Genomic DNA, 288,358 nt, shown 5'->3' on the forward strand with positions numbered 1-288,358 from the left:
TTTGAGCTTTTGAGTCTGTAGTGTAAGGAAGGAGAGTAGTTGCATTCTTGTGTGTGTGGCTGTCCAGTCCTCCCAACACCATTTGTTGTACAGATTTTTCCTTTTCGATATTCTTGCTTGCTTTGTGGAAGACTAATGGGCCACACAATTGTGGGTTTATATCTGAGCTTCTCTCCTGTTCTCTAGGTCACTGTGTGTATTTTTGTGCCAGTGCCATACTGGTAGGATGACTACAGCTTTGAAATATAACTTGAAATCTGGAATTGTGACTCATCCAACTTTGTTTTTCTTTCTCAACATTGCATTGGCAGTTCAGTATCTTTGGTAGTTCCATATAGATTTTTAGAAGTGTTTGCTTGAGTTCTTTTTGTTTAACTGAATGTCAATGAGCCAACCTATAGTACATCATTAGTTTCAGATGTAGTGTTCAATAATAGATCAGGTGTGTATAACCCCCAGTGCTCAATGCATCACATGCCCTCCTTAATGCCCATCAGCCAGTTACCCCATCCCCAATTCTCTCCCCTCCAGCAACCTTCAGTTTGTTTCTGTAATGAAGAAGCTCTTGTGCTTTTTCTTCCTCTTTGATGACTTCCCATTCTGTTTTCCCTCCCTTTCCCTCTGACCCTCTGTGTTGTTTATCTTATTTCACTTATGAGTAAACCCATGTGCTAATTGTTTTTCTCTTATAGACTTATTTTGCTCAGCATAATACCCTCCAGTTCCATCCAGGTGGATGTGATGGTAAGTCTTCATCCTTTCTGATGGCTGAATAATATTCCATTGTAGTTATGAACCACATTTTCTCTATCCATTCATCTGTCCATGGACATCTGGGCTCTTTCAATAGTTTGGCTGGAGTGGATAATACTGCAATGAACATGGCAGGGTGCTACTACTTTTCACTCAATCTGTATCTTTGGGGTAAATACCTAGTAGTGCAATTGTTGGGTCATAGGGTAGTTCTATTTTTTTTTTTTTTTTAGGATTTATTTATTTGATACAGAGATCACAAGCAGGCAGAGCAACAGGAAGAGAGAGAGGAGGAAACAGGCTCCCCACTGAGCAGAAAGCCCAATGCAGGGCTCGATCCCAGAACCCCAGGATCATGACCTGAGCTGAAGGCACAGGCTTAACACACTGAACCACCCAGGTACCCTGGGTAGCTTTATTTTTAAGTTCTTGAAGAAACTTAATAACATTTGGCAGAGTGGCTATACAAGCTTGCATTCCCACCAGCAATGTAAGAGTGTTCCCCTTTCACCACATCCTCACCAACATTTGTTGTTTCCTGCCTTGATAATTTTAGCCATGCCAACTGTTGTAAAGTGGTATCTCACTGTGGTTTTGATTTGTATTTCCCTGATAGCTATTGATGTGGAGCATGTTTTCGTGTATCTGTTGGCCTCTTCTATGTCCTTTGGTAGAAAGATGTGTTCATGTTTTCACCTATGTCTTAAGCTAGGATAGGGGTAGTCCCAGGAGCATGGAAGTCATGATGCTTAGGTGTGGAGACCTTAAGAGACATCTGAATTGAGGGCTGGAGTTAAGGAGAGTATCAGGCTCAGGCTTTGTGTTCAGTATGGTATGAAAGTATAAATAGACAGGGACTGGTTCAAGATGCCATTCAGATTTCTCCTGCTCTAAATCCTTTCTGGAGTTCCAAAAGGTATGATTTCTGACTTTGTTGTGGGATGAGCCCTCTGCTTTGCTTAGGTGTCCCCATTCCCTGGGGATTTGGAGCCAAGCCTCTGGGCATGTTCCTTTAAAAAGCCAACCTACAGTTAGGATTGGGGCCTAGGATCATGGCAGGTTCAATCTGCCAGCTGTGTGGTAAGACTCCCAGAGGGCTAAGTTGAGGGCATGGGTCAGGGTGAGTATCAGGCCCCAGGTTTGTGTCTAGTGGACCAATGAATGTGGGGGTGGCCTCAGGTAGGCATACAGATTTCTCCTGCTCTGAATCATTTGCAGAGTTCCAAAGCCCTGGTTTCCTTCTGGGGGGAGGCAGAGTCCTATGGAATTTCTTGGATGTCCCCAGTCCCTGGGGCTGTGCTGCCAGGTCTCTGGGAAAGACCCCCCACCCTGAGCCCAACCTAAGGTCAGGGGTGGGGTCAGGTTTAGGGTCCAGATTTAGGGTCATGGGTTAGGGTCATGGGTTAGGGTTAGGGTTCAGGAGTTTGCTAGGGTTAATTTATTTGCCTTTAATACAAGATATACATGCTTAAATAACATTTTCTTAGAGTATTTTAATGAATAAAGTTTAGCATACAACACAAATAGTTACAGAGAAGAACCAAATTTTCCAAAGCAACACTTAAGGCAATATTTCTTAATATTTATGTTTTATGGTCAAATAAATAAAAATTGAATTTCTCTGTGACTCTTCTCCCATATGAACTCACTGGCCCTGTCTTTCTGGTCTTGGCTAAAAGCATCTTCTCAGTGGGCTTCCTTAATGGGCCTCTCTGAATACAATGGCTCTCTTAGCCCTTACCCTGCATTCCTTCCAATCATTAATCTATTGATTATATCCTGAGCTCTTTGCAAGCTCCCAGGTGGAACTAGAGCTATATACATTTGCACTAAGTAGATACTCCATAAATATTTATCAATTCAACAAGTATGGCTTTCTTTTTTTTTTTTTAAAGATTTTATTTATTTATTTGACAGAGAGAGATTACAAGTAGGCAGAGAGGCAGGCAGAGAGAGAGAGGAGGAAGCAGGCTCCCTGCTGATCAGAGAGCCCAATGCGGGACTCGATCCCAGGACCCTGAGATCATGACCTGAGCCGAAGGCAGTGGCTTAACCCACTGAGCCACCCAGGCGCCCCTATGGCTTTCTTTTTAATAAAAAATATCCATGTTTTATCAGTGAATTTTTTTACCATATCAGAATATATTTGGAGAAAGCTATTGCTCCATGAGTATACATCTGTCAAGGCTGTGACTTTATTATGTCCTGTGTCACGCTTCCCTGAGCTAGCCAGGGTGCTCTTGACACACGTATGAATCTCAGCTTCAAAGCTTAGGAGTGAGTTCTGTGAAAACACTGGGGGGGACGTTGGGGTATTGCTCTGCTGGATACCACTGTGTCATGTGGGGCCAGATGTGATGTGAGCACCCCCTCTTTCCCTAGCTTTTTCTATCATCTTCTGCCATCTGTCAATATGTGTGTTTCCCATCAGCCATATCTTTGTTGACAAACTATGAGATGACCTATGGCTTGGGACTCCATTGATATTACAGAGTCTCATTATAACTAGTGCCAGAGGTTTCTGTGGCACTGACAGGACTTTGGTTCCCAGAATATGCCCCATGAAAAGTCACATGAGAGTCTGGAGGTCCAGAAAAGGTCGATGGATGATTGTGGCTCTAGCTAAAGCCACTCTGGGGGATCATGCTGGAAGCCACCTCCCATCTCCGTCTGGCTCTTTTGATGATTTCCAATACAACCTAGGAGAGTCACTTCATCAGAGCTTGAGGCTTATCATTTCTAAAATGAGGAAATGTTTTTAGATTAATTGATTCATGCAAGATAATGAAATGAACTCCTAGGAAGTTCTGGGCAGTCTCCTAGATGGATTCTACCTCAGGAGTTCTGACTCCCATCCTTCCCACTCCTATTGAGTTCTCCTATTGGACACAGTGGCTGTTCCATGGAAATTCCCCAGGGCAACACTGGACTAGCAAGTGCCTTCAGGGTGTGCCCCCAGGCCATCTGATGTGGCTGTGCTGCTTTACTTGCACAAAATAGCAGTGCCTGAGTCAGGCCTTCACTGCAACAGCGGAGCCGGCTTGGTGAGGACCTTGCCCAGGACACTAGCCCCATGACACTGTGAGGGCCTTGGAGTCTTCAGTTAAGTCATGCAATGCAACAAGTGATTCTACATCAGGTAGATGACGTGAGGTATAGTTTCACAGCAACATGACAAAAGACATTTAAATGACAGAATAGTAAGTAGTTAAACATAATCTATATTATGGCAGTGATGGGAAAAGTGAACAATGGGGTCAGAAAGGGGGAATGGGAGTTCCAAGAATCAGGCTGGAGTCCTCAGGGGGGAGGGGTGTTTCGTGAAGGAAGGGACCAGGAGACTTGTCATGGGTTGTAACAGTGCAGCATCAGGTTGTGTGCTCTGCTTGACCCACAACCCCCAGGGGCATTGGGGATATTCTAGCTCCAGAAGATCTATGGACTGCAAGTTGGCCTGAGCAGAGCTTCCGTGGTATGCCTTCCTTTTTCCTGGGTGTGCCTATTTTTCTGCTTCTGGAGGCTGTTTACTCTCCTTTTGTTTTCCTCTGAGCTGTACTATTTTGTGTGGATTCAGTGCTATTAGATGACACAAATTCTTCCTGAAGAGAAGTGGAAAAGTAGTCATCCTTGTTTCCTAAATAGACCTGAGTAGATTCAACAGTAATAGCCTTTTCCCAGGCCCCTGGGCTTCATCTGCTCGCCAACACAAAGATTTTTGAAAACATCTACTATTCTTAACAGGTTGAAAGAATTAGTTTTGTTTTTTAAAAATTCAACAAAGTCACACTTTTCATAATCTATAGCATAATGTGCAAACATTGAATGAACAATGTTTGACAGGATGAAGGCTTTGCAGTGCGATTTGGGGCAATGCTTACTCACTGTTGCTCCCGTGTGGCCACTCTCCAGATAGCACGCGGCCTAATGGGTTTGAATTTACCAGACTGGAGGGAGAATAAGACAGAAGAAGGTTGGTCCCTGAATTCCTTAGCTCCTAAAAACTATCCTCTAATTTATACAAAAAATTCTAAATCAAGAATATCTTAACTAGATACTAGGGTTTGGGCCAGGGTCAAGTTGCATACATTAACTATGGACAAATTTTTTTGTGTGTCAATCTTACCTGCCTAAAGTGTTTTTAAAACATAAATTGGGAGAGGATTTACTTACCAAAGCACTGAGCAAATTACCTGCACCAGGAAATAGGTAACTAACATAATTATTGTTCATCTTAGCTGAGGCCAGGAGTTGGTCCTACAGGTACTTGGCAGGTAGCATCTGTGGCCAGCTGGCTATCTCCCCCTGACAGCCACACCCAGCTCAGCACATCCTCTGCTCTGCTCAAGGGCAGCAAACAGACAGACCAGATGCAGGTGGGACTCCCTTCTGTCAAGCTTGGCTTGCTTCCGACAGATAGAGAAGTGGGCCAGCTCACATGCACATGACGTGTTCCTTATAATTCCTTGCTATTGGCCTCCCCCTTCTGTCCCCTGGGTCCTGTACCTTTAGCTCCTGTGAGAACTTGGGTTTGCAGATTTCTGTGGACATTTCGAAGTCCATATCTGTGCTGCCTTTGTTCCATGTCCTTGGGTCAGATATGAAGGCAGGTAAGTCGTCATACTCTGAAAGCAACAAAAAGAAATATCAAGTGTGCTCTGCCTCCCAGCACCTCAGGTTTGAAAGCGATGGCCAACGACTTACTTCATGTTCTACACAATCAGCTTTAGGGATTCATGGATGCATGTGACATGAAATTGTACTGAAAGAAATCTCATTACCAAACTTCTGCTTTGCAGAAGACAGTTTAAGGACACCACTCCTTGCTCACCCTGTCATTTCCGGTCTGGCCAATGCCCAGTCACATTGACACGTGTAGCCATATAAGGGCACAACTGTGATGTCCTCCAGGAGCATTCCCGGTCTCCCTGTCCCCTGGTCCCCTGGTCTGGCCACCCAGTCCTCCTGAGCATCCCTCATAGTGACACAGCTCTCATCACTCTCCTGGAGCATTCCTGGTCCCCTTACCTCCAGGTCTGGCCAACCCTGCACACACCCAGTCCTCCTGAGTATCCCCTTTCATGACACTTGTTAAACAAGGCTGTCATTTGTTGTCTCTTGGTCTGTCCTTTCTCCTTGGAGTAGATCTCTCTCACAGATGACAGGGCTAGATGACAGGCAGATGAATGGTTTCAGGATCTTTTGTCCTGGAACAGCAGGCATCCCTCAAAACCCTGATGGGCATGGGGAGTCTCTGTGTGCCTCCAGCCTCAGTGAAACCTGGTGTCCAGCACAAGGGACTTGGGGGTCCTCCCGATGAAGTTTGTTCTATGAAGTTAGCTTCCTTCCAAGATCATTATGGACCCACATAATGGCTGTTCCTGTGGGACAGAAAGCACGCTACTGTATTGTATTCTCCTTGCACACTATGGCTAACAAAGAGGAAACACATGCCCACACTCATAAGTTCACACTTACACCTACATTTCTGAGCATCAGTACCATGAAAAGGACAATGAATTCCCGTTGGGCTGCAGACATGTAGATGTGCCTTTCAAGGTGTAGAGGAGGATGGAGATGGCGTTGTGGTTAAAAGGATGGATGTCTTTGCCTCTGAAGAAATTAAATTTGATCCAGAAGTGCTAATGTTCTACTCAAAGAAGGGACAATCCTAGGATCCATGAGACTAGGGATCAGCACAGACTTTTCTGGAAAGTCTTCTGAAAAGATTTTCTGTGAGGTGTTGCAGTCCATGTGATATCTCTGACAATGACTCCACTCTTGCACTGTGGCTTGATAGCAGCCACAGACTGTCCCTAACTAACGTTCCAGCCACACTAGATTGAGAGAATATGGGAGGAGGTCCTATTTGGCCCATGGGTGGTAGTTTCCCACACCCCAGATCTGCAACATGATAGATGGTGGGGGAGACGGCTCTTCTTTTCCAGTGGTAGAGTGGGAAGACACTGGGATCTATCCTGCCTGACCCTGGCCCCTCCACTTGAAATGAAAAAAAAAAAAAAAAAGATGATAGTGAGATTGGCCAATTAAGACCTCAGGAATCCCCCCCCCCCACTTCTCTGTAGGCCTTGAGCTTCCCACAACATGTTTGTCTGTGTAAGTCCCCATTTCCTGGCAGGTATATCTTGCAGGTTATGTACCATACAGATGGTCATCTTGTCCAGGCAAAGACCATGAATACATTTAGGGTTCTTCTGAGTTAGTGGACGATCTAGCATGTGTGGGCTTCAGGTCGAGTCTGATTCAGCTTTAAGCAATGTTATGGAGTGTCTGGCTTCCTGGGCCATTTGTGGCACTGGCATGGGCCTGGCCTAGGCCACTTCCACAGTCATGATGGGAAAACACCTGGCCTGGGTGTCCACCCCATGCTTGGCTCTGTAGGCCCAGACCAGAGGTTCCTCCCACTTCCTTGGCTGGGACCAAGTCACATGCCCATGGACGAGCCAATCCCTGGAGCCAGGTTGTGGAGCCATGGAGATTGGCACATGTTGTTAGGATCTCTGTTGTAATGACGTTTCTAATGGCCGTGGTAGCAAGATCTTCTGGGATGCATCTGTTAATAAAACAAATATTAATTTCTGATAGTAATTGGGTCCAAGGTGCTGGCTGAGCACCTAGTACCTCAGTTCCTCAGTTCCAGCACATCAGTACTACTTTACAGAGACAATGGCTGAAAATGAGCAAGGTGGATGGAAACTGGTCTGGAGTGCATAGGGGAAGGGTGTGTGTGTGTGTGTGTGTGTGTGTGTGTGTGTCTGTAGAGGGCTGGGGATAATAGCTCTGGCCAAGCTGTATCTCTAACTTATCTAGGCTCAAGATGATGTAGGGAATCCATGATGTTTTACCATCCATCATTTTGTAGATGAAAAATGTGCCTTTTGCATGGAGCAAGCAAGACTTGTTCTAAGTATTCTCAAGTTGGTATGGAAGTCGGGGAGAGCAGCACCTTCCATCTGCTAGTATAGGTGTGAGAGGCTGAGTGCTCTCAAGAAGATGTCTAGGTTTTGCAGGGCTCACTGTGAGCCTGTACACAGGACTGAGGAGGACAGTTCACGGTTTTGTTCTGAGGATGGAGTATTGGAAGAATGTGGTGCCCCGTGTAATCCCGGGAAGGGGACAGACCTGGAATCCACTGTAGAGTTACTTTGTGGGAGTGGTGGTGATTTGCAGCATCTGCTTCATGAGATGTCTGTCCTTTATTGAGTTCTGGGTGTGGTTTCTGTGATTTTGTCCTAATGTCTGTGATTTCCAAGGAGTGGGATTTTTTTGGCTTCACTGTAAGAATTGGTCGACTGGGAGTGGGCAAGTCCTGCTCTCATGGAGAGAAGTGTGTCTCTAGTGGTTGGAGTGTGTATTACAAGCCTAGAGTTCAATGGTGAGGTGGTTACATTGGTCGGCAGGCTATTGTTATTGATGATTTTTATGAATGAATTCTATAGGATGAGATGTTAGATCTTGTGGTTAGGGAACCTTATTAAGTGCCCATCAAGGGTGCTTTTTCTGAGCTTCATATTCTATATCTTTTTATTGCTTTTAATAGCCCTCTTTCTAGTTGGTATTCCAATGAGCAGTGCATTACAACATTGCCTGCATTTTACCCATGTGTTGATGAAGATTTGAGAAAGGAAAATGTTGTCAGTGCTTCCACAAATTGTACACTGGAAAAGACAAATAATAAATTTTGTTTTGACACAACATAGGAAGTATCCTGCTGTGATTCTTAGTTTAAAGCAGGGGAGGGGGCCCTATTTCAGTACTGGTAACAAGTACCATAGGCCTTCCTAGGGAACATACTGTTTTCCATACTCCATACTGTTTTCCAGAGTGGCTGCACCAGCTTGCTTTTCCACCTATAGTATAGGAAGGTTCCTCTTTCTCCACATCCTCTCCAACATCTGTCATTTCCTGACTTGTTAATTTTGGCCATTCTAACTGGTGTAAGGTGGTGTCTCATTATGGTTTTGATTTGTATTTCCCTGATGGCAAGTGATATTGAACATGTTGCCATGTATCTGTAAGCCATTTGCATGCTTTGGAGAAATGTCTTCTTGTGTCTTCTGCCCATTTATTGGTTGGGTTGTTTCTTTTTTGGGTGTTGAGCTTGAGTTTCTTTATATATCTTCGATACCAGCTATTTACATGACAAGTCATTTCCAAGTATCTCCTATTCCATGGGTTGTCTCTTTGTTTTGTTGACTGTTTCCTTTGATGTGAAGAAGTGTTTATCTTGACTACATCCCAATAGTTCATTTTTGTTATTGTTTCCCTTGCCTTTGGTGATGTGTCTAGGAAGAAGTTGCTGTGGCTGATGTTGAAGAGGAGACTGCTTATGTTCTCCTCTAGGATTTTGATGGATTCCTGTCTCTCATGGAGGTCTTCCATCCATTTTGAGTTTAACTTTGTACACACAAAGTTAAGAGAATGTTTTGTGTGTACTTTTGTACACACAAAAGTAAGAGAATGGTTGAGTTTCAATCTTCTGCATGTGGCTCTCCAATTTCCCCAGCACGATTAATTGGAAAGACTGTCTTTTTTCCATTGTATATTCATTCCTGTTTTGTCAAAGATGAGTAGACCATAGAGATGAGGGTCAATTTCTGGAGTCTCTATTATGTTCCATTGATCTATGTGTCTGTTTTTGTGTGAATACCATGCTGTCACAGCTTTGGAATGTAGCTTGAGGTCAGGCATTGTGATGCCTCCAGCTTTGGTTTTCTTTTTCAACATTTCCCTGGCTGTGTGGGGTCTTTTCTGGTTCCATACAAGTTTTAGGAATGTTTGTTCCAGCTCTATGAGAAATGCCAATGGTATTTTAACAGGGATGGTGTTGAAAGTGTGAAGTGCTCTGGGCAGCATAGACATTTTAGCCATGTTTATTCTTCTGATCCATGAGCATGGATTGGTTTTCCATCTTTTTGTGTCTTCCTCCATTTCTTTCATAAGTGTTCTGTAGTTTCTAGAGTATAGATCCTTTGCCTCCTTGGTTAGGTTTATTCCAAGGTATCCTACAGTTTTTGGTGCGATTGTAAATGGAATCAATTCCTTAATTTCTCTTTCTACATTACATTGTTAGTGTATAGAAAAGCAACAGATTTCTGTGCATTGATTTTGTATCTGCCACATCACTGAATTGCTGTATGAGTTCTAATAATTTGGGAATGGAGTATTTTGGGTTTTCCACATAAAGTGTCATGTCATCTGGGAAGAGAGAGTTTGACTTCTTTGCCAATTTGAATGCCTTTTATTTCTTTTTGTAGTGTGATAGCTGAGGCTAGGACTTCTAGTACTATGTTGAAAAATAGTGGTGAGAGTGGGTATTGAATATGTATTCCTGATCTTAAGGAAAAAGCCCTCAGCTTTTCCCCATTGAGAATGGTATTCGCTGTGGGCTTTTCATAAATGATTTTTATGAAACTGAGGAATGTCCCTTCTATCCCTATTCTCTGAAGGTTTTAATCAGGAAAGGGTGCTGTATTTTGTCAAATGCTTTTTCTGCATTAATTGAGAGGATCCTATGGTTCTTGTCTTTTCTTTGATTAATGTGCTCTATCATGTTGATTGATTTGCAGATGTTGAACCACACACTTGCATCCCAGGAATAAATTCCAGCTGGTCATGATGGATAATCCTTTTAATGTACTGTTCGATCCTATTGGTTAGGATATTGTTGAGTGTTTTGGCATCCATGATCATCGGGGATATTGCTCTGTAATTCTCCTTTTTGATGGGGTCTTTGCCTGATTTTAGTATCAAGGTAATGCTGGCCTCATAGAATGAGTTTGGAAGTTTTCCTTCTGTTTCTATTTTTTTAAACAACTTCAGAAGAATAGATATTATCTCTTCTCTGAATGAGAGCCTTGCTGGATGAGGTATCTTTAGCTGCATGTTCTTCTCATTTAGCATCCTGAATATGTCTTTCCAGCCCTTTCTGGCTTGCCAGGTCTCTGGGGACAAGTCTGACATTATTCTGATGTTCCTCCTTCCATCCAAAGAAATCTCCTCTCCCAGGCTGCTTTGTGGACTGCTTTCTTGGTTCTAAGATTTGCAAGTTTTCCATTTTTAATTATAGTAGTGTATTTATAGATATTTTATATTTTCCATGTACACCCTAATATTATCTGTGTATAGTTACAATTATCCCCTCAATTCTTATTCTTTTTGTTTCTCTTGCTTTATAACACTTGGTAGATTCTCCAATGCAATGTTGACTAGAGTAGCATTGTTTGAATATTTTAATATATCTTTCTCAATATGTGATAGAAAAAGCAGGTGAAACATCGGTAACAAATGTGACCTAATTGACACATACGGAACATTACACATTAAGTACAGAATATATTATTTTCAAGTGGTCCTAGGATATTTACCCATGTAGATGAAATGTTGGGCCATGAAGCAAGTCTACACATTTTAAAGCCTGAAATTAACTAGATTATATTCTTAGACCACAGGAGAATAGAGCCATAGTCATAATGAAAAGAAAATCATGAAGTCCTTCAGTGTTTAAAAATTAAATGTAACTTTGCTACATATCCTAAGGGTCAGAGAGGGAATCACAAGGGAAATCCTCAACCTTTCCTACATCAGAGCTTGCAGACAATGGCAGAGCAGTATAATTAGATAGACAAGAGTTGAGCCTTGGCTAAAACGACAGGACCCATCCATATATTGTCTACAAGAGACCCATTTTGAACCTAAAGATGCACCCAGACTGAAAGTGAAGGGATGGAGAAGCATCTTTCATGCCAATGGGCCTCAGAAGAAGGCTAGGGTAGCGATTCTCATATCAGATAAATTAGATTTTAAGCTAAAGACTGTAGTCAGAGATACAGAAGGACACTACATCATTCTTAAAGGGACTATCCACCAAGATGATCTAACAATTGTAAATATCTATGCCCCCAATATGGGAGCAGCCAATTACATAAAAAAACTGTTAATCAAGATAAAGAGTCATATTGATATGAATAGATTAATAGTAGGAGATCTTAACACGCCTCTCTCAGAAATAGATCATCGAAACAGAAAATCAATAAAGAAACAAGAGCATTGAATGACACATTGGACCAGATGGACCTCATAGATATATACAGAACATTCCACCCTAAAACAACAGAATACTCATTTTTCTCAAGTGCACATGGAACCTTCTCAAGAATAGACCACTTACTGGGTCACAAATCAGGACTCAACTGATACCAAAAGACTGAAATTATTCCCTGCATATTCTCAGATCACAATGCTTTGAAACTGGAGCTCAATCACAAGAGTTGAGCCTTAAGTCAGAGTTCTGCCTGCCCCAGCCGCACCTGGCAGCCTTGGCCTGTGGTCTCCCCACAGCTGCCCTTTTCGGTAGCCCTGACCTAAGAGGTACAACATGGCCATATGGAAATAGGAAGCTCCCACCCCCTAGTGATGATGGTGTTATTGTATTGTCCTCACCAGTCCAACAGCATATTTTCTGAGTGAAATACGACACAGTAACAGGTTCTTGACCTTCCTTAAGGTCTGAAACTCATCTTGTGAGTCATCTATTAGAAATATGGATTCATGGGCGCCTGGGTGGCTCAGTGGGTTAAAGCCTCTGCCTTTGGCTCAGGTCATGATCCCAGAGTCCTGGGATCAAGCTCTGCATCAGGCTCTCTGCTCAGCGGGGAGCCTGCTCCCCCGCCCCCACCCCGCCTGCGTCTCTGCCTACTTGCGATCTCTTTCTGTCAAATAAATAAATAAAAATCTTTTAAAAAAAAAAAAAAAGAAAGAAATATGGATTCAACATGTGTTCTATCTTCTGGAAAAGAAGTAGACCCCAATAGTAATCATGGCTTCCTGAGCACCTGGTCTTAAGAGCCATCACACCGACTCTGTGGAATTCTCCCTCTCAAACTTCCAAACTATGATGTGGATATTATTAGTCACATTTTCTAGATGGTTATACTGGCGCTCAGAGATGATGTGAGTCACAGAGGATTTTAGTGTCAGAAACCTAAGTGGGATCCCCAAACTGACTCCAAATCCTTTGTCATTCCATACGCGGAACTATTTCCCTCTTATCTCTGGTCTTCTCAATCTGGAAACATCTCAAGTCTTAAGATTTCCTTGTTGTGTGGTCAACCAGAATAAATTCAGCTGGCCTTTTTACCTCTGTCAATCATGATCATTAAGCATGGAGGAGCTCTGAGTAAGAGATGCAAAGATCCCTAGGAATAGAGACATTATAATATTTTTCTGATATTAAAGTTACTGAAAGAACTATCTTTTTAAAAATTGATTCAGGTTCTGGTATGTTCAGAGTATGCTGTAAGACAGGTCTGAAATAGTGTTTAAAAACACTCAGCTCAGCCTCTTTTACAAAGTGAGACAATGCTTCTAAACATTCTAAACTATTCCCTTGCCCATGATTACTTACTTCCCAACCATCGTAGTATTTATATGGTATGACCATGACTTGCATTAGTCAACATCTGCAGGGAAAGAACTAAGACAGTGTACCCAAGCTTTAGGGGGCTTCATGTTTTATTTAGTGTTGTGACAATGAGCTACTCTGTTTTATTCTGTAGTCCAAGGGAACGGTGCCAGACATCTCTAAGATGTTGGAAGGTTCTAAAATTCTGACTTTAAATAATCTGTGTGCTTCAGAGATTTGGGCAGGAGAAAGGGAGGAGCCCAGCTTCTGTGAACACCTCTGTTACCTGCGTTGACCATAGAACAGGTAAACTTCTGTAGGCATCATTTTGATTTCTTAGTAGTATTATTAAAAGTGCTTTTGTCTCAATTTCCTCTCTTTAGTAGTAATTAGAATGATAATGGAAATTTTTGCCTTTTACCATCCATGGGTCCAGATCCTGGGCTCCCAGGAAAGCTATCCTTTAACATTCTACCAAGCTCAAAGTGACTGGGCAAAACCTCAGAGAATGGATCCTTTTTCTGCCCCAAGCACATGTTGTACATCTCCTTCAAGAAGAAAAAGAGAAACAAACAAACAAACAAACAAATGCCATTGCAAACACAAAGATGAGAAAAACAAAAGAACCTCTCCTGCTCCCACAAGATTAAAGTCATACTGACTTGCACATAGTGAAAACATAGAAAAAGTCTCTAACTTTCTGGAATGTTTTTCTTCATGGTGATGTGTCACTCTGTATGTAAAACAAAACAGAACAAATATAGAAACCTGCCCCAAATGTTTCTCCCCCAGAGCACTCCTTTCCTTGTGAAGATTCTGTCTTCCAGGCAGTTATCTTGACTTGAGTTTGAATAAAACTCTCTTCTTTTCTCCCTAAAATGTTTAAAAGGGTTTGTTCCTTTAGTGTTGACAATAACAATATGTTTTCTTTTAAGTGAAAAATCAATGTTCCCAGCTCACAACTCCAACAGTACAGAAGGATGGTTGTTCTTGTTCATCCTGGAGCTTCCTGCAGAGCCAAGCATATGTATACATAAGCCCGCACAAGTGGACTCATCCTAGAAGGAGGCTTGGAAGGTCTGAGAAGCACTATCCACTCCATGGGTGAGACCAGAAGATGAAGCTCCTCTCACTTAGAGCATTTCTTTTTGGGGTCTTAAAATTGCCTGGAAGTGTGGGAAACCACTGCATTTCCTTTTCTCCCCCTAAGATTTTATTTATTATTTGACAGAGAGAGACACAGTGAGAGAGGGAACACAAGCAGGGGAGTGGGAGAGGGAGAAACAAGCTTCCCACTGAGCCCAAAGCCAGATTCAGGGCTCGATCCCAGTACCCTGGGATCATGGTTTGAGCTGAAGGCAGAGGCTTAATGACTGAACCACCAAGGTGCCCCAACCATTGCATTTCCTAAAGCCCAAGCCTGGGAATATCTGAGAGCAGCTGACCTCGCCAGGAGCCAGGAACAGCTCTATGGGCAGGGCTGGTGAAGGAAGGGAAGGGGCAGGGCTCTGAGGGTGGTCTGCAGCCAGAGGGGTCCCCAGAAGGTACCAGATGTCTGGGGGAGAGGGGCCTTGCTCACGACCCACCCATGACTGACCTGCGGAGCCAGGTGTTTCAGCAAGGAGATGCCACCTCCAGCAATACCTGCGAAAGCAGGGAGGTGCTGGTGTAAGGGGGGCTCACCCAGTACAGGCAGGCACAGCATCCAGTGGGCTCAGGGCACCACCCTCCAACCATCAGCACGTGGGAGTGGAGCTATGTCCTCTGTGGGCAGACCCAGAGCTGCCTTAGGACGCAGAGGCAGGGCAGGCAAAGGGATGCTAGGAGAGATGGGGGGGTGGGGTGGGTTGGCAGGTTCTGGCTCGCTGAGTGTGGCCTCTCCACTGTTGTGGGGTTCCCGGGGGTAGGGTCCTTGAAGGGTGCATGAAGCGAGTTCATTGTGAGGACTCAGATGGGTTTTCTTTTCCCCTTGAAAGTCTCTTCTGCCCAATGTCCATCAACAGGCCCTATCCCCCACACCCCTGAACTCCAGGGAACCTTCTCACCCAAACTTTTGTGGGATGGGTTGCAGACATTTCAGGGTTTCCTTTGTTCCCCAGGAAGAATGCATGTAAAGACAGCACACAGTCCCCAGCTTCAGTGCGTCCCGTCCCCTGGCACAGTGCAGGTAATGGACCTTGAGCAGCAAGCACCCAGAGTTCAGCAGGATGTCCCCTGTTCCCCACCCCCCACAGGCACGGTGCTAACAAGCCCCAGAACCATCCCCCAGCTTCAGCATTGTCCCCCATGTCCCCGGGGATGGTAGTAATGTGCTGTCAGGATGCCGCTGGAGGGTTCCCCAGGTTCCTGCCGCCCACCTCCCCAGCACAGGTGTGGCGGTAGCAGCCCCAGAGCCATCCCCCAATTTTAGCATTGTGCCCCATGTCCCAGAGGATGGTGGTAATGGGCTGTCAGGATCCTGCAGGAGTGTCCTCCAGGTGGGGGCCTGGAAGCTGGAGGAAAACAGATCCCACTCAAGCTGCATGAGGAACAGGTGAGTTGAGGTGTTCATTTGGAAGGATAATTTCACTTTTCCAAAAAAGACAAAGTCATTGGTCCACTTTAGAATGTTGATAATTACTACTTAAGAAAACAAGCATGTGTTTCCAAAAAAGAAAAAAGAAAGATAAAAGAAAACAAACAAGTATGAGTTTTCCCTTCACCCAAGAACAGAAGCAGGTGTGCCGGCCTTAGGTCAGAGGTGCCTTCTCAACCACACCTGACAACGCTTCTCTGATCTGGCTCCACGAGACCCAACATTTTGAACAGCGTCTGAGTCAGTCATGCAGCTTGTCACAGGATGTCAGTGTTCCTGACATCAGGTACAGGTACAGAAAACAGCAGGTACATTGGGGGCAATGTCACTTACATTTCAGGACTGGAGGTAAGATTTCTTTTTAACCCAAAACCTCCTGGGCTTTTCTCTTTTCTTTAGTTGAGTCACCAAGTAAAACTGAAGTAGCTGTCTGCATTCTGGATTTGGTGCAAGAGTTACTTAGGTTCCCTGCAGGTAGAACATCACAGGGAATACCATTTTCTCTGTTCATTTCCTGCTTACAAAATGTAACCTGCACAACTGTTTCCAAGGAAATCACTTGTATTAGAGAAGGAAGAAGAGATTTACTCTTTGTGTGTTTTTAACATATAATTTGATCCTTCATCTAACAGTGTTTATTCACTTGGGCCTGGGGTATGGTCGAATGGCCACCATCTAGAGTGAGGTGGCTTTTTGAGGCCTGATAGAGACATGGATGAGTCTTGTCATTTGTCAAAGGTGATGTTTTATAACTGTTTAGTGTCTTCATCTAAAGAGTTATAATTAAGGTATAGGGAAAACTCAAAATTATTCAAAGTAGTCTTTTACTGTTTAAAAGTAAAGCTTGACTTTCTAGTTTACCTAAATGTATCATCTAGATATTTTGATGTGCTGTATTTTCTCTGTAGTTTCTTTGGTGGTGGAGTCAGAAGGAGATTCTTTGGGAATTCTCCAGGATAGAGGCACACTGGTGGCCTCAAGGGACTTGGCAGACTTCAGCCTGGGGTGAATTCTGGAACTGCTTGCCTGATGTTGGGCGAGTCAGGTTATCCCACAGAGTTTGTTTCTCCTCATGAAATTGCTAGAAGGTAATATCTATGGAAAGGCTTTTTACACAGAAACTTTTGGGCTAATGAAGAGCATCTAACAATGAGGTAATTTGGGCTGTATTATTCTGTAAATAATAGTTTTATAGCCCCTGTCCTAGGCTATGGTATTTCATTGCATAAGGAGTCCTCAGAAGTCTGCAATGAAAGATTCAGATCTCAGAGCGTATTCATGTTCCACTGTTTCATTACTTATAGTTAGCCCAGGTAGGAAGGTGAGTTGAAAGAAATATGACACATTTATGAAAGCCTCGGGCCAGTGTAATTTTGACAAGAGGGGGGAATCCTGGAGCTTTGCAGCAGAAGGGGAGTTCCAGGATTGGGTAATGCTGGCAGGGGTCCCGGAGGAGAGCGGAATGCATTCTGCAGGAGGGTGTGGGCAGGGCTGGCTTTAGGGGTGGCTGTGTGTCTCCCATGTGACAGTTGTAACAGGTCAGGGCTGTGAGCAGGTTCCTGGTTGAGGACAGGGGAGGTCCAGGAGGAGAGCTGACAGAGCACCTTCTTCTGTGCCACCAGCCTTGGCCAACACACACGAGCCCTTCATCTGTCCCTGTCCCTCCAATTCAGACTTCACCTTGCCAGGCCAAGATGTTGGATTGTGTTTCCTCCTCTTCTTCTTATTTAAATTAAAAAGTTTTGTTTATTTATTTGACAGAGAGATAGAGATCACAAGTAGGCAGAGAGGCAGGCGAGGGGGGGTGGGAAGCAGGCTCCCTGCTGAGCAGAGAGCCTGATGTGGGACTTGATCCCAGGACCCTGAGATCATGACCCGAGCTGCAGGGAGAGGCTTAACCCACTGAGCCACCCAAGCACCCCAGGCTTCTTTCTTTGAGTGTGTGTGGAGTTTCAAAACCTAGATGATGGAAATGATGGGTCATCAGAACATCTGTTCCTCTTGTATTTCCTGCTCTCCTTTAAGTCACCACAGTGAATTGTATCTGCTAGTGGAAGGGGCTATCTGTGCATTTTTTTTTTCTTGTTTTAGTTAAACAATGGGAAGCAAATCTTCTGAAATATTAAAAGAATTCTTTGTGGGTGTTCATGTTTTTCTCTTCATGAACCACATTCCAATATTAGAAAATATTTTTTAAGGTAAAACACAGGCACGGGGCTCAACAGGTCATAGTGGCCTTTGTGAGGAGGACAAATGGAGAAGGAGAATAGGTTGTTGAATAGCTTAGGGAGGGACTCGTTGTGCTCCCAGAGAACATCTACCCTTCCCTCGGTGGGGAGGGGTAGCTGCTTACTTGGTGGCCCATCCTGGGCTCTAAAACCTGACCCAGTGAGTCCCTGTGACTAGAACTGGGGAATTTCTGAAGAAAACAGAATGAACCCTGGAGGGTGCCTGCATCCTTTGCACTCGGACAACTCCATGGAGCAAAGGAACTCATCACCCATGAGGCATGTCAGAATCCCTGAGGGTGTGGGCTTTGTTTCCTGGGAAAAGGTTCTGTCTTCATCCTTATCTGAACCAGAGCCATGTTGTCTGGTTATGGAGACCCAGACCTTTACGTGACCATGTCACTATTTTTCTTGTTATTTTAAGAGAGCAATATAGACATTGACTTTGAGATCCAAATATCAAAAGGAAAAACACAAAGCCAAATATATATAAGAGGACTGAATTTGTGGTATCTCTCATTAGTATGGGCAATGTAGGGCTGCCCCTATGAGAAGGAACACGGAATTCTATTTGGATAGAAGTGTGCTGTGCCCACATAGTGTTTTATTCTATCCTTTCCTGACTTCTCTGAAGGGAAATTAGAGTGGTGACTGGAGCTTGGTTTCTGATTTGAAGAAATGGGAGACAAGAGATTTGAAAGAGCAGTGTTCATGCTGACATGGTACTCCATGCCCAGTGAGGGAGGGTTTGAAGTTTGGACTTGGGAGCGTTGGTGGTCAGGGAGGATGTGGAGTTTCCCACACACAGAGTCACTCAGCTGGTCTACCTAAATGGACCCATTCCAGCCTTTTGAATGCCGAACGGAATGCCGAACGCGTTTCTGAGCCTGGAGTTTGCTTCTCTGTGAGTAGCATTGCGCTGGGGTGGAAAGCAGTCTCTGGGTCCTAGGAGTCACCATGTCAGCAGATGTGAGCTGGGCAGGGCAGTCTGATCAGATAGCTGTGAGGCTGTGAGGCTGTGGCAGTGGCCTTCACTGTTGATACACAGGCCAGCTTGCTCCAGGGACAGGGCTCTGCTCCCCAGCCAGCCCTCCTGCAGATGTGATAGGAAACTTGCTTCCTCTTTGGCTCTCCAGCCCTCATCTCAGCAGGGCCCTTGGTGGGAAGGAGCCCACAGGCAGCATTACAGATTCTTGCCCAGTGTGTCCCTTGCCTCCTCGGATGAGGCACTACAGGTGTCCTCTGCCTGGGGTCTGTGAATTCAGCCAGCAGAAGCTCTTCTTCCAGAACCACACCCCTGAGAAATCCTCCACTTTCCTGTGCTGCGTGGAAGAGGCCAGTGTTCATTTGGAACTCAAATCTCAGCTCCTGCCATTGGGTTCCAAGGCCACACGGCACACCAGTCTCCTTGAATTTCTAGTTCTACACGAGGCCTGATGTGCGAGGCTAAGACTGAACCTGGGGGGCCTGCTGCTGCTGCTGGTTCCTTCCTGAAAACTGTGCAGCAAAGCCTGGTTTGTGATGACATCCCAGGAAAGAGAGACAGGTGCACCATTCTGCCCCAGCACAGGAGGATGCCGGACGTCAATCACTGGTGGTTGGTGCAGGGAAAACAGATGTCTGTTTCCCAGGGCCTTGGCCAGAGGGAGACTTGGACCCTGGGATGCTTCTCTGCTCAGCCTTCTCAGATGAGCACATCAGGCAAGGGGAGGACATGTGTGTGCTCGCCTGGAATCAAGGAAGGTGTCTGGTTTCAGGTTTCATGTGCAAGTGGATTCCTCTTATGGGTCACTTTCCTGATGGTCTTCAGGGTACCATAAGGGGACCCATTGTCCCAGGCATCCTGACTGTGTAAGAGCTCTAGTCATCTGCCCCCCGCCCAGGGCTCTGGACTAGGAAATCGAAAGGAGTCAGCAGTGAAACCATCTGAGTAGGGCTCTGTTTCCTCCTTGCTGAGATGGCTTGGTGATTGTGATAACTGCCCTGGAAATAGAAAGCAGGAGACAGGGCTGGGATGCTGAAGGGGAGGTGGTGGTGGTGCTTGCTATTCACATAGGGGCCAGGTGGGACTTCACTAGGAAGGTGACACTTGAGTCAAGTTCTAAATAAGGTGAGTGATATCACACCAAGAGCCTTATAAATGGCAAGGAAAGCATATGCAAAGGCCCCGGGGCAGGAGCATACCAGGTATGTCCAGGAGCAGCAAGCCCTGTGACCACAGGAGACAGCTTAGGACATGACCTCAAGAAGGTGACAGTAAGGTAACAGAAAGCCATTGCAGGGCTTTGACCCCATGGGACCTTGTTTCACTGAGCTATCCTGGCTACAGTGTTGAGAACAGATGACACATGGTTGAGGATGGACAAGGGATGTCAATGATGAAGATTTTCCTGGAACTCAGGCAAGAGATGGGCTCCAGTTTGGGCCAGACAGGTGGCCTTGGAAGGAGGGGTTAATGCTATTCTGGGTACCTATTGAAGATGGAGCTCACAGGATTTGCTGATGGGTTCGATATTGGGTATGGAAGAAAGGAGGAATTGAGGTACCTCCGAGCTCTTGCTGGTTGCCCCAGTCAAGGTGAAGGAGGAGGTTTCTGGGGGTAGGAGGTAGTCTTTGTTCCACCTGCTGAGGAAGGTGCCTTTCACAGTGGACCTGCTGATGTTTGTGTCTGGGAAAACTCTGAACTTCTACCCCCTTCAACATCTTTCAAGTACAAGTCTTTCCCACTTTTCTCAAAGTTAATGGTAAGACACTTGACTTTTTCAAAAGATCTATGTTTTTACCCACCTCCAGTAGCAGGAATAAACCTGAAGAGGATTTCTCTCTTATGAAAAAAGTAAAAAAGTGGGCATTGCATTTAGCATCTGTATGGTGGGGAACCACTACACAGGCAGTGTGCACTCCAGCCAGCTCTTTCCTGAGCACTGCTCTCTGCGTCTAGCCGCCAGTGCTTTGAATTGTGTCTGTGAGCATCTGCTGTGCTTTATCTCCATTTACTTTGGGCATCCGTTAGGATGTTGTGTCCTGAGGTCCAAGAAGAGCCAAAGAGAAGGAACTTTTGGTGTCTGAACATGCTCACTGATTTTTCTGTAGAAATGAATGGTAATTCCTTTTTCTGTTTACACCACTTCTGCTGTGAAAGGTTTCCTAGGGGCACTGTACTTTCAAGAATGAGGGAGCCTGTACCCCATCCTGCAGGGTTAGCCTTCGTCTCCATGTTGCACAGAACATTCCATGACTTGCTGATTTTACCACTCAAACACGGCACCTTTGACTACCTTCACCTGTTTCTCCTCACCAGCTCCGAATCTGGCAACTAGCCATCTATTCTCATTATCTCTGAGTTCAGTAATTCTTTTTTCCATGTGGAATGTCCATGACAGCCTCTGGTGTTTGTCTTTCTATGTCTGAGCTACTTAACATAATGCTCCCAAGGTCGATGTTTCCATGTTAGGTTATTGTGAATAATGCTGCCATGAACATGGGAATGCATCTTTCTTTTGGAGGGAATGTTTTTGTGTTCACCAAAGAAATACTCAGTAGAGCAATTACCAGGTCATGCGATAGTTCTATTAACTTTTCCTGGAACCTCCACAGCGTTTATCATAGTGGCTGCACCAATTTCCATTCCCACCAACAGTGCACAGGGTCCCCTGATGTACACACCCTTGACCACACCTGGTGTCTGTCTCTGGGACAATTGACATTTCCACAGTTGTGAGGTGATAGCTGACTACAGTTTTGACTTCTATTTCCCTGATGACAATTAGTGATGTTGAACAACTTTCTCTGTGTCTGTTGGCCACATGTATGCCATCTTTTGAAAGAGGAAATGAAAGAATATGGCTATTCACATATTCTCCCCAGTTTTTATTCATTTTTTTGTTTGGATTTTAAGGAGTGTTTTGTGTATTCTGGATGTTAGCCTCTTCTTACACATAGCCTGTGCAGATATTTTTTCTCATTGGGGAGGTTGCTTTTAAGGGTTTGATGGTTTCTTTTGTCATTCAGAAATTGCAGTTTGATGTCCTTCCACTTGTTTATTTTTGCTTTTGTTGCCTTTGCTTTTTGTGTCTGATGTAAAAGTCTCTTCCCCAAAACCAGTATTGAGAAACTTACTACCTGTGTTTTCTTTTTGGAGGTTTATAGATTCAGTTCTTATGTTCAAGTCATTCATCCATTCATAATTTGTATTTGAGGTATAAGAAAGTGATCCAGTCACATTCGTCCGCATTTAGTGTCCAGTTTTCCCAGTACTGTTCACTGAAGAGACAATCCTTTCCTCATTGTGTATTTTCTGCTTTGTCATAAGTTAAGACTATACATGTGTGGGTTAGTTTCTGATCTGTTTTCTTTTCTTTTCTTTTTTCTCTCTCTTCTTTCTTTCTTTCTTTCTTTCTTTCTTTCTTTCTTTCTTTCTTTCTTTCTTTCCTTCTCTTCTTCCTCCCTCCCTCCCTCCCTTCCTTCCCTCCTTCTTTCCCTCTTTCTGCTCTTATAGTTTATTTATTGGGAAAATATTTTTCCTGTCAGAATATATGCATTGTGGACTTCAAAGGCGGTGCCTTCATACTCTTTGTTAGAACTTTTCTCTCATATCTGTGTTTTGTAAATGAGTAGCTGGATCTATAGTTTTCAACAGGTTGAACATTTAGGTAGAACTACTTAAATAGTATCTTGTTCTTCCATCAGATACCAGATTGTGTCTGATTGTCTTCTTTGTGATGTTCTCAGTTGTGATGATGGATATCTATATTTCCTTTTCTGTGGTAGGCTTATTAAAGTTAAATTAATTTTTCTTCAAAGTGTGGATTTTAAATCATCTGTATTTTATAATATATGTTTATATAAAACAGTATCATTTAAAAAATGCATTTGTTAGAAGCAAACATTGGAACAGGACATAAATATTAATTCCTGTTCTGAGTTAATAATTCTATCAGGGCTAAGTTTAAATATACCTTTATATATGAATGAATAAACATTGCCAAAAGTAATATGGTTATCAGTTTCTGAGCTGTCTGTTGTGTTCCATTTACCCATATGTCTGTTTTTATGCCAGTACCATACTGTTTTGATGACAACAGTTTTGTAATCTAGCTTGAAATTGGAGTGTGGTGACTCCAGGTGGCTTAGTCACTTGTTGGCTTGCTTGCTTGCTTTCTATCAGGGAGATTATTTATTTATTTATGTTTACATAGTTTACATTATATTCTAATTTCTTTTCTTTCACATCCTTTTTATTATGATCATATAAAGTATTGATCATTTTAAATGATCATTTAAGTAATTGATCATTTATTATGATTATATAAAGTGTTATTTGTTTCAGGGGTACATGTTTGTACATTTTACACAGCACACAGTGCTCACCACAGCACATGCCCTCCTCATGCCCTTCACTCATCCACCCCATTCGCATCCTCCTCCCCTTCACAAACCCTCAGTTTGTATTTCCTGGGATAAAGTGTGTCTTTTGCTTTGACTCCCTCTCTGGATTCATCTTGCTTCCTTTTTTCTTCTCTTACCCTATGATCCTCTGTCTTCTTTCTTAAATTCCAATTATCAGTGAGATCATATGATAATTGTACTTCTCTGATTGACTTATTTCGCTTATCATAATTCTCTTTAGTTCCATCCATATCATTGCAAATGGCAAGATTTCATTTTTTGATGGCTGCAAAATATTCAGTGATATATATACACATATATATATCAATTCATCTGTTGATGGATGTTGGGCTCTTTGCATACTTTGGCTTTTGCAGGCATTGCTGCTATAGACATTGGGGTGCAGGTGCTCCTTCAGATCACTACATTTGTATCTTTGGATTAAATACCCAGTAGCACAGTTGCAGTGTTTAGGGTAACTCTATTTTCAACTTCTTGAGGAACCTCCACACTATTTTCCAGGGTGGCTTCACCAGCTTTCATTCACACCAACAGCATAAAAGGGTTCCCCTTTCTCCACATCCATAACAACACCTTTTGTTTCCTGACTTATTCTTTTTAACCATTCTAACTGGTGCAAGGTGGTATCTCATTATGGATATGTATTTTCCTAATGTCGAGGAACATGGAGCACTTTTTTATAGGTCTGTTGGCCATTTAGATGTTTTCTTTGGAGAAATGTCTGTTCATGTCTTTGGCCTATTTCTTGACTGGATTATTTGTTCTGTGGGTGCTGAGTTTGGTAAGTTCTTTCTAGATTTTGGATACAAGCCCTTTATCTGATACATCATTTGAAAATATCTTCTCTCGTTCTTTTGGTCGTCTTTTCATTTTGTTGACTGCTTCCTTTGCTGTGTAAAAGCTTGCTATCTTGATGAAATCCCAACAGTTCATTTATGTTTTTGTTTCCCTCACCTTTGGAGATGTGTCTAGCAAGAAGTTGCTGTGGCTAAGGTGTTGGAGGCTACGGCATGGTTGGAGTTGAGGACCAAACCAGGCCCTGACTTGTGTCTCCTTCAAAGTCCGGACACCTTGACAAGGTTAAGGACAGGAAAGTTGAGTGCACTGAGAAAAGGGTTTGTGCTGTGTGTTATGCGCTCGCCTACATGACTTCCCACACACTCTCCCTACAGAAGGGAACAATGTGGCCGGGGTCCTGAAGTCTTAGTTAGTCCTTGTTGTTCTGTACCTCCCATAACCGCCTCCTGGTTGATTGTCTTGCTAATGAGTTTAGCCGAAACTACCTGGCTTCATGAGGTTTGCTTGTAGGAACTTGCAGTCATCTGGCTAGGTATTGATGTATTACTCCTTCTATTGTGATCTGCCTTATAAATGCTTGTAAGATGTGAAATAAAATTGGCACTGTTGGACATCATCTTCAGTGTCCCTCCTGCCCCTATTTCTTTGTCTCTTAATTTCTTTTCACCATCGTCTTAGCACTCACGGTTTTCCTGGCCGATTCGTCACGCTGGCCGCGACACTAAGGTCAAAGAGTTTGCTGCCTCTGTTCTCCTCAAGGATTTGGGTGAATTCTTGTCTCACATTGAGGTCTTCCATCCACTTGGAGTCTATTTTTTGTGTATGGTGTAAGGAAATGGTCCAGTTTCATTATTCTGCATATGGCTGTCCCGTGTTCCCAGCACTATTTATTGAAGACACTTCCCCCCCACCCCGATCTTCCTTCCTGCTTTGAAGAAGATTAGTTGACCCTAGAGTTGAGGGTCCATTTCTGGTTACTCTATTCTGTTCCATTGATCTGTGTGTCTCTTTTTGTGCCAGGACCATCCTGTCTGGATATTACAGCTTTGTAATAGAGCGTAAAGTCTGCATCTGTGTTGCCATCAGCTTTGGTTTTCTTTTTCAACATCCTTTTGGCTATTTGGGGTCTTTTCTGCTTCCATACAAATTTGGGTATTCTTTATTCCAGTTCTGTGAAAAATGTGAATGGTATTTAGATAGGGTTCGCCTTGAATCTGTGGACTGTTCTGGGTAGCATAGACATTTTCACAATATTTGTTCTTCCAATCCATGAGCATGGAACATTTTTCCATTTCTTTGTCTTTCTCCACTTCTTTCATGGCTTTGGTATGATTTTCTGAGTACAGATCCTTTGCCTCTTTGCTTAGATGGATTCCTAAGTATCTTATAGTTTGGGGTGCAATTATATATGAGATAGACTCCTTAATTTCTCTTTCTTCCATCTCATTGTTGCTGTAGACAAATGCAAGCGATTTCTGTGTATTGATTTTATATTCTGCCACTTTATGGAATTCCTGGAGGGGTTCTAGCAATTCTGAGGTGGAGTCTTTTGGGTTTCCCACAGAAAGTGTCCTATTGTCTGCAAAGGGTGGGAGGTCCAGATATCTTTTATTTCTTTTTGTTAAAGAGAATGGGCATCCCTGTCATTTTCCTGACCTGAAGGGAAAAATTGAGTTTTTCCCCATTGGGAAAGATATTCTCTGTGCATTTCCCCTAGATGGCTTTTATGATGTGGAGGTACTGTCTATCCTCTATCCTTCCACGGTGAAGAGTTCTGATCAAGAAGGGATGCATTAATTTGTCAAATGCTTTTTCTGCATCTATTGAGAGGATCCTATGGTTCTTTTTTCTTCTACTAAGTTAGTGGATTCCATTGATTAATTAGTGGTTGTCAAATCACCCTTGCAGCCCAGGAATAAATTCCATTTGGTCGTGGTGCATCATCCTTTTAATGGGCTGTTGGATTTTATTGGCTAGTATGTTGGTGAGAATTTTTGCATCATATTCATTAGGGATAGTGGTCCATAATTCTCCTTTGGGATGGAGTTTTTGCCTGGTTTTAGGATCAAGGTAATGCTGGCCTTATCAAAAGGGTTTGAAAATTTTCCTTCCAGTTCTATTTTTTGGAAAAGTTTCAGAGGAAGAGGTATTAAAACTTCTTTAAATGTTTGGTAGAATTCCCCTGGGAAGCCATCTGGCACTGGGCTCTAGTTTCCTGGAGGATTTTTGATGCCTGCTTCAACTTTGTTGCTGATTATGAGTCTCTTCAGGTTCCCTTTTCTTCCTGGTTCAGTTTTGGTCGTTCCTATGTTTCTGGGAGTGCAGCCATTTTTTTCGAGACTGCCTGATTTGTGGACATAGAGTTGCCATCCTATGTTCTTATAATTGTTTGTATTTCTTTGGTGTTGGGTGTGATCTCTCCTTCTTGATTCATGATTTTATTGATTTGGGTCCTTTCTGTTTTCTTTTTGAGAAATCTGGCCAGTGGTGAATCAATCTAACTAATTCTTTCAAATAAGAAGCTCCTAGTTTCATTGCTTTGTTCTACTATTCTTTTGGTTTCTACTTCATTGATTTCTGCTCCAATCTTTATTTCTCTTCTCCTTCTGGGTTTAGGCTTACTATGCTATTTTTTTTTCCCCAGCTCCTTTAGGTATAGGGTTAGGTTGTGTATTTGACATCTTTCTTGGCTCCTGAGAAAGGCTTGTGTTGCTATATACTTCCCTCTTAGGACCACCTTTGCTGCATCCCAAGGATATTGAATGGTTGTGTCTTCACTCTCATGTGTTCCCATGGATTTTCAAAATTCACCTTGAATTAACTGGTTGATCCATACATTCTTTAGTAGGATGCTCTTTAGGCTCTGTTTATTTGAGTTCTTTCCACCTTTCCGCTTGTGACTGAGTTTCCTTTTCAAAACATTGTGGTCTGAAAATAGGCAGGGAATGATCCCAGTCTTCTGGGATGAGAATGAACATGGCAGCCTCCCTATCTCTGGCCATAGAGTTGAGAGCTTGGGGCCCCACTTCTCAATGCTCCCTCACAGAAACGTGGTCAATCCTCTGTCTCCCCAGTCTCTGTCCAGACTCTATGCTCACTGCACCTGTGACCAAGTATTTCTGTGTCTGGCACACAACCCTGTTTGGAGTCTCCAAACCCAACAGACTCCTGCAACATACACAAGCACCACTCTTCCTGGGGGAGCAAGGGGGCTCTCCCCAGTTGTGCTGCTTCTTGGGCTCCTTCTCAAAGAACAGTGGCCAGACTGTGCTGTGAATCAAAATTTATGGAAACCTCCAGCTTAGAACTCACTCCTTGGCTCACTCTTTGCAGCTGACTTCCCTGCTCCAATACCTGGGAGCTCTGCTGCCCTCAAGTGCCCCTGGTATTCCTGGGACCCCAAGGATCCTGAGACCACACTGTCTCATCGAGGGTTCCACCCCCTGCCCAGCTGCCAGAGTGACATCCCTCACCAGAGCAGACTTCTAAACATTCTGATTTTGTGCTCTGCTTCTCCTAGGACTTGGCAGTAACTGCCTGACAGAGGCTCCCTCCCCCCAGGGTTTATCTTCCCACCTATCAACTTAGACTCACTTTTCTGTACCCCCTACCTTGTGGAAAGTGGTCACCTTTCTGTTTGTAGAGTTGCTGCTATTCTTTTCTCAGGTCTGTGCTTGAATTTGCAGGTGTTCAGCATGGTTTGGTAACTATCTAGCTAAATTCCTTGTGCCAGATGAAATGAAGGTGTCCTGCTCCTCTGCCATCTTGGACTCTCTCTCATTCTTCTTTCTCCAGATTGCTTTGGGTACGGTGGACCTGATAACATCATTAACTCTTCCAGTTAATGAGCATGGCATATGCTTCCATTTATTTGCCTCATCTTCTAAATCTTTGGTCCATAAATCACTCACCAACTTGCACATCTTTTTCTTTCCTTTTCTACCATGTGTGCAGTATACCAGGTCTTTCTCTTCTTTGGTTACTTTTATTCCTAGATTTTTTCTTTTGCCTGATGCAATTGTAATGGCATTACTTTCTTAATTCCTCTTTGTGAACATTGGTCATCAGCATATAGAAATACACGTTGGGGCTCTTGGGTGGCTCTGTCGGTTAAGTGTCTACCTTCAGGTCAGATCATGATCCTGGGGTTCTGGGAATGAGTCTGCCATTGGGCTCCCTGCTCAGCAGAGAGTCTGCATTTCCCTGACCCTCTGCTGCTCCCCTTGCTTTTTCTCTTTGTCTCTCTGTCTCTCTGTCTCTCTGTCTGTCTCTGTGTGTGTCTCTCTCTGTGTCAAATAAATACATTCTTTAAAGAAAAAAAGAAATGCAACATGTTTCTGTATATTGACTTTGTATCATGCAGCTTTGCTGAATTTATTCTAATTTATTTAAATTCATTTATTTGTTAATAAAAGAATTTAAATTTTTTGCATGGACTCCTTAGAGAGATTTCTACATATAGTATCATGTCATCTGCAGATAGTGACCATTTTCTTTTCCTATTTCAATTTCATATCTTTTTTGTTTGTTTGTTTTTTGGTTTCTTTTGTCTAAATGGTTTGGCGAGGGCTTTCCATAACAATGATGAATGAGAGTGGTAAGACTGGGCATCTTTATCTTGTTCTTGCTGGTAGTGGGAAAGTTTTCAGCATTTCACCCTCAAGTATAATGTCAGCTGTGCGCTTTTTATGCAGGGCCTTTGTTTGGTGGGTATGTTCTGTCAGTACCCAGATGTTTTAGAGTCCTTACCATACATGTATTGAATCTTGTCAAGTGTTCTCTTTGCATTTATTGTAACAATCCTAGGGTTTTTGTCTTTTGTTTTGTCAGGGTGGTGTATGCTATTGGTGGATGTGCAGATGTGGAATCATCCCTGCATCCCTGGAATAAATCCCACTGGGTCATGTTGTGTGATTCTCCTGATGTATTGTTGAATAAATGTTGCCAACAATTTGTTGAGGATTTTTGCATCTCTGTTCATGAGGGATATTGGCCTTTCCTTTTCGTATAGCATCCTTGTCTTTTTTTGGTAGCAGGATAATGCTGCCTTCATAAAATGAGTTTGGACATATGCCTTCTCTCCTTTTTAAAAAACGGTTTGTGAAGGGTTGGTATTAATTCTTCTTCTACCTCTGGTTGAAATTCTCAGTGAAACTATCTGGGCTTGGGTATTTGTTTCTTGGGAGGTTTTGATTATCGAGTCAATCTTTTTACTAGTGATCAGTCTGTTCAGATTTTCTTTTTCCAACTAAGGTTCATTCTAGGTTGTTTTTAGGAACATATCCATTTCTTCTAGGTTGTTCAAGGTATTGGCCTCTACTTTCTCAAGTACTCTCTAACAATCCTTTGTATTTTTGTGATATCCATTGTAATTGTAATAGTTCGTGTTTCTTTCTTTCTTTCTTTTTTTTTTTTTTTTTTTTTTTTTTTTTTTAGTTTTTCAAATTTTCACTTAAATTCAGTTAGGCAAAGTATAGTTTTTGATGTATTAGTCAATGATCCATTAGTTGTGTATAACCCCCAGGGCTCATCACAACATGTCCCCTCCTTAATACCCATCATCGAATTACCCTGCCCCCCCCCAAACCTACCTCTCCTCTAGTCGGTTTCCTATGAATAAGAGACTCATGGTTTGTCACCTTCTCTGATTTCTTCCCACTAAGTTTTCCCTCCCTACCCCTGTGGTCCTCCACACTATTCCTTGTGTTCCACATATGAGTGACACCATATGATTGTCATTCTCTGCTTGACTGATTTCATTTGGCATACCCCCCTCCAGTTCCATCCATGTCAATGCAAATGGTGAGCATTCATCCCTTCTGATGGCTGAGTATTATTCCATGGTATGTATGTACCACATCTTCTTTCTCCATTCCTCTGTTGAAGGACATCTGAACTCCTTCCACAGTTAAGCTCTTGTGGACACTGCTGCTATTAACATTGGGGAGTGTATGCCCCTTCTTTTCACTGTATCTGTATCTTTGGGGTAAATACTCAGGAGTGCAATTGCTGGGTCATAGGGCCGCTCTACTTTTAACTTTTTGAGGAATCTCCATGCTGTTTTCCAGAGTGACTGCACCAGTTTGCACTCCCACCAACAGGGTAAGAAGGTTCCCCTTTCTCCACATCCTCATCAACAGTTGTTGTTTCCTGTCCTGTTAATTTTAGCCATTCTAAGTGCCGGGAGGGTATCTCATTGTGGTTTTGGATTCGCTGATGAAAATTGAGGTGAAGCATTTTTTCATGGACTGTTGGCCATTTGTGTGTCCTCTATGGAGAAGTGTCTCTTCCTGTCTTCTGCTCATTTCTTGAGTGTTTTGTTTCTTGGGTGTTGAGTTGAGCAGTTCTTTGTAGATCTTGGATACCAGACATTTATCTGTCATGCCATTTGCAAATATCTTCTCCCATTCTATAGGTTGCCTTTTCGTTTTGTTAATTGTTCCCTTTATGGTGCAGAAGCTTTTTACCTTGATAGAGTCCCAATAGTTCATTTTTGCTTTTGTTCCCCTGGCCTTTAGAGACATGTCTTGCAAGAAGTTGCAGTGCCCAGGTTGAAGTGGCTGTTATCTGTGTTCTCGAGGATGTTGATGTGAAACAGGAATCAGTTATCTTTCTTTCCTGATTGTATTTGAGCCCTCTCTCTTTTTTGGTGAGTCTAGTTAAAAGTTTGTCTGTTTTGTTTATCTTTCCAAAAAAGGCAGCTTGTATTTTCATTGATCTTTTGTCTTTTTAGTCTCCATTGGATTTATTTCAACTTTTCTTTTTGTTATTTTTTTCTATCTACTGATTGGGGGCTTTGCTTATTTTTTTTTTTTTGTTCTTTCATTTTTTTCCATTTCTTTCTCATGTATATTAGGTTTGTTATTGGAGAGTTTCAGATGGATGGATGAGGACCTGAATTTCTATGAACTTCCCCCTTAGAGCTATTTATCCTGCATTCCATAACTTTTCATAGGTTCTCTTTTCCATTTGTCTCAAGGTACTTTTAAATTTTCTTTTGATTTCTTACTTGACTTTTGGTTGTTTACCAGCATGTTGTTAAATTTCCACATATTTGTGACTATCTCATTTTCTTCTTGTGACTGATTTCTACTTTCATACTATTGTGGTTAGACAAGATTTGAACCAGAGCATGAAGGGAGCATTCAGTTTAGAGGTTAGTTTCCTGGAATACTTTCTGAGAGCAGACCCGACTTCCATGGGTACAGAGGAAGGTTTTGTGAGACTTGGCGGGGAGGTGCTAAACACTTGTTAGAATTATTTATTACTACCATGCAGGCTGTGTACCACTGTTCACACTGTAGCCCTGACGGGCATGTATGTCCTTAGAAACATTTTCCAGGAGGTGCAGGGTGGCCTTCTCTAACAAGTGTGTCATGTGGGTTCACGGCATGGCCTCAGGTCATAAATCAGGACGTATGGTAAACTGGGGCATCAGAATCTGACTTTCTTTTGAAAGTGACAGAAACAGGGCATGGTGAGTTTCATGACAATTGCTGAGGTCCCAAGTGACCCACTGGGTATTGGTGGTGGGTAGGGTCATGGAGTCTGCGGATCTGTCTCATCAGAACCTGTGGAATTCAGGGACACCCTCTTGTCTGTTGAGTTGTGTGGAGACAGGTAGACAGCAGTCTCTTGCCAGGCACGAGAGTCACACTAGACCACCACCAGAGGGGCAGTGTATGATGGGAGCCAGTGCTTGCTTTCCATGAAAACCAATCAGGATCTGGTGACTATTCCTAGCAGCATCTTGGGGAGAGGAGGGCGGTGGTGATGCACAATTCCTAGGGTTATGGTCAGCACTAATCTGGAGTTTGGTGAAGTGAATCATGCCTGGCACAGAAGGCACCCGGTCACTGTAGCTGTGGGCACTGTCCCCATGGCACTTTCATGTCAGAGACTCCCATGCTGCCACTTCCTACTTTTCATCATCTTCATGATCATGAGCCTATGCTCTTGCCCATGGCTCCCCAGGGTATTGCCCTCCGTCAATCTGGCCCGCATCCTTTGTCTTTTGCAACCAGATGCCATGGTAGCCTTCTCAAGAGGCAGCTCTGTCAGTCCCCTGATGGAACACTTGCTTCAATCCCCTGTGAGGTGAGGATGATGCCCTGCCCTGGAGGAGGGCTATAGATCCCCAATCAGGAGAGCCCTGCCTTCCTTTTCAGCTTTGTCAGCCCTCCCCTCAGTCCTCTTCAGGGAAGCTGTCCCCACTTCCTCAGGTGACAGCTCTGACCTTAAAAACCAATATTGTTTTCTGTATCTCCATGCCTAAGTTCATCCATGGCATGTCTTTCAAACCTCTCAGTGGGTCTTCAGCAGTTCTGCAGGGCTGTCTGCTCAGAGGGGATGACCTCAGAGGGGCAGCCTTCCCTGCCACCTCCCTCAACGTGTCGCTGAGTCCTGGAGCCAGCTGCCCCACTGAGTGCTGAGGGACCGAAGCCAGCCTATCCTAAGACCAAGCTGTGTCAGTAGTGTAGACTGATGTGTGCCAGAAGCGGTGGGAAGGTGGCATGGGCCAGGTGCAGGCAGTTCCTCTTTCTTATTCCTTCCCCCCCACTCCCAGAAGTAGCTCAGAGCAGCCTCCACAGCCCACATGATGAGATCCCTTTACATGAGCCTCCTGCATTCAGCTGGTGTGCTTGGTGGCTTCCCATTGCTTCTGTCTCCCATAGTGACACCCATGGCAGTTTCTGGATCAGGGGAGGGGTTATACTCTTGTCTGTACTTGACCCTCTTCCTATCCCGCACTGAGCCCACCCACCTTTATGTTTCCATGGATGTGCTTGGAAGCAAGCTCTTCTACAGAAAATGTATTAGCCAAATGAATCCAAGTAATGACCACTGAATTAGTGACCCAGGATAGAGAACAAACCTGCTCTGAAACTTATCCCACACTCTGTGACCATCTCCTGCTAAAACAGAAACAGTAATAGCTTTCTGGATTATGACATGGCATATATCTCTACTTACACTCTCTTGAATGCATAGGTACTGATCCAGGATGAAAGGGGACCATGGCTCCTGTGGGCTAGAATTAACAGGTAAGATGTAAGAATTTAGTGAAAATTGAATTTGAGGCATAGAATGAATAAATATTGATGAGGAAATCCTCCCAATAAGGGCATATGAACATTGTGTACCAAAGCTTTTTCAAATAGGTAACTGAAAGAAAAATGTTTTTTATTGTTTATTTTAATTCTAGTCGAGTTAACATACAGTGTTATATTAGTTTCATGTGTACAATAGCATGAGTCAGTAATTCTATATATTAGTCACTGCTCATTAAGAAAATTGTACTCCTAGTCCCCTTTATCTATTTCACTCATCCCTCCATCCACCTTCCCTTTGGTAATCATCAGTTTGTTTTCTATTGTTAAGAACCTGTATTTTGGTTAGTTTCTTTTTTCTCCATTATTTATGTACATTTGTTTCTTCAATTCTACACAAGAGTGACATCATATGGTATTGTCTTTCTCTGACTGATTTCACTTAGGGTAATCCTCTCTAGATATCCATCTGTGTGGCTGCAAATGGCAAGATTTCATTCTTTTTCTGGCTGAGTAATATTCCACTGTGTGTGTGTGTGTCTCTGTGCGTGTGTGTGTGTGTACACATCTCTCATCTCATTTATCAGTTTATCAACAGACATTTGAGTTGCTTGCATATTGTGATCTTGTATATAATGCTGTAAGAAACATAGGGATGCATGTATCCTTTTGTGTTATCTTTTTCATATACTTTAGGTAAATATCCAATAGTGTGGTTCCTAGCTGGATCCTAGGGTAGCTCTATTTCTAATGTTCTGAGGACCCTCAAAATGTTACTGTTTTCCAGAGTGGCTGCAGCAGGTTGCCTTTCTACCTACAGCGCACGAGGGTCCCCTTTTCCCACATCCTCCCAGCACCTGTTGTTCCTTGTGCTGTTGATGGGAGCCATTCTGATAGTATGTGACAATATCTCATTATACTTTTGATTTGCATTTTCCTGAGGTCGGGTGATGGTGAACATCTTTTCATGGGACCATTGGCCATCTGTATTTCTTCTTTGGAGAAATATCTGTTCATGTCTTCAGACCATTTTTTAATTGGATTGTTTGTTTTTTGGTGTTGAGTTGTATCCACTCCACATATTTTGGACGCTGTCCCTTTACTGCATAGGATATTTGCAAATACCTTCTCCCTTTTAATAGGTTGTCTTATTACTTCTTCCTAGTTCTTCTGCTGTGTCGGAACTTTTTATTTCAATATAGTCCGATTTATTTTTTCTTTTATTCCCTTTGCCTCAGGAGACAGTCTAGAAAAAAGTTGCTTTGGTCCATGTCAAAAAGTTACTGTCTATGCCCTCTTGTAGGATTTTTATGGTTTCAGGTTTTGCATTAAGGTCTTGAAACTGTTTTGAGTTTAAGTGTCTGTATGGTGTAAGGAAGCAAAGTAATTGCATTCTTCTATGAGCAAAGGTCCAGTTTTCCCAACACCATTTGTTGTAGAGACTGTCCTTTTCCTTTTTGATATTCTTCCCTGCTTTGGGGAATGCTAATTGGCCGCACCATTGTGGGTTTATATCTGAGCTTCTCTCTTATTCCCTAGGTCGCTGTGTATATTTTTGTGCAAGTGCCATACTGGTAGGATGACTACAGCTTTGAAATATAACTTGAAATCTGGAATTGTGACTTGTCCAGCTTAGTTTTTCTTTCTCAACATTGCATTGGCAGTTCAGTACCTTTGGTAGTTCCATATAGATTTTTAGAAGTGTTTGCTTGAGTTCTTTTTGTTTAACTGAATGTCAATGAGCCAACCTATAGTACACCATTAGTTTCAGATGTAGTGTCCAATAATAGATCAGGTGTGAATAACACCCAGTGCTCAATGCATCACATGCCCTCCTTAATGCCCATCAGCCAGTTACCCTAATCCTTATCCACCTCCCCTCTAGCAACCCTCAGTTTGTTTCTGTAATGAAAAGTCTTTCATGGTTTTTCTCCCTCTCTGATGACTTCCCATTCAGTTTTCCCTCCCTTACCTTCTGATCCTCTGTGGTGCTTCTCCTATTTCACATATGAGTGAACCCCATGTGCTGATTGTCTTTCTCTGATAGACTTATTTTGCTGGACATAAGACCCTCCAGTTCCATCCAGGTGGATGTGATGGTAAGTCTTCATCCTCTCTGATGGCTGAATAATATTCCATTGTAGATATGAACCACATCTTCTTTATCCATTCATCTGTCCATGAACATCTGGGCTCTTTCCATAGTTTGGCTAGAGCAGATAATGCTGCAATGAACATTGGGGGGCAGGTGCTACTACTTTTCACCCAATCTGTATCTTTGGTGTAAATACCAAGTAATACAATTGCTGGGTCATAAGGTAGTCTATTTTTAAATGTTTTTAAGTTCTAGAGTATCTCCAAGATGGATTCTCTCTCAGGAGTTCTGACTCCCATCATCCCCACTCCTATGGAGTTTCCCCACTACACACAATGGCTGTTCCATGGAGATTCCCAGGGCAACACTGGACTAGTAAGTGTCTTCAGTGTGTGCCCCCAGGCCATCTGATGTGGCTGAGAGGCCATGAGCAATCCTGAACCGAAACCAAGGTTTTGGCTTTGCTGCCTTTTACTTGCACACAAATAGCAGTGACTGGGTCAGGCCTTCACTGCAACCGCTGAGCCGGCTTAGTGAGGACCTTGCCTAGAACTCTAGCCTCCTGACACTGTGAGGGCACAGCGAAGTCAGGCAATGCGACAAGGGATTCTACATCAGGGTAGACAATGCAAGGTATTGTTTCACAGCAAACATGACCAAAAACATGTAAATGACAGAATAGTAAATAGTTCAATGTACACTATATGAAGGCAGTGATGGGAAAAGTGAAGGATGGGGTCAGAAAGGGAAATAGAAGTCCCAAGAAGCAGGCTGGGGTCATCAGGAGGTAAGGGGTGTCTCACGGAGGAAGGGACCAGGAGGCTTGACACAGGTTCCCACAGGGCAGCATCAGAGTGTGCACTCTGCCTGACCCACAGCCCCCAGGGGCACTGGGGACATTCTAGCTCCAGAGGATCTACAGAAATGCCAATTGGCCTGAGATGAGCTTCGTGGGACATCTTCTTTGTTCCTGGGTGTGCCTCCTTCTCTTCTTCTGGAAGCTGTTGATTCTCCTTTGTGTCCCTCTGAGCTGCACCGTTTTTGCATTCTTTTATTGGTGTGGATTCAGTGCTGTTAGTTGACACAAATTCTTCCTGAAAAGAAGTGGAATAGAAGCCTTCCTTGTCTCCTAAGTAGACCTGAATAGATTCCATAGTAATAGCCCTTTCCCAGGCCCCTGGGCTTTCACCTGCTCTCCAAGTCTAAGATTTTAGAAGACATCTTCTATTCTTAATAGGTTGAAAGAATTCATTGGTTTTTTAAAATTTTACCAGAGTCACACTTTTCAGCATCTATGCAATGACCTGTAAACATTGAATGAACAATGTTTGACAGGATGAAGGAAGAATTGACTTTGCAGTGCGATTTGGGGCAATGCTTACTCACTGTTGCCCCCGTGTGGCCACTCTCCAGATAGCACGTGGCCAAATGTGTTCCCACTCACGGGATTCAAGGGAGAGTAAGATTGAAGATTGTTGGTTCCTGAATTCCTTATCTCCTAAAAACCATCCTCTAATTTATGAGCAATATTCTAAATCGAGTATATATTAAGTAGATATTAGGGTTATGGTCAGGGTCAAATTACATATATTAACTATGGACAGCTTTGTGTATGTCAGTTTTACCTGCCTAAGGTGTTTTCTAAAAATATAGTGGGAGAGGATATACTCATCAAAGCACTGAGCACATGACCTGTCCCCGGAAATAGGTCACTATACATAATGATTGTTTCGTCTTAACTGAGGACCAGGAGATGGTCCTATAGGTACTTGGCAGGTAGCATCTGTGGCCAGCAGGCCATTTCCCCCTGACAGCCACACCCAGCTCAGCCCATCTTCTGCTCTGCTCAAGAACAGCAAACAGACAGACCAGGTGCAGGTGGGACTCCCTCCTGTCAGGCATGGCTTGCTTCTGATAGGTAGAGAAATGAACCAGCTCACATGCACATGACATGTTCCTTTAGTTCCTTGCTATTGGCCTCCCCTTTCTGTCACCCAGGTCCTGAAACTTCAGCTCTTGTGAGAACTTGGGTTTGCAGATTTCTGTTGACATTTCACAGTGTAGATATGTGTTGCCTTTGTTCCCTATCTTGGGGTTGGAGATGAAGGTGGGAAAAGTCTGAAAAGTTGCTGCTCTGAAAGCAACAAAAAGAAATATCAAGTGTGCTCTGCCCCCAGCACCTCAGGTTTGAAAGCCATGGCCAACTACGTACTTCATGTTCTACACAATGAGCTTTAGGGACTCCTGGATGCATGTGACATGAAATCGTACTGAAAGAAATCTCGTTACTGAACTTTTGCCTTGCAGAAGATAGTTCAGGGATACCGCCCCTCACCCGTGCTGGCATTTCCCATCTGGCCAATGCCCAATCACACTGACATGTGTAGCCACCCAAGGGAACAGCTGTGACATCCTCCTGGAGCACCCCTGGCCCCCCTGCACCCCGGTCTGGCCAACCTTGCACAGCCCCAGTCCTCCCGAGCATCCCGTGTCATGACACAGCTGTGATCACCCTCCTAGAGTGGTCCCTGTTCTTCTACCCCCAGGTCTGGCCAACCCTGCACACCCCCAGTCCTCCTGAGTGTCCCTTGTCATAGCACTTGCCACACAAGGCTGTCATTTGTTGTCTCTCGCTCTTTCCTTTCTGTTTGGAGTAGATCTCTGTCACAAATGCCTGGCTGAGTGACAGGCAGATTAATGGTTTCAGGATCTTTTGTCCTGGAACAGCAGGCATCCCTCAAAACTCTGACAGGCATGGAGACTCTCTGTCCCTCTATGTGCCCCCAGCCTCGATGGAACCTAGTGTCCAGGACAAGGGACTTGGGAGTCCTCCCAGATGAAGTTTATTCTCTGAAGGTGATCTCCTTCGAGATCATTATGGAACCATATTGCATGGCTCTTCCTGTGGGACAGAAAGCACACTTCTGTATTGTATTCTCCTTGCACACTGTAGCTAACAAAGAGGAAACACACACTCACAAGTTCACACTTATGCATCCATTTCTGAGCATCAGTACCATGGAAACAATAGTGAATTCCCATTGGGCTGCAGACCTGTAGATGTGCCATTCAAGGTGTCAACCGAGGAGGATGGAGATAGTGTACTCGCTAAAAGGATGGACGTCCTTGCCTCTAGGGGTGAAGAAATTAGATATGACCCAGAAGGTGCTACGTTCTACTCAAAGAAGGGACATGATCCTAGGATCTTTGAGACCAGGGATCAGCACTTTTTCTGGGAAGTCTTCTGTAAAGATTTTCTGTGAGGTGTTGCAGTCTATGTGATGTCTCTGGCAATGACTCAACTTTTGCATGTGGCTTAAAAGCAGCCACAAACTATCTATAACTAATGTTCCAGAGACACTTGATTGTAAGAACATGGGGGGAGGTCCATTTGGCCCATGGGCGGTAGCTTTCCACACCCCAGATCTGCACCATGATGGATAATGGGGGAGAGGGCTCTTCTTTTCCAGTGGCAGACCGGGAAGACATTGGGATCTATCCTACCTGACCCCAAGCCCTGCCCATGAAAGGAAAAAAAGATTATAGTGAGAATATTCCCCATGAAGGGTCCCATGAGAGTCTGGGAGTACAGGAAAGATCTGCAGGTGCTGAGGCAGGATCGCTGCGATGCTGAGTGGAGGGCAGCTCTCAGACGGGGCTTCAGGTTCTGAAGGTCAAGGGGCCATGGAAGTTGGCGGTGGCCTCAGGGGGCAGGCTGTTTCTCCCATTCTGTGGGTTCTGCGCAGCTACAAATGGCACAGTTTCCTCTTTGGGAGCACATGTTCTCTTGGGGTATGGCTCAAGGGTCCCCGATCTGAAGGGGCTCAGGGCCAAGACTCTGTGGAGTCTCTGTATGAGAACCTAACCCAGGGTTGGGGTTCAGGTCTAGGGGCCTGGCAGGGCCCACCTGTTGCTGCTGAAACAGGCTCCCTGGGGGGCTTAAGTAGAGGGTGGGTTACCCTGGCATTCAAGGAGACCTGGACCACTCCTACAAGTGGCATTTAGAGCACTTTCTGCAGGCTTCCAGCGACACCACACGGGACCACAGGCCAGACCAGGCAGCTGCACTAAAGGCCCCTGCTGCCAGAAACGAGTTTGATGGGACTTTCCAGCCAATTCTCAGGGGGGCTTCTGCCCAAATCGACATCGATTTGGGCAGAAATCCCCCTGATAATTGGCTGGCATTGGTCGGCAATTTGGTCCACACACCATCCCCGTGCTGAGAGCGCTTTCTCTCTAGGAGCGTGTTGCGGCCATGCAAGACAGCAACCCGGGCCCACCTGCTCCTGGAGGCCCTCCACAGAGGCGAGGTCCCTAGGTGCAGAGTTGAGTTAGGTTGTCAGCCTGAGCCTCAGGCTCCAGCTTCTTTTGGCAGAAGGGGACTCCAAAAGTGAGGGCTGCCTGATGTGGGCATGCAGGTTTCTCCCACTCTGAGTATTTCCCGAATCTCCCAATGGCATCTTTCCTCCTGGGTGGCAGGAGCAGTCCTGTGGTATGGCTCAGGGGTCCCCAATCTGGAGGGCTTGAGGGACAGGCCTCTGGGGACGAAAGCCTGAGAACCGAACCGCGCATTATGGTTTGGCCTAAGGGCAGGCCACACCTGCCAGTGATGTGGGCTCCCCAGTGGGCTGGGCAGGCATTCAGAGGGTACCTGGCTTCTGGCTGGCTGTGCATGCACCTAGGGTTTAGAGCACTCTCTTGCAGGCTTTGGGCGCAACCACGCAGGACCCCAGGCAATGCCCAGGCGGCTCCCCCTGAAGGCCCCTGCTGCCGGTAGCGGTCTGCCGGGGCTTTCCAGCCAATACTCACGAGCTTTCCACCCAAATTGACATCAATTTGGGTGGAAAGCTCGTGAGAATTGGCCGGCGCTGGGCAGTGATTCGGGCTGCAGCTGGTATGGTGTTGGGAGTGCTTTCTTGCTAGATGTGTGTCGGGGCCATGCAGAACTGCAAGTTGGGTCCGCGGGGCTTCATGCTGGCCCCCGCAGAGGAAAGCTCCCCAGGGGCAGATTTGAGGAAGTGGGTGAGCAATAGTGTAGGGCTCCAACAGAAAGGCGTACCGAAGATATAGGTGGCCTGAGGTGGGCATGTAGATTTCTCCAGCTCTGAGTGTTTCCTGCAGCTCCCAAGAGCACGGCTTCCTCCTGGGTGGCAGGCGGAGTCCTGTGGTATGGCTGAGGGTTCCCCAATCTGGAGGGCTTGAGGGCCAGGCCTCTGGGGACAGAAGCCTGAGAACCCCACCCAGGCATAGGGTTGGGGCTAGGGGCATGGTATGCCCCAGCTGCCGGTGCTGAGGCAGCCTCCTGGGGAGCTGAGGGCGGGGTGGCCGACATTCATAGGTGACCCAGGCTGCACATGCACGAGGCATGTAGAGCACTTTCTTGCAGCGTTAGGGCCGCGACTACGCGGGACCTCGTACCAGGCCCAGTCAGCTCTCCTGAAGGCCCACGCAGCCAGAAAGGAGTTCACTTGGGGTTTCTGGCCAATTCTCACAAGCTTTCTGCCCAAATCGATATTGATTTGGGCAGAAACTCGTGAGAATTGGCCAGCATTGTGCAGCGATTCAGGCCACACTCACACCTGCTGTTGAGATCACTTTCTGGCTAGGTGTGTGTTGCAGCCATCCAGGAACTCAGGCCAGGAACACCCAGTTTTATGGGCGTTGAAATCAGAAGGAGAGTCTTTGGGAATTCTCCTGGATAGAGACATGCTGGTGGCTTCAAGGGGCTTGGTGTCAGGAACCCTGTGGTGAAATTCTTGCCTGATGCTGGGTAAGTCAGGTTATTCCACAGGTTTTCCATTTCCTCCTTAGGAAATTGCTAGCAGGGAATGTTAAATGGCTCAGGGTTCCCCAATCTGGAGGGCTTGGGGACCAGACCTCTTGGGATGGAAGCCTGAAAACTTAGAATTAGGGGCCAGGGACCTGGCAGGCCCAATCTGCCAGCACTGAGGTGGGATCCCCAGTGGGCAATGTTGAGGATAGGTATCACGGGGACCATCAGGCTCCAGGTTGGTGACCAGGGGGGCCACTGAATGTTGGGGTGGCCTCAGGGAGCCATGCAGGTTTCTCCCCATCTGAGAGTTCTGTGCAACTCCAGATGGCAGTTTCCATCTGGGTGGCAGGAGGACACCTGAGGTGTGGGTCTGGGGTCCACGATCTGGAGAGCTTCGGGGACAGGCCCCTGGGGACGGAAGCCTGAATACCCAACATAGGGTTCTGATTAAGGCATGGGGCATGTCAGGCCCGATCTCCTAGCACTGAGCACTCCAGGGGACTGAATAGACGGGGCTTTTGCCCACGTGTGCACATAGTTTTTAGAGTGCCTTCTCGTAGGCTTCTGGCAACACCATGCGGGACCCTGCACTGGGCCCAGGCGGCTCCCCCGAAGCACTCTAAACACTGGGTGCATGCATAGCCCAGGACACTCCAAATGCCTGCCCAACTTGCCCTCGACTCAGCCCCCCATGGATTCCGCCTCAGCACTGGCAGGTGGGGCCTGCCATGTACCTAGGCCTGAACTCTAACCCAGGGCTGGGTTCTCAGGTTTCCGTCCCCAGAAGCCTGGCCCTCAAGCCCTCCAGACTGGGGACCCCTGAGCCATACTGCAGGACTCCTCCTGCCACCAGGAGGAAACCGTGCTCTTGGAAGCTGCAGGAAACACTCAGAGCAGGAGAAACCTGCATGCTCACCTCACCTTCCGTGACCCCTTCTACCAACAAAAGCCAGAGCCCTATGCTAATGCACACCACTTCCCTCAAATTTGCCCTGGGAAAGCCTTCCTCAGCCAGGGCCAGCAGGGAGATAGATGCATGGGCCCTGCTTGCAGTCCCTCATGACCTCAACACACCCCTAATGAGAAAGCGTTCCCAGCATGGAGCCAGTGAGGGACCCAAATTGCTGCCCAGCACCAGCCAATTCTCACTTCTTGCTGCCCAAATCGGTGTTGATTTGGGCAGAAAGCTCATGACAATTGGCTGGAAAACCCTGGCAAACTCTCTTCCAGCAGCGTGTGCCTTTGGGGAACTGCCTGGGCATGGCCCAGGGTCCTGTGTGGTGTTGCCCGAAGACTGCGAGAAATCACTCTAAATGCCCGGTGCACAAGTGGCCCGGTTAGCCTCCAAATGCCGGCCCAACCGGCCTTCTACTCAGTCCCCCAGTGAGCTCACCTCAGTACCAGCAGGTGGGCCTGTTATATCCCTAGGCTTGAACCCTAACCCAGGGCTGGGTTCTCAGGCTTCCATCCCCTGAGGCCTCATCACTGGCAGGTGCTGCAGGAAACTGTCAGAGTGGGAGAAACCTGCATGCCCACCTCAGGCCATAATGCCCTTTGGCACCCCCTGCTGCCAAAAAACCCAGAGGCTAACGCTAATGCTCACACCCTACCTCAACTCTGCCACTGGGGAGCTTTCCTCTGTGGGAACCCTCAGGGAGCATCGTGGCCCCGCTCGCAGTCTCGCAAGGCCACTACATGCAACTAGTGAGAAAGCGCTCCCAGCACGGGGTCGGCGCACCATCTGAATCACCACCCAGCGCTGGCCAATTGGTGCCCAAATCATTGTCCTGTGTGGTGTTGCCCAAACCCTTTGAGAAGGTGCTCTAAAAGCCATGCACACACATGGCCAAACACTCCATCTACTCAGCCCCCTGGAGTGCCCGTCTCATCGCTGGGAGACATTCCCCAGCCTTAAGCCGGCCTGACATGCCCCTATGCCTTAATCAGAACCCTATGGTATTCAGGCTTCTGTCCCCAGGAGCCTGTTCCACAAGCTCTCCAGATTGTGGACCCCAGGCCCACACCTCAGGTGTCCGCCTGCCACCCAGATGGAAACTGCCATCCGGAGTTGCGCTGAACTCCAGAGAGGGAGAAACCTGCATGGCTCCCTCAGGCCACCCCAACCTTCGGCGGCACCCCGGTCACCAACCCGGAGCCTGATGCACCCCGAGATGCCTGTCTTCAAAACCGCCCCTAGGTATCCCACCTCAGCACTGGCAGATTGGATCTTCTATGTCCCTAGCCCCTAACCCTAATTCTAAGTTGGGTTTTCAGGCTTCCGTCCCAAGAGGCCTGGCCCCCAAGCCCTCCAGATTGGGAACCCCTGAGCCACAACCTGGACTCTGCCTGCCACCCAGGAGGATACCATGCTGCACAAAACCTTCAGAGTGGGAGAAAGCAGCATGCCCCCAGAGGCCACCCCTCCTTCAGTGCTGCACCAGGCCACCAACATGGAGCCTGGGGCTTGGTTGGAGCCTATCCCTCAACTCTGGCCCTGGAAAGTTCCCCTCAGCTATGGCCCTCAGGGGAGTCGAATGGGTCCAGCCTGTGTTCCCAGATGATCGCAACATGCTCCTAGCAAGAAAGCATTCTAGACCACTGGAACCAGCACAGCCCAAATCATCGCCCAATGCCAGCCAATTCTCATGAGATTTCTACCCAAATCAATATCAATTTGTAGAAATCTCATAAGAATTGGCCAGAAATCCCCTGGCGAACTTGCTTCTGGCAGCGTGTAGGGCACCCCCTGGATCTGGCCTAGGACAGGAGAGGTTATGGACCTAACCCTGTGAGAAAGCCCTCTTGAGCCAGGCGTACATGAGGCCAATGGCTTCCACTAATCAGCACCCTAGGGTGTCCGCCCCAGCGCTGATGGACTGGCCCTGTCATGCCCCTAGGCCCTGGCCTTGGCCCTAACCCTCAGCTGGGTTTTCAGGCTTCTGTCCCCAAGGGCTTGTCCCTGAAGTCCTCCAGATTGGGGACCCCTAAGCCATACCCCAGGACTCCACCTGCCAACCACAAGGAGACTGAGCCTTTTGGAGCTCTTTAAAACCCTCAGAGAATCATGCTCCCCAATGCCAACTCTTATCTTCGGAGCCCCAATGGGACACAAACACAGAGGCTGATGCTCAACCAGACCTCCTCCCTCAACTCTGCCCCTGAAAGCTCCCCTGTGGGGACTGAGCCATGTGGGCCCAGCCCGTGTTCCCAGATGGCCATGACACACACCTACCAAGAAAGTGCTCTAGACCACGGGCGCCTGCACCGGAAGACTTGCCACCCATAGCTGGCCAATTCTCATGAGCTTTCTGCCCAAATTGATATTTATTTGGGCTGAAACCTCATGAGAATTGGCTGGAAAAGGCCTGGCCAACTCGCTTCTGGCGGGGCAGGCCCTCCTGGGCCCAGCCCAGGGTCCCAAGTAGTCACAGCATTAACCCTTCAAGAAAGCCTTCTACAAGGTGGGCATACATGAGGACAAATGCCTCCCACTACTCAGCCCCCTGAGTGCCCACCCTGGCACTGGCAGTTCGGGCCTAACATACCATTAAGCCCTGTCCCTAAACCTCAGTTGGGATTTCAAGCTTTGTCCCCAAGAGTCTGTCCCTCAAGCCCTCCAGATTGTGGACCACTGAGACATACCCCAGGACTCTGCCTGCCACCTAGGTGGAAAGTGTGCCGTACAATTCTGCGCAAACCTCACAGAGTGGGAGAAACCTGCATTCTCAGCCTGAAGCCACCCACACCTTCAGCGACCCGCTGGGCTGCAAACACGGAGGTTGACGATCAGCTGGCACCTCTCCATCTTCTCTGCCCACAGAAAACTGTCCTGTGTGGGGGCCCTTGAGAGAGCCGCGTGGGCCCAGCCCTTGTTCCCAGATGGCCGCGACATGCATGCACCCAGCGAGAAAGCGCTCTAGACCACAGGCTTCAGCAACACGAATTGCCGCCCCAAGCCAGCCAATTCTCAAATCGGTATCGATTTGGGCAGAAAGCTCTTGAGAATTGGTCAGAAAACCCCAGCGAACTCGCTTCCAGAGGCAAGGAACCCCAAGGACTCTGTGTGTGCCTGGCCTGGAGTCCCAAGTGGTAGTGGACCAAACCATGCAAGAAAGCCACCACGTAGGAGAACAATGACTCCCACTACTCAGCCCCTTGGGGTGCCCGTCCCAGCGCTAGCAGATCAGGCCTGCCACATGCCTAGGCCCTGGCTCTAACCTTTGGTTGGGTCTTCAGGCTTCCGTCCCCAGGAGCCTGTCCCTCAAGCCCTCCAGATTGGGGAACCCTGAGCCACACCCCAGGACTCTGCCTGTGACCCAGGTGGAAAGTGTGCTGTTTTGGATCTGTACACGGCCCCCCCCCCGAGGTCACCCCCCACATTTGGCACCCCACTCGGCCAAAAACACGGAAGCAGGGGTCCTCACAAGAGACACATGGGCATGGCCCATGTTCCCAAATGGCCATGACACGCACTTGGTGAGAAAGCACTCTAGACCGAGGACACGAGTGCGGCCCGAATCACCATCTAATGCCGGCCAATTCTCATGAACTTTCTGCCCAAATCGATATCAATTTGGGCAGAAAGCTCTTGAGAATTGGCTAGAAAACCCCCTGCGAATTTGCTTCCGGAGTGTGGGCCCATAGGGCTAACACCTGGGTCTGGCCTGGGGTCCCGAGTGGTCACGGTCTATCCCCGCAAGAAAGCCCTCCACGAGCCAGGCACACACCAGGCCAGTGCCTTCCACTACTAAGCCCACTGGGTTGTCCGCACTAGTGCTCACAGATCAGACCTGCCATGCCCCTAGTCCCTGGCTCTAACGCTCAGTTGGGTTTTCAGGGTCCATCCCCAGGGGCCTGTCCCTGGAGTCCTCCAGATTGGGGACCCCTGAGCCACACTCCAGACTCCACCTGCCACCCAGGAGGAAACCAAGCCCTTTGGAGCTGCACAAAACCCTCAGAGTGGGAGGAGCCTGCATCTCCCCCTGAGGCCATCCCCACTTTCGGCACCCAACAGAGCCACAAACACAGAGACTGACACTCAGCTGGACCCCCTCCCTCAAATCTGTACTCGGAAAGCTACTTTCTCGGGGTCCCACATGGGAGCCGCATGGGCCCAACCCGTGTTCCCAGATCGCCGCAACAAGCACCTAGCAAGAAAGTGCTCTAGACTGTGGGCGCCAGCTCAGCCCAAATCGATGCCCAGTGCGGGCTAATTCTCACAAGCTTTCTGCCCAAATAGATATTGATTTGGGCAGAAAGCTCATGAGAATTGGCTGGAAAACCCCCGGTGAACTTGCTTCTGGCAGCGCGGACCCACATGGTTGCCGCCTGGGCCTGGCCCAGGGTCCTGAGCAGTTGCAGCCCAAACCCCGCCATAAAGCATTCTGTGAGGCAGGTGCATGCGAGGCCAATGCCTCCCACTACTCATCCCCTGGGGTGCCCATTCCGCCGCTGCTGGATCAGGCCTCCCATACCCCTAGGCCCTCACTCCAACCCTAGGTTGGGTTTTCAGCCTTCTGTCCCCAGGGGCCTGTCCCTGAGCCCTCTATATTGGGTACCCCGGAGCCACACCCTAGGAGTCTGCCTGCCACCGAGGAGGAAACTGTGCTGTTTGGAGCTGTGCAGAACTCTCAGACCAGGAGAAATCTTCTTGCCTCCCTAAGGCCACCCTAAAATTCGGCAGCTTTATTGGTCACAAACTCAGAGCATGATGTGCCTCCTGACCCTTGTCCTTGACTCACCCCCGAGGGGAGCCTGCCTCAGCACCAGCAGATTGGATCTGCTATGCCAATAAACCCTAACCATAACCCTAGGTGGCGTGGCCAGACTTCCATTCCCAGAGGCCTGGCCTCAACCCTGCCAGACTGGGGATCCCTAACACTCATGCTGGAACTCTGATGGCCACCTCGGTCACAATGTTGCCATTTGGAACTCTGCAGAACCCTCAGAGAGGGAGAAACCTTCATGCCCCCCCCAAAACAACCCCCACCACCTGTGGCCCCCTGGCCACAAAGCCACATCTGGTGCGCTGCTGAACACATGTCCACAACTCAGCCCTGGGGGGAGCCTGCTTCAGCTCCAGCAAATCGGGCCTGCCATGCCCCAAGTGACTAACCCTAACCCTAGGTGGAGTGTACAGGCTTCCTGGCCCACAAGCTTGCCAGATTGGGGACCCCTGAGTCTTACCCCAGGACTCCACCTGCCACCCAGAGTGAAAGGTGCCTTCTGGAGTTGGGCAGGACCCTCAGAGTGGGAGAAACCTGCATGTCGCCTGAGGCATCCCCAGCTTCTGCAGCCGCTCTGGACACAAACCTGGAGTCTGTCGTGCCGCCTGATGCCTGCCCTCAACTCAGCCCACCATGGAACCGGCCTCAGAACCGGCAGATCGGATCTGCCATGGCCCTAGGCCCTAACCCTAGTTTGGGTTTTCTGGCTTCAATCCCAAAAGGCCTGGCCACCCAGCCCCACAGATTAAGGACGCATCAGTGATACCCCAAGACTGTGCCCGCCACATGGGAGGAAACTGTGCCATTTGGAGGAGGAAGAAACCTGCATGCCACCCTGAGGCCACCCCCAGCTTCTGTGGACCCCCTGGACACAAACTCAGAGTCAGACATGCTGCCTGATGCCCAGCCTCAAGTCAGCCCACCAGGGAGCCTGCCTAAGTCTAACCCTAAGTCTACCTTCTGTTTTCAGGCTTCTATCCCAAGAGGCCTGGTCCCCAAACTCCCCAGATTAAGGACCCCTGAGTGACACCCTAGGAATCCAACCGCCATGTGGGAGAAAACCGTGCCATTTGGAACTCTGCAGATCCCTCAGAGAGGGAGAAACCTGCATGCCCCCCTAAAGCCACCCCCACCATCAGCGGCCCCCCTGGCCACAAACCCCAATTCTGCCACACCTCTGGATGCATTCCCTCAACTCAACCCCGAGGGAAGCCCGCCTCAGCGCCAGGGGATCAGGCCTACCATGCCCCTAGACCATAACCCTAAGTTGTGTTTTTGGGCTTCCTTCCCAAGGGACCTGTCCCCCAAGCTCTCTAGATCGGGAACCCTGGAGCCACACCATAGGAGTCCGTCTGCCACCCAGCAGGAAACCAGTCCATTTGGAGCTGTGCAGAGCCCTCAGAGCCAGAGAAACCTGCATGCCCCCCCCCCGAGGCTCCCCCATGTTCTGCAGGCCCCGGCAACAAACCTGGAGCCTGATACACTGCCTGACCCCATCTTCATCTCAGCTCCTCAGGCAACCCACCTCAGCACCAGCAGTTCGGGCCTGCCACATGCCTGGCTCAACTCTCTTCAGGAAACCCTGTAGACTCTAGACAGACCTCTAGACAGACAGGAACTCCCCTGTCTGCCACAAAGTTCTGGGATCCTCCTTCCTTCTTCTAAATTTACACTGGCCCAAGGCTTTCATGAGAAAGGGAGAAGGCTACCTCCTGAATGCTTAACACCGCCTTTCCTCTTCTGTCCTATTTCTCTCCACTTTCCTTTCTACCTGGGCAAACTGTAAGTAACAAATCAATGGAACATGTACATGTTCTGACATCTGAATCTTTTGTGGCAGCTTCCTGAGGACTTCTTAGGCAATCAGAAACTAGTGTACCTACCACAGTGTGTTTGAAAATGATCATCCACAGAACAGGAGAGCGAAAATCACTCCATTTTCACCTCACTCTTCATGAAGTAGAACATGGTCTTCTTTTCTTCATTGACTTCAATTCCAATTCTTTCCCATGCTGTGATAGTTCCTTTGCTTCAGGGGAAGGATTCCATGATTCTTCACCTGCATAGAACACCCAGAGCTCATCATAACAAATACCCTCCCTAGGAGCCATCACACATTTAACATTTCCCCCTACACCCTGCTCTCTAGAGCTTGTGCTCTAAGGTTGAGTCTGTTTCCTCGTTGACCTATCTTTCTCCCCTCACTATGTTCATCTGTTTTCTTTGAGAAATTCCACAGCAGTCAAGTCATAGGGTATTGGTCTTGTCCTACTGATTTTGCTTAGCTTAATCCACCTAGATCCATCCACATCTTTGCAGATGGTAAGATTTCATTCTTTTTGAAGCTGGGTCCTATTCCATTTAGAAGATGTGGGAAATCATATATATATATATATATATATATATATATATATATATTCATCAGTGAATGGACATTGGGATTCCCTCCATCGTTTCGCTATGTTTGATAATGGTACTGTAAATATCACAGTGTTTGTACCCCATTGAATGTGCATTTTTGTGCCCTTTGGGAAAATACCTAGGAGGGCAACTGCTAGATCCTAGGGTTGTTCAGTTTTAAGCTTTTGGAGGAACCACAATTCTCTTTTCCAGAGTGGCTGCAATAGCCCGCAAGCCCACCAACAGTGCAGGAGCGTTCTGCTTTAAGCAAAACATTCCCTGCCAGCAATTTCCTAAGGAGGAAATGGGAAACCTGTGGGATAACCTGACTCACCCAACGTGAGGCAAGCAGTCACAGAAATTCACCCCAGCTTTCCTGACACCAAGCCCCTTGAAGCCACCAGAATGCCTTTATCCAGGGGAATTCCCAAAGATTCTCCTTCTGACTTCACCACCTATGAAACTGCAGAGAAAAACTGAGTGAAATTAGAAAGTCAAGCTTCCCTTTTAAAGCTCCCAAGGCTCCTTGGAATCCTTTTGAATTTTCCCTCTGCCCTCATTGGAACTCTTTGGAGGAAAAGAAACTATTAGGATACATCACCTCTGACAAAGGACAAGACATCATCCAAGTCTCTATCTGACCACAAACAGCCACCTAATTCTAGATGTCTGCCATTCCACCACAGCCTAGGCCCAATGGAATAAACGCTGTTAGATGAAGAAAACACACACCAAGTCAGTCTCATCTCCCCTTTCTAATCCAAGGGATTGGCTAGGAAAGAGGTGTTCCAAATACCTTTGTAAGCCAGAAATAGAGAAAATGGGATCCCCTGCCATGGGCTCCCTGCAGGGAAACTCAGGAGCTCTGGCACCCACTCTAGATTGCTTCAGTTTGACTTTGTGGCTCCACTGGAGACAAGAAAAAAGCCCAGGAGATTTGGGGTGAAAGAGAAGTTTTACCTCCGGTCCTGGCATGGATGTGACATTGCGCCCATTGCGCCTGCTATTTTCTCTGAACACTGACGTCCTGGGACAAGCTGCACGACTGACTCAGACGCTGATTTCAAAACGTCAGGTCTTGGGGCGCCTGGGTGGCTCAGTGGGTTAAGCTGCCGCCTTCGGCTCAGGTCATGATCTCAGGGTCCTAGGATCGAGTCCCGCATCGGGCTTTCTGCTCGGCAGGGAGCCTGCTTCCCTCTCTCTCTCTCTCTCTCTGCCTGCCTCTCCGTCTACTTTCTCTCTGTCAAATAAATAAATAAAATCTTAAAAAAAAAAAAAAAAAAACTTCAGGTTTCGTGGAGCCAGGGTGAGGAAGGGTTGTCAGGCGGGGATAAGCAGGCTCCTCCTACGTGAAGCCTGCACACCTGCTCCAATTCCTGGGAGGAGGAGAGACACATGCTTGCTTCTTAAGTGGTCATTAACTCACTTCTAAAGCTGACCAATGCCCTTGTCCTTTTTGGAGAAGCAAAAATACTCTTCCAAACAAACACTCAACTCCTCACTTCCAAACGCTGCATGAGTCGGGTTTGATGCCCCCCTCCCCGCCCCCGGATCCAGAGCCCCACCGGGAGGACCCTCCTGAACCATCCTGACTGCACATTACTTCCAAACCTGGGGAAACAGGGCATAACGCTGAGTGGGGGCCTGGCTCCACGGTTTGTTACCACCACTCCTCAGCCTGGAGAAGCAGAGACTGTATAGCTCACCACTCCCTCCTGTAAATACAAGCTGCAGTGCCTCACCTTTCAGGGTCTTTCACCCAGCACCTCACCACCACCGTCGTCAGACCCGACAAGCTGCACTGACTCCTCTTAAGGCTTGTTTCCCACTGCAGCTCGACACTGCCTCCAGTGGTGGCAAGCAGCATTGCCATGCCGTCCAGGGACTCTCGCACCACAGCTCACCACTCCCTCCAGTGGCCTGAACCGGCACTGCTGGGCCTTCCATAGACTAATGCAGCTCCCAACCCCTCCACAGGTCTAAAGCCACATTGGCACTGTCCCTCCAGATTGGGGAATACTGAGCCACACCCCATGACTCCACTTGTCACCCAGGAGGAAACATACCATGTCAAGCTTCACAGAACCCACAGCAGAGGAGAAAGCTGCATGACCCCCTGATGACACCCACACTTTGGTGAACACCCTGGCTCTAAATCCGGAGCCTGACACCCAGTCTGACCACCGCTCTTATCTCAGCTACCCTGGAATCCCGCCTCAGCACCAGCAGATTGGGCCTGCCATGTCCCTAGGCCCTAACCTTGCCCTAGCTTGGGTTTCAGGTTCCTGTCCCCAGAAGCCTGGTCCCCAAGCCTTCCAGATTGGGCACCTCTGAGCCACACTCGAGAACTCTGCCTGCCACCCAGGGCAAAACCGTGTCGTTTGGAGGTGCGCAGAACCCTCAGCGTGGAAGAAATCAGCATGTGCCATGAGGATACCCCCAACCTCAGCAGACACACTGGCTACAAACCCAGAGTCTGATACTCTATCTGAACCATACCCTCCCCTCAGCCTCCCAGGATCCCAGCTTGGCACCGGCAGATCCACCAGCTATGCCCCTAGGTCCTAACCCTAACCCTGGGTTGGGTTTTTAGGCTTCCATCTCCAGAGGCCTGGTTCCCAAGCCCCTACTTTGAGGACCACTGAGTCACAGCACAGGAGTCTACCTGCCACTCAAGAAGAAACTATGCTGTTTGGAGCTGAGCAGAACCCTCAGCAGAGGAGAAACCTGCATGAGACATGAAGACACCCCCAAATTGACGGACACACTGGCTACAAACCCAGAACCTGATACCCTGTCTGAACCACACCCTCCACTCAGCCCCCCTGGAATCCCACCTCAGCAATGGCAGATCTGGCCTTCTATGGCCCTAGGCCCTAAACTTAACCCTAGATTGGGTTTTCAGTCTCTGTCCCCAGAGGGCTGGCCCTTAAGCCCTCCATGAGGACCCCTGAGTCACACCCCAGGAGTCTGCCTGCTACCCAGGAAGAAACGGTGCCATTTGGAGCTATACAGATCCCTCAGGTCAGGAGAAACCTGCTTGTACCCCTGAGGCCACCCCCACCTTCAGCAGCTCTCCTGGCTATAAACCCAGGCCTGACACCCCAACTGAAACCCTCCCTCCATTTAGCACTCTTGGGATCCCATTTCAGCACCAACAGATCAGGCCTGCCATGCACCTAGTCACTAACCCTAATAATCCTAGGTTGGGTTTTTAGGCATCCATTCCCTGAGACCTGACCCCCAGGCCCTCCAGTTTGGGATCTCTGAGCCACATCGCAGGATTCCACCTGTCACCAAGGAGGAAACTGTGCTGTTTGGAGCTGCAAGGGAGAAACCTGCATGCCCCCCTGAGGACACCCCCACCTTCAGCAGACACCCTGGCTCTAAATCCAGAACCTGACTCCCCCACTGATCACTGCCCTCCACTCAGCCACAGGGGGATACCGCCTCAGCATCATCATATCAGGCCTGCCATGCCTCTATGCCCTAACCCTATCCCTACATTAGGTTTTCAAATTCCATCCCCAGAGACCTGGTCCCCAAGCCCTCCACATTAGGCATGCCTGAGTCACACCCCCAAAGTCAGGCTGCCACTCAGGAGGAAACGGTGCCCTTTGGAGCTAAAAGAAAAAAACACAAAAAACAAAAAACAAACAAACAAACAAAAAACCCAACAACCCTCAGAGTGGGAATCATCTATCTGTATGCCCCCTGAGGACACCCCCACAATCAGTGGTGACTCTGATCATAAACCCGGATCCTGATGCCCCATCTAACCCCGACTTCCACTCACTGCCCCTGGGATGCTGCTTCAGCACCAGCAGAATGGGCTTCCCATGCCCCAGGCACTAACCCTAAGCCTAGGTTGGGTTTTCAGGCTTCCATCCCCTGAGACCTGACCCCCAGGCCCTCCAGTTTGGGGACCTCTGAGCAATACCCCAGGACTCTGCCTGCCACCAGGGAGAAACCATCCCTTTTAGAGTGGCACAAAACACGCAGCGAGGGAGAAATCTGCATGTCCCCCTGAGAACACCCTTCACCTTCGGGAGAAACCCTGGCTCTATATCTGGAGCCTGATGTCCCTTCTGACCCCACTCTCCACTCAATGCCCTGGGGATCCACCTCAGTACCAGCAGATCGGGCCTGCCATGCCCCCAGTCCCTAATCTTACCCTAATTTGTGTTTCAGGCTTCTATCCCCAGAGGCCTGGCTGTGACGCCATCCAGACTGGGGACCTCTGAGCCACACTCCAGAACTCTGCTTGCCACCCAGGAGGAAACTGTGTCATTTGGAGCTGCATGGAACCCTCAGCGTGGGAGAAACCTGCATGCTCCCCTGAAGCCACCCCCACAATCGGTGCTACCCCCTGGACCAGTAACCCCAAGCCTAAAGATCAGCCTGACCCCCTCTCTGAACTCTGTCTCTGAGAGCTAGCCTCAGTGGGAGCCCATAGGGCAGCCGCGTGGGCTGGCCCTTGATCCAGGACAGTCGCAAAACACACCTATTGAGAAAGCGCTCCCAACACTTGGTATGCTCCTGGCCTGAATCGCTGCCGAACGCCAGCCAAGTCTCATGAGATTTCTGCCCAGATGGATATTGATTTGACAGAAAGCTTGTGAGAATTGGCCAGAACCAGCAGCAATCTCACTTCCAGTGGTAGGTCCTTCAGGGGAGTCGACTGGACCTGGCCCGTGGTCCAGAGTGGTTGCAGGCCAAAGCCCTGTGAGAAAGCAACCTAAACACCAGCCCACACAGGGCCCAGATCGCCTCAAATGCCGACCAACATGCCCTCCGACTAGCCCCCAGGGGAGCCCACCTCAGGGCTGGCAGATCTGGACTGCTATGCCCCTAGACCCTAACGCTAACCCTGGGTTGGGTTTTCAGACTTCCATCCGTTGAGACCTGACCCCAGGCCCTCTAGTTTGGGGACCTCTGAGCCACATCCCAGGACTCCACTTGTCACCCAGGAAGAAATCGTGCCTCCTAGAGATGCACAAAACCCACAGCAAGGGAGAAACCTGCATGACCTCCGAGGAGACCCCCAACTTCGGTGACACCCTGGCTCTAAATCCAGACCCCGATGCCCTGTGAGACAAGCGCCCTCCACTCAGCCACCCCAGGATCCCACCTCAGCACCAGCAGATTGGGCCTCCCACGCCCCTAGGTCTTAACCATAACCCTAAGTTGGTTCAGGCTTTAGTCCCAGAAGCCTGGCCGCAAGCCCTCCAGACTGGGGACCTCTGAGCCACAGCAAAGACTCCACATGCCACCCAGGAGGAAACCATGCCCTTTGAAGATGCACATAACCCTCAGCACAGGAGAAACCAGCATGTGCCCTTGAGGACACCCCCAACTCGGTGGACACACTGGCTACAACCCCAGAGCCTGACGCCCTTTCTGAACCACTCCCTCCACTCGCCCCCCTGGAATTCTGCCTCAGCACTGGTAGATTGGGTCTGCTATGCCCTTAGGCCCTAACCCTAACCCTGGGTTGGGTTTTCTGGCTTCTGTCCTCAGATGCCTCCCCAAGCCCTCTAGATTGAGGACCCCTGAATCACACCCGGGAGTCCACCTGCCAAATAAGAAGAAACCATGCCATTTGGAGCTGTGCAGAACCCTCAATGAGGGAGAAATCTGCATGTCCCATGAGGACACCCCCAACTTCAGCAGATGTACTGGCTACAAACCCAGCGCCTGATGCTCTGTCTGAACTATACCCTCAAATCAGCCCCCTGGGGATCCTGCCTCAACACTGGCAGATCAGACCTGTTATGCCCCTAGGCCCTAACCCTAACCCTAGATTGGGTTTTCAGGCTTCCATCCCCTGAGGCTTATTACCCAAGCCCTCCAGATTGAGGGCCCCTGAGTCACACCCCTGGAGTTTGCCTGCCACACAGGAAGAAACTCTGCCATTCAGAGCTGCGGAGATCCCTCAGTGCAGGAAAAACCTGCATGCACCCCTGAGGCACCCCCACCTTCAGCTGTCCCCCGGCTATAAACGCAGGCCTGACACCCCATTTGAAACCCTCCCTCCACTCAGCACTCCTGGCATCCCACATCAGCACCAACAGAACGGACCTGACATGCCCTAGTCACTAATCCTAAACCTAGCTTGGGTTTTAAGGCTTCCATCCCCTGATACCTGACACCCAAGCCCTCAAGTTTGGGGACCTCTGAACCACACCTCCGGACTCTGCCTGGCACCCAGGAGGAAACCATGCCATTTGGAGCTGCACAAAACCTTCAGCGAGGGAGAAACCTGCATGCCCCCAGAGGACAACCCCAACTTTGGCGGACACCCTGACTCTAAATCTGGACCCTGACACCCCGTCTGACTCCTGCCATCCACTCAGCCCCCCAGGGATACCGCCACAGTATCGGCATATCCAGGCCTGCCATGCCTCTAGGCAATAGCCCTAACCCTTGCTTGGGTTTTAGGCTACCGTCCCCAGAATCCTGACCCACAAGCCCTCCAGGTTGGGGACCTCTGAGCTACACTCCAGGAATCTGCCTGCCACCCAGGAGGAAACCGGGCCATCTGGAGTTGCGCTCAACCTCATTACAGGAGAAACTTGCATGCCCCCCTGACAACACCCCCAACTTCAGTGGACACACTGGCTACAAACCCATAGCCTTACGCCCTTTCTGTCCCATGCCCTCCACTCTGCCTCCTGAGGATTCCACCTCAGTACTGCAGATCAGGCCTCCTATCCCCCTAGGCCCTAACCTTAACCCTAGGTTTGGTTTTCAGGTTTCCATCCAGAAGTCCTGGTCCCCAAGCCCTCCAGGTTGAGTACCCCTGAGTCACACCCAAGAGTCTGCCTGCCACCAGCAGAAACCATGCCATTTAGAACTACACAGATCCCTCAGCGCAGGAGAAACCTGCTTGCCCCTTGAGGCCACCCTGCCTTTTGTAGCCCCCCGCTATAAATCCAGGCCTGACTCTCCATCTGAAAACCGCCTTCCACCCAGTGCCCCTGGGATCCTGCTTCAGCACTGACAGAATGGGCCTGTCATGGCCCTAAGCCCTAACCCTAACCCTAGGTTGAATTTACAGACTTCTGTCCCCAGAGACCTGGTCCCCAAGCCTCCAAATTGAGGACCCCTGAACCATACCTCAGGAGTCCACCTGCCACCCAGGAGGAAGCTGTGCCCTTTGGAGCCATGCACAGCCCTCAGCCTGAGAGAAATCTGCATGCCACCCTGAGGCCACCCCCACCTTGGGCACCCCCTGGGGCCACAAACACAGCCTGATGCTCAGCCTGACCCCCTTCCTCAACTCTTGCTGCCTAGGAACTCGCCTCAGCAGGGTCCTCAGGGGAGCTGCGTGGGCCAGCCTGTGGTCACAGAGGGCCAGCCTGTGGTCACAAAACCCAAGGTTGGATTTTCTAGGTCACACGCACCTAGAAAGAAAGAGTGCCTAACACCTATCAGAATCGCCACACAACGCTGGCCAATTCTCAGGAGTTTGCCCAAATGATATCAATTTTGGCAGAAAGCTTGTGAGAGTTGGCCTGAGACCCCTGCCGAGCTCGCTTCTGGTGGCAGGGGCTTTCAGGAGCGCCGTCTGCGTGTGGCCCGAGTTCTGGAGTGGTGGAGGTCTGAACCCTGTAAGAAAGTGCTCTAAAGGCCAGGTGCAAAGGTGGACTGAGTCACCTTAGAATGCCGGCCAGCACCGCCCTCTCTTCCGCCCCCTGGGCAGCCGCCTCAGCGCTGGCAGTTCAGGCCTGCCATGCCCCTAGGCCCTAACCCTAACCCTAGGGTTAGGGTTTTCAGGCTTCCACCCCCTGAGACCTGACCTCCAGGCCCTCCAGGTTGGGGACCTTTAAGCCACACCCCAGGAGTTGGCCTGCCACCCAGGAGGAAACTGTGACATTTGGAGATGCGAAAAACCCTCAGAGCAGGAGAAATATTCATGTCCCCTGAGGACACCCATAAGTTCAGCAGCGAGCCTAACCACAAAACCAGATCCTGACTCCCCATCTGACCCTGCCCTCCACTTAGCCCCCCGGGGATGCCACCTCACCACCAGCAGATCGGGCCTGCCATACCCCGAGTCCTTAACCTTAACCCAAGGTTGGGTTTTCAGGCTTCCATCCCCAGAGGCCTGGCCCTCATGTCCTCAAGATTGGGAACCCTTAGATGGGGGACACAAAAATGATGGATAGATATCCATTGTTCATGGATGAAAAAAAATTAATATTGTTTTAATGTCCTTAGTCCCCTATAGCCATCTATAGATTCAGTAAAATATCTATCAAAATTCTAGTGGCATTTTTCATAGAAGTTTTAAAAATCCTATAATTCATCTGGAACTCCAAAGGAATGTGAATTAGCCAAAACAATCTTGAGGGGAAAAGAAAAAGTCCTGGAGACATTATACTACCCGATTTCAAAATACGCTCTAAAGCCGGAGAAGTCAGAACAGTATGGTGTAAAAACAGACACTGGGCAAATGGAACAGAATGAAGAGCCCAGAAATAAATCCAAACATTTATGGTCAATTGATCTTTAGCAAGTTACCAAGAACACACAATGAGAAGGAGAGTTTCTTCAATAAATGCTATTGGGAAAACCAGTTAGCCACATACAGAATAATGAAATCAAACCCTATTGAGAACTCTATAAACAAAATATCAACTCAAAATGGGTTAAAGACGGGCATGTGGGTGACTCAGTCAATTAAGAGGCTGCCTTCAGCTCAGGTCATGATCTCGAGGTCCTGGAGTCCAGCCCTGAGTTAGGCTTCCTTCTCAGTGGGAATCTACTTCTTCTCCCTCTGCCCCTTCCCACCATTCATGCTCTCTCTCGTCCTCTCTTTCAAACAAATAAATAAAATCCAAAATGTGTTAAAGACTTAACTGCACTACCCCAAACTATAAAACTACTGGAAGGAAACATGGGGGAAAACTTCTTGATACCCCTCTTCTCAGTGATGTTTTTGGACATGACACCAAAGCACCAGCATTAGAAGCAAAAAACAAATGAGATTACACCAAACCAAAAACCTTCACAACAAAGAAAACAATTACCAGAGTGAAGAGACAACCCATCGAATAGGAGAAAATATTTGCAAACCACACATCTTATGAAGGGTTAATATCCAAAATACATAAGGAAGTTAGACAACTCAATAGCAAGAAAACAAATAATCCAATTTTAAAATGGACAAATAAAATAGAGAGCCCAGAAATAGACCATACAAAAATTGACAATTAACTTATGAAAAAGAGACAAGAACATACACTGGGGAAAGGACAGTCTCTTTAGTAAATCGTGTTGGAAAAACTGAGGAGCCACATGCAAAAGAATGAAACGACTACTATTTGACACCATATACAAAAATTAGCTCAAAACAGATTATAGACATGAGGGGTAACTGGCTGGCTCAGTTGGTGGAATATGTGACTCTTGATCTCAGGGTTGTGATGTAGAGCCCCATACTGGGTGTCCTTGTTCCCAGGACCCTGAGATCATGACCTGAGACAAAGGCAGAGGCTTTAACCCACTGAGTCACCCAGGCGCCCCTGGATTGAAGATTTGATGTAAGGCTTAAGACTATAAAACTCTGAGAAGAAAACACAGGCAATAAACTCCTAGACATGCATCTCAACAGTGGCAAAAAAGCAAAAATAAAGAAGTGTGAGTGCATCAAACTAAAAAGCTTCTGCACAGGAAAGGAAACCATCAGCAAAATGAAAAGGGAATCTATGGAATGGGAGAAAATATTTGTAAATAATATATCCGATAAGGGGTTAATATCAAAATATATAGAGAACACACACAAATAAATAGGAAAAAACTCAAACAATATGATTAAAAAGTGGGTAGAAGATTTGAATAGACATTTTCCAAAGAAGACACATCATTGGCCAACAGGTACATGAAAAGAGGCTCAACATCACTCATCATCAGGGAAACGCAAATCAAAACCTCAAAGAGATCTTACCTCACACCCAAGAAATAACAAGTGTTGGCAGGATATGGAGAAAAGGGAACCCTTGTGCACTGTTGGTGGAGAAGTAAACTGGTATAGCCACTCTGGAAAACAGTATGGAGGGTCTTCTAAATCTAAAAAATAGAACTATCCAACAATTCAGCAATTCTTCTTCTGGACATTTATCCAAAGAAAATGAGAACACTAATTCAAAAAGATAACTGCACTTCTACGTTCTGTGCAGCATCTTTTCAATAGCTAAGATATGGAAACAACATAAGTGTTCTTCAGTGACAAAGAAAATGTGTCTCTCACACACACACACACACACACACACGAATACTATTTAACCATAAGAAAGAATGAAATCTTATAATTAGTGACAACATGGATGGATTTTGAGGGTGTCAAGCTAAATGAAATAAGACAGAGAAAGAAATACCTTATGATCTCATTTGTTATGTGAAACTAAATAAAAACAAACCAAGCCTATAGATACAGAGAATGGATAAGTGGTTGCCACAGGCAGGGGGCGGAGTGTGGGAGAAGTAGGTGAGAAGGGCCCAAAGTTACCATTTCCAGTTGTAAAATAAATAAGTTATGGGGGTATAATGTACAGCATGGTGATGATAATGAAATACTGTATAGCATATTTAAAGTTACTAAGAGTCCTTAAATATTTATAAAATTTATAAATATGTTTATAAAATATACATTATAATAACAATGCATGCTGACAGATGTTTACTAGACTTAGTATGATGATCATTTTGCAATATATACAAGTGTCCAGTCATTATGTTGTACACCTGGAACTAATATAATATAAATGTCAATTATACCTTATTTAAAAAAAAAAAAGAAACAAGAAAGAAAGAAACCAAATTCATCTACAGAATGAACACAATCCTTACCAGAATCTGAGATGACTTCTTTGTAGAAGTTGACAAACTGATTCTAAAATTCACATGGAGTTGCATGGGACCCCATATAGCCAAAACAGTCTTGAAAAATAAGAATAAAGTAAGTAGATAGCCTCGCTGGCATCCCAGCTGGCTATTGCTCTGTAGAACGCATAGATTTGGTCACAGCTGAAAAAAGTTTGCATGAAACTAATGGGAAACGTATTCTAGGAGACACACCTGCAAAACATTTTAAACTAAACTCTGCCACTTACAGAAATAACCAGATAATAGCCCTGGGTACTCCCATTTTGGGGTGGGGTTGAGGGGGATAGTGGTATGTGGTATGGCTGATCGCCAGCATCCGCCTGTCCTGTTGAAGAGACAATGTGGTTTTGAATCAGACAGGTTATGTCTAAGGGTTTTGGTTTTATGGAGTTCATGGATGAACTTGTACAGAAGCAAACCCCGACAGGATGCCAGGGAACAGTGGGACTGGGGTCCAAACCAGTGCTTCTGAGTGCAGCAGTCACTAAAGGGAGCTATGTGAAGCCAGTGAAATATAATCAGTTGTCCATTTGTAGCTAAAACCAGTGTTTCCAGCAGTACCAGACTACCATGCCTAGTGGAGTTATGACTAGAACACAGGCAACAGCAGCTACAGTTACTCCTCAAACGACTATCCCCAAAGCTGGACATGGACATAGGAAGAAGTTGAAGGTAATGCCCCCAGTGACCCCAGGCCAGAGCTCAGTGTGGCCGAGGCCAACAAGGAGTTCATGGAACAGAGAAAGGAGCAGTATGTTCACTGGTAGTCTCTGTACAGTGTGTCTTCAGAGACCCCACCATGACATAGCCACGACAAAAGACTAGCCAGAATGAACGATGTAAGGGAGAAGACAGAATCCTTTTCAAACAAATTGTTGTGAGAACTTTTACCTTTTTCAGAAATACGATTTTTGAATAGTCAGTGATCAACTATTCCTTAAATTATGACTATTCCTGCAATACTGCTCTTTTCATTTGATATTGAACCATTTCATTTGAGTTTGAAAGCCAAAGGACCACCCACTATTGAAGAGGACTGAGCAAGGATGATATTTGTATTTTTTAGAACAAGAATTATTTAACCAGATAGGGCTACCCACATTCCTGGGGATAAAGACAGTTTAGGATTATTAGCCAAAATGGATCATGTGATTCAAACAGTTACTAATACTCAGGTTTAGAGCCTTCTCAGGTGACAGGCATTGTAAATCATTAAGATTACCGTCAAAATACCTGGGTTACGTGCCATATGTCAAAGAGTGGGCAATCTCATCTGTGGCATTTCAGGTAACCATCCATGTACAAGCCCTCCAACCCCACTCTTGTGTTTCTTGTCCTTAATTATATAAATTCATTAAGCAAGTATAAATTTATAAAAAGAGAATTCAGGAAACCAGGACTTGATGATTTGCAAAATTCTCAACATATCTAGATTGTGTGATAAAATAATGAGGCTCATCCGATGACCAAAATTGAATGGACCTAGGAGAGGATGTGGAGTGGGTAAGGTGAAGAACTGAATTTGGAATATTAGAGGTGAGAAGAAGAGCCCATCTCTGTATGGTGGGCAAACCACATTCTCGGGGCTGTTACTGAACCACTGCTCCACTGCAGCTGCTTTAGTGTTCCCTTGGGAGGCTAGAGCTTTCCAGTGGGAATAAGGTGAACTTAATTACCACTATGTCATCTCTGTTACTTAGGAATCACTGAGTACCTGTGGGATGATTGAAGAAAAACCCTTGAGTTTCAATTTGTGCCAGTAATTTAATACCACACAGTGGTGAAATGCTTGGCTTTGGTTTAGTATTAAAGGTTTTAGATAAAGTCAACACTGGTATTACTAAGAAAGTGGAAACTCATTATTCTTTAATAAAGTCTTCCCTTTCATTTCCTCACTAAAGTATGCTGACAAATTCAAAATGATTCACTTGTCTGTCAGGTGATAATATCTCTGAATTTTGAAAGTGCTTATGTCACTTATAATCTCAACTTTGAACTGCACTGTTCAAAGATGAGAAAATTTATAAGATACCAACTTTCTTAAAATGCTCCATATCACTCAGCATCAGGGAAATACAAATCAAAACCACAATGAGATATCACCTCACACCAGTCAGAATGGCTAAAATTGACAAGTCAGGAAATGACAGATGCTAGCGAGGATGTGGAGAAAGGGGAACCCTCCTACACTGTTGGTGGGAATGCAAGCTGGTGCAACCACTCTGGAAAACAGCATGGAGATTGCTCAAATTGTTGAAAATAGAACTACCCTATGACCCAGCAATTGCACTACTGGGTATTTACCCTAAAGATACAAACGTAGTGATCCGAAGGGGCACGTGCACCCGAATGTTTATAGCAGCAATGTCCACAATAGCCAAACTATGGAAAAAACCTAGATGTCCATCAACAGATGAATGGATCAAGAAGATGTGGTATATATACACAATGGAATACTATGCAGCCATCAAAAGAAATGAAATCTTGCCATTTGTGACGACGTGGATGGAACTAGAGGGTATCATGCTTAGCGAAATAAGTTAATCAGAGAAAGACAACTATCATATGATCTCCCTGATATGAGGAAGTGGAGATGCAACATGGGGGATTAAGGGGGTAGGAGAAGAATCAATGAAACAAGATGGGATTGGGAGGGAGACAAACCATAAGTGACTCTTAATCTCACAAAACAGACTGAGGGTTGCTGGGGGAACAGGGGTTGGGAGAGGGGGGTGGGGTTATGGACATTGGGGAGGGTATGTGCTATGGTGAGTGCTGTGAAGTGTGTAAATCTGGCGATTCACAGATCTGTACCCCTGGGGATAAAAATACATTATATGTTTATAAAAAATTAAAAAATAAAAAGATACCAAATTTCTTGTCTCCCATGGGAAATTTACCATGTATCTTACACAAGATCAAAAATAATTTCTATTATTCAGGTGGAGAGCATAATTCTCCAAATTAAGTACTACTAGTATATATCATTTAATACTTTTTGTGAATAACCCTGTAGTCATTAATTAATATTCTGAATACAAAACTGGCTAAAAAGTAATCCCTAAAAGCTTCCATTTTGATACTCTAATATCTGAAAAGTGATATAGAAGTTAAAATTAGTTACTTTGAATAATTTTTTTAATACCATGAGGGTAAATTACTGTATAAAGTTCAAGTTCAAAATCTAAATGCTCCTTTTATTAAAACACCACCAATTAATGTATTTGTTACTTTTCAGGAAATAAAGCTGACAAGGGAAGTGAACCAGGGTGCAAAAGGAAATTAAACCACGTAACTCTAGGCAGTTCAGAACAGTTCAGAAAGTGAGTTATCCACTAGATAGTACCAAATCAATTTTATATAAAGGGTCACTAGGAATGTAGGCAGTCTTGCACAGCTGAAAGCACATGGAACTAAGAATTTGAATATATAAGCTTCAGTTCAAATCCTGCCATTACGAATTTGGACAAAAAATGAACTCTGGGCATCATTACCAGTATGTAGGGGTGAGGTAAACCCTTTCTTTCTTTAAGATTTTATTTATTTATTTGAGAGAGAGAGAGAGAGCCTGAGAAGGGGGAGGGTCAGAGGGAAAAGCAGACTCCCCACCAATCAGGGAGCCTGATGTGGGACTCGGTCCCGGGACTCCAGGATCACGACCTGAGCTGAAGGCCGTTGCTTAACCAACTGAGCCACCCAGGTGCCCCAGGTGAACCCTTTTTAACTTGCAGTTTTTAGCTGTTGGACCATGATGCACATAGATAGCGTTTTTGTGATTGTCATGTTTAGGGTTCACTGAGCTTCCACAACTGTGTGGTAGCTACATTTTACCAAATTTGACAACTTTTTTATTTCACGTTAGTCTGTCTCCATATTGACCCAGTGTCACTGAGGCCATTTATTTTGTAATCTACACCACTAGCCCCTGCCCCACCCCCGTGTGGTGCTTCAGTTTAGATGCATCTATTGCTCTCGAAATTCACAAGTTCTTCCTTTTCTTGATCTACTTTGTATCCCCCTCCAATGAGTTTCTGACTTCAGATACTGCATTTTTTAGTAATGGAATTTCCACTTGTCTTTTATTAATTTCCAGTCTCTTCTGAAATGTCCATAATTTCGATGTTTTTCTTGAATTTTTAACATATTTATAATTGTTACTTAAAGTCACACCTGTTATATTGTTTGTGGGTCTGTGCCTATTGACTTTCTCTTTTTTTCCCCTTCGAACTATGGGAAAGATTTCTCACACACTCATGACATTGTGGATGGAACATTGCATTCTCTATACGTGGTCCTCCACTCAAATTAACTGCCTAAAGGAGCAAATGAATTACATGTGGATCACCTTAAATCTGTGAAATCTTGGTTTTACGCTTTGTTAGAGGGGGCCAATGGTGTTGCTCTTCATCCTAGGGCTCATCAGTCAATCTTGGTGTGTAGTATTTATTCCTAGGGCATAGATCCTCCAAGGTTTCGATGGAAAGACTGGATGCTTCCAAGCTCTTCTCACTCCAGTCTCCAATTTCGCCAATCTCATTTCTCCTACAGTAGACAGTAGCTGAATTAACTGTTCAGCTCTTCCAAACTTCCATCTGCTGTTTTCCTTTTGGGCCCCTTGGAGTCTCACTAAAGCAGGGTCATGGAAAGGGTCAGAAAAGGATTTGAGGGGAAAACATTCCTCCCTCCCACAATGCGGCTCCTTTCTTTCCTCAACTTTTATCCATGATGGCAGTCCCATCATTCCAGGAAAATAAGGACCCTTTTCTGCTTGTATTCTATCCAACAACAGAAAGTAACTTCCAGGAAGAAAGGTGGTTCCCCTCTTTAATAATCAAATCCACTCCAGTTTCTGTCAAGCTGCTTTTACTAACTTCAGTGTTTTCAAAAAGGTTTTCTCCCCCCTTCTTTTGTTCATCACTTATCATTTTTATCTGATAAAAGCTACCTTGCCATTATTGGAAATGGAAACCCCTTTTCAATTTTAAAATTTAAAATTCTGTGATTTGTAATTGGTGTTTTTTAAACTTAGGTTCATTTTGCTCTTTTTGTGTTACCCTTTTTCAAATAAATAACACTCATAAGGAATTCAGACTTTCAAAGAGGCACCTCTTTGAGGTCATCCTCTTAGTCTATTATTGCTGGCTCATGTGATTAAAAAACAAAACTGTGATCACAAAGGAAAATATACACAAAAGTGGCACCATATGCTCAAGTTTATTCAACAGACACATGTTACAAATTGAAAACTAAGTAAAACACTGTACCGGTTTTAACTAAATCAAGTCAGCAATGACAAGTTTTAGAAGACACGCGTTTTATGTCTCACCCAATGTGGGTGATCATAAGAGAAGCTAAAAAAAGAAAATTACTATGTTATTAGGTAGCAAATTAATTTGATATACAGTTCTAAGTTAGTTTAAGATATTTCAAAGTGTTTCAAAACTAGTAGGGAATAGGTCATGTCCAACCTGAAATAAAATGTAGAAGGTATCTTTTAGGGGTAAATAACTTTATTTGTATATCCATAGCAGAATCCCTCCTTCCTACTAACCAAAATTCTAATAAATTTAAGTCTGTTTAGATTAGGTTTACTAAATTAACAATGACTCTGAAAATTATCTAGGTTTGGTTACATTGTTATATTGCACTTGAGAACAATGACAACGAATATCAAGGATTTGGTACCTCTCCCAAGAAGCTCATTACATATCAAGAAATTACAAAGAAATACAAGCATATATGCCTGGGGTTCATTGTCCAAACTAGCATATCAACAAATTAAAAGGGCTTGTCTCCAAAACACTGAGTATTAAGTTATTTTATTTGCCATTTTTGATCCTATATTCAATTTCTGAATTCCACATTTTTTTATTTGCCAAACTACCACATATACAAACTATCCAAGAGAACATACAAAGTAACATTAAGATTGGCAATGGTTATACACATGTATTTCAAAAATTCCAATTATTCTTCTTCTCCAAGCTTGGCACTGTGTTTTTCAACAAAAAAGTGTCTATCAACTTACAGTCTGTTTGCCTTATATAAAGCAGCTGATCTAGTATATACTGTACTTTTGCCACTGAAATCTCTCTTGGGGTCATCATTAACTATCACAAGTCTTTCACAGCCCTCTTAAGGAAGTCAGTATAAGTACAGTCTCTTTTACTAATACTTCAATTTTCTTGTTATATGAAGTATTGATGAGAATTTACTATGAAGTAGTAGTTTCAAAACATAGGTAAAATTGTGGCACTAAAGTTTTAATTGTTTTATCCTTCAGAATTATGAAGACCTATATCATAATAACAGTCATCATCATAATAAAATAATAATTCATCATAAGAGAAAGGTAAAGGGGAAAAAAAGAAAGAATATCCCTCACACAAATGTTTCTCAAAATATCAATTCTGAAATAAATGCTTACATAAGAAATTGACAACAGAATCAAGTTCTTACCAATATTAAATGCTATAAATACTCCCTATCTCACTTACGTTTTTTAAAACAGATCAGATCATTAAAATTTTACACTCAAAATGGATTTTAATTCTCAATAAATCATAAATAGTAGCATTTAAAATGTTTGAAAATTAAAAGTTTTCATAGAACTATTGTCCGACATTTTAACCAAATACATTCACATGCTGCTTCAGGGTAAAAAGAATCCCAACAATTTCCCAAATATTTTCTCAAAGAGTAAGCTTCCAAATCATTCTTCTACCACATTTTTGTAGAGATATGCATTTTCATTTTTTAAAAGAAAATACTACTGCTTAAAACTACATTTCATAAAAGGGAACTTAAAACATCATGCTTCCAATAATAACATCCTTCAGTCTCCCATACAAGATTATACCTGGAGATAGAGGTCATAAAAGGAACAGAACATGCAAAAGTGAACAGTTAAGTTTTTTTAAAAGAGTGAATTTTATTCAACATATACTTTCAAGGATGACTACTATTAGGTGGGAAAACAGGTAGTGAAAGTTGTTAACTTAGTGACTGTTCGGTGGCAGACCCTGGAATAAAAGGTTTTCTTCTTAAAAAACTTTAGACTCATTGGTAGTAAAAATACTTATTGCATATGACTAAGATCTTTTAAGCTACTAATAAAATCTATACTACAAACCTATTAATTTTGAGATTCATTAAAGCGAAATACAGGGTCTTAGCATGTTCTAACATATATAACACGTGTTCCTCTGTTTTATGAATACATTCTAGCTTAGCCACTTGTGTAAGGAATTAGAACACAAGATATGGCAAGATAAATTTCAATTATTTTTAAAACAGAAAAATATTCAATTATTTGAGGGAAATATTTATCATTGCCTAATGAGGACAGCAGTTAAAAACCTATTAAACTCTCAATTTCTAAAGAATAACATGATGTAATTGCACAAAAATAGGTACAATTAGGAGTCATTCCCAGACCTTGAGGAACTGTGAATAAATCACATATTCCTCCAGAAGAATCATCATCTTACAGGCATATAAAACGACAACGTGCCACCTGTGCAATTTTTATATAAAAAATCCTAAAAAAGTAATTTATGTTAATAAAACTACAAAAGTTTTAAAAGGCTCCCAGTAACCTGAATTGCTTATAAAAGTAACTTTTATAGTTATTTTGATAGCTGAGACTGGTTTTCCACATGATACTTTGTCGAAACTAAGGTAATACCCATATAAGTAGCATCATGCTATTTCTAAAGCACACCAGCAAGCTACGTTAGGAATTTCAATTCCAAGCATTTCTTGTGGGGTTGGGAGGTTGGATGCAGGTTCCTGTAATTTGTAAAGATTCCTCACTGATCTTAGCCCATTCTCAGTAAAGTTTTGGAAATATAAGGAAGAATACATATATAGGAAGAAAATAAATTAATGTCAACTAAAAATCCTTGCTCTAAGAGCATACTACAAATAAGCAACTTTACCAAAGAACTACAGTCTTTTAATTTAAATGCTTTTCTTTGTATTGTAAATAGCTGGACTAATACAATGGAATACATGTACTTTGGAAACGATTCCCAACTGCATATGGCTTTAAGCATGAAGATGATGAGAGGAAATTAAACTATTACACAAAAGAGGCATTTCTGATCATAGAATTTTTAGTACAGGTTAGCTTAAAGGATTTGAAAGAGAACCTAAACATACAAATTAAAATGTAAGGAAATGGACTGTGGATTAAACAAAAATTAAAATGTAATAGCATGTACCCAATTTTTATATTAAAAATACTGTATCTTTACTATTACAGCAAAGAATTTGGATGGACCATGCTTTTTTTTCTTTTTTTTTTTTTTTAAGTTCTACTACATAGGTAATGTTAAAATCCAAGTTCATGCAGTTATAAAGTTAGTAGCTTAAAAACTCAACTGTAGTGTAATGTATATTAACAATAAATTCCTGTACAAAAGATGTGGATCCTAAGGTCCAAATATGGATTGCTTTAAAACAACAAAAGCAATAACAAACCACAAATCAACATACAAAATCAGAAACAATAATTGTAGGAGGTACTATTTTATATAAAGTGGTAACTCAGGCACTACCTGTCTTATGTACATTGAAGAACTATCACTTGAAATTTTATTATTTAAATACCTAAAAACACAAGTCAGTGGGTGTGTATTACACGTACATCTGAACTTAATTATTACAAAAAGGTTGACAAATATTGCTCTTGTTTTGTGGTTAACACCCATGGGCACCATCAGCAGTACAGTCTTGGGATTTTAATCTTTGCAAAAGAAACTGAAACCTGTAAGGAAGTCAGTGATTCTAATGGGTCAGGATGTAGCATAACTTAAAAATCACAGTTAAGTTTCTGAGTTTCCTTCACCATTTTCATGAGGTTGAAGCTGTTCCCTTTCCTGTTCTTCTTGAGGTGGCCGAACACGTTTAAAAAAGCCCATCTGTTAGGTGAAGAAAAACGAACATTACCACCACATCAGTGAAGAAAATTCAAAGTATTAAGTGACTGTATTATCACCAAGAAAATTCGAGCAGCACCTCATACAACTTTTCTCCCTTCAAATATATGGTGCTCATCATGCAGCATTAAAGTTCCCTTTCTTCCTTCCCTTCTTCTATTCTTCCTCCTTTCCCTCCCTCCCGTACCCTTTTCTTCTGCTTCTCCTCCCTGCTGCTCTTCCCAAGTCCATTACTTACCCTGTACATTACAAATACCAAAACAGCCAGTAACAGCAATCCTGCGAGCACTGCTAAAATGATCACCCACACAGGCACAGGCATGGGTGCGGGCTGAACGCCCCAGGTGACATTAGTGGTAACCTGTTGGGGGGGCAAAGGTTTTGAGTTTTAAACATAGTTCACTAAACCACTCAACAAATGTCTGAATGCTTATTACATTTTGTTTTAATGGCATTCACATTTTCTTTTCTTGTATATGATAATCTGTGATTATGTATTTGGTACTGAAGCAGGCACATACGCAACATAAAATTCCCAACAGCAGGTTAACTTCAAGGAACCTCTGAAGTGACTTTTAAAAAATTTTAAAGAACTGAATATCCAGCTTTGATGTATTGGTCCCATTTTTAATCCTCAAATTATAGATCTTTAAAATCTTTCATCTTCACCTTTTATAGTTAATTTCCAACTTTCTAACTTCATGGGGAAAAATTCCCCATGAAATCTCTTACATAGGGATGCTAAAGTAAAAACATCTACCTTTAATAATTCTGGGGTGAGGGAGTAAAATAATATTTAACTAGGTTACAAGCCTACCAGGTAACTTTTACAATAGTTTGGGTGTCATTATTTAAAATAAAATAAAATAAAAATCTACGGCATTGAACTGAGTACAGTTATTCCATTTCCCCAAATCAATGACTTACTAATGTGGAGTTGAAGATATCCTCAATTGGAAGGTTCTTATAAGGGAATTCAATGACGTTAAAAGAAGCAGATGACTTCAGAGAGTATGAATGATTCTGGTTTTCTTTCTGTATGGAAATGATAATGAAATGATTTCCAAGATGTGAGGCCTTTTTCATGTCTTGGAGAAAATGGATAGACTGCTGAAGGCTGTTATCTGCCTACTTACATTCATAAAGGTCTCAGTCCAGAGCAGGGACTTTACATACAGGATGGCACTCTTTCCTCTGTCTAGTCGTCCAACCTGGCAGACAATCTTCAGGCACTCAGCAACTCCACAACCCTGCCAAAACAAATTCTTCACTTACAAGAAAAGTAATGTTGTTTTATGTGAGGAATAAAGAGATGATCCAGATTGTTTTGCCTTATAAGAATAATATTTAAAATGATAGGCTAATAGTGGAGTCTAGGAATGCTTTTTGTTTTAGGGGCGCCTGGGTGGCTTAGTTGGTTAGGTGTCTGACTCAGTCTCAGCTCAGGTCTTCATCTCAGGGTTCTGAGGTCAAGCCCCATGTTGGGCTCCAAACTGGGCATGGAGCCTACTTAAAAAAAATACTAAAATAAAAATAAAGGGAATGGTTTTAATGTGATTTGTTATATAAAGATAAGATCTATAATATTAAAAGATGTATTTTTATGGCCAGAAGTCAACATTCTTCTAGAAATTAATATTCTTAGGTAAACCCAGAGCATGATGATTATAATAAGCCATAAAAATCAGATCATTCTATGCCTATGGAAAAGAAAAGAAGCAGAATGAATCTTAACAGCTATGCCATGTCAGACCCATAGAAATCAAGTGGCATGCTGATGTTTACATTCAGTGTTTTTATCAATAACTGGAAGGCAGGCAGTCAAAGATAAGAAATAATGACCACCTTGCATGTGCTGGTCAAACTGCATTAGACCTGTCACATGCATAATTACACAACAATGCTATCTAGTAAGTAGTACCACTAGTCAATGACAAGGAATAACTAAGTTTCCACGACCCAGGAGAGGGCATCTGTGAGAAGCTGGTAGCTAACACCACACTTAATGGCGAAAGAAAAACGCTTTCCCCCTAAGATCAGAAACAAGACAACAGTGCCCACGCATGACACTCTTATTCAAATTGTCCAGAAGGCCCTAGCCAGTACAATTAAGCAAGAAAAAAATTAAATTAAATAAAAGGTACCGAAATTGGAAAGGAAGAAGTCAAGCTATCTGTTCATAGATGACAGGATCTTATATACAAAAACACTAAAAATCCACAATGAAACTATTAGAGCTAATAAACAAGTACAGAAAAGGTACAGAATGCAAGACTAATATAGAAATAACTTGTATTTCTATATACCAATAATGAAAATTCTGAAGATGAAATTAAGAAAACAATTCTATTTAAAAAAGAGCATCCCAAAAGAATAAAATACATAGAAGTATTTTAACCAAGAAAGTGCAAGACTTGCATACACTTACTAGTACAAAATATTTTTTAAAGAAATTAAAGAAGACCTAAATAAATGGAAAGATACCTCATGTTCAAGAACTGTTAGACTTACTATTATTAAGATGAAAACACTCCTAAACTGTTACAGATCCAACAAAACTGCTACCAAAACTCCAACTACCTTTTCTGTAGAAATGATCAAGCTGATCCTAAAATTCATATGGAATTCCAAAGAACCCCCCCCATAGCTAAAACAATCTTGAAAAAGAAGAAAATGTTCAAGGACTCATACTTCTCAATTTCAAAACTAACTACAGAGCTAAAATAATCAAAACAATTTGGTACTTGCATAAAGATACATGTATAGATCAAAATAAGACTCAGAAGTATGAAATTTAAAAAAACAAAAAACTTAGGTGTACATATTCAGGATCTCAGGTTAGGCAATGGTTTCTTAACTGGGACAGCAAAAGCAGAAGCAACAAAAGAAGAAAAAAGTTTGACAAATCTGAACATCTTCAAATTAGAAAACTTTTTGCATCAAAGGGATACTATCAAGAAAGTGACAAGACAACTTACAAAATAGGAAAAAATATGTGCAATAATAGTTCTGAAAAGAGAAGTATCTAGAATATATAAAGAACTTTTTATGACTTAACAACAAAGGCAAACAACCCAATTTAAAAATGGGCAAAATGAGGTGCCTGGGTGGCCCAGCTGGATAAGTAACTGACTCTTTGTTTCAGCTCAGGTCATGATCTCGGGGTCATGGCATGGAGCCCTGTGTTGGGCTCCGTGCTCAGTGTTGAGTCAGTCTGCTTGGGATACTTTTTCCCCTCTCCAACTGCTCCTCCCCCTATGCTCTAAAATAAATAAATTTAAATAAACAAACAAACAGAAATGGGCAGAGAATTTGAAAAGACATTTCTTAAAAGAAAACCTACAACTCAAAAGATGCTAAACATCATTAGTCATTAAGGAAATACAAATAAAGCCACAATGAGACACTACCTCACACTGACAAGGATGACCATAAAACAAAATAAAAAACAATTTTTTTTAAGGAAAGAGCAAGTGATAGCGAATGTGGAAAAATGGAATTGCTGGTTGAGAATAAAAATGGTGCAACCACTTTGGAAAAGTTTGTTGTCTCTCAAAAGTTAAATAGAGTTCACCAAATGCACTCCTATGTTTATTTCCAAGAGAACTGAAAACATATACACACAAAAACATGTACACGAATGCTCATAATGGCACTATTGAAAGTAAATAAAAAGTAGAAAGAAACAATCTTAATATTCGTCAACCAATGAACAGACAGACAAAATGTCATATATCCGCAGAATGGAGTATTATTCAGCCATAAAAAATGACTGAAGTACTACTATATGCTATAACATGGTGAACCTTAAAAAATTAAACTGAGTCAAAGAAGCCAAACACGTAAGATTACATATCATATGATTTCACGTATATGAAATGTCCAGAACAGACAAATCCTTAGAGACAGAAAGCAAACCGGTGGTTGCCGGAACTGGTAACAGTTCTGGAAGAATGGGTAGTGACTATGTAATGGGTACAGTATTTCTCTTTGAAGCAATGAAAATGTTCTGGAATTAGATAATGGTGCTGGTTGCACAATGTCACGAATATACTAAAAATCACTCAATTGCATACTGTAAATTGGTCAAAATGGTGAATTTTATATCATGTAAGTTTTATCTCAATTTTTTAAAAATGTAGTTCTATAGGAGGATAACGTACAGAATGAAAAGTGGGGTGGGGGTTAAAAGTAATTTCTATTTCACATGGGTTGGTGAGGGAAGTCCTGTCATAATCTGCCATTTAAGGACACTGGAAGGAGATGGGAACATAAGCCACGGTTTTATCTAGACAAAGAGCATTCCCCCTAAAGAGCATTCCAGGCAGATGGGAGAAAAATTTTCAAAGCCTGGATGCAGAAACATGTTTGGGGATGTCTATTCAATGAAAAACTAAGGTAGCCAAAATATGAGGAGCAGAGTAAGGAGAGAAAACGCAGCCAGCAAGTTCTAAGGGCCTAGATCTTGTTGGGCTTAAAAGCTTTACATGCTCTGGCTTCCTCTCTGACTTATATGGGAAGGCACTGGATTAACATGACCTCTTCACCATTTAAAAAAATCACTATGGTTCCTATTTGGCAAATAAACGGTAATGGGGGAAAAAGACAAATATGGAGTCCAACTAGAAGTCTGGCAATAATCGAAGTGAGAGGGGAAGGTAGCCTGGGTAAGGCTATAACAGTGGTATAGCTGCTGAGAAGGGTAATCTGAAAGTAGGTATTGATAGCATTTGCTAATATATAGGATGTGAGATCTGAGAGAAAAACAGGAATCAATCACAATTCCCAGGTTTTGACAATGGATTACTAAGATGTGGAACACTATAGAAAGAGCAGAGTCAGGAAAACTCAGGGGTACATTCTTGGGATTAAATTTAAGATTACTAATAAATATTTAAGAGGAGTTCCAGTAGGCAGTTGGATAATGGAAGTCATCCACACAGAGACAGTATTTATAGCCATGAGAGTGAGTAACATCCTCTAGTATAGCACTGTCTGATCAGAGCTTCCTATAATCATGGAAATCACCAGTATGAAGATATCTCTGCCTCCCAAAGCAAGAGCCACATGTGGCTACTTGAAATGTTCCTGGTGTCTATAGTATTGGAAGGCAGAGATCTAATGAATGAATGTACGTGGAGTAGGTAAGAAATCTGAGATGTGAGCCCTGGAATACTATAGAATTAAAGGTCTGGAAGTGAAGAACAAGAAACTGCTAGTTGTTGACAGGCGAAGAGCCAAGAGAGCTGTGTCTCAGAAGTGAATGAGGAGTGATGGCACAAGAGAGGAAGTGACAAACAGGGCCAAAAGTCACTGAGAGTTGAGGCAGATGAAAACTAAGAAGACCTATGGAATGTGGTGACAAGAAGGTAATTGGTGTTTGCTAATGAATATAAACACGATACTGGATTCCCCACTAGCTGATGGTTTGCAGATCTGTTAAATTTCAAAAACGTAAATGATAAGGCATATTATAACATTGTATTCCTTACACAGACGGACTCAACAAAAGTTGATCATAATGCTAATTATTCTTGTAATTCATTTTTGTTGAGGACTCCTGGGTTTTTCTCCCAATACTGCACTAAAGCCTCCAAGATTAGGATGAGGTCAGGAAAGAGATCAGTTGGAGTACAGCTAGAAAAATAAGTTGGAATATAAAATACTTTTATTACCATCTACAAAGATAGATCATTTGAAGAAAATCTGGCATTAATTTGACTAGGAACAGGAAAATAAGAGGAATGAATAGTATAAAAATATATGTGGTTCTTCCAAGCACAGCTGTTGTTATTTCTGAAATGTTCTTTGGCATTGGTTCTATAATCACATATTTTTAAATGTTTAAAGTACTTGTTGTTGAAATGGTGCTTACCAAAGTGTGAACATCTCCTTCACTGAGGGTGAGATCCCGCTTGGTGATGAGATGGTTCCGGTCCCCTTGCCCAGGAACTGTGTCATTCTTTTCGGTTTGTGAATTTGAGATCTAGGGTTACAGAGAAACTGGTGATATATAACAGTGGAAAACATTTTTCCATTGATGTTTGGCATAAACCATTATATGTGATTAAAACACGGTGGCTGAAAACGTGTTAGGACAAATTTATCACTTAGTATATGGTAGAAAGTAAGCACAGAGAGTCCTTAATATATGGAAAGTTACCTCTGCCTACCTATGATTTTCTTCTTCCCTTGCACAGCTAGGGGAGACACGGATAAAACACAAGGGAACAGCCTGAAATTTCACCGTGCACAACTGTGGTAAGTGTTAATCATGAATATATATCATTTCCAAAGAGCCTCTTGTTCTGTTTTCTTAGCTTTCCTTAGTCCAAGTTGGGCAATAGCTTCTTATCCAAATACATGTGCTAGGATGGAGAGGACTATGTCCAAAAGTACAGAATTCCACAAAATGACATTTTTCCAAGACACGGAAGTCAAAAGAGCAGGGTTAAGTAAAATGTTAGATCTTTTTCCACAGACAAAAATTTGAACGACAAAACACCCCGTCACAATATCATATGTGGATAAACCACAATGCAATGGAACGAAAGTCAAACTGGATCTCTCCATAAATAAATGATTCAATAGGACTTCTCAGAGTAAGGAATTAATCCTTATTTGTTATACAAATAAACAATTTAATCCTTAGTGTACTGGTTATGAAGTAAAGTATTTTTGTAGAATGGGTTTGTGTTATTAAAATAATTGTTTTATTTTGGGCACCTGGGTGGCTCAGTCGGTTAAGTGTCTACCCTCCGCTCTAGCCATGATTCCAGGGGTCTTGGGATCGAAGTTCTGCATCGGGATCCCTGCTTTGCAGGGAGACTGCTTCTCCCTCTACCCCTCCCCTCTGCTCATCTCTCTCTCATTCTCGAATAAATAAATAAAATCTTCAAAAATAAATAAATATTTTATTTCATACATTGCTCTCATAGATCTAGAAAGAAAAAGCATTAAATATCATCATAATAAAAAGTTGCTATTAAGCACATTACCTTAATTCTCAAAGGGTTGATCTCCATATCTGAAGTGCAGTTCATTGGCCCATCAATTTCATATTGAAGGATGTATAACAAAGTATTATTGTTATACTTGTAAGGCCACTGAAGATTCAGCATTGCCTTGCTGAATGAACTTGGACCGTTGTTTCTCAACTGATGGGGCAAAGAAAATGCAAATCCTTTGAGCAAAAATCTATTCCTTAATCCTCCCCCTACACCAATTTTAGCTGAATTACAGCAGAGGTTCCAAAGTTACTCTGACATTACAACATGATCATTACTGGCCAAAGGAGATCAAACTCAGCATTTGTCTCTACTATAGGGCGGTATATGTCAGGATGAAAATATGTAACAAGAGGAAAATATGAAAAAGTTTTCAAATGAAAGATGGCATAGAAAATTTTCTTTCTGTAGGAAGAAAATTCTGATGATCTGCTACAGGCACTTTTAATTTTTAGTTAGAACTGCAAAACGTCCATATGAAAATACTCAATGATGACCTATTGCTTTTATTCAAGTAGAAGTAACTGGTTTTAGACAACAATTTGTATAAACTGCATTCTTTAACCACTTGAAGCTATTTGTCTTTAAAAAAGGAACTTCTGAATAGGGAAACAATTCAAAGAAAGTTCTGATACATCCTTAAACAATGCAGTTTATATAATCATTGTGCAGATTTGGTTTTTTATAAGTAGCCTATCTGTTCTCTTTAAAGGCTCTCTACCATGTATCAGTTAAAGCTAACAATGGCAAACCTCATAGATGTGCTGAACAACTGGCCCAACATCTTCTTCATTCTCAGGGTTCTCCTTATGCTCCCAGTTTGGAATTGGAAGAAAGATATGATCAGGACTTGAAACTCTATTCAAATGAATCAAATCATTACCAATTAAAAATATACATATTTAAAAGAAAAAAAGCTGTATGTATCTGTGAACACCCACACATACCTACACACAAGGTACTCATTACTGAATCTAATGTAATAGGTGAATTGACAAATGAAGTCCCATAAAAGTTCAACACACTTATTTTGTGCCTGCTGTTGCCATATCTGGTTTATTTCCAGAGGTTACCAAATAAATATTTGGGGCTTTGGAATACACCTAGGACCTTATTTCTACAGAAGCTATAGCGCTAGTAAAACTACCATGAAACTTGGAGGGATACTTCCCGCAAGAAGCTACTGAGCCTCAACGGTTGCTTTTAAAAAGTAATTGCATTTTAAAGCAATTTAAATCTCACAAGAATGAGACACTCAACTCAGTCATCATACTGACCCTCTTATCTCAACAGCAGCTAAGACAGCGAGGTCAACTCTGTAAGAAACAACTGGGCTTACTTTGTCAAAGAGATTGGAGCTGAAAAAGAAAAAAATACACATTTAGGCCTGAACTAAGCATGATCATCATCAAAGACCTACAGAGGCAAATGCAGTGAAATGAAAAATGAACAAATTAAAAGCAACAAAGAAAGGAAAAAACTACTAAAAATGATTTTCATTGGCATTTAATTCCAAAATGATCAAATTTTACTTCTTTTACTTTGGTTTTACAAGCTCAAAACTCAAATTATTCTTAGGATAGAAATATTGATTTTTAAAATTGCATAATAAAAAATGAAAAACATATTTTCTACAAGATGTTCATCACAGTTTGAAAAAAAAATTAGAGGCAGGGGTGCCTGGGTGCCTTAAGTATCCAACTCTCGATTTCATCTCAGGTCTTGATCTCACGGTCATGGGATGGAGCCCGTGTTTGGCGCTCCATGCTCAGCACAGAGTCTGCTTGAGATTCTTTTTTTTTTTTTTTAAAGATTTTATTTATTTATTTGACAAACAGAGATCACAAGTAAGCAGAGAGGCAGGCAGAGAGAGAGGAAGGGAAGCAGGCTCCCCGCTGAGCAGAGCCCGATATGGGACTCTATCCCAGGACTCTGGGATCATGACCTGAGCCAAAGGCAGAGGCTTTAACTCACTGAGCCACCCAGGTACCCCCTGCTTGAGATTCTTTCTCTCCCTTTGCCCGTCTGCCCGCTTGCTTGGTCTCTCTCTCTCAAAATCAATAAAATCTTAGAAAAAAAAAAAAAAACTGGAGGCAACTTAAATGTCCACCAATAAGGAAAATGATTAAACATATAGAGACGTGTTCAAGAATCTTATTCTGTAAAAGAAACTGATATAATATGATATATAAAAAAATGTTCACAGGGGTATTTATGAGTAATTATTGTTTTCTATTTGTTTCTAGATTTTCCGTATTTTTAGTATTTATGACATTAATGTATTTATACAAAACAATAAATACTATTTTATTTTGAAAAATGATAATCAACCTTGAAAACATTATAAGTGAAATTTTTAAAATAAAATTTAAAAATAAAAATAATAATAATAAAAATGATATAGTCAAGTACTGAAATTTCAGTCTACTCTATTCCATAACATTCAGAATATATTACATAATATGTTTATAACAAGTAACATTTCCTCAGTAGTTATTAAAAACTGAAAAAAGTTTCCATACCTTTGGATCTGTAAATCGAATTTCACAGAAGTATCCATCTCTGATTGCTGGTGCACACTGAAACGAAGACCAGCCAGTAGCTGAAGAGGGAGGAAGAGATAGCACTATATTAATTAAAACAATGTCTAATCAGTGAAATTTAAATTCCAATGTCCAAATATAAAGGGTTGTTCCAAAATAGGGTTTTTCTGAGCTTATAATAAAACCGAAAACACTCTAACAGAGATAATTAAATCTGATCTTCTATTGAATCTCTTTTATTTAAGATACATGGGCCAATCATAAAGGAACCTACTTAACAATTATTAACATAATTTTATCTACTCATAATAATACCTAATATTAACTTTATAAAAAATGCAAAAGTGTGTATCTGTTGATTCAGTGACAGTACGGCAATTCTGCACACTGATTTGGTGACAGGAAATTAACAACTGAACTTGTGTTAATGGAGCAGAAAGGAAGAATGAACAGATATTATTAAAAAGGGGGAGAACCTGGCTTACACAAGGCTTGAGAGGTAGGGTTAGAGCCAGAACTTCGCTATGCCTATCACAACTCCACTAACAATAATCATCCTAATTCCTGCAGGGGAACATTGTTCTTAAAGAAAATACCTGGGACGCCTGAGTGGCTCAGTTGTTGAGTCTGCCTTCCACTTAAGTCATGATCCCAGGGTCCTGGGATCGAGCCCCATGTCAGGCTCCCTGCTCAGCAGGAAGCCTGCTTCTCCCTCTCCCACTCCCTTTGCTTGTATTCCCTCTCTCACTGTCTCTGTCAAATAAATAAATAAAATCTTTAAAAAAAAGAACTGAGCTAACAGGGTAAGAGAAAGCAGGCTTCTTGGGGATTATTTATGATACACAAAAATGGAACTTCTGGGGGGACTTCATCAAACCACCTCTCACTTTATAAAGCCTGGACTGAGCCACTTGAAATAACTTGAAATTATCTACACTGGATGCAGGGCTCGATCTCATGACCCTGAGATCATGACGTGAGCTTAAACCAATAGTCAGACACTTAACTGACTGAGCCACAGGCACCACAAGGTTGATTATTTATATTCACTATGCTGTGCATTATATCTCTAAGGCTTATCTACTATTAGCTGCCAAGTCTGTACCTTTAAATAATCATCTAACAGGAAAGATAAACAGATCTTCAGATTACCAAAGTCTTTGTACTATAACTAAATCTTACAGAAAAAGTAGCAAGAAAAAAAGTAAGATGAAATATACTCCCATTTTTCCTTGATCCTAAGAGTTCTCCAGCTACATGTTTGTTCACTTTTTAGAGCATTTCAGAAGCAGACCCATTGAGTGCATTTTCTCAAACTCTTGGGCTCCCTTCTCCACTTCAAGGGGAGCCTGATCCAACTAAGATGCTCTTTGATTCTTTTGGGACGATGATAAAGTTTCAAATTCATGAGATAATTCTATCACAATAATGAGAGTCTTGGTATCTGTCAGAATGGCTTTAAGGATTCATTAAATCATTTGGTAAAAATATCAGAGTTACAATTTTGGTCCTTAGTTTAACCCATGTTTTCAATCCATTTAGTAAAATGAAGGCAGTGTAAACACTGCTTATTGAATACAGTGTAATAGTGCAATCCATTATTATATTTTCTCAGTTATAATCAAACTCTGATAATCGTTACATTCTAAATTAAAACCAATTTACAGAGACATTCTGAAATATTTATTTAAAAAATTTCTGTGGAAAAACCCACAGAAAAATATACTTTTTTCTTTAAAAGAAAAAAAAATCCATTTAGTTAAAATATCTTACTTGAGTTCCAGCCTTCATTGGGTTTCCAAGATCACATACCACCTGGCGGGTTTGGTTTTCTGTCTTAAATGCACAGGAAAGTCTTGCTAAGGCCTTTGACAGCCAAAAAAGGCGGGGGGGGGGGATTGAAAGGAAAATAAATTAATGACCCCAAAAAAACACACTATAAAATTCCTAGACAACATCATGCAGTTGCATAATTAAGTTTCTTATTTTAAAAATATATCCATCCATTTGAGCAAATGGGGAGTGGGTATGGGAGAAGCCAGAATTGTGTACAACTGCAATTGTGTACAACTGTATAAAGGTATTTCTAAAAGATCCCTAGAGGATTAGATACATAACCTTATTACCCCTAACAAATTATTTGATGGACAGGCTAAGACACTTTATCTATCTGACCTTGTTTCAGGCACTTAGCTAGCAATTCTAAAAAGTCCCATCAATGCATTATGCAAAGTATTAGGCTTGAAAGGAATTATATAAGACAGGCACTCTACTGCCTAGCAATTTAGCCTTAAGTAGAATGGCTAAGCTTGTACTACACTAAATAGGGGAATAACTCATTAATGTTAATGAGATCTATGGGTGTGTTTCAATTTTTAAACAGGCAGTGTGCTTACTTCACTATTGCGGACAACCCCGATGAAATCAGCCTGCGGGGGGATGTTAACGATGAGCTCAGCTTCATAGGCACCTTCTCCTTGATTCTGAGCCTTAACAATCAATGTCAGAGGATTGTCGTCCCCAATATAAATCTTCTTTTGATCACTACAAGTTAATACAAATCTAGACAATGAAAAAAAACTGCACGGGGAGAGCTTAGCTGTTCAAAGAAACAAAAGAAATATATAGCACTGACATGTTCAACAGTGTCTCAAGATATTTTAAGCCTATTTCATGGCTCAAAAGAAAACTGGAAATAGCACACTGAATGCAAATCCAATGCTTCTTTCATGAATTAATGCCACTAATATATCACTACCAGTCATATCTATCGAAGTAATTTTGTATCTCTTTGTAGGTACTTATTAATTCCCTGAATTTTTTTCTAAAAGCTGAATTAATCACTGTCACGATTCTCAAAATATTCTTTAAAATTTATATACCATAAAATACTAAACAGATTCCTGTGGTTAACAGGGTATCTACAATGAAATATATCTTTAAGAGATATTACTTTGTAACACTGCTCATCCTGTATGGAAATAGATTTGTCAACCTAGGTAAGCAGCGAAAACAGTGCTTATTTTTTCAAAGTTCAATACTGATAGTTTTACTACTACAGAAAATCATGAATTATCCTCCTTTATAACTAGTTCACATTAAAATATACTATTGTTTTCAACAGAAAAGTGTGTTCTTCCATTGAAATTTCTTGTTCTACTGTTTACTGTTTGGAGCAAAACTTACCTATCTACAGAAACTTCCAATTTGGGTTTGCAGACATTGTCTTCACCACAGTCAAGCAGAATATGGGCCTAGAAAAAAGCATTTTATTGTTTCTGCATGAAAATATACCAAGGTAGGACACATATGCAGTGTAAATCAATATATATATCAATATACATGTAGGTATATGTGAATATACATAAACACACATATATTTATATACACTCATCAACTTGTTTGCATACCTGAATGTAAAAAATATCATGGCTGCTTTTTTAAAAAGATGTATTTATTTTAGGGAAAGAGAGAGAGACAGAGAAAGAATCCTCAAGCAGACTTCCCACTGAGCGCAGAGCCCAATACAGAGCTTGATCCCAGGACCCTGAGATCATGACTTAGCTGAAATCAAGAGTCGGATGCTCAAACGACAGCCGCCCAGGAGCCCCATGGCTGCTTATTTTTAAATAGGTCAGTGTAGCTAGTCAAGAATGAAAAAGAAGAAAAACACTCACAGCATATAATACAATTAGCTGGAACATTTTAGTTCTATCTCAAATTAAGTTGTTATGATTCTGGAATGAAGTGCTATACAGAAGAGAAAGTACAGTAAAGAAATGAAGATTCGGAAAAAAAAGAAGAAAAGAAATGAGGATTCAGCATGAACCTGCTGCTGCTAGCTAAGTTGCATGATCTTGGGAAAAGCAAATTTCCCTTTCAGAATTTCTTGTTGCAGACTATGCCACTGTCAACATCATGGAAATATGGCTGCAGAGTGTAAAAGAATAAGGAGCTATGGGCACATGGAAGCAATTCTGATGGGCACACCAAAAGGAACGGAAACTGGACAAAATGAGTCCAGCATATTCATGGCCATTTGGAAGGAGATGAAGGAAAAGGGACTAGAAGCATTGAAATTAACTAATCCAGGACGGGTGAAATAAACAAAAAAACCTGTATTTTCTCCCTTTAGATCTGGAGGCTAGAGCAGTATGGAAAATCCAAAAGAAAGAAATAGTGGGAAGTAGCAGAAGAGGCTGGGCAGAATATGAAATGAAGGAATCTAAAAATTTTTAAAAGAAGAAAGAAGAAAAAGAAGAAGCCATTCCTCATCTATTGTTAATAGTCAAAAAGCTTCAAGCCCAGGCACAGACAAAAAGAAGAGAGAAAATGATTTAAAGGGGGAAAATAATGAAAAGATTCCTCTTCTAAGTCACAAGGGATATGCAGAAGAGAATAAAATTACATGACACAGATCTTAACTGTCAATTTACCTGGAATGAAACAAAATACATGAATTAATTAAATGACAGAGATGTAAGAGGTTGCATATGTGTACACATATACTATTTTTTACAATTAAAATGTAAAGCTAAGAAAACATAGATATGAAATTTGTTTATCAAAAACAGTAATCCCCTATGGTATTTAAAAAGATGAAGTTTAAGACTTTAAAAAAATTAAAGTATAAAATTAGCGACAAGTGGAGATAGTATAGTACCTGTCGACTAACGTTGGCGGGAGTGAACTGGTTAAGAATGGGTTGCAAGCCTGTCGCATCAGCAGCTGTTCTGTAATCCAACCGGTACTCCATAAAAATGGTAATTGGAGTGAGTTTGTCTCTAAATTCGGATTCATCCTAGAAACGAAAAAGCTCCTAATTAATGATAATACCAATCTATGACATCAAACTATCTAGAGAAATTTCTAAGTGTAAACACAAAGCCAGCCATATACAACGCTGATCCAATTCTACCAGAATTCTGAAAAACTACACTTATGTAAGAATAAGAGTACCCAAAAAGATTTATTATTCAGTGAGAACCCTTAGTTTTTGTTTATAATAGAAACTTGATTCATACAAAAATATTTAAGGTGTGTTAAAAAAACAGGTGCTCCACAACCAAAATAACTAGAATATTACCAATAATGCTTAAGGTACCCAGGAGTTCCCTTATCGTTTCTTCTCAGAGGTTACCACCATCCTACATTTTAAGTACATCATTTCCCTGTTTTCAGTATTTCACTATATTGTATATTTGTCCTTAAAAATTGTATTTTTCATTTGCTTTTTTTTTCCAGGTTATTTCAAACAGAGGTCATATGTATTCTTTTGTGATTTGCTTTCTCTTCAAGACCCTTGTTAAGATTCATCCATGCTGTTGGAAATAGCTGAAGTTAGTTTTCACTATTGAGTAGTATCTCATCAAATATTAAACCCATAATATAATTACTCATTTTCCTGTCAAAGGTTATTTGAATTGTTTGGGGCTTTTTGTTTTTGCTATTACAAAAACAAAAACAAAAACAAAAAAACAATTCTACATAGTGGCAAGTAGATTTTTGAGCTCTAGAAAATCATACCATATTATTTTCGTAAGTCTTTACAACTTACACTGCCATCAGCAGTAATTCCATTAATTCACATCATGACCAACAAACAAGTACTGACAGACTTTGTTTGACTGTAAGATGATGGTATTTGTTCATATAAATTTTTTCTTGTTCTACATTTTTAAAGTTTAAATTAATTAACAGAGTATATTATTAGTCTCAAAGGTAGAGTTTGGTGATTCATCAGTCTTCTATAATACCTAGTGCTCATTACTTCACATCCCCTTCTTAATGTCTACCACCCAGTTACCCTCCCCCATCAGAAAACCTATGATTAAAGCTTTCTTACGGTTTGTCTCCCTCTCTGATTTCATCTTATTTTTCCCTCCCTTCTCCTATAATCCCCTGTTTTGTTTCTTAAATTCTGCATATCAGTGAGATCATATGGTAGTTGTCTTTCTCTGACTGACTTATTTCACTTAGCATACCATTTAGATCCATCCATGTCATTCCAAATGGCAAGATTTCAATTTTTGATGCCTGAGTAGTATTCTGATGTATATATATACCATATGGTATGTATGTATATATATATATATATACCACATATATATATACCATGCATCTGTCGATTGGCAATGGGGCTCTTTCCACATTTTAGCTATTGAGAACACTGCTGCTATAAAACACTGCAGTGCAGGTGCCCCTTCAGATCACTACATTTGGATCCTTGGGGTAGATACCTACTAGTGCTATTGCTGGGTTACAAGATAGCTCAATTTTCAACTTTTTAAGGAACCTCCACTCTGTTTTCCAGAGTGGCTGCACCAGCTTGCATTCCCACCAACAGTATAAGAGGGTTCCCTTTTCTCCACATCCTCACCAACATCTGTAATTTCCTGACTTGTTCATTTTAGCCATTCTGATCTGTGTGAGGTGGTATCTAACTGTGGGTTTTTATTTTTATTTCCCTGATGCCGAGTGACGTGGAGCACTTTTTTGTGTATCAGTTGGCCATATGGATGTCTTCTTTACAGAAGTGTCTGTTCATGTCTTCTGCCCATTTATTGATCAGATTATCTGTTCTTTGTGTGCTGAGTTTGACTAAGTTCTTTATAGATCCTGGACACTAGCCCTTTATCTGATAAGACATTTGCAAATATCTACACCCATTCAGAGGGCTATCTTTTGGCTTTGTCAACTGTTTCCTTTGCTGTGCGAAAGCTTTTTATCTTAATGAAGTCCCAATAGTCGATTTTTGCCTGTTTCCCTTGTCTTTGGACTCCTATCTAGCAAGAAATTGCTGGACCAAAGTCACAGAGGATGCTGTCTGTGTTCTCCTCTAGGATTTTGATGGATTCCTGTCTCACATCGAGATTGTTCATCCATTTTAAGTCTATTTTTGTGTATGGTATAAGGAAATGGTCCAGTTTCATTCCTCTGACATATGGCTGTCCAATTTTCCCAACACCATTTGTTGAAGAGACTTGTCTTTTTCCCACTGGATGTTCTCTACTGCTTTGTCAAAGATCAGTTGACGATAGAGCTGAGTGTCCTTTTCTGGGTTCTTATTCTGTTCCACTGATCTAGGTGTCCATTTTTGTGCCAGTATCATACTGTCTTAATGATTATACCTTTGTAATAGAGCTTAACTCCAGGATTATGATGCCACCAGCTTTGGTTTTCTTTTGTCAACAATTCCTTTGGCTAATCAGGGTCTTTTCTGGTTCCATACAAATTTTAGGATTATTTATTCCAGCTCTGTGAAAAAAGTTGATGGTATTTTGATAGCAATTTCATTGACTGTATAGATTGCTCTAGGTAGCATAGACGTTTTAACAACAATATATGTTCTTCTACTCTATGAGCATGGAATGTTTTTCCATTTCTTTGTGTCTTTCTCAATTTCTCTCATGAGTGTTCTATATTCTTCTGAGTACAGATCCTTTGCCTCTTTGGGTAGGTTTATTTCCAGTAATCTTAAAGTTTCTGGTCCATCTGTAAATGGGATCGACTCCTTAAATTCTCTTTCTTCTGGCTCATTGTTAGTATATAGAAATGCAACTGATTTCTGTGCACTGATTTTATATCCTGCCATTTTGCTGAATTCCTAAATGAGTTCTAGCAATTTTAGGGTGGAGTCTTTTGAGTTTTCCACATAGAGTATCATGTCACCTGCGAAGATTGTGAGTTTGACTTCTTCTCTGCCACTAAATGCCTTTTATGTCTTTTTATTGTCTGATTTTTGAGGCTAGGACTTCAAGTACTGTGTTGATCAACAGTGGTGAAAGTGGACATCCCTGCCATGTTCCTGACCTTAGGGGAAAAGCTGTCAGTTTTTCTCCATTGAGAATGATATTCTCTGTGTGCTTTCTGTATATGGCTTTTATGATATTGATATATGTTCCTTCTATCCCTACACTGTGAAGAGTTTTGATCAGGTGTAATCTATTAAGAAGATCATATGGTTCTTGTCCTTTCTTATATTTATGTGATGTATCACACTGACTGATTTGTGGATGCTAATCCACCCTTGCAGCCCATCAATAAATCCCACTTGGTCGTGGTGAATAATCCTTTTAATGTACTGCTGGATCCTACTGGCTAGTATATTGGTGAGAATTTTTCATCAGAGATATTGGTCTATAATTCTCCTTTTTGCTGTGGTCTGGTTTAAGGAACAAGGTAATGCTGGCCTCACAGAATCTGGAAGTTTTCCTTCCATTGCTATTTTCTGAAACAGCTTCAGAAGAATAGGTATTAATTCCTCTTTAAATGTTTGGTAGAATTCCCTTAGGAAGCCATCTGGTCCTGGACTCTTGTTAGAGGAGATTTTTGATTACTACTTCAATTTCCTTCCTGACTATGCATCTGTTCAGGTTTTCTACTTCTTGCTTCAGTTTTGGTAGTTTATATATTTCTGGAAATGCATCCATGTCTTCCAGATTGCTTAATTTGTTGGCATATGGTTGCTCATGATATGTTCTTATAATTGTTTTATTTCTTTGGTGTTAGTTGTGATCTCTCCTTCTTCATTCATGATTTTATTTGGGTCCTTTATCTTTTCATTTTGGTAAGTCTGGCCAGGAGATTATCAATCTCACTTATTCTTTCAAAGAATCAACTCCTAGTTTTGTTGATCTGTTCTACCACTCTTTGGTTTCTAATTTCTAATTCACTTATTTTTTTTTTCTCTAGCCTTTATTAATTCTCTTCTACTGGGTTTAGGCTTAATGCGCTGCTCTTTCTCCAGCTCCTTTAGGTGTAAGCTTAGGTTGTATGTTTGAGACCTTTCTTGTTTCTTGAGAAAGGCTTGTATTTCTATATACTTGCCTCTTAGGACTGCTTTTGTGGCATCCCAAAGATTTTGAACTGTTGTGTTTCATTTTGAACAGTTGTGCTTTCATTTTCATTTCTTTCCTTTTTTTAAAAATAATTCCATAATTTTTTAAATTCTTCTTTAATTTCCTGGTTGACCCATTCATTTTTAATAGGATGCTCTTTAGCCTCTATGTATTTGAGTTCTTTCCAAATTCCCTCTTGTGAATGAGTTCAAGTTTCAAAGCACTGTGGTTTGAAAATACACAGGGAATGACTCCAATCTTTTGGTATCAGTTGTGACCCATATTCTGGAGAATGTTCTATGTGCACTCAAGGTGAATGTGTATTCTGTTGCTTTAGGATGGAATGCTCTGAATATATCTGTGAAGTCCACCTGGTCCAGCGTGCCATTCAAAGCCCCTGTTTCCTGGCTGATTTTCTGCTTAGATGATTTGTCCACTGCAGTGAGTGGGGTATTAAAGTCCTCTACTATTATTGTAATAGTATCAAAGTATTTCTTTAGTTTTGGTATTAATTGGTTTATATAATGGGGAATCATTATTTATAATTTTTAGATCTTCTTGTTGGACAGACCCTTTAATTATAATGGTTTTTCCTCATCTCTTATTACAATCTTGGTTTAAAATCCAATTTGTATGATATAAGGATTGCTACCCTAGCCTTCTCTTGATGTCCATTAGCATGATAAATGCTCTCCACCCCCTCACTATCATTCTGGAGGTGCTTTGGGTCTAAAATGCATCTCCTGCAGACAGCATATGGATGGGTCTTGCCTATTTATCCAATCTGATACCCTGTCTTTTGATTGGGGCATTTAGCCCATCTACCAGAGTAACTACTGACAGATACAAATTTAGTGCCACTGTATTCCCTGTAAAGTCACTGTTTCTGTATATTGTCTCTATTCCTTTCTGGTCTATGTTACTTTTGGCTCTCTCTTCACTTAGAGGATCCCCTTTAATATTTCTTGCAGGCGTGGTTTAGTGATCACAAATTCTTTTAATTGCTATTTGTCTTGGAAGCTTTTTCTCTCTCCTCCTATTTTGAATGACATCCTGGCTGGATAAAGTATTCTTGGCTGTATCTTTTTCTCATTTAGGACCCTGAATATATCATGCCAGTCCTTTCTAGCCTGCCAGGTCTCCATGGATAGGTTGGTTGCCAATCTAAAGTTTCTACCATTGTAGGTTAAGGTAAAGGTTGTCCTGAACTGCTTTCAGGACTTTTTCTCTTTGTCTCTGAGATTTGCAAGCTTCACTATTATATGTTAAGATGTTGATCTATTTTTACTGATTTTTGGGTGACTCTCTGTGCCTTCTGGACTTGAATGACGAGTACTATAAATTGTGTAAGACTGCTGAATCACAGACCTGTACCTGTGAAACAAATAACATAGTGTATGTTTAAAAGAAACAGTTGATAAAGTAAGAAACTGGTTGAAAAGGAAAGAGGAAAAAAAAACTGAAATGGAAAGACTACATCATGAGAAAAAAAACATGAATTCTATATACTCTTTTCCCCTAGCGCTGGAGTTTTGCAGTTCTATGTGATCTGCTTAAACTTGATCTTAGCTGGATGTTTTGCTAATCTTCTGGGTAGGGACCTGTTACTCTGATTCTCAAGGTGTCTTTGCCTGGGACAGAACTTGCCTGGCACTGCCCTTGCCAAGGGACCAGACTAAGTAAATGGCTCCAGGTTGCTCTATGTGGCTTTAATTTCCTAAAGGTTTTCCACATCACTTTAGAGGATGAAAATGAAAGTGCAGCCTCCCAATCTCTGCCCCAGAGCTGAAAGCCTGTACTCCCAACTACTCAGTGTGCCCTCTGAGAAAAGTAGGCAATCACTCCTATCTCCCTGGTCTCTGTCCACACTTTAGCTTACCTAGCCTGTGACTGGGCATTTCTATCTCAGTGACTGTCTGGAGTCTCCAAACTCTGCAGACTCCTATGGCACCCACCTGCACCATTCCTCCCGCTCCTCCCAAAGGAGGGAGGTGGGTTTTGCTGGGGTTCTGGTGCTTGCTGGGCCCTTGCTCAGGGAGTGGTTGCCTAACCATGCTGTGGTTCACAGTTTATGGTATCCCCATAACCCCACTTCTGGGCATGATGATTGCAGCCAGCTGCCCTCCTCTGACGCCTGGGAAGTCTGCTGCACTCAGGCACCGGTGGTCTTCCTGTGACTCCAGGGATCCAGAGGATTCCACCTAGGATGTCCCACCTAGGATTCCACCATGCTTTGCCACCTGAGCTCCTTTAAGGTAGTGATGTCCCTCACTGGAGCAACTTTTAAAAGTTCTGATTTGGGGCTCCAGGGCTGTGTCACTTACCGGTGCTGGTTTACAGAGGCTCCCCCACCATCCCCACACGCATTTCATCTTCCCAAATAGCGCCTTAGAATCACTTCTCTGCACTTACTACTTTGCAGAAACTGATTGCTTTTCTACTTATAGAGTTGCATCTATTCTTTTGTTAGATCTCTGGTTGAGTTCACAGGTATTCAGAATGATTTGATAGCTAGCTAACTGAATTCCTGGGACAAAATTTAGGTCTCCTACTCCTCCAACCATCTTGGAAAACTTCTACCTTGAAGCTTGTTCAATATTTAATTTAATCAAAAGCTTTTCCTATATTTAAGACATTCATGTTTTTCTTCAGTCTATTCATGTGTTAAGTTATATTTCTATATTTTTAAGCTAACCCACCCTAGAACAAATCAAAGTAGGTCTACTTATTTTATCTTTTCTTAGAAACGGCTAGGATTTAGTTTGCTTATATTTAATTTAGTAATTTTATATCTATGTCTGTCTGAAACACTGGCATGAAATTCTTGCTGGGACTATCCTCCACAATGATACCTACATTCTGGATATCAATTATACTAACTTCACAGAATTAAGTTGCATGTACTTTCTATTCTTCTATTCCTTCAAAGAGCTTAATATTGGAATGTCTTGTTCTTCTTGGTTTGGTAGATATCACCTATAAAACCATTTGGGATTTGTGTTTCCTTTGTGTAAAGATTTTTAACTGTCAACTCAATTTTTAAAATGATTTATAAGGTTAATGGATTATTCAGGTTTTCTATTTCTTCTTCTGGCAGTTGTGTTATGATTTTCTAAGAATATCCTTGTTTTGTCTAAGCTTTTCTATGTCTCAGCACAAGGTTATTATAATATTCTATTACTGTAAACTCTTCTTTACCTGTAGCTATGTCCCTTTTTAATTCCTTATTCTGTGGAGTTAAATTTTTTTGGTTTTGTTTTCCCTCAATTTTTTCTTGATCAATATTTCATTTGAGTTAAATAGAATTTAAGGCTATACAGTTTCTTTATTTTCTGCTTCTGTGACATCCCACACATTTTGATAAGCAGAATTTTCATTATGATTCATTTCTTTTCTTTTTTTTAAGATTTTATTTGTTTATTTGACAGAGACAAAGAGATCACAAGTAGACTGAGAGGCAGGCAGAGGCAGAGGGAGGAAGCAGGCTGCTACTGAGCAGAGAGCCTAGTGCAGGACTCAATCTCAGGACCCTGAGATCACAACCTGAGCCGAAGGCAGAGCGTAACCCACTGAGCCACCCAAGCACCTCATTATGATTCATTTCTAAGTAAATTTCCATAATGATCTTTTTGATCCATAAGTTATTTAAAACCACAATTCCCAATTCCCATTTATCTTTTTTTATTGCTTTCTAAAAACCATACCATGATCAAACACTATATTTCTATGATTCCAACTTTTTGAAATTTGTTTAGACTTCCTTTGTGACCTATATATGGTCAATTTTTGTATTCTATATAGGTCTGTTAAGTTGAGGTTGTTAATTATGTTGTCTTCCAAATCTTCACTGATGTTTTCAAATTTTTTTAAAAGTTTTATTCTTACTTTAAACGTTTTATAAAAATTCGTATTTTGCAACTGATAATTCCAATACCTCAAGCCTTTGCAGGCTCAAAATTTGTTTCATCTGGGGCAATTACTGCTCATCCTTACCCCCGCCACTCTGGCTCACATATTCACATACCACAGATCAAATTTTGCCAATGTAGTTTTTTAACTGAGTGCTTATTTTTTTGGACCCTGGAGACTTCTTTTATGTTTTGAGAATCTAGTGATTTTTAAGAAATATGTTTATAATAATTTATTCAGCAGCATTACTGTAGAACAGTCATTTGGAATATCCAGTTTGCCAGCAGTAAAAATCCATTAAGTATCAGGCTTGATACTTTAAAAGCCAAATTTTCTCAAGTGTATTTTTCCGTGTTTCCTTTTTGATTTAATACCAAAAACTTTATACAAAGTGAAAATCATTTAGATTTTTAAAAAAATAGTAAAAAGTAAAAGATAATGAAGCAAAAAAGTATCTCTTACCCGCAGATATGCTATTAGTTCCTCACACTGCATCTGTCCCCCCCTTGAAATGGTCATGTTCTTAGAGTGACCTGGCGACCGGTTATGGAGAAACAGAGCTCGTCGAATTGCTCCTTTTTGCTTAAGCTTATCCAAAAGAAGCTCCACCTGGAAGTCTATACAAACCAAAGGATTTATAACTAATTATAATCTTTATGGACACTTATCTGTCCTAGATACCTAGAGTTGTCATGTAAGCAGAGATATTTATTTCTTAAGAAGTAATTTCCCTGTAATTCACTAAAAATGTCATACAATGTAGTGAGATTACAACGCATTAATTCTGAACTAATATTTAAGAGTAATCAATCCAATGACCCCCAAAGTAATACCATATATTAATCCAGATAACAGATAATGATAGTACTATCAGATGAAAAAGAAAATTTTTTCTTTTAATTTACGCTGAGAAGAAGAAGTTCAGAGCATGAAACGTATGTGAACTGAGACTTCCACCATTAATGCGAGTAGCAGCAATTTCTTGTGGATGAGATTAAGAAATATTTAGTAATATGTACTGGTACCATTTCATTAGACACTATGATGAATACACAGTTTTCATCACCTGCTACTTCTAATGAAGCTGCCATATCAGATTGTCAGACAAATATGTCCCTCACGAAGCAGGTAGCCGAAGTTGACTGGATCAAGAACAATCTTAAAACGAATGTACAACCAATAGTCTGAAGCACAGTTGTTATTAGGGTGACTTCCCGCTAAGATTTAGTTCTTCTTTAAATGGTTTCTTCAAAGTGGAGAGCGCAAACCTCGAAAACCAACTTTATAGGTTTCTCTAAATGTTGAACTTCAGGTCAAATTGGGTGAGAACACAGGTTACCTTGCTTCCAGTTCTGTTCCACCCACCCACCCACACTGTCTTCCTTGTGTTTCTCAAACACACTAACCATACTCCTATCTCAGGCCTCTTGAAACTGCCATTTCCTCTGTGCAAAATACTCCTCCAGACATCCCCTAGCTCCTTCATTTCCTTCAGGTCTCTACTGAAAAGCCATCTTCCAGAGATGCCTTGCCTTGCTCCTATATGTGAATTTTCATGCACAACCACATACCCCAAAGATTCATTCCTCTTTCCCTGCTTTATTGTTACTTCTCAACACTGTCACTAATGTAATGACAAATCTTGGCAACAATCACTTAGTTCTCCTACCCTGCTTTCTGGACCACATAAACCATTTTTTGGAAAGGAGAAGTCAGGTTAGGAGTTTGCCATGTGGGTTAAATTTAGTGGCCCAGACTTCTTCTTCCACCATTTCTAAAGCACCCTTACTCCTGAGATTGCTGGTGGCTTCTCTAAGACATAAAATAGCAACTCTTCTGTACATCATCTATTTATAAACAATGATACCCATTTCCCTTAGAGTTCATTTATTTCTCGTTGGTAATTGTTTAACTCTCGTAAGTCCATATTTACCATTCAGTGGCTACTTTGTTCACAATGTCAATTAATAAATATGTATTCTATTTGAACTAACTTAAAAGTCAACAAGGTAATTATGATGCATTGTTAAGTATCTTTAACCATAAAAAGTCAAACAAAGAACAACAATAACAGGTATTTGTGCTAATTATTAAAATATCTTAAAATATTTTCTGAGTGCTATAGATGTAGAATCATTATATAATTTTTCCGTAGAACACTTACTAAGTTTCGTGGGAAGTGCTCCTTTGCCATCTGCCTTTAAGCAGAACTTGACATTAAAACTGTAGAAAAATAAAAATATATACAAAATCCTATAATCCAGTTCAGACATTTTTGAATATCATCCCCAAATATCACATTTCTAATACACAGTTTATATATATATAGTAAAGCCTTTTATATCTTGCCTCATGTTTTAATATTATTCCTGAAACATGAAACTACACAGAATAACCTAACTCATGCTTCAGTAATTCAAGCACATTTACTTTCATGGTACCTTGATGGGAAAAAAAAAGACAAAGAGAAAGAAATGAATCTCCTAACTTTCTCTCATATTTAGAGAACATACTGATAAACTCCAGTGAGGGAAATGACTGACCAGATTTAAAATAACATCTCACTTTCGAAAAAATCCTACCAAAGTTTCCTTTAATTAGAAAGCTCCTATAGAACAGTGCCTTTCACGATTTACTAATGGGTCATGAATAGGTTTATTAATGGGTCATGAAATTAGTTTAATAGGATGGGTTAGCCACCATCTTAAAAAAAATAAATCAAATAAATAAAATTGAAGGGTAAGATTTCATGGAACTTTGTTTTAATTACATACATGTCTTTGGTGGATTATGATACAAAATATATTTCATACTATGTGCCATAATCAAAAACATATGAAAGCTACTGCTAAGTGTATTCAAAGCCTTTGGGTTATTTGCTTAATTTAAAATGTATTATTAGCAACTTCACAGGGGCATGCGGGGTAAGTGAAAAGAAGAAAGACAATAAAACTTAAAAAGCCAAAATCTGAAAACAACTTCACTGCTAATCAATGTAAATTAAGACAAAATGTTACCAAATTTTTAATGCAATCCAATGAAAGAAATAAAATTTTGAAAAATGTTTTTAATGAGTGTAATAATTCAAAAAAAATCAGGAAAATATTTTTTTCATTAGCTCTTCTGAAGTAAAATTTTTTCAGCTTCCAATCATTCTACCCTGCATTTGTCAGAAGTTCTCTGATTTTTCTGTGTAACCAAGGAACATAAAGAACAGTGTCCTCCAAAGTAGGGTACTCATGGTAATTTTAGTAGTAAATGGATCAAGATTTTTCTTAATTTAATACTTATTTTGACATGTATAAGAAAAGTACTGGGTTTTTTTTATCTTATTTTTGAACACTTTTAAGTAAAACATGATCAATTTAAAGAAAAAATAAACTTTAGGGATGCCTGGGTGGCTTAGTCAGTTAAGCATCCAACCCTTGATCTCAGCTCAGGTCTTGGTATCAGGGTCATGAGTGTAAGCCCCACATTGGGCTCCACGCAGAGCATGGAGGTTACTTTAAAAAAAAAAAAAAAAGCTTAAAAAAATTATAAATACAGGTAGAATGAAAATATAGCAAAAAATATATAACGTAGCAAAAAACAAAAAAGCAAATAAAGGAGACTTGAGAAACACTGGGCTAGAGAAGAATTCAGACATTAAACTTACCAAAAAAATTAGTTTTCTTTAGAAACTAGTAAGGGAACAAGTAGAAGAACAAGTACATTATACTAGTAATATATCATTTATAATAAAGATTTAATATATATAATATTTTTCATACAACTATTTGCAGATATTACAGCTGGAAAAGATCTATCTTTTGAAAACTAAAATGTTCATGGGCCTGTTTAAAAGTATATATAAATCAGTTCTGCGATCTTACTAGCTTTTTCTCCTTTTTGAATATATTGATTGAGCATGCATCATTTATTTAAAATTAAGTTCATACTAGTTTGTACCGTATTTCTAGAGCCTTCTACGTATCTCCTTTGAAACAATTATTTCCATAATTCAATCTATGAAAAGAGAGTATACTCACAGAAACTGTTTAAGCAATATTTTAGCTTATTTTCAATTGTTTTGACAAGGACTACATAAATAATCACAATAATAACTATTATGAAACTAACGCCCTTACCATGAAACTTTGAGATCTGTCCCAGGCAGTGGGCAGGTTTTATTATCTTGATTTAAAATGCTAGGGTATACTTCAAGGCCAGCATTTACAGTTATAACTGGTCTGGCCCTGGTTAAAAAAAAAAAAAAAGAAAAAGAATGTTATTTGAAATGTTAGACTGACCTAAGCATTTTAGGTTTACATTCACAGTATATATAAGCACAATGCTTATTAAAGCATTGTTTATAATAGCAAAAAGAATAAAACAACCTAAACACAGAACAACAAACTATTCCAGTTTGCCAGGGACAGTGCTGATTTTAGCACTGAAAGTCCCATGACCTGATAAATCCCTCAGTTCTCAGGCAAAGAGGAACAACTGGCCAACCTATCTGAACGGAGTCTACCACAGCAGAATGGCTAAAACGTCATGGGGCATCTATCTAATGCAACGCAATATAGTAGAGGAAATGAGCAACATAAATCCATCTGTGTGGATATGAGATGATTCCTAAGATATATCCAAGATACAATTTTTATATGAGAGAGAAAAAACCCCACGATGTACAAAAGATGCATGCAAACACACACACACAGACACATACCCATAATTTTTTAATGCACAGAATATTTCTGGTAGGATATACTTATAAACTAGTAACTGACATGAGATAAAGTATGTTTTTTTTGTCTATACCCTTTCTGTACTATGTCAGCTTTTACTACATGCATTATTAATTCTTTGATAACAATTTTAAAACCTGAAATGATAAAATAAATAGTTTTCCAAAGTTCAGAGGAACAGACTTAAACCCTGCATAAAAATCGGGTAGGCTTCATATCAGAGTGCCAATCTCAATCATGATAAATCCTGGAATCTATATGAATACACAGGTGGTGCCAAGATAGCCAACATAAATTCCATTATGTAGAATTAATGTTCATTATCCTGGCATACATAAACACATCCCATGGAAGTGTAAACACCTTAATCTACTTGGGATGCCACATGGTAGCCTAAAGCATGGAGAATTGATTAAATATAGAGAATATCCGGGAACATGGATGAAGCTGAGAAATACAGGTTATATGGATTTATAGGTATTGCTCTAATAATAAAAATACTGATTTGGGGAGCCATTACATACTGCCCTTGTGGTCATAGAATGCTGTAGCATAAACATCAAGTTAATTTCTTGCCTCTTTAGAAGAAAATATAAGCTCATATAAATTTTAAAGAGATTTAAAATGCAGGAGAATATTCTTTAATACAATTTAAAGAATAAAGACGGAAAAATCTGAATGCTTTCCTAAATTAAAAAATCTACACCTTTCTCTACACTTCGGGATTTCCTTATATAAATGCTACCTGCCTGCAGCAATACAACTAAAAAGAACAAACAAATTTTATCATGACTTGAAGAAAATTAAACTGAAATTCAAACACTGGACTTAACTATAAAATTGTCAAATAATTGAGATTATTCCTATATTACACGATATGGAAACATGCTCACCTGTATAATACAGCTCTATCTACACCAAAAGCTCCTACAATTAAGTCTTAAAAGAGAGTAGAAAAACATGTAAATAACAATATTGGCTTTTTTATTCACATACTGTTCTATAAAACTTTCAGTGCATACAATAAAGATTTACACATAGTTTCAAAACTATTCTTCATTAAATGGTTGTCAGATAATATCTAAAAGGCGAAAACATATCAAAACTCTAAACAGAATATCAAATGGCAAACACTCATCATAAAACTAATCTTTCATCTGGGTAGATGGATACTTCTACAATAAGGAAATGCATATCACCCAAATACGTATACCTCTCAGAGGAAAAAGTTTTATATGTGCCTGTGGATTTTACAATTTCACTATAAGATTCATTATATATATAAATCTCATTATAAATTTTTTCACTGTTTAAAAACAAAACCAAAAAGCGTATTACATATATGTAGAATACTTAGAATAGTAGCAGATAGCATTCGAATTAACAAGAATAAAATGCATTAATTTCTAAATGCAGCTAGTAACAACAGGTTCACGATTACAAAAAAATGAAGTAAGAGCCCTATCTCATAGTATATCCAATGTAAACCTGGGGAAACCCTTTCTAAGCAAAAAAAAAATACATGGGAAACCATAAAGATCGGTAGATTGGATCAGATAAAAATGAAGAACTTTTTTATGCACAAAAACCAAATATGGCAAACTAAAAAATAAATATATGTTAAGGAGTTAGAATCTTCAATATTGAAGGCACTGCCACAAATTTAAAAAAAAAAAAAAAAGAAAAAAAAAGAAAAAAACATCATCTCAATAAGAACAAAGCAAAAAAAAGTAAAAAGAAATTCATGAAAGCAAATATATACAAAATAAATTAAAATGTTTACCCTCCCTAAAAATTAAAAATGATAAAGTAGAACAAAGTAACATTTTCCACCGATCATACAGTTTAAAGTTATTTTTAAAAAAACAATAGATGACCCTCAGTGTAGGCACAAATGTGGGGAAATGATCACTCACTCTGGTGAGCACTTAAAAAAGTTGTAAAACCTTCCTTTGGAAGAAGTGGGATTATAATTTGACAATATGTTTCAACAGACTTTTTTAAAAGTGCCTATCTTTTGCAACGTGGGGGGCTTGAGGGGTAGGAAAAGAATAAATGAAACAAGATGGGATTGGGAGGGAGACAAATCATAAGAGACTCTTAATCTCACAAAACAAACTGAGGGTTGCTGGGGGGAGGGTAGTCGGGAGAGGGTGATGGGGTTGTGGACATTGGGGAGGGTATGTGCTATGGTGAGTGCTGCTAAGTGTGTAAACCTGGTGATTCACAGACCTGTACCCCTGGGGCTAATAATACATTACATGTTTACAAAAAAAAATTAAAAATTAAAAAAAAAAGTGCCTATTTGACACAGCAATTCTAGAATTTTATCCTAAGGAAGTAATGCCCTGGAATTACATACATGGAAGGATATAAAAGCCCAAACATAAAGTTAAATAAGATATGATGCTGACATTTGACAGAATGGGAAACATCAAATTCATGTTTAGAAGAATAATTAATAATACAGGGAAACATTCCTGATTTTAAGTGAATAAAATAGGCTATTAACAGTACCTAAGGCATACTTCCATTTTGTTAAAAAACTGTATGAATGCATTGGAAAAAATGACTGAAAGATACGCTTTGCTGTATTTTCTAGAAGTTCTACAATAAATATATTGCATTAATAACCAAAAAATCTCCTGAAATAACACTAAGAGGTAAAAATCAACTTCCTATCCTACTTCTAAAAGCATGTCAACACACCTGTATATTGGGCTCATAGGAACTATTTCAACAATAAAGGTAACCAATTTTTCTGCATTATTATTTCATTTAAAGAATGGATCCATTATGATCCAGATCCATTATAATATTCCAAAGTATGTAAGAGCTAGAAAAAGGGCTTCTTTCCTGCTCAGGTGCAAACAAACAGGCAAATCTCAGGCAAATCACTTTTTCAGTCTCTTTTCTCATCCATAAAATGATATAATACAAAGATGAGCTAGTTTATACTCCTCACCAGCCTTACTGGGAAAATTAAATGAGATAATGTATTTTTTTTTTTAAATCAATGATTAGTCAAGTCATAAAATTGCTAGACCATTAAAAACAAACAAACAAAAAAGACATTTAAAAGGTCAGAATGAACATTCAGCTTTTGTTTCTAGCTTCTACCAACATTTTTCCCTGACATTTCATTACAGACTTCAGGACAACAACAAAAGATGAAACTTAGAGTATACGTGTTTTATTGGAAGTTCCCAGGACGTAGAGCTGTCTTTGCTTCATTCCCCCTTCAGTGATGAGAACAGTGCCTTCAGTCTAGCAGGGGTACGAACAATACTTGAAGTATGTAATGGAAAGGACTCATAATATAAATCAAGAGAGCAATAACTAAAACTATTTCTATTAGGACTGAAAAACCTAAGAAACTATGTATTTCTAGGAAAGCACCTGGGTATCCATTTCTGTCTATATCCGTGGCTCCTTTCATGGAATAGCCAAAGCTTGGTGGCATGCTCCGGGCAGCCCACTTCCCTTCAAGGATTTGAGACGGTGCCACATTCAAGCCTGTTAATCTTCCATTGAAAATATAAACGATTCCTTTTTTGTCTTCACCCCCATATGGTGCAGCAATTGCAATATCTGTAGGACAAAAAAGAGGGGAGGGGGGATTTGGAGAGAAGGAAGAAGAAGGGGAAAAAAAGGAAAGAAGATGGACAGAGAGAAGTCTCAGTACTTATTATTTACATGGTGAAGATCTTAATACAGATAGCTTCTGCTTTCCAAACATACCATCACTTGCTTTTAGGAAGACCTACATTAGTACCTGTTTTGCTAATTGAAAGAAATCTGAAGAGGATTCGCTTTTACAAAGAAAAGCCAAAATAGCCTTCAGCGTTTGTTTTGCAATGAAACCTTCTGGAGGCTGTGCTCGCCCTGAGCTCCAACAGTGGCACCCCTAAGCTCTTGCCTGGGAAATTTACATCCAGCATCTCAGCATCAAACCACTACTGCATGGAACTATGTGAACATCTGTACTTTATCTCAACTTTTTTTTGCATCCATTAGCAAGGTGTGTCCTAAGGTATCAGAAAAGCCTGAGAGAAGTTACTTTTTGGGTCTGGGAAATTTTCTGGGTCTGGACAAGTTTCCATATATTAATGATAGTTGCTTCTTTACACCACTTCTGTTTATTAAAGTTTTTTAAAGATTTTTATTTATGTATTTGAGAGAGAGAGAGAGAACACACATGAACAAGGCAGAGGAACAGAGAAAGGTGAAGCAGACCGCTGAGAAGGGAGTCATAATCAAGCACTCAATCCCATAACCCTGGGATCACTACATGAGCTAAAGACAGACACCTAACCAACTGAGCCACCCAGGTGCCCCTCTGCTTATAAAAGTTCTCTACACTTCTGGACAGCAGGGAGAAACCTATATTCACACAACCCATGTATCACAATAAATACAGATTCAAAGTTCTATAGCATATTATTTATTCAAAAGCAACAACATAATTTAAGGAGATTCAAGCAAAACTTTGTGGAAATGACACTAAGTTAGAGTCAGATATTCTGGGTCTGACCTTGGATAAATCACTTAACTTTTCTGGACCTTAAAATACCTCACCCTTAAAATGGAAAGAAGGGGACATGTCAAAATGTTCATCTAAGGTTCATTCCAGCTCTCAAAATTCTACTTAATTAAGATGTACATGGTTTTTGTTTCTCGAAGCAGAAGCAGTCTAGCTTGGAAACTTGGAAGTTATGATTTCATCTCAATCTTATATCAACTTGTATTAAGATAACACAAACTACAAGCTTGAAATTTACTAAAACAAAAGAAAGCAAATGGTCACTATGACTAGGTCGCTATGACTATTTCTAACTCTGAGATGTATTATAAATATGTCCACTCCCCTGTTTCTGCTGGTACCATCCTAGACAAGCCATTCCTATCATTTCCCTGGACCTCTAAAGCAACCTACTGGTTCCCACTTCTGTTCTTGACCCTAAAATCCACTCTCCTCAAAGCTCCCAAAGGTTAGTATCATGTCACCTTCCTTCTGAAAATCCTTCAATTATTTCCCAAAGCATTTAAACACTACCTGATTTGTCTATTCCTTCTATCACCTCCCCACCTCCCCACGCCCTAGCTCTATCTCTCCCTCACCCTTCCTATCAATCCTGGCATTTTCCTCTGTTCCTAAACACACCAAGCTAGGTTCCATCTTCAGATTTATACTTGCTGCTCCCTCTGCCTTAACAGCTCTTGCTCCAAGGCTTTTCAAGCTTTGTTCCTTTTGTTTTTCCAAATCACAGATGAAACGGTCAACTTATCAGAAAGGTTTTTTCCCTGACAATGACTCACACTGTCTAGGCACTATCACACTAACCTGCTTTTTTGTTGTTGTTTTTTTTAATCCATAGCCTTTATCATTGTCTGAATTTCCCCATTATGTGTTTATTCTATGGTTTCCCCACAAAACATAGCTTTCATAAGAGCAAGGATGTGTCCATCTTGCCTGGACAGCCCCTAGGTGACAGCCATTCCAAACTGCCTTAATTATATCTTAACATACACGAACTGTTTTCAGCCTCCTCAGTGCTGCATCCTCTGACACACTAAAGACACCTTGATCTCTCACCTTTTATGTAAGACCATTGTGCCCAGGAACATCTCAAAGGCTGTGATGACTGCATTCTAATGTTTACTTGTTTACATAAAAGTTGCCCCTAGTGATGCTAAATTCCTTAAGGGCATGAATGAGCTCTGATTTATCCTTAGAACAGTGCATGGCCTACAGTAAACACCAACTAAGAATTTATTCTTTTTTTTTTTAAGTAGTATTAAATTATGTAAGACTCTTTTTACTTTTCTTAAGTTTCAAAGGGAAGCATAACTTCTAACTTGACATATGCATTAAGAATGTATTCATCAAAATACAATTTCCCAAAAGACAACTCCAGTGTTGAGAAATCATTTAATAAAAATTAACTTTAACTTTTCCATAGTTCTCTCATTATTTTATATATTTTAATCATCTTCTCTCTTGGCTGACATCTGTTCAATCTGGAAAGCCCTTCTTTTTTACTCAACTGACTTCTTCCTTTGATCATTCCATTTTTTATTTTCTGTGTTTTTTCCCTCTTTCTGGAGAAGTACTGACAAAAACTGCACATTATTATAGAACACAACTTTACTGTTTTGTTTTCAGTATCCCTCTTGATGATACTGAGGGTTTTCAAGGGAGTGTCAGTAGAAAGGGAGGAACAGAAGATGAATAGCATAACCAAGGGTTAATGTCATCAGGTTTGAACAAAGATAAGATCCAGGTTATAAATAACTCATTTTATATATATGAACTATATAGACATATAATCAATAATCTATAAATATATATAAATAGTTACATAAACACAGCTCATCTCATTCACAATCTACTACTTGGGACAGTAAGACTCCAGGAGAAACCTGGGAAGAACAAAATCATCCTCTACAGTATCCATCTCTAGAAGTAAAATCTGTAAGTAAAATCTCTTAAATCTTCACAAAACTTTATTATTTTTTATCTGTTGTTTATAATTGTTATATTCACAGGTAATGCATTTTGATAAAAGTACAGAAAGCAGAATGAGATGCTGGCCGGATCATGATACTGAGAAAGCTTTCTTTAAAGTGGCTGAAGTACCCTTAAGACAAAGTGACAGCAAACGTGCCCCAGATCTCCCAGAGAACCCAGAGACAAAGGTCCTGCTAGAGCAAAGAACTCATTACATCTATTCAAGATAGAAGGCACCTCAAATCTGGCCCTGTTTTCTCGGTAGTTTTATTATCAATAAGTGATAGCTTCATCTGTTCTATGCTGTTCTTTTCAAGTTCTATTTTAAACTTTACATCAGAGTTCCATTTGATTTATGTCCTCTTGGTAGTAAAGATCTTTAGGACTCTATTTTAGGAAGCAAGATGTCTCCATGAGTAGTTCTCACTAACACTGAAAACATCTAGGGTTAATCTCAGAAATGACACTTCCAAACTATCCAAGAGGCAGGAGTGGAGAGGTCTTGAAGCCTAGAAAATGTTTTCTTTTCCACTACTACTTGGAAGACACAAGTCAACTGTATTTTTGAATTCCTCTCTTTCATTTATAACTTTCTTCAAATTTTAAGGGGTATATTCCTAAATATTATCTATTATTCAAAAAACCAACCACTCAACTCTATTCTGTGATCTCCAGAGTTTTGTAATGTGTTTATTTTTTTTAAAGTTTTGATAATTTGTAACCTAGCTTTTATTCTAAAATAAAAGCCAACTTTGAGTTTTAAAGATACAGTATTAAGTGGGCACATCACAAAACAATGAGCTTATATTCCTTACTTGCCCCCATGAAGGGCGTTATAACCACCTTCAGAATTTCTTAGACTGCCACAACAAAGTTATGGCTGTAAAAATATGAATGTCCAATTAATCCTTTGAGAGATTCAATTATAGTAAACACGGCCTTGACAATGCACCCGGGTGCAGTTTTTACATTTGTATCCAAAGGGAACAGTAGAGGGCGCTGCTGCTAAGCAGGACAGAGAAAATCCCCACCTTCTACTGGGCTCCCTAAGAAGGCAGATCTCCTTTCAGAAACTTACTACTGCAAAATTCTAACTTGAGGCTATATGAATAATAACTCATGAGAATCCTTTTTCTGTTTTGAAATTTTCTCAGCTTTTGAACAAAAAAGAGCAACTGTTGTTTAACCTAGTATGTCACTGTCAATTAAACGTTTCTTTCTAGGAAGATTTGCTGGTACAAACTTCATTAGTTGAGGGAAGGCACAAAATTAGGAACCCACCGTTGCTGAATTTGATCTTACCATTGAAGCCATCCTGGTCCAGATCTCCCAAAGGTGCTATGGCACTGCCGAACCTTGCAAAGACCTCAAACCCATTCAGCTTGGTTGTTTGGAAGTCTCCGGAGGCTCTTTGCAGAGACACAGACACCTGTCCCACCTCTTGGAGTTTGCCATCAGAACCACGATCCATGAACAGAGGTGCTCCAATAAACACATCTGCATAACTAGAAGAACAAAATCTTCGTCACCAACGCAAGATCAAATTCCATCTATTAGCAATATCTTTTCTTATAAAACCCAGTTTCCCTCTTTCTGTATCTCTAATAACCAAACTGAAGCACAGAATCATTTCAAATTCAAACCTTCCTCCAACTCCTATAAGGAACCATGAGTAATTCATAAAAGTTACTTTATTCCTTCATAGCAAAAAAGCTACTGAAAGTAATTATGAACAACATAGAGATTTTCCCATATTCATGATAAGGTTGCTTCAAACTGCTTCCTTAAATAGAAAAATTAGCAGGAAGGGGACAAAGAAACAGAAGAAAAAAATATTTAGTTTTAGTAAAGCACTCATAAACATGAGAGGAAAACTGTTCCTGGAAGCATCTTTTTAAACTTACTCATCACCATTAATGTCAGTGGCAGCAACAGAAAATCCAAAATATGCAGCCATCTGGATAATAAAAAGAAAATGAAATGTTTACATTTCCTCCAACTAGTTTGGACAGTTAATATCTGGGTTATTTTTTTCTCTCTGCACATAGTGTTTCAATCTTAATTTCTTTTCTTTTGTTTATACTACCAACACAATCAGGTAATGAGGCTTTTTTATGTTCCTAGATGTATGGGCGAAACATATCCCGTGTATATTATTTCAGTGTCTTCAACACATCCTACTTAAGTCCAAGTATAATAAATGCTCCTTCCCAGGGCTAATCTCCTATCTCCCTTCCTCTCCACTACCCAACAGGTGCCAGATACAGACACACTATCAGAAAGCCATACATACAGTCACAGAGAGAAGTTTAAAATGAGCCCAAGAAGTTATCAGTGGGAGTTTATGCAGTAAAGATAATAGATAATAATTATTAATAGATCATAATTGGTTCTCCCTATGTGAAATCACTCCTACTCTCAAGAAATCACTGGTGAGAGAGATACTGGAATGGCTTTGTTCTTGTCTCACGTCTCAACTGATGACTTGCCAGTGGATTTGCTATTGAATTACACACAGTAGAAATGTTTTTGGATTTATTACAGGATTATGCGTAGAGTGAAGGAATGTCCTTTCCCCCACTACAGGAGACTGGACCATCACAGACAGAACAGCCTGGCTGGAAATAAATGTGAAAAGAAAAGTTCTAGAGATAGCCCAACATGCAAAGCAAAACTAAGAGAGATAACAGTTTAAAGATGAGCTAAAGTGAGGAATGAGCCGACAAACCAAAAGAAGTAAAGTTAGCAAAGCTTCTAAAATTTGATTAATGGAGCTATCAAAAGGGAATGATACAGGAGATTCCTACATTACCTATTTGGGGTTGATTCAGTACAACTGAAGACAATCAAAGGGGCAGTCTGTATTCAATTACAGGATCAGAGCATGTGTATAAAGTATATTGTATCTGTAGTGCACTTTAATAGAATACTATTTTGGGGTCCTAATCTTGCAGGGTGCTCTGCTTGAAAGTGTAAAGAAACCAGAGCATTTACTGAGACAGTGTTATCCTAAGCACCAGGATTAAAACATTTTCATTTTATTATTACTACAACCCAATAAGGAAATTACAAGTATCCCCCTTTTTACAAATGATCCACCAGATTTACAGTGGCATATACCTTGTCCAGTGCAATAAGACTGAGAATTTAGAGCCTAATTCTGTCCTAAAGTAAAACCTATATTTTCCCCCTCCCACAAACAGCTGAGGAGGACTAAAGAAAGCTTCTGGACTGTGTACAACATGATCCAGAGACACACATGGGCATCCAACAGGAGAAGCTGCTGGAGGTCAAGAAGTCACAGCCACACAAAAGGATAACCACCGTTGTCCCAACTCTTAACAGCCATCAGCTGCAGGCCACTCTGTGCTGTGTGCCAACCCTGACTGCCACACATGAGGTTTCTGGAGATCATGAGTCTACTTCCTTATTCTATCAATCCTCTCACACAGACCAACAATCTCTACTGAACAAGAAGTGGGCTTGAAGATACAGATTTTTCCAGTACGTACTAATTTTCCCTTTGTCTTTCCTAACTTGTCATTTAATTCTCTGAGATATACAATCAAAAATGTTATAAGATGCCCCTGCAGAAAAAGTCTAGTACCTTACAGTACTATTTTTTAAAAATATTTTTAATTCAATTAATTAACATATAACGTATTATTAGTTCCAGAGGCAGAGGTCAGTGATTCATCAGTCTTATATAATTAAAAGTACTACTTTTTAACTGAAGAACTTTTTTTTAAAGATTTTATTTATTTATTTGACAGAGAGAGAGAGATCACAAGTAGGCAGAGGCAGGCAGAGAGAGAGGGAGAAGCAGGCTCCCTGCTCAGCAGGGCTCAATGTGGGGCTCAATCCCAGGATCCTGAGATCATGACCTGAGCCAAAAGCAGAGGCTTAACCCACTGAGCCACCCAGGCACCCTTAACTGAAGAATGTTTTTTTTCATGTACTACATGTGAAGTTTACTTATAATATCTATAATGTACACATCTGTGCCAGGTTTTGTTTTGCATCAAATAAAATTAAAAGGCATAGATCACTTCTTAAGGGAGAATTTGATGACATCAGCAAAGAAAAAGGAAGTTTTTGTGGTTTTGTGTATACAACATGTATGCGTGCAATTTCTTTATTTCCTTAAAAAGCAAGCCATAATGTACAATTACTAAAGGCTCTGCTTACACAAATTACTTTGGTTAAAGGTGAATTCTTTAAAGCTTACTTTATATTTACAATACTGAATATTAAAACAATACTTATTATATAGTCAATGTAAAACATTATGATGTTATGAAGAAAAATTTCAAAACATTAGGAATGCTGATGTTAAAATGTTAAAATGAACCAAACATTTTAAAAGCATACCTGCTCACCAGTAAAATTGTATAAGGAGGACATGTTTTTCCCATCATAAATATAAACCTGTGGAGGAAAGACAAAAGCATATGAAATATAGTAAAATATAAGACAACCCAGAGGTTTTTTTTTTAGATTCCTTTTAATTTTCCTACCATTCCCAAAGTCCTCGCTGCTCTTGGAACACCTGAAACAAAGTCTGAAAAGAAAAACATGATTACTCACTTTCAAGACCAATATTGAAAACTACAGGAAGAAATGGATATATCAAAAAACCTCAAGTTCTGTTTTATTACTTCAGTAGAAAACAAATTTTAAAATCTTAAAAATTGGTACTCCAGAATAAATGACCATAGTATTTTTTAACTACAAAAATAAAATCTTTACAAAATACAGAAAGATTCTTGAGAACCCTCAGATAAATGCATGTGTGCCCTCAGGCATTTGTAATCTTATTAAAAAGAATGGCTAAGATAAAGTGACCTAAGAACAAAGAAGGCTATATCTACAGTAATGACAAATAATACAGAACAAAGTGAAATAGGGTAGAGGTGGCAGTGACACAGGAATATGGTCAAAACCAGGCAGTCTCTGACCCCTAAACTGAGCTCAGAAGGAAGATGGATGGACAGAGGATGGGGTAACAATCTTATAGGCAGAACCCAGAAAGTTACAAATTATATCTACAGAAAGAAGAAACTAAGCCCTTCCAAGAGGACTCAAACTACTGAAAGTAAGAAGGAAGAAGCTGAAGATAAAATACATTATTAGGGGCTGGAAAGGAGCAGACCGGAAAGATACTGGGGCCCCCAGCAACCTGCTGGCTCAGTGTTCAGCAGCTGCTAGAGAAAGTTTAATATAGACCAAGCTCAAGTCATGTACTAACATCTCCCTCATTTCTATTGCTACATTATATAGCAACGTTTTCAAACTCTAACTGCTGAGGTTTTTCAATGGCACCTGTTTTTCAATGGCACCTGTTTCAGATGCTTAGTCTATGTCTTTAGAAAAGAATTAAATATAGCTTAAGTGCATCATACCATCTATGCCATCGCCATTAAAATCTCCGACAGCCACAGAATAACCTGAAGGAGGAACAAAATAAGAAACACCATCAGGGCACACACAGTTACCTACAGCATACTTGCCGAGTAGGCTTTCCCTGAAAATATTTTCAAGTAGAACAGACTCCCGAACAAGCGGTTTAATGTGCACAGACTTACTTAGACAAGGGTTTTTTTCAATAAATATATACAGTACTGTAAATGTATGTTCTTTTCCTTATGGTTTTCTTAACATTTTCTTTTCTTCTAGCTTACTTTATTTTAGGAATATATAATATTCCCACAATATGCAATATTCCTACAATGTTAATTGACTGTGTTATTGCTAAGGCTTGCAGTCAACAACAGGCAATTAATTAGGTTTTGGAGGAATCAAAAGTTATATGCAGATTTGTGAACTGCACAGGGGTTGACGCACCTAGCCCTGCACTGATCAAGGGTGAAAATAATGCCCTTAGTAATGTAATATTTTGTTCTCTAGGGGTAAAAGATTCATATGCAAATGGTAAGTGAATTTAAAGGAAACAGCTAAACATTCAAATAGTATAGCTCTATTAGAAAAATAAGACTTTTACCAATTTTACAAAGGCATCTGTTAAGAACAATAAATTTCTTATAGATATGGAGAAGAGATAGACAATTAAGATTGCCAGAGGCAGGGGGTCACAGATGAGCAAAATGCATAAAGGTGATCAAAAGGTACAAACAACTGCTTATAAATAAGTCATGAGATGTAATGAGAACAAGGTGATTTAATTAATAATACCGCATTGTATATTGGAAGTTGTAACAGTAGAATTTAAAAGTTCTCATTACAAGAAAAAAAAATTCGTTAACTGTGTGTGGTGATAAATGTTAACTAGACTGACTGTGATTATTTCACAATATATAAAAATACCAAGTCATTATGTTGTATACCTAAGAGTAATATAATATTACAAGTCAATTATATCTCAATTTTTTTAAATGGTAAATCTGTAATTAAAGAAGAAACAAATAATAGATTTCCTCAATCAGCAAAGTACAGCTTCTGTCATATGTACTTGGTTTAATAAGAGAAGTTTAAAGGGAGGTAATAAAACTTAGTAAGTCTTAAAAACCATAGTTTAACATCATGAATAATATAGTAAACAGAAGCCTAGGAGTCAGACTGTCTGGGTTTGAATCTTAAAACAGCAATTTATTAAGTGAGTGACTTTAGGCAAGTTATTTTGCCTCTGTGCCTTAGTTTCTCTACCTACAAAATGGGAATAATAGCACTATACTTTTACAGACTTGTTGTAAAGATTAAGTCAATTAATACAAATGAAGCATTTAGAACAATGCCTAGAATATGCAAGCACACTTTAAAACTTATTTATTAGTACTGGGGTGCCTGGGTGGCTCAGTTGACTGAGCCCCAAGTTAGGCCCTGTGCTGGGCTTGGAGCCTGTTTAAGACTCTCTCTCTCTCTTTCTGCCTTGTCCCACTCCCCATTCATGCACTCTTTCTCTCAAAAAAAAAAAAAAAAAATTAATTAAAAAATAAAAATAAATAAGTTATTTATTATTAATCATCATTGTATAAATAACCACTCTTAAATTTCAACTACTGAAATATAACCTAAGTACTCAATAACAGTCTGAAACTGTTATGTTCCTGTTCTTTATATTTTAAAAAAAAAATCGTAATCTATTTCGCATATAAGATTTTCCAGCTTAAAGTAGCATATGTGAATACAGGAAAAGGAACACTGCAACTCCAGAAAATGAATACATATTTTAGTTTTACTCACCCAAATAACTGTCATCAAAAATAGCTTGAGCAGTCCGAGTTGCTAACTGGTTATTATATTTGATGCTGTAAACTTTGGGATCATATTTAGATACGATTTCTGCCACCTGATCTGAAATGAGCTGACCTGAAAAATATATATAAAATAAGTTTCTAATGGGAATTTATGATCCAGATGATAGAAGGCACCTGCGCAGATAGCATTAGAGATGAGTATTTCTAATTCTTAAACCTTAAATAACTCTCTATAATACTAGGTCTGAAATCTAATATTTCTAAAGTCACAATTACTTCTATTCAAGATAGTTCTTAAAATTAGCCACTGCTAGTAAACAAAAGTTATGAATATAGGATTTGTCTTAATTCACAAAGAAAATCGATGTTAAAGAACTGGAATAATAAAATCAAGGGCTGTTTCCCAAAGAAATATTAGAATTTGAAAATCCATTTAAATAATTACTTTTTCTTTTATAGTAAGAATAATTGGTTCAACTTGGTTTTTTTTTCCTCCCCCCACAAATTATTTGGACACCTTTAAGAAGCCTGAATGGGTAAGCTCACTTTTCTTCACAACCTTAAGTTACCAGGTCAATAAGAAATCCAGAGCACTACACAAAAATCAGATTGTTTCCTACCCTAAGAAAGGTTGGCTAATTTATCAAATGTCATCTCCATACATAAAGAAAATAATCTCTTCATTTCTGCTGTTTTAGAAAAAATTCATAATTAATGTTTATCAGTCTGTTCCAATATGTCCACAGAATTTGAGTCATCTATAGGGTAAGAACACTTCCTGTTTGAGTCACTACTTTATGCTCTGTGCCTAAACAGTACCTAACACATAGCAAGAACTCAGTAACTATTCCTTGAATCAAAGAACATATCTGGGGCGCTTGGGTGGCTCAGTGGGTCAAGTTCCTGCTTTCGGCTTGGGTCCTGATCTCAGGGTCCTGGGATTGAGCCCTGCGTTGGGCTCTCTGCTCAGTGGGGAGCCTGATTCCCCTTCTCTCTGCCTGCTGCTCTGCCTACTTGTGATCTCTCTTTCTCTCTCTGTCAATAAATAACTAAGTAAAATCTTAAAAAAAACACACACACACAGGAAAATGCCATCATCTCTTTTGAATAAAACATTGTAATTTTATCTATTTGTACAGAGGTAATTCTGAGATCTATGGAAAAATTCATTCTGACATACTTATTAATTCAGAGTAAAACCTGCTGATTTTACTCTTATTAGAACAAAATATTCTCTGTCCAGCCCCTGAATTTTTCAATGGCACAGCCTAGACCATTTATAATAAAATACCAATCAACACAGTGTCAATTATCTCTATCAGTCCTAACTTTTAAATAGGAATAAACAGGCACTATAGAATACTCAAAGGTATTACAAGAACGAGTCATCTAGTTCAGTCAGTTAAGTGTTTACCTTCAGCTCAGGTCAAGATCCCAAGGTCCTAGGATCGAATCCTGCCTCCCTGCCTCAGCCTTCTTGCCTTGGGCTCCCTGCTCAGCGGGGAACCTGCTTCTCCCTCTCCCTCTGCCATTTCCCTTGTTTGTGCTCTCTCTCTCTCTCTCTTTCGAATAAATAAATAAAATTAAAAAAAAAAAAAAAACAACTAGTCACAAAAACATGTTCACAGCTGTGTCTCCTAAAAAGGCAGTGGTAACAAGTGGTCCTGACTGAGAATCACAGAATCATCGTTGGTTCCCCGGTACTCCCAGCAGACACCTCCCTCCCCTCCACTGAATGACATAACTAACACTGAAGAAAAAAAATAAATAAATAAAAATCCGCGATTTTTATCTTACTAGAAAGCACTAATATCTCCTATTTTAATTTTCTATGCAGTTAAGCTATTTTTGTTTTCATTTTTAAACTGTAAAACCCAAAACGGTTTTCCTACATCATTTCATTTTCCCATAGGTGTATAAATTCACTGAAATTCACATTATTCTGTTTCAGTGAGTATGTTGATCCATCTCTCACTGATTTTTCTCTCCATCTTCTCCTTTGCCACCCCTTTCAACTTTTTACTTATTCCCATTTCTCATCCCTTCTTATTTTCTTTCTTTACTATTTTTCTTCAGTAAATCTCTTCCTTTAGTTTCCTTTTCTATGAAGCAAAAGCAAGCATGGATTTTCCTACAAAAAAAGCAAGTAAGGAAACCATAGTGTCGAATACAGAAGTAAAATTCAGAATTATGAAGTATTTGCACATTAATGTAGTTATAGATTTCTTCCAAATATTGGTAATGTTTAAATATCAGAATGCCAAAAAAACAAAAGTTCTGACATTGTAAACAGCACTTCTTAGCAGAAAACAAATGTAAGAATATATGAACTAAATAAATATCCATGTGTACGTAATGATAAATGAAACTAGTAAAGCAAGTAAGCAAGTTTAGTTACCTGTTTTGAAACTGTCAACAAATAATGATCTGTTATGCATTTGTACAAATGGTAATTTTACTAGGCCTCTCAAAATGACTGAAGCAAGTGTTTTATATTTATACTAATGCCAGTTTAATTACACTCTTTTGAAACTTATAAGATCCTCAATTTCAAAAACTCCCCACACACAAAGAAATCACTCTTGATGTCAGTAATTAATGAGAAAATAACCACTTAAATATTCTAATGAGCAATTCAAAATACTTTAAAACCATGAGCTTTCAGAATGCCAAAATTTGCCTGTCATAGATCAGTTCCACACTTCCTAATGCTTACATCATAGCCTCTGGAGTACAGAGATGAAGAAGCATATGCCACAAACAAAAATAAATTGTTTTAAATTACTTTATAGATTTGCTTTATTATTTACTTTAAAAACATTGTTTATTTTCTCCTAGGAATATATATAAATATATTACAATATGCCATATATTTTATTTTCTATATATCATACTATATATAGGATACTACAGTCCTTTTAAAAAAATACTGTACAACAGATAGTGATTATACATTTAAATTATATTTTTCAATTTCTTCCTTCAAAATAATTTGAAAAATCTCAGGCATATAAGCCAAGAAAGCATTCACAATCATTGCTGAGTAATTTAAAAAAATATTAACCTACCTTGCCAATAAAAGCTACCAGGACCACCAAGAAGTACTCTATCAGCCTAGATTAAATCAATCAACAGAAAGACATGTATTTAAAAACAGGCAGTTTGAAAGTTGAAAGCAATGTAATACACATAAGAGCTATATATGCATACACATCTAACACTTAATATATATAAAAGCTATATACATATATATACATATAACAAAATCATAAATCTCAAACTCCACTAACTCATTCTCAGTAAATTTTCATTGCCCCTTTTAAAATACATTAAAATACAATACAAATAAAAAAAATAGTTATAATGATTCAATATATGAAAATACACAAACACACACACTGATTCTATAGATCTGGCTGCTTCCTATACTTGTTATGAAGGACTAATGCAAAATATTTCTGAGTTACAATAAAGACAAAAATCACTGATTATGTCTATTACATTTGTGACTACACAGGCAAATTTCCTTCCTAAAAAATCATTAAAAATTCTTTGGCTAGGGGCGCCTGGGTAGCTCAGTGGGTTAAAACCTCTACCTTCAGGCGCCTGGGTGGCTCAGCGGGTTAAGGCCTCTGCCTTTGGCTCAGGTCATGATCTCAAGGTCCTGGGATTGAGTCCCGCACAGGGCTCTCTGCTCGACAGGGAGCCTGCTTCTCTGCCTCTCTCTGCCTACTTGTGATCTCTGTCTGTCAAATAAATAAATAAAATCTTAAAAAAAAAAACCTCTGCCTTCAGCTCAGGTCATGATCCCAGGGTCCTGGAATTGAGCCCTGCATAGGGTTCTCTGCTCAGCAGGGAGTCTGCTTCCCTTCCCCTCTCTCTGCCTGCCTCTCTGCCTACCTGTGATCTCTGTCCAACAAATAAATAAAAATCTTAAAAAAAAAAAATTCTTTGGCTAAGGAAAAATTATTTTTCATCCTGCAGATCTACACAGAAATGAAGTTAGAAGGTAAAATTTTCAGGGTATATTATATATACGAATTACACTTGACTAGTATTTCTTGTATCTTTAACAAACTGTAAGTATCTATTTCAAGGAAACTGTGTTTAGTGTTTGAGCATATTTTGATATTTCTTCCAACTGGAGAGAAAATAGTTTTCCCCTCCAAACATACATATAGCCCTAAGATTTCAACCGACAATTTCCTGCCCTGACTATGAAAAAGATACTTCTAAATTGTCTACTTTAAAAAGATACTTTTCAGGGGCCCCTGGGTGGCGCAATGGGTTAAGCCTCTACCTTTGGCTCAGGTCATGATCTCAGGGTCCTGGGATCGAGCCCCGCATTGGGCTCTCTGCTCAGCGGGGAGCCTGCTTCCCCCTCTCTCTCTGCCTGCCTCTCTGCCTATTTATGATCTCTCTGTGTCAAATAAATAAAGAAAAATCTTATAAAAAAAAAAGATACTTTTCACAAATGAGTTGAAGAAAGCAAACAGTTAATTTAGCTACGAATATTCACGGTATGAGACTATTTCTGGGGTTACATATGCATGGGCACAGGTACAGAAAACATGGACTTTCTTTTTTGAATCAACATCTATTTGAAAATATTTCATTAAAGTTTAAAGCTAGTATTTATTAATATACTTCTTGTTTTGCTTCCTCAAATTTTGAATTTTTAGTAATTACAAGCAAATTTTGAATTATGAATCTCAAACTGAGTGATTTAAATCAATTAGGAAGTAAAGAAAGTTAACTATAATTATAGACCTAGTCTAGAAAAAACTTTTTTAGTAAAGATAAAATACAAATTTTAAAAAATAAGAAAAAGCTTTATTAATTTTCTGAATTACATAACTGTGTAGTTTCTATTGTTTTAATAAATTTAAGGCATTTTCTAAGAAGGCCATATTGAGCTTTCTAAGGATGCTCTAAATTAAATCAATATATGTAAGATTTCTCTAGGTATAATTAATATTCTCAGGCTGATATTCAAAATGTTCATATATCCCAGCCCCCCCACCCAAAAAACCCACATACACAAAAGAAAGTGATACAAAGAAAAATACTCCAGAAAATTTTCCTTTGAAAACATACACTGAACTGTTATTTTAGGAAAATGGATAAAAACTATCAACTCTAGAGAGCATACTAGCTTAGTGAAAAATACATAGAGCCACACATATGAGATTTTTTACAGTAATTAAATTGTCCAACTTTACTTGGTGCCTGTAGGCACATGATAGATGGTAAACATGCACATTTCTCAGCTTTTATGTAACAAAACTACAATTTTGTAACAGAGCTCCTACTGACAAGATTTTGTGAAAAGCCAATTCCAGTCAAACAGGAAAAACTTTAATATTATATAAATTTATCTAACTGAAAATTTTAATATTAAGTCATAGTGGTTATCTGCATTTCTGAGGAGATTATCTACTGTCCTCCATTCCCATTCTGATGTCTATTTCAAATAAGCAACATCTTTTAGGGAGAGAATAATGTAAGGCAAAGAATATCAAAATACATAGGTCATTTTTATTAGCTATTTTCCTAAAACTTGTAATAGTTATTGAGAAGCTGAAGTATTGAGCAATTAATTTTTAACAATGGTTTAGATAATGAGATAGATCTGAATCTCACTCAGTCTTAAAGTAAGAACTTACTTTGGTAAAATCAATGCTGAATCCTCCTTGACAAAATCCCTGTCCATCAGCATCAATATTTTCTAAAATAAAAAGATTAGAAATATACACAAACCCCAAAACAAATAACATAAAACAAAACACGAGAAAAATCTCTATCACTGTAACCATAAGACAGTGTACCGTGAATTGGAAACATTCATTCACTCAAGCACTTAATGAGCTATTTTCACATTCTGAAAAAATTAGTATCCATTTTTATCAGCACCATTTTCTCAGATATGGCAAGAGAGATCAAAGTATCTGGAATAGTCACAAGGAAACAGAAACATCCCCTAAAATGGGAGATTTAAAACTTATTTTTAACCACAACCTACAGCAAGATTATATATCATAACCCATAAAACCCAATATTTACATGTTATATGTATATATAATAGATTCATCGATAAGACAAAATTTCACAAAACAGTATCAGTATTACCATGTACAATATATTCTGACATTTTCTATTTCATTCCATTTTTAAAAAAATTATTGGCTATGAACCACTGTTTTGAACTCATGAAACAAAGATGACTTGTGTTCTACGAGTTAAAAACTCCAATCCTAAATTGCTATTATTACCCTACAGTGTCTAGCCTATGGTCTTCACAAATCTATTACAAATACTGGTAAAGAGATACATACATTCCTAATACATACTTACCACACATACATTTTGTAGCCAACAACAATAAAAAAAACTATTAAAAACGTAGCTTGGAATTTTGGGAGAAAGCCAGGCCCTAACTTAACGTAGAGCAAAGAACAAAATATGAAACTATCTTCACAACCTATTTAGAACTGCAGTCTAATGAGCGTGAACACCTTTAAACATGACACTTTCAATTATTTTCCAGATGATTAACGGACTCACTAGTTAGACTCTTTTGTAGTTACCTTTTATCTGGCAGTTTTCACAAAAGGAAACGATTTCTGGACAATTAGCCAATTCATTCAGATTAACTCTAATCATGCAAATTAACTCTAATCATGAGTAATACTGTACCTTGAATACAGGTTAGGATAAACCTGAAAACTCTCCCTTGTTTTATTTTGAGGGTAATAAGGAACAATGAAAACACTACTCTTTAGTTATCAAGGAACTCTTCTAGTCAATGTTACAATATGTAAATCATTATGCTATATAGTATTTACTAAATTTCCCACCCAAACACAGGAACCAAAAATATCTATTTTCAGTACAACTGAAAGGACAACTTCCAAAAATTTTTGTCAAATACTCTCATCAAAAATTTTGAACACATTCTAAAAACCTGGGAACTGCCCCAAGATGACACACTTAATAACTAAATTTAGATTTGTTTTAGAAAATAGCCTCAAGAGTGTAATGCTACCCCAATGTAAATTTTTCTAACCAAGAGGGAATGGGAAAATGTGTGCTGGGCTTTCCAGTATCTAGTGAATCATACTGAGGAATCCTGCTCTGACCTCAAGTCAGCCATTTATTTCCCTTATTCAAGTTGTATTCAGGGGAACTATTTCAGGCCATTTATAAAGACATCCCTTTTTGATTATCAAACCGTATATTTTTCTGCTTTATTTGGTTTCCCAGAACACGATTGTCCTTTAAAATTTTCTTAACAGGTACGTATTAAACTGAGTGTTTAAGGCAATGTAAAGAATTTTATGCTAACCACAAGCTATTTCAGTGAAGGCTTTTGTTTTCATTCCGACAGATAAATAATATTTCTCCCATTCCTCAAGCCTGACAGCATGATAAATAATATTACTGATTATGATAGTAAGAGCAGCTAATGTTTATTAAGCCCATTCCCCAAGCCACATACTGTACTAAAGTATTTTCCAAGGCATTATCTTTTAAAATCTTATGCAATCCTATGAGAGATACTATTATCATTCACGATTTATAGATAAGGAAATGAAGGCTTACAGAAATTAAGTAACTTGACCAGAGTCAGCCAGCTAGTAAGAGAGCAGGGATCTGAGCCCAGTGTGTCCACACCATTAACCTGCACTATCTCAAATCAACCATGTACTCAGAATTTCCTGAGTAAAAATCAAGGGGGAAGAAAAGGCAACTAGCTTTCAAAACAGAAAAATCTACAGACACAGCCTGATCATGGAATTGAAAGTATTGAAGTTATAGGATTTGTGGCTCTGGAACTTTTAGAGAGACACCTGGCCTATTGTGTAAAGCCATTAGGCCATAGATAGTTATGAAAAGCCAAAAGCAAATATAATTAGGAATAAGGAAATTTTTTACTGACAGTGAAGTTTCATGCCCAGGGTGTCCACAGAAGTCATGCTGAAAACAAAAGCAAACAAACAAACAAAAAGCCCCACAAACTACCAAAACAAGCCAAGTTATCAATTAACAACGCAGCCCTTCAAACTTGGCATGTAAAATCAGTCATTGTCTGCATGATTTAATGAAGCATGAAGAAAATACAAAATACAAAAACTGCACCTCTAAAGTCTGTTATCCAAATCTGTGTTTTTAACAAGGGTGAAAACAAAGGCCCAGAGTGATTAAGTAAATCACGCATAGCTACAGGAGGTTTTTGACAAAAGGTGAGAGAGAATATAACCCAGGTTCTCAGATTCCCTTTCCTGAGCACTTTTTTTTCCTGCGGTCATGTTGCCCCTTGTAATCTGGGCCTGTAGGTAGCTTCATATCGCAAAGGTTACACCAAAAAGCATGCATGTACAATGATCAGGGGAAACTGAAAGCCAGATTTATTAGGAAGAAGGGCATTCACTTTGATTTTTGAAGTCATTCTTTTGTTTTTTCAAAGATTTGAGGTATTATTATTTGATCAGGGATCAACAAACTTTTTCTGTAAAGGACCAGATACTATTTTAGACTTAGGGGCTATATGGTCACTGTGGCAACCACTCAGCTCTCCCTTTATACACAGCATGTAAACAAATTGGGGCGGAGGGGGGCAGTAATCCAATAAAATTTTATTTACGAAAAGAGGCTCACAAGCCAGTTTTGTGACCTGATTTGGATGTTAAATACTTCAGAAAATAAGGCTGAAAACAACTTTACAATTTCTGTGCCAATATGTAAAATTTCTGTGTCTAAACCAAACAAACAGATCAGGCTCTCTGCTCAGCAGGGAGCCTGCTTCCTCCTCTCTCTCTGCCTACTTGTGATCTCTGTCTGTCAAATAAATAAATAAAATCTTAAAAAAAAAAACAAAACTACTCACTACTATAAGATCTGGGAAAAAAATTACTTGTAATCATCCTAATCTCAGTTCCCACACCTACCATGTGTGAATAAGGGTGATTTTTGTAGGTCAGTCCATCATGTAAGTGGGAAGTTACAAACCTGGCATGCAAGAGTTAGCTCATTCCTCATAGCTATAAGATTATCTTTTCATAACAGGAACATCTTTGCAATACAGCAAAACATGAATTTAGTTCTCGCATGTTCCACATACCACAAAGACAGGAGTCCTATGACCAAGACAGCAACACAAAGGTGATGATACAGATGACATCAAGCACTGAGTGTAGGGCTGCCAGCCTCCTCTGGTCTGTATGCTTTCTGGCCTATCCTCATAAATAATGCAGTTCTGGAGGTATCATTCTTTTGATGTGTACCTCTCACTTACAACAAATAGGGTAAAGTTGGTGGATTAAGAAGTAAGTGTTAATAAAAATCATTTGCAATTTCCTGAAGGTTTAAGTGCTTAGAATTTTGAAGACTGAAAAATTCCTTTGGCCTGGTGTCCTAAGTCAACTAACATGGAAAAAAAAGAATTTTAGCACTAACAGTCTTACATGTTGTACTTTTATTATTAATTCCCTCTACCAAACTATCTGGTGACCAATGGAACAAAGAAAAGTATCAGTCTAAGGTGGCTCAGTAGGCTAAGCATCTGGCTTCAGCTCAGGTCTGAATCTCAGGGTCCTGTGATCAAGCCCCACATAGCTTAGTGGGGAGTCTGCTTCTCCCTCTGCCTCTCTCCCCTGCTCGTGCTCTTTCTCTCTCTTTTTGTCTCTAATAAATAAATAAAATCTTAAAAAAAAAAAAAAAGAACTGGAATCTCCATTGGAAAAGCACTATCAAAACTATAAGTGCTCAAAATCACCTTTAATCAAAATATGAATTTCATATGAAATTTCAAATAATATTAGACAACAAAGTGAGATCTTTTCAACCATCAAAAGAGGAGTAAGCTTGATAAAAGATGAACAGAGAAACTCTGATTTAAAAGAAAGAAAATTCAGGAACGCTTGGCTGATTCAGTCGGTAGAGCATATGACTACTGATCTTGCTGTTGTGAGTTTAAGCCCCAGGTTGGGTGTAAAGATTATTTAAAAGAAAATCTTTCAAAAAAATTTTTTAATAAAAAAAAAAATTAATGGAGGAAAACTCCAACATAGGAGTCCTGAGCTCAATGCTTCACCTTTCTATATAAACTCTGGCTCTTTTTAAAGACTTTTTTTTTTTTTTTTTAACATTTAACACCATTATTAATATAAAACTCTAGTTCTTATGAAATTGCCCTGTGGAGTTTTCCTAAAAAGGAAGGTACCCAGGCCTGACAGAGGATCTATTGCATCAGAATCTTTTATATAGGAGTCCCACATCTATGTTAGAGAAGCTCAATGGAACATCTTTTGGCTCACACACAATATATCTACAATTTTTAATACACACACACACACACACACGTAACAAAGTAGGCTTCCCAACCCTCTTTTAAAAGCTGGTACAACTTCCTACACATACTTGATCTACATGGGGCATACTCCACAGTCTTGGTTCCATACTGAAGAAAACATGTTCCAACAGGCTCTCTCTCCTGTTTCATTTCAGTCCTCCAGTGGTAGAGCGGGGCACAGGCCTAAAATCAAAGGGGATAGTCCACAACATAAAAATTCCCTGAAAAACTGAGCATTTCAGACAATCTGTATTACTCTAGAATTCAAAAACACTTTCTAAGCATTAATAAAAATTAATCAAACTTGTCTTATACCAAGAATTCCTTATTACCACAGTGGATACAGATTTAAAAAGTACTTTCCTCACATATTCCTTTTCAAAATAGTTACCAAAACTATTTCATATAGCATTTATCTTGATATTATGCACTAGGCTGATGGTCACAAATCAAGTTAATGTTTTAACTAAATAACATTCTCATGCATGTAGAATATACCCTGAAGTTATAAAGCAAGTAATTTGTTATTAAGAAAAAATAGGGATGCCTGGGTGGCTCAGTCATTAAACATCTGCCTTTGGCTCAGGTCACAATCTCAGGGTCCTGAAATCAAGTCCCACATTGGGCTCCCTGCTCAGTGGGGAGTGTACTTCTCCCTCTCACTCTGCCTGCTGCTCCCCCTGCTTGTGTGTGCACTCTCTCTTTGTCTGGAAAATGAATAAATAAAATCTTAAAAAAAAAAAAAAAAGAAAGACTTCAGAGTGCTTATTTTACCTCCTTTCCAAATAATGACCTTTTTGTTTTTGGTGTTACAGATTTTAACATCATGTACAAGCAGTGAAATAATGCGTATTTTAATAACATAGTAATTTACCAAAATGAACATTTAACTTGCTGGAAAAAGGTTCAATTAACTCTTTGTAATACTCTTTTGAAGCAAAACATTAACACAAACACTGCAGAAATTTATAGCAGGTTATTTTATATCTACCTTGAAAAAGGTGAAAGGAGACAATTATTGCTACTTCTCTACATGAACTTGATGTTTCACATACACAGATTATTTATTTGCTCCTCCTGCTTATGTCTGCTTCTGTGCTTTCTGCCTAGAGTGCCCCCACTCTCAACCCCATCCTTCATTTCCAACTGGACACATCCATTAAAACTCCTTTGAAATTGCAGCTCCTAGAATTCTTTCCTAATGCCCCACAACTGGATTTTTAAAAGCAGAAATGAAAACAATGCAGATAATTAAAACAAGGAAAGGCTTTCTGAGGAAGTGAAATGAAAGCTGAAATCAGAATGACAAAGGAGTTGGCCAAGTGAACATCAACAAGATGAGCATAAGACCGGCAGAGGGAACAAAAACACTGTGATACTAACTGCACTGACCAGTCATCTGGAAGGAACAAAGACCAGTCTAGCTAAAGCGTGTGAGGTGGCATGAGAAGAGCCACTGACCGGATTATGGAGGTGCTCCTAAACCAGAAGCAGCAGGGATTTGTCCTCTGAGAGTGATAGAAAATCACTTAACTGTTTTAATCAAGAAGATGAAATGCTCTGATTCCCTCTGGTCCTCCCATGGAGAATGGATTGCAGTTGAGGCAGGAAAGGAAGCAGAAAGAGGAGGAGAGCCTCTGCCATAACCCAGGCAGGCAATGGCGGTGGCTGCATACAGGGTGGAAATAGTGCAGGTGAGGACTTACTGATGGATGTGGAATATATTCCCAAAGCCAAACTGATAGGGCTTGCTGGTGGATGAGGTGGAGAGTCATGCCTCTAAACGAGGTGGGAAGGTTTTATATGGAAACAGTTATCTTTGTATTTTTCCTTTTTTAATTGTTATTTATTTATGTATTTATTTTATTTCAGAGAGAGAGAGACAGAACACAAGCAGGGCGGGTTGCAGAGGGAGAGAGAGAAGCAGGCTCTCCACTGAGCAGGAAGCCTGACACAGGCCTGATCCCAGCATCCTAAGACCACAACTTGAGTCAAAGGCAGATGCCCAACTGACTGAGCCACCCAGGTATCCCTGTGTTTTTTTTTCTTTTTGATAGTGGGTAAAAAGAGTTCTATTTTGGCCATGTTCATTTTCAGTAATATACAAGATATCCAAATGGAAATGCCACACAGCTAGTTTGGAAATACGACTCTGAGGAAATATGACTCTGAAAATCCAAGGAGAATTAAGAGCTAGAATGATAGATTTAGGGATTATGACATATGGGTTCTATTAATAGCCATGAGACAGGATAGGAACAGACAGCTAAAAGGTGTAGTTAGAGAAGACAGGGGTCCAGAACACAGCCTGGGAATAACCCAACATCTAGAGACTGAGCAAAAAGGAGGCTGCAAGAAGCAGGCAACTGAATGAGAGAAAACCAGGAAAATACAGTGCTCCAGAAGCCAAGGGAAGAAAAGCATTTCAAAAAAATGGGCTAACTGACCTCAGTGAATGGTGTTAAGAGGACAAGAAACATAAGAAAACACCGATTTCAGTGACCTGAGAGCCAAGGTGACTTTGGCCGTGCCTGCCTGAGCCCGACTACAGTGGTTGGGAAGAGAACGTGAAGAAGGTAGAGATGGTGACTGTAGAAAAGACTTTCAAAAAGTTTCTGAAAAGAGGAGCAACGTAATGAAGCACGGCAGTGGAGACGAGGCAAAGGGAACACTGCTGTGTTTTTAAAGAGAGGAGGTGTTCGTGTGTTTGATGAATCATAACCCACCAGTCCTAAACCTGGCTGGAGAGAAACATACTGATGGGAAGCATCAACAGGGCCAGGAGAAAGGAACAAGGTAGGCATGAAGGTGGAAAGGAGCAGAACCCAAGTCTCTGAAGGGCGGTATAGATGGGATCCGCAGACAGGATGACCTTGGATCAGAGCTATCTTATCTCATCTTGCACTGTGCTCCAGAACACACTGAGTTTTAATATCAGCTTTCAAACATAAAATCTTCGGTGTATCCACATAAATCGACAAACCCACCTATGAGGAAATAACCAAAAGACTTACCAAAATTTTGTCCTGTTTTGATCTCACAGATGCTCCAAACCACTGGTGAGACTTAAACTCCAAAGGATCATCCTTAGCAAAATCTCTATTGCCTAAGAAAAATATTGTGAGGGGTGAGAAACAAAATATATATTCTTAGTAAAACAGTTTATTTCAATCCGGCCAGGTGTACAAACAGTGTGCCTTTCATTAATCAAATTCCACATCAGCTTTTATTTCACGTACTTTATGAATGTCCAAAACTTTCAACTAATCAAAAAACGAAACACAGGATGACTGTAAGTGTCTCAGGGTTACTATTAACCCATATTAACTATTACAATGTAGATGTGAAAAAGTAATAGTAAAGTTTCCCAACTAATAATTATCAGATAATTAACTATTATACAAATACTTATAGTCACCTACTGTATTCGCCCAAATTCTGCGATATAAAGATATTTATGAAAACAAAAGTCTACTGCCGAGATGCCTGCCTGGGTGGCTCATTCAGTTAAATGACTGCCTTCAGGTCAAGTAATGATCCCAGGGTCCTGGTATCAAGTCCCACATATGGCTCCTTGCTCAACGGTGAGCCTGCTTCTCCCTCTGCCTGATGCTCCCCCTGCTTGTGTGTGCACACTCGCTCGCTCTCTTTCTCTCTCTCTCTCTGACAAATAAAATCTTTAAGAAAAAAAAAGGCTCCTTTATAAAACACCAGTAGCAAAAGACTAAAGTAAAAGACTGAGACAGTGCAAATGACATTATAACACAGGAGTTAGAACCAGAAGACATGACTCGGCTGGTGGAAAAAGGAATTAAATTTGACACATGCAAATATTTACTTTCAGTTTACATTATTGAGAAAATTATTTCCAACCTACCAGCCACTCATGTAAAGCACTTATAAAAAAGAAAGAAAAGAAAAAAGAAACAGATAAAAGAGAAAAGAGAATGGACGAGAAGATAGGGGAGGGGAGGGGAAGGGAGAGGAGTGGAGAGGCTTTTTGTTTTGGGGGGTTTTTTTGAATTTCTAAAATGAGCATTTATTTCACAGAAGTCTTGGCACAATGAGGCTGGGGTAAGCGTGGTTTTAGTGACTGTTCTTGGCTGCCCCTTTTGCTGCAGCAATCAGTGGAGTGAGGCCAGAGAGGGGCTTGGCAATCTTCAGGAACCGATGCTGCAGCAGCTCTTTGGCTGAACCTCTCTTCTCCACATCCACCTCAGGACAGCGGTTCAGAACATCCCAGAAGAAAGCTGACAGCTTCTCTGGGTTCTGAAGCCCTGGGGTCCCATTGGTGGCAATGAGGTACAAGGCTCTCAGAGGATTTTCACTGATGTATGGGGGCTCCCCTTCAATCATTTCGATGGCCATGATTCCCAGGGACCAGATGTCAACCTTAGGTCCATAGGCCTTCCGTGTCACAACCTCTGGTGCCATCCGGTATGGAGTTCTCACCATGGTGCTCTGTTTGCTCTGCTCTGGGGTGATCTGGGCACAGAACCCAAAATCGGTTAGCTTGACAGAGAAGAGAGGAGAGGAGAGAAGGAGAGGCGAGGAGAGGATCCTTTCCACTGAAAAGCTGTTAAATTGTTCAAGAAAAAAATTATGGAAACATCCATAAAGTATTTAGGGAAAGAGAAACTATTTTTTTTCTTTTTTTGAGAGAGAGAGAGTAATTATTTTTAAAGTCTAGTCTGTTCTTCTTAAAATCCATTTATATTAATCATTCTTTATAAGCATTCATTCCAAGGGGCACCTGGGTGGCACAGTGGGTTGAGTGTCTGACTCTTGGTTTTGGCTCAGGTCATGATCTCAGGGTCCTGAAATGGAGTCCTCCATCAGATTCCGAGCTCAGCCTGGAGTCGGCTTGAGATTCTCTCACTCACCCCTCTGTCCCCATCCCCACTCACATGAGAACTCTCTCAATCTAAAATAAATAAATAAATCTTAAATACATAAATATATATATATACATGTATATATATTTTTTACATGTAATTTACATGTATTGCAAGAAATTTACATGTATATATACATGTAAATTATATATACATATATATAAATTATATATACATATATATATACATATATACATGTAAATTTCTTTTTTTTTTAAGATTTTATTTATTTATTTGATAGAGAGCACAAGTAGGCAGAGAGGCAGGCACAAGGAGAAGCAGACTCCCTGCTGAGCAGGGGGAGACCAACGTGGGACTCGATCCCAGAACCAAGAGATCGTGACCTGGGCCAAAGGCAGATGCTTGCTTAACTGACTGAGCCGCCCAGGCACCCCTCTTTTCCATTATTTTCAAAAATATTTTCTTTAATATGTCAAGCTCCAAAGGCCTCTATCTGTAGTCTAAATATAGCTATTCTTTGTCAGTGGTCACAAATATACATTTTTAGGGGCGCCTGCGTGGCTCAGTGGGTTAAAGCCTCGGCCTTCGGCTCAGGTCATGATCCCAGGATCCTGGGATCGAGCCCCACATCAGGCTCTCTGCTCAGCAGGGAGCCTGCTTCCTCCTCTCTCTCTGCCTGCCTCTCTGCCTACTTGTGATCTCTGTCAAATAAATAAATAAAATATTAAAATATTAAAAAATTAAAAAAAAATATATACATTTTTAGAAGTAGAAGGAAGTAGAAATGGAACTTATTTATTATATGCCTTTCACCATGAAAACCAAGGTTTCCCAGCAGTGGTTGGCTTGACTCTGAAGCCTATGTTCACCTTGCCATCACCACTGGGAGCAATACATACCAATGACCCATAGATCACTAATCCATCTGTCCACAGACCCCCTTATATTTCCCATCCTTCTACAGTTAGGTTAAAGCCACATAGCTAGTGGTTGCCAATAAGATGAGCAGAAGTGGCAGATGTCACTCACAGTTAAAAGTGGGTGTGAGCTCACTAATCCTCAAAGAAATGCAAATAAAAACCACAGTAAGATATCATCTCACACCAGCTAGGATGGAAATTACCCAAAAACAACAAAACAAAACAAAAAACAAAAGCTAAAAACAAAGCTAACAAGTGTTAGTGAGAACGTGGAGAAGAGGGAACCCCTATACATTACAAGTGGAAGTGTAAACTGATACAGCCATTATGGAAAACAGTATGGAAGCTACTCAAGAAATTAAATATGGAACTGTTGTATGATCCAGGAATCCAACTTCTAAGTATAAAGGAATGAAATCACTAAGCTCAAAGGGTGTCTGTATTCCCATGTTCACTGCAGCATTACTCATAACAGCCAAGACATGAAAGCAACCTAAATACCTACCAATAGGTAAAAAAGACAGGATACAAGAGAACGTTTTTTAGCCACAAAAAAGAATATCCTGCCAGTTGAGAACACTGACGGATCTAGAGAATATTATGCTAAGTGAAATACGTCAGACACAGACAAATACTTCATTATATCACTTATAAGTGTAATCTAAAATAATCAACTCACTAAAAAGCAAATAAAACCAAAAAAAGTAGATATGAAATCTACATGTTTTCTCTTTCCCATCCATTAGGCTAGAATAGATGGTAAAATCACATGATAAAAGCAGCTTTGGCCCAAGCTCTGAAATGGTTAAAAGCAGCCGAATGACCCACACTAGAGGATGATATGAACAAGAGTCTTTTTTATTTTTTAAGTGAAATTCGGGGTTTTGTTTGGAAATAAAGCATGACTGATTCCAAAAGGGCCTGACCAACAATTACAAAGAAGTTTAGCCTCCGGACAAAATGGGATTTAACTGATAATTTTCAATGATTTAAACCATAAAATTTATGGTTACAATTTACTTAACAGGATTTTTTTATTCCACTGCAAGCTAACTGTTCTCTTACTGTGCTACAGACTTTCTATTCTATTCTAACTACAAAGGAGATGAAGGCATTTACCTCTCACATTAATGAAGGAGGAGAAATACAGCAGGACTGTGAAACAGCTGGTGCTTGGATTCACTGCCACTCATTGTCCCCTGAGACCACAAATAAACTCAGGTAATAGTAGCCCAAGGGAACTGGGCTAATGAGCTAAGAATGCATGTGAACAAAAAGTGCAACATTCTCAGAATTGCTACGTCTCCCTTCTGCTTTCATTTAAAACAAAGCCTTTTCAGCAAGATCCTAAAGACGTCCAAGAAGAAATAAAGCTTTTTTTTTACTAGAAGAAAACTTTGCCTGTACCACATCAGAAAGGCTCAAATTAAGGCTCCATACATTTCCTCATAAGCTCTATAACTGCCAGTTTCAAAAACAAAATGATGCAGAACCAGTATTACTATATTCTTTGTTGGGGAAGGAGGATGTCTATCTTTTATGGTTTTTTTAATTGAAATTTAATTAACATATAATGTATTATTAGTCTCAAGGTAGAGTTCAGTAGAGGTCATCAGTCTTTTTTTTTTTTTTTTTTTTTGAAGATTTTATTTATCTGACAGAGCACAAGAAGACTGAGCAGCAGGCAGAGGTAGAGGGGAAGGGAGAAGCAGGCTCACCGCTGAACAAGGAGCCTGATGCAGGGCCCGATCCCAGTACCCTGGGATCATGACCTGAGCAAAAGGCAGAGGCTTAACCAACTAAGCCACCCAGGGGACCTGTCAAGAGTCCCAGGGCTCATCACATCACATGCCCTCCTTAATGTCCATCAGCCAGTTACCCTATCCCTCCACCATCTCCACTCCAGCAACCCTCAGTTTATTTCCTATGATTTAGAGTCTCTTGGGGTTTATCTCCCTCTCTGATTTCATCATTTTATTTTTTTCCTCTCTTCCCCTATGATCTTCTGTTTTGTTTCTTAAATTCCACTTATGAGGAAGATAATATAATGTCTTCCTCTGATTGACTTATTTCACTTTCATAATACCATCTAGTTCCACCCACGTCATTGCAAATGGCAAGATTTTGGTTTTTTGATGCCTAAGTAATATTCCACTATATACATATACCACATCTTCTTTATCCATGCATCTGTCGCCCTGGCATCAGGGCTCTTTCCATAGTCTGGTTATTGTAGATGCTGCTGCTATGAACATTGGAGTGCAGGTGCCCCTTCAGATCATTACATTTGTATCTTTGGGGTAGATACCTGGTAGTACAATTGCTGGGTCATAAGGTAGCTCTATTTTCAACTTCTTGAGGAATCTCTGCGCTATTTTCCAGAGTGGCTTGCATTCCCACCAACAGTGCAAGAGGGTTCCCCTCTTTGCACATCCTCACCAGCATCTGTCATTTCTTGACTTGTTAATTTTAGCCATTCTGACTGGTGTGAGGTGATATCTCATTGTGGTTTTGATTTGTATTTCCCTAATGCTGAGTGATGTGGAGCACTTTTTCATGTGTTGGTTGGCCATTAGGATATCTTCTTTGGAGAAATGTCTGTTCATGTCTTGAGTCTGGTAAGTTCTTTATAGATTTTGGATACTAGCCCTTTATCTGATAAGACATTTGCAAATACCATCTCCCATCTGTCAGTTGTCTTTTGGTTTTGTCAACTGTTTCCTTTGTTGTGCAAAAGCTTTTTATCTTGATAAAGTCCCAAGAGTTGTTTTTGCCTTTGTTTCCCTTGCCACTGGAGCCATGTCTAGCAAGAAGTTGCTACCACTGAGGTAACACAGGTTGCTGCTGGTGATCTCCTCCAGGATTTTGATGGATTCCTATCTCACATTGAGGTCATTCATCAATATTGAGTCTATTTTTGTGTATGTTGTAAGGAAATGGTCCAGTTTCATTCTTCTGCATGTGGCTGTCCAATCTTCCCAATACCATTTGTTGAAGAGACTGTCTTTTTCTGTTGGATATTTTTCCCCTTTTGTCAAAGATTAGTTGACCATAGAGTTGAGGGTCCATTTCTGGTTCTCTATTCTGTTCCACTGATCCAGGTGTCTGTTTTTGTGCCAGTACCTTACCGTCTTGATGATTACACCTTTGTAATAGAGCTTGAAGTCCAGAATTATGATGTCACCAGCTTTGGTTTTCTTTTTCAACATTCCTTTGGCTATTTAGGATCTTTTCCGGTTCCAAACAAATTTTAGCATTTTTTTGTTCAAGATCCATGAAAAAAACTAATGGTACTTTAACAGGGGTTGGATTGAATGTATACATTGCACTAGGTAGCACAGACATTTTAACAATATTTATTCTTCCAATCCATGAGCATAGAACATTTTTCTAATTCTTTGTGTCACCCTCAATTTCTTTCATGAGTGTTTTATAATTTTCAGTTACTATCCATAGCCTCTTTGGGTAGGTTTTTTCCTATAGATATCTTCTGCTTTTTGGTGCAACTGTAAATGGGATCAACTCCTTAAATTCTCTTTCTTCTGGCTCATTGTTAGCATATAGAAATGCAACTGACTTCGGTACAATAATTTTTATATCCTGCCACTTTGCTGAATTCCTGAATGAGTTCTAGCAGTTTTGGGGTGGAGTCTTTCAAATTTTCCACATAAAGTATCAAGTCATCTGCAAGGAGTAACAGTTTGACTTGTCTTTGCCAATTCAAATGCCTTTTGTTTCAGGAGTCTAATTGCTGAGGCTATGACTTCTGGTATTATGTTGAAGAACAGTGGTGAGAGTGGACATCCCTTCCATGTTCCAGTCCTTAGGGGGGAAACTGTCAGTTTTTTCCCACTGAGAATGATATTCACTGTGGGCTTTCCATATATGGCTTTATGATACTGCAGTATATTCCCTCTATCCCTACACTTAAGTTTTAATCAAGAAAGGATGCTTTAGGGGTGCCTGGGTGGCTCAGTCAGTTAAGCAGCTGCCTTCAGCTCAGGTCATGATCCCAGGGTCTGGGGATCAAGTCCTGCATCAGGCTCCATGCTTGGCAGGGAGTCTGCTTCTCCTTCTCCCTCTGCCTGCTGATCTGCCTATTTGTGCTCTCTGTCAAATAAATAAAATCTTTTTTAAAAATTTAAATAAAGAAAGGACACTTTACTTTGTCAAATGCTTTTTCTGCATCTACTGAGAATATCATATGGTTCTTGTTCTTTCTTTTATTAATGTAGTGTATCACATTGACTGATTTGAGGATATTGAACCAACACTGCAGCCCAGCAATAAACCCCACTTGGTCATGGTCAATAATTTTTTTTTTTTGCAGTGTAATTTTTTTTTAATTTATTTTTTATAGACATATATTTTTATCCCCAGGGGTACAGGTCTGTGAATCACCAGGTTTACACACTTCACAGCACTCACCAAAGCACATACCCTCCCCAATGTCCATAATTCCACTCCCTTCTCCCAAACCCCCTCCCCCCAGCAACCCTCAGTTTGTTTTGTGAGATTGTGAATAATCCTTTTAATGTACAGTTGGATCCTACTGGCTAGTATCTTGGTGAGAACTTTGGCATCCACGTTCATTAAAGATATTGGTCTGTAATTCTCTTTTTTGCTGGGGTCTGGTTTAAGGAACAAGGTAATGCTAGCCTCACAGAAAGAGTCTGGAAGTTTTCCTTCCATTTCTATTTTTTGAAACAGCTTCAGAAGAATAGGTATTAATTCTTCTTTAAATGTTTGGTAGAGTCCCCCTAGTAAGCCATCTGGTCCTGGACTCTTGTTTGTCAGGAGATTTTTTTATTACTGCTTCAATTCCTTCCCAATTATGCGTTTATTCAGGTTTTCTATTTATTCCTGTTTCAGTTTTAATAGTTTATATGTTTCTGGAAATGCATCCATGTCTTCCAGATTGCTTAATTTGTTGGCATATAGCTGCTCATTATATGATCTTATAATTGTTTTATTTCTTCGTGTTAGTTGTGATCTCTCCTCCTTCATTCAAGATTTTATCAGGGTCCTTTATCTTTTCATTTTGTTAAGTCTGGCCAGGGGTTTATCAGTCTTATTTATTCTTTCAAAAAACCAGCTCCTAGTTTTGTTGATCTGCTCTACTATTCTTTGGTTTCTATTTCATTGATTTTTTTCTCTAGCCTTTATTAATTCTTTTCTTCTACTGGGTTTAGGCTTAATGTGCTGCTCTTTCTCCAGCTCCTTTAGGTGTAAGGTTAGGTTGTATATTTGAGACCTTTCTTGTTTCTTGAGAAAGGCTTGTTACTACTATATACTTGCCTCTTAGGATTGCTTTTGCAGCATCCTAAAGATTTTGAACTGTTGTGTTTCATTTTGAACAGTTATGTTTTCGTTTTCATTTCTTTCCATTTTTTTTATAATTCCATAATTTTTAAAATTCTTCTTTAATTTCCTGGTTGACCCATTCATTTTTAATAGGATGCTCTTTAGCCTCCATGTATTTGAGTTCTTTCCAACTTTCCTCTTGTGAATGAGTTCAAGTTTCAAAGCACTGTGGTTTGAAAATACACAGGGAATGACCCCAATCTTTCGGTACCAGTTGTGACCCATATTCTGGAGAATGTTCTACATGCACTCAAGGAGAATGTGGACTTGTTGCTTTAGGATGGAATGCTCTGAATGCTCTGAATATATCTGTGAAGTCCACCAGGTCCAGTGTGCCATTCAAAGCCCGTTTCCTTTTTGATCTTCTGTTTAGATGACTTGTCCACTGCAGTGAGTGGGGTATTAAAGTCCCCTACTATTGGGGCACCCGGTAGCTCAGTGGGTTAAAGCCTCTGCCTTCGGCTCAAGTCATGATCCCAGAGTCCTGGGATCGAGCCCCGCTTCAGGCTCTCTCTGCTCAGCAGGGAGCTTGCTTCCCTCTGTCTCTCTGCCTGCCTCTCTGTCTACTTGTGATCTCTATCTGTCAAATAAATAAATTTTTTAAAAAATTTAAAAAAAAAAAGATTTTTTAAAAAAGTCCCCTACTATTGGGCGCCTGGGTGGCTCAGTGGGTTAAGCCGCTGCCTTAGGCTCAGGTCATGATCTCAGGGTCCTGGGATCAAGTCCTGCATGGGGCTCTCTCCTCAGCGGGGCGCCTGCTTCCCTCTCTCTCTCTCTGCCTGCCTCTCCATCTACTTGTAATTTCTCTCTGTCAAATAAATAAATAAAATCTTAAAAAAAAAAGTCCCCTACTATTATTGTAATAGTATCAATATGTTTCTCTAATTTTGTTATTGATTGGTTTATATAATTGGCTGCTCCCATGTTAGGGGCATCAATATTTATAATTCTTAGATCCTCTTGTTGGATAGACCCTTTATTTATAATATAGTGGTTTTTCCTCATCTCTTATTACAATCTTGGTTTAAAATCTAATTTGTCTGATATAAGGATTGCTACCCTAGCTTTCTCTTGATGTCCATTAGCATGATAAATGTTCTCCACCCCCTCACTATCATTCTGGAGGTGCTTTGGGTCTAAAATGCATCTCCTGCAGACAGCATATGGATATGTCTTGCTTATTTATCCAATCTGATACCCTGTGTCTTTTGATTGGGGCATTTAGCCCATCTACCAGAGTAACTACTGACAGATACAAATTTAGTGCCACTGTATTCCCTGTAAAGTCACTGTTTCTGGTCTATGTTACTTTGGGCTCTCTCTTCACTTAGAGGATCCCCTTTAATATTTCTTGCAGGCATGGTTTAGTGATCACAAATTCTTTTCTTGTTTAAGATGTTATTTATTTATTTGACAGAGAGAGATCACAAGTAGGCAGAGAGGCAGGTGGGGCGGGGGGGGGGGGCAGGCTCCCTGCTGAGCAGAGAGCCCAATGCAGGACTCAGTTCCAGGATTCTGAGATCATGACCTGAGCCAAAAGCAGAGGCTTAACCCAATGAGCCACCCAGGCACCCATCACAAATTCTTTTAACTGCTATTTGTCCTGGAAGCTTTTTCTCTCTCCTATTTTGAATGACATCCTGGCTGGATAAAGTATTCTTGGCTGCATCTTTTTCTCATTAAGCACTCTGAATATATCATGCCAGTCCCTTCTGGCCTGCCAGGTCTCTGTGCATAGGTCAGCTGCCAATCTAATGTTTCTACCATTTTAGGTTAAGGTAAAGGTTGTCCTGAGCTGCTTTCAGGATTTTCTCTTTGTCTCTGAGATTTACAAGCTTCACTATTATATGTCAAGGTGTTGAACTATTTTTATTGATTTTTGAGGGTGACTCTCTGTGCCTCCTGGACTTGAATGCCTGTTTCCTTCCCCAGATTAGACAGGTTCTTAGCTAGAATTTGCTCCCAAATACCTTCTGCCCCTCTCTACCCCTCTTCTTCTGGGATCCCAATAATTCTAATATTGTTTCACCTTATGGCATTACTTACCTCTCAAATTTTCTCCTCATGATCCAATAACTGTCTATCTCTCTTTGTCTTAGCTTCTTTACTCCCCATCATTTTGTCTTCTATGTCACTAATTCTCTTTTCTGCCTCATTTATCCTAGTAGAGTTAGAGCCTCCACTTTTTATTGCATCTCAATAGCCTTTTTATTTAAACTTGATTAGATTTTAGTTATTTCTCCAGAAAGGGATTCTCTGGTATTTTCTATGCTTTTTTCAAGCCCAGCTAATATTTTTATAATTGGTATTCTGAACTCTAGGTCTGACATCTTACTTATACGCACACCGATTAGGTCCCTGGCAGTCAGTACTCTCATTCTCTTTTTTTGAAGTGGGTTTTCCTTCTTGTCATTCTGTCCAGAGGAGAACAGGTGAACAGAAGAACAAAGTACTAAAATGGAAATATCAGCCCCCAGAAAAATATACACTAGACAAATCAAAAGAGACCCAAAAAACAAACAAAAAATTTTAATTAAAAAGAGAGAATATAATCCAATTGGTGAACAAAACAGAGGAACACACTGGATCCTGTGTGTATTTTGGTCTGTTTGTTAAAAGAAAGTGCATCTCAAAACTGCAAAGAAAGAGAAACTTATAAATACAAAAATAAAATTAAATACAATGAATGAATAAAATGTAAGTGTAAAAATGAAAATTTAAGATTTTTTTTAAAAAGAGTTGATAATATAAGAAATTGGTATAAAAAGGATAGTGGAAAAAATTAATTGAAAAACTACAGAATTTTGAAAAAAAAAAAAAAAGCATAAATTCTATATACTATTTTCCCCTAGTGTTCAAGGGAGTTTTGCCGTTCTCTCTGATCAGAAACTTGGTTTTAGCTGGATGTTCTCGCTGATCTTCTGGGGAAGGGGCCTGTTGCACTGAATTCTCAAGTGTCTTTCCCCCTGGCAGAACTGTACTGTCTTTGCCAGGGGGCCAGGCTAAGTACGTTGCTCCTGATTGCTCTATGTGGCTTTTGTTCCTTTAGAGGATGACGATGACCATGAGAATGGGGGCCTCCCAATCTCCAGTCCCAGAGCTGAAAGTCCCACTCTTCAGTGCACCCTCAGAGAAAAGTTGGCAATCACTCTGGTTTCCCTGGTCTCCAACTGCATGGTGCTCAACCAGCCCATGACCCCATTTCAAGTCTCCAAACCCTGCAAATTCCTACAGCGTGCACTTGCACAGCTCCTCCGAGGGAAGGGATGGAGGTCTCACTGAGGTTCTGTCCCTTGCCGTGCCCCAAATAAGCCGTGGTTCCAGGTCATGGCAACCTGGAGCTGAGAGCCCATCCTGGGGTCACTGATCATAGCTGGCCTCCTACTCTGATGCCTGGAAACTCTGCCACACTCAGGCACACATGATCTTCCTGTGACCCCAGGGATCCTGAGACCACACTGTTCCACCTAGGATTCTGCCCCATTTTGCCACCTCAATGGAGCAGACTTTTTTACTGATTTTGCCCTCCACTGCTATATTACTTTCTGGTGCTGGCCTAAGAAGTCCCCACCCCCCTGCAGTTTATCTTCTCATAGATCACCTCGGATTCAGTTCTTTGCACCTCCTACCTTGCAGAAAGTGGTTGCTTTTCTGTTTGTAGAATTGCACCTATTCTTTTTTAGACCTCTGGTTGAGTTCACAGGTATTCAGAATGATCTGACAACTATCTAGCTGAATTCCTGGGACCAGAGAAAACTAAGGTCTCCTATTCCTCTGTCATTTTGGACTATCCAAAATCACTATATTCTTGCCAATACAATTATTCCTGCCTACAAGACCTGATCCAGATTCTTCAAAAATGTCAATGTCAAGAAAAACAAAACAGTAACGGAGATTCAAGAAAGAAGAATGAAATACAGTAACCCAATGGAAGATATGATCTTTGAATCTTGTGTCTAAAATTCTTTTAAAAGTTACAAAGAACTTTGTTAGGATAATTGTGGAAATTTAAATATGGACTATACAGTATATAACCGTACTATAATAATAACACATTACCAGGCTGTGATAATAGTGTTCTGATTATGTAAGGGAAGATCCTAGTTTTTAGAAGATACATGCTCTGATGCTTAGGGGAAAAATGTTAACATATCTGCAGAAATGGTTGAATGCAGATGAAGTATATATTGTTCACTATATTACAGTTTCAAATTTTATGTAAGTTTAAAAATGTTAACAGCATAGCAACCAAAAAGTACACACTATATATATTATAAGGCCCCAATAGGATATCTTCTATTTCTTTTTATTTGAACTCTTTATTATACTCTGATTATAAAACATTACAAAACAAATTAAGACATAAAGCCACATGTACGAATGCATCTAATTTCCACAATCCCCCATAAAGAAATGACCTCTGCTAATATTTTAGTGTCTATCCTAATGACTTGTTTCATGAATACATGCAAATCCTTTTATCTGTAGAATATATATTTTAAGCCAATATTTACAAAACATTAAAGTTATTATTATATATAAATGTACATACCTTCCCTCCCTTAACAATACATTAAAAAGGTTGACCTAAAACACTATTTTCATTGTTATGTAGTACATCGCTATATAGCCATAAAGTAGTTTATTTAACCAATTCTTACCTCCCTCAGTTTCATTTAAGAATATTTCTATTTTGATTTAAGAGACATACACATTCCCTTGGGCACCTATGTGGCTCAGTCGGTTAAGCTTCTGACTTTGGCTGAGGTCATGATCCCAGGATCCTGAGATCAAGTCCCATGTCAGGTTCCCTGCTCAGCAGGGAGTCCACTTCAACCTCTCCCTCTGCCCTCCCCCCACTTATGCTCTCTGTTCTCTCTTGTGCTCTCTCAAATGAATAAATAAAATCTTAAAAAAAAAAAAAAGAAACATACACATTTCCTCACATTCTTATCTACTTTCTCTTCTAATATACGTAAGAAGCACAGCATAATAAGCACTGTTGGGGTTTGAGATGGACTAAATGAAAAATTAACACAATAAACCCTTCAGAAAATGGTGTGTAATATATAATATTATTATAATGGAGAAATTTTTTTCAAGGTTCCAGGATACACTTATTTTTACAGGTAAGAGTTGCCTTACCCTCAGGCCCCAGCTCCAGAAACAAGTCATGTACAGTCTTACCTGCAATTCCCTGTTCAATTCCCACCTGCTTTTGCAATCATGGGCTTCTAACCTGGAAAACCTTATTCCTTTCCATTCTTGATTAAAACCCTTAAGTTGTAGTTGTCTTGTCATGACCCTAACGCAAGATCAAATAAAGGAGTTTGACCCTGGGAAATACCTAACAAAGACACAAGCACAGAACAAGCAATGACGGTGGAGCTCTGGCAGAGGAATGTGTGAGGTGTTACCAGAAGAGGGTGGCAGAGAACAAGGAAGAGAATGCTTTCTAGGCCAAGGGACATGTGTGGCAAGAAATGGAAGAGTGGGTATGACTGAATTTTTCAGAAAACTGTGAGCTGTTGGCTATGACTAGAGGGAAGGGTCAGGAGGGGCATGGTTGTCAAGAGCTTTATTTACTGCCATGCTAAGAATGGGTTCCATGGGGTTTTTTAATTGCCCTCTATGCTAAGCAATTTTTCTTTAATTATATTCCTGAAAAGTGGAAGAAGTTTCCTTTTAATAAACTATCTCTGTGAACTTCTTTTTTCCTGAAGAAAGACTTTTCTCTAAATTTGCAGCAGTAGCAACAGGATATGACTCCACACTGTCATGTAGCATAAGCTTCTCAACTGCCACCATATTCTATTTCCTTTTTAAACAAGCATCAAAAACATTCGCTGCTACAATGATTATGATATCTGCCTTTGTGGATAACAGGTTTAGCTTAAGCTAGAAAATGTCCTGGAAAAGAATTTAAAATTTTATAAACTTTTGTTTTATTTTCATCACCAAGTATTGTGGAACACAAAAATCCAAAGTTCTTTCCATTTGGCAAGCTATTCCCAATAGTTTTTTATAAGAATGAAGGACTACCAGTCAAGTGCGAAAATGCATCAAGCTATAAGGTTCTTTTAAAAAAAAAGAAATTATTTATGTATTTGACAGAGAGACAGAGATCACAAGCAGGAAGAGAGGCAGGCAGAGAGAGAGGGAAACAGGCTCCCTGATGAGCAGAGACTGATCATGACTTGAGCCGTAGGCAGAGGCTTAACCCACTGAGCCACCCAGGAGCCCCTTTCTGGTTCTTTTTGATACAAAAAAGGTACATTTCAAAAACCTAGAGCTGGGAAGCCTGGGTGGCACAGTCAATTAAGAGGCTGCCTTCAGCTCAGGTCATGATCCCAGGGTCCTGGAATCGAGCCCTGAGTCAGGCTCCCTGTTCAGTGGTGAGTATGCTTCTCCCTCTTCTTTTGCCCCTCCCCCCTGCTCTCTCTCTCTCTCCCTCTCTCAAATAAGTGAATAAAATCTTAAAAAAAGGGTGCCTGGGTGGCTCAGTGGGTTAAGCCGCTGCCTTCGGCTCAGGTCATGATCTCAGGGTCCTGGGATCGAGTCCTGCATCGGGCTCTCTGCTCAGCAGGGAGCCTGCTTCCTCCTCTCTCTCTCTGCCTGCCTCTCTGCCTACTTGTAATCTTTCTCTGTCAAATAAATAAATAAATCTTTAAAAAAAAAAAATCTTAAAAAAAAAAACTTAGGCAAAAGTCTTCAAGAAAATACATATTATCCATTGCTTTGAATGCTTTCAGTTTTAATAAGGTCACAAACTCAGATTACCAAATTTTCAAGAAGTTTCCTCAACAGGAAGTTTTCCTTTACCAATCAGAACTTTTTTCCCAGAAAGTTAAAATAATTATCTTGAAATAAAATACTTGCTTCCGATGTAAATTTCATCCAGAGGAAGTGTGAACAGAGGGGTGGGTGAGGAGAAAGAAAAGAAAAGTGTACTCTCTGAATAAACCGACAAGAGGTTCATTCATAACCTGGCTGAAACTGGCAGCAATTCTGGGGCCTGAGTGAAGTAAATATTTGGAGTCACAGCCCTGAAGTCACCATTTCAAGTGACACTGGGACTCCACAGACTGCCTGGACCACACCACCAACCTTGAAAGGGAAATTAGACACAGACAACTGCAGAGACTGCAGAGCCATATGAAATGCTTCCTCAGGCAACAGTCAAGAAAGAACAAAAATTTTTCCTTTTTTAAGGTTGATTTATTTTAGGGGAGGGGGAAGGGCTGTGGGAGAGAGAAAATCCTGAAGCAGACTACCCACTGGGCGCAGGGCCCCAACGCAGGGCTCTAACTGAGGTCATGACCTGAGCCAAAACCAAAAGCCCAATGTTTAACCAAGTGAGCCACCCAAGTACCCCATGAACAAAGATTTCTACCCATAGTTCTATAAAACACCTTGGAAGACCAGCTCTGATCTTCCAAATAAATTAAAGGGGAAAAGAGTATCTCACAATGGTAAAAATGAGAAGAAACTGACATGTGTTACATAACATAAAACTCTGTACTGTCACTTTCAAAAATACAGAGAAAAATGTTGCTAGAGAAACTTGATGTTAATTAGCAAGTTAGTCACTAGAGGGTTGAAAATTTAATGTCTTTTTTTGCCTGCGTTTAAACTGTCAATTGCAATTTATCAGACCCCTATGACTGAATATTTCAGGACAGAAGCATATTGAGCAGAGCAAACTGTCACAGCTTTAGACTGCCCCAATTAGGAGCCAGCGCTTTCCTCCGAGTGTTTCAAAAGACACTGATGAACATTGAACTTGCTCTACAGGGCATGTTTTTTTAAGACAAAGTTACCTTATCACCCTAAAGCTAATCTTTGTTTTGTTGTTGTTTCTTCTTTTCATACATAAAGAATAACCTTTGGAGCAACAAGATTATGTCTTCTTTTTTGAAACCAAAGTCAAAAAGAATGAACCAAGGCAATAAGCTTCTATTTAGAAGTTACCTGTGTTTTTACTCATTTGGTTCCTATTCATAATTATATGACTCTATGGGTCAAGAAATTATTTAGGTCCTCAGAGAGCTTATTCTTTGCTCAAACAAGTGACTAGTAAAATAATGTGATATACAGCATCATGGTAACTATAGTTAATAATACTGTATTATGTATTTTAACGTTGCTAAGGCAGTGGATCTTAAAAGTTCTCCTAACAAGAAAAAAATTTCTGTAACTATGTATGGTGACAGATGGTAACTAATTGTGGTGATCATTTTGTAGTACATACAAATATCTAATAATTACGCTGCCTATCTGAAACAAGTATCACATATGAATTGTACCTCAATAAAAACAAAACAAACAAACAAAAAAACCAATGCTTTACCCCACAGTCATCTTTTAATAAACAATTTACAAGTTTCTTTAAGCAGCTTTTTGCCTCAAACGTAACTTTTGCTCAGTTGCATTTCATATAAATTTGCATCAAAGAAAAATCTCCCAATATTGCTCACTTATTTTGAAAATTAACAGGCCAGAGGAAGAATCTCTTTGATCATTCAGTTAAATAAAATCATAGGTACCTCCTACATTTAAATGCAAGGCGTATATAGCAGTAAATGAGAAAGATAAGGTCCCTGGCTTTTAAGAGAGAAATGATAAACAAATAATTATGTAAGATGTCTTCAGGGAGTCACAAATACTATCAAAGATGTTTGGGAGAAAACAATAAAGAGGTAGTCAGACAGGACTGGTATTTGCAATCTAATGCTCTTGTGAAATAACGTATTTCACTGATTCGGAGCTACAAATATTAGGATACTATTAACATCTTTGAAATCAGAGTATTACAGTCAGTAGTGACTTAAAATTAGCATGTTTAGAAATACATATAATACATTTTGACATCAATGGCACTATTACATTTACAGTCAAATGATTTTTTTTTAAAGATGCCAAGAAAATTCAATGGGAATGAAATACTGTTTTCAACAAATGGTAATGGGACAACTGGATCCCTTACACAGGCAAAAAGATTAATGAGAAACCCTATTTCAAACCATACAAAACAACAACAACAACAACAAAACAGATCACAGACTTAAACCTAAGAGCTAAAAGTATAAAATGTTTAAAAGAAAACAAGAATAAACCTTAAAATCTTACATTAGACAAGATTTAGGAAACCAAAGTCCAAGAGATAAAAAGTTGGCAAACTGGACTTAATCAAAATTCAGAACTTTTGAGCTTTAAAACACATCATTAAAAAAAAGTGAAAAGGCAACCCAGAGCATAGGAGAAAATATCTGCAAAGCTTATATTCAATAGGAGACCTGTATACATCATGAACACACACACACACCTAGCCCAATTAAAAATAGGCAAAGTACTTGAATAGATGTTTCTCCCAAAGGGATACACATATAGCCAATAAGTACATGAAAAGATGCTCAACATCACTAACCATCAGGTCTACCAAATCAAAACCACAGTGAAATATCACTTCACATTCACTAGGATGACTATAATGAGATAAAACAACATATGTCCATAAGGATGTGGAAAAACTGGAATCCTCACATATTGCTAGTAGGAATGTAAAATGGTATGGTGTGGCCAATTTTTAAAATAGTTTGGCAGTTTCTTTAAAAAGCTAAACACAGAGTTACTTTATGACCCAGTAATTCCACTCCTAGCATTCATCCAAGAGAAATGAAAACATATGTCTAAAGACTTGCACATGATTGTTCACAGCAACATTATTTACAGTAACCAAAAAGAAACAGCCCAAATGTACATTTACTGGTGAATGAATAACCAGGGGTTCAAGAATGCTGCCAGACAATAAAAGAGGAATGGAGTACTGACACATGTGGCCACATGGATGAACTTCCAGACACAAAAGACCACATAGTATATAACTCTATTTCTACTAAATATCCAGAGAAGGGAAACACACAGGCCTAGAAAGTAGACTTGTGATTGCTCAGGGTTAGGGGTGCAAATGGGAGAGTGACTGACCATGAACATGGTGAGGGAAATGCTCTGGAATTAAATTACAATGCTGTAAAACTCTATAAACATGTACAATTCAGTGTACACTTAAGAACTGCACACCAGTGAGCTGTATGGTAAATTACATCTCAGTAAAGCTGTTGTAAAAAACAAATAACAAATCTGTCAAGTGCAAAGGTAACTGCAATACTGAGCAAAAATGTATGTATATAACAAAGACTGCTTTTCAAAATTAATAGAAATAAACAGATGCTTTAGTAGGGTAACAGATAAAGAATAAGAATAGAAAATACCAAAAAAAAATAGAAAGAGCTAATAAACATATGAGAAAAGACTTAAACCTCCCTAGAAATCAGAAATAGAAATTAAAACATAAATGTTTCATCTGTGGGACTAAGCAAGACTAAGAAAGCTTGATTCAGGGATAGGCTGCATCACTTTTTCCTATTTAGCAAATTTGTATCAGACGTATGTTAAAAAAAAACATATCTCACTGGCTTCTAAGTTTCATTTTTAGAAATTCTAAGTAAATAAAAATATGAACAAAGACTTAATAAACTTGTTCAAAGCTTTGGTATAATAGCTTTAAAAAGGCAACAAAATGCCCCAAAGGAAATAGACTGAACTATAATTTTATGTGTACAGACACACACACAAATATCTACATAGGCCACAGGGTACATACAAAAACACACTATACACACACAAACAAATAAATCCTATGGCTACTAGTTTCCCCAGTGGTTGGGATTTGGGAGATTTTCTTTTCTTTTTACCTCTTGGTGTTTTCTCATTTGTTCAACCAATGAATATGAATTATTTATATGTTCTAAAAAGTGGGGGGTGGGAAGTAGTGTGTGGAAATGTATCAATCTTCACATATAAAAGCTTTAGTCAGGAACTCCTACATCCCCCTCCCCAACTTTTTTTGAGAGAGAGAGAGAGAACACAGACAGAGAAAGAGCGGGTGAGATAATCCCAAGCAGTCTCCACACCCAGCACAGAGCCTGACACAGGGCTTGATTTTACCACCCTGAGATCATGACCTGTGCTAAAATCAAGAGCAGGATGCTTAAGTAACTGAGCCACCCAGGTGTCCCCTACATTCTCTCCTAATCAATTTTATGTTTACATTTTCACCCCCTACACATAAAGCAGCTTTAGTTCATAAAATTCAAGAATATTTAGTAAATTGAGTATGGATTACTATTCCTATTCCTCTACTCTATGTTTAAATTCTGTTTTAGAGTCAAATTATTGAGCAGAATGTTGCAAAAAATAATCCATTAAAAAAATAAAAATTCTAGATATTATGGAAAACCAAAATAGAAGTTAATGATTTCTTTGACTTAGTAACAAAACAGTTTCTTAATTTAAGAAACTCTGATAAATAGCTAGCAGCTATACATCAGTATTACAGAGTGATTTTCTTTAACTTCAAAATGCCTTTAAAAGTCTTCAGAAGCATAACAGTATTGTCTTAAAATGACATGAGATAAAAATCCCTACACTCAAAAGTGTTTGGATTTGCAGATAACTGAAAAACTAATTATTTGTGAATATAAAAAGGAAGTTCTGAAATCACAATCTACAAAGATGAGAAAGTGTCACTAATTCACACAGAGGTGTTGAGAAACATTTTATATAAATTAGATTGTTTTCCAAAAAAGTCAAAAGCAGAGCCAGAAGAAAACATGATGAAGCTCGTTTCACTGGGATTTGTATTTATTTTACTGAATATGACTACCACCGGGAACAGAGAGAATCGAGATCTCCTCCTTCCATGAGCAAGTCTGATGGTTCTGTGGGAGCCAGCAAAAGAATACAGGCCCTTTGAAAACCTCTATTGCTTTATCAATGCTGGTTTGTTTCCTCCTAGCAATGAGAAGGAAATGATCCTGAAAGCATCTAACAGTTTAAAACAAAAACTCTTTACTGAAGATTTAAAAAAAAAAAAAAGCCAAGTCAATGTTAAGTCTTAAAATAATGGGTATGAATCTGGTCAAAGTGGAGCAGGAAAAAGATGGATTTTAAAGGTTCATTTAAATTTAGTTTTGGTGAAACATTTAAAGTGTTAAAATAACAACTAACTGCTTATGTATTACTTGACTAGTAAGAAAGGAAATGGATTAATTGGATTAACTGATTTCTAGGTTGCCTCCCAGCTGTCCAACTGTGGAAAGGAATGTACCAAGGAATGACAGGTTATATCAGAAGAAACAATTTCATTTAAATAAAACAAAATTCCTGGGGCATCTGGGTGGCTTAGTCAGTTAAGCACCCAACAAAAAGCACTCTTGCTTTCAGCTCAGGTCATATCTCAGGGTCCTAAGATCAAGCCCTGCCTTTGGGTCAGTACTAGGCATGGAACTTCTTAAGATTCTCTCTCCCTCTGCCTCACAGGCACGCACACACTCTCTCTTTCTCTCAAGAATAATAGTAATAATAATAATAATAAGTTTTTAAAAAATTCCTGGGGAACAATCTGGCTAGCTCAGTAGGCAGAGCATGCAACTCTTGATCTCAGGGTCATGAGTTCAATCCCCACCTTAAGCCTTGAGCTTACTTTTTAAAAAAAAAATTGTTTTTAATGTATGTATTTTGTATTAAACAAGGAAGGGAAACAATTTTTTGTGTGTCTTGGCTTTCTAATTCTCAGTCCTGTCACAGCTGTAGAGACACTGAGACAGAACTCTGAAAGAAAATGCACAAAGACAACAAAGACAAACTTAGGCTGTTTCTGATTATTTTAAGTGCAATGAATTATAAATTGAATGGCACAGAGGTCAGAGAGCAGCTAAAAGTTTTCTATTTTCTATTAAATACAAAGTGTAGTAATATCCAGAAAATACTCCACAGTGTTTTTCTTGACCAGAGAACTGGCAGAGCCAGTTTGTGGGTTTGCCCACAGCCTACAGCCAAGCCCTTCTGGGAATAAGTGGTTTAAGTGTTCCAGCAAGCTGTTATGGGTAGGCAGGGAAGTAAACTGACTTCTGACCTTCTCTAAGACAGATACGGTTAGTGAGAGGTGATATTCATTCACTGAATCTGGAATACAAACATAGAAGCTTCTCCATCTTTTAAGGGACTTTTTTTTTTTTTTTTTTAAGATTTTATGTATTTATCTGAGAGAGAGAGAGACACAACAAGAGATTGAAAACAAGCAGGGAGAGGGACAAAGGGAGAAGCAGGCTTCCCAATGAGCACGGAGCCTGAAGCAGGGCTTGATCCCAGGACTCTGGGATCATGACCTGAGCCAAGGCAGCCACTTAACCAACTGAGCCACCCAGGCACCCCTCAAAGAACATACTTAAAAATCACAAGGGAAGGCCCATATATTTTTTTTTTACAAATTTTTTTTTTAAGATTTTATTTATTTATTTGACAGACAGAAATCCCAAGTAGGCAGAGAGGCAGGCAGAGAGAGGAGGAAGCCTAAACCAGCAGCCTAACGAAATCCAACAACCATAAAGCCTAACACATGCAGAGCACGGTATTAAAAATAAGAGGATCCAGAGCTCAGTAGATAGATCTTGGTTCTTCTTCCTACTATGTCGATTTGATGTGAACATTACAGAGAAAATAACACTTTCAGTACTCAAATTATTAATTTTAGTAGTTATTATTTTTGTAGAATTATATATAGGTTATATGAAGTGATGGATATTATCATGGATATCCTCAAAATATTGTACAGAATGCCTTTTAAACAGTAAGGGAAAATATAAGGTTCCATGATTGAAAGTTTCAGTAGAAAATTCAGTGCAAGATGGCAAGCGTAATTGCTGCTTTGATTTTTTTTTTAAAAGATTTATTTATTTATTTGACAGACAAATCACAAGGAGGCAGAGAGGCAGGCAGAGAGGAGGAAGCAGGCTCCCCGCTGAGCAGAGAGCCTGATGCAGGGCTTGATCCCAGGACCCTGAGATCATGACCTGAGACAAAGGCAGAGGCTTTAACCCACTGAGCCACCCAGGTGCCCCAGGTCCATATTTTTTTTTTTTAACATATTTATTTTTTTCAGTGTTCCAAGATTCATTGTTTATGCACCACACCCAGTGCTCCATGCAATATGTGCCCTCCTTAATGAAAGCCCATATTTCTAAAAGGAGACTTTGGCCAGGTACTATATGTTCTCCTCCCTCAGTGAAGATCACCAGTCTAATCTTTTTGGAAAAGACTCACCACTGAGAAAACTAGGCAGTAGTCAGTCTGTTCACAACATCTGCCTTATAGAGGAGGAAATCATGTTGCAGGGAGAGGATTTTTTCCCAAATGTCACTGTAATGGGTCAAACGGGAACCCAAATATAATCCATTTAAGAATATCTATAATTATCTTTATTTCTTCCATTTTCTATGGTTACTCACTTCCCCACAGCTGTTTTATGGGCATGATATAAACAACTCTTTCTTCACTTGTGTATCTCTTCACTGTTTACAAAACACCTTCAGACATCATCTCATTTGATCCCCCCTGCCCCATGACCCTTGGGGGAAGGTATTATGTTTATTTAACAAATGGGAAAAATGAAGGCTGGCAAACAAGTCACTTGCCCAAGGTCACATCTAAGGAGTGTGAGCCTATGTCTTCTAAGTCAAATTTGCACTCCTCATATTCCCGGAGCCAAAACAAAAAGAACAAGAGAGGGAATAATGCTGACTTTGACAAGCATGGCTCTTGCCCTGAAGTAGCTTACAGTATAACCAGTATCCAACAACAAAATATATAAGAGTAACAGAAAAATGCCTCTATGCCCAAAGAGCTCCTCATCTTAATCTCCAGAACTTTATATGTGAATGTGTCTTCACACGGCAAAAGAAACTTTCCAGATGTGATTAAATTACAAATCTTGATGTGGAAGATTTCTCTGCATTATAATCACAAGAGGGGGCAGAAGAGTTAGTGTCAGATGATGTAGCCAGAGAAGGACCAGATTAGCCCTTGCTGGGATGTGGGTGATTTCTAAAAGCTGGAAAAGGTATGAAAACAGATTCTTCCCTCGAGCCTCCAGGAGGAAGGCAGTAATGCCAAAACCCTGACTTTAGTCCCATTTGCATTTTGGACATCTGACCTCCAAAACTGAAGATAATAAATTTGTTCTATTTTTAAGCCACAAGTTTAGGGGCTCCTGGGTGGCTCAGTCATTAAGCATCTGCCTTCAGCTCAGGTAATGATCCTAGGGTCCTGGGATCAGGTCCCACATCCGGCTCCCTGCTCAGCTGGAAGCCTGCTTCTCCCTCTCCCTCTCCTCTTTCCCTTTGCTTGTGCTCTTTCCCTCTCATGCTCTCTCTCTCAAATAAGTAATTTTTTTTTTTTTTAAGCCACCAAGTTTAAAGTAACTTGTTACAACAACAATAAGAAACTAATTCGGGCATGAAGACAAAATTGAGGAAATGGACTAGATAGATCTCGTAGACTACATGAATTGAATATTCTTGACATTGTTTTACAACCCAATATAATATATTTTAGAATATTTTTACTTCCTAAAACACATTAATCTTAAAGCATATGTTCAGCGTTCCTAAGTCCTACTTTTTCACATCCACATTCAGATAGATTAACTGTGTTTTCTACTCTTAATCAACTTCACATAAGATAAACAAATCACCAAAATGATGTTTTCATTTTTACTAATTCTACTTTGGTTCAAAGTTCATATTATTCTGTCAATTTAGGGAAAAACCCATTTCAGCCATATGCAGACCTTGGTTAAAACCTACAAATGGTGCGCAGTCATTAGATCAATGGGTTTAAAAATCCAAGAGGGCTACTATTCAAAGCAAGTTGTACTACTTCTTTCTTTCTTTTTTAAGATTTTATTTATTTATTTATTTATTTTGTGAGAGAGAGAGAGAGAGAGAGAGAGCGTGCCCACACAAGCAGGCAGAGTGGCAGGCAGAGATGGAGAGAGAAGCAGGCTCCCTGCCGAGCAAGGAATCTGACTGGGGGACTTGATCCCAGGACTGTGGGATCACATGATCCTGAGCCGAAGGCAGCAGCTTAACCGACTGAGTCACCCAGGTGTCCCAAGTTGTACTATTTCAATCATTATCCAAATATTTGTAAAAGAAGACATTAGATTCTCCTTTTTACATCCTAGTCGTGACTGTTTACATATAATGTCAAGAAAATCAGCAGGAAAAGAAGAACAAAGAAGTCACACAAAAGGACACAACTAGGAATGCAATAAAGGTTATGTTTAGAAATTAACCCAAAAAATGGCAAGCAAAAGTCAGTAGACTGAAAGAAAAATAACACAACGTGTTTGAAAGCTAAATTTCACAAATCCAAGAGATAAGAAATTTTAGGCTGAGGTTTCCTTTTGTTCCTGAAGGCTCAGTCATACATAAATATCATTCAAAAATCAAAGCAGCGGGGTGCCTGGGTGGCTCAGTGAGTTAAAGCCTCTGCCTTCGGCTCAGGTCATGATCCCAGGGTTCTGGGATCAAGCCCCGCATCAGGCTCTCTGCTCAGCGGGGAGCCTGCTTCCTCCTCTCTCTCTCTGCCTGCTTCTCTGCCTCCTTGTGATTTCTTGTCTGTCAAATAAATAAATAAATCTTTAAAAAAAAAATCAAAGCAGCAATTACACTTGCCATTTTGCACTGAATTTTCTACTGAAACTTTCAATCATGGAACCTTGTATTTTCCCTTACTGTTTAAAAGGCATTCTATACAATATTTTGAGGATATCCATGATAATATCCATCACTTCATATAACCTATATATAATTCTATAAAAATAATGACTAATAAAATTAATAATTTGGGTACTGAAAGTGTTATTTTCTCTGTAATTTTCACATCAAACCGACATAGTAAGACAAAGAACCAAGATCTATCCACTGAGCTCTAGATTCTCTTGTTTTTAATACCATGCTCTGCATGTGTTAGGCTTCATGGTCGCTGGATTTCGTTAGGCTGCTGGTTTAGAGAACCTTTTAAATTCATTTAGATGTTTCTTCAGCTTACTTTCAACTTCATTTCTCTCATGTCCTCAATGAGGACTTACTGCCCTCACACTATACATAGAAACTTGATACTCACATAGATTCTACATACATGGGTCACACAGAATGACTTTTCATTATAAACATCTTTTACCAATCTATGCACATACTGTTTCCTTCACGTGGAACCCTCTTCTACGTCTGGTGAATTCCATCTCCTTTTTCATTAGCTAGCTCAAATGTCACCAACTGCTGTAAAGCCTTCTTCAAAGATGCCAGCAGAGTTCAATTTCCCAGTTATGCTTTCTTTATTTCAGTATAAATGTATTTGCCTACTACTCAAAGTTGAAGTGAAATAAATGTAGACTGGTCTTCCTCTGCCCCAACAACCTAAAATCATGCACTCGGGTAGTAAAAAAAGCACAGTAAGCGTATCTGTTTTTCTTCTGTAAGAGCTTCCTTAGTTTCTTAAACTAAGCATTACGCCATCTTAAAATCAAAATCTAGACTTCCTTCCTTTAGCTACTATGTCTTAATGCAGATGACCAGCTACAGTGAAACTGACTTCTAATAAATTACACACTCCCTAAATATCCAGGGACATCTTTGGTAAACACTAAAAGTAAAATTAGCCCCTGAATTGTTTTTGATCAGTAATATACACACCTTGTATTTGTATAGAATGTTTTCTTTCCATTACCTTTTTTTCCAGCCAAAAAGAGAAATATGCACCCTCTTGCTTCAATACTTTTTCTTCTTTTGAAGGACACTTTTATTTCTACAAGCTGATAACCTATCATTTCTTAGTTGTGCTAGATAAGCCAGGCTTTTCCTGATTTTCACAGGCATGAGACTTAGACTCAGACCATCAAATACTACCACAAAAGCTCTAAATCTCTAGCAAGTGATGCAAAGAGGCAGAGAGAGAGATCAGAAATCATTCTCATGGTGTCCCTGGCCAACGACAGCAATTCTAGTAGTAATAAAACACGGTATCGATAGTTCCTCTGCTAGCTTCTCTTGCCCATTTTTCAGAAAACTAGTGAGTTACCAATATCCCTCTAATAAATTTCTGTTCAGTTAAATGTAGCTAAAGTCAATTTTTATTGCTTTTCACAAAGAACCCAACACCTATATGCAAAATACACACCTATGCATTCTACCCTAATGCTAGATACCTCTCCATACACTAGCATACAACAGTAAGCAGAAATAAGTTTGTTCCCTGGTTTGGAGAGCTTAGTCTAGCCAGGAAAACAAATACATCATAACATAACTAGGAAAAGGAAAAAAAAAAAAGGAAAAAGAAAAAAAATCAATGTAAATTTTACCTTAATAAAGAAAAAGAGCTGTGTTCAGTGCACTAAGACTGCCTGTATAGCAGAACTTGACAGAAAGGAAGCGGAGGGAAACTTGGCAATAGCAAAGGCTGTTCAAAATGTATGATTTAACAGCAAGCATTTATACATCCCCCAAAAGCACCTTACTATAAAAATTTTTATAGTGATTCTGGAGCTAGCTGAGGTTTGTTCTTTTTATAGGAAGGGATAAAGTCACTATTCCGTTTTGTTTTGTTTTGTTTTGTTTTTTTAAGGATAAACAGCATAGGAAACAAAGGAGCCTAAAGTACTTCACGCAGTTACAAACATCAAATGTTGCAGCAAAAATCACTAGGGAGACTTCTCAAGGTTGGAGTGAACTTTCAGACTCAAAAAACTACCAAAGGCCACACATACCAGCAGTCTCTTTAGAGACTGGACACTGGACAGAATCAGACATACCTCCCAAATGAGAGTGCTTACATGAACTTGCCTGTGCAGCAGTATGTACATACAGCTGTCCAGAGCTCTTCTCTTGGCCTCACCAAGTGACAGCTCACACAGGAAGAAACCAGATATGTGGGTATAGGAGCTACCCTGGCTTCAAAGCCTCTCTTGTAATAACTCCACTGCCAGAGTTCCAGAGTGCCCACAGAGGACATGCCATCTATTGTTAACTGTACTCAGGGAACCCCAAAGCTATGTACAGCATCCCCATCATGAATTTCAGTCTGTTTATAATTGCAACCAGTCTAAATGCAATTTACCAACCAGGGACCATTTTCAGTATAAGCAATGATATCTAGTCACTTAACCACTCAGGATCCAGTAAAACGGAGCAAAAAACTTAGTAAGATCAAGTCGGCATGCAGAACAGGAAAGGGTTTCAACAACCAATTTTCAACAGAATATTCAATTTTACTGTACCTCCATGTATTATTCAGTTAGGCTGCATTATGCTATAATAACAAGCATCCCTAAAATCTTAGCTGAAAACAACCAAGAATTATTTTGTACATGTACACTGTAGGTTAGTAAGCATCTATGCTTCACGCCTTCCTCACTCGGGGGACCCTGGCTGATGGAGGCTCTATCATTAAACTATCACTACTCACTAGAGCATTTGGTAAGAGGAGAGGCAGAATAACACCCCAACTCCTAAACCCTTCTGCCCACAAGTGATACACTTCTACTCATGTTTTATTGGCTAGAAAAAGTCATATGAGTGTACCTAAATTCAAAGGTTTTTCTCCAGAGTTTTAGAAACATGATACTGAGGAATAGTTGTATTGTCTACCACAGCTGATTTAAATGATTCTGGGAATTTTATTTTCAAAATATTAAAAATATGAAGATGGAGCCCTTTTAACCATTAAAGTCTCTTCTGCACCCAGAAACACAATAAAGTAGCAGATAACTACCTAATTTAAATTATTCAGGATCACCCCACAAATGTACTACAGAATATAGAAAGGGAGGTAATTTTTCCAACCAACACCGGAAAGGCCTATTCTCTTTTCAAGACACTACAACATACAACAAATATAAAGTAAAGAAAGAGTCGGCACAGGGCAAACTCAACTACAGAATCAAGAAAGTTAAGAACAATAAGGGGACACAATAGTTCCGGACGAAGAGCAGAGACTTTAAAACAAGGAAGGAATGGTCAGCAAGGCAAACTGTGAGAGGTCCAACAAGATGAGGGACCCCAAGGGACCACTGAGTAGGCAGTCAAAAAAGATTTCAGTCAGAGCCCCTGCTGGGTGGCCAGACTGAAGTGGCTGGACATGGGAAGTGATGAAGAGCATTCAATTTGCTGAATGTGATAAAAGGAGAAAGGAAAATGACTAAAAGGAAATAATGATGTTCACGGGGACGCTGTTTTGATTAGTTTTCAGGTAGAAACAATTTAAACATATTTGCAAGTTAAAAGGGAAGAAAAAGGGCAAATGAAGAACAGAGACATAGAGAATAATGAAGGAACAGGCAGGGTCCATGAGAAGGCTGAGCGAGCAGGTGATAACAATACAAAGCAGCCTGTATTGACTGAACCACGGTGATGTGCCGCTCCCTGTACCAAGCACCTTACATGGCTGAACTCACACATTTTTAACTCATTCAATTTAATGCATACCCAGGAGGAGGTTGGAGGAGGACACTGCAGGAGGAAAAAGACAGTAACCATGCAAGTTAAACCACAATAAATGGCAGGACCAGTGTTTGAGCCCAGGCCGGTAGCCTCTAGAAACCACACGCATCCCCTTAGCTACTCTCTCCCTTGAAATGTGACTGAGATGATGGAAAGACAGAAAAGCCACTATCTCCCTTGAGATGCTGGAAAAGATAAAAGGCATCTGCGGTGTGGAGATGCTTATGTGTTTGGGCTTGGATAGAGTGCGAGCGCCTCAGGAGAGAGGTTTAAGGCAAGTTGAGGGGATGCTTAAATTGTAAGCAGCTCTTCCACAGTCAAGACACAGTCTATTATCCAGATACACATTATCTTGACTAGATTATTGCAATCTACATTGTCCTCTTTCTTAAATTCCAATGAACATGATGTGGACAAAAATTCTAACATAAGAAATGAATGTATTCCAATGTAAAAAAATGAAGTCTTAATTTGTATATTCTTTTCGCGAGGGAAGTCTCAGAAGTCCCAACTTGTGCTAGGCAACACACATTATTGTAGTAGGCTTTAGGGTTTCCACAGTGAATAAAACAGATAAAAATAAAACAAACAAAAACAAAAACAAAAAAACCCTGTCCTCATGGAACATATAAACTAATGGAGAGAAGGAGACGTTAAATACCTTATGTAGCTATGTGAGTATTCCAGGGGAAAATAAAGCAAAAAGAAGACCGAGTACAAAGTGGGAAAAGGGTAACTGCAGTTTTAAATAAGATGGTCAGAGAATTACTGAGAAGATGGTATTTGAGCAATTCTTGAAGCTAGGGGTGGAGGGGGCACCCGATGGACATTTGAGCAAACAATGTTCCAGGCAGAGGAAAAGCCCACGCAAGGATGAGGTGGGACTGTGTGCTTTGTTTATGAGCCCCTGCCAAGTGAGGCTGGAAGAAAACGGAGGGAAGAACAGAAGATGGAGGTGAAGATACAAACAGGGGACTGGAATACTCAGGGACCTCTCAGCTACTATGAGACATATGGGAAGATAGTAGTGGAATACAAGCAGGAGTATTGTCATCTGAATGTTTTAAAACAATCACTCTGGTTGCTGTAGAGAACAGTCCAGAGGCGAACAAGGCAGTAGAGAGAACAGTGAGATGTGCTAGCTCTCTTCCAACTGCCCCTCCAGGTTTCCTATGCACCCTGATCTTTGCCCAGGATGCCATGCCTGCTTGCTCCCAGAAGGATTCCAGCAGTGGGGAGCACACACAGGATTACAGGGAGGAAGAAGGGTGAGGTCAGGTTTTATTCCCTGGCTCCTCCCTTCCAGTTACTCTGGGCTGACTACTACCCTCCGACAAATGCCGCAGCCCCTGTCTTGGGGCTCTCTCTACCTCATCCTCTGGATTCTGGTAACTACTCCCTTTCCTTAACTGCTCTTTCCTGTCTCCCTTCAGGCCTAGAGGCCCAATTTTAATGAGACCTTGCACCGTACTTTCTGTAAACAGTCTTTTTACTAAAAGCTCCTCAAACCGTCCCAATTTAAGTGTACCATCTCCTTCCTGGCAGCACACTAATTCAGCAGTCCAGAGCAACAGTCCGGGTGGAAGACAATGGTAGCTTAGACCAGGATGTTAGCAGCAGAATGTCAAGAAGCAGTTAGATCTTCATTTGCTGACAGATAAAATGTCAAGCGTAACTCCAGATTTTGGCCTAAGCAACCAAAAGGATGTAAAACCATCAACTGAGATTCATTTCTTAAAATCACAAATCAACAAAAAATATGTGCAAATATATTAAAACTGGCATACAGAAAAAGGAATACTATGGCTTACAAACAAATGAAAAGATGTTTCTCTTACCCTTAAAGGAATGCAAATTAATATAACCATATAAAACAATAAAACATATATAATACATAATATATGAAACAATATCCCATATAAAATTGACATAGATAAATATACAGTGATAAGTGGTACTGTCATGGATATCAGAAAACATAATTGAAGGAGCCTAAACCTCTGTGAAGAGTAATCTGCAATATCTACCAAAACTTTAAATATATATATTTTAAAATCCCCTACTAGGACTTTATCCTATAAACATACTCACATATTTGCACAAATCATGAGTACAAGATTTTTTTGACTACTGGAGTGTTTATAATTACAGAAGACTAGAAACAACCTAAATGTCCAACAAAAAGAAATACGAGTTAAATAAATTAGGTTATATATACTAAAGAATAAAATACTATCAGTGGTTTGCAAAGAATGAAGTAAATACATACATATATCAATATATATCAATTATGGAAAAGAAAGATCTACAAAGGATTTATATTGCTGGAGGGGGCGTGGAGGAGTCAGGCGCGTACAGAAGTATTTAGTATATTCTTATTTGTGAGGTTTTTTTTTCTGAAGGATATACACATATGTAGGAATAAAAAAATTCTAGAAAGATCAAAGAAATTGTTTAATGCAATTGCCTTTAAGCAGGCTGATGTTACAGACTCCTATTTTTCATCATATACCCTCTGTGGACTGTTTGAAATTTTTGGCCAAGTACATATATTATTTTTTTGAATAAACAAAATAGTATATAAAGCCAAATATCAAAAAAAAATTATCTTATACTGCATAAAAGTAGTGCTGAATACAGAAATATATCAACAGTACCACCTATCAAAACTGAACTACAGTTTCATTCTATTATCATTTCTATTTTGTTAGAAAATATAAATGCCCTGACCATTAATATTTTGAGTCACTGGTATTTCTCCATTTGTGGTAAAATTGAGCCTATTTACATACTCTTGGGGTTTTTCCAAATGTCAGCCATATACGGAAAAAACAACAGGGTTTATTGTAGACGATTTCAAGTGGAAAAAAACAAACATGACCTGATTTCCATTAAAAGTTAGTTTAATGACTGACACTCATTTTGGCACTGATCAGGATGTCAAATGGAACAATCTACATCATGACTCCTGTTTCACTAATGTAATTCCCAGAACTACTATATTTTAGAACTAGCAGGAAACAACAATATGGAAAAGAAAAAAATCATTTATCTTCAGGCTCACCTTAAAATATTCTATCAAAGCCCAGCAAATCCGAAGTGCTAAAAAAATTTTGTAAAACTATTTTACCAGAATGATGTCATATTACTTCTTTGAAGATTCTCTAAGTTTTCACAAATGTAGATAAATATACTAATACATATGTGTACAGGATTATATATATTTTCTTTCATAGATATAAATTAAAACTCAACTTATTTCTTCTCATCTTCCTTATGTGATTTTTCTCCTCTCTACCACAATCCTGACTGATACAGAAATTTATCCCTGTAGATAAGATTTTAATGTTATCCAAACAATAATGTATAATTCCCCCAGTAAATCTGGGGTAAGAATTTTTTTTAAGTCAACCAAATCTACTTGAATATAAAAGATTCCACAACTGGTTTTGGTAGTACAACTCAAGGCTTAGATTATTTCAAGATTAGGGAGTTGATCTACAATTGTCAAAATTCTTCAATTTTGCTGACAGAAAAAAGGACAGAAAGCTTTGCTCCCTCTTCTTCGAAGAGGTACAAAAACATTTTAATAGATTTTCCCCAGATTTCTACAGACTATCACTTTGAAATTGAAGACATCCAAAATAGTGAAAACGCCATGTACTGTTAAGGCTTTTATATACCACAAAATTATAAGAAAAAATAATACGTCTTTAGTGTTCATGTAACTTTCTCTGGGGATATTGAGTTGCTTATATACATTGTTTCATTAAGTAGTTACACTTAAGGTAAGTTTTTTCAAAAATTAAATAATATTAAAACATACCAAATAGGTGGAATGAAGGGATTCAGGACTGCTGTCTCTCTATTCCCGAATGCACCACTTTGGCATATGGATTATTTTGAGCTGAAGACACTTGAGATCCTGCCAGCTCAAAAGACTGCTTTTGTTCCCTTAACCACAGAGAAGCTAAATTGAGGGTCTTTCCCAGAGTAGTTACTAACAGAGATAAATTTTAGCTGAGTGACCCATCTGTATGGTAGGGCAAACATCTAATTATCAAACATCTGCTCTTTTTTTTTTTTTTTAAGATTTTATTTATTTATTTGAGAGAAAGAGAAAGCACGAGCATGAGCAGGGGGGAGGGAGAAGGAGAGGGGAAAGCAGACTCCCTGCTCAGCAGGGAGCCCCAACAGGCTAGATCCCAGGACCCTGAGATCATGACCTGAGCCAAAGGCAGAGCTTAACCGACTTAGCCACCCAGGTGCCCCAAATATCTGCTTTTCTTACCACTCCATGAATGCATTCCTTTCCTCTGAAATCCCAGCCCCCTACTCCCTCTTTCCTTAGTTCAGATATATACCTCATTTTGCCTATCTTTGAAATTTCCATGTCTCCATGGTTTTCTGGCACTTCTCATTCTCTCCTGTGTCTCATATCAATTCGATTCTTAGTCCAGCTAGAAGGACTTTTAGAGGAGACAAGTATTCTTGTTCCCCAACAGGAGGGAAGGGAAGAGAGGGAAAAATATCAAATAGTAAGAAAAGGGACCACTGCTTCAACCTTTACCTGTTGCATCAAATTCAATTGGTTGGCACCCCCGGTGAGAAGACCAGTCACACTTTAGGACTTGTCCTCCTTCCACAATCCCAGGCTGGGTAGTGTTTGCTTTGGGTGCTCCCACCAGAAGAAATATCCTGCAAAAATACAAAAGGGAAGGTAGGATTTTAAATGGAACAAAGCATTAATAATAACTTATAATTTAGGAAGAAAAATCATTCTCTTGCTATTATCCCAATTTTTTAAAAAGCATTCACTGAGAGCATAATCTTCTAGATTCATTTGGTGTTCTTACATACATGTATCATTTAACATAGTTTACTCATCCTAATAACACATTATAAGGCAGTTTCAGGGTTACATCTCATTTAAAAATGTATGTTGCTCAAACTTTACCTTTAAATATAGAAAATTTATCATGTGTCAATTACATGTCAAAAAACCCTGTGAAAATTGTATGCTAGCTAGAGTCTGGATGTTTCATCTTGATTTTTTGGTATTATATTTTGTCTTTTGGGAGGGTTTTGTTTGTCTGTGCTCGTGGTCAGCTACAGACTTTCTGTATCTTGAATGCTAAACAAAAAAACATATATATAGGGACGCCTGGGTGGCTCAGTTGGTTAAGCGGCTGCCTTCGGCTCAGGTCATGATCCCAGAGTCCTGGGATCGAGTCCCACATCGGGCTCCTTGCTTGGCAGGGAGCCTGCTTCTCCCTCTGCCTCTGCCTGCCACTCTGTCTGCCTGTGCTTGCTCTCGTTTCTCTCTCTATGACAAATAAATAAAATAAAAAATCTTTAAAAAAATATATATATATATATAAATTATTCTAAAGTATGGCAGTTCTATGGGGTGCCTGGGTGGGTCAGTCAGTTAAGCCTCTGCCTTCGGCTCACGTCATGATCTCAGGGTCCTGGGATGAGCCCCACATTGGGCCCTCTGCTCAGTGGGAGCCTGTTTCTCCCTCTCCGTCTACAACTCCCCCTGCTTGTGCTCTTTTTGTCAACTAAATACATAAAATATTTTTAAAAATATGGCAATTCTAAATATTATTAGTATTTTCCTTTATGGAAAACTTGTTTCAGAACTGTTGTATTTTAAGTGCCAAACAGATTCCTCTTTTCAGAGGACTGATCTAATCAATCCCTGGCCAAAAAATAGGATCAGCAGTCATCTGGATAAAATGAGCAGAAGACAAAATAATCAGGAGTTAAGTTTTTAAGCAAAAGAGACTTTTTCTTCAGTTTTCTTCCTATTTATTCAGAAAAAGAAATGCCCTGAGTGTCTGTTCTACACAAAGCACAGTGCTGGGCACTGGAGGCACCAAGATGAAAAACACAACTTTGGTTCCTGCTCTCAGTGTGGTTTACATTCCCTTTTCGGAGACACAAAGAACCTAACCAAAAAAATTAGTCACGGTTACAAGTGCTGTGAAGGAAACCAAAGTTGGCTGAGACAGATTATTTGGAAACAAGGAGAGGAAACCTTCTTTAGATAAAGGAAAGTGATTATCTTTGAGGAATGAGAGAGAAAGACTTCTGTAAAGAATGAAGAGAGACCTCATTTAGATATGCAAGAACCTCACTTAGCAAGGAAACTTACTTCTAAATAAACCAAGATTAGAAGGTCACCAAGTAGTATTTGTGGGTCAGCAGTGGGGGGGGGCAGGGGGAGAAGGGGAGAAATCGGGAATGAAGTGGTGAATAAAGTAGAATTAAGGAAGTGAAGTGGTAGATGGCAGCACCCCCCCACACACTCCCCCACCCCAGCAGGGACAAAGACCCTAGGCTAGAAAGAGCTTAGTCTCCAAGAGTTTCAAGAAAAGAGGTATGGCTGAGGCAAGATAGCAAGCTAAGAATGACAGAAGATACAGGGGAGGAGTTTGGCCCAAGCTAAACCAAGCAGCACTATTCAGCCAGGGTAAAACTTTGGATTTTATCATACGGTCCATGGGTCCATGTGAAGACTTGGAATTTTTTTTTTTTTTTAAGCAAAAGAATGACACAATCTAATAAAGAAAACTAAATCTGGCACCTTCTGGGGATAGGAGTAAGAAGGGAGGGGAGCAAAATGGAACAAGGAAAGCAAGAGACTTAGCAGCTGAGAGATGATAGTGACCTAGATTGGAAGGGCGGGTGGAGAAAGAGATGGGTGGGCACACTTGGGAAATGTCTGAGGGCAGAATGAACAGGGATCGCTGTTGGCTCGAGTATGGGGAAAGAGAAATTTTTAAAAAGTCACTTAGGTTTCCTTCAGGACTGCATGAATGGGAGAACCATTTACTGCACACACAAAAAAGCTTCAAGATTAGGGAAGCAAAAGGCAGATTAAGTATTCACAGGAAAACCAAGAATTCAGTTGTCAATGTTAGTCTGAAACATCTGTGAGGCACCTAACTGCTAGCCAGAAGCTCTGAATGGAGTTTTGCCTTCGAGTTAATGTACTAAGAATGTCAACTTAGAATAGACAGCTTCACGAAGAGAGGAGCTTTAGAGAGAAGGGGATCAAAGAGCAAGCTCTGAGGAGCATGGGCATTTAGGAGTCAGGTAGAAAAAGAGCAAAGAGTAAAAGAGAATGAGAAGAAATTGATTGAAGTAGAAAAGAAAACAGGATACAGTTATACACAGAAGGCCCTAAATAAATGCTATCACCATTATTCCATTTCCTTATTAAACAGTCACTTAACTTCTAGCAAAGAAAATATTTAAATGCCTTTCCCTTTTTTGTAAAGTTATGAACAAACCTACATTTTAATATGGAATGCACTCATTTTAACTTTTATTTATAAATTTCAATTTCATTTCTTGTGGGTGGCATTTGCTAAATCTTACTTAAACTAGTCAAGAGCTGGCTGCATGAATGGATGGGTTACAGAAATCCTGCTTTCTGATATTTATCTTAAAACTCCATACTCAAAATAAAGGCAAAACTCCCAACTGAACCACACCCTGTTTAATAAAGCTTTATGCAGTCATATTTGGCATCAGTAAAACATCAATGTTGGCTCTTTCTCATCAGAGCCAACTGAGTTTTCATTCAACAGGAAAACAAAATAAGGCTATGAGTAAGAAAGCCCTTACCCCCCATGAATAAGAGAGCACTAAGCATCACCATACCCTCCTTTACGGCAGCAGAGCTCGTTAACAGATAAATTACATATATACGTATGAAATTTTCTATTTCAACAGGTCAAAAATTTGGCCACAAAAATCATAAAACTTCCCCCATTCATCTGGATGAAATGATTTTTGAGTGCATGACAGGGAAAAAGAGTATCATACAAGTGTACTTTTCAAGATCTATATCTGAAAAGACATAGGATCAATTCCTGCAAGAGTTCTAATAAGCACAGTACAAGCACAGGTATGCGCATGATTTCAGTGCTATGGATAATAGCCAGGTTCCAGAAGAGGACAGAAAAGGTGCTCTCAGAATCTGCCCAGCAATCTACAAGCAAAACTCATTTCTGGACCACCATCATAATGCATGTTACAGAATCGTCTGTAATTTTTTTTCAAAGCTATTCTTCCTACTTTATAATAAATCACTTCCTTGAAAGTAGGAGGCTCTAATTTATCTATGCATCTGCCACATCACCAGCACTTAAGAAAAGTTTTTGACTTTTTAAAATTTTTTTGAAGATTTTATTTATTTATTTGAGACAGAGAGCATGAAGGAGGGGGGGGGAGGCACTGAGGGAGAGGGAGAACCAGGCTCCCCGCTGAGCAGCGAGACTGATACAGGGCTCAATGCCAGGACCCTGAGATCATGATCTGAGGTGAAGGTAGATGCTTAACCAAATGAGTCACCCAGGTGCCCCAAGAAAATATTTTTAAACTGACAGGTAAGTAGCAAGTAAACTGGATAGTTACAGGTCTCAATCTTAAAATAGCCATGTATAAACAGGCCATTTCCACTCTCACCAATCCCTTTAGAATGCAGAAATCATCCTCTATTAAACATCCAATTATTTAAATTACCCTTAAAATAATTTATATAACATATTTCTTCTTAATCTTGGATTTCAGATACTTTCTTTACTTGGGCACTGTAAGACAGAGAGCGGGCTGAGAAGTTACTAGTGGACGTGGACTTCACCAAAGACAGAAAAAGGATACAGTAGGAGAGTTCTGAATGAAAACTGCACTCCACTGGCAGCACAAAGCTCACCTTCCTTGGATAAGATGAGGAATAAGGCTGCTGCTTTTCATCAGAGCATTTGCACATTGAAAGCATGAAATGATAGTAATTAGATGTACTAAATGGCTGTTCACCAGGTTTTCCTAAGCTTACCTTCATGTGCAGTCTTGCACATTGGTGAAATGCCACAGAAATGGTAGGATAATATAAAAGGAATGTGTAAGCATTGTGAATTTACAAATGCTGTGTTAATGGGGGGAAAAAAGCTGAGGAATAAAAGTGCTTTGTCCAAAGTGTCAACATGATATTTAAGTTACTTTTAAGGAGTATTACAGAAAGTTCAGGAACTTTCTGTAAAAAATGGAAAATGGAAAGATGGAAAAAGTAAACTACCTTAGACAAATGTTAAGTCCTAAGAGGGGGTTGTATAGAAGAAAAATTAAATATTTGTAGAGAATAAGGTATAGGATAATTTTTTTAAAAAGGATATTTGAGAATATTAAGGAATATAAAAACAACACATATTACAGAAAACAAACCTGTTGATGTGTCTTTGGAGGGTAAATTTTATGTCATATGTATTTTTCTGCCACAATAGTGGAATAGCCTGTTAATGAAATGCTTTCTAAAAATTGAGTAAACATTACTTTAAGTTTATCTAAGAATTAATGTCTACAACAGCTTAGTTAGGATAGGGGAAGCCACAGCACTGAGAAAATTTTGCAATATAAGCAACACTGTCTGATAATCTGATACTATAGGTTATATCACCAATATAAATTAATTTAGAAAGTCACTTCTAAATCTCCGAGCCTCAGTTTCTTCTTCTATGTAACAATGCCCACTATAAGTACTTTCAAAAAATTTCTGAATGTGGATAGTAGACAACAGAAAAATCTGAAAGCATCATAAATGTACAAAATGATGGCACTGGAATTAAAAACAATTAATAAAACACTCTCTAATAAAATAAGAAATATAATAGTTAAAATCTGTTTTCAAAAGGACTTTTTTTTTTTTCCCACTTCCTCAAAGAACCAGTCATTAACTTAAATGCAAGATCTCAATAGAAGAAAAGGAAGTAGAGTACCAAATAGGGGACTTGCAACATTTCCTGACAATGGTGATGAGTTGGGGAAGATACAAGGGGTTAGTTGAGGCTAACAAGAGATTTCACTGCTTAGCAGCAAAAATCTGAAGCTAAACAACTTAGTTTCATATGCCTGCAGCCTTCTCCTGGACTCCATCTCCCTCCAAAAAGTTTACCCAAGAACAATATCAGGATCCTCATCCTCACCATTCTTCTCAAATGACTTGAGACCTTTCCATTATATGATTTATACATTACAGTTTACATACCTGAGCACACTATTAATTAAAATTATGCCAATAAATTCTAAAAGATAAAGGGCAGAGTGTGTGCTGGGAAAGGAAGGAGGAGGAGTAGAAGAAAGAGGTAGAGGGAGTGGCGAGAAAGTGAGGGAGAAGGTGGGGGGGCAGAGGATGGAGAAGAGAAAGAGGGAAGAAAGGTGGAGAAGAGGTGGGGAGAAGAAAACAAGGAGAGATGGGGAGGGAGAGGGAAGAGGAAGTGAGAGAAGCAAGAGGATGAGAGAAACCAGCCAGGAGGATGCCCTTGGGATGCACTTCCTATCCAAAATGTACTTTAAGGGCAGCTGCTTCAGGGTTTGTGACCTTCAGTACCAAGGAGAGGCAACCAGCCAAACAATGACAAGTACATTTTTTAAACCCTCCAAATGAACTAAGTTATTTGGCTGCTTTCAGCACTGACCTCTCCAAGATAAAGCATGTTTAATATAGTTGGCTGACTCTGGGCTGACCAATGAATGAGGCTTGAACAAAAGCAACTTTATAAAAATTATCATCTGCATATATAGAAAAATCTGTTTAAAATAGCATGAATATTTTTTCAGAGCTGTAATTCCAGTCTCAGATTTACTTTTCATTAAAAAAAAAAAAAAACTACAGAGTCAACATTTATATGATGTAAAACAGCACAGTAACTGTAAATTCTATGCACTTTCCGTTTTCTCTTATAAGGTCTTATAAATCCAGGGTTTTAATCAAGAGAAATCAACATAGAGTTTGGTTTTTAAATAACGAGGCTGTAGTCTATATATTATTTGTGATAAGAATAAAGAACCGGGGCTCCTGGGTGGCTCAGTGGGTTAAAGCCTCTGCCTTCGGCTCAGGTCATGATCCCAGGGTCCTGGGATCAAGCCCCACATCATGCTCTCTGCTTGGCAGGGAGCCTGCTTCCCCCTCTCTCTCTGCCTACTTGTGATCTCTGTAAATAAAATCTTTTTAAAAAAAAGAAAAATAATAAAGAACTAAATAGCCAAATCCACACTAAGTTCAAAAAAATGAGCAGGCATCACCTTGTAAAGGGTTATGAAGATGGTTACAATAGTGAGGGGGAGAAATGGCGCAAGAACATTGAAAAGGACATGTGGACTGTGACAGACTGAAAGGGTTTTCATCCAAGTAAAGCAGTCTGGACTTCCACTGCTGAGGAAATTTTAGTAGAATACCAGATCAAAAAGACACTTCAGAAAGATAAAACTATTAGGAAAAAGTAAGATCTAAGAGCCAAATGGTGGGCAAAGTGATAAGGATCTGAGTGCCACAGACCACACTTTGGACTGTGCTGAAATAAGGAGGCTGACGTCGAAATGGAAGGCAGAGATGAATGCAAGAAACATTAACAACCAAGAATTTCTAGGACCTTCTGTTTGGTGACTAATCACTGACTAATATTAGGGGAGTACAAGAAGAGAGACAAAGAAAAATAGAAAACGAGAGGGAGGAATATGAAATTATTTCCAGGGCAACAAGAGAAGATGATGGCACCAGTAATAGAAACAAAGGTGCAACTGACCTTTTGGTGAAAGGGATCATTTTTAGTTGAGGTAAGATGGGCTAGTCAAGGAGAAATGATCCACAAGCTGTTGGAATATGAAGGTGGAGCTCTATTTTTAAGTCCAAGATGCTGCCAGAGCAGCAGTTTTATTTTAAAAGCTTTCCAGGTACCACAAACAGGAAGTTAGATGGAGAACTACAGAATGTTCTGCAAGACCTGTGCTGAGGGCATACTCACCCTCACCTTGTCCTTGGGGTCATAGAAACATGAAGTAACAGTAAATATGCTTCATTAGTATATTTTATATCTATTTAATATCTATTTATTTATCCAAGACAGAGTGCAAGTGCACGGAGGGGCAGTGGGAGGTGGAGATGAGAAGCAGACTCCCCTCCGAGCCAGGAGACTGACTGGGGCCTGGATCTCAGATCTTACCACCCTGAGACCATGACCTGAAATCAAGATGCTGATACTTAACTGACTGAGCCACCGAGGGGCCCCAGGATTCATTAGTGTTAAACAGAGAAAAGGGCAAGAATTCTAATCCAGTGTTGCTCATTATAGCATTATTTAAAAATAAAAGCAGATGTAAAATCAGAACTGTATAACTTCTATTTGAAGAATAAGGAAGAAAATCATCCAATTACTTTCTTCTCAAAAATTTAAATTTGAATAGGAAAATTAAATGGGATTTGAATTTCATACACTGTCTTTTGATTCCACCTTGCCCTCTTCCCCACACAAATCCACCCTTAACAAATAAAGACTGAAAAGTGGAGGTACCTGCGTGGCTCAGCCAGTTAAGCACCTGCCTTCAGCTCAGGTCACAAAGGATCATAGGCTCCTGGGATCAAGCCCCACATGTTGAGCAAGGAGCATTCTTCTCCTTCTCCCCTGCCACACTCTCTCTCAAGTAAATAAATTTTAAAATCTTAAAAAAAAAAAAAAAATGACTGAAAACCCTTCTGGCCTCAGTGTCCTCATTCGTAAGAATGAGTTTATCCACTTCCCTATTTCCCCTGGTGGCTTATGCTATATAGAGTGAAGTGAGAGATCGTATGTACGTAAGTAAACTGCTTTATAATTTATAGACTTGGGACGCCTGGGTGGCTCAGTTGGTTGGACGACTGCCTTCGGCTCAGGTCATGATCCCGGAGTCCCGGGATGGAGTCCCGGATAGGGCTCCCAGTTCCACGGGGAGTCTGCTTCTCTCTCTGACCTTCTCCTTGCTCATGTTCTCTCTCACTGTCTCTCTCTCAAATAAATAAATAAAATCTTTTAAAAAAAAAAAGTTCTAGCTCTTTAAAAAAAAATAATAATTTATAGACTTACCAACATAAGATCATTATTATAATTAAACCTGGGGTACAATTTTTAATTGTTCCAATTATTCCCCAAAGGATAAATGTGACTTTACTCCATGACCTATACATGATCCTTAAATTTTATCCAAGTTTGGCAATATAGTCACTATAAATTAATGCATACAAGAAAAACAATTATAGAATGCTAACTCTTCATTTTTCAGAATTTTTAAAACACAATTCTTGTGACTTTTCACTTTAAACCTAGGACTCATTACTGGGGGGATTTTCTTGAGGGTCCCCTTAATATTTTTCCTTAGTAATTTATTTTTCCTTTTCTTTAATTAACAGATTCATTACTTTTCACATAAATACGGAAATAATTCAATACCGATTTTTTATAACAACAAAGTGAAACCTAAGATAATTGCTGTGGGTACTTATTTTTTTTTAAGATTTTATTTTATTTTTATTTATGTTAGAGAGAGACAGAGGGAGCACTCGAGGGGGCAGGGAGTAGGGCCAGGGAAAGAGGGGAGAGTAGGAATCCAAGCAGACTCTGGTGCTGAGGAACAGCGCAGAGTCTGATACAGGACTCAATCTCAGGACCCTGAGGATCACTACAGGAGTAGAAAGCTACAGTTTGGGTGCTCTACTGATTGAGCCACCCAGGAGCCCCTCCCCCACCCAACCACCCCCAACTGCTGTAGGTATTTAGACACAGAAAGAAACCAGAAGGGACAGGAGAAGACTTCATTACTGTTGCTTCCTCATTAATCCAGGCATTCTTCCTTCAGAAGAAAAGAATCTTTAATTAGCAAACATTTTTTTATTATGTGGATATTTTTTCTTTTAGAAGTTTATAATCATACCAAATAACAACAACAATAAGCGCAGCGGCTAATAGAAATGGCATCCTCATATACCTTGGATCCCAGTGCTTGTTAAATTTAAAGGCCTCTTTTACAAAATTAAGCATAATTTTACATTAATCTTTGTTAAATCTGAAAAGCTCAGTAACTAGAAATCTGTTTCTATGTATTTTGGGTTTTGTTTTTTGTTTTTTGTTTTTTAAATCTCAAGACTGATGTCTATTTTTTAAGGTAGGCTACATCTAGACCTCACCTGTCTATCAGTTATAAAGTCACTGATGAACACTTCAAAATATTACATGAAACCAAACCAAGTTCAATTTTACCTTGCCATTCATTGTAGGCTGGCATGAGAAGTCAACTTGTGGGTTCATAATATACTCAATGACTATAATGATTAGTCAAAGATTAGCCATCCAGCTTTATAATCAAAAATAGTAAACAACTCAAGCCAACCATTCAATATTACTGCATTTTCCAACAACACTTAAAGTTTATCATCTTCTCATTTTCTTTACACTACTAAACTCAGAGGGTTGCCAGAAAATTACTCCCACCTTTTGCAAAACATTCCAACTACGAAGTATTTAAGTGCTAACTCTTGCTAATTTTAAAGTATCAACTCTTGACAGGTCTTTTCAAAACTATTAGAATTTCTGCACAAATTAAATCTAAAAGAGCACCACTAAGAACTAAAATCTGTACCATAAGGCACCTGGGTGGCTGAGTGGGTTAAGCTTCTGCCTTTGGCTCAGGTCATGATCTCAGGGTTCTGGGATCGAGTCCCACATCGGGCTCTCTGCTTGGCAGGGAACTTGTTTCCTCCTCTCTCTCTCTGCCTGCCTCTCTGCCTATTTGTGATCTCTCTTTGTCAAATAAATAAAATCTTAAATAAAATCCGTACCATAAAGGCACACACTTAAAAATACCTGGAAAACAAAAAACCTTTTAAATAACAGGTAAGACTGGCAAATGATTAAATTAAATGAGAAGACAGAAAACATTTTCCAAGTCAACGATTATTTTTTATCATTCTGGAAAATTTGTGCTCAACAAGAAGGACTGAACCTGGAGACAACAAACAAAACTGAGTTCATGACATAAAATGTCTAGTTTCCACTAACTGCTTCCAACCAACTTACTGCTGCAAAGGTTTTCACTACAATGAATGATAATCAACACTCGCACTATTAAGAAGAAATCCTGCTGAATGTTATAACAGTCATAAAATAATATTTAGATCAAACTCAAATTAGGCACGAATGAGTTGGAAAAATGGTCCTATCTATCCGAGTACACCATCAAAATTATCCCCTCTCCCCCCACCTCAAAAGTAATATCTTCATTATAGAAGGGGGGGAATGTTGCAATTTCTAAGAGCTTGCAAAGAGTCCTAAAGATAGTTTTGCTTCTTGAAAACAAGATTTAAACATCATAAGACATCTAGTGAACATTTATTAAATAAGTACTTCTAACGCTAATATCGAGGTGAGGTGGTGACAATGAGGTCATCGTTTGGGGTCAGAGACAACTCTGAATCCAATAATGACATTAACTCTTGTTACAAATCCTGAAGGCCTTTGAAACGCGAAACACTGGCAGTTTGAAAACATAACTGAATTGTTAAATACTGCAGTATTCAAATGACCTGAAGTGAATGAAAACTCAGCAAACACCCTTGTTCTTTCTGAACAATGACCTAAATAATGAATCACTATAAAAAGAACACAGGACACATTCAATGCATCTGTTCACTCTCACATGTGCAAAGGTCTGTCAGTACCGGAGATAAGACACAATGAATATACTACGACAGTCTGGTCATTTTAGTCATCAGAAAGTCTGTAAAAGGAGTAAATGAGAAACAGGCGGAAAGTGTGGGGGGAGGGCCTGCGCAGGGAGAGCGAAAGGGGCTGGTGTTCAAGTCCGTGAAGCGGTCCGAGTCCGGGGAAGGCGAACGGGTACCCGAGGAAAAGAAGCTCGGCAATGGGACCATCCGAGTCCCGAGTCCCCCGGACACCAGCAGGGGCTGCGCGGAGTCCGGCGGGACCAGCCTTTGTTGCTTTCCACCTCCCCCGGATTGTAAGCACACGTCTACCTCAAAGCTGGTCCTCTGGGGAGAGGAGAGGGGGGACTGAGGAGACGGGTGGGTGCCGCGGGGGTTCACGTCCCCCAGATACTTCATCCCCCCACAAGCTAACCCCCCGGTGGCGGGTGGAGGGTACAGACAGACAGACGCCGCGATCCCTCCCGGAGACTCTCCCTCGGGAAACGCAGGGTGGGTGCGCGCGGTGGGGGAGGGGGCTGATTCCCCTTCCCAGGGCGGCCACTTACGAAGACGCGCTGGGCACGAAGAAATCCACCGCGAAGCCGAAGTAACTTCCCTCGGGGCCGGAGTATTCGGCAGGACTGTCCACGTCGAGGTTGAAGGCGCCGCAAAGAGGCAGCAGGAATCCGGGAAGAAGGAACAGGAGGCGGCGAGGGCGAAGGCGCAGTCGCTGCCGCGGCGGAGAAGGCATCGCCGAAGTGCGCGCGGGGCGCCGAGGCCGGAGCCGCGGCCACCCCTCCCGGAGCGCACGGTGACCGCGGCCCGCCGCCGCCTTCGCACGCCGAAACTTGCCCGTCACTCGCTCGGCGGCGAGTCCCGGACACCGCCGGAGGAAGCAGGAGGGCTGAGCTGCCGAGCGGCCGCCCGGGAAGTGGGGCGCGGGGCGCGCGGGGCGGGGACGGCAGCGGCGGCGGCCCCTCGCCTCCCTTCAGCTCGGCCGCCCAGCGCCTCGGTTCGCGCTGGGGACTGCGCGGGTGAGCGCCTCACCCCCAGCTGGAGCGCGGCGGCGGGCGGGGGGAGGAGGCGGGGAAGGGGGAGGGGCCGGCCCCGGAGGCCGGGCCGCCGCGCGCCGGAGGAAGTGGGGGAGGAGAGTCGTCCTGCGACCGGGGAGAGCTGAGTGCACTTCCGTGCGCGTTGTCGCCTCCCGTGCCGGGAGTGAGGTGCCTGCGCCGAAGCCCCGGTCCCTCCGAGTCCCCGGCAGCGCTGGCGCTGTGGAGCGAGGGCCTCAGACCCAGCTCAAAGGGGATGGTGGTGGGTGAAGGGCTGGCGGAGCATCCCAACCCGCCCACGTCCAAGGGCACCCGGCACTCCCCGGTCCCGCCGAGAACTCCGCGCGACTTTTGTTTAGAGCCGAGGAAAGCTTTATTCGCCTCTCTGTTTCTGCTTCTTAAAACCCTGGCAGGCTCTCACAGACGAAACTCTATAATTAACGCTCGTTTTCCTCCCCCCACTCTCCCATACACACTGAACTTAATTATAAACTTCAGAATGCTAGCACAGCCTCTTCCAGGCGAATTGTGTTAAAGCTGACCTGGAAGGACTGGCAAGCCGAAGAATTGGCAGTAACAGTTTTAAATCAAGTAGGACTAGTCGAAACCCTAAGTTTATTAGCTGACGTTGTGAGATTTCAAATAACTCTCATTGAATTGAGACGTTTGAGTACAAGTACTATTTTAGAATTGGAGGAAGGAATGTGCACATTTGAAGAAAGGCCTCTCTGGACACGTTGCTTTTGTTGTGTTTCGTGGCGTCCAGGTTCCTGACAGTAGGATTGAGAGACGAGGGCAGGAACCCTGATCTTTGTCTTTATAGTCTGTAGTCCTACCACCTTGCCAAGCAGAGAGTGAGCGATCAATAGAACGTTGAATGGACTTGAAATGATGGGTAAACTCTGGCCAGGGACCTGACTCCTATACATGATACATCCTGTATCATGTGCTGAAGAATTTGGTGAACAAGACAAGAGAGTATAAATGTATAGACCTTAAAAACTTACAAGTACTAGAACAGTAATTTTGGATCATTTTCTGAAAGTAGCTATTAAAACTCAATCACAATGCACATTAATCTCATAGCTTTTAATTAATCCTGTGAAGGAATATGTATGTAAGGAGAAATGAAATGGCTAGTTTGAATTTATAATACTTAATTGGTTTATATATATTGATTCTTAAATTTGTCTAAAAAATATGCAGCAAAACCTTGGCCATGTTTCACAGACCATGGCCCAGCATAATTGTCTAAAGGAAATTACCATGTGAGACAGATGATCCTAAACAAATACACAAAAATACAAATGTACCTTTCTCCTGTGTTCCAGATGCACCGAAGAGGTAAAAACTCAAAGGGGTTTTTATTCCCTAAAAGCCTGATAACCATCCTCTTGGAAATCCATCCAGACTGGAAAGGCAGAAGAGTGTGGAGGTTTAAACTTGGCTGCAAGGGTAAGTCCTCCCACTCCCCAACTTCTGATCCAGGACAGAGATCCAACAGATCAGGGGAAGGGAGGAAAAACACCAGAAAAAGGAAGAATCCAAAGCAATGGCAACACCTATGCCCACCAAAATTGAGTAAACTCGGAGCGCCTGGGTAGCTCAGTAGGTTAAAGCCTCTGCCTTCGGCTCAGGTCATGATCTCAGCGTCCTGGGATTGAGCCCCACATCGAGCCCCACATGGAGCTGCCCTGCACCGCCCCCCCCAATCGGGCTTTCTGCTCAGCAGGGAGTCTGCTTCCCACCCCTCACTCCCACCCCCCACCCCCCGCCTGCCTCTCTGCCTACTTGTAATCTATCAAATAAATAAATAAATTCTTTTTTTTTAATTGAGTAAACTTAGGACCTCATTTCTATTAGGAGACAATGAATCAGACTAACCCAATACCTTAAGGCACTCTGGGTTATAAATGCAGGCATCTATGAGCGCCTGGGTGGCTCAGTTGGTTGGGTGACCGCTTTCAGCTCAGGTCATGATCCCAGGGTCCTGGGATCAAGCCCTGTGTTGGGTTCCCTGCTTAGCATGGAGTCTGCTTCTCCCTCTCCCTTTGCCTTATCCTTCCCCTCTAATGCATGGGCAAGTGTGCACACTCATGCATTCTCTCTCTCTCTCAAATAAATAAATGCAAGCTTTTTTTTTTTTTTTTTTTTTTTTTTACCAGAGTGGTCATGCTTGAGCAGTCACCTACCAAGCACCTTGCAAATTGAGGAATGTATTACAGTACGTATCAGTTCAGCCAGCACTTATTCAGGATCCACAATGTGCTAAGGTACTACATGCATGGGAGAGGGGGAAGCGTATTTTATTCTATGGAAGAAAACATATGCCTCTCCCCCAGTCCAATGACACTACTCTTTAACTACATTATAATAATTTCCCAACTTAAATGAACGGGATAATAATATATCTACATTAAGTATAATTTCCTTTTACAGAGGAAATAAAATATTAGATAGTAAAAATGTATTTTGACTTCAAATTTTACCCTCTACCAATGTTGCCCTTTAATTAGAAGTTTGATTCCACTGGCTTCTGTAAATTCAAAAGCCTGAATGAGTTCAATTCTGGAATTCATTCAGTACTAGTTCTGTAACCCTGGGCACATTCTGTGCCTCAGTTTTCTTATCTGTAAAATGGGAAGGATTATAGTACCTACCCATAGAATTGAATAGTACTTGTTGGCAATACTTTTACTACTATTAGTAGTTTAGTATAGTAGTAATAGTATATTTGTATGACACTAAATTTGTATTATTACACTCTTAGTTTTCCTAATACCTATCCAACAGTTCCTTCAATAACCATAATCAAACTAGGACTACACTTGGCTTTGTCTCTGCCCCACAAAAGCACAGTCCTGTTATTCCAAAATAATGTAAGAGAAATTTCAAATTTTTCTCTCTCAACATCAAGGTGGATTCAGGTCATCACTTAGGATAACCCTCTGCAAACCCCTTTTTGCTAGTCTCAATTACTCTATGGCTTTAATCCACTAAACTCAATCCTCCAGTGTTGCCATTGGTTTTGTTGCTTTTTTTGTCAGACTCTCTCCGGCTTCTCCTCTCCCAGTTATGATTACTGAGGAAGATTTACTTGGCCCCTCAGGCTTCATCCCCACCCCCACCCCCAGTGCTGCCTTTTCCTATCTGAAAAGATAAGAAATGATTCCCAGCCAGCACAGCACCCGGTGTTCCTTAGGTGGTTGGGAAAGGAAAGCAAGCAGAAAACTTGTTTGCTTTTGGGGTTTTGCTTCCTAATCTACACCATGTTGGGATTATCCAAGTCTTTGTCTTGATTTACTGCATTTCTTGTTCTACATAATCCCTACATGATCTTACTCATCATGCACCACTTTCCACCTCACAAAGTAGCTTTAGCCATATTAAATTAATTACTTCCAGTTTCCCCACAAGAACATCTTGGTTCGCAGGGCTCTATCTTCCTAGAAAACACTGGCCTCCTCTTCAACCACTTCCCCCAGCCTTCTTCCTTCTGCCACAAACTTACAGAAGGTCCTCCACTTAGCCATTTCCTCCTTTTCTTTCAAGACATATATCAGGCTACATCATGTCCTCCACAAAGCCTGTAAAGAACCATGACTTACTGTTTTTGTTTCCCTTCTGTTCAACACTGAGCCCAACAATGGAATTAATTCTACTGTCCAAAGATTAAATAATAACTAACAATTCTATTAAGTTTACTCATTATGTGCTAAGCACTGTGCTAAGCATTCTGATACATACTAAATCACTTATTAGTCACAAAATCCTATCACATAGGTTCTATTAGTAGTCCAAATATAAAGATGAAGAAACTGATTCTCTAGGAGACTGAATAATTTTTTCCAGCCATCACATATCTGTGTGGGCAAGGAAGGGAGCTAGTGATAATCTCCAAGGTCTTCCCCATGCCTGAGAACCTGGACCTTCAGTGACTTCCCCAGGCCAGCTAGAGTGATTGTTCATAAACCCCATGAAATGAAGTCATCTGGTCACATTCATTTATCTTTCTTCTATACTAGGCAGAATAAAGATGCCCACTGAACATAAACTGGCTCACATCCAAAAACATCAGAAATTAAAAGGGGAAACTTGTTCATCCTCATTTATAGGTCTAATCCTCATCAGAACATTTTCATAATAGTGGGAATCAGTTATTTGTTGCCTTTAGATCAGACACTCCTTCTATATACTAGCAAAAATCGGTTACAAATGTAACATTCAGATAAATGCTGGGAAAAACCTGGAAATATCTTAGTTCTGCTGAAAGAAGGAGACAAAGATAACTAATCTTTTGAAGTTTCAAAAAATATGCAACTCTTCCTGTCTTGTTTTGTTTTTGTCTTTCAGTGGGTTTAATTTATGTAGATTATTGCTTAATCGAAATATTTGCTATCCAAGAAGCTTCTTTTGATTTTTTTACCCTGAGAACTAAATATGTTGATAAGCCAAAGCAAATATGTACTGTCTTTTCTAATTTGATGAATAAGTAACATTTCACCATCTGAATATTTCCTTGCTCACCAACAAGCTTTCAGTTTATTCATTTCGCCAGCTTTTAAAATGTTAAACTTTTCTTTTTAAAGATTATTTATTTATTTATTTGACAGACAGAGATCACAAGTAGGCAGAGAAAGGAAGGGAAGCAGGCTCCCTGCTGAGCAGAGAGCCTGATGCAGGGCTTGATCCCAGGACCCTGGGATCATGACCTGAGCCAAAGGCAGAGGCTTTAACCCACTGAGCCTCCCAGGCACACCTCATGTTTTCTACTTAATACCGTGAGACTTAATGGTAAAACCAAAATTACCATATTGATTACTTTTGTATAAAAATCCTAAAACAGTAACATGTTCATTTTAGCCATTCTGATTGGCATGAGGCGATATCTCATTGTGGTTTTGATTTGTATTTCCCTGATGCCAAGTGACACTGAACATTTCTTCATGTGTCTTAGCCATTTCTATGTCTTTTCTGGAGAAATGTCTGTTCATGCAGAAGAGTCTTTTTTCAAATAATCTTTCAGGGTTTGAATAAACTAAGAAGATACAGTAGATAACTGAGATCCAAAGCACCAAATTAGAAGTCACAACACGGGGCGCCTGGGTGGCTCAGTGGGTTAAGCCGCTGCCTTCGGCTCAGGTCATGATCTCAGGGTCCTGGGATCAAGTCCTGCATCGGACTCTCTGCTCCATGGGGAGCCTGCTTCCCTCTCTCTCTCTGCCTGCCTCTCCATCTACTTGTGATTTCTCTCTGTCAAATAAATAAAATCTTTAAAAAAAAAAAATCACAACACAAAGCAACTTTAATACCTATAAATAGGAAAACAAGCACTTGGAATTCTGTGCCCAAAGGGAGCAGAGCATGGTGGCCAGGAAGCTTTGGTAAGGTAAGTACCTGTGCAGGTCTCTTCAAGTCTTCCAAATGTGCCATGATCACTACTTCCTCTATTCCCAAAGCTTTTTTTCTTTTCTTTTCTTTTTCTTTTTCAATCTGGAATATCTTCTTTCACCTGCTGTCCCACCCCAGTTCCGCCCAAACTTCAGCATTTGGCCTAAGACTCAACTTTTCCAGGAAGATTTACATTGCTTCAGTTTCTCCCTTCTCTTTAAAATGACTTGTATTTCCAAGTCTCACCCACTCACAACTTAGCATTTAATTATTCTTGTACTTATTTTCTGGTGTTTTGACAGTATTTGAATAAAATTCTATTTCTTATTAATTCTTGATGTTTTCAGACACCTAGTATTTTTTTCTAATAAAATTATCAGTTCCTTAAAAATAAGAGCCATGTTTTCTCAATTTATATTTCTCCCACAATATTGAATGCAGTGCTAAATTTATATTTCAAAAAATCACAAAGAACTTGTTAAGTAATTGTCTATAAAATTCCATGAGAGAACCATGTTGATCTTACCCACACATTTACTAAGGCATAACTGACAAATAAACAAGTTGATCTTACCCATCATTAAATGTTCAGTGCCAAGCACAGTTCTTACTGAATTGTAAGAAACCAAGAAGTATTTGCTAAAGGATAAATAAACAAATGTAAGAATAAAATAGCAAGACAGGACTGGAAGAAATTATGCTGAGTGAAATAAGTCAAGCAGAGAGTCAATTATCCTATGGTTTCACTTACTGGTGGAGCATAAGGAATAACACGGAGGACACTGAGAGATGGAGAGGAGAAGTGAGTTGGGGGAAATCAGAGGGGGAGACAAACCATGAGAAACTGTGACTCTGAGAAACAAACTGAGGGTTTTGGAGAGGAGGGAGATGGGGGCTTGGGTGAGCCTGGTGGTGGGTATTATGGAGGGCACATACTGTATGGAGCACTGGGTGTGGTGTATAAACAATGAATTTCGGAACACTGAAAAGAAATAAAATGGAAAAAAAGAATAAAATAACAATTGTCAACTTTATAAATTGAACACTGGAAGGCAATAATTCAATAAATATTCTTCTATAAATGAATGAATGAATATATTTTCAAGAAGTAGAAAAGTCCAAGAATATCTAATAAGTTCATTTTATAACTAGCAAAGAAATAGGATTAAACTACTAACTTTATCTAGAATAGTGCTTCCAAGATTTGTAGCTGTTTTTCATTCCTGTTGCATTTTGGGATTAGGTCTTAGGGCTTATGAAGAAGATAAAAATTAATCACAAATGACAAGAAATGTCCTCTGCATTCCTGGAGTTCTCTGCATTTCATTGTGAAAAACCACTGTGCTCTAAAATAGGCATTTTCTTAAGTTTGTTTATTTAAGTAATGTCTACACCCAATGTGGGGCTCAAACTCATAGCCCCAAGATTAAAAGTCTTATGCTCTTCCAACTGAGTCAACCAAGTACCCTGAGGCATTCTTTACTACAAGGACATGTCTGGTGGTTTTCCAAATTTCCCTTCAAATAATCAACATGTTGTACAAATTTAAAAGGAAAATTATGTATATTATTTCATTTAAACTAATTAAAGATTATAGAGTCCTTTTATATTATAACTACCTAAGAGGATTTAATTTGTTTTAAAGTCTTGGAAGTGTGGATGTGTGTTAAGACATCAATTACATTTCTCAGTACAGCACTTGTAATACCGAAAAATCCATGTTTGAAAATGGGTAATGCTGTCTAAATTACTTTTCTATCACTAAGAAGTCAAGAGGCTCAGATAGAGCCTTAGATACAGAAACAAAGTGTTTGTCCTATATCCAGAATTAGCAAACACATTTTTAAAAATAATACATTGAATAAACAGAGTTTCAAAAGAACACTATGTTTTATTTATATCATGGGTTGTAAAAGGAATCATGGTATAATTTAAAATGCCTCTGGCACTTGATAAATGATTGCTAATATTTTCCTCCTACTAATCATTTTGTATAAATGTAGCCTTACTGTTACTGGAAATTAACACTCAAAACTTCTATTTCTTTTTTTCCTTTGGCTGAATGGTAAATATAAACAGTCATAATCAGAAGGCCCCTTCACAAAATACAATTACTGTATGTGGGTAATTTTACTCCATTTTACAAATGAGAGCAGTTAGTGTAGTGATATTAAAATATGCTCCCTTTGGGAGAACCTGACAGGCTCAGCTGGTAAAGCATGCAACTCAAGATCTCAGGATCATGAGTTTAAACCCCACATTGGGTGTGGAGCCTACTTTTAAAAAATTGTTTAAAATTTGCTCCCTTCAGTGTGTCTGGGAGACTCAATCAGCTGAGCATCTAGCTCTTAATCTCAGCTCAGGTCATGATCTCAGGGTTGTGCAATAGGGTAGAGCCTGCTTGGGATTCTCTCTCCCACTGCACCTGCCTTGTGTGTACTCTCTCTCTTTATCAAATAAATAAATAAATAAATAAATCTTAAAACTAAACTAAAATATGCTCCCTTCAAGACGTGGAGCAGAACTCCCTACCTCTTGAGTGTGGACTGGAGTTCATGAATTGCTTTTAATGACTAGGATAAAGAAGTGACTGCACTTTCATTGCCTCAGTCATAAAAGACACATGACTTCCTTTGGCCCTCTCTCTCAGTTGGAAAGCCAGATACCATCTGGTAAGAACAAACAAGCTACCTAGGGAAAGGCCCACATGGTGAGAACGTGAGGCCTCCGCCCAACAACCACTTGAGTGGAATCCACAAAGTGGATTCTTCTTCCCCATCTGGACTTCAGATGATGACACCCCCTGACAATGTTTAAACTCAAGAGAGATCCTGAGTTAAGACATTATCCCTCTAAACTGTTCTTTAGTTTCTGAGGCACAGAAACTGTGAAATAATCAATACTGTTGCTTTGAGCCAATACATTTTGGGGACAATTTGTTACTGGGTAACAGATAACTAACACAATGAGTTTAGAGAAGTTATACTATTTGTCATTAGGGTCACAGAGCAGGAAAGTGTTAAAGATGTCCCAGTGTATATAGCTAAAGTGACCATATAATTTATTGTCCAACAGGGACACTGTAGAGAGTAACAGAGATACTGATAATAATTATGTGATACAAAAGCTATGTCCTGGAACTATCTAGGGGAACTGGGGCATAGGATCACTCTAATTACAGCCTATGTTCCTTACTGTTAGAAGACTACTCTGTCTCCTGTATAATTAAGTATACGCAGTGTGACCAGTTCAACACCAGAAGTAAAGTACAGGGAGAAGACAATCCATCTGGCCTGCAGAGACTTCTCGCTACCTCCCCAATATTCACTGTCCCCTTCTTGTTTGGTAACAAAATTCTTATATTCTGTGGTGACAGTAATATGTCTAGCTGGAAAAAACAAAACCCCCAAACCCCTGCACTTCCCAGCACACTTATAGATGCCCAGAAGATATCAGTAGAAGTTGTTGGGTAGAGGGGCACCTCGGTGGCTCAGCTGGTTGAGTATTGAAACTTGGTTTGGCTCTGGTCATGATCTCATGGGTCCTGGGATCCAGTGTCATGTTGTCATTAGGCTCTGCACTCAGCAGGGAGTCTGCTTGGAGATTTGCTCCCTCCTCCCACCACCCTTCCACTGCTCTTTAAAATAAATAAATAAATCATTAAGAAAAAAAAAAAGTTGTTCAGTAGACCTACTAGCCTCTTAGAGGAGGGCTAGATTAACTATCAGGAGCCCTTTTTCCTTTGTAATTTCTTTACAGTTGATACCTGGGACGTGGATGTGATGGCTGGAGCTATGGTAGCCTCTATGAAAACATAAAGATGAACATGTGGTAAAAGAGCTCAAGGTATAATAATTACTGAACAGAAAGTCTGGGTTTCTGATAACCATGAACCCATCATTCCTGTCTTGGGCAGTAAACATGCAGATTATATTTTAAAAGAGAAAAATATACTTCTCTCTTTGTTTAAGCAGATATTGCTAGCGTTTTCAGTTACACTTTAACCTACGATATACCCACCTTAATTTTTCAACCAATAGATTTAAATTTGAGTACCAAACATCTGTATTTTCACCCTATTTGATATAAATGATTCTGGATATATTGACCATTCTTCCTCCTTTTTAAAAAAGTACCTAAAACAGAAGCATTATCTGACAGTTTTCTTCTTCTCCTCCTCCTCCTCCTCCTCCTCCTTCTTCTTCTTCTTGAGAGAGAGAGAGAGAGTAGAGAGGGACAGAGGAAGAAGGAGAGAGAATCCTAAGCAGGCTCTAAGCTCAGTGTGGAACCCCACATGATGGGGCTTAATCTCATGACCCTGAGATAATGAAATGAGCCAAAACACAGAGTTTGATGCTCAACCCACTGAGCCAACCAAGTGCCCCAACAGTTTTCTTGATTTTAGAAATAAGTTCACTTTTTAGTGCCTAATTCAGGTTTACATGCTCTATGGAAGCTCTTTCTATTGTTGATTTCAATAAAACAAATATGAGTTAAGTTCTTATGAGCAATACTCTTAGATCAGCTGGTACCTTTACCAATTTTGTTCCTTCTAAATGATTCATTTGAGGGGTTTTCTAAGCTCTCCACTCTTACTTCCTCTAAAAACTTGAATACCAATTAGGATTTCCACCTTTCAGTCATTATGGAAATGTGCCAGGGGATTTTCATGAATTGTTAAATATTTGGATTTAATAGGAAATGATTACATTCACTAAGAAGTTAGATACAGAGCTCTTAATCACATAATTGCATTAGGTCTAGCTCATAGAAACATAAAAGAATTAAATAAAAGGTCTGATGCATGTTCAGCATTGTTGTGAATCCTAAAGGTATTTCTACAGGTTTTTGTTTCCCTTTGAGTTTAAGAAAAAATAATTACTATTGTGGGGTTTGTTACATTAATGCTACCCTAGGGATAAATGAGATTCTTTAAGAAACTGGGGTATATTTTTTATTCCAGCTATTTTAGGTCAGTTAATTTATTTCAGTTTAGAATTCCTTTATCATTAACAAAATTTTTAAACAGGTACTGTACGGGCACCTGGGAGGTACAGTTAGCTAAGCATCCAGCTCTTGGTTTCAGCCCAGGCCTTTATCTCAGAGTCCTGAGATCAAGCCCCATGTCGGGTCTGTGCTCAGCTCAGAGTCTGCTGAAGACTCTCTCTCTCCTCCTCTGACCCTCCCCCCACTCTCTCTCTCTCTCTCTTTCTCTCTCTAAGATAAATAATTCTTTAAAATATATATCTTTTAAAAAGTTACTGTAACAATATGCTCCCTATAGAGAATAAATATTTTCATACATCAAAAAAAAAAAAAAAAAATCCAGGATAAGGCTATAGAAGAAATCTTCAAGGACAACCTAACAATTATGACTGAACCAAAACGCAGTGGTTAATGACATTCACTAAAAATAATTTAAACTTGGGGCACCTGGGTGGTTCAGTGGGTTAAGCCTCTGACTTTGGCTCAAGTCATGATCCCAGAGTCCTAGGATCAAGTCCCGCATCAGGCTCTCTCCTTGGCAGGGAACCTGCTTCCCCCCGCCTCTCTCTGCCTGCCTCTCTGCCTACTTGTGATCTCTGTCTGTCAAATAAATAAATAAAGTCTTTAAAAAAAAATAGTAATTTAAACTAAACTAATGATAGAGATGATTTGATAGAGATCTGTGTTGTCTACTAGAACTTTCAGCAATGATGGAAATATTCTGTATCTATACAGTCTCAAATACTCGTATCAGCCACACATAGCTATGGAGCACTTAGCCACGTGTGTGGCTGAGAAATGTGTCTGAGAAATTAAATTAAATTTCAAATTCTATTTAATTTTAAGAGCCATGTGTAGCTAGTGGCTAGGTGGTATTCACACAGAGGTAAAAGAACCAGATTGGTTGGATTCTGAAGTCTCTTCCAACTTGATACTACCACAGCTACAAAAATGAATGGTTAAACTTTATTTCTTCCCCTTGTCTTTATTCTGCACCAATTTTTCCCTGTTTCTAATATCTAGAAGTAAATAATTCATTAATTTAGTCATCACAGAACTACAGTGTGCCAAGTGTGATGGAAAAAAACCAAACTCTGTTCTGGCATTAACATTTCTAACCTTCCTGATTTTCCTTCTTACTGCCCTCATTAGCCCTTCCTTTGGGACACCTTTCTCATCTTCAGATGTGGTGGCTAGGTAGCAGGGTATGGAGACCATACCTAAATGCTGGAATTTCCAGACTCACCGGAGATATCTGTGCTCGGATAGAGCAAAGCCACAGGAACCGATGGGCTCATGCAGAAGCACTAAGCATTCTGACTCAGATTCAAAGTGATTTAAAGTAAATAGGGGGATATTATTTGCACATCTGAGATATGTTCCTGGTGGGCTGGAATTCCCACTCTCGCCAGCATCTTTCCCAATGTTTCCCAAGACTCATGAAGGGGCTTCCACCTACACAGAGTTCTCAGTCTTCCTTGCATGTCACTTCTGCGTCTGGTCTGTTCACCCAACCTCCACATACACTCGCTCCACCCAAACATGCAACATGGTCCCTTTTACACTGATTCCAAAAAGCAGCCTAAAAACAAGGTGGTCACATGCAACAGAATTCAGTAGAAAGTTTGAGGGTGATGGTGGATAGAGTAGGTTGCAGTGAATATTAGATTTGTTCTTTAAAGCCCTCAGCATTCCCTCTGTGGGAGCCCCTACTGTGTGTGTTTCATTCTCAGACTCCTGACCTCCCATCGTGTTGTTTGCACCCACCTCCACCAGACACTCTATTCTCTTCTCCTCACTCTTGGGCCCCCATCTCTTCCCTATGGGCCAAGGCTGTGTCTAAATCTTTCTCATTTCTATATCCTGAGCAATAGAGTCTTCTTTGTTTTGCCCAATTTTTCAAACCGTGTAAGGCTGTGTCTAAATCTTTCTCATTTCTATATCCTGAGCAATTGAGTCTTCTTTGTTTTGCCCAATTTTTCAAACCGTGTTTGGGACTTACATCGTCAGATTCAATTTTCCAAGTAAAAAACTAACTAAAAAGTATCTTCTTACCTGAAAAAAATTTTCTGGCTCCAGATTTTAAAATAAAATTTTCTATTTTTCATATAACTATATATTACTCTAAAGTAATTTCAGAGAAGACTCGTCATAAAATTAATAAAACGTGTTGTGGAGACTGGAAGGCAGGGCTTTTGAGAAGCATTTATGTTTTCATTATATCGTAGCCATAACCAGTGTGGGCTACATGAGATTCTGTAAACAGGTCTGAGAATCTCACAACCTACATACAATATCGTCTTCTATAGGAAATATTTCATGAGCATTGGAAAATGGCATGACAAACATTTGGAAAACAAATCATATAAAAATGAAAACTGTACGAATTCAAAATGTGTTCGAGGGGTGCTGGGTGGCTCAGTCAGTCAAACGTGTGACTCCTGATCTCAGCTCAGGTCTTGATCTGAGGGTCATGAGTTCAAGCCCTGTACTGGGCTCCACAATGGGCATAGAACCTACTTAAATATGTAAGTAGGTAAGTAAATAAATAAATTTATTTTTTAAAAAATAAAAAAAAAAAATAAAATAGAATAAGAATTCAGCCATACTGTGAGGATATAATGTTACATAGAGAAAATGGAAATTTAAAAGGAAAAAAAATTTTTTTTCTTTGAGTTGACTTACAGAAACAACTAGGTGATAATAACAATGTTGACAACATTATGCCATGTCACCTAGAGTACCTTTCCATGATGCCATCAGGTAGATGCTTTCACTGAGTGTAAACCTTTCCTGAGACAGTACTACATGTAAGACACCACGTGGCAGATCCTACAGGGCTTTCAGGAATGATGTGTTTGTTGGGTTTCTTTCAGTTGCAAGTGCCAATAACCCAACTCACATTAGCTAAAGCAAAAAGAGAATTGATTGCTTCACATAACCAGGAAACTCAGGGTTGGCTCTGGCTTCAAACATAGCATATTTCCCAAGGAATGGTGTCCCCATGCCCTTCCTCATTTTCCCCTCTTTTCCAGTTCTGTTTCTTTCTTTGTTTTGGTCTTATCCTCTCCTAGTGCTTCAGGCTAGATTGCAGATGTTAACTATCTGCAGATTACTATCTGCAATCTTGGGTTATGCGTCATAGTTTAGCAATCGCATCCTAGATGAAAAAACTCTCTTCCTCTCAAATAAACATATGGACTCCAGGCAAAGATTCTTACTGGTCCTATTTATAATAACTGCTCACCATTGAACCAATTACTATGTTCAGAGAAGGGAGATACTATGATTGGCCATGCCTTGGTCAGGTGATCACTCCTGTGGCAAGGCTGTGACACAGCACAGTAGTAAATAGGATTTTTTTAACAATTCAGGATGGAGCAAGGGTGGTTCTGCAAAGAAGGGGATGAAACCACACATACAATACAATATGTGCTCCTGTGGATTAATATGTCTTGTCCTCAGGGAGTTTTCCTTGTATAAATCTTAGTAGTTATGTAAGAGAAAAAAAAAAATCCCCATATGTGCTCCAAAATTATTATTTATGAGTTGTTTTTTTTTTAAGAGAAAACAAAAGAGAGCATATGTTCTCCTGGGGGAAGGGGTAAAGGTGGAGGGAGAGAGAGAGAGAGAATCCCAAGCAGGCTCCCCACACACAGCATGGAGCCCTCCCGGCAGCCCCCACCCAGGACTCTATTTCAAGACCAGGGATCATGACTGAGCTGAAATCAGGAGTCTGACACTTAAGTGACTGACCCAAGCAAGCACCCATGCCCAAAACTTTTAATTTCAATGCTAATCAGTTATCTAGATTATGAAACATTTAAAGATCCCCCCTTGTTATTCTTTTTTTTTTTTTCAAGATATTTTATTTTGTTTATTTGAGAGAGATCACAATTAGGCAGAGAGGCAGACAGAGAGAGAGAGAGAGAGAAGCAGACTCCCTGCTGAGCAGAGAGTCTGATGCAGGCTTAATCCCAGCGCCCTGGGATCATGACCTCAGCCTAAGGCAGAGGCTTAACCCGCTGAGCCACCCAGGCACCCCCCTTCTTATTCTTATGTAAATTTTTTGTTAGTTATAAACTAAGTGTGAAAATTATTTGATCATTAGCCTAATATTTTTGTGGTCAAAATGCAATTTTGGCTTAAAACTTTTTTCCGGATGATAAATGATAAATTTATCTTTAGATATTGTGGAAACTATGTCAAATCTAACAAGCTATTTCCTCAGTTAACTCTGGTTTTGTGGTTGCGATGGTTTGAAAATTGTTTCTTGGTTTAGCCATACTTTGGTTCCTACTATATTTGGAGACAACTTATTTTAGCCTTGACAGAAAAACCTGCTATTTTTAGAGGAAGTGTATTGACTAGAAAGCATAACTTGTGTTATTTTCTACTCATGCTGTCATGGTATATAGAAAAAAAGAAAAAAGCCTGATGTTTGAGTCACATATTTTTACTAAATGTGTCTTACACGCAAGAGTGTGAAGTACACTCTTTTGCTGGGTTCGGCCACTGAGATTTTTTAGTTAATTTGATACCATAATATATCCCATGCGATCCTGACAAATATAGATGTGAACACGGATAATCATATTCGTACACAAGAAGATTCTCACCTAATTCTGTAAATATTGTAACTTTTCTCTTAATACAATGTGTATAATTTATATTCCAGGCAAAAACCACATAGATTTACATGATTTCCCTAGCAGTGAGTTAATTCTACCTTTTTCCTCCTCAGAGAAAAAAACAATCATAACTCGGTGGGTGTTAGAGAGTCTTCAAACCCATTAAAGCCAGATGGATCATCTATACCAACTCTCTGTACATACCTATGATTTTTTTTCCTTAATCTTTACTTCACAACTGCAGGTCCATAATCTGAAACTATAAGTAACTATAAGTAACAATTTCCTACAGGCTTTAGCTCTGTTTTATTCAAATGTTTCTTGGCAATGGAACCTTCTCTTCCAATGGTATGTTAATTCACACAAACAAGACAGATAAAAGCAGGACCCAGTCACTTAAGTATCAGGGCGCAGCACACCTGAGAGCCAGGGCCATACCAGGTTAGCAGTATGATGCCCCCTATGGTGCGGATAGGAGGAAGGAGGACCCAAAAGTAAAAGCCTGAGGTGTTTCTCTCAAGCAAATTCATGACCTTTCTATCATGACTTCAGAAGATTCACCTCCATTTCATATTGCTCTCCACTCACGTAAATAAACTTCCCCAAGCATCTGCCTTTTCCCATTGTCCTGTTTCCTCCTTTCACAGCATTTGAGAAAATCTGCACACCTTTTCTGCTTCTGCCTCATTTCTGCTGCATTTCTTAAACCTGACCTCTTACTTCAAGACTCTAGGCCATATCACTTTCACTGACAATCTCGCACTAAATCTTATCTTCCCCAGCAGGACTGTTACTGCTCTCCCATTCAGCCCCCATGCCAATGAATCCATATTAGGCAAATGAAGAGGAACAAAAAGTAACCATATGTTTATATGGCTCTCTCTTCTCATACAACATTTTTCAAGAATTCTGTCTCTCCCCAGACACTGAATATGGCGATGCAAACGTACCCTGCACAAATCCAGGAGCACTGCTGGCAGGTGTGACGCGCCATTCTGTGGTCACCTGCTTTAGGCCTCCTTTGTGCTGAAGGACATCGCCTCTGCATGTTTTCTCAAGTGGTAGTCTGAGGAGTACCTCCACCTGGGGTCCTTGTGTGAAGAGTGCGACATGGAGATCCCAAGCCAGGCCTACCAAACCAGAATTAATGAAGTGGGGACCTGGGATCTACATGTATGTATATATGTATGTATGTATATATGTATGTATTTGAGAGGGAGAGTGCACATGCAAGAGCATGAGCAGGGGAGAGGGGCGGAGGGAAAGGGAGAAGCAGACTCCCCACGATGCAGGGCTCTAGGACCTTGGGATCAAGACCTCGGCCAAAGGCAGCCATTTAACTGCTTGAGCTCCCCAGGCTCCCGTGCTTTTTAAAAAAAAAACAGTTTCCTTTGTGGAGTTTTAGCTACCGACTGTTAAATAACACCCCCATTCCCCAAACAGAGTGGCTTAAAGCAATCTATTATTTCTCATGATTCTATGTAGGGTTGACTAGCTGTTTCTCTTGGTCCCACTCAGCAGCCTCACTCTGGTGGATGCATGGCTGGAATGGAAGGTCCAAGATGGTCTCACTCACATAGTAGTCAGAGCTGGCTATCAGCAGGGGGCCTCTCCTTTTGTGGCTTCTCATCCTCCACTGGGCTCCTGAAATCAAGCACAGCTTCCTTACATGGCATTCTTGGGGCAATATTTCAAGAGGACAAAGGTAGAAGCTGCAAGTTCTCCTGAGCCTAGGCTTTACTGATATAACATCATTTCTCCCACACTCTATTGGTCAATAGCAAGTCACAAGGCCAGACTAGGTTCCGAGATCTCCCGGCCTGGGAACAAGTGTTTGTTCGTTTTTCCTCACTCACCATCCCTCTGGTGGTATTGGGATGGGGTGCTGGTATGGGAAATAGACTATTTCTTGATAGTGGTAAAGCATTTGTAGCTGCCATAGAGAATTACTAAATATACATTAGGTACTTAATAATTTTAGCTTTCATGTCTGCAGGGATTGAAATGGAATATGTGATACTCCTGGAATACTCCTGAAATATGTGATTTGTGGACTTTTTTTTTTTTTCCACGCCCAACAAGGGACTTGAACTCACTACCCAAGATCAAGACTTGCATGCTTTACTGACTGAGCCAGCCAAGCCCGTTTTGGGCTTTGCTTTTAAATGGAATTTTTCTGGAAAACAATATGGAGGTTCCTCAAAAAGTTAAAAATAGAGCTACCCTACAACCCAGCAATTGCTTTACTATGTATTTACTCCAAAGATACAAATGTAGTGATCTGAAGGGGCACCTGCACCCCAATGTTTATAGCAGCAATGTCCACAATAGCCAAACCATGGAAAGAGCTGAGATGTCTATCAACAGATGAATGCATAAAGAAGATGTGGTTTATATACACAATGGAACATCACACAGCCATCAAAACAAATGAAATCTTGCCATCAGCAATGTTGTGGATAGAACTAGAGGGTATTATGCTGAGCAAAATAAGTCAATCAGAGAAAGACGATTATCATATGATCTCACTCATATGTGGAATTTAAGAAACTAAACAGAGGAGCATAGAGGAAGGGAGGGAAAAATAAAACAAGATGAAATCAAAGAGGGAGACAAACCATAAGAGACCCTTGACCGTAAGAAACAAACAGGGTTGCTAGAAGGGAGGAAGGGGAGGGAATGGGGTAACAGGGTGCTGGGCATTAAGGAGGACACATGATGTAATGAACACTGGGTATTACATGCAACTGATGAAACCCTGAACTCTACTTCTGAAACTAATAATACACTCGATGTTAATTAATTGAATTTAAATAAAATAAAAAAATTTTAAAGGAAAAGTAAATAAAGTAATAAATAAATAAATGGAAGTTTAGTCTGTATTTGCTAGAAACAAGTTGATTTGTTTTCAGGTCCTAAAACCAGATTGCCAGTATCATGATTCATTAAATATAAGGGTTCAACCTCAGCAGAAAAGATGTACCAGCTGAGAAAAAGAACCGGTATGTACACTACCATTTTCAACATATTCAAAATCAACTGTGGAATTATTTAAGGAAAATCATTATCATACAAAAATCACAATATTTTCACGACTGTTTTATTCAGATTTTCTGATAAAAATTTTCTAAATTAAAATATTCAGAATTGGCTGATGTAAATTTACTTTCCTCTTTTACCACAGCTTTATGATTTGGTGCTTTTGATAACAGCAAGAGGTCTTATTTAAAAATAGTAAAATTGCAGGACAGAGTGAAGGATTGAAGCCAACCTGACAAGTTAGATACAAGAGTTTAAAATTAAATCATCCTAGGAGATATTGGATTGCCTGTAGTTATCAAGCCCGTTGTGAGTCATTGACAAAGGGAGGGTGGACATCCAATCCAGACCCACATCTCTGTTCAAAAATGTGTTACTTGATTTGCCAACTACATGCAGTATTGAGAAAATGGATCTAAAATGTATTCTTGGAAAGCAGCCTTGGAGGGGTTTAAATAGCAGTGATTCTTAAGAAAAATACCAGCTTCTGAGTGCAATAGTGGAACCAACCGTGAAAATGTCTTTTAATCAAACAATAGAAAACATGTGATTACAAGCTGTTGCCTTTGCCTGCAGCCTCAAGTTGAAGTGTTTTATACATTGTACTGTATCTAACATTTGCTTTAGAATCTTTTTCTTTTGTTTTAGACTAAAGGAAAAGTTTGCCAAGGTTTATGTGTTCCTGAGTCAGCAAGTAAATTTCCCATTACTCTCCCAGTTGGGTGAGTCACCAGTCCGGTTTAGGAAAGTCACAGAGGCCTGGCTGCCTGGGCGGGATGAGAAACATTATAGTCAATCAGTCTAGACAGCTTAGGGGATAGCTACTTGGCCATTTATGGTATCATTTCCTCTTTTTTTACTGGGACAGCCCAGAGAGCAAACAGACACTCCTGGGAATATATACAGGGTTACCAGATTTCACGAATAAATATACAGGATGCCTGTTAAATTTGGATTTCAGACAATGAATACTATTTTTAGTATACATATGTTCCATACAATATTTCTGACCCACTTTTACTCAAACAAACAAAAATATCACTTATCTGAAATTCATATTTAACTAGGCATACTATATTCTATCTGGCAACCCTGAATATATGAATCTCTCTTCATATCATCCACCGCTTATTACTTTGCAGAATGTCATAGAAATGAACGTCTGTTTCCGAAGTTTTAGAGAACAAAAGTTGAGCTATTCTTCCTTTCATGTAATTACTGCCTAACATGAAGAAAGAAAAAGGGATCAAAGATAAGAATTCTGTAGAGCAGTGATTCTCAGACTTGAACGTGCATGTAAGACACATGGGGATCTTGGCAAAATTGAGATTCTACTTCAGCATCTGGGGGTGGGGCCTCAGATCCTGCTTTCCTAACAAGCTCCCCGCTGATAGCAATGAGACGGGTTCCTGGACCCTCCTTTTCAGTAGCAAGTGAAAAGGTTTTCAGTGTTTCTCAAACTTGGCTGCATATTCAAATCACCCAGGGAGCTTTGAAAACTCTTAGTGCCCAAGATGCATCCCATGCAAGTTAAATCCAAATTGCTAGAGGTGCGAGCCCGGTGTCAGCATTTTTAGAGGCTCCTCTGTTGCCTCTAGAACACAGTTAATGTTGAGAACCACTCTCTTTGATGAATCCACTATGGGCAAGTTAATGTTTACTATCACTTGCCTGGGAAGCAAAGCCTTAAAAAAAAAAGTCGGCCTGGTGATTATAACACATTAACTATAATCTTGAGAAACTGAAATATGCAGAATTGCCACCATGGTCTTTCAATGCATCCACTTGCAGACATGTTTTCTAAGCAGTGGAGAAAAGCAATAGATTTTATTACTTTAACTGTCAGATCACTAAATATTTTCCAAATTTGGAGATTTTATGTCTATAACACACATTTTTCTGTGAGTCTCAAATAATTTATTTCTCTTAATGTTTCTAATAAAAGCCAAACAGCCACCACCTCCGAGTCAGTCTGGCTTGGAAAACGCTGGAATTTATCATCTGTTACTCTTTGTGAGGCTTGGCTAGAGTCGAGGAATGCAACTTAAGGAAGAAAATCAAATCTTTACATTCTTGTTTTTTATATAAAGACATGTCAGTCAAAATGAAAGTGTGCCTTCAAAGCTGCTGATAAAAATATGGCATGTATACAACATACTTCTCACAAACTAGGTCCTAACATAAAGTTAGCTGTGGGAAATTTCTATAAAAACCTTTTTAGCCAAATACCTTCCTCTTTCACCTTCTAGTTTTGTCAGGGCAGTGTCATCTGTTTTTATCCCATCTTCCCTTAAATCACATCTTTTCTGCAGTATTGCTTTGCTTGAAGAATGCTTTTGGGGTTTCCAGTACTTTACAGTGGAGTGTTATCTCACAGGTTTTTTATTTTTTTATTTTTTTGCTTTTTAAAACTTTATCCTGTTTTTTGTTTTGTTTTGTTTTTGTCCATGTCATTCCTCATGCATTTATTTTTCTTGTATTCATGCCTAACCTACACCGTCCATCACTTCTCTGCTCGATTTCCTACCTTGTGTCCAAACATTCTAGAGTCTGTGACTAGACTTTTCATGTTGCCGGCCTCCCTCACCAGCCCCAGAAGTTACGATGCCCTGGGAAATAACCCTTAAGAATCTCACACATGTTCCTGACCCTGGGTGGCCCAAGCAGCCGGCTGAAAGCCTGCCAACATGAACAGTTGCCTCAGAAGAGGCACAACAAGACCATTAGGGGGTGGATGGCAAATTGTTCTGTAAACATTTAACTGTGGGTTCTCTCTGTAGTGTGCCCTTTCAGAGAACCTAGGAGAGCAGCTCTTAGGCAACAGAAGTCTCCCATGAGGAGGAAGTTAATCTGATCTGTCCAGCATACAAAGTATCCACCTAAAGATATTTTTGTTCTGAATAATGGTAGTTTACTCTTCCTGTCATGAGAGCCTTATACACATTTTCTTAAAATTTAGCCTGTAGTATAGCAGTGTACAATATTAAAAAACCAGTAACTGAGATAACATTTATAAAGCACTGTGTGTTTTTATATGCATTAGACCTCTCTTTTTTTTTGAGAGGCAGGCAGGAGGGCCAGAGGGAGAAAGAATCTTAACGCAGGCTTCATGCCCAGTGTAGGGCCCACTCCATTTCACAACCCTAAGAACATGACCTGAGCTGAAATCAAGAGTCAGATACTTAATTGTCTGATGTGTATCAGGACTTTAAATCTTTGTAACAACCCTAACTCTGGCTTTAAAGATGAAGAAATTGACAGGGTACCTGTCAGGCTCTTGATCTCAGGGCTGGGAGTTCAAGCCCCATGTTGGGCATGGAGCCTACTTTAAATAAATAAATAGGTATGGAACCACAAAAGACCTCAAGTAGCCCAAGCAATCTTGAAAAAGAAAAGCAAAGCGGAAGGCATCACAATTCTGGACTTCAAGTTATATGACAAAGTTGTAGTCATCAAAACAATACAGTATTGGCCCCAAAACAGACATATAGATCAACAGAACAGAATAGAAAACCCCAGAAATGAACACACCACTATATCAGCAATTAATCTTTGACAAAGCAGGAAAGAATAGCCAGTGGGAAAAAGACAGTCTCTTCAAAAAATGGTGTTGGGAAACCTGGACAACAACATGCAAAAGAATGAAACTGGAGCACTTTCTTACACCACACACAAGAGTAAATTCAAAATGCATGAGAGACCTAACTGTGAGACAGGAAACCATCAAAATCCTAGAGGAGAACGTAGGCAGTAACCTCTTTGACACGCTGTAGCAACTTCTTTCTAGATATGTTTCCTGAGGCAAGGGAAACAAAAACCAAAAATAAATTATTGGGACTTAACCAAAATAAAAAGTTTCTGCACAGTGAAGGAAACAATCAACAAAACTAAAAGGCAAGCTATGGGATGGGAGAAGATATTTGCAAATGACAGATCTGACAAAGGGTCAGTATCTACAAATATATACAGAACTGGTAAAACGAACACCCAAAGAACAAATAATCCAGTCATAAAATGGACAGAAGACATGAATAGATATTTTCCCAAAGAATACATAGGGACAGCCAACAGACACATGAAAAGTTGCTCAGCATCACTCATCATCAGGGAAATACAAATCAAAACTACAATGAGATATCACCTCATACCATAGCCATGTCAGAATGGCTAAAATGAACAATGCAGGAAACAACAGATGTTGGCAAGGATGAAGAGAAAGGGGAACACTCTTACACTGTTGGTGGGAATGTGAACTAGTGCAGCCATTCTGGAAAACTGTATAGAGGTTCCTCAAAAAGTTAAAAATAGAACTATCTTATGATCCAGCAATTGCACTATTAGGTATTTATGCAAAGGATACAAATGTACTGATTTGCAGGGTTACATCACTCTGGTGTTATGGCAACTCTATTACCAATAGCCAAATTATGGAGAGCGCCCAAATGTCCAGCAACTGATGAATGGATAAAGAGGTGGTATATATATACACAATTTAATATTACTCAACCATAAAAAGAATGAAATCTTACCATTTGCAATGACATGGATAGAGCTAGAGAGTGTTATGCTAAGCAAAAGAGAAAGATAAAAACCATATGATTTCACAGAAAGAAAGAAAGAAACTGAAACTTAGAGAATGATGACTTGCCCACAGTCACAGAGATAATTGGTAGTAAAGCCAGGATGTGAATCCTAAAAAGAAATCAAGTTAGAGGGGAAACCCTGAATAGCTTTGCTTCCATGTATTTCTATATGTCCATGACCTCCGCTATCTTGTACCACCTCTTACAGTTCTTGCAGGGAATAACAGGGTCCTAAAGGACTTTAATTTTAAGTAATAATGACAATAAATGCAGTAGCTGTAGTAGTTTTCTCTAAACTGATCCAATGGTTAAAGAGATTATTAGAAGGGTTATATAAATGAATCACAGGAATAATTTATTTTCTTTTCAAATTTCCTTCAGTTTTTCTGACTATAACAAAAATTAAGTCTCAGAGTGGTGCTAATTTATATTAACATTCCCACCCACATTTGCTAATCTTCCTTTAAAAAAAAAAAAAAGATTTTATTTATTTGATAGAGAGCACGCACAAGCAGGGGGAGGGGCAGAGAGAGAGGGCAAGTGAGAAGCAGACTCACTGCTGAGAGCAGAGCCCTGTGCAGGGACTCCATCCCAGGATCCCGAGATCAGGACCTGAGCCAAAGTCAGATGCTTAATCCACTGAGCCACCCAGGTGCCCCTCTAATCTTCCTTTTTAACAAAGAAGGGCGGGCCTTGGAGTAGAGATATTTAGTAGACGACGGTATATACTGAAAGTTGAGAAACACTATTTTATATTCGTTCTAAGGTTACCTGCTCTTTATGACAAATAATTCTGTTTTTCTTTGATCTTGTTTTCCATTTATGGCTCTTATATGCTCTTATAATAAAATGTAAATACTGTTTTTTAAACTACATAATACAGTGGACATGCATATGTGTTAAAAATCACACCATTGGTACTTCAGCTGCTAAAATCTGGAATACTTTAAACAAAATAAGAAAAAAAAAAGAAACCCACCACCAAATCGATTCTGCAGTCTCCTTTCCGTAAGCTGCATGAAAATGTTTGTTAATTCCTAGTCCTAATGAAGACAGAATGTTAACTGCTTTTGAATTCCCTAGTCTCTAGACTTTAGGGTTTTAAACTATGGGAAAGTTCATTATTCCTCCCCCATTCTGTGCTGTATTGTACTGTAGAAAGAGCCTTGGACTCGCACTCAGCAGATATAGGTTGGGTCCAAGCTCTGCCACTAACTTTAGGTAGGTCCAATACCTCCTTGAATGCGGTTTCTCTATTGAGAAATAAAGGCCCAAATGAAACTATTTCTTTTAGCCTTTTTTAAAACTTCAAGGTTTTTTTTAGACTTTTTTTTTTTTAAGATTTTATTTATTTATTTGACAGAGAGAAATCACAGGTAGATGGAGAGGCAGGCAGAGAGAGAGAGAGAGAGAGGGAAGCAGGCTCCCTGCCAAGCAGAGAGCCTGATGCGGGACTCGATCCCAGGACCCTGAGATCATGACCTGAGCCGAAGGCAGCGGCTTAACCCACTGAGCCACCCAGGTGCCCAAATTTCCAGCTTTTATTTAAATTCTAGTTAGTTAACATATTGTTAAATTGTCTTCTAGCTTTTTAGTCTGTGATGCTTCAGTCAATGTACTTTCTGTGACCTGCACAGGTATTGCCTTTATTTTGTGGAAATTAATAAAGGGAAACCTCACTAAAGTGAGAGGAGAAGAGGGAACTATTCCACTCAACTGTCAATTACAGGAAGAACTGTCAGTTACAGACTCCAAGGGAAAGGTATCAACAGGAAAGAATCACCAGTTACAGGCAAACAGGGGGAGATGTACATTGAATCTCCTACAAGAAATCCACTACTTCAGCAACTCTGCTAATGAGAAACCGCCAACGGACTTTTCCTTCAAAACAACCCCTCCCAACTTCTTCCTTCTCCCTGACAGTCCTCTCCTTTGTTTGTTGGACTTGCTTAAGTTTTGCCATAGCTTTTACATCCCAAATTGCAAATCCATGCTATTCCCAAATAAGACCATTTTTTGCTGGTAAAATAATTGTATTCTTTATAAGGTTAACCCTTCCAAAGTGCTTATCCAAGTGGATCTTTGTTTACATTTTCTTGAGAGGACATAAACGACATTAATGCTTAGTTTCGTCAAGCGCCTGTTTTTATCAAAAATTACTAAACATAAAGGCTCATTTGGAGGTGTGAGGAGGGTGCTCTTACAGGTCAGCTGCTGTTCTAACCCGATATTATTCTTGGAGGAAGTGAGGCCTTTTCTTCCTTTACACCACTCAAAGAAACTCGCCTAAATTCCAAGAATGCCAGCGGCATTTACCAGACACTGCACTTTCCCCTGTGTTTATTTTTATGTTGGGCACAAAGTACAATTAATTACCACCGGTCACCGGAACAGAATGTGATTATCGCCTGAAAGGATGACCAAACCGCCCTCTCTTTTTGAATGACTAACTGCAGAGAGACACTTTTCCAGAGAGGCTTATCTACGTGGTCCGCTCAGCGAGTTGCTGAGCATGTTCTGGACTGGATGGCCCAATTTTATTCAGTGCTCTTAAATCTGCCAGGTTCCAGTTGCCTGACAAAAACTAAAATCAGATTACATCCTGAAAATACGAAAGGGCAGAAAACACAAGACCAGTCCTTGTTAGCTGTATGAGATCATAAACCTCTAGTTGTAAAAGATCAGATTTCAGTAAACACCTTTTTGAAAGTTGTAGCTTAGCTGGAGGAGCAGAGACACATTCTGCCCTATGATCAGGCATTAGTTAGAAAGAGGATATGTTACATTAATTTCATTACGCTTTGCCACCTGGCATCAACCACATAAAGCTCCCATTCTATTCTTCTTTGTGTTCACTAACATTTTGAGCACTTTATGTATGAGATGGCTTTCACAAGACATCATGGAAAGTGTGGAAAGAACAGAATAATACTTAACTACATTGAGATCCTGGGAACCCAGAGATAACTACCTGTGAAATAATGCTACTGAGGGTTTTGGATGGGATGGGTGTGGGGGTTGGGTGAGCGGGGTGGTGGGTGTTAGGGAGGGCATGTATTGCATGGAGCAGTGGGTGTGGTGCATAAACGATGAATTCTGGAACACCGAAAAGAAATAAAATGAAATGAAAAAAATGCTAATCTAACAAACAGGGTAAAATAATGACTTTTTCATTAACAATAACCTTTACAGGTCCTCACGTTGGAAATGGTATTACTTAAAAACAATGAAGGATTGTTAAATGTCCCATGTGATAGGCCTCGTAAGAAAAGTCTGATATGAGGACTCTAGTTCCGTGACCCGGAGACGATGCAGGGTAACAGTGTTTCTGGTGATTGCCAGGCTTCTAGAGCAATCAACCTGAGCAAACCCTCAGCTGCCGTTGTTGTTCAGTTTGGAGTAAACATCTGTAAATTGCCTGTGTGTCAGGATTAGTGGAAGAGTAGGGGAGGAGAAGGGAGCTAACTGGAGCAGAGTCTATATTTTTCAAAACAGTGAACGGCCTCCAGCTCAGTTGCGTATCGCTTCCACCCAGCAGTCTCACCCCGCCTCCTCCCCAACTCATTCAAACAACCACAGATGACAAATGACAAGCATTCAGAAACTTAAATGGGTTGTGTCATTCATGGTTAAAGCCATTGATGAATCTCGTCACTTAGTGATCTATAAAAATCTTCCCAGGGATCTTACTAATTTCAAAACCTTTTTGCTGTAACTTGTTAAATCCCTCTAGAAAGGCAAGGGTTTGGTTTTCTTTCACCTCAAGCTCCTGCATGTGATTTTTAGTAATAAGCTTACTCCAAAGAGGTTTTGCCATCAGAGGGAGGTTTTCCTATGGAATTCGGTATCTTAGATTTTGACTTGTAGGAAGCTAGAGTGGCCTGATGTTTAGAGCACAGTGTGGGACACAGAAAGCTGGGCTTTGATGTCCAATTCTGCCACTTTCTGGCTGAGTGACCTCAGGCAAGTTACTCAACCTCTCCATGACTATTTCCCTTTTCCAGTTGTTCTATCCGGTCATTTTCCAAATCCACCTATCCTTTTTTTCTTTGTAGTTTTTTCCCTTATATTTCTCTTCCTTCATCTGTTTACTTTTTTCAGGAAACTTATTTCATAGCCGATTTCTTATGATTCTGTTTTCTCAGCTTCGTGGAGGTGATCATCTCCCCAATTACAGTACCTGCTGATGTTCCTAGAATTCATCAGTGATAGCTTTTGCTAGGGAAACTTCCTGTGGCTTTATTTCTGGAAGTGCTTCTCATAATGTTTTATTCGTTTCTACCAGATATCACGGACAATCACTAGTCCAGAACCAGTGGATTTGGTCCAGAACCAAATCGTTTAATCAGAGGTAAGTTTTCCTTTGTCTCCCAGACAGACTTTTTTCTTGTTCTTTCTTTCATCAAGGATGGAGACGTTGGTAGTGTTGGTGCATATAGAAACCTCCATTTCAAATCTCTACCTCGTCTCTTGTTTCTGTTGAATGGTGAATCCCAAATCTCTAGCCTGTAAGACCTATTTCAAGTTTAGAACCCCCATGCAGACATAGTGTCAGCTTACTTTACCACACCAAGTTTTAGTTCCCCCTTAATGCCTGGTGGTTTCCCATTCTTTTTTGCAAGGTTACCTAAGTATTCAAAAAATTATTTATTTATTTATTTGTTTTTTTATTTTTGGTCTTACAGTGTTGGTAGGAAGGGGTCTTATTATTTAGTCCTCCGTAACACCAGAACTGTGTTCTTACCTCTTGAAACCTGGATATCTGTGTATGAGAAATAGAGATAATGATGGCACATACCCTGTGTGGCTTTGGTAAAAATTAAATGAGGTAAGGTTTAAAGTGCTTATCCATATGCCAGGTACATAGGTAACTGGATAATAAATGTAAGCCTTTAGTGGCTGAATTCTGTTTTTGGTATCCTCGGGATTCACCCGGGTCTGACCTCTGGTATGACTATTGATGCTTGATGAGATCAACGACTTGATCTGTTGCTGCTGTAATTCACTGAATTAACTTGGTGGTTCTCTCTCTGCTAGATGCAACAGCATCTTTGGTTGTCATGGTTGGCTCCTAGCAAACTAGAGACCAGAGGGGTTGGGATCTACCAGTATACCTCTCCTCGTAAAGGTGGCAAGTTGAGAATAAGAAAACTAACACCGAGGGAGGGAGGGGAATTAATAAAAGGCCAGTAAGATTAGTGGTAAACTAAGAACGGTTTTTAGTGGCCAGGATAAAGGACCAAATGACAGGAGCTAAATTTGGATATTCCAAATTTAATCTACTGATGGCCAGTTATCCAAAATCAAAGTGGGGTCATATTTTGGAGGCATGGGAAGAAGCTCTCAAAGTGCAGCATAAAGTAAAATAAGTTGAGCAGAAACAGTCAATCATCATATAGTTTCACTTATTTGCAGAACATAAGGAATAGCATAGAAGACATTAGAAGAAGGAAGGGGAAGAATGAAGGGGGGGGAAATCGGAGGGTGAGCCCAGTGATGCGTATTTAGGAGGTCACGTATTGCATGGAGCACTGGGTGTTATACACAAACAATGGGTGTTATACACAAACAATGAATCAAGGAACACTACATCGAAAACTGTATGGCGACTGATATAACATAATAAAAACAAACAAACCAAGTGCAGCATAAATTAGTGTCACATAGCCCAAATATTCCCAGAATTTCATCTAGAAACAAAGCAAAGTAGAATGTGAAAAGTGGCCAGGCTCTGAAAAGTAGTTTTGATCAACAAGGACAAGTAGAATACAGATCTCCAGCCAATAGGAAAGTAGTGAAACTCCCCACAGAAGATCATAACTGGAGTTAAAGGCCTGGGGGTATGGAAATGTCAAACACCCGAGATACCCAAGCAAAATTCACCCAAATAAGTAAAACATACCACATAAGCCCACAGGGAGATTACTCAATGTTCTACCTGGAATGACCCAGGCTGGACGCAAGAGTGGGCTGGGCCTGGCACGCCGGCCGCAGGAGGCGCAGCAGATATACAGCATCTAAAGGAAAATGAGAATCCAGGCAGACGGTACCATTGAGGTGTCATTCAAGGGAAAGCTAACAAACAGACAACATTTAGGCATCAAGCAAAAGCCTGAAATCCAGAATGTCAGTGGAGGGTTTGAAATTGCACACAGGTAGTGGGTCAGGAAGGGAAACACTGTACTCTCATCGGAAGAGAAGTTTACCGAGGCCCCCCTTTTAGGGAGTGAGGTGGGTACTTCCAAGGGCACTGAGTTTATTCAGACCCAATGTAATATTCTTCATCAAAAAGCTTGAGATGAGGAAACCAGAAACCTGAGAAGTGTGAGTCTTGGTAGAAAATGACATGTGTAATAATTGCACTTGAGTGTGAAATACTTTTTTTTTTAAAGATTTTATTTATTTATTTGACAGACAGAGATCACAAGTAGGCAGAGAGGCAGGCAGACAGAGAGTAGAGGAAGCAGGCTTCCTGCTAAGCAGAGAGCCCAATATGAGGCTCGATCCCAGGACCCTGGGATCATGACCTGAGCCAAAGGCAAAGGCTTTAACCCACTGAGCCACCTAGGCACCCCAAGGGTGAAATACTTTTTAAGCATGGCTTAGAATGGCAATTAAATGAGAAAAAGTTCATAAACTTCTTAAGACCAGAACTCATGTGGTTCAATCATGGCTCACTTAGGCAATGGAATATAATGGTGACATTAACAATATAATCACAAAGAGTTTTGATGACTTAAAAATGCTCTAGGTCGATGCTGCTTTCCCTCTCCCACAATAGCTTGAGTTCTTCCTTTCCAACAGAAGCCCTGTTGAATGGCTCAGAAAAAGAAGAGTGGAGAGGAAAGAAGACCATTCTGCCATTAGGGAGGTGGCGACTAGAGAATTCATCATCAACATCCACAAGCACATCCATGAAGTGGGTTTCAAGAGGCGTGCCCCGTGGGCACTCAAAGAGATCCAGAAATTTCCCATGAAGGAGATGGGGAACTCCAGAGGTACCTTTGACACCAAAGCTCAACAAAGCTATCTGGGTTAAAGGAATAAAGAATGTTCCATGCCATATCCAAATGCAGTTTTCCAGAGACACAATGAGGATGACAGTACATGCGGAAAGCCATATAGCTGGTTACCTATGTACCTGTCACCACTGTCAAAAATCTACTGACAGTTGATGTAGATGAGTGCTAACAGCAGTTTGTCAAGTAAAGTTCTAAAACTGCATAAAAGATGCTTTGTTATGTCAAGTGGATAAAGGAGATTCTTTACAGAATTATAAATATTATCCGCTAGAAATTGTGTTCAGCTGCTAGTACCAAAGAACTAAAACTCCCGTCCTTAAACAAGAGAGGTTTGCACTTCTCTCACACAAAATAAATCCATGGCAAAGCAGTTCCATAGTCGCCAGGCACCCCATCTCTTTCTATAATCTTCCAAGTTGGCTCAAATAGCTGCCCATGCACTGGCCCTTGTGTCTATGCTACAGGCAGAAAGCAGAAGGAAAAAAAAGCAAAAAAAAGTTCATGCTACTGGGCATGTCATCTTTTGAAGGGGTGTTCCCAGAAGCCTCACTGTTTTAGTTACAATTAAATTGGGCAGAAAGTAACAGATGCTCAGAACAATGGTGGCTTAAGTATAATCAAAGTTTATTTTGATGTGATGACAGATGTGAACTTCTGTCAGAAGCATAGGTGACAACCTGAGCTTTCACTTGCCATCTACAGTGGGTGGGTTGGGGGGCAGTCTTAGGGGACTGAGCCCTTAGCCTGTGGGATCTGGCACTATATCCAGGTAGATAGTCTCAGAGTTGAGTTAAATTTTACAACACCCAGATATTATTGTAGAATTGCTTGGTATGTGGAAACCCCACACATCTGGTCAGAAGTGTTCTGAAGTAGTGTGTTCTGGGTGGAGGTAGAGTAGTGAGAGCAGAGAGACACAGAGTGACAGGAGTGTTTTTTCCTTTGTAGACCGTATCTGTAATCTAGCCAGCAGAAAATGGAAAGAGGCATAGAAGAATAAGAGGCAAGCAACTTATTCCACATACCTTTTCAGGAATTTTTTGGAAGTTCCCATACCATCTTTCTGCTTATCTCTCATTTGTTAGAGCTTAGTCATATACCACACCTAGCTTCAATGGAGCTGGAGAAACATTATTTTTGGCCAAGTGCATAAATAAATAAAATCAAGATTCTACTACTATGGAAGAAGGGACCATAGATACCAGCTAGGCAGTTGGCTGTTTGCCACACAGTATGATCACAGCTATATGATTTTAAAACAGAAAAGGCCAGTGAGATGAGACACAGACATGAAGACATATGCATGTTGATGAGAATCTAGGACTGGAGAATGACCCAGAGGTTGGGAAATGGACAGGGAAGGGCAGGCCAGGTTAGGCAGTATGTTGGGTGGGTTATGGGTGTTCATAAAAGTGTTGAGAAGTTAAGAATAAGAAAGGAAGGAACAAAGGTAGAGTAAATGGAGGTGGAGCAAATCAACTGGAAAAATGTTGAGACTGAGGGTCTGAATAAATGTGTTCCAAATCTATCTATCTATCTATCATATATATGTGTGTGTGTATATATATATATATATATATATATATATATATTCCCCCCCCCCACCTCGTTCTCTTTTGCTTAGCCTCCCTCACTGGCCACTTCTCCCATTTAAACTCTTACAGGTGTGAACATCCTCTCTCTTTCGAAACATTTGTCTCAACACTGAGTTAGTACTTATTTGTGTAATGTATAGATCGATGGCATAAACTTCCTTAAAGTAGGCACACTGAACTGGTTATATCCCCATGCCTGGCGCAGTGCTTGGTACATAATAAAAAAGCCCAACAAACTGCTGAATTAATGAAGTGAAGATGTAGAAGACACGGTGATAGGAAAAGAATGCAGACAGAACGCATAACAACAAGGTCTGGAGCGGTGCCTTTCAAAGATAAAAGGTACGTGAATTTGTGAGGCATCACGTCTTTCCAGAACAGGCTTTGCTATAAGCAATTGTAAATCGGAAGATGCCAGTTTCCTTATAATAATAAATTATCCTTTTCTTTTCTACCAAAAGACAGATCTTACATATATTCTTTTACTTTATCTCTACTTGAATCATCTAGTCTCTGCCAGACCCTGGGCTCATTCTCTCCTACCCAGCCCCAGTCCTGTGACATAGATAAATAGGCATTACCTGAGTGGAGTCCAAAATCGCACTTCCGAGATTCACAGGAGGACGCAGTATTCCTTTCCATCTTACATTAGTGTTACTTATTGGCTGTATGATCTTGGAAAATTTATTTAACTGATCTATGCCTCCGTTACCTGAAGTGGGAATAATAAACCCACACATCGGATTGTTGAAAGGATTTTATGAGGTAATCGATGGAGATCTCTTAGCAACAACTGCCTCCTCACTTTGATTCAGCATATGTTAACAATTATTACTTGGTCATGAAACAGAAGGGTAGGAGATGATGCTCACATTTTCCATGGGTAAGCGAGACCCTTCTCAATAATGGCTGCGCAAGAGAACTTCTGGGAGAAAGGACTCTAGCAGAGGGGACTGTGAAGAGGGAGGAGATGGGGTAGGCAAGGAGAGGGTTTTCCCAAGCCCCCCCAGACAGTAAGTGGCAGTACCATGAGGTGGTAAGGAGGGAGAGGGTGGTGGAGTCCCGCTCATACTGGCTCTTGGGGAACTTCCACGATTAAGTGGAAGGTAGAGATAATCTGACTTAAAAATTTGCTCACAGAGGGAGCAAAACACGGCTGTAGCCACGTGAGTCATGGGTTCTGGAGAAAAAAGCAACACTGACTCAAGGGATTGAAGAGAAGGGGAGTTTCCTTAAGGACTAGTTCCTGAATCAGCCAATGTTTGCCTAAGATAAAATAAACTGCACTTGCAAGTTGTGGTAGGCAAAAACAAAACACATAAAACCCTCAGACACAAACTAGATGAAGAAAGGAATTCATTGGTGCACATACCTGAAAAATCCAGGGGTAAGAAATTCTTTTTTTGTTGTTGCTGTTGTGTTGTTGTTGAGGTTTTATTTATTTATTTGAGAGAAAGAGAGGGAGAGAGCACAAGCTAGGGGAAGCGGCAGAGGGCAAGGGAGAAGCAGACTCCCTGCTGAGTAGGGAGCCCCACATGGGGCTCCATCCATGGACCCTGAGATCATGGCCTGAACCGAAGGCAGACACTTAACCCACTAAGCCACCCAGGTGCCCCAGAAGCTCTTGATTTCTCTCTCTCTTTAATATGCATATGAAGAGCCAGGCGTGTTACACTCATTCTAAGGCTCCCAGTGGTGACAAGAGAGTTGCAGTAGCCCCAGCCTCACAATATTTCTGTTTGGAGTCCAGCATGAAAGAAGACTGGCGACCTGACAGCTGGCGACCTGACAGCTCCAAAAAATCTGAGTCTCCGCATGACTGACATGCTTGTGAATTACTAATGGGCACATACAAAATAATGCTCTGGCCAAACCTGGGTCATGTGACACACTCCAGAGCTGAAAGTGGAATTAACTGCATGGTAACCACATGGACTGAGAGTGCGGAGGGGGTCAATCCCTAAACATAATACGTGGGCAGTCATGTTTGCTGGGCAGCCAGAAAAAATGTTTCCCACACTACCCATTGCCATGTGTCAGAGGCACTGCTAAAATGCTACTATGTTTTATACAGTGGTAATCCTGAGAAAACATACCCTTGCTCTGGCATTAGGTATGAAATCCCCTTAAGAGTTAAAGGGTACCAGTAATTGTTTCACTCCAGCTTAGAGATGCTTAGCAGGGCTGTCCTACTCACTAGCATGTAATTCAGGCTGTTTTTTTAGTGGGGAAGCCATTGTTCTCACCAACAGCTTTGTCCCTCTCTTACACTGCAAGCCGCTGGGGTCTACCCAGTGCCCTATGTAATGTCAGTATCAATACATGATTTTGTTCATGATTCATTGACTTAAGGGTTCTGTTTCCAGTCAGATCTGACACAGTCAGAAGCATCTGAGCTTCTGTTGGCTTCAAAATAGGAATTATAATTATTTTTGGCAAGTGTGAAATCATCGTAACTCATGTTCTTTGGAAACATATTTTGAACATCCTGCTGACTGGAAAGATGTATACAATCCCTCCACAGAGCAATTGCTCATTCAACAGTTACATTTTAAACGGAAACAAAATTTTAAGTAATTAATTTGGATCATTTACCAAGCGGCTTTTAGCAATTAGGTCCATGCTACTTTTCTTTTGAATATGGATGATTTTTCTAGAGCAGGGAAAGGAAAATTTCCCCCTTTCGATTGTAACTAAGGTGTCAGTTAGTCAGTTTAAGGTTGAGAAGCATCTGTTTAAATTTGAGGCATCTGAACCTGAGCTCTCATCCTGGATATTGGGAACGGGGTGTGTGTGTTTGAGAGAAAGAGACAGAGATAGGGACAGAGAATTATCAAAATTGATCAGTTCTCTGGGGAACATGGAATTCAGGGTGTTATAAGAAAATGCTAAGAAACAAAATCAAGGGGCGCCTGGGTGGCTCAGTGGGTTAAAGCCCCTGCCTTCGGCTCAGGTCATGATCCCAGGGTTCTGGGATCAAACCCCGCATCGGGCCCTCTGCTCAGCAGGGAGCCTGCTTCCCCCTCTTTCTCTGCCTGCCTCTCTGCTTCCTTGTGGTCTCTGTCTGTCAAATAAATAAAATCTTAAAAAAAAAGAAAAGAAACAAAATCAAAGTCTGACCAAAATATGAATCTCAGAGAAATAAGCAGAGAGGCTGAAACCAAGCAGGGGGCAACAGGAAGTAAGATTAGTACGGATACTAATAATATCATACATAATATATTAATAATAATATCTGTATGATTCTATGTAATTATGAAGTAAGAACTATCTAAGTGTTTCACACAGGAATACATATTCTCTATTCTAGGCTACAGCTTTAATGAGGGTAGAGAATGCGTTTATTTTTTTGTAGGGCCCCTTGCTCAATAAATATTGTTGAATAAAATGAGGCTGGATTTGCCAAAACAAAACAAGTGGGGTAAGGCATGGAGGATCAGGAGCAGAAACAGGGACAGTCACTGGGCAGCTAACTGAAATTGCTGACCCTTCCTACAGGGTCTCCCAGGCTTGGTTGTGGGTGAGGAGGGACTGTTCAAGCGTGTTAGAGCATATCAGACTGTACCCAGATTTTGTCCATGTTCCAAAGATAATTTTTTTTCATTTTTTAAAAAAGATTTTATTTTTATTTATTTGACAGACAGAGATCACACGTAGGCAGAGAGGCAGGCAGAGAGAGAGGGGGAAACAGGCTCCTTGCTGAGCAGAGAGCCCGATGTGGGGTTTGATTCCAGAACCCTGAGATCATGACCTGAGCGGAAGGCAGACGCTTTAACCCACTGAGCCACCCAGGTGCCCCAAAGATAATTTAAACTTTGATTTTCATTAAATCGGGCATCAAAAGGCAACTAACTGATGTCTGCGACATTATCGAATCGGTCTGTGTTGCTTTCTTTACCTTATCTTTTTTTTTTTTTAAGATTTTATTTATTTATTTGACAGAGAGAGATCACAAGTAGGCAGAGAAGCAGGCAGAGAGAGAGGAGGAAGCAGACTCCCTACTGAGCAGAGAGCCCGATGCGGGACTCGATCCCAGCACCCTGAGATCATGACCTGAGCCAAAGGCAGCGGCTTAACCCACTGAGCCACCCAGGCGCCCTTTCTTTACCTTATCTTGCTCCCCCTCTCTGACCTCCCCTAACTGACTCACGCATTCCAGGGTATTCTGGGAATTCTAAAGCGGGTGCACTACATCTCTGCTTGCGGTAACACTGGGCGGAGTTTATTACCTCCTATTAGGCTTGTGTGGAGGTGTTTTTCTGGAGCTTTGAACTGGTAGCAACAATGGAGGTAACTGTCTTCAATATTTGAGTTGTTGTATATACCTACTTCTCTTCAGAATGCATGGCTCTTGATTTGTGCCAACTCAGCATGTCCCAAGAAACAGCCAGTTTAGTCTGCCAGGCCTGCATTTAATCAGCAAGGAATTTTTCATTCCCTAGGAATACCTTCATGTCACACAGCTTCTATCATGTTTTATTTGCTAAGCAAAGTGTCTTAGTAGTAAACTGAAATTTTTAAAGAAAACACAACACATTCCTGGCTTGGGGGAATAGGAGTGAGGGGAAAAAGGCACCTCCAGACAAGAGACTATCACTTGAATACTTATTTTACAATGGAAATCAAGTTAATGAAAAATAAAACAACTGAAGCATGCTTTTCACTACTTCTGGAAAGCCATGTAGGTTCTGGAGAGTAATCTGGGATTTCATTATTGATGCATCATATGATGGTTTGATCACACAGTAACAGATAGTTTTCATTTGCAGGCTACCAAAACAATAATAACCTATTTGTGACAAAGAGAAACCTTGAGTGGCTGAAATTGCTAGGGGTGGGGAAGTGGAGTATGAGTTGGGAAGGTTTCAATAGCAAAGCAGTATGAAAAGGGCCATTAATATTTTTCAGCTTATGAATAGTTGGGTTCTAGAGGGAGGCTGTGTGTAATTCTAGCTCTGATACATACTAGCTGTGTGAGTTTGGATGAATTTTTAAAATTCTGTGTATCCCAGTTTCTTTATAAAGTGGAGATAATGTTAGTTCATGCTTCATAGAGTTATTGGGATGATAACTGAATTAATACAATGAAAAACCTTGGAACAATGCTCCAACTCATTGTAAATTTCAGTGCATATTGCTACGAGTACTAACATTATTATTACATTCACATACATCTCTAAACTCTCCTTTGTAAATTGTTTTTCTTCTATTCCTTGTTTCATGAATCTGATTGGGTGTTAGTTGAAGATAGACTAGCCCTTTAGATTTCATCATCTTCATCAAGGCCAATCCTCAATCCTCAATCCAAGCAGAGGGAAATTCAATTGCTCTCAAGTATCTCAGGCCCCTGCTTTTCATTTCTCTTCTGGGAGGGTTTGGTTTCTCTTCTCAAGGCTTTGTGGTCCATGCATCCATCATATGCTGAACCAGTATATTCTGGTCTGGTTCTACACCAGTCAGTCTTGGTCCTGGGGAAGATTTGAACTTACCTAGCTCTTCCATGAGAGGGTAGATAAGCCTACTATTTTAGAGGTATAAGATCAAGTCATTTGGTCATATTTTCTAATCTAGTTTTTATTAATAATGAAGCTGGTATTTTTCCACCAATATGACTTCAATGTCTTCCTCAGTTGGTTTTGACTCAGGGAGAGAATAAAACATTTATTGGATCCTCAGATTCTCAAAACCTATTATGTGTAAGGTTAAAGGAGGTTACCGTAGGTGATACATTGATGATTAAGATACCTTCTCTTCCTTAGGGAGCTTGAAATCTAGAAAACAAAAGACAACCTTTTTGTAAATAACTATAATACAAGATTAATACTTAAAATAATAAAAGAAAATTTTATGGGCAATTCAAAGGAGAGAAAAATCACTTCCAGACATTTAAAAAAAAAAAAAAAAGCCCAAGGAAGAGATAGTATTTAAGGTGATTATTACTTTGGCAGATTGCACTGGGGAAGAGGAGAGAATTTTAAGCGAACAGCAATGACATAAAGGCAGAAAATCGTGAATGTGTGTGTTGGGGGTTGGTGAGGAGATATCTGTGGAGAAACAATAAATAGTTCATTCTGGCTGAAATTTAGAGTATAAATAAGGAAGTAGGGGAAGAGACTGGGCATGCATGGGCTACATAGCGGAAACCCATGCAAAGTTTTTCAATGGGACACTAACTTTAGAGGTGCATTTAATGAAGATTAATTAGGCAATGATACATAATGTAGATTCAGTTCAGAGACTGAAGAATGGGAGTAATTGGGGTGGAGTTTGTTTCCTATCTGTTTGACTCTAAGTCTTGGTTTATCAATATCAAGCATATAACAAAGATTTATGTTAGAGGGATAAGACAATTAGCTCAGATTTATATATTGAGTGTGAGATGCCACAGGAACATTCAAGTGAATTACTGTAGTAACTTCTGGCTCCACTGTATCCTCCAAGTGGTAGGAAAATAGACCTTACCTCTTTATGGCAGGAAATACAAAGGATTTGTTGCTACTTTTAACCCATTATACCAGTTCTTCAATTTATTAGCTCTGTAACCTATGGCTTTTAAAACTTTCTCAGCCTTAGTTTTTTAATATGTCAAAAGGAAAATCTCATAGACTTCTGAAAGTAAGAGAAGATAACACATGGACCTAACTTGCATGGGTCCTGGAATGGGTAGGTTGCTAAGAAATGATAGCTATCACTATTGTCATTATCCTTACAGACAGGTTCAAATACTAGCTCTGTCATTTATTTGCTGTGTGATTATTTAGCCTCTTTAAACCTTGGTTGGCTCATTTCTATGGTTGTAAAAATTTAATGATCTATACCTAGAACTTCTCAAGATGGTAGTACTAGTAGCTCCTAAAATTGTTGTGAAGACTTACTAAGTTCTTGAATATAAAGAAAGGCAGTGTGAGAATAGGATCTGGTGGGTCAGTAAGAGTGGTCTGGCCTCAGGGACCAGCCCAACTTACTCTCTATTTAGATGACTTTGTGGAAGCTATAAGCCTTTCCACATCTGTTTTCTCATTGGAAAATGGGGGTCATATTAATGCCCAACTTCTAGAATTGTTGTGAGCACTAAATGGGATAATACAAATAAAGTGTCTCACATCTGACACCTAATAAGGGTTCAAAGCATAGTTTTTATTAATATTTAGTGTTACCTTCCTAAATTGACATGAATCATACATCAGTGTCTATCCTTGGGAGGAAGACATGGCTTAAGGTGAAGAGGAAGACTATAAATTCAGCACTAATTTTAGAGATAAGTGGATGATTGGGTAAGGAAGGTTAGAAACCCAGCTAAAAATGGCTTCTACAATAGAGATTGACTACCTCAAAACAAGAAATTCCCAAGTGGAACTGCTCCGAAGTTTAGCGCCACTGGCTTAATGATATCCCGAAAAACCTAGATTCTGTCTCTCCTTGTTAGCTTGTCTTCTTAGGCTGTTTTGCCATCATGTCCCCAGTATCGGCAGCTTTAGTTTCAGGTATCTTTAGGAAATGAATCTGAGGGATCATTAGTGGATCTCTTTGGGATGTGAGGGGGTTAGTACCTATTGATTTCAGGTTGGGGAGAAGACAACAGAGAAGCACCATTTCATACTTTGTTAAATAAGTGATACTCTAATGAGCACCCTTGTAGAGGCCTCATTCCACATGTGTGAAGTATTTCTAGGATGATCAAGGAGATAGAGTGTTCCAAAGAGGGCACTTTTTACGGTTGTCCAATCTTACAGATGGCATTACTGCTTTACTCTTCTCTCTCATTAGTGGTATATAAAAGTAAACATTTCCATACTTCTCATCCAAAATTTGGTAATGTCAAACTTCTAGATATTTGCTAATCTGGCAGATAAAAAATATATTTCATTGCTCTCTCAGTGTCATTTTCCTGATTATAAATGAAGGTGATCATCCTTTCAAATGTTTCTGGGTCATTTGCACTTAATTTTCTATGAGTTTCCTGCTCATAACTTTTGCTTGCTTTTCTGTTGGGCTGTTCATGTTTTCTCAATTTACAGAAATTCTTTATATAGTCTGGATACTACATGGCAATCCTTTGATGGCTATTTTTTTTTTTTTCTAAGTAGGTTCCATGCCTAACATGGAGCCCAGTGTGGACTCCAGTGTGGAACCCAATGTGGGGCTTGGACCCATATACCAAGGTCAAGACCTGAACTGAGATCAAGAGTCAGATGCTTAACCAGCTGAGCCACCCAGGTACCAGTGACTGCTATTTCTATCTTTTGTCTTTTTGCTTTGTTGAAGCTGTCTATGGTAGGAAACAACTTTTCATTTGCACAGAACTTTTTGCACTCTAAGGTTCTTGGGCTGTTTTCCTGGCAGTAATTAGTTATTTCATCTTTAGCATCAACCCTTTCCAGAATTAATCCAGGAAGCTCCCTATACATTGTTACTTGTAGGGTAAAGAAAGAAAGACTCAACTCCTTAAACATAATTTAACCCCTGAGTCTGATGCCATCAAAACTCCCCCCACCATGAGTCACTCCCAAGGGACTTTCTGGGAACTTGGATTTTAACTGAGCAAAGGGTATTATTAGCCTGCTCAGACATATTAACCCATTAACATATTTACACTGATTGTGTTTTCTGGTTACGTGTTTCTGCCATTCATTTTTATTGGAGGGAGCAAGGTGTTCAGGGAAAGTGAAGAACATCTGTAACACTGTGCCTGGCCCATGTTATTGAAGCACTTTCATGGAGGGCTTGAATAGCAAGAGGCAGCTTCAAGGCACATTTTCTCTTTGTCAGGTAGGGAGAAAGGAGAAAGACAAAAAGGAATATTCTCAAAACAAACTATGATTTTTTTTCCCCCTCCCTTTGACCAAAGTTCTTTTTGTCTTCTAATACTACTGGGCTACTTGCTAGGTCAGTATGAAAATGTGATAGTCTTCCACTGAAATTAGGTGGTATTTTGATTATTCCTTTATTAAAGCAGTTCTACAGTTAGGACTTAATAGATCCTTTTGAATATTCTTCACAAAAGAGTTATATGATAGAGAAAATCATTTGAGATTGAAAATGAAGGGACTACAAACAAAGTGGGATAAAAGGTTTGTCTTTTGCCATGTGTTAAGCTGCAAGAATTTATCCCATCCTTGTAACTGATTTTAGTCTCTGAGAGAAAGAAATATTTAAAGAAAGCAGATGTTGATGAGTCACATTTAAGCTCTCATAGTTTGAAACACATGTTTTATTCGTGTATAGGGCTGTTGTTTGGAAGGTGGTTGGCTGAAATCCTCAACTAAAACCCTAAATGGTGGATTTTCCTGTGCTGTCAATACCAAAGAAGTTGGGACTGGATGATCTCTAAGAACACTCCCAGCTCTTACGTCCTACACTTTTTTATGAGCTTTATGCCTTTTTTGTTTTTGCCCCTGTTATGTAGCTACCAGATGATATCGTCCCCCAGACCCTTTTCTCCTCTGGTTACTTCTTGAAGTCACTGTTAAACCTTTAACAGTGAGGCACTTAGGAAGAAAGAGAAACTTTCAAAGTGGGAGAATGGGAGCAGTTCATTCACTGTTCAATAAATACTTGTAGATTTATTACCATGTGTTGGACTAACCACAAAGAGACAGACTAACCAAATTATCATAAGCATGACTATAAAAACCCGTGCTAGGAAGTTTCCCTATAACAAAGGACTGAAGACCTGACCGAAGAGTCCCAACAAGCTTCTCTCAGGAAGAACCAATACCTGAGCTGAGATCTGAGGAGGAACAAGGGTTACAAAGTGAAAGAAGGTAGGGGGGCAAAATCATTCCAGGAAGAACAACAAACATTCCCAGGGGGCCTGTAGCAGAAGGAAGCCCAGTGTCTTCAGGAGCTTGGTGGCAAGTGGATACATCCCCCAAGGTAGTTAGGAGAAAACAGACAGAACCGGGTAATGATTTGGATAACTGGAGATAGTTCTCTCTCTTGCTACTCTCTTCCTCCCTCTTTTTTTCCTAGCAGAGAATACTTTAGCCAGGCATTGTTTTAGCACTTTATATGTATTAACTCAACAATAGCCAAGTGAGTATGTGGTAGAATACATGAACTTATGACCCTACTGGAAAACCTCCTCTTAGACCTTTTCTGCCCCTCCATACACTGAGCTATCCTTAAGATAGCAGACAGTTTTTGTAGGGACAAACCCAGGATTATTTGAGAAAAGAAACAAACAAGCAAAAAAGATAAGGGTATATAAATACGTTTTGCTCATGCTAAGTCCCGAGGCATGGGACTTAAGGAGAAAACTACTGAAAACAACAACCCATTCGTGTGTTATTTATTTAATGGTGATGTATAATATTTATTGAGTGCATATTGTGCCAAGTACTGTTCTGAATACTTCCAAATATTAGTTTATTTAATCTTCACACCTACGTCATTACTATGGCTATTTTACAAATTAGAAAACCAAGAGAGATCTCCAAAGATGTACAGTTTTCAGCATTGATGGGAAGTGGGCACGGATCCCACCACCGGGTAGTCTGTCTTCCAAGCACTAGGCATCACTTGCTCATTTGCATGACTGTCAAAGCCTTGCTACCTCCTAAAATCATTCTCTTCTTCCTTCTCTAAAAGACTCCCTTATTTGCATTAGGGAAGAAAGAGTCTCATGACAAACATAATACAGTCAAGGCACAGGGAAAATCTGGTGCATCTCTCTGTAAGAACGACCACTGAAATTGCCTTCACTTCAACAAGTAAGAACATGGAAGTCATTCTGTGGCCATTGAACGTAAAGTACTTAAGGTACGCACCAAGCTACTATGTAACTCTAAATTCCGGAAATTGGTAATATGGAAACAGCTCCAAGGCTGCTTCTGAGCAGGGATTATAGTCAATCCTATACCACTAAAGTAATTACAGTAGAAAAAAGAAGGACCATTTGCAATAAAGTTGCAGAATTTCTCTAATTTGGATTAAGCATTTGTCATTTTCTTGGCATATGTTTTTCCTTTCATCACCAAACTGTATGAGAAATCACGTGTTTCAAGTCTGCCTCACTTTCATTTGGGTTCAAATCAAATTCCATGGTATTCTTTTGGAAGAAGGGGTTTCCCTGAAGTTGAAGGATTTCTTTCACTTTTGTTGAGATCTAAAGAAGCTGGATTTCAGTTCCTCTCATTACTTTAATCACTTTCTTGCTACTTTCTTCCTCTATCTTACTCTCCCCCAGCAGATAATAAAGCATTTCTGTTGTATTTTTTATGTGCCAAACGCTGTTCTAAGCACTGCACACCTACTAACTCGACAACACCCTATGCGTATATGGCAGAGTATATGGATCCAAAGGCAGAGAGGTTGGAAGACAGTGTGGTGGAAGCATACAAAAGATCTCTCTAAATGCTTCTAGTCTCTCCAAATGAGAAACAGGCTATACTCATTTTACAGATGCGGGACCTAAAGTCCAGAGAGAGTAAGCAGTTTGTTCAAAACCACATAGCTGCAAAGTGGCAGAACCATCATTCAAATCCAAACAGTCTGACTGCAGAGTCCATACTCTTAGACTTCACGCTCCTGTAAAACTTCTCCTTGGTTAAATTCAACTCTATACTTCCCCCTGCCTGTCCTTGGGAAATTGAACATAATTGAACAAAAATGATCATGCTGAGTGTTCTCCCTTCACATTCAGGCCTTGACATAGTCCTGAAAGCCTACTTTACTTTCTAAGACAGTTCATTTGTGGATTATTTCACACCTTCTCTCTCTTCACACCTTTGCTGCCACTTCTCCAATCTTCATTCTGCTGAAGTGTTATTCCCCATTTCATTGAGAAGAAACAAAGAATCGGAAGAGAACTTCCATATGCTCCCACCAACCCATCTTCTGATCTACTAGCTTTGGGTCCTATCAACACTGCCTGACTTTTTACCATGGGCGAATGTCTACATGCCTGTCTAGATCCAGTAGCTTCTTCTGGTACACTGTATCCCATTTCCTTACATTTTCTAGGATTGGTTTCTTTCAAATTTGTCCTCCTCCCTGTATCAATTTTCCCACCTACTAAGTTATTCCCATCAGTATAGATATTCTACAATATATCCTATATTAAAAACAAAAACAGACTTTCTGGGTTTCTGGGCTGGCATGTAAAGAGGTAGGTAGCCGGGGCATCCGGTGGCTCAGTCAGTTAAGCATCTTCCTTCAGCTCGGGGTCGTGATCTTGAGATGCCGGTATCCAACTCCACTTTGTTAGGCTCCCTGCCCAATGGGGAGTCTGCTTATTCCTCTCCTTCTGGCCCCTTCTCCAACCCCCCCCCCCATAGTATGCCTGCATGGCTCCCAAGCACTCTCTCAAATAAATAGATAAAATCTTCTTTTTAAAAAAAGAGGTAGGTAATTATCAGTCTGTCCTAACAATAAGTAAAAAGCTGAATAAATTGAAAACTCAAAAACTTTTCTTAGATTCACCAGAGAGGTGAGGTTATACGCAAATCACTATCTCCAAATATGAGAGACAGACAGGCAAATACAGAGAGTAACAACTTACTATAGCAGAAAACTGTGTAAGAACCATTGTTGTGACAGGAAAACTTGAATTGTAATTGGTGAGTTACTGGAGGCTCAGTGTGGACAAGTCTGGGAGTTAAAAACTCCAGAAAGACTCAGTCCTCAGAGACCCCCAACAATTTTGTGAGTTTTATCTCTAGAAACTTGACTTGGTTCTCACAGTGAGTATCAGAGAAAAATCAGCTTGTGTTTCTGGCAGGGAGAAGAGAAAAGAAACTATTTTGCAAGAGCATTTTCTTCTTAACAAGGTCTGCCCACAAGAGAAACTATTTTATAGATCCTAAGCTACTGAGATTTTATCAGAAGGGAAATGCCCAATTCTAGCCAGCTCTAGCCTTCCATGGGGAAGAAGGGAAATACCCAACCCAATCCCTTCTAGCCGTGTACACGGGGAAGGTAAGTAGCCCACTCCAGCCCCCATTAGGCATCTTGTCCCACCTGGGGGGAAAATACTGAGATGCATTGGTGGAGTCTACAATTTAGAGGGATTTACAAAAGACTGAGGCCTAGTAGGACTATAGAACACTTTTCCTTAATACCTTACACCTTACGGGACGCCTGGGTGGCTCAGTTGGTTGGACGACTGCCTTCGGCTCAGGTCATGATCCTGGAGTCCTGGGATCAAGTCCCGCATTGGGCTCCCAGCTCCATGGGGAGTCTGCTTCTCCCTCTGACCTTCTCCTTGCTCATGCTCTCTCTCACTGTCTCTCTCTCTCAAATAACTAAATAAAATAAAAAAAAAATACCTTACACCTTACCACCACATTACTAAAGGCCTATTTACTATAGTTAATTTTACCTAGTATATCATGTATGACTATCGAGGAAAAATTTTAAAGCATACTTAAAGGCAAAAATACTGTTTGAAGAGACAGCATGCATTAGAACCAGACTCAGATATCTTAGGGATGTTGGAATTATCAGACCAGGAACTTAAGACAATTACGTTTTAAGTTTAATATGCTAAATTACGTTTAATATGCTAAGGGCATATTACGTTTAATATGCTAAGGGCTCTAATGGATAAAACGGATAGCTTGCAAAAAGAAATGGGCAATGTAAACAGAGAAGTGGAAATTCTAAGAAAGAATAAAATAGAAATACTAGAGATCAAAAAAGCTATAACAGAAGTGAAGAATACCTTCAATGTACTTATTGGTAGGTTGGATACGGATGAGAAAAGAATCTCTGAGCTTGAGGAGATCTTAATGGAAACCTCCAAAACTGAAAAACAAAGAGAAAAAAACTGTCTTGTGGGGAAGAAGACAAAAAAGAATGTCCAAGAACTGTGGGACAATTATAAAAGGTGGAATATACACATAATGGGAACACTAGAAGGAGAAGAAAAAGAGAAATGAAAGGGGGAACAGCACTACAGATTCCACAAACATTTAAAGGATAATTAAACACTTTACAAAAACTAACTCAAAGTGGACTATAAACCGAAATGTAAGACACAAATCTTAAAACTCCTAGAAGAGAACATAAGAGAAAACCTGAGTAACCTTAGGTATGGTGGTAGTTTTTCAGATGATAGAAAAAACTGGTAAGGTAGACTTCATTAAAATCAAACAGTTCTACTTTGCAAAAGACAATATCAAGAGAATGAGAAAACAAGCCTCAAGGTAGGAGAAAATATTTCCAAAACATATCTGATAAAGGACTGTTTTCTGAAATACACAAAAACACTTAAAACTCAACTATAAGAAAATGAAGAACTACATTAAAAACTGAGTCAAATACCTGAATACTCAATCAAAGAAAATATATGTGGCAAATAAGCACATAAAAAGATGCTCAACATCATATGTCATCAGGGAACTGTGAGTTGAAATAACGAGAAGCCAGGACACCTGGGTGGCTCAGTGGGTGAAATCCTCTGCCTTCGGCTAAGGTCATGATCCCAGAGTCCTAGGATCAAGCCTGTGTTGGGCTCTCTGCTCAGTGGGGAGCCTGCTTCCTCCTCTCTCTCTCTGCCTGCCTCTCTGCCTACTTGTGATCTGTCAAATAAATAAATAAAAATCTTAAAAAAAAAAAAAAAAGAAAGAAACAATGAGAAGCCACTATCCACCTTGTATAATGGTCAAAATCCAGAACAAACACCAAAAATGGGTGAGGATATGGAGGAATAGGAAGTGTCATTGCTGGTGGGAATGTGAAAGGCTTTGGAAGACAGTGTGACAATTTCTTACTACACTAAACATATCTTGTCACAAGATCCTTAGTATTTACTCAAATCAGTTGAAAAGTTATATCCATGCAAAAACTTGCACATAAAGATGTTTATAGCAGCTTTATTCATAAGGGCCAAATGGGGAAGCAATCAAGATACCCTTCAGTTGGTGAATGGATAGACTGGTACATCCAGACAATGGTGAATATTTCTCAGCGCTACAAAGAAATGAGTTAGTGAGCCATGAAAAGACAGAGGAACTTTAAGTACATATTAAAAAGAAGCCAGTTGGGAGAGGCTACATCCTGTATGATTCTAACTATGTGACCTTCTAAGAAAAGACAAAACTATGGAGACAATAAAAAGATCAGTTGTTTTGGGGGTAGGGGTTGGGGATATGAATAGGTTACAAAGGATTTTTAGAGAGTTTGGTTCTGGAAAAGCTAAACTATGGAGGAAGTAGAAGGATCAACGGTTGCTAGGGTTTGGGGGAGAAGAAGATGAACAAGTGGAGTGCTGGTTGTTTACATCAGTGGGTCTGTCAGGTGGGACACTGTAATGGTGGGTACGCGCAATTACACATTTGTCTGAGTCCATGCTGTGCAACACCGAGAGCAACCCCACTGTAAACCATGAACCTAGAGTGATAATGAAAAGTCAATATAGGTTCATCAATTGTAATAAATGTACCAATCTGATGTGGGGTTTCGATAGTTGGGAGGCCTCTATTTATGTGTGCTCAACGGGTATATGGAAAACCGCTGACCTTTCCGCTCTATTTTGCTATAAACTGAAGCTCATCTTAAAAACAAAGTTAATTTAAAAACAAAACAAAACAAAAACAAAACTGAAACAAAACAAAGAACCTCCCTGGACCTCACATTCCCTTCCAGCTGCCACCTCACTCATCTCCTCCCTTTTAGAGGAGAATGCCTTAAAAGAGCTGCCTGTGCTCACTCCCTATTTCCCCTCTTCCCTTCTCTTGAATTTATTCACACCCAGCTTTTGCCCTCATAACTTCACCAAAATGTGGCCAGTCCTCACCTTCCTTGAAATATGAGTAGCTTTGGACACCGTGATCATTTCAGTTTTTTTTTTTTTTTTTTTTTGGGTAGACTTACTTCACTAGGTTCCTAGGTTAAATATTCTCCTTCTTCCCTATGCATCACTCTTTCTTAATTTCCTTTGCTAGTTTTCCCTCCTGTTCCTAAATGCTAATCACTGGAGTGGACTGAGCTCAGTCTTTGGTCTTCTTTTTTGTATCTCTACTTACTTTCTTGGTGATTTCATCAAGACTCATAGTTTTAATTACTATGGATAACTGAGGATGCCTCATTCAAAACACCCAATTTATGGACTGTGGGGAGGATTAAGTAAGTTAATATATATAAATTTATGTCTGGAACAGAGTAAGTACTTTACATAATCAGCTAGAAACTTGGTAGCTGTAGGTAGGCATCACAAATGGTATGTGTTCAAAACTAAATTTCCAATTTTTCTTTCTTGGGTTCCCCCTCCTGTAGATTTTTTTCAAATTATCACTTACTTCCTAACATATTCACCATCTGGTCTACGAGAAAATTTTGGTGGTTCTACCTTCAAAATATATTCAGGACCTAATTCTTCCCATTCTCATCACTGGAGCAGAAAGCTGAATCATATCTACTTTTCCTGTTAGATCCTTATCCAAGGTACAAGCATCACCTTCCACCTACTCTACCATAAATTTACGGACAAGTCTCCCTGCTTTCCTTATCGCCCTTTGGTCTAGTTCAATACAGCAACCAAAGTGCTCCTCTTAAAATGTAAGTCAGATCCTGACATTATTTAGTTCAAACTCCTCCAAGGGCTGTGCATCTTATACAGGGTAAAAGCCAATGTCTGTGCAATAGCCTACAAGACCTTAGATTAATTGGCTTGGTGCTCCTGATTTCATCTCTTACCACTCTCTGTGTAGTTCACTCCACTTCAGCATATCAGCCTCCTTGTTGTTTCCCAACTATACCAAATATATTCCTTCCTCCATTACTTTTGCATTTGATTTCCCTCTGCCTGGAATGTCCTTCCTCCAGATAATCTGCTCAAATGTCTCTGCTCATCACTTCTTGCCTTCTTTCGTATCACCCTCAAAAAATTTTCCCCTCTCTTGAGTATCATGGACACCAGGAGAGGACCTAGCCTGTAGATAATGTTAAAACTTCAAAACCAGCTTCTTGATGATATTCTTTGAGCATCTAGATCAAGCCTTGCCTAATGACAGCCGTACCCTTGGACTGTTACATGAGGTAACCACGCCCTGTAGAGCTGATTAACATTTCTGGCAAACAACTTGGAAGGCACTGTATGTGAAAAATATCGCTATCATTAACATATTTTAATCATAACTTATTATTCATATTTTAATGTTGTAGAATTACATAATGAGTATTAGCAAAAATAAAATCGTAATTTGTGTAAATAAAGGATGGAGAAATGTATTGCTTAATCTTTTCTTCTAAAGACATTATTTTATTGTACAACATGAAGAGAAAAGAGTAAAGACAGGGTAAGGAGACAAAGGCAAGAGAGCGGACAGTTATAAATTGTTGGGCTTTGTGCTAAGTGCTTCACATGTATTTTCTTTTCTGAAACTCAGCACCCCCAGGGCAAACGTTTTCCACTGCATTTTACAGATGAGGAAGGGTAGAAAGTTAAGGTCATCTACTATTAAGGGGAATAGTTAGCACTTGTGACTAGGGTTGTGTTACTCCAAAATCTATCCTTTTGCCATTTTCACCATGCAGAGTTTGGTCTTTAAATCTTTCTACAATAAATAAGTACTATTTATTGAGTCAGTGAGTGAAGCCAGAAACCAAGTGGAAAAAAAAATTCTTTTCAGTCTGCAAATGTCAAGGATGATAATATGTGGCTGTGTTCTTACCATTGAGCTTAAAATCTTGTAACTCAGGCTTTTGTAAAAATATGAGGAACAGAAGAAATTTCCTATCAGCACTTTTAAAGATTAAAGATTGGTAAAATGTTACTGCATATAGGGACAATAACCCATCTATTTCTTGGAACCAAGTCTATGAGGGAGAAGGCTATGAATTAACTACAAATAGAAAAATCAGCTCATCTGGTTTTTTTCTTTTCTTTTTCTTTCTTTCTTTTTTTTTTTTTTTTTTTTTTTAAGATTTTATTTATTTATTTGACAGAGAGAGCGTGAGAGAATACAAGCAGAGCAGCAGAGGGCGAGGGAGAAGCAGTCTCCATACTGAGCAGGGAGCCGGATATGGGGCTTGATCCCAGGACCCTGGGATCATGACCTGAGCCACCCAGGCACCCAGCTCATCTGTTTTTATCAGATGAAGTCAAATTTAGTATCTAGGGTGAGAATTAAAGAGTCCCCCTGAACTTGCTCTTTAGTGAGCAAAAATTTTTGAAGAGTATATGTTTAAGAAATTATGATTATTTACTGTTATATTGTGGCTTAAAGTATATCACGTGAGAAACATTTAAAGGAGGATAATTTGATATCTTTCCCAAGAGAAATTAACTTTAAACTACTGTAAGATATCAGGTTAATTCACTCAAGTAACATTATTTATTAAGTGTCTATTTGTGCTTTGAACTCTGTTGGATACTATGTACAAAGAGAGCATGGTGTACTCAAACTAGTCCATAGTCTCTAGAAATCCTCCAGGGGCCACTTCTTTTGTGAGTTCCCAGGCAAAGCAAAAGCTATTTGGGATGAGCTATTTCCTGAGCACAAAGCTGGCATTTAAATTGGCCACCTCACCTCCTTCATGAAGTCGGAGAACGGAAATAAAGGCAGGGTATTCTTTTTTTAAAATCCTTTGCATAACCAACCTACAATTAATCCTTGAAGTGTCTTTTCAATTAATCTGTCTTGTACATAAATTACTTTGATTGCTATTTTTTGAATCTATGCCAAAATATGTTATATTCCCAGTGCTGAGATATGGACAAATGGACACAAAAATTTTCCAGTAATTCTTATGAAAACATGTATTTAAAAAAAAAAATCATCACTTGGGGTTTTTATTGGGAGAGCTGCCCTACGAGGTTTATTGTTGATACTCCAGCCATGTTAGTTTGGTATCTACTTTTCCTGTTAGAGCCCATGTTTAGTTCATTTGTCGCTGAAAATGTTCTCACTCCCATTAACATTTTGTGCTGTGCCAATTAAAACAAGTTTTTAATCTATATAACATTTTTTGTTTGTTTGTTTCTTCTCTCTCAAGAATTTGCAATAGGAGCCGATCTCTGTTTAGGGCCACCAGTGTGTTACCATGCTTTAATAAAGAAGTTGTTCATGGTGTTATATCATACAGTTAAAAGATTCCAGGAAAAAGTCCAATTTAGCCACACCTTTTAATACACATATACAGCAGTATTTCTGTACATGGATGGGAAAACCACTTGGCAAATAAAACCACAACACAGCTTGGGGCGGGGGGAGAGGGATGACACATTGGCTATGAATTTTCACTTCTTAAGCCAAGAGGGCCCTTACGCCTGCACTTCTGTATTCTTCAATCCACTCTAGACTTCGGTGGGTCCAGATTCAAGAAACCCTTATTAGTGGTGGTTACCATACCTTGCTTATGTGGTTTCTGGAGATTGGGTGAGGCGCCTATGATTGTTGTGAATGTGTTCAGGCATAAGACAGTTTTCAGGAACCATAAGAAGTGAGAAATCATGACTACCAGGTAACTTTATTCTTTCTTCTTTATCCAGTTATGGAATACACAACTTTGTCAGTTTGTGGTCTGTGCAAAAGCATGGTGGGCAAGGTGGAGGAGTGTAAGGAGAGAGAAACGTGTCTTTTTTATGTTCAAACATGGGACTCCAGAACATACTTATAATAATACCTTCCAATTTAGTGGAAAATACAAAGCTCTCACATGTCACTTTACTATTTTTCAGAAAGAAAAACCTAAGGTAATGGTTGAGAGACCTTCACAGTTTCTAGAAATTAACTTGAAGTTGAAGTCAACTCTGGAAATGAGATTTTTTTCATTTTAATGTTGAATACATGAAATGACTCAAGAATAAATTTTGTATTTTCATACCGGACATGTATAACAATCCATGGTTTCAAAATTTTCATTTGTCAAGTTAAAGTATATCACATGAGATCAAACACTGTTCTGTTTAATTCTTTTTTCTGGGTCATCTAATTCAATAAATATAAGAGAATTTGATCAATGTAGTTCAATCAAATCTAATTTATGCTTTATAAATGGGCTAATGCCTACCTAATATAACATATTAGTCTGAAACATTAATAACAACTATGTTTAAAGCTATTGTTGAGTAACTCATTAAGGATTGGAGGAAGCTAGAGCAGGCAGGATATGGAAATAAGGTGGAAAAAATCCTCATTTTGGAGATCAGAATCTGACCCTTTTTGATGGTGTAACATAGTAGTATTAACTTGGCTACTGCTTGGGTTTGATGAAATTGACTGCTAAAGATCACCATCTCTGGTTAACATTCAGGACTCAGTAGGCAGCAAGGCTGTTTTAGCCATTTTAAGAAACAGAAGCTGATTAACTCTTTGCTCTACGTGCTCTTTCTCGAACCATCTCAGGAACAAGCCTTTTTGTAGTCTTTGTCCTCCTGCACATGCTACCTCAGGACTTTAAATCTTATTTTCTGGGCTTAACTAAAGGCCAGCAGTACTAGATTGACTTAAGTCATTAAAAGCCTTAGAAAAAACCAAGGATTTTATTATTTTGGAAAAAATATCAAGCCTAGACTATTCCTTTATTTTTAGCAGTATCATTTGACTGTGAAAACTTGTTTTTGGATTTTTAAGAAACTGAATCTTAACTGTGGTTTTCTTTCCTTTCTTTTTCCTTCCTTCCTTCCTTCTTTTTTTAACCTATGGTTCTCTTATGCCTGAAATGTTTTCAGCCATGAAATCAGTAATCTCTCATGACTCCTCCCCTCCTTTGATTAAACTGAACTAAGAGCCATACTTACTTATGTTTCTGTCCCTCTGCACTTCAAGATTTAAAGTATTATTTTCTATGGGATACCTTCTTGGTCCTCCCTGTTTTGAGTTAGGTGATATCTCTGTGACACTGTATTAAACTCATTCACTTATTTTCCAACCTCCCCTCTGGACTGGGGCCTTGTGAGAGTTTTGTTTTGTTTAACCTCTGTTATCCATAAAGCCTAGTATAGTGCTTGCACGTGGTACCTGCACAGCAAATGTTTGTTGAATAAATGAAGAAGTTGAGATGCTTAACAAAGGAACAAAATTGTGGGGATTTGATAATTTTTTTTCCTCTATGCTCGACTGAACTAGTCATTGCTAAGTAAACCCAGCACACAGATATGTTTCTATACTGATTCTTTCTCCTCTAATGATTTCAAGTGAATTACCAAGCAGTTAATGCTATATATAATAATAGCACATTATTAATGGGGATGACTTGGTCATTGTAATTAAAAAGTTCTACTTATAAAGATGATTGTGAGGATAATGTTACCCTGAAAAGAAGGGAATGACTAGATCCAAAAAATGGAATGAGTGGATTCATTAAATGGCTAAGTTTTTGCCTTAGAAGTTCACTGGTATCACTGCATAATCATTTGGGTCCCAGGGTTCAGTATTCATTCTGAAAGGATCTGCTGTGCCTTAGCCCAATTAATTCATCTTGCAGATCCACTGCCCAGAATATGAGCAGAATGAGTAGTTGAATAGACTCAGATATTTTTCTAATTAAATCACAGTGTTGATTTTTTATATTGATAATCACAATAGCCCTATAGTATATTAGCTGAGGTTAAAAATAAAGAACTATTCATAAAATAATGTCCAAAAGACTGAGATTTAATTCTGCTTCTAACACTTAGTAGTAATTTGACCTTGAGACATTTTATTTTTCATTTTTAAAGATTTTTTTTTTTTTTAAATTTTAGAGACAGAGAGAGAGAGAGAGAGAGAGCGCATGATTGGGAGTGGCAGAGGGACAGGGAGGGAGAATCTCAAGCAGACTCCCCACTGAGCACGGGGCTTGCTCTCAGGACACTGAGATCATGATCTCAGCTGAAACCAAGAATTGGATGCTCAACTGACTCTGCTATCCAGGCACCCCAGGGACATTTTCTTAACCTCTCTGGTACTCATTTGGTTTTAAGAGTACTCAGCTCAGAGAGTTCTTGTGAGGAATACATGAGATTAGAATGGAAAGAATTTAGCATAATGCCTGGTACACAGTAAGTGCTCCATAGATGTAAAGTGCTATCATCATCATCATTACTACTACCGCTTCTACATGTGAGTGTTATCATGTAAGTGTTGTTCCTCCTCAACTCTATTGGGTTGAACCCCAAGTAGAGGGAAATCAAATCTAAATTTAGTAATTAACAAAATTTAAATAGGTTAAAAAGGGGCACCTGGGTGGCTCAGTGGGTTAAGCCTCTGCCTTCGGCTCAGGTCATGATCTCGGGGTTCTGGGATTGAGCCCCACTGTGGGCTCTCTGCCCACAGTCAAAGGAGCCTGCTTCCTTCTCTCTCTCTGCCTGCCTCTCTGCCTACTTATGATCTATATCTGTCAAATAAATAAAGAAAATCTTTAAAAACAAACAAATAAATAAATAAATAGGTTAAAAAAATCCTTCACAGTACTTTTAAGTATCCAGTAAACAATTCTAATATCTTGTTTTTTATAATTATAATGTATTTATAATAAAATACAAAATAAAAATATTTATTTATTTATATACATACTTTGTAAATAATTTAGGAATTTAGGCATAGTCTCATGAAAAGGAAACTTTGTGCCACTCAACCTATTGATAGGATGTGAAAATAGGGTTTTTTTAAAGTTTCTTTTTTTTAAGTAATCTCTACACCTAACATGGGGCTCAAACTCAAACTCATGACTCCGGGATCAAGAGTCATGTACTTTTCTGACTGAGCCAGCCAAGCACCCTGAAATAGTTTTTAAGACAAGAAAATACTTATTTCAATTGATGTAGAGTAAGCATTTGACATAAACCAATACCCTTTCATGACAAAAATGACGGATAAAAGGAAAGTATTTAAACATATTAAAAGCCATACATGAAAAATTCACAGAACATCATAATCAAATATGAAAGACTGAAAACTTTTCTTCTAAAAAGAACAAGGCAAAGATGTCCGCTCTTGCCATTACTATTCAATATAGTACTGGATGTCTAACCAGGGCAATTAGACAAGAAAAATAAATAAAAGGCACCCAAATTATAAAGCAAAAAGTAAAATTATCTCTGTTCTCAGATGACATGTAGAATGCATGTATATGTAGAAAATCCTTAATATTTCACACAAAAAAATTGTTAAACCTAAAAAACTATTTTAGCAAAGTTTTAGGATACAAAAGCAACATGCAAAATTCAGTTGCATTTCTATACACTAATGATGACCAATCTGAAGAAGAGGAAATTAAAAAAACAATCCCATTTATAAAAGCATTAAAAAGGATAAAATCTTAGGAATAAATTAAGGGAATGGAACACTTACATACTGAAAACTATAAAACAATGCTAAAATAAACTGGAGGAGATACCAAAAAAGTGGAAAACTTTAGAAGTGACTTACCATTGTTAAAAATGTCCATACTACCCAAAGAATCTGCAGATTTAGGAAATCCTTATCAAAATCCCAACAATATCCTTTGAAGAAATAGAAAAAAACCTAAAATTCATATGTAATCCCATGGGGCCCTGACTAGCCAAAACAATGTAAAAGAACAAAGTTGGAGCCCTCATACCTCCTTACTTTGAAATATACTACAAAGCAACGGTAATGGTATATACATACAATAGAATACAATACAGCCTTTAAAGGGAAGAAAATACTGTCACATGTTATAACAGTGATGAACCTGGAGGACATTAAACTAAGAGAAATGAGCCAGTCACAAAAAGACATCTACTATATGATTCCACTCATATGAACTATCAGAAGTAGCCAAAAATCATAGAAACAGAAAGTAAAAAGGTGGCTTCCCAAGGCTTGGGTTGGGGAAAGGAGAAAGGGGAAATTAACATTTCAGTTCTGCAAGATGAAAAAGTTCTAGAGATCTGTTGAACAACAATGTGAATATACTTAAAACTATTGACTGTTACACTTAAAAATAGTCAAGATAGTATATTTAATGTTATGTTTTTTTGTTTTTGTTTTTGTTTTTTTTTTTTGCTACACACACACAAATCTGAACGTCTAGGATCTCTGTAACTACACTTCCTCCCTACTATGATTATTCTACATAAAAACCGTAATACAAAGACAACTACTGTTAACAGGTATATAGCTTCAACACCTTTTCTTTTAAACAAGATACACACAATACACCTATACATGCTTTTCAGTACACTTTTGATACTTGCCTTTCTTTTTTAATAGTCAATGTAGTATCATAATTATCTTTTCATGTCAGTATGTAGAAAAATATACTTCATTTTTTTTTTTTTTCAGATTTCATTTTTAAGCAATTTCTACACCTGGCATGGGGCTTGAAGTCACAAGTCCATGAGAAAGAGTCGCATTCTCTATGGAACAAGCCAGCCAGGTGTCCCTCTACTTCATTCTTTTAAACAGCTGCACAGTAACTCGTATGGATGCACCATATTTGACAAATGTAGAACCACAGGCTTCAGAGATTTAATATTACCAAAGGAATGAGCACTTTAATGATAAATGCTTTAATAAGGAATAAATATTTATTCAAAGCACAGCACTGGGGGAATGAAGGGCTAAAATTAATGAGAGTTCTTGTCCTCAAGCAAATAATATTCTACTATGGAGGCAAAGACATATACATTAATAAACAAGGTAGAAATATTCGAACGTGAATTTTAGACCACCAATTTAGGGAAATCAAAGGTGGTTTTAAGGGAATGTGTCTTCAGACTATTCAAGGATAGGAAGGATTTAGGAACGTGGAGATTGGTAGACTGGAAAAGAGCAAAATATTTCACAAAGTAGGAACAGGTAGATAAAATATACAAAATTACAATACAATAAAATAAAACCTACCAGTTCCTCACCACCTATGTACTAAGCACTTAATAGCAAGTACTAAGTACCCATGTACAAAGCTTCATTCTTCACACATAATACCATATTTTAGCCTCACAACTGAGGACTATTTTATTTCTATTTTACTAGTGAGGTAATTCAGGATCAGGAAAGGTAAACATTAACATTTTGAGTTATTTGACTAAAGAAATGATAATGTTGTGACAACATGGATGAACCTTGTGGGCATTATGGTAAGAGAAATAAGTCAGAGGAAGACAAATACCCTATGATGTCACTTACATGTGGTATCTAAACAAAAACAAAAACACAAACAAAAAACCAACTCATTGAAAAAGAGGTCAGATATCTTGTTATACCAGCTCTGACGATGAGGATGGGGAAATTGGATAAAAGTGGTTAAAAAGTACAAATTTCCAGCTAGCAGATAAATATGTACTAGGGATTTAATGTACAACATGGTGATTATAGTTAATACTGTTGTATATTATATTTGAAAGTTATAAGATGGACAGAACATGCAAAAAACTGAAACTGGACCACTTTTCTTACACCACACACAGAAATAAATTTGAAATGGATGAAAGAACCAAATATGAGACAAGAAAATATCCTAGAGAACATATGCGGTAACCTCTTTGACATCAGCCATAGCAACTTCCTTCTAGGTATGTCCCCTGAGGCAAGGAAAAAAGCAAAAGTAAACTATTGGGACCATAGTAAAATAAAAAAGCTTCTGCACAGTGAAGGAAACAATCAACAAAACTAAAAGGCAACCTACAGAATGAGAGAAAATATTTGCAAATGACATATCTGATAAAGGGTTAGTATCCAAAAATCTAGAAAGACCTTATAAAACTGAACATCCCAAAAATGAATAATCCACTTAAAAAATGGGCAGAAGATGTGTCTAGACATTTCTCCAAAGAAGACATACAGATGGCCAATAGACACATGAAAAGATGCTCAACATTACTAATCATGTGGGGAAATACAAATCAAAACTATAATGAGATAACACCTTACACCTGTCAGAATGGTTAAAATCAACAACACAGGAAACAACAGGTCTTGCTGAGGGTGTGGAGAAAAAGGAACCCTCTTGCATTCTTGGTGGAAACACAAACTGGTGCAGCCACTCTGGAAAATAGTATGGAGGTTTCTCAAAAAGTTAAAAACAGATCTATCCTATGATCCAGCAATTGTACTACTAGGTATTTACCCAAAGAATACAAAAATACTAATTTGAAGGAATACATGCACCCCAATGTTTATAGCAGCATTATCACCAACAGCCAAATCACAGAAAGGGCCCAAATGTCCCTTGAATGATGAATGGATAAAGAAGTGAGATACAGGGGCACTTAGATGGCTCAGATGGTTAAGTGTTTGCCTTTGGCTCAGGTCATGATCCCAGGGTCTTGGGATTGAGCTCCACATCAGGCTCCCCACTGAGCAGGGAGCCTGCTTCTCCCTCTCCCACTGCCAGCCCCCCCGCCCCCAGTGTCAAATAAATAAAATCTTTTTTAAAAAATGAGACACACATACACACACAGACACACTCACAAATTACCCAGTCATTAAAAAATAATGAAATCTTGCCATTTGCAATGACATGGATAGAGCTAGAGAGTATTACAGTAAATGAAATAAATCAGAGGAAGATAAATATCATATGATTTCATTCATAGATGGAACTTTTTTCTTTACTCAAAGATTTTATTTGAAAGTGAGAGAGAGAGAGAGAGAGAGGATGAGAAGGGGGAAGAGCAGAAGGAGAGAGAGAAGGAGGCTCTCCACTGAGCAGGGAGCTCAATGTGGGGTTCAATCCCAGGACCCTGGGATCATGACCTGAGCTGAAGGGAGATGCTTAACTGAGCCATCCAGGCGCCTCCATACATGTAACTTAAGACACTAAACAAATGAGCAAAGGAAAAGAGAGAAAAAGAGAGGCAGACATACATACAGAGACAAACCAAGAAACAGACACTTAACTATAGAGAACCAGCTGAGGGTTACCAAAGGGGAGGTGGGGAGGGTTTAGGTTAAGTGGGTGATTGGTATTAAGCAGTGCTCTTGTGATGAGCACCAGCTGTTGTATGGAAGTGTTTGAATCACTATAATGTACACCTGAAACTAATCACATGCTATTGTATGCTAACTACTGGAATTTGAATAAAAACATTAAAAAGAGAGTTAAGAGAGTAGATCCTAAGAGTTCTCATTACAGGGAAAAAACATTAAAATATTTTGGGTATTGGGGCACCTGGGTAGCTCAATTGTTAAGCCTCTGCCTTCAGCTCAGATCATGATCCCAGGGTCCTGGGATTGAGCACCACATTGGGCTCCCTGCTTAGCAAGAAGCCTGCTTCTCCCTCTCTCACTCTCCCTGCTGGTGTTCCTGCTCTCACTCTCTCTCTCTGTCAAATAAATAAATAAATAAAATCTTAAAAAAATTTGGGTATTTATATAAGTTGATGGATGTTAACTTATTGTGCTAATAATTTCACAATATACTTAAGTGAAGTCATTATGCCGTAAACCTTAAACTTGTACAGTGCTGTATGTATTGAGTTATACCTCAATAAAACTGGGGGGAAACAAGAAGTGATAATGTAAGGGAAGATGGCACCAGACCAAAGTAGACTTGGAAGATAATGCCCGGATATTTAGATTTTTTTTTTGTTTTAGACAATTTAGAGCCATTGAAGAATTAGGAAGATGGAGACCTCATGATTAAAGCAATGCTTTAAGAAGCTAAATCTGGTAGTGCTTTGGATGATTAGTTATAGGAAGGAAAGGAAATAAGTTAGATTAATTAGAGCACAGTGACCAAATGCGCAGGTTTGAAAGGGGCAGTTTCAATGTGTGTCAGTTGTACTAGTATAAGTATTGAAAGAGTTTCTTCGCTTCACTTCACAATGTCTTTTTCACACTCAAAAATATCCCAGTTTGGAAGATAAATAATTATGAAGGCAGTTGAGAGCCCGAGTAATACAGAACAGTAATGGAGAATAGTTAAATAGAAAGGAGGATGGATGTGAGAGAATCTTGGTGTTGTTAGAATAATCAATTTGCATTTTTTAGTTCAAGTTGATCGATAGTAAAATCTCAGTAACAAGGACGATAAAAGAGAGAAAAAAGAAAAAGAAGAAACGATTTAGGAGAGAAAATGATGACTTTAACCTGGAATCTGATGCGGTGGCAGGATATTCATGTTGAGCCATGAGGTAGCTTATTGGAAATATGAGGCTGGAGTTCATATGGAAGTGATTATTGAAATCATGGAAGTGAATGAGATTGCCAAAGAATAGGGAATAATTAAAGATGGCAAAGAGGGCTAGAGGACTTCAAGGAAAGTCTATTTATAAAAATTCTGAAACTGTAAATACTAAATGAAGTTAATGGAGTTAATAGATAATTCTGCAATTACTAAAGCATGTCCAGCCCAGCCAACAACCGCCCACAGGGAAGGATGAGTTTGAAAGTAGCTGGTCAAGAAACCAAAGGGCAACTTCACAAACTTTCCTGCTTGTTAACACTTGGTGAAATTTGCGTTAACATTTTCCTTGCGAATGTGAATTCCTCCCAAGTATTATGTTATAACCATAACACATATTCTTAGTCCAGGACTAGAGTGATTAATATGCAGGTGGAGAAAAGGTTTCCCTTCGTCCCTTCTAGGTTCCTTGGCTCGTCTCATAATTAAATTGGCATAAAACAAACAGGAGAAAAACAAATTTAATTTCATACTCATGGGAGCCCCAAAGATAAGCGACTTCAAAAAAAGTGACCAAAGCAGGCAGCTTTTATAGCTTTCATACAAAGAAACAGTATCTGTGAAGATTTGACAAAGCAAAGAGATTTGGGCTTAAGGTAACAAATTAATGAAGAAGTAACAAAGTTTGCTTATCCAGCCTTCTTGGCCTTGAATTCCCTATCTCTGGCAATAATGATGCTTTCTCCCTACTTGGTATAGAAAGGATAAATTCACATGGGAGGTTTATTTCCTGCATTCAGAGTGTCCTTTTTACACTGGCTATTTCTTAAGTACTTTAATTCAAAATAATCAAAATCCCTAAGTGGCATATTTTGTGAGCCTTCAGATATAAGAAGGTAAATATTGCAGTAGGTGATGTGGGCCACTTAAGTGTCTACATTCTGTCGCTCACTTCCCTGTACATGACTAAAGAATAGAATTCATCTTTGTATTATCAGTGCCTTCAGAACTACAGGGTACATTGGCAAATTATCAAGCATTCATATGTAAAAGCCCATGATTTATTGTTTGATTTATATCTAGAGATGTAAATTTCATCCAGGAAAGACCAGATACATCTTTTTTTTTTTTTTTTTTTTTTCCAGTTTCAATGGATACTTTTATTTATAAGACCAGATACATCTTAAAATTACTACATGGAATTGATAAATATATTAAAAAAAAAAGAGATCTGAATTTAAGGCTACTTTGACAATTGAGAAAAGGGTGCCTTAAAAATGTTTATATTTTATAGAGCAAATTCATATTCTTTTTTCCCTTAAAACAAAGCCATATGAAAGCACTTTAAATGCAAAACTTCATGTACTGTGCTGGAAGTTGAAATTAAACATGAGTACCCCCATGGTTTTTAGCTTGTCTCTTAAAACAAAACAAAACAAAACCAAATTTGATGTTTCAGTACCAACAACATTTATAATTAACTACAAGTCTAACTGAAAACAGAGACTTTGCAACTGCTATGATCTCTTCTTTCATTTTAACAAAATTCACTTTTTGGAGTAGAAACAGTTTTAAAGTAAACCACATTATTTTTCCATATATCTGAAAACAAATGGCACAGTCAACTGGAGTTAATTTATGAGGAAGAAAACAGAGGATTATAATGAATCTTTCCAAGCAATTTCAATACATTCCAAACCTTAACCTACTGTCAAAAAGACAGTGCAGCAACTCTGCTAAGACTCTCTGAAAAGCAATGTGTTTTTAATACCTGCTTGGGGGGTAAAAAAAATGTGTGTGTCCAGTTAAGAACTCAGATACTTTGCCAATATTGTAAGATGAATTCAGGTGGTATGGTAATCCGCAATTTGCAGAGTTCATTACTCATCAATGCAACCAATTTTTCCAGGTTGGTATTAGGACTTTCACATGTAAAACTGAAAATTTTTAATACAGTCACCATGGGGATGCGCCTAGGTGGCTCAGCGGGTTAAAGCCTCTGCCTTCGGCTCAGGTCATGATCCCAGGGTCCTGGGATCGAGCCCCACATCAAGCTCTCTGCTTACCAGGGAGCCTGCTTCCTCCTCTCTCTGCCTGCCTCTCTGCCTACTTGTGATTTCTGTCAAATAAATGAATAAAATCTTAAAAAAAAAAATATAGTCATCATAGGAAACTTGTGCCTGATGGTAAAACACATTCATTATTAAGTTGTAAAGTCAATTAATGGCTAGAATCTAGCTAGACAATATGCCATTTGACATCGTTAATGGCTTCATTTTTTTTTTTTTTAAAGGACTACTATATTCATATCAAGAAAAAAAATCTGTAAACCCTTTTTGGTGATAGGTTTAGTAAATAGCCTATAGAGGCTGAGAATTTTTCTTTCCCAGGAGCTAAACTATTTCCATGATAGGTTCAGAGGATGAGGCAAAATAAACTGTGGTCTTGTATGTTCCCTGAATTTCCAATTTTAAAGTGGAGAGCTTGAACAGTTTGTTATTATCACTTCAAATGTTTTCCCCATTTTTAGGATGGTGTTAACTTCAGTCTTCATCATTAACAGACAGGCAAGTAAATGAACCAAGAAACCAGAAGTGGTCAAATGTGTCAAAATATTTCTTGAGATGCAATTTAAAGCAACAGCTTTTAACCTAAACATATGGAAATAAAAACAAAGCAAAAAGATACATCTGTATCTTCTCTGAGAAGGTAATCCACTGAGTATTTAAGCTTCTATAAATTTATATAGTTTTAAAGAATTTGTTAGTTATTGTGGCTTTTACATAAAAAGTCTTAGGAAAGATTTGAAAGCAGTAATTTGGGAAAAATTTTTTTGTTTCACATAATCATTTAAATACAGACACATCTTTTTAATAGTGAATTCAAAAGAAGTATGTGCAATAATAAGATCATTCTTTCAGCCACTCAGTAGACCTCTTTATCAATTTCCACTGAAGTTCTTTACATTTACTTATATCTGAGTTGTTCTCATGAGATTTTAATATTTCATACTATAATCACACAGAGAATTTCTACTCAAATGTTTAACCATAAAAAAAATCTTAACAAAATAAAGCAAATTGTTCTTTCTTGAGTATGAGCATTCTAAATATTTACAAAGCTATTTCTGTCAAGTAATTTCACAAATAGTACTGACTAAGAACACAAGAAACCTGGGTAAACAATAAGGATCTGTGGTGAAGAATTAATGGGGGGGGGTGGTAACTTTGTGAACCCCCACACTTCTGCAAGATTTTGAAGTTTAGGCCAAATCTTTCCTGCAACAAAGAAGTAGTGCAAATCTAAATTTAGACTTCACTTCTACTTTTTGGCCAAGATGTCACAATGAATCAGATTTATCTCCTGCTTGAAAAATGGTTTTCAAGGCACTGAATAACAAGACAATAGGAAGTGATCCCTAACAGATGGAAAACAAAGGTGAGCCCCATGATTGCTCCCAGCTAACTATCTGGAGCTTCCAGGCCACAGAGCAGGAAGGCAAATCCCAGGAGGATATGGAGTCTAGGAAGGCCAAAGCAACTACAATTTGCAAGACAAGAGTACCAGAGAGAAGAAAGCCATACACAAGGCCACTCTAGAGATATTTAGAAGATGTTCTCAACTGAGTACTAATGACATGTCCATGCATTTCAGTAAAGTATACAAGGCTGGAGGAAAAAACCACTTAAAAGTTTTAGAGAGAATAATACGCAAAGCTCAGACCGAGCCAGAACAATTCCTGCTCTCACCAATCAGAGAGGAAGATATCCTAATTCATGGGGCATCTGGCACAGTACTCAGAAAGGTTTTGCCTCACTTGTGAGGAAAATTACACCTAGACTAAATATGTTCCTAAGCAACTTAACTACATATAAAACTCAAGTAATATTTACAGAAATACAAAAATATCCAGCACTCAACAAAGAATAGTTCAAAATATTTAATCATTCAATTGAAAATTATCAGGTGAAAGCAGCACAAAAATATAACCCATAATGAGAAGAAAACCAATCAAAATTAACACAGATTACAGTTAATAAGTGAAAAGAAATAAAATGAAATCATACAGTCAATCTAAAAATAAGGTAGTAAAAGGAAAAAGAACAAACAGAAATAAGAGCAAGATGGTAGACTTTAACCCAATAAGATGTGCAATCATATTACATGTAAATGGTCTAAGAACCCCAATTAAAAGGCACAGATTATTAGATTAGATTAAAAAAACCCAAGACCTAACTACATGTTGTCTAAAAGAAACCCACTTTAAATATAAAGACATAAATAGGATAAATGTAAAAGGACAGAAAAGATAAGCCATGCTAGCACTTACCAGTAATGATATAAAAGGACTAAAAAAAAACTACTGACCAACTTGACCTAATAAACATTTATAGAACATAACAACCAACAACAGCAGAAATACACATGGGACATTCACCAAGATTAACCATACGCTGGATCATAAAATAAATTTCAATGATTTTAAAAGGATCCAAATAAAAAAAATATGTTCTCCATTCAAAACAGAATCAGGAATCAGTAACAGATGATTCTTGGAAAATTTCCAAATATTTGTGAAAAAACACATTTCTAAATATCTCACTGGTCAAGTGAAATTAGGAAGTATTTTGATCTGAATTAAAATGCAAATTTATGGGATATAACGTATCAAAACTTATGAGATATAGCCAAAGCAGTAATTGAGGGATATAAGTAAATGTATGCTAATACATTGAAAACATATGAAATAGCCAAATTCCTTCAGAGACACAAACTAACAAAGCCTAAACAAGAAGACATAATCTAAACACCCCTCTATCTATTAAAAGATACTGAATTTATATTTGAAAACCTTTCTACAAAGGTGGTTTCACTGGTAAATTCTACCATATATTCAGGGAAGATCTAGTATATAGCACCTTCCAGAAAATCAAGGAGATGAAATATTTCCCAGTTCATTCTATAAGAACAGTACTACCTTGATCCCAAAATGAAAGACATTTCAAGAAAACTACAAACTAACTCATCAATTATACACATAACCATAAATACTCTAAATATAATTTTATCAAATCAAATTTAACAATGTATTAAAAAATACATTACGATCAAGTAGAGTTTATCTCAGAAATTAAAAATTGGCTTCACCATATTAACATGTTACAAATTAAAAAAATTATATGATCACTTCAGAGGATTCAAAAACCAACATCTATTCTTGACTAAAACAAAACCAAACCCCTCCAACTCTCAGTAAGTTTGGAAAAGAAGGAAACTTGCTCAGTCTTATATAAGGAATCTATAAAAAATCTAGAGCTAACATTACTTACTGGTGAAAAGACTGAATGCTTTTCACCTAAGATCATGAACAAAGTAAAAATGTTTGCTTTACCACTTCTATTCAATACCTTACTAAAGGTTCTAGCCTTCTTAAAAAATATTAAAAAAAATTTTATTAAATAAAGGTTCAAGTAGTAAATAAGTCAGGCTTTGTGAGGCCATTTCGTCTTTGTAGTCACCACTAACCTATCATTATAGCACGAGAGAAGGGAAGATAATATACATAAACAAATGTATTTGAATAAAACTTCATTTACAAAAACAGGCTTGCTGATTCATGCACAATAATGCAATTATGGAAGAAAAAGAAACAAAACATATCCAGACTGGAAAGAAAGAAAACCCTCTTTATTCACATGTGACTCTCAGATGATCATCTATGTGGAAGACTGTGAAATCTACAAAAGGATCTAGTAGAATTAAGTGAGTTTAGCAATGCTGCAGAATACAATCAAAACGCAAAATCATGTTTCTGTATATTAACCACCAATAACTGTAAACTGAAATTTTAAAAATACCATTTACAGTAACATAAAAAATATGAAATGTTTAAGGATAAATATGACAAAACATGTGTAAGAACAGCATACTGAAAAATACAAAACACTGAAATTCAAAGACCTAAATAAAATGGACACATGTATCATACTCATGGATCAGAAGTTTCAATACTGAAATGTCAATTCCTTGCAAACCTGATCTACAAATTTAATATAAGTCTGATCAAAATTCTAGCAGTTTTTTTTTGTTTTGTTTTGTTTTTGGTAAAAATTGGCAAGTTCATTATTCTAAAATGCACATGGAAATGCACAGAATCTAGAAAGGCCAAAGCAACTTTGTAAAAGATTAACAAAGTTGGAGAAATTATTCTGATTTCAAGACTCTTAGTATAAAGCTACAGTCATGAAGAAAGCATGATATCAATGTGTAGCCAAAGAGATTAATGAATCAAAATAGTTAAAAAAACCACAACAGTTGAATTGTCAATTGATGGTCAGTTGATTTTCAACAAAGATACAAAGGCAATTCAGTGTAGAACAGTCTACCAATAAATGGTGCTGGAATTATCAGGTTGTTCACTATGCACAAATATATTAACTTATATTCATACTTTGGACCAGATTAAAAATTAACCCTAAATGGATAACAGACCTAAATTAAAACCGATTACATCAAGTGTTAGTGAGTATGTAGAGCAAACAGAACTCTTATAAACTGCTGGTGTACAGAACAGTACAACCACTTTGAAAACATCGTAGAAATTTCTTAAAAGCTAATATTATGAACTAGATGGGACACCTGGGTGACTTGGTCAGTTAAGTGGCTGCCTTGGGCTCGGGTCTTGATCCCAGAGTGCTGGAATCCAGTCGCAAATCAGAATTCCTGCTCAGCAGGAAGCCTGCTTCTCCCTCTCCCACTCCCCCTGCTTGTGGTTTCCTCTCTGTCTGTCAAATAAATAAAATCTTTTAAAAAAAGAAATATGAACTAGACATTCCATTTTTATGTATTTATCCAAATGAAGTGAAACTGTATGTTCATACAAAGACTTGTATGTGAATATTCACGGTAATTTTATAATAACCCCAAACTGGAAATAACCCTAAAATGTACCAACAGACTAACAGATAAACAAGTTATTTTATCCATACAAGAAAAAACTACTTAGCAACAAAAAAGAATGCACTGTTGATACCTCCAACATCATGGATATATCTCCAATAATTATGCCAAGTTAAAAAAAATACATAGGATTCTATTTACATAAAGTTAAAGAAAATGCAAATGAAACTATGGTGATAAGTGCTTGCTTGAAGATGGAAGGACTACCAAAGGCAAGAGGAATATTCTGGTGTGGCTGATTATGTACAACATATCTTAACTGTGATTATGATTTTACAGGTATATACATTTGTCAAACAAAACTGTTTACTTCAAATATGCATAGTTTGTGTCAATATACCTCAGTAAATCTGTTTAATGAAAAGCTATTTGGTTTTTTAAAAAAGATATTGAGAGAGGGAGAGAGAAAGAGTGGAGGGAGAGGCATAGGGAAAAGCAGACTCCCCAAGGAACAGGGAGCCTGATGTGTGACCCGATCCCAGGACCCTGGGATCATGACCTGAGCCGAAGACAGATGTTTAACCAACTGAGCTTCCCAGGTACTCTGAAAAGCCACTTGGTTTTATCAGAGGAATTAATTCAGACATTTCTATCAATTTACCTCTGAAATTTGCCTATTTTACGCCTTCAAATGTTAGTAACTCACCATATAAGGTCACATTTTGAAAAATAAATTTCATTTAAAACTGTGGCAAAAATCTCCATGTGAAGGCCATTGCACAGCAAATTCCAATGTGTTATGTACTTCTCATAGAAAAACTTATTCCCGGTTCTACAGACAAGTATGATGATTCTTTTGTATGAAATTAGATCAGATACAAAAACATAAGTACAAGAATAAACCTGTTAGCAGCTTAAGTTTGTTGTCAAAGCCTCTGAAATATTATTGGCTCACTTTTAATTTTTTCCTATGCTTTTATTGTTTGCCTCTGGACAAGTTCTGACAGTCAGTTTTGCACTTGGTCTTCTGATCTTCAACTATCAAAGAGAAGAGAAAATGAAAAAGATGGACAGGCTTTTGAAAACTGTTAGCACCATTCAACTCTGTTCAGGAAGAATGCAGTGAGTGATATGCATTATCATTTAAGAATCTTACTGAAACTTAAAAAAGAATCTGTACTTATTTTCATTTGACTTCAAATAAACTGGCAGAGTTCTAAGCAGCATTTAAAGGTTGTATTAAATGATAAGGGAACCTGGGTGGCTCAGTTAGTTGAGTCTGGCTTTTGATTTAGGCTCAGGTCATGATCTCAGGGTCCTGAGATCCTGTCCTGTGGTCACATTCTGTGCTGCGTAGGGAGTCTGTCTGGGGTTCTGTCTCCCTCTGCAATCCCACCCCCCACCCCTGCCAAATAAAGAATTTAAGAAAATAAGAAATTTTTTCCTTTCTTCCTTTTATATATACATGACACATGTAAAGGATGAAGAGATTTATGTTCCTGCCCAGATGAAACTTTTTGATTTTATGCAAATGAATTATCAGGAAAATTGATCCTAAACCGTTTCACTTGTTCTTACATTCCTATGTTTTTAAGGAGTATTACATGTTTGTACAGTAGCATGCTGTGTATGGATGCAGGGTTCTATGATTAGCATGAAACTACTGTTTCAGTGAATGCCTTCCCAGCCTTCCGAACACTGTTTTCTTACAGACAACTCACCTGTGCTGATAATTGTCACTTCTAATAGTGATTCTTACTGTTTTAAATAAAGAGTATATATAATTTTTTTTTATCTCTAATATTGGATGATCAAGCTCATTTCTGTCAAAAATCTCAGGAGAGGGGAGGTGTGGCATGGGTGTCAAGGATGAATGGGGTCTCCTATATATAAGCCATTTCACACATCTAAGTGTCCTTGAAGGCTGCATGCATATTAGTTAGCTGAGTCTTTACCCCTCCCATTAAAAGACTACACTGGGGAAAAAAATTAAAAAGACCAATCAAATAATTAAAAAACGGCAATGATTAGCTCAAACTAGATGGTATCATAATTCTTTTTAGTCCTGCCTGAAGATAAATAGGCTAAAACTATTAGCAATTAATCCCCACCCCCCTACAGGAGTAGAAGATAGTTCTGGAGTATAAAAGATATTAATTATTTACTTTTCCTCCGTGGTGGGTAATCAGTGCAAGAGGTATTGGACTACCTAATAATTCTTAGCATATAAGAAGAAAATAATCCATGGAGTGAACTACCAATGTAGTTAGTTAATTAGCTTGACTATAACTGAATGGATAACAGCTGGTATAGTTATGCATTATCTCCACAAATTAACTGGCTTCTCAATCACATGTTAATTCACAAAATCATCACAAGGATTTAGTAACTAAATTCAAGGATGGACATTACATAACTTACTGCAGTGGATTCTACTACCCTATGTTGAACTTTTCTAAGCGCATACATACAACATATACAATAACATGCACAATTACGAACTGATCCACACAATTAGTGTATTATACACTGTACTTTTAAATTGAGGGGTTTCTATTAACTCAAGTACTTTCAATTACACATTCTTACTTTATATGCCATAAACAGGATTACTCAAAATAAATATTAAATAAACACCATCACAAAATTCTTAAAATATGTAGTGTGGTCAAAGTGGTATTGATGACCTTTGTCACTGATACACACAGAACCTTAAGACTAAGATAAAAATAGGTCAAGGATTCACAGGTAGAAACAGATGCACATGTAGAATAAAACTGATGTATGCACGGATTGCATGAAGCACTGGGCGTGGTGCAAAAATAATGAATACTGTTACACTGAAAAAATAAAAAACAAAAAATAAAATAAAAATAATAAATAAAATAGTTCAAACGAACAAACAAAAACACTGATGTATGTTCTTCTGAGAACATTGGTACAACCTGGAGATTACCCAAAAAGTGGTTAATAGGTTAAAAGAACATGGGCTGATGAAATCTGGGTATTGAGGAGAAAACTAAAAGTTCTTACATTTGGGAAAATAATCTCATTTTACAGACTATAAGGAAATAAGTGCAAAACTATGGAAGGCTTATACTGTAAGTTTCTGAATGTCTAAATCACAAGCCTTTTAAAATGAAGATAAGTCACATAACTGAAATTAGATTACAGAGATATACTATGTTAACAATGGGAATGAGAAAAAAGAACAATTTGTAGGAAAAAACTATGTAGTTATGTGTAAATAGGTTTGAAAAAAGGAGCTAATTTCAGATTTACTGCACTAATATACCATAACTGTACTGTTGATAATACAAAACTGTATTGATTGGCCTCTGAAATATACTGTTATTTTAGATTTAATTTTACATTTTTATTTTCTCATATTAAAATATTTTGAATTCTCTGAGCATATATTGATTGTATTTATAATGGAAGAAACCTAAGGGCAAGATAGGTGAAGGCCATCTTAAAGATTTGTAGGTATCCGGACGCATGGATGGCTCAGTCAGTTAAGCTGCTGCCTTAGGCTCAGGTCATGATACCAGGGTCCTGGGATCAAGTCCCGCATTGAGCTCCTTGCTTGGCAGGGAGCCTGCTTCTCTCTCTGCCTCTGCCCGCCACTCTGCCTGCTTGTGCTCTCAAACTCTCTCTCTGACAAATAAATAAAATCTTTTTTTTTTTTTTTAAAGATTTTATTTATTTATTTGACAGAGAGAGATCACAAGCAGGAAGAGAGACCGGCAGAGAGAGAGGAGGAAGCAAGCTCCCTGCTGAGCAGAGAGCCACATGCGGGGCTCAATCCCAGGACTCTGGGATCAAGACCTGAGCTGAAGGCAGTGGCTTAACCCACGGAGCCACCCAGGCGCCCCACAAATAAATAAAATCTTTAAAAAAAAAATTGTTGGTATCAAAAATTACCTCCATGATAGCATTTCCCTTTGACTGACTTACTAAAGAAAATCTGGGTTTTCAAAATCACATATTTGCTGTAAGGTAGTATTACTTCAAATTCAAGAACTAAAAGTCTTCAGCATACTTTTGTTTAAAAAGGCCTTCCACATACATTTAAACACACACACAATTTAGGGCCTAAAGTAAAAGACTAAAGGTAAGCTCTTAAGTAATACAATTATTTGCAAAAGTTTTAGATGGTTTCAAAAGTGAAAAAGAAAAGAATTGCTTGGTTTATAGCTTTAGAAAGATTTAAACTCTACATTATTTTGAAAATATTTCATTATTAAATATTATAATTGGTAACATTTAAAATTTTTCATAAAGAAATGAACAATCTTTCATAGATCAAAATTTTAAAACTCAAGCAGTCTTTTTATATTCACAGTATACTTTCATTGCATATGGGAAATAAACTTGGTTCATGTTCTACATTTTAAAAGTGTCAATTACAATAAGTCATTATAAACTTTGATATTATCATTTGACAAAATTTACAATCATGTTTTCTTAGGTTTTATAACTGAGAAGCACTTTAACTGCTATACCCAGATGAAGAAACTAAGTTTCAGATTTAAAAATCAAACAATTTATCTGAGGCAGAAATGAAATTGGGGCCATCACTAGATATGCTCATACTATTATCTTAGTCTAATGCTTTAGAATCCATTTTTATTTGCAGATAACAAAAGAAACACAGCACAAATATTTGAAAATAAAATGACAAAAAGCTGCTGGCACAATTTGCCATTTGTAAATTATGTCCATTTAACTGTATCATCGTAATTTTTCAGGGAACTCAATGACAAAGACCCTCAGCTCAGTTTTCTGGTGAATTTGTTTACACTCTTTCATTGTAATCAAATTTCAGCATGTAATATTGTTAATACCATTGGTCTCCACAAAAATGGCTAAGTAGTAATTAGTTCTGTAGGTGATATTTAATTAGGCTGATATCTATCAATTAGGGAATTACTCTTTCCTATAGTTTTATCTATAGTCTCTTTAAAGCCAAATTCATAGTTTACTGAATTCAAAGTAGTACTGTCAGTATTCTACGTAGTCCCATAACCACTTAAGAGAATCCATTAACTGTGTATACCTTCTGTGCTAACTATATAATCCGAACTATATATAATCCAAACTATAAATTCTAAGAAAATATTCATATAAAAACTTAAAGAAAAAAAGGACTATATTAGGATTTTAATGTATGATGGTCTTTATTTACAACTTTATTGGCAAAAAAGAAGAGGGGAAACATTTAAAACAGTTTAACACAGGGCATTGCAGCTGATTCTGTCAGGTTAAGGAAGTTTCTTTTTAAATGTCCATCTAATCGTCCAAAGATATACAATACTGAATCTGCATATGCAGTTTCCTTTATGAAATACAGTGCTCATATTTTAGGCAGTCTTTGAAACACATAAATACAAAGAAAAACACTCATTAAAAACTGTATTAAATGAAGGGTATTTTAAATTTAAATTGATATTTATGTTGTTCTTATAATACATGCCCAATGAAAACAAAAAGCTGGAAAAGCAGTCACACTTCCTACTTGAATGGACAGTTACAACAATCATTTTCTGCAATGACCATTATATTTTCAATTTATCATGAACTACTCTGAACTTACTATGAGATGTAGCCAAAGTCAGAAGACAAGACGTAGGGAGAATATTCCTTTTTTGGAGGAGAGTAAGCCCTCCAGAATCAGCATGGGAAATAAACATCCTGTTGAAGAATTCTAGGTGGAAAAAAATTACTGTAGTCAATTTCAACTCATGCTGAGCTGGCTTAATTTTTTCAGACTTGTCTGGTGTCATTCTTCCAAATCAAGTGTGTTTAATTCTTCTTCTAGTTCATCCAAATCTTCCCCAGTAAAAAGATTTTCATCAACAGGAACAGCATCGATGGCTCCATTTTCCTGTCCCTCCCCTTCGTTGTCCTCTTCCAAATCACTTCTTTCACCATTTTCAGCCCTACCTCCAGAAGCTTCACTTAATTTGTTTTCTAAAAGTAAACATTGAAATCAGTAAGGCCAAGAAGCAAACACTATTCCATTAGCAACTGAGAGTCACAGACATACTACATTTTTTTTCCTTTTTCAATGAAAGCCTTTCCTAAGATTACTCCAACAAGAAATGATCTTTTTTCTTTTTTTTTTTTTAAAAGATTATTTATTCATTTATCAGAGAGAGAGAGAGGGAGAGAGCGAGCACAGGCAGACAGAATGGTAGGCAGAGGCAGAGGGGGAAGCAGGCTCCCCACCGAGCAAGGAGCCCGATGTGGGACCCGATCCCAGGACGCCGGGATCATGACCTGAGCCGAAGGCAGCTGCTCAACCAACCGAGCCACCCAGGCGTCCCAAGAAATGATCTTTTTCTAAGCCTAAGAAAGCTTAAGCTATATACGTAGTGCAGGTATGTTGTGCACTATAGACATTTGATTGCTTAATGGTATACATTTGAAAGCAAGATTTATCTTATATAATTTAGTGTTTCCTATATGACCCAGCAATTAGGTTTTTAGAAAGTCAACTTCCACATAGTATTTTGAATAAATGACCATGGAATCAAAAAATGTTTATTAGCAGCTACTTAGCTTTTGATTTGGGGGACAGCAGTTAAATCACACTAGTTGTAATGCTGCAAAGAGATGTGAATCCAAAAACATTTCAACCTATCAAATTGTGAAAAAAAGAACCTAGGGTTATGCAGCTACTTTATAGGCTAGGAAATACTGAGACAACAAAAATGCTGTCTTTTAATGTTCAAAGACACCAATATTTACACAAAGACAATTTTTAATAGCCTTACTTAGATTTTAGCTATTTTAAACATCTTTGATGTCAAGTCTTGGGGGATTATAAACTCTGAAGTACTTGCAATTTTCCCTACTGTTACCAGCCCTACTTCTAAAAGGAGCAAATCCAGTCTTCAGATTGGCATTAAGACAATAGGCTGACAGCACTCAGACCCCAGGAGGGCAAGCCAGTTTTTCAAGTTATAACTTGCATTCCTTTATTGTAAAAATAAGGTTAGTTTTTGCTCTCTCAACCTCTGCCTTGATTAGTATTCTACGTTTTCCTCTCATACTAACTATGCCAAACGTTCCCTTTTCTTTCAACTCCTCAGTCAAGGCACCATTAGACATAAATTTTATCAACAAGCCTTACCACCCAGTCCTTCCCCCATTCTCACTCTTAACTGAACTTATTACTTCCATTTCCAGATCTTGTTTCTGTAACTAACACCCTTTCATCTTCCATTTTTCTTCTTCTCCCAGATCTTTTTCCCCTGGTATATAAGCCCTTCCCATGACCATGTCTCCCCTTCAAACAAAATTTGTAAGAGTGATCTGCACTTATTTTTCTCCTCATTCCTCTTATCATTGCAGTCCTGATGAAAACTGGCACCCTAATTCCTACAATTCCTTTCTTACTACAACTAAAGACTTCCAGTCTAAATCCTACTTAATTTTTCTGAAATTCTTCTTTCTTTTCCTTTGTACTTCTCAAGCTTTCCCTCTTTTGAGTACTCTAACTGATGTTTGCAGTATATTCTACAAAGTTCTCACATTAAGTATTGTGCCTGGGTGATCACGTTCATTCACTCTGAGCTACCAAAGAAAATGATTTTCAAAAGTTTTCCTCCTGTTGACAGTGTCACGTTTGATAATTAAAATATCTCAAAATCAGGAGGTTCCAAACTGATTAGCTACATCTCCAAATTCATTTTTGTCCCCTTCTACTTCCAGTTAATGGCTTCAGGATCCACCTGGCCACCAATTGTACAGCTTCCATGACTCACTATTTCTATATATAGCCAAACCATACATATTTATGTTACCAGTCTGGTACCTGCAGACATCAAAGTTTGCCAGTCTGGTCTAACTGTCCACCCCTGCTATCTTTAGACAGCATCCTAGTTCTTGGGATCTTGGAATACAAAAGTTAGCATACTTACCATCCTTTTCTGAAGTGTATGTGCTGAATCTTTCAAGACTGGCTACAGTAATACCTGTCTCATCTACATCTCTTGGGATATACAGGCTTAAATCTATGTCATTTACACTCACAGAATCATCAACCTTTAAAAACATAAAAAATAAAGTTGTTACTTATGAGAACAGCTTTCATAAATTACTTACCTTTTACCTCTGACATTTATCTTAGTGAAACAAAATTATTACTAATGCCAAGTGAAAACAATAACTGACAATTGCCAAAATTCACTCCTTTTCCGAAACTTCTTGGGAAAAAAAGTAGCAATGTCATATTTCAACTTTCTTCCTCTCACATACAGAATATGACATTTTTATTTTCAACTCAAAGACAGAGGTTAAAATTTTATACTATATGAAAAATGAATAATCAGCTATGTTTGCCTGTAACTGAGTGATTTTGCTGTTGTCTCTTGCTCCCTACTCAATTTTCCCCTTACTCTGTTCCTTTTAGTCTCTGTCCCGTTTTTTTTTTCCAGTATAAAATATTAAACAAACAAACAAAAAATCATTTTTTTTAGGAAAATAAAACACACACTTTTTAGCTAACACATACAAGCATTTAACTCTACCCCAGTCACTGTTCTACTTTCTGTATAAAGAACTATAATATAATTTTATAAACTCATTTAACTCTCACAAGTAGTCTGCATGTAGGGATTATCATTATGACTTTATTACAGATCAAGGTAGAGACCTACCGTGTAAATGATTTCCCAGATTAGAGTCAGGATTTGAACTGAGGCCCTAGAGTTGATTCTCTTAACCATGCTATTCTATTGTTATACTCCACTGTTTCTCTTCATCAACATGAGGAGATGAGGTGCCAAAGCTTCTTCTTACCTCATCACTACCTGTTCCTTGGGTGTAACGGGTATCATCTGCTTCCTCATCATCATCATCAACCAGTTCAGGACGAAATTCAAACACCTCACGACCGCTAATCTATTCAGATACACAAATATATCAACTCATGGTAAAATTCAAACATTTCATGGTCATGGATTTCAGACATAAACATGATTAAATTAAAATAAATTCTTGCATGACACAGAAATTATAAAAATGAAAGAAAAAATAACGAATCTCTTCAGGTGAGTTTGGGACGTACCACTAAAGCCTTCCCTGCCTTGAAGTCTGCTTTTCTTCTTTCCATATCTTGCTCAAGTTTATCAATCTTTTCTTGTCTTTTTCTTTTCTTCCATGCAAGAAAAGATTCTAGAGTGATTTTGGTAACATTTGGACCTAGGGCAGAACGCTGCAAAGACAAAAGAGTTGTTTATTTTCCCACAAATCACCTATAACAATATTTAATAATTTTCTCTTAATGCAATTAAGTTCTTGCCTGTGACTATTAAGACATCAAATTTAGAATAAACAGATTTATTTTCATTTTATATGGAAATGAGTAAAATGAGTGTCCAGAGATACAAACATTTGTAAACACAGTAAAATATATTATTCTGAGCTGCATTTCTTTTCAATACCGAAAATGAGTAAAACCTGTCATATGAGAAATGGTTTTAAAATAAGTCAACTGCTGAAAACAAAAAAATATCAAAAGTACCATGAAAATATCCAAGTATCATTTGTGTTCCTTAGGAAAAGAGGGAAAAAACTAGGCAAAAACACCATCTGCTCCTCAGAGCCAATAACCAAGTAATAAATATATGGAAAAATAATACTTCCTGAACATCTGCCAGCTATCAGTATTAAATGTTTTCTACACATACGCTAACATGCTGATCTCCACAAATAAGCAAACAGAAAGATATGGGAAATTTACCGAGGTTAATAGCTAGTACTTGGCAGAAGTAGGATACAAACAATCCCAAATATACCAGACTCCAAAGTCTGTATTTTCTATTATAGCATAGTGCCTTATATGAGACACTAAACAATATGTCCATTTAAGAACAAATGTATATAATCCCAACCTTAGACACTTATATAGTTAGACAATCCAAAGACAAAATGGATATAATTTGAAATATACAATCCTAAACCTAGTATTTCCAATAATCTCAACATTTTCTTGTCACTCCCAGGAGCCATATCTACTAACTCAGTGGCCCCATCTGCTATCTCATGGAGTAAACCTCTTTTGGGCTGAACCAGAAATGAGGAGCAGAAGATTTTCTTCAATGAGACATATTCCCCTTTACTGACACAGTGGGAGTTTTGACCCCAGGGATGATAAAATATACAACTGGAAAACTGCAGGAGTTGTTTCCTTCAATACGTATTATTGATTAGTAAAATGGCTAAAAAATAAGACATCAGGGGAAACATCTAAAACTTCAAGTTCAATCAGAATATCATTTTAATGAATATACTAGTACAACAATCTTATAGAATTTGATAAACCAGTGGCATAAAAAATTGTTTCATAATCCTAAAATTAATGTCATGATGGACTAATGATTATGGTTAGGTTTATATTCTAGACATAAAATAACTAAAGAAAAAAATAAGGCAACTTTGGGAAAAGGTTCTATTTTTTTCCCCTTCCATAATAACATGTTATTGCCCCCAAGTGGTAAATATTATAATTTCATGATAAATATTACTTTAGTTTTATAGTAGGAAAAAATTCTAGTTACCTCTCTTTCAATAAGATCTTCTAATGAAATTTCATCTTCTTTCTCTTCTTTTTTTTTATCTTTTTTCAATACAAATCCAGGAGGAAGTGCATGACGATACATGCAAATATCACCACCTCCAGGGCATACCCAAAACCAGCCATACTTGTTGTTTTCAATAGCTTCGAGGAAATGCTTGCACACCTGTAGAGACAATATTATTCACAGTAGTGGCTCAGTGAAGTCCATTTACAAGGTAAATGCTTAAATATATGGAACAAGTACATTCTTATTCACATCCTTAGGCTATTCACTTTTCAGAACACCCTTGGCACAGAAACGTACACGTAAATCAATCTTAAAATACTTAATACAATGGTAAATTCCCTTTAGAGAAGATCTATACAATATTTCTATTTTCAACACTGCTACAAATTCTGAATTACACAAAGGACATGCCTCAGTTTTAACCTTTGTAAATGTAATCCAACCCTGATTTTTAAATAAATGAAAAAAAAATGTGGTTATAAAAAACTAAAACCAATGATTTTGTTTTGATCTTTCCTAAAAACTCATCACATGCAATAGTGATACAAATACTACTTGAATTACCTGAAATTATAGGCAATTTCTCACATCTAAGAAGGGAGAAAGCAAGCAAGGTACAAAAGGAACCAAAGGACAGTGACCTTTGGTGCAGAATACAATTGTATTGAAGCCTCAGGTAATAAACTTTAAAAGAAAGAAGTGAAAATTAACTAATAAACAATATTCTTTTCCTCAAAAAAAATAGAGCAGATATAAATAAAACTAGTGTTTAGAAATTTTCTAGCTATCAAGGTTTTTCACTATAACTGCACTATAAGTAAATATGTGGGCATAAATGCTGGGTCCGAGAAAAAAGGTATAAATTTTTAAAAGTGCATTTCCTGGAATACTAGAGCCATTACCTATCCAAATTTCATTTTCACCTTCTTGATTTAAAAATCTCATCATTAGTGTAGGTGTTTATCAACTGTCCCTCCATTTACTTTGCATAAGGAAAGAATTCTTGTCTGAATATGTGATCGTGTTCATCCATATCTGAGAGAAAGTAAAATCACCTCAGAAAATGACACTTGGGGACTTCAGTCACATGCTTTTCAAAGGCTACTTTTGAAAAAAGAATCTTATTTTGTATGACTTAACACTTGCAAATTCCGACAAAGCTTGATGCACTTTATAAAAAGCTCCAATAATTTAAAAAATAATCCAGTAAAAAATAGCAGCAAATACCTTGCCACATAATTCTCCCTAATGATAAATATCACAGCAACTCAATTCAAGAAAAGGACATACTATTTGAGTTTTTGGTTTTTTCTTTTCCGCCTCACCGTGCTTCTTGTTCACTACTTCTTCCAGCTTTTTCTCATCCCAATTATCCATAGTATCTAAATAAAAAGAGATATGAAAACTAAATACTGTAATTTTATCTGTTCCCAAAACAAACTGCATATCTCCTTAGACAGGAATGCTGGATATAAGACTTATAACCTGACACATTTTCTTTAAATGACACCAAAGATAGGAATAAACAGTGCTATGAAATTATTCACCCAAATCCCAAGCAGTTTAGGCAAATGAGAAGGTAGTACTGGAAGAAAGGGTGAGACTAATCCAGAAGAAGTAACTGCTTTTTATACATCCTCATTTTTTTAACTAAAGGACATAATGCTGTCAACTCAGATTTTGTGGAAAAGAATTTTTTTTTTTTTAACAAACACAGCCTTCCTAAGAGCAAAATATTCTTCAAGTTCTAAATATCTTAGTAACAACCAAAAGATATTTTTAAGAAAATGTCTTAAAAAAATACCTTTTTCAAGTTCTTCATCTCTTGCATCAATGTAAACACTTCGCTTTTCACACTTTCTCTCCAGAGTCAAGTCATGAGAGAACTTACACTTATCTCCTTTAGTACACTGTCCTTGCTTAAAGAATGCACACACCACGGATTTGGGATCTGCACCTACGTCAAATAGCACATGGTATTTGTATTATAATCTGCCAGATCACAAAGTATAGCTTCTGAGATATAATTACTACTGGTGAACTTGTTATTTTCCATTCACTGATATAAGAGAAAAATACCACTTATAGGTGATTATTAAGACATTTCTTTAAAGCTCATTCTACACCATTTTTTACCTATTTTTGTTTCTTTTATTCTTACCATTATTCCTTCCATTCTTACTCTTATTCCCAGGGGTGGGAAACCAAACAAACTCAGAGGTTATTCCATAGTCACTTGTCTAGTTTGAGTCAATGAGGCAGAGGTAAAAGAGAAATAAAAACATACATGGAGATATACTACCAAGAGTCTGGAACTTATAATTTATAGAACCACAGGTTGTCTACCAAAGAACAGATATTATAAATCAACTAGCAGACTATCTAAATCCTTACTTTTACCTTAAGTGGGGGGCTAGTGGCTGGATTTATAGTTGTACAATCACATAGCTATGCACATATATAGAGGAATTATAAGAAAGTCATTGATATAGTTTAATTTTGACAAAGGGAATATCCTTTCCATAGCAGACACACCGGCTTATATGAAGAAAATATACATCAAAACAAATTAAAGGTTTTTTAAATTGTAGTTGATCCACAATGTTACATTAGTTTCAGGAATACAACATAGAGATTTGACAAGCCTATATGCCACCCTCACCACAAATGTAGCTGCCACCTGTCACCATGCAATGCTATTACAATACCACTGACTATACTCCCTCTGCTGTACCTTTTATACTCATGACTTCTTCACTCTGTAACTGGAAGCCTATACATCCCACTCCCCTTCATCCTTTTGCCCATCCCAGGCCTCCAACCTCCTCCCCTCTGGCAAAGCATCAGTTTATTGTCTGTATTTATGGGTTTGTGCCTTTTGTGTGTGTGTATTCATAAAACAAATCAAGAGGTTTTAAAATATGAATATTTGATAAAAATACTTCCGACATTTAAAATTTACCTTTACTTATTTTTTGAGCAGCAACTACGGGTTTGAATAGCTCATTTAGTTCCTGCAATTCTTTCTTCTTGTCATCTTTCTTCAATTTCTTTTCAGCCTCACTTTGTGCTACCTAAAATATTCCCAGGAATAATATGAAAATTTGGTTTCATATAAGAAAACTGTTCTCATTATACAATAGTTCATAGAGCATCACTAACAAAACATTTGCACATTTATGTATCCATACCTCTTAGTATCAGTGTTACAATGGCCTTTAAGTATATATTAAATCGTATGGTTAAACTATTAAATGAAACTGCGATATCAGTTTACTTAAAATAATTTATAAATGGTACCATGCCAAGTAAAAAGCATATTCAAAAGCTTACAGCAATAAGCATTTATTAAGCATTTGCTACATGCCCAGCACTTTTAGTAAATGGTTCTCACCTGGGATTTTCTTCTTATGACAACCACCCACTTCCCAGAAACATGAGGGTGCCTTTTGAAGATCAGAAATGCAAACATCCGGAAATGCGCAGTCCCAGACAATAAAGAACTGTACCACCCAAAATACCTATTCCCCTTGTGGAAAAACACTGAGCTAGGTCAATGTGGGAGATAAAACAAAACAAATATGACATATGACATAGTTCCAGGCACACGATTTACATACCTAATATGATTAGAGGATTCATCCAGACATTTATATGTCAGGTCCTATGTTAGATGACAGGGAATACAAAGATGAAAAGATAAAGATGCTTATTTAAAGAAGCTCAGACTCTAGTGGGAAGACAGACATGTCAACAACTGTAATATAATACATGGTTCTCTGGGAACAAGGAACGCCTATATGCCTATGAAAACTAGACTGAGCTAACACTTTATGGATGAATTTTTCTGATGGGTAAGAAAACGAATGCAGAGAGCCAGCCAATGCAAAGATACAGGCACGAGAAGGAACACAGTATGAGAAACATCAATGAAAAGTTTGGACTGCATCAGTAGGTGACAGGTAAAACTCCGTGGCTTAAAGCAAGTCAATGACACAATCAGACTGTATTTTATAAAGACCACAACGGCAACTGTGTGAAAAGTGGACTAGAAGAAGCCCAAGAACAGCAAGGAAAATGAAGAGGCTAATGCAACTGCTGTAGGCAAGAAAACAAGAGCTTAAAGTAGGCATTAGTAGCAAGGTTGGAGAAAAGAGGTGAGAACTCTTAAGGAGGTAGAACTGACAGTACAAAGTGACTGACTAGACATGAAGTAGAAAAGAGAGGGTGGGGTCTAGGACTATCACATGTATGGTTAGTGCTGTTAAACAAGACAGGGTATACAGGAGTAACAGGTTTCAGGGCAGAAGGTGGAGATGAACTCAGTTTTAGACATCCTGAGTATGAGATGCTTACAGAGCAACTGAATAGAGCTACTTAGAAGGCAAGTGGACAAGGATCTTGATACCTGGGGAGAGAGTCTGATTTGAAATAAAGATTTTAGAAACAGTTTACCGATAATAATTGATTAAAACTTTGAGTGTATAAGAGATTATTCAAGAACAGCATAAAGAAGTGATTAAAAAAAAAGTGATAAGAGCAGAGGACAGTTCCCTGAAGAAAACCAATATTAAATGAGCCAACAACACAACTTTAAAAAGCCCATAAAAGGGTCCAAGAAACATTAAAGAAACAGGTGGAAATCCAGCACAAAAAAAGTACTTAAGGAAGGAGAAATTTTAGGAAGGCAATGGCCAAATGCTATAAGGTTAAAGATATCCCAAATCCCAACTTTGATCAGACGGTAGATGTGTTCAAATGGAAAAACTGGAAAACATTTTTTAAAAAGAAAAATTTAAGCATTTTATCTATAATAAAACTATCGTTTGCTCATGAGGTTCATCTCAAACATTTATGGACCCAGAGCAAGGATACATTGGAAGCCCACAAACCATTTCTGTGAATATTTGTAAGTTAGAAATCAAACTAATGCTAAATAAAATATGGTTTGTACCCCTACTTAATCAATATACCTTACAACCTGGAAGGATGGGTTCAAATTTAAAATGCCCAGGTTCCATGGAGTTCTACGCTGGAGCACAGCAGTAAAACAAGAATCAACTCCCACTCTGAGTTTCATCCCACCATGTGTGTGCATGAAGGTGGAAGGTGTGGGGAAGGACATGGTATGGATTCAGATCTGTCCATACTCCCAGCACATACCCTTCTTTTTTTGTGTATGTGTTGCTGAAGTGAACACACAACCTTCCTTTTGAGTACTTCAGGCATACTGGCAGTACAGTATACCCTAAGTACAGGCAACATGACCTTTGTAGGCCCTGAAGTATTGTGGTGAGGGATGGTATAAACTCCCTTAACCCACTGACTCCTTGCCTGTGGGAGAGCTATGTCTAGAGGAGACAAAGAGTAGGGTCATCCTCTACAGTACAGGGCCTACAGTGGGGTACCTACTGCCTGGCTCTAACAGCAGGACTGCTGCTCATTTTGCAGATAAAAGCCCAAGTACCCAAGAAATTATCAAAAATTATAATACTGAAGGTACTATCAATCCTAACCACCACCACCACCACTGAAAATTTCAGGCTTTCTCGGGTCTATAAAATATAAAATTATCTGTCAATATACTTCCCACTAGAAGAAAAAAATAGGAAGAGGAGAACAGGATTGAAAAAAGGAATAAGGGAAGAAAAGTAAATTCTTTTCACACACCCATATTCCCCAGAAGATCCACATTATCTTCTAATTTAACCACCACAGGTACCTTACAAGGGTAATTATCCTTCCACTGTACAGATAATTGTCACTAAAATTTAAGTTCATGTAACAAATAAGATGACTCCAAGATCTAAGCATACATTTTTATTAAACCAGGCTACTAAATTAGCAGCATGGAAGATCAATAGTTTTTGGCTCTACAATCAAGCTGGGCATAAGAAAAGAAAAATGCTCGAGGCACTAATCTGCTGACAATATATGTGAGAGAAATTTGTTTTAGATTGCAGTCACAAACATATATTCTGATATTCTCAGATGAAAAAAAGTATTTCCAAAAGGACAGAGTGGCAAAAAGAATACTTTTTAAAATAAAGATGCAGGTCTGTAAAATCTTAAACTCAAGAAAGTGAAAGATCTAAAGAACATGAAGAAAAGGAGCTACCTTTTTTGAACGTGTTGTCAATAGATAAAATGATTTCAAAATTCGTATGGAAGACAAAATGCCTAAGAATAGCCAAGAAAAATATAAAAATAAGTAACATTTGGGGGAAAGGATTCCTTTAAGAGCTAACAGAACAGGGGCAACCAGGTGGCTGAGTGAGTTAAGCCTCCGCCTTCGGCTCAGGTCATGATCTCAGGGTCCTGGGATTGAGCCCCGTATCAGGCTCTCTGCTTGGCGGGGAGCCTGCCCCCCCCCCCACTTGTGATCTCTGTCTGTCAAATAAATAAATATAATCTTTAAAAAAAAAAAAAGAGCTAACAGAACATGTTACTAAGGCACTATAATAAACATCAATGGGATACTGGTTTAGGGACAGACAATAAACAGAACAGAAAAGAAAATCCAGGAATAGATCCTAATATATTTGAGACTTTACTATATGTCAACAATGGTATTTCAATTTGGTAGGATAAATGATGCTGGTGTAAATGGCCATTTATTTGAAAGAATATTAACTTACTGACATATAAAATAAATTTATGACAAATTATAGACTTTAAAAATAAAATAGAAATCTAGGAAAAACACACATAATCCAGTGGTGCAAGAGACTTTTTAACTGTATTTTTAAAAAGCTAGACATACCTGACAGTACAAAAAATAAAAATTATTGTACAGCAAATGAAACAGAAACATCACAAATTATCTGTAATGCAGGCAAAGGTGTCTCTCATAAATTGACAAGAAAAAGACAACCAGAAAAGCAAAAGATATGAATACACAAGTCAGAGAAGTATAAACCCAGACAGCCAACAACCATTTGAAAAGCTACTCAAAACAGAATAACCAAAAAACAAAACAAAACAAACAAACAAACAAAAAAAACCTCAAACTCACTTGTAGTGAGGGAAACAAAGCAAAGAATGAGGTCTCAATTTATACTTACCAGATTGGAAAACATTAAAAAGAACGTTAGTACCTATAACTCATGCACTGCAGATGAAAATGCGAAGGATTACAATCGCCACAGAAACTAATCTAATCTATTAAAATTAGATATCTGGGGCACCTGGATGGGTCAGTTGGTTAACCATCAGATTCTTCATTTCCACTGATATAATGATCTCAGAGTCAAGAGATCGAGACCTGCGTTAGCTTGGAGCTAATTGGGATTTTCCCCTCCCCACCCAGCTGGCACTCTCACACTCTCTCTCTTTAAAAAAACAAACAAATAAAAAAAAGAAGTCCATTTCCCTTGATCTAGAAATGTGTCACAAAAAAGCAAAAATGCCTGTTAAGAACACACGTACACAGACATTTCTCATAGAATTATTCTAATGTCAAAAAGCTAGAAACAAAGTGATCACTTATAGTGAAATGGATGTTTACAGTATACCCATATTGTAGAATAGTATGAAGCCATTAGAAGAAATTAGAGCTGTATCAAAATGACTTAGAGAAATATCTAAGACATACTGCTGAGTAACAGAGGCAAGATACAGAAAAGTTTTAGAGTAGGATTCCATTTTAAAATACAATTACCATTCCAAATACGTCTATCTGTAACAAATGCCTTATTACATCCATATGAAAAAAATGCAGAAATTTTAAGTTATTTACCTGACGTGGATTTTGTTGGCCAAACTTAACCTGATGAGTGACAGCCTTAATAAACTTCTGTTGCTTTGCTCCTTTCTTATTCTTTAGACCAAAAGTTTTGTCCTGAATGAAAAAGAGTACAGAAATATCTTAACAATTTATATTAATTTCTCATCTATTTTTTTCAGTGATATCTAAAAATCACTCTTTCATTTATGCAAAAGGAAACTTTTCTTTAGTATGCTACATAAACATGTGAAACACTAAAACATCAAGTTGACCCAGAATTCTTTACAATTCAATATATACTTAAAACCTTAAAACTATCGTTATTAAACCTGTTACTCTAAGATGCTTTTTCCAAAGTGTGTTTCAGAATATAAATTCTACAGGATGTGCAGGGTTGGAATACAGGACAAGATGACCTACAGTCAAGAAAGTTTAGGAAAATGCTTGCCTAACAGTGTTTTTAATGCTTAAATGTAAGATATCTTAGAGCTTTTACCAGAAGGGATGCAGTATGTAGCAATTCTGAATTTTTTTTACTTCAAAATGCATTCTTCTCAGAGTACCCTAAGGGATTATGTACTACCGAACACATTTTAGGAATACTGCATAAATATTATGTACTCCACTGGTTTTGTTTGTTTTTTGTAAGAGAATTATCTTCCCAAAACAATTAAAATTTTTTTTTTAAAAGATTTATTTATATGGGTGCTTGAGTGGCTTAGTTGGTTGAGCTCTGTTCTTCTACTGAGCCAGTTACCAATTTACCCATACACTATCAATCTTTGTAGACTGAGGTTCAAACAGATGTTTCACTTTATCATGAAGTAAGCTTCATGCCCAATATGCGGGTTGAACTCATGAGCTCCTGATCAAGAGTTCCATCCATGCTCAGGGAACCTGGGAGGCTCAGCTGGTTAAGCATCGGCCTTTGGCTCTGGTCATGATACTAGGGTTCTGGAATCAAGTCCCATATTGGGGGGGGGGGGTCCTTGCTCAGGACCTCTGCCTACCGCTTCCCCTGTTTGTCTGCTTGTTCTCTCTGACAAATAAAATCTGGAAAAAAAAAAAAGTTGCATGCTCTACCAACTGAATCAACTAGCTGACCCTAGATGTTTAATTTTAAAATGGGAGCTTGCATCTTTTTCATTCTCTTGTTTGTGGGTAGATCTGAGAAAGGATGAAGCGGCAAAAAGGTCTATACTATTGAAAGAAACGTTGAGACCCTCTAAAAATAATCAGTCTGAAATAAACTGACGATTTTAAAGCCTTCATTTTGGTATTATTCTGAGGGAAGGGACAAAGTAATAGGAAGTATTACAGCTGCAGAATACCTATGTGGACACGATGGAAATGAAAAACAGTACTGATACAATTAGTATTTGAGAACATTCAGCATGATGTAACTTTACAGAATCTCAAAATCAGTAAAACAGATCTTTCAGTTTTCTTAACATTTGCAAAGTTGAAGACAGTTCAGCTCTAGAAGGTTCTCATTAAGAAGTATCTTTTTATTCATTCACATCTACATCCAACCATATACCAAAATTTCATTTCCCCTACTTAAATTTCTCTCATGTTTTAATATCCCATATTTCAAAACTCTACAATTACTCTGTAATTTACGCATGTAAAAAAAATAGGACATACAAACACGCTGAAGAGTTTTTTTTAGGGCCAGTGTCCCCTCCCCCCTTTTAAAAAAAATAGGTTTATTTGACAGAGAGAGGGATCACAATTAGGCAGAGGGGCTGGCAGAAAGGGGGAAAACAGGCTCCCCGCTGGGCAGGAGCCCGATGTGGGACTTGATCCCAGGACCCTGAGATCATGACCCGAGCTGAAGGCAGAGGCTTAAGCCACTGAGCTACCAAGGTGCCCTTGGTGTCCCTTGTTTTTATAGGTAAGAGAGTTCAACATTCAATTCAGTAAGAAGAAAAGATGGTCAAGTATGTGATATAATGAAAAGAAATGAGCACATGCAGCAACCGGGTATGAAATGACACTTTCCTTTTAGAAAAGTGAGTTCTCATGGGAGGTAGGGGAGATGGAAAAATCCTAGATAAAAATTTCAAGATCAAAGTGCAAGTACATCTACATAAGGCCTGCCAGAGAAGAGCATAACTAGGGTTCAAACCATGCCCCATAAGTTAACCACAAAACTATTGAATAAACAAGCAAGATAGATAACAAACAGCAAGACAGATACTAATATATGAAGATTTAGGAAAGAAAAAAGTGCTCTAAGGGGACTTGCCTAGTTAGAAAAAAATACTCATGACAACAGTTTCTGATAGAAGTATATAAGCTCCAGATCCCAGAAGAAAAACAGTTTTTCAGGTTTAATTACACCGCTTTAGCACATAATTAACCAGCCTAAAAGAGATAATGAATGAGTTGTGATTTTAAAGTCTTTAATTAGGGTAGGGCTCAGAAATCATTATTTTTTTTTTCAGAGACAGGGGACACATCTATTCAGCACTCATGAAACCTAAAGTCAACATATATTTTATTGAATCCTCTTAACAATCTTATGTTATATTGAAGCTGAGAACTGTTCAACAATTCTGAAGTCAGACTGTATAGTGTAATGATTTAAGAGTATAAGCTCGAGCCAGGCTGCAAAAGTTCTAAGCTCAAACAAAACTGAGCAAATTACCTTCTTTGCCACAGTTTTCTTATTTGTAAAGTGGGTCTCACTCTAACCTTTTAGGACTGTTGTGGAAGTTAAAAGATTTACTACAAAGTAGTGGAGCACACTGGTTAACAGTAGGAGGCCTGCAGCCACACTTCTGGGTGTGAATGGTGGTTCTCCCAATGGCCAATTTAGTAACCTTGGGCAAGTTATTTAATCCCTGTACCTGTTTCCTCAATTACAAAAAGGGTGATAAAACTTATCTCACTGAGAGAATTAAAAAAGCTGCATAAATTTATCACTTGTACGTGGCTTGTCTTCTCTCTCCAACACATTGATAATTGTGTCTGGCTCACTAAGTGTTAACTAAGTGTTAACTATTAAGTGACACAGATGATATTTGAACCAAGGTATATTGGACTCCAAGCAAAGTCTTTGTTCTTTCCACCATGAAAAACCATTTTCCAGAGAAACCTAGTTAGGTTACTGTGCAGGTTGGTACACAAAAAGCTTTCTGAATACCACATTGCTGATGTGGGATACTAACACCACCTATTGAAAATAGGATGGTTTATAATTTGGAATACTTCAAAAGGGCTTTCTCCCTTTTTCTTGAATTTAGGACACGTATGTGAAGATTAACTTGGATTTTTTGCAGGTGGGGAGTATGAGACAGGAAGACTGGAGGTTACAATTGAACCCAAATCGTGCTTAAAATAAAACTGGGAGGGGCGCCTGGGTGCCTCAGTTGGTTAAGCAACTGCCTTGTGCTCGGGTCAGGATCCTGGAGTACCACATTGGGCTCCCCACTGAGTAGGGGGCCTGCTTTTCCCTTTGACCCTCCACTTCCCGTGCTTTCTCTCTCTCTCTCAAAGAAATAAAATCTAAAAAAAAAAAAAAATCTCTTATTAAAAAAAAATAAAAAATAAACTTGGAAATAGTAGTCCTCATTGGATCAATATGGTCCCAAAGTTTAGGTTATAAGGAAGGAACAGTGTATGTGTATGTTTCAGATGTGCAAAACTGAATACAAAGCAGTTCAGAAAACATTTTTTTTTTTTTTTTAAAAGGATGGCTCCCTGAAGCTCCAGAGCCTTAGCATTCAATGAACTCCAGACTTCCTTAAAACTGACCCTTTCTTCTTCCCCCTGCCATCCCATTAAGTAATCATGCTTCTTTTACAGCCAGCCTAGCCTCCACTCCTTAAATAAGATGTGTGAAAACAAGGGGAAAGGGTTGGGAGAACAGGACAATCTAGTTGTCTTTCCAAGACAACTAGAGACTACCTTTTGGGAAAATAGGGTAAGCAGAAGCAAGCACTGTTTTATTTCGTTAGTCATTGTCTACCTCCCTCACCCGCCACACGCACTGTCTAATGTATTTTTGTTCTCTATTCATGAAATGGATATTCTACAGCTGGTTAATCTAACTTCAAATAATCAACAACTGACCTTGACTAAAGTTTTTCCATTGGCAACCAATCATTTCTCTTTCTCCATCCTTTACATATCTGGATACCATCTCTTTAGGTGTTTTACTACCACTTTCTTGCTGCTACAAGTCCTTAGCTGGACAATTTATTTGCATGCCCTACAACTCAAGGATCCTTTCTCTTTCCATTTTCAAATCCACTTCTCAAAGTTGACTTCAGTTTATTAAATGTCAGCTATAAGAAAGCAAATAGTATAAGCCATTTGAGATAACTGCATAAATGTCTAACAGAACCATAACATATTTTTATATACTCATTTCAGAAAGAAAATACCTATTAATACAAATCAATTAATACATTTTGGAAAGGTTAAAGAGAGAAAGAAAAAAATGTAGGCAACAGAAGGAAATTATTTCAGATGACAGAAAGTAAACCCTTTATAGACTGCACAGGCCAGTCTGATTATTTTCACTTACTAGTTCTTTTTTAAATAGTAAATAATAGTAGCTGCCATTTATTATCTATATGTCAATTATTTTACAAACATCATTTCATTTAACCCACAGCTCTATAATATAGGAATTAGTTCCATTTTGCTGATAAGAAGTACATCAGTCTTTGCTCCCAGCTCCTCAATCAATTTTCATCCTTAACCCCATACACTAGCCATCAGGATATGCTAGGGTTTGGGATAAGTTAAAAAAAAAAAAAAGTCATCTATAATATTTAACAAAGAGAAATATATTGTTTCCTAACCAGGCTGAGTAATAGAATTTTCTACATAAATCTCATTTCACAACAAATGATAAACTTAACACTAAATTCACTAGGGGGTATTTTTGTACCTCTCCACTGGTAGCAAATATCCATGCAGTACACTTGAGTCTACAAAACCTTACTACCATTAAGGGGGGGGAAAAAAAAGATGCCCACCATATATGATAAATGGGAGGGAGGGGCAGGCTAATATCATCACTGTTCGGGTATTTTTGGTTAAAAAACGCAGCTGTCTTATTTTGTATTTTTCTTTGGCTAAGTTTTCATTAATGAAACTAAGGTTGCTTTCTCTTTACCTTAAGAATAACTGTGTACAAGATGAATGAACCCATTATATACCTACACTTTGAGTTGAGAAACAGTACATAACTTTCATGTAAAACTCCTTAAAACAAAAATACTACTCCTGCCAATTTAAAATAAAAATCACTGCATACAGTTAAAGTTCAATAATGTAGGAGGTATACTTTGTCAGGTAACATTTAATTTCACATCTATAAGGAAATTTCACTTTGTATCATGTTAATTCAATCTTAGTACAGGAAACTGAGAAGTATAATGTGATCCCTAAAATGTCCCTTGTTTACATAGCAGTGAGTGCTATGAGATCACCATTCCCAGAGATCTACTCAAATGCCAGTGTCCAGATTGTTCAAAAAGGTGACAGGAGACACATGTGTGAAGAAGATAGTTATTTGCTTTTAAAGTTCTGGCTATCTGCTTCATCACAGTTCTAAATAGAACAAATTAGCAATAAGAATACAGGTTGGGAGAGTGCACCTGAGTGGCTCAGTCAATTCAGCCTCCAACTCTTGACATCAGCTCAGGCCATGATTATAGGGTTATGAATTCGAGCCCACTTAAAAAAAAAAAGATAGAAAAAAAAAGAAAAAAAGAATACAGGTTCTGCTTCAGAGCTGGAACTCAGCAATGATTACTAGAATTCTTTATAAGCATGTTAAACCAGCAGACTTTAAAAATTATGTAAAAATTGACAAAGACAAGTTCCAATAAGGTTTATACTATGAAGCCTTGAGGGTTTTCACTGATGTTTTTCAAGGCTATAACTACCAAATATTAAAAACAGTAATCATTTAGGTATGCCTGGGTGGCTCAGTTGGTTAAGCGTTTGTCTTCCACTCAGGTCATGATCCCAGAGTGCTGGGATTGAGTCCCGCATGGGCTACTTGCTCAGTGGGGAACCTGCTTCTCCCTCTGTCTGCTGCTCCTCTTGCTTGAGTGTTCTCTGACAAATAAATAAAACCTTTGAAAAACAAATAAACAAAACCAGTAATCATTTATAAATAAACTCATTTCAAAACAACCAACATACATTTTGGTGTCCATTATTCAGGTATACCATAAGCAGGAAGATGGTCATAGGTTTTTCCAATTATATCCAAAGAACACGAAGAACCTTTTAAAAGTCACTGATGGTTCACTCTCAGGAAACTCACTGGTAGTCATTAGAAGGCAAATACAAAACATTCAAGAACGTCAATAATGTTCCTCGGCCATAAAGAGCTGTAGACTCAGGGCACTAACTGAATAAATGTGTGTGTATACACACATATATATGCGCATCTACATAACAAATTCAAATACGGCACTTAATACAGCTAGTGACACTGAAACAATCTCTTTTAAAGCAGAGCGGATTAATTCACAACGTATATATACAGAGCCACGTACAAAACGGTGAGCTGCGACCTTAAAGAAACCATCACTCTATGAAACTTGTAATGGATCGAAAAAGCCACGAAGTGGTAATTTGTTAGCTCGAAACAACTACCCCTCCTAAGTGATGGGTAAAATTGGAACACAAAGGATCCTCACGAGCCGACCCCCCAGAAAAAGTCTGACCCAAGCCCATTCAGCGCACTTTCCAAAAACACCAGGCTAGAAACGTCTTCAATGTTAAGGACTAGCGAAGGTCAAAACCCTGAAATGGGTAGGGGAGAGGGGTGCCCTTTCGGACCTGGGTCGGGGAAGGCGGGGGCGTGGGCGGAGAAGCAGAGGCTGGGTGCGGGGGCGCCAGCAGCGTCACTATAGCGATGAGAGGTAGGGAGCGTCATCACGGGGCTGGGGAAGGGGCAGTGGGCCACAGAGCCAGAGGGGGACACGTCGTCCCGGAAGACACGAGCAGAAGCCGTGGAGCGGGGAACCAGGAGGCTGCTTCCCTGAGGTCTCACAGCATGAGTGGGGGAGGGGGTGGGTACTCACTTCAATAATCTTCTCCTTCTTTTTCTGCTCCGCCTTTTTGCTGCCCCCGGCCTGAGCCTGTTTCTTGGGGGGCATTGCGGAGACAGGTGGCACCGGCCAGACTTAAGCGCAGCTGGACACCGTCAGGGGAGCTGGCCCCGCGGCAGGAGGAAGAGGACACGGGCCTCCTTCGCCGCCGCACCGCACGGAAAGCAAGGCGCTCACTCGCCGCCGAAATGCGGCCTTTGCGACAGGTCGGTGCCGCAGAGCATTGTGGGTCGCGAGGAGGGCGCCCGGAAACGGAGCTGCGCGTGCGCTTCTGCCGCGGCCGGCCAGGAGGGGGCAGGGAAGGGACGTGGGGAAATGACTTGGCATCACTTGTGATGTCGTTCATCCACCTGGTCCTTTCTAGGTTGTGTCAGGCCTTAGGATCAATGAGGCGAGTTGGTTGGCGCCCGCTGCTTTGGTCCTCCCTTCAGGTTCGTTGTTGTTGAGGATGGGCGATTCTTTTTTCCTACCTGCTAGGTTAATAATTGCCCTTATTATTATTATCCTGAATGATCACCGAGCAGTCGCCGCAACTCAGCGCTGCTCGGAGGCCACGGTACTCAGGACTTTCTTAGGCACAGATGGAACAGGGCCGGCGAATACAGCATGCTTCGGGTTCCTGCAAAGCCTTATTAAGGCATGGAAAAAGTTTCATTTGAAGGGAACCAGGGGTGGCAGCCCAGAGAAGGGGGAATTTGAACTCTTCTGATGTACTGTACTTATCAAGTCGTTTTCAGAGTTCAGGAAAGTGTCTAGATGATTCCTAAAAACTCATTTGTAATGTGAAAACCAAACCTAGTTTGGGGGTGGAGAGCACATCTCAACAACTTTCATTAAGTTCTTGAGAGGCTGGAAACTACTTGGCACATTACACATGTTATTTCATTTAGTTATCACAAGGACTTTGTTTGAGGTAGGAATTGTTACTATTTGTGTTTTATAGATGAGGCCCAGAAAGAAAGAAACATGCCCAAGGTTATGTTAAAGGCTGAGCCACGGATTTCAACTTTGACAGTTTCATTCCTATCACTAAAATTACAAAAGTCTAGATTTTATCACTAATATTGCAAAAATGGTCCTGTTTGAAAAGTACGTGAATGAATGGCTGGCGCCTGTTAATATTTAGTGCAATTGATTATTTGAGTAGTAGCTTTCAACATAAGCTAGATAATGCCAAAAAATCCCAAGTATGGGTGTGTGTGCTTGTGTATATGTGTTTGTGTATATAAAGAACTTTCTAAATTTATGATGGGGTTATGTCCTGATAAAACCATGGTGAGTTGAAAATATTAAATCAAAGTGCAATTAATATATTTAATCCACTGACCATCATAGCTTAGCCTAGCCTACCGTAAACATGCTCAGAGCACTCACATTAGCTTACAGTTGGGCACAATCATCTAATGCAAAGCCTATTTTATAATGAAGTATTTAATAGCTCATGCAATTTATTGAACGTTGTACTGAAAGCAAAAAAAAAAAAAAAAAAGAATGGCAGGGGTGCCTGGGTGGCTCAGTCATTAAGTGTCTGCCTTCAGCTCAGGTCATGATCAAGCCCGCAATAAGCCCTCTATCAGGCTCCCTGCTCAGCAGGAGGCCTGCTTCTTCCTCTCTCACTCTCCCTGGTTTATTCCCTCTCTCACTGTCTCTCTGTCAAAGTAAATAAATATATAAATAAAATCTTAAAACAAAATGAAAGAAAACAAAACAAAAAAACAGAATGGCACTATGGGTCAAGAATGGTTATGGGTCTGTTGGTTGTTTACCCTTGTGATCACGTGGCTGACTAGGAGCTGTCACTGCTGCTTCTGCCCAGCATTGGGAGAGTATCTTACCACATATGAGTAGCTTGGGAAAAGATAAAAATTCAAAATTTGAAATATGATTTCTACTGAATGCATATCATGTTTGTGTCATTAAAAGTAAAAAAAATTTAAGTCAAACCTTCATAAGTTGGGTACTGGCTGTATATACAATCATGAAATTCCTCTGGGCTCCTGTCCCAGGGTGATGGACCATCCTATCTTTTACTTCTTTATTTACTCCCTTATTTATTTCCTTGTTTATCTTTTGTTATTTTTGTGGTTGTTCTCGTTAGAGCACAGAGGGACCCATCCTTCTTTCCTCTTTACTCAGTTTTATAATTGATTTGATTCTTTGGGGATTCTCTCCTTTAAGAGAGGTAGAATGTAGTTGTCTTAATTGTTACTTTTTAGTGCTTTCAAAAATATACTTTGGGCCCTTTGTTTTTGGAAGAACTTTACTGGCAATTGTTCTTATGAATCTGATCAATTAATAAGTAACAAATATGGGGGAAAATACAAAGAATCTAGAATCTCATAAATTATAATAGTAGTGTTGGGTCCATAATTTTTAACTACCTTCTGCCTTTCACATTTGCTTTTGTTTCTGCCCTGAAGTTGTGACTTTTTTAGAGGAAAAAGATCCTGCCTGGCCTCAACTGAAAAATAAACATTTCTAAATATGGTGTCTTCTCTGATCGCTCTCTCTCACAGTCATTTCTTCATCAGTCAGAAATCTGACTAATTGAACTCATTGTTTTCTGAAATAAGGTAATTGCTGGTTTGCAATCTCTGATAGAAAACTGCAACAAGAGAAGGAATTCTATACCTGCTACTCCATTTCTTCATAATTCAAGCTAAACTCCCACAAAACAAAGTTTAAAGTTGTAGTCAGGGGTTACCAAATTCAAATGCCTAAAAGGCAGGGATATACATTTGGGTGTCAAGATGAGTGAAATACATTAGGGAATGGTGGGACCACGGCCAAGCCTCAGGTAAATGCACACCATTAAAGAGAGAGAGAAAGAGAGAGAGAGAGAGAAAGCCATACCTGCCTGGCTGATTTGATGGTCAGGCTGTGAATTTACTGCCTTGGATACCATTTCCAAAACTTTACATCTTTAGAAGATATCAGAATATATTTTTTGAACCTGAGTCGCTAGGGTGTAGATTTGGAATGGAAGTAGATTTTTTATTACTGTTGTTACCCAACATCCAAAGGTCCTTCCTGACCATGGTTAATAATACTATATCGTATACTTGAAAATTCCTAAGAGAATAGATTTTAAAAGTTCTTTCACACAAAACAAAAGTAACTATGTGACATGATGGATGTGTTAACTAACTTTATCACAGTATTATTTTGTAATACATACATATATCAAATCATGTATACCTTAAACTTAACATAGTGTTATATGTTACTTATATATCAATAAAAATGGAGGGAAGAAAGAGAACGGGGTAGAGATCCAAGATGTAAGAACAGGGACGCCTGGGTAGCTCAGCTGCTTAAGCGGCTACCTTCGGCTCAGGTCATGATCCCAGCATCCTGGGATGGAGTCCCACGTTGGGCTCCTTGCTCAGCAGGGAGCCTGCTTCTCCCTCTGCCTCTGCCTGCCTCTCTGTCTGCCTGTGCTCGCTCTCTCTGACAAATAAATAAGTAAAATCTTAAAAAAACAAAAAAAGACAAAGCAAACAAAGGTCCTCCCTGTGTGTGTGAAAGAGAATTACCCATTATGTTATAATTCCCACTTTACAAGCTAAATGGGGGCAAGTTTCTCTTTTTCCCTTACCCCACACAACCAGATCCTCAATTCATAATCTAGGGAGGAGCCGGAAGATTCTTCTTTCTCTCCCACCTACACCTAAGGCTTTGTACTCAAAGGAAGGAGACAAGACTCAGGAAGAGTTCTGGAGTTCTTAAGCGCATTTTAGGGATTACAGATCCAGTGGTGGTAGGCCAGTGGCAACATCTGCACTAGACTTTCTAATTATATTCTTTGGTATTCTCTCTTGCTGCTTTGTTTTCCTAGCCTGATTTTCTAGGCTCCCTAAGATTCTTTACTAAGATTTCCAGGATTCCTTAAATTCTGTGAGAAATATTTCCAATAAATTTGCTTTTTACTTAAGTTAGTGTTGATTTTAGTTGTTTGCAACCAAGGACTCTGTAGTGTAGTGAATTGTGTTCCCCCTTTATTTATATATTAAAGCACCAATCTTAGTACCTCCAAATGTGAAATTGTCACTGTGTTTGGAGATAGGGCTTTTCTGGAGTTGATTATGTTGAAATGAGGTGATTAGGGTTGGCTCTAAAGGAATCTAACCGGTCTTCTAATAAGATAAGGAAATTTGGACATACAAAGAGACATTAGAAATGGCTGCACTCAGCGGAAATACCAGACAAGGACAGAGCAGGAAAGCCACCATCTGTAAGCCAAGGAGAGAGGCCTCAGAAGAAACCACCACCTTGATCTCGGATTGCTAGCCTCCAGTATCATATGGATATAAATTTCTGTTGGGTAAGCCACCCATCTGTGGTATTTTGTCATGGCAGCTCTAGCAAAGTACTACAGCCCTGACTGGTAAAGGAGCAGTCTCTTCTGTAGATGTTGCTATTATGGTGAGCAGAGGCAAGACTGCTAGCTTATCTAAATAAATTCTTGTCATAGAAATAAGATCAATCTGTTCTTATAAGTCACTGATGCATTTTATGAGTTGAGGCAGTACATAGTAGAAAGTATTTTGATTTATATATAATATTGGGTTCTTCAAAATGCTTCTGACATGTAGGCAGTCTCCTTTAAGACATTTTTTTCCTCTCCAAAGTAATAAACTATTACAAAAGATTTGCCAATGTTTCAATAGAGCATGTAAAACCTCTTTTCACTTGTCAGTATGAGTTTAAATTCTGTAAACCTTCACTTCAACCTACACTGACATAAAATTTTCTTAAATGGGTAACGTATGTGGGTGACTTATCTGTTGCTATTTGAAATATTTCTTGGTGCCATTCTGATAATAGTTATTATGGCATTTGTCAAGATATCAAGATGTACAATTTCCAAATGTTTTTTGTTTCATTGAAGTTAAAACCAGTTCCCATCAATCATGTCATTGCCCTAGTAATAGTTTTCTGATGGCTTCCTAGGCCCCTTTGAATTCAATACTAAGGATTCTATACTTTCCTCAGCCCAATAATGATTACTTTTTATCTGATTATTTCAGTTTATACTCTTCATTTTAGGACAACTTTCCTATCCCCTCTGTACCCCACATACTAGACTCTACACTCTTGAATTTTTCATAAATAGTCCTGTGTATATAACAGAAACTGCCTACCTTTTATTTAGGTACCATAAATAGAAACTGATGAGTTATCTTTGGATTCCTCCTTCAGCTTCCAAATCCAGTCAAGTCCTAATTATTCTTTATTTTTTTTAAAGAGAAAGAAAGCAAGAGTGTGAACGGGGAAGGGGACAGGAGGGTCAGAGGAAGAGGGAGAGGAAGGCTCAAGCAGACTCCACAATGAGCAGAGGAGCCTGATTTGGGGCTTGATCCCGTGACCCTCAGATCATAACCTGAGCCAAAACCAAGAGTGGGATGCTCTACCTACTGTGCTACCCAGGTGCCCCCTAATGACTCTACCTTTTAAATATTTTTCAGATTATGCCCTTCCTACCTCACTATTTTATTCCCAGGACATATCTCTTGAACTATTGCAAAAAACTCATTCTCATTTTCAATATTTATTGTTCATATATGTTCTTAAAAAGTAGATTGCTAGCATTTTTAGTTAGCATATCATCAAACAAATGAACAAAGAAGAAACAAGCAGTCATGGATAAAATACTTCATGTGGCTTCATGTTTTATATACATTTCAAATAATCTGAGGATATTACATAAAGTGAGTCTTATTTTCTGTTTGAAACATATCTAGGTTTTTGTGAAATTAAGTGTATATATATATTTTGTTATTGCTCAAATAACACCACAACTTCCAGATGTCTGCTATCTGAATACATTTTAGAATAACTGATTTAATCAAACACCATGTCACCTATGTATCTGGATTTAGCAGTTATGCCAGAATGCTAAAATCTTTGAAGTGGTTTTTAAGTTTGTTCCTGGAAAGAACTATCAAGTTAAATGCTTCATTTTTTTTTTTTTTGTTAAGAAAACTAACTTCTACTTCTTTTCTATGATACAGTGTTTAGAAGATCAAATTTTAAAGTCATAACTATATGGGTTAAATCTCATCCTTTCCACTTCCGTGATTTTAGGCAAATTCCTGAACACCTCTAAGCTTTGGTTTTCTCATATATAAAAGAGAAATAATTATACTCTTCATAGCTTACAAAGCTATTGGAAGGATGAAATGACATAATGCATCAGAGTACATGACACATGGTAAGCACAAAATTAGTTTAGATTACCATATAATCCAGGTCATAGTATAAAGAAGTAAATAGTTTAGTGCTGACTCATTAATTTCTAAAGCAACTTACTCCAAGAAATATTAGGAGTGTATAAATGGGAGATTGGGTGACTAGGTGTGGGAGCTGAGGCAGAAGAAGCCAAGAAGTAAGGAGAGGATTTCCTTGTGTCAAGTGTGGCCAAATGATCAGTGATGATGTTAGGTGGGTTATATGAGTAGGGGGTAGAAGGTAATGCATCCAGTTTTGGCTCAGTTGCATATAGGGTGGTGCTAATGGGACATCATGTGGAGAAATGGCATATGGATATTTGACATATGGCATATTGAAAACTCAGGAGAGACTTTGGAACATATGAATGTCAATGGGAATGGATGATGTTGAGGGAGATTATACAGAGCAAAAACAGTAGGAATATAGGGGAACAGCATTTAAAAGGCAAACATAGGAAAAGCAGCTCAGGGAGGAAAGTGAGAAGAAGCAACTGTGACAGGGATGCTTACTGAGATGAACCTTTCAGGTAGGAGATTGTCAACGGTAATTTTGACTCTGGAGTTGGTTTAAAAATGTACCTCATTTAGAATTAGGATAATTGTACTGAGCATCCAATGTAAGACATAAAGTTCCAGTGTTTGTAGATATTTCAAACTGTCTTGGCCTCATTTCTTTCCATGTGTATATAGATACTGTTATTTGCTGGTAACCTGCATTTTGTGATTAGGGTACTGTATTTAGGATATAGTTGCTCTTAGTCCTTCTTTGGGGTATATTCTTCTGCCAGATCTCCACATAACTGGCTCATTTTCATCTCAGCGGTCTCAGCTCAAATGCCAGTTCCTCCAAATGCCTACCTATGACCATTATATCTAAATGACTTCCATCCCCCAATTCCCAGGTGATCTCCATCTCATCACTCATCATTTCTTTAATAGCACTTACCACAGTTTGTAATTACTTTGTGCTTTTGCTTCTTTATTTCTTTTTTTAAAGGATTTTATTTATTTATTTGACAGACAGAGATCAAAAGTAGGCAGAGAGGCAGGCAGAGAGAGAGGAAGGGAAGCAGGCTCTCCACTGAGCAGAGAGCCCAATGCGGGGCTTGATCCCAGGACCTGAACTGAGGGCAGAGACTTTAACCTGCTGAGCCACCCAGGCACCCCTGTTTCTTTATTTCTTAATCAGATGTCACTTGCCCCAGAATGTAGACTTCATGGGAGCAGGGATCCTAAGTGTCTTATTTATCACTACATTTATAGCATCTAATACAACCTGTCTCTTAGAATGAACTCAATGAATATTTGTGTGTGTGTGTGTGTGTGTGTGTGTGTGTGTTTTAAGTAAATGGTGGTTAAGAACTGAGGTGATAGCTGAGAGTTCCTTCCCATTTGCTCTGCAAAAGTATATTTAGTTTTGGTATTTATCTTATCTATGGAAAATGAATTTGATAAAAAGCCTCCGGGCCAAGATGTTTTGAGCATCAACCTCCATCTGAGGAATTTTCAGTAATTATGGGGATGTGCTATATGTCACCAAATGCCAAGATTCCACAAGAAAAGGACAACATTTAATAGGTGAGGTTTCTGAGGATAAACATCTTTAATTAGGTGTAGAGACACATTTGTAGGCTTCCTTTCTTCCAGTTCTCTTGATGACACAGCTTCTTATTATGAAATGTGGATTTTTAATGGTGTGTTGGGGTGGGGGGGATGGGGAATGGGCAATGTGGAGAAGGATGTAAACGTTATTAAAATATTTACTTGTGCTGTGGTCTTGAAATGACTCTTTGTCTTCTTTAATGATGAGTGTTTGCAACATAAAATTTAACTACATTCCAAAATTTCTGCAAGAGAAGGTGTCTTTCTGCAATAGTTCCTGCAGTTCCTGGAGGAGACAAGTAGTGTCACTAGCAATCACATTTTCTGAATTAAGAAGTGGGAAACATAATCTGACAAATTTATTCATGTTCTCATGAGGAAATAAAGACAGAACATCTGAAATTGAAGCAGTCCTAAAAAACATTCATGACATATGGGTGACAAAGATATGCCAACAGGATATGTGATGGTGTGATAAAAATGACTTCTCACCTAGGGAAGTCAGAGAGAGGAGCTTAGAGGAGGTGCTGTTTGAACTCTGAATATAGGAGTTTACCAAGCAGAGTGGAGAGTGGTGGGTATTTCAGACAGAAGATAGCATGTGCAAATATATGACTGTGTGAAAGTACATGACATTTTTGGGGAATGCCAGTGATTTGGTGAAGATGTGTTAGGACAGTGACAAGGGATGAAGTTAAAAACATTTTAGGATTAGATTTTAAAGGGCCTTATATATCATTTTAAAGGACTTGGACTTTAAACTGAAATTATTAGTGAGCCATTCAGGGTTTTTATAGAGATATATGATCTCAGATATATATTTTAGCCAAGATAAATCTGACAAAAGATAAATTAGAGGAGAGACTAGACATAGAGATCAATTATTAGGCTACTGTAGTAGTCTTAGAGAGAAATGATGACAGTTTTGCAGAGATAGTGATGATGAAGAGAGGAAATAAACTGTTATTTAGAAGGTATAAACAATGAGGGTAAATCTATATCAAAGTCCTGAGAGGTGAGGAGAAATAGGAATTGAGGATAATTTTATGTTTTCTATCTTGGAAACTGGGTTGAAGATCTAGAAGAACTAGCTGAACTGGGAGCAAAGAGAAAGGAAAACAAGAATTTGGTTCTGGTTAAGCTGAGTTGGCTTTCTGGTGACATATGACAGGAAGTTGACAATACAAATATTTGGAAATTTGGAAGACAGGTCAGAACTAGAATAATGTATCTCTCAAATAATGATTTGAGACTAAACATAGGAGAATATATTAAACAATATAGCTGACATTTGGAACCTTTGGAGTAGTTGAGATCACCGAGGAAGAGAATAAAGTGAGAAGGTAAGAGGGCTGTGATAAGACTCCTCAGGAACAGTAAACTTCAAAGAATGCAACATAGAAGTTGGTGGTAATATAAAAATATGTCCACATATTAACTGATACTTCTCAAGAGGTAGAATCTAATTCCTCTCTTCTTGAGTGTTGGACTGGGTTTAGTGGCTTACTTCCAACAAATAGAATTCAAGTAAAAGTGGCAGTGTACAACTTTAAATACTAGAGCATGAAAGCTATTGCAGTTTTCTGTCTGTCTGTCTTCCTGTCTATTTACCTCTTTGCTTAATTTGGGGGAAGTCATATGCCACGTCATGAAGACAATCAGACAGCCTATATGTAGAAGGACCCATGGAATGAAGAACCAAGATTTCTAGCAATTGAGGTCGAAGTGGGGAACTGTGGGGAACTGGAACTGGAACTGCCAATAGCCACATGGAGGAAGCTCTTGAAAGATGACCCTCCAGTCCCATTCCAACCTTTAGGTGACTATCGCCCCAGGCAAAGTCATAACTGCACCTCATCAGAGACCTGAGCCAGAGTGAATTCCTGACCAACAGACACTTGGAGTGAATTAACATTTGTTGCTTTGAGCCTCTAAGTTTTAGGGTGATTTGTTACACAGGAATAGATAACTAATACAAGGACACTGAAGAAAAAAAAAAGGGGGTTGTCAGAGATGTGGGAGAAAAATAAAGAACAGTGCTGAAAAAACCAGAAGAGGAGAGTTTTTAGGAGGAGGAGTTATGTCAAATGCAATAGGTGAAAGTACTACACTTGGAAAAGACCTTTGGTTCTGGTTAGGAGGGCCGTGGTGATCTAAGTTTTACTAGAGTTTATGGTAATAAAAGCCATATAGAAAAATCAATTAGAGGGGTGCCTGGGTGGCTCGGTGGGTTGAGGCCTCTGCCTTCAGCTCAGGTCATGATCCCGGGGTCCTGGGATCGAGCCCCGCATCGGGCTCTCTGCTCAGCGGGAAGCCTGCTTCCTCCTCTCTCTCTGCCTGCCTCTCTGCCTACTTGTGATTTCTGTCTGTCAAATAAATATATAAAATCTTAAAAAAAAAAAGAAAAATCAATTAGAAAGTGGGAACAATAAGTATAAATGACATCTTAAGGATACTGGAAATAAGAGGGGAAAAATTTGATTGAGGGAATGACAAAAATAAGGAAATATCTGTCCAAGGTAGTGGGGAAGAATGAATGTGTTTATAGGTTGTGAGGTCAAAGACAGCCTAGATGTAGCAATTATTTTATTTTATTTTTTAAAGACTTTATTTGAGAGAGAGTACAAGCAAGGGGAAGGACTGAGGGGGAGGTACTAACAGACTCTCCACTGAACAGCGAGCCTGACAAGGGACTTGATCCTACCACCCTGAGATCATGACCTGAGGCGAAGATGCTTAACCCACTGAGCCACCCAGGCACCACTAGCTGTAGCCATGATGGGTGAATTAGTCAAAATCAAGGAGGCTGAATATGATTGCATGGAAAACATAGGAAGAAATGTTTTCTCTGGATAGGTTAGGGAAATGCCAGTCTCTATGAAATAAGAGGAAATGGAATATGAGGCATAAATAAAGGTATTTGGAGGTAAAGGTAAAAACAAATGAAGTTTTTTCCCCAGTAGTCCACTTAAAAGAAAAACCACTGACTAAAGGTAAGGAGAGCAAGGTGGGTAGGCAGGTAACTTTGGACCTCACTGGGAAGCATTCTGCACCTGTACCAGATCAGTCTCTCCTTCCTTGATCTCTCTCCACAATGGGCATTTTCCCTCCAGTTCATCTACTATTAAACACTGCTAAAGGAAATCATGCTAATTGGTATTTCTAATGTGTTTAAAATATATTCTCTCCTGTATGTTCTTATGAGGTAAGAGTTTTTCTTTAAATGGAGTATGTTATATAACTTCCAATAGAGGAAGAAAATGGCAGCTACTTTGTTGAGGCCTACAGAATAAGATATAGGAAGTGACATGCTGATTCACTATCAGTTGTCTTATTGAAGGCTATAGCCCAGTTGTCTATGCAGCTTTCTGACTCCTTCTTGTTACTAAGGATTAATGGCTTATCACAGTTTATCGTCTGACTTACCTGCAGTATTTTTTTTTTTTTTACTTTATTTATTCATTTGACAGAGAGCAATCACAAGTAGTCAGAGAAGCAGGAAGAGAGAGAGGAAGAGAAGCAGGCTCCCCGCTGAGCAGAGAGCCCGACGCGGGGCTCGATCCCAGGACCCTGAGATCATGACCTGAGCCGAAGGCAGAGGCTTTCACCTACTGAGCCACCCAGGCGCCCCAGTATTTTTTTTTTTTTTTTTAACCAACTACAATAAACTCTCGAGTAAATTGGAGGGAGAATTGGGACATATTAATTCAAATGTCAAGTGCAAACAAAACTCAAAGATACACAGAGCAAACAGTCTTCTTTAGTAAACGCTCTCCTTTATGTATTGTGAGGCAAAGGTTGGTAGCACACACAGATCTGAAAACACCATTATGCGAAAGAAGCACAATATATGCAACAAACTTTATTTGATGGCTTTGATCAAGTTATTAATTTCTTATGAAAATGCAACGGATACTCCAAATGGAATAAGTTTCATATAAAAAAATACGGAAATTTTCTGACATTTACGTGTGAATCCAATGTGTAATTCATGTTTCATTGCCATATGTCAAGGCTAAAAATCAAAATATGCTTTTTTGCCAGTTAAATAGAAAATAGGTTTTTAAGTTGCTGTAGTCTAAGTTTTAGGGCTTATGATCTGATAGCTCTGATTGAATAGCTGTAAGAATTGTATAGTGACCTAAACATTTGCAGAATGCTTTCACTTACATCACCTATATGAGCTAATAAATAAAATCGATTTCTAAAGGTAGAGTTATAATAACTTCCAGTTTTCAAGTAAGAAAATTTAGGCTTATATAAAACCCGTTAGTTTCCTAGACTCATTTAAGTTGAAGAGACAGGAACTCTCTTCTTCAAAGTCAAGGCTTTTAAGTAATTAGGCAGCACGGATTTTACTGGTGTTCGGTTTTCAGTTCAACCAGTATTTATTGAGAACCACATACTTTTGGTACTGTGCTTGGTGAAATTGTTTTCTTTTTAAGCCCCCTGGTGATACTTTATTTATTTATTTATTATATTTTTTAAATTAAATTTATTTATTTTCAGCATAACAGTATTCATTATTTTTTCACCACACCCAGTGCTCCATGCAATCCGTGACCTCTATAATACCCACCGCCTGGTACCCTGACCTCCCACCCCCCACCACTTCAAACCCCTCAGATTGTTTTTCAGAGTCCATAGTCTCTCATGGTTCACCTCCCCTTCCAATTTCCTCAACTCCCTTCTCCTCTCTAACTCCCCATGTCCTCCATGCTATTTGTTATGCTCCACAAATAAGTGAAACCATATGATAATTGACTCTCTCTACTTGACTTATTTCACTCAGCATAATCTCTTCCAGTCCCGTCCATGTTGCTACAAAAGTTGGGTATTCGTCCTTTCTGATGGAGGCATAATATTCCATAGTGTATATGGACCACATCTTCCTTATCCATTCGTCCGTTGAAGGGCATCTTGGTTCTTTCCATAGTTTGGCGACCATGGTCATTACTGCTATAAACATTGGTGTACAGATGGCCTTTCTTTTCACTACATCTGTATCTTTGGGGTAAATACCCAGGATTGCAATCGCAGGGTCATAAGGAAGTTCTATTTTTAATTTCTTGAGGAATCTCCACACTGTTCTCCAAAGAGGCTGCACCAACCTGCATTCCCACTAAGAGTGTAAGAGGGTTCCCCTTTCTCCACATCCCCTCCAACACATGTTGTTTCCTGTCTTGTTAATTTTGGCCATTCTAACTGGTGTAAGGTGATATCTCAATGTGGTTTTAATTTGAATCTCCCTGAGGACTAGTGATGATGAACATTTTTTCATGTGTCTGATAGCTATTTGTATGTCTTCACTGGAGAAGTGTCTGTTCATATCTTCTGCCCATTTTTTTTTTTTATATGATTGCCTGTTTTGTGTGTGTTGAGTTTGAGGAGTTCATTATAGATCCTGGATATCAACCTTTTGTCTGTACTGTCATTTGCAAATATCTTCTCCCATTCCGTGGGTTGCCTCTTTGTTTTTTTGACTGTTTCCTTTGCTGTGCAGAAGCTTTTGATTTTTATGAAGTCCCAAAAGTTTATTTTCACTTTTGTTTCCTTTGCCTTTGGAGACATATCTTGAAAGAAGTTGCTGTGGCTGATATCGAAGAGATCACTGCCTATGTTCTCCTCTAGGATTCTGATGGATTCCTGTCTCAAGTTGAGGTCTTTTATCCATTTTGAGTTTATCTTTGTGTATGGTGTAAGAGAATGGTCGAGTTTCATTCTTCTACATATAGCTGTCCAGTTTTCCCAACACCATTTATTGAGGAGACTCTCTTTTTTCCACTGTATATTTTTTCCTGTTTTGTCGAAGATTAATTGATCATAGAGTTGAGGGTCCATATCTGGGCTCTCTACTCTGTTCCACTGGTCTATGTGTCTGTTTTTATGCCAGTACCATGCTATCTTGGTGACCACAGCTTTGTAATAAAGCTTGAAATCAGGTAATGTGATGCCCCCAGTTTTATTTTTGTTTTTCAACATTTCTTTAGCGATTCGGGGTCTCTTCTGATTCCATAAAAATTTCTGGATTATTTGCTCCAGCTCTTTGAAGAATACTGGTGGATTTTTGATCAGAATGGCATTAAAAGTATAGATTGCTCTAGGCAGTATAGACATTTTAACAAGGTTTATTCTTCCGATCCAAGAGCATGGAATGGTCTTCCATCTTTTTGTGTCTTCTTCAATTTCCTTCATGAGTGTTCTGTAGTTTCTCAAGTATAGATCCTTTACCTCTTTGGTTAGGTTTATTCCCAGTTATCTTATGGTTCTTGGTGCTATAGTAAATGGAATCGATTCTCTAATTTCCCTTTCTGTATTTTCATTGTTAGTGTATAAGAAAGCCATTGATTTCTGTACATTGACTTTGTATCCTGCCACGTTGCTGAAATTGCTGTATGAGTTCTAGTAGTTTGGGGGTGGAGTCTTTTGGGTTTTCCATATAAAGAATCATGTCATCTGTGAAGAGAGAGAGTTTGACTTCTTCATTGCCAATTTGGATACATTTTATTTCTCTTTGTTGTCTGTTTGCTGTTGCTGGGACTTCTAATACTATGTTGAACAAGAGTGGTGAAAGTGGGCATCCTTGTCTTGTTCCTGATCTCAACGGGAAGGCTGCAAGCTTTTTCCCATTGAGGATGATATTTGCTGTGGGTCTTTCATAGATAGATTTGATGAAGTTCAGGAATGTTCCCTCTATCCCTATACTTTGAAGCGTTTTAATCAGGAACGGATGCTGGATTTTGTCAAATGCTTTTTCTGCATCAATTGAGAGGACCATGTGGTTCTTCTCTCTTCTCATATTAATTTGTTCTATCACATTGATTGATTTGCGAATGTTGAACCATCCTTGTAGCCCAGGGATGAATCCCACCTGGTCATGGTGGATAATCTTTTTAATGTGCTGTTGGATCCTGTTTGCTAGGGTCTTGTAGAGAATCTTAGCATCCATATTCATCAGTGATATTGGTCTGAAATTCTCCTTTTTGGTAGGGTCTTTGCCTGGTTTGGGGATCAGGGTAATGCTGGCTTCATAGAAAGAGTCTGGAAGTTTTCCTTCTGCTTCAATTTTTTGAAACAGCTTCAGGAGAATAGGTATTATTTCTTCTTTGAAAGTTTGGTAGAATTCCCCAGGGAATCTGTCAGGTCCTGGGCTCTTGTTTTTCTGGGAGGTTTTTGATCACTGCTTCAATCTTGTTACTAGATATCGGTCTATTGAGGTTGTCGATTTCTTCCTGGTTCAATTTTGGGAATTTATAGTTTTCCAGGAATGCATCCATTTCATCAAGGTTGCTAAGCTTATTGGCATATAACTGTTGATAATAACTTCTCATGATTGTTTCTGCTTCCTTGGTGTTAGTTGTGATCTGTCCCTTTTCATTCATAATTTTATGAATTTGGGCTTTCTCTCTTTTCTTTTGGATTAGTGTGGCCAGTGGCTTATCGATCTTATTGATTCTTTCAAAAAACCAACTTCTAGTTTCACTGATAAGTTCTACTGTATCTCTGGTTTCTACCTCATTGATCTCAGCTCTAATCTTGATGATTTCCCTTCTTATGTGTGGAGTTGGTTTGATTTGTTGTTGATTCTCCAGTTCTTTAAGGTGTAGAGAAAGCTGCTGTGTTCTGGATTTTTCAATTTTTTTGAGGGAGGCTTGGATGGCTATGTATTTCCCCCTTAGGACCGCCTTTGCTGTATCCCATAGGTTTTGGACCGAAGTGTCTTCATTCTCATTGGTTTCCATGAATTATTTCAGTTCTTCTTTGATCTCCTGGTTGATCCAAGCATTCTTAAGCAAAGGTATAATTAAATTATAGGTCAAATTTTCATTTTCTGATTTCACATTAACTTAGAAAACTATATATCTCTCTTCATAAAGTTTAATTTCTTACAAAATACTTGTTCTATGTATTGCATTAGCTTTGTAGTCAACTTTTCTGATTTCAGATAGTAAATCCCCTAATATTGAAAGAAATAATCAGCAAGAAAAATCTCAAATACACAACCTAACATTCCCCCTTAAATGAGCTAGTAGGAGAACAACAAATAAAACCTAAACCCAGAAGAAGAGGGAAATAATAAAGATTAGAGCAGAAATAAATGATATGGAAACAAACAAACAAAAATCGATCAATGAAACCAGGAGCTGGTTCTTCAAAAAAAAAAAAAAAACGATAAACGCTTTGCCAGACTCATTAAAAAGAAAAGAGAATGGACCTAGATAAATGAAATCACAAATGAGAGAGGAGAAGTTACAGTCAACACTACAGAAATACAAACAATTAGAATATTATGAAAAATTATATGCCAACAAATTGGGCAAGCTGGAAGAAATAGATAAATACCTAGAAACATAAATTACCAAAACTGAAATAGGAAGAAATAGAAAACTTGAACAGACCCAAAATCGGCAAAGAGAATCAGTAATCAAAAATCTCCCAAAAAAGAAATGTCTAGGGCTAGAAGACTTCATAGGAGAATTCTCTAAAACTTTTTCTTCTTAAATTTAAAAAATAATTAAAAAAATTTTTTTAAATTTCCTTTCAGCATAACAGTATTCATTGTTTTTGCACCACACCCAGTGCTCCATGCAATATGTGCCCTCCCTAATACCCACCACCTGGTTACCCCAACCTCCCACCCCCCGCCCCTTCAAAACCCTCAGTTTTTTTTTTTTTCAGAGTCCATAGTCTCTTATGGTTCACCTCCCTCTCCAATTTCCCTCAACTCCCTTCTCCTCTGCATCTCCCCATGTCCTCCATGTTATTTGTTATGCTCCACAAGTAAGTGAAACCATATGATAATTGACTCTCTCTACTTGACTTATTTCACTCAGCATAATCTCTCCCCCAAACTTTTAAGGAGGGTTTGTACCAATTCTTTTCAAACTGCTCCAAAAAATAGGAAAGGAAGGAAAACTTTCAAAGTCATCCTATAAGGCAAACATTTCCTTGATTCCAAAATTGGACAAGACCCTTACTAAAAAGGAGAACCACAGGCCAATAACCCTGATGAACATGGATGCAAAAATTCTCAACAAAATACCAGCAAATCAAATCCAACAGTACATTAAAAGAATCATTCACATGATCACATGAGATTTATTCCTGGGTTGCAAGGGTGGTTCAATATTTGCAAATCAATCAACATGATACACTGCAATAATAAAATAAAGGATAAGAACCATATGATCCTCTCAAAAGATGCAGAAAAAGCATTTGACAAAATACAGAATACATTCTTGATTAAAACCGTCAACAAAGTAGGGTTAGAGGGAATATACCTCAACTGCATAGGCTGTGTAGAAAAGACCCACAGCCAATACCACCCTCAATGGGAAAACAAATCAGGAACAAGACAGGAACAAGACAGGGATGTCCATTCTCACCATTGTTATTTAACATGGTACCTGGAATCCAGGCCTCGGCAATCAGAACAAAAAGAACAAAAGAAAAGAAACAACAAAAAGAAAAACAAGGCATCCAAATTAGCAAAGAAGAACTTTCACTATTTGCAGAAGACATGATAGTCTATGTAGAAAGCCTGGGAGACTGCACCAAAAATTTCTAGAAGTGATACATGAATTTAGTAAAGTCAGAGGATACAAAAATCAATATACAGAAATCAGATTTCTATACACCAATAATGAAGCAGCAGAAAGAGAAATCAAAGAATAGATCCCATTTACAATTGCACTAAAACCCATATGATACCTAGGAACAAACCTAACAAAGAGGTAAAAGATCTGCACTCTGAAAACTGTAAAACACTGGTGAAAAAAAACTGAAGATGACACAAAGAACTGGAAAAACATACCATGCTCTTGGATTGGAAGAACAAATGTTGTTAAAATGTCTATTCTACCCAAAGAAATCTATACATTTAATGCAATCACTATCAAAATAGCACCAGCATGATTCACAGAGCTGAAACAAGTGATCCTAAACTTGTATGGAACCACAAAAGACACTGAATAGCCAAAACAATCTTGAAAAAGAAAAGCAAAGTTGGAGTGATCATCAATTTCAGATGTCAAGTTATATTACAAAACTGTAGTCATCAAGACAGTATGGTACTGGCACAAAAACTGACACATAGATCAATAGAATAGAATAGAAAACCCAGAAATGATCCACAACTATATGGTTAACTTATTTTTGACAAAACAGGAAAGACTATCCCATGGGAAAAAGACAGTCTCGTCAATAAATGGTGTTGGGAAACCTGGACAACAACATGCAAAAGACTGAAATTTGATCACTTTCTTATACCACACACAAAAATTAAATTCAAAATCGGTGAAAAACCCAAATGTGAGATAGGCAACCACCAAAATCCTACAGGAGAACGTAGGCAGTAACTTCTTTAATACGGCTGTAGCAAATTCATTCTAGATATGTTTCCTGAGGCAAGAGAAACAAAAAACAAAAATAAATTATTGGGACTTCACCAAGATAAAAACTTCTATATGGTGAAGGAAACAATAAAACTTGAAGGCAAACTTTGGAATGGGAGAAGATATTGGCAAATGACATATCTTATGAAGGGTCAGTATCCAAAATCTGTAAGGAACATGTCAAACTCAACACCCCAAAACCAAATAACCCAGTCAAAAAATGGGCAAAAGACATGAATAACCATTTTTTTCTAAAGACATCGAGATGGATAACAGACATATGAAAAGATGCTCAACATCACTCAGCATCAGGGAAATACCAATCAAAACTACAATGAGGTACCACCTTAAACCTTTCAGAATAACTGAAATTAACTAGTCAGGAAACAACAGGTATTGGCGAAGATGCAGAGAAAGGGGAATCCTCTTACACTGTTGGTGGGAATGCAAACTGGTGCAGCCACTCTGGAAAACAGTATGGAGGTTCCTCAAAAAATTAAAAACAGAGCTACCCTCTGACACAGCAATCGTAGGTATTTATCCAAAGGATACAAAAGTACTGATTAAAAGAGATACATGTACCCCAATGTTTATTGCAGCATTATCAATAACCAAATTATGGAAAGAGCCCAAATGTCCATAGACTGACGAATGGATAAAGAAGAGGTGGTATCTGTATACAATGGAATAATACTCAGCCATAAAAAGAATGAAATCTTGCCATGTGCATGACATGGATGGAGCTAGAATACCATGCTAAGCAAGATAAATCAGTCAGAGAAAGACAAGTACCATATGATTTCACCCTATGCAGAATTTAAGAAACAAAACAGATGAACGTAGAGGAAGGGAAAGGAAAATAATATAAGATAAAAACAGAAGGGAAGCAAACCAAAAGTTACTATAGAGGACAAATGGAAGGTTGCTGTAGGGGAGATGAGTGAGGGGATGGACTGAATAATGTGATGGGCATTAAGGAGGGCACTTGTGATAAGCACTCGATGTTGTATGTAAGTGATGAATTACTAAATTCTACATCTGAAACTAATATTACACTGTATGTTAACTAACTGGAATTTAAATACAACATGAAAAAAAATTAACATTCAGAAAATCTACATAAGTAGTTTAACTGATGTATTTCAAAAGACCACTGCATGAATTAACAAAATTATATGTGGGTAAAATACACATTAAAAGTAGAAGATGTGTCACTTTAATGTAACAGAGTAGGAAAATTGATTGACATAATTTCAGACTCCACATTACAACCAAACTTTTTAAAAAAACTACCCATTTTTTGAGTCATGGTATATTATTAAATAATGTGATTCACAATTATTATTTTTTTATTCACAGTTATTTTAAAAAATAGTAAAGTTCCTTCTCTTTTCTTCTTTTTTTTTTAGATTTTCATTTACTTATATGACAGAAAGAGAGAGATCACAAGTAGGCAGAGAGGCAGGCAGAGAGAGAGAGGAGAAAGCAGGCTCCCCGCTGAGTAGAGAGCCCAGTGTGGGGCTCGATCCCAGGACCCTGAGATCATGACCTGAGCCGAAGGCAGAAGCTTAACCCACTGAGCCACCCAGGCGGCCCTCCTTCTCTTTTCTAACAGTCTATCTGTGTGAGACTGGATTTTCATCTTCTTTTAATCAGGAAGCAAGTATGAATATCCAATCACCTTCTATTAATAGATATTAAAGGAGTTCACAAAAATACTGCTCTTTCCATTAAGTTTTTATTCTGGACAATATTGTTATTTTTCATAAAAATAGTTAACATGTAAGAGGTTTATTGTTACTTTATTTTGTTTATTTATTTAAAAAGATTATTTATTTATTTGACAGAGAGAGAAGGCACATGAGTGGGGGAGGAGAAGAGGGAGAGAGAATCCACAAGCAGATTTCTCACTGAGTGTGGTGCCTGACAGGGTGTGGCCAGGAGCTCGATCCCAGGACTCTGAGATTATGACCTGTGCTGAAACCAAGAGTCAGCCACTTAAACCACTGAGCCACCTAGGCGTCCCTACTGTTACTTTAAAATGAATGAATATGGGATGTGTGAGTGGCTCAGTAGGTTGATTGACCTGCTTTTGATTTCACCTCAGGTCTTGATCTCAAGGTTGTGAGACTGAGCCCTGTGTCAGGCTCTGTACTCAGTGGAGAGTCGACTTGAAATTGTCTCTCTCCTTCTTTCTTGGTCCCTCCCTCCTCTCACTCTTTCTCTCAAATAAACAAATAAAACTCTTTAAAATGAATGACTATGTGTTAAGCAAACTTCTCAGTATTAATTTCTAGTATGGTAAATATTCAGTGATTAGTCCTCATAAACAAAAGCTCTTTGGTTTCTCAATCATTTTTAAGAACAAAGCGGTCATGAGATCAACAAATTTGAGAATTGTTGTACGTGCAGTAAGACAGATGATGGAATACTTGGATTTCTAAGTTGAACAGATAAGGTTTCTCTCTATACTGCAGAGAGCAAAGGAACTTTTCTCTGTTGTCCTTGCTTGCAGAGTCTAAGTCAATTTTTGTCACACAGAGTTTCCAGTGTCAGGCTTGAGGTCTTTACTGTGCAGTAGGATCAGTGGTGGGCTGCAGCTAGCTCTTGGACCTTTGACATTTCTTATAGCTGGTATTAGTATATCATAAAAGTAGATTGGCAAGTTTTTAGGAATTATACATGACAGTTGTTAAAAATCCATTTTTAAGAAATTAAATTTTACAAACTTATAAGTAAATCAGTTGTATTACAAATAAATAATAGATATGTTAGGCCATAAGTAAATAATAAATATTCAGCATTCTCCACACTCTTGAGATGATATCTATTGTATCTGTAATGGCAACATTACATGATTACATGCTAGTGTGCGTCTCTTTCTCACTATATTCAGTCATGTTACGTGATTAGCTTGAAATCAACCACAATGGAATATTTACAATATGGAGTTAGGCAATTCCTACAAATCAGCGTTCCCCTCCCCCTTCTCCCTCTATCTCCCTCCCCCCACAGAGAACTGGTTGATAAGCATTTACCAACATATCAATGAATATGATGATCTTTTATTATATTAATTTGAGTTTTCTCCTCTTATATTTATATCTCCGCTCTACTAGGAGCAAATAGTTTGGTCTTTATTCTTCTTCATCTCAAGAAGAATTTGTATTACCTGAATGGAGATACTACTTGCAAAGAGCTGTTTTCTTCCTTTGTTTTATGGAGAGAGCTGAGCTTCTAAAGACTAGTCAGTGCAGAGAAGAAAGTTGAATCCCTTCAAGGAAAGTGAATAAAGGAAGAGAAATTCCTCAAGACTAGGAATGGAGGTTCATGCCCCTCAAGAATAGTGATAACCCACAGTCTAGTACCTAGTAATACCCTCAGGAACTGGCAAGAGATCTGAATAGATCCACCACGTGTTGTTCCTAGAGAGACCTGGTCCACAGCAAGGGGGACTCATAGCTTTGATAAAGATTCTAGGGCTCAGGTTTGACACAAATGAGTAGAGTTGTTTGCCTTCAGGAACCAAGTGGCTTTGGAAGACATCACGGGAGAATATATTAAGGAAAGACGAGACGATGCTTGCAAACTCTTAAGGACCTCAGAAGAATTTCCTCCTTGTTAATGGAATGGGAAGTTGGAGATGGAATTAATTTGATTTATAAGGAAAAATGGAATTTGACATTTCTTGCAAATGTGTTTATGGTTGGAAATACAGTATATGTCAGTGAGTGTTCTATGAAGAATGTTTGTATATTTATTTATTATAAGGAATTGGCTCATGTGATTTTGGGAGCTAGCCTGCCTGAAATTTGTAGGGCAGGTGGGCAGCCTGTAAACTCACCATCTTGAGTCAAAAATTCCTTCTCTTCTGTGAAACTTTAGTTTTGCTCCCTAAAGCTTTTTTATCCTTAAAATTACCTATGTATTTGCTTTTGTCATCATAGACAAAATAAAAAGGTTCTTGAAATGTCCTTAAGGAAAAAGCAGAGAAATTAAAAATATCAGGTACTTTTCTAGAGCCAATTATAAGCTTAGTATAAATTAGAAGTCCTTAAAAACAGATTAATTCTTAGAAACAAGCACCAACAAACACTTTTTTTCTTCCCCAATTTTAAAGAGACTTCTGTGACTGCTCCATGTGCGGTAAATCTGATTTAGTCCCATTCTTCTCATTTCCACAATATTTTTAGAAAATACTAATAATAGTTGGCATTTGAAAAGTCCTTCATAAACCAGGAAAAAATAATTCTTAATATATAAGAAGACACCTTAGTATATTGGAATTAAGATAGAAGTAAAAATTATATGAATTAACTGGTATTTCAAAGGGTCATAAATAGATTATTTATGGTGCTTTTCTTCCTGCAGTCCTCCCAAGGTCCTTTTGTTCTTTATAATAAGGCAAAAAAGTTTAATCAATAGGAATGAGCTTGGTTCCAAGATAAGAGTTAACCTTGGATTTGAATGATTCTATTGATTCAGCTTTATGAACCGTGAGGCAGGATTGCATCTAAGGATTGGGGTGTACTTTAGTTTAAAATGAGTGCTCCTTAAGTTGTTAGCAAATAGACTTCAATTGCCAATAAACTTGGTTGAGACAGGCTCAAACAATAGCTAAGCTCATACAGAGATAATAACTCAGATAAATACAGGAGTCGAAAAATGTTCACTTTTAAAAACATTTCTATACTATAATTATCAAAGTAAATATCACCAGTAATGAGAAGTGAAGCTAACCAAAACACCTCAAGGGTACTCATGACCTTCAGTGTGGAAGGGGGTGTATTTTTAGTCTCCCCCCCCCCCACCATGAACTCTATTCCTTTTACCTCCTCTTACTTTCTTCTTTTTCTGCAAATCTACAAGGTCAACTTCACCTAAAGGAAAGTCACATTTTTTTGCAGTTTTTTAAAAAATCATTGAAGAAGTTCTGACTCTGAAATCTTAGATAATGACAATGGTTAAGTCACTATGGGTGCTGGAGGGGGAGTAACACAAACCGTTTTAACCTCCTCATGCCCAGTCCTCTCCTTACACCATCCCCACTGGGTCAGCCATCTAAAACATCAGCTTACTGCAGAGGGATAAGAAGTTTACTATTAGGGGCGCCTGGGTGGCTCAGTGGGTTAAAGTCTCTGCCTTCAGCTCAGGTCATGATCTTAGGGTCCTGGGATGGAGCCCCATGACGGGCTCTCTGCTCAGTGGGGAGCCTCCTTCCTCCTCTCTCTCTGCCTGCCCCTCTGTCTACTTGTGGTCTCTGTCTGTCAAATAAATAAATAAAAATCTTAAAAAAAAGAAATTTACTATTAGTGATAACACGTTTGTCTTAAATGCTTTAATTAAGCTAAGTTACATAGTGTATTTTATTTTGTTTTGTTGCTTTTTAGAGATTAAGGCTGTTGAAGGGGAGATAAAGAGCTTTCCCTGAATATGCTAGGTTTTGATTACTCTAACTCTAAATAGTCTTCGTGCCAAAGTGGCCCATCTTGAGTCAGCCTGCCATTGGCCCCCACAATATAGACATGAGGAAGGTACTATACCATATGGTAATTCTGTAATAGAAGTCTACAGAGTGTTCTGAAACTATAATGCTAAGAACAATTAACTCTATCTTAAGGTGACAAGAAATGTAATATGATATAAAAGTAGATGTTACTGTATTTGGAAATGTGTTGACATAGTAAAAAGTAATTTAAGAAAGAAAACCTCTTATAAAAATTAGAAGCCAAAATACAAGGATAGTGAGAAAATAGACCCATTGGCTAGATACTGGCAGACATGAGGGAGATAAAACAAGAAAGGACAGATAATGTCCTATATTTTAATAAGATGCAAATGGGAGAAACCAAGGAGTGGGTCCAGTGTAATCTCAAGGGAAGTGATGAAAGAAGGAAACAGAGAAGGAGTTTTTATTTTTTGTATAAGTTTGTGTATCTAAACCTATGTACTTGAGAACTTTTTTGCAAACTTGTGTCTTTACTCACTGACTCTGATGAAATCAGTGTAGCTAATAAATCACAAAATTGCCACCCAATGTTGCCATACTTGTTCTGCTACTTGGCCTCCTGGAATAAAAGAAACTAACTGGAAAAAAACAGAAGCTATTCAGGAAGTCAACTCAAGGTGATGGGAAATCTTCACAGGAGAGATGACCTTTTTCAGGCATGGAAGCAATGGTAAATTCATTCCAGGAAAAGCAAACTGTGTGCACAAAGGCTTGAGAACATAGGAAAAATGTGGTGATCTTGATGAATAGTAAGCTGATTGGAGAAGCTGGAGTCACAGAATCATTGGCAAGGCTACAGGGCAGAGGTCTTCGTGGTGCCACTACTCTTTGAGCTAATCTACAACTTGAGGAAATGTGGGTCAAGACTATGCTATAAATTTGGGGAATTCAAGGCAGCAGAGTGAAAGGTCTCTGATACTAGATAAACTTCCAAATCATTAAAACTTCTGTTTAGAGGTCCTAGCTTAGGTATGAGCTCCTTAGGACTAGTTTTACCTCTACACGTACCCTGGATTTCTCTTTACCAGCACACATTTGTCTCCTTAACTTTGAAAGTCTAGTGACCTTGAGCGCCAAAACAGCACTAAATGATGAAGAAAAAAGAATGTGTCACTGTTTTAAATTTAAAATAGCTCTTGGTTGGGGCTACTATAATTTGCATCATAGCACAGCTCTGTTGAGAGGTTTATATTCGACTTTATATAATTTTCTTGTATTTATTTCTATTTCCACTTATATGCTCTGATAAAATGCATGCAACAATAAAATTACAATTTAGTGTGTGCTATGGTAAAGTTACAGTTTTCATTGCAGGTTTTGACTTCTTATGATGAGCATGTCTTCAGGGGAAAAAAAGCTGTTATTACTAATATTGCTATTATTCATATGATCATAACACAGAAAGTAAAGTAAAAACATGGCTTGAGGTATAATATATTAGTTGTCTAATGTTGTATAATAAATTATCACAAACTTTGTAGTTAAAACAACAATATTTATGATCTAGCAGTTTCTGTGTGTTGGGAGTCCGGGAATAGCTTAGCTGGGGTCCTCTGTTTCAAAGTCTCAGAAGACTGTGAGGATGCAGTCAGATAGAGCTGCAGCTCATCTGAGGTTTGGGTCCTCTTCCAAGCTCACTGGTTGTTGGCAGAACTCTTTTTTACAGCTGAGGATCCGAGTCCTCCAGTCCCTAGAGACTCCTGCCATTCCCTGCCACGTGGCTCTCTCCATATAAAAGAGAGTTTTGTTTCTAGGCCAATAGAATAGGGTCTACTGATACCTTGAGTCTCTTTTAAGGGTTCTTCTGATTAGGGCAGTCTCACCAGAATAATCTCCCTTTTGATTAACTGAAGGTCAATTAATTAAGGACCTTAATTATATCTGTAAAATCCCTTCATTTTTGCCATCTACTGTCCTTAATCAAAAGAATGATATCTCATCATTTTTACAGTCCCTACACTATAGAGGGAGGGGATTACACAAGGATGTGGATCATTGGCAGTGAATGCTGGGTGTTATACACAACTAATGAATCATTGAACACTATATCAAAAACTAATGATGTACTTGCTATATGTTGGCAAACTGAATTTAAATAAAAAATAATAAAAATAAAAAATTCTGCCTACCATATCTATGAATCCTAAATTACAAATATTTTTTCTATTTTCACAAATGAGCTAAGAAATTTTATAATACCTTTATAGTAATATCTAAGGTTTAGATGCTATCATAGTACTAATAATTATAATCCAAACCATAAATGTGGACCACATGGATAACTTTAAAACTTTTCATAGCCACATAAAGAAAAAGTAAATAGAAACAAGAGAAGTTAATTTTAATAATAATATTATTTAACCAATATAATCAGAATATTATCCACATGTAATCAATTTAGAACATTATTAATGAGATATTATACATTTTTTTCATATTAAGTCTTTGAACATCACATCTCAATTTGGGCTACCCACATTTCAAGTGCTTTACAGCCACAGGTGGCTGGCGGCTGCTCTCTTGGAAGCACAAGGATATTACTTGCCTTTTCAACAATAACCACCAGGTGTCGTAAGGAGTTTATAACTCAGCCAGAGGCACCAACAAATTTCTTCTCTCTTGGTGACAATTGTTGGAATTCTATTTGTATTAACATATTTTATGCTTCCTGCATATTTATAATTTCCCTTGAGGTTTTTGTCTAGAGAATTAAGAAATCAAACAATATGGATTTTACTACTTGAATAATGAGTCCAAATTCAAATTATTTGTGTATGAGACCCAGAATTCCTTACTTTTTCTATAATCTCATCCTAGATGATCTGACTCGTGAAAGAGTTAATAATTATGAATTACATGTACATGCAATCCTTAACAAGATAATAACAATTACTTCAAAGTTAGTTCATTTCAAATGCCCAAGCAATTTTCACAACCTCAGAAGCAATTAAATGGTGTTCTTTTTACTTTCTCAAATTGTCTAATAGAACAAATTAAAAATAGAAAACCAAGGTTTTAAAGAGTCACAAAATGTTCTTTCATTTTCATACCATTACTGCTATTTACTAATTACCAACAAAGATTTCTACTTTTCACACATATAGTGAGCTCACAAGGATTTTGATGTCTGAGTTTATTAACACTTATTACTTTGAAAAGCAGAATCACTTAAGAATTTAAATTTAGTTATTTGTAGGTTTTTATAAGATTCCTTTTTAAATGAGAGATAAATGGCTTTGTTTTTATGTTCCATTATTCTAATTTTTAGAGTCTTGTTCTTTCAACATTTTCTAGGTAAAACTATGTATTTAGAGATTGAGACATCTCAAATACTTTCTCCTTAACCTTCAGAAAATAGTAATTAATATTAATACAGTTAATATTAAAAAATTAAAAAATATAAACAGATGCAATCATGAATGTATGATCATGAAGATGATCAGAAGCAATCATGAGTATCAAAAAGATAAACCTGTGAGTTTTATCATAAACTTCTTTAAAATGAATTTATTTACCTGCACTGTAGTTTTATTCTAATAATTAAGCTTTCTCTTTGTCCTATTAGTCTTAGATGTATGATGTCCATAATATAAAAATAAATCTGATTCTAGTTATATATATATAGAGAGAAGCAATAATTATTCATCTCTTGATTCACATTATCAACTAGTTTCAAAAGAACTGAATCAAACTTGGCATCTTACTAACAAAATTATTAAGGATAAAAGTGGCCAATGGTGTTGCCATAACTATATTACAAGACAGAAGAGTCACTACGTGGAGTTGTTCGAGTTATTTATTTATTTGAGAGAGAGAAAACATGAGCAGGAGGAGCAGAGGGAGAAGGAGAGAGAACCTCAACTGGACGCCACCGGAGCGTGGAGCTCAATGCAAGCTATATCTCAATGCACTGAGATCAGGTCCTGCACCGAAATCGAGTCTGACACTTAACCAACTGCCCCCCCTCTGGTGTCCCTCAAGTAATAATTTAAATAAAAGCATAAAGTTTAAGGTTTTATATATATACTTTTTTCCTTTCTGTTTGGATAAACCTCTTTAAACACATCCAGGATAATTTAATCACATACATAAATGTTTCATAAGCCAGCTTTTTAGTAAAATAATTATGTAAATAAAAATCATATTATAACTTGTCTTATTTCTTTCTTGAAGAAATTTTAGCAATTTGAAGGCTGAAGGCCTAATTTGTTTGTTCTTTTTGAAAGCACAATGCTCAAATAGTCCAAAAGATGGCAGCCAACATCTTTTGTAAAGTAAATAATGTTACTAGTTTGTCATGGTAATTTTAATGTTTTTTCTTTATTTTAGTAACATCAACACTGAAACAATCATTAAAAGAATAAAAACTGCTGAAATTCTAAATGTGGATATCTCATTGTTTAAGTGGGTTTAAAAGAGATTCCTCAGAATATTTTACAAGGCAAACTGAATAGATTTCTCTTTCCCTTTTTTAAGTTCTGCCTACAGAGCAGTGGTTTCTGTCAGAATATTAATCTAAAATTTCCTGTAAAGAAGTAGGATTAAAGAATAAATCGTAGGGGCACCTGGATGGCTCAGTCAGTTAAGTGTCTGCCTTCAGCTCAGGTCATGATCCCAGGGTCCGGAAATCAAGCCTCACATCGGGATCCCCACTCAGCGAGGAGTCTGCTTCTCCCTCTGACCCTCCACACCCTTCTGCTCTCTCTCTCAAATAAATAAAATCATAAAAAAAGAATAAATTGTAATATTAGTGATTATTTCAGCAGTATTAAAATTAAACACATGAAATATTAATATGTCATTTAGAAAGTATGTCAGAACTGATAGTTGA

General features: G+C 39.3%; 2 protein-coding genes and 1 pseudogene across 4 annotated transcripts; 1 reads left to right on the forward strand and 2 right to left on the reverse strand.

Moving 5' to 3' along the window:
• Positions 1 to 47,366: 47,366 nt before the first annotated feature.
• Positions 47,367 to 60,952, forward strand: LOC123387917 (annotated as a pseudogene).
• Positions 60,953 to 65,313: 4,361 nt separating this feature from the next.
• LOC101681626 (integrin alpha-V) lies at positions 65,314 to 168,296 on the reverse strand. The gene is made up of 30 exons (XM_004757851.3): positions 167,791 to 168,296; positions 156,275 to 156,402; positions 123,180 to 123,271; positions 120,234 to 120,348; positions 115,481 to 115,542; positions 112,883 to 112,928; positions 109,801 to 109,926; positions 108,003 to 108,047; positions 107,118 to 107,161; positions 106,972 to 107,028; positions 104,505 to 104,557; positions 103,903 to 104,105; positions 99,489 to 99,680; positions 96,983 to 97,028; positions 95,487 to 95,594; positions 93,524 to 93,582; positions 91,822 to 91,976; positions 83,274 to 83,411; positions 81,797 to 81,864; positions 81,007 to 81,154; positions 80,384 to 80,476; positions 78,590 to 78,669; positions 77,345 to 77,425; positions 76,820 to 76,925; positions 76,059 to 76,217; positions 74,936 to 75,046; positions 70,197 to 70,310; positions 69,988 to 70,095; positions 69,299 to 69,421; positions 65,314 to 69,042 (listed from the first exon to the last, which is right to left on the reverse strand). Exons 1-30 carry the CDS (start codon positions 167,973 to 167,975, stop codon positions 68,947 to 68,949), a joined length of 3,141 nt encoding a protein of 1,046 aa, XP_004757908.1. The 5' UTR covers positions 167,976 to 168,296; the 3' UTR covers positions 65,314 to 68,946.
• A 66,649-nt stretch (positions 168,297 to 234,945) lies between these two features.
• ZC3H15 (zinc finger CCCH-type containing 15) lies at positions 234,946 to 260,001 on the reverse strand. 3 transcript variants are annotated; one of them, XR_199826.3, is made up of 11 exons: positions 259,763 to 260,001; positions 252,714 to 252,815; positions 247,938 to 248,049; positions 246,780 to 246,932; positions 246,266 to 246,357; positions 244,949 to 245,131; positions 243,457 to 243,603; positions 243,189 to 243,290; positions 242,309 to 242,432; positions 239,977 to 240,353; positions 234,946 to 235,418 (listed from the first exon to the last, which is right to left on the reverse strand). XR_199826.3 is itself a non-coding variant. In XM_004757848.3 (10 exons), the coding sequence occupies exons 1-10, from the start codon at positions 259,835 to 259,837 to the stop codon at positions 240,163 to 240,165; spliced, it is 1,281 nt and encodes a 426-aa protein (XP_004757905.1). In that variant the 5' UTR covers positions 259,838 to 260,001; the 3' UTR covers positions 239,536 to 240,162. The 3 variants fall into 3 exon arrangements, 2 of the variants coding, with proteins under 2 accessions (XP_004757905.1, XP_012914494.1); XM_004757848.3 differs by lacking the exon at positions 234,946 to 235,418 and having other exon boundaries at positions 239,536 to 240,353; XM_013059040.2 differs by lacking the exons at positions 234,946 to 235,418; positions 259,763 to 260,001 and adding an exon at positions 258,873 to 259,001 and having other exon boundaries at positions 239,536 to 240,353.
• Between the last annotated feature and the right edge of the window lie 28,357 nt (positions 260,002 to 288,358).

This window comes from Mustela putorius, unplaced genomic scaffold (assembly GCF_011764305.1).
Source record: "Mustela putorius furo isolate JIRA1106 unplaced genomic scaffold, ASM1176430v1.1 tig00003867_pilon_pilon_pilon, whole genome shotgun sequence".
Taxonomy (NCBI): domain Eukaryota; kingdom Metazoa; phylum Chordata; class Mammalia; order Carnivora; family Mustelidae; genus Mustela; species Mustela putorius.

Bases quoted from the DNA above. Each gene is read 5' to 3' on its own strand.
- LOC101681626 (XM_004757851.3), bottom strand. From the start codon at position 167,975: ATGCCTTCTCCGCCGCGGCAGCGACTGCGCCTTCGCCCTCGCCGCCTC. The intron at 107,162-108,002 runs GTATGATGCACT...TTTTCTTTTCAG, and splicing joins TAATGGCGATGGCATAGATG to ACTTTGTTTCAGGTGTTCCA. The intron at 99,681-103,902 runs GTAAGATCAAAT...TTTGTCCTACAG, and splicing joins GGACCAGGATGGCTTCAATG to ATATTGCAATTGCTGCACCA.
- ZC3H15 (XM_004757848.3), bottom strand. From the start codon at position 259,837: ATGCCCCCCAAGAAACAGGCTCAGGCCGGGGGCAGCAAAAAGGCGGAG. The intron at 246,933-247,937 runs GTAAATTTTAAA...TATTTGACGTAG, and splicing joins TGCTCAAAAAATAAGTAAAG to GTGCAGATCCCAAATCCGTG. The intron at 243,291-243,456 runs GTACGTCCCAAA...GTATCTGAATAG, and splicing joins AGGCAGGGAAGGCTTTAGTG to ATTAGCGGTCGTGAGGTGTT.